The 288,358-nt window shown below is 39.0% G+C and overlaps 3 protein-coding genes and 1 long non-coding RNA gene across 11 annotated transcripts; 3 read left to right on the top strand and 1 right to left on the bottom strand.

The window, feature by feature from the left end:
* The first annotated feature begins 57,703 nt into the window (after positions 1-57,703).
* Positions 57,704-104,677, top strand: PKIA (cAMP-dependent protein kinase inhibitor alpha). Of its 4 annotated transcripts, none has more exons than XM_060775516.2 (4): positions 57,705-57,818; positions 59,059-59,201; positions 101,601-101,778; positions 103,169-104,677. In XM_060775516.2, exons 3-4 carry the CDS (start codon positions 101,628-101,630, stop codon positions 103,246-103,248), a joined length of 231 nt encoding a protein of 76 aa, XP_060631499.1. In that variant the 5' UTR covers positions 57,705-57,818; positions 59,059-59,201; positions 101,601-101,627; the 3' UTR covers positions 103,249-104,677. The 4 variants fall into 4 exon arrangements, with proteins under 4 accessions (XP_060631501.1, XP_060631499.1, XP_067323491.1 ...); XM_060775517.2 differs by lacking the exon at positions 57,705-57,818 and adding an exon at positions 58,097-58,314; XM_060775518.2 differs by lacking the exon at positions 59,059-59,201 and having other exon boundaries at positions 57,704-57,818.
* Positions 104,678-124,861: 20,184 nt separating this feature from the next.
* ZC2HC1A (zinc finger C2HC-type containing 1A) lies at positions 124,862-163,780 on the top strand. The gene is made up of 9 exons (XM_060775520.2): positions 124,862-124,966; positions 144,896-144,972; positions 145,425-145,541; positions 147,978-148,119; positions 151,400-151,548; positions 153,250-153,322; positions 154,428-154,533; positions 158,249-158,359; positions 160,319-163,780. Exons 1-9 carry the CDS (start codon positions 124,951-124,953, stop codon positions 160,476-160,478), a joined length of 951 nt encoding a protein of 316 aa, XP_060631503.2. The 5' UTR covers positions 124,862-124,950; the 3' UTR covers positions 160,479-163,780.
* IL7 (interleukin 7) lies at positions 135,195-183,417 on the bottom strand. 5 transcript variants are annotated; one of them, XM_067467387.1, is made up of 6 exons: positions 182,864-183,417; positions 176,138-176,262; positions 173,811-173,867; positions 171,679-171,735; positions 169,935-170,060; positions 135,195-135,670 (listed from the first exon to the last, which is right to left on the bottom strand). In XM_067467387.1, exons 1-6 carry the CDS (start codon positions 182,871-182,873, stop codon positions 135,620-135,622), a joined length of 426 nt encoding a protein of 141 aa, XP_067323488.1. In that variant the 5' UTR covers positions 182,874-183,417; the 3' UTR covers positions 135,195-135,619. The 5 variants fall into 5 exon arrangements, with proteins under 5 accessions (XP_067323488.1, XP_067323490.1, XP_067323486.1 ...); XM_067467389.1 differs by lacking the exon at positions 135,195-135,670 and adding an exon at positions 164,129-167,754 and having other exon boundaries at positions 182,864-183,412; XM_067467385.1 differs by lacking the exon at positions 135,195-135,670 and adding an exon at positions 164,129-167,810 and having other exon boundaries at positions 182,864-183,411.
* Positions 183,418-214,540: 31,123 nt separating this feature from the next.
* Positions 214,541-271,739, top strand: LOC132772835 (uncharacterized). Its single transcript, XR_009631280.2, has 3 exons — positions 214,541-214,770; positions 264,824-264,856; positions 265,952-271,739. It is a non-coding gene; the product is annotated as an uncharacterized lncRNA (long non-coding RNA).
* Positions 271,740-288,358: the final 16,619 nt, after the last annotated feature.

Raw genomic sequence — 288,358 nt, 5'->3', positions numbered from 1 at the left:
CAAAACTCATAATATTGAGGAAAGAAAAATAGGATGGAGTGCCCAGCCCAAAACACCTCTGTGTTTCTGAAATAAGATAAACTGCAAAAGCAACACCTTTTGCCACCCCTCAAACAAAGCAGTACACTGTTTCCCCTACAATTTGCAGTAAATGAATTTGTCTCCCTCAAGAGAAACTGGTATTATATTTTTGAAGCTAACGTGATCTAAATAATTCTCTTCACAAGGCTGCATGTGTGCCTAAATTATGCCAGTAGAGCCCTTTTGTAGCACTACATATTTGTTAAAAAGAACATGTTAAAAGGAATCTGAAATGAGCAAATCTGTAACCTTTGTTACCACTGATGAGGACTTAAGTGCGGTACCACTGTGCAATGTTAACTGGCTTTCTGAAGCATATCTTGAGTACCGAACATGAACTTGGAGAATGGAAGTTTTTTCCTAAAGAAGAACTCCAAGTTAATATATGTAAACTTCAAGAAAAACTTCAATGAAGCATCTGATATCTCCTAGGCAAATTTCAGATGTGGATATATTTTTGATATATATTTAGTATGCTGTTATTCGCACTAGATTGCTTTTCATAAGCCTTTATTTCTACCTCTTCTTTCCTTTGCTGCCCAAATGTTTTATAAAATATTTTTATTATGCTAATGCATGTTTTAGACAGTCTGTGACTTACCTTTAGTAGAACACTTATCCCAAAAGGATTATTAACGATGGCCCTAGTATTTAGAGAGAGATGAAAACAAGCTCTGTTATCCAATAATGGGATATAGACATTTTACAAGCATACAGTTTAGGTCAAGAACCATGCTGTGGTGTAGAAACTGAAAGCAAATATGGCTGCTTTTTGATTGCAAACCTAATCAGAAAGGAATGCCTTCTATGTAGTATAACGTACCAAGACCTGTTGCATAGTATTTTTATTTCTCAATCATTCACATAAATAAATTCCTATGTAATTTCAATGCTTTCTCTCTCTTTCTTTCTCTCTCTCTCACACACATGCATACACAAAGTATTATTGGCAACCAAAGTCAGTAAAATGAATGTTTTCTTAATGTGTTCCTTCCTTGCAATTAATCTTCACAAAATTATAGTATGCATTCTGCTTTAAAGGGCACAAGAGAAAGGGACAATGCCAACTTGTACCATAAAGCCCACATCTACAGGGGCTGCATAGCAGTGAGGTTGAAACAATACTGGAAAATGTTTGAGGGGGCCTCAAAAAATGAGTGACTCAAGTTTGGACAGTTGCCCGCATTGAGAAACCTACATCTTATTTGATAAGAAGAGAACTGATGGAAAATAGAATATGGTAACCCTTAAGGTCTTTTTGCTCAAGTGAGCATTCATTGTTGAACCTCTGATTCAGACAGACCAAGCTTGGATGGGCACTTTTTGACATAGCATAATGCTTACTACTCATGAAGCTAATGGAAGCTGTTATTTGAGGTGCCTACATCTGAAAATTTCCTTTATACACGGCTCATTTCACATTTGAAATAAAGTTTAAAAAGATAAGGACCTGTCCCAAGAAGCACGGTCTTTAATTTCTGTCACAGAGTTGTGTTGTTGTTTATTCATTCAATTCCTTCCAACTTCATGACCTCATGGACCAGCCCATGCCAGAACTTTCTGTTGGCCGTTGCCACCCCCAACTTCTTCAAGGTCAAGCCAGTCACTTCAAGGATAACATCCATCCATCCATCTTGCCCTTGGTCAGCCCTTCTTCCTTTTTCCTTCCATTTTCTCCAGTATCATTATCTTCTCCAAGGTATCCCATTTTCTCATTATGTGGCCAAAGTACTTCATCTTTGCCTTCAATATGGTTCCCTCCAGTGAGCAGTCGGGCTTTATTTCCTGGAGTATGGACTGGTTTGATCTTCTTGTGGTCCAAGGCACTGTCAGAATTTTCCTCCAGCACCACAGTTCAAAAGCATCTGTTTTCTTTCACTCAGCCTTCCCTATGGCCCATAGGTTACTATGGGGAATACCACTGCTTACCTATGCAAACCTTCATTGCCAGTGTGATGTCTCTACTCTTAGCTATTTTATCGAGATTGGTCATTGCTCTCCTCCCAAGAAGTAAATGTCTTCTGATTTCGTGGCTGCAGTACGTGTCTGCACTAATCTTCACGCCTAGAAATACAAAATCTGTCACTGCTTCCATATTTTCTCCCTCCATTTGCCAGTTATTAACCAGTCTGGTTGTCATAATCTTGGGGGGTTTTTTTAATGTTTAATTGCAACCCAGCTTTTGCATTTTCTTTTTTCACCTTGGCTATAAGGCTTCTCAGCTCCTCCTCACTTTCAGCCATCAAAGTGATATCATCTGCATATCTAAGATTGTTAATGTTTCTTCCAGCAATTTTAACACCTGCCTTGGATTCATCAATCCCCGCATGTTGCATGATGTGTTCCGCATACAAGTTGAATTGGTAGAGTGAGAGTATACAATAGGTAGGATGAGAGTGTCACAGAATAAACATGTGTTATTATCCACTGAAATCATTTAGGCCCAGGAAAAGAAGGACAGGAGCAAAGATATAGAAAAGTTATATGAGGACAAAAACAAGATAGGGACACCAAGACAGTGAAAAAAATGCACAATTATTATGTAACTGATGGCTGTAGGCTGTTCACTGAGGTCCCCTCTACACTGCCATATAATCCAGATTATCAAAGCACGAGCCTCCTTCCTCTTTATTTTATTTTATTTTATTTCTGCTCCTTTCGTGCCACCTGCCACTTCTTCCCTGTCGCGGAGGGATTTTCTGCCTTGATATTCTGGGTTATATAGCTGTGGAAGGGCCCAAAGCAGATAACGTAGGATTTTATTCAGCTGTGTGGAAATGGCCCCAGAATATCAAGGCAGAAAATCCCACAATATCTGCTTTGAACTGGAATATATGGCAGTGTTGACTCAGATAACCCAGTTCAAGGTAAATATTGTGGGATTTTCTGCCTTGAAATTCTGGGTTATACGGATGTGTGGAAGGGTCCCACAAGCATGGTAAAACATCAAAATATCCGGGCGTCCCCTGGGCAATGTCCTTGCAGATGGCCAATTCTTTCACACCAGAAGTAACTTGCAGTTTCTCAAGCTGCTCCTGACATGAAAAAAAAATCAAATTTTAATTGTTATAGTTGGAAACAGTTGGCATACTATTGGTCGGTGCTGTGTGTTTGGAATTGGTGGTCCCACTGATTTAGTGCATTGCTGTACAATGCTGTTGCTCACAAATAAGAGGTCTGGGTTATATCCTCGGTGCCATCTCCCGTTGTTGTAGGATCGTGGGAGCTTACTATCATGAATGAGTGATAGTTTGTGCAGTTCAGACCAGGAGAGGACAGCCTCTCCATTTTTATCCTCTTGAGCATAGCCCCATACATGACTATGGCTGTTAAAGTCACCAATTACTACCGCCCTTTGGTGCCTATCAAAGTTCTCAGGAGAGGAGAAGCAGAACTCTTCATTTGGGGGCTTGTACACCGAGGTGATTGTGTTGTTATTAAGCTCTACTGTTATAACATCTATATTGTTTTCTTCAGTGTTGTGGGCACAGCTGACTTGGAGGCCTGGTTTTACAAAGACAGTGCTTCCATACCGCGCATGTAGTCTTTCAGCTACTAAGACCATTCCTGGAACTTTTGGTCATTTCTGTTGTTCATCCCTGTGTGTTTCTTGGACACACAGCACATCACATTTCTTGACTTGGCACAGTTCATAGAGCAGTTGTTCTTTGGCAGTTGACATGCCTTCAATGTTGATTGAGATTATTGATATCATGGTTGGTCCTGAAAAGGTCCATTGGTTGTTTTGCTTGCTTGCTTGCATGCATGCTGCAAGTTGCTTCTGGTCACTTCTGGAGTGAGAGAATCAGCCGTCTACAAAGACATTGCCCAGGGGACGCCCAGATGTCTTGCAATCCTGCGAGGAGGCTTCTCTCATATTCCCCTACTACAAGATCATGAACAAGAGAAATGATGTCTCTGCATGCACAAAGAAGCCCATCTGTAAATAGATTAAATAGGAAGTATTTAATAGGAAGATAATATGTGGAAAAATAAAACATTTCTCTTCATATTTGCCAAGTGGAAGTTGCAGAAGCCCTGGGGATAAACTGCAGATTTTGAGTATGACACATAAAATGACACCTCTGCTTTTAGTCATGCTTACATTCATATTACAAAAGCAGCTATATACATTTTCAGTTGATTTGATAGGGGCACATCTGGTAATTCCATAAACTTCATATGTGAATCAATAGAGCAGTAATGAATAGTGAATGATCACAAAATTGGCAATCAGCATTCGTTTCTGACATGGAAAATCTGAATTATCAATCGCAGGGCGATAACGGTCACTGTTATTATTGCCTTCCAGCAAAGATTGTTATCATTGACATGGTCCCAAAGAATAAGAGGCACAAAATAAGTAATGAGATATATTTTATTGAGGCCACATTTCTTTGTTTCTGTTGGTAAGTTTCATGTTTGCCTATACAAATCTTTATTTCCTCATGTGTAGCAACCAGGCTGGAAACTGTTGTGGATCCAGTGACTAGTTGAGCCAAAATATTTCTTCTTCTCAAACCCCCAGGGTGACAGTTTCAAAGCATACAAAAAACAGCAGTAGACTAACTAGTTTTCTACAAATATTTTAACCTCAAAGCACAGAAACCAGCCTGCTTCCATTTAGGTCAGAGTATTTCACAACATAACAGAGGATGAAACATATGTAGATGTATAACACCGATCTTTCAAAGGACAAATGCACATGGTTTTAAATTTTTGCAATTTTCAAAGTCACTTTAATTGTTGCTGTGTCTAATGTGTTTTTATCTTGCTTAAATTATTTATGATTGTAATCTGGAAATATTTAAATCGTCACTATCCTCCTGAGATTCTATCATAAGAGGATTTTTTTGGGGGGGGGGCAGATGTGTAAATGAATAAATAGTCAAAAGACAATAAATTCTGAAAGGAGCATGTAAAAAAGCATGCATGCAAAAAAGAAACACAAAAACCAAAATCCAAACTTATTTCATAGTGAAAAAGATAAAGTTGAATGCTGGTGTCTTTGCTGTTACATTCCATTATTTACTCTGCCTCAGAGGTAAAAGCTCCTTCTTTGGCGGCTTTTAAACAGGCTGGATGCCCATCTGTTAGGGGAACTTTAATTGTGCTTTTCCTGCATGTTAAGGGGTTGGACTTGATGGTCCATGTGGTCTCTTCCAACTCTATGATTCTTTTCAACCCTTCCTACAGACTACATGCAGCTCCAAAATTGAGCCATCACACAAGCCCTCTCTCCCTCACATCTCTATATGTTTGCTGAAGAATGGCAACTCAATTCTTTAGGGGAGCAAACTCAGTCATTGGAAACAAACAGGAGAAGAAAAAAAGCAAAATGGAGGATAGGAGACCCTTGGAAGTTGCCCAGTTCTAACATAAGGTGGAAATACATTTATTTATCCTCACAGCATCTTCATGTAGTAGAATGTGTTTCAAAACTGGAGCATGATTTCTTAGTTTATCTTCCAGCCAAGAGATTTAATTTTCAAGTATCTAAATCCAAGGGTCTTATCCAGCATACTACTTTGTATAGAGAATCAAATATAATATTGTTTTCTTTTCCTTACCAGATTAAAACAGTAATCTTTCTCAGAATTTCTTTTGAAAGCTTATATTTTTCATATTAAACCTGAATTTTAAATTCTGTTAATGTCTCCAGCTGTTTTGCCCTCTGCACTGGTCCTCTTGAATAATTTCCTCCAGTGAAATATCCAGGAGTCATGGGACCCATCTAGACAGCCCCTTTAACATGGGAGTTCCCTCAGTTAAAATGGGGGCATCCACATGATGTCCCTGAGAAACACGAATTAATTCACCACAAAGCAGGAAAACCCTGGATTGTGGTGAATTAATTTGTTAGTGGGCTTATTCTGTGCCTTCTTGGAAGGTCCAGGATAAACCCACTACTTCTGGTGTCTGCACTGCTCCCTCAAAAGTTCTGAACTTTTTTTTGGGGGGGGGGGGAGTCCAGACAGTAGTCCCATGGTTTTCTGGGCTAAATTAGCCTGGAAAACTGTGAAACACCAACCCCCACCCCAAAAGCCCTTTTATAAACAAAAGAACTCACCCAGCCACCATTAGAGTGTTGCCAGAGCTCCATGACATGCCAGGAGAAAGGGGGGAAGAGGAAAAACATTCCTGCCCCCCCCCCCCTTTCTCCTGGCATATCATTTCTATGTGCCAAGAGAACTCTGGCACTTCTCTAATGGAGGCCGGGTAAATTCTTTTGTTTTTTAAAGGGCTTTGGGGGGCTTCTGGGAAGGGGGTTAGAGTGTCTAGGTGTTCTCCCAGAACATTTCAGGAGAACACCTGGACACCCACCCCAGAACCCCAGCTTTCTGGGGCTTGTGTGGATGGGCCCCGGGAACATTCACATTTTTTTAAACAGAAATGTTCCCAGGATAAATGCCTGTCTGGAAGTGCCCACAGAGAAAATTCAGCCTATCAGATTTGACTCTGGAACAACAAAAATGGGCAAGCAAAGCCAAATGGGATTTGATGTTTCTCTTTCACCATTTTTAGCTTTCATCTCCCCGCGAAGTGGGGAGAGGAAGGCAGTTTGCCTGCCTCCCACGGAGAAGAGGGGGGTTCTACAGAACCCTCCAGAATGAAGGGGGCATGGCCTGCCTGTTGCAGGCCAGCCCCCGTCAGGCTCATTCCGAGCCTGCCAAATGGGATTTGATGTTTCTCTTTCACCATTTTATGAGGCTCCACCTCCATAACTATTCAACTAATTCAAATGTTAGAGTTACACAACAAAAGTCAAAGATCTGACACAGAGAGGGTGGGGAAAAAAATTTGTTATTGCATTAGATGACAAAACTAAGTCTAATGGGTTTAGGTTACAGGGGGTTAGATTTTGAATGAACATTCAAAGCAATTTTCTGACAGTACAACAGTTTGGCAATGGAACCGATTGCCCAGAGAGGCATCAAGAGAACTTCCTATAGAGGTCTTCAAAAAATGCTGGAGAGCTAGCTGCTCCAGTCCTCTACGTAGACATCTTGCATTGAACAGGGGGTTGGACTTGAAGGCTCATAGGACCCTTTCCAGCTTTTAAAATTTTATGATACTATCCCCATTAAAGTAACTACTGTAATGCCACTTTGTGATCCCATTTGGAACAAGTGACTTCCAAGTTCTGAAGCTAAGGAATTTTTTTGTTTATTTGTTCATTCGCTTCCGACTCTTCATGATCAGCCCACACCAGAGCTCCCTGTCAGCTGTCGCCAACCTCAGCTCCTTCAAGGTCAAGCCAGTCACTTCAAGGATAACATTTATCCATCTTGCCCTTGGTCAGCCCCTCATCCTTTTTCCTTCCATTTTCCCCAGCATCATTATCTTCCCCAAGCTTTCCTGTCTTTTCGTTATGTGGCCAAAGTACTTAATTGTTGCCTGTTTTATCCTTCCCTCCAGTGAGCAGTCAGGCTTTATTTCCTGGAGTATGGGCTGGTTTGATCAACTTATGGTCCAAGGCACTCTCAGAATTTTCCTCCAACACCACAGTTCAAAAGCGTCTATCTTCCTTTGCTCAGCTTTCCTTGTGGTCCAGATCTTGCATCCATAGATTACTACTGGGAATACCACTGCTTCAACTATGTGGATCTTCATTACCAGTGTAGATCTCTTCTCTTCAGTATTTTATCAAGATTGGATATTGCTCTCCTCCCAAGAAGTAAATATTTTCTGATTTCCTGGTTGCAGTCTGTGTTTGCAGTAATCTTCGTTCCTAGAAATACACAGTCTGTCACTGCCTCCATGTTTTTCTCCCTCTGTTTTCCAGTTATAAATCAGTCTGGTTGCCATAATTTTGGTTTCTTTGATGTTTAACTGCAACCCAGCTTTTGCACTTTTTTATTTAAACTCCTCCTTACTTTCAGCTATCTAATGTTGTTAATGTTTCTTACAGCAATTTTAACTCCAGCCTTGGATTCATCAAGCCCTGCATGTCGCATGATGTCTTCTGCAGGCAAGCTGAATAGGCTGGGTGAGAGTATACATTCCTGCCGTACTCCTTTCCCAATTTTGAACCAGTCTGTTGTTCTTTGGTGTGTTCTTACTGTTCCTACTTGGACATTATACAGATTGGGTTGTTGTAGGTTTTTCAGGTTAGATGGCCATGTTCTAGAAGCATTCTCTCCTGACGTTTCACTTGCATCTATGGCAAGCATCCTCAGAGGTTGTGAGGTCCTCAGGAGACAGACAAGACAGACAGATTCCTTAGGAGACAGACAAGGAATGAGGAATGGCCTAGTGAATTAAAACATAGTGATCCACTGCCCAGCAGTAGACACTGTATGGTCACATTTTTCCTTTCTGGAGTTACACAAGTTAGTCAGATGGCTTTTCCTCCCAACCTCATCCAACTACTTGTGGTTCTTGAAGTGCTGTTTCTAGCATACACCACTTGAGGGCAGTGGAGCTTAATTAAATTTTAATAACAGAACTGCTCACAGGAACCAAGGAATAATAGTATGGCAATAAAAGAAGTTAGAATAATTTCAGTAATGATGTTTTTGACTAATTAGGTCAGAAGTTATGTGTACAAAGCCTGGAGGTTTCAGGATACATTTGGCGGCTGGCCTCTATGCTCAAGAGAGGCTTCGTTGAGCGGTTGTAAGCCGTGCCGTTCGTTGCTTACAAATTAGGTCCTTCGGAATCCAATCACTGGTAAAATAAAATGCAGTAATGGTAGTTTTTCATGATTCAGTGGGCATAGAGCCCATTATCAGCCACAGAATTTATTCCTTCCTCCCTGCTCTATGCTAAGTTGTAAAAAGCAGTACAAGCAGGGAAATAAGGAAACATCATATGAAAAATATTCTCCTCAAACCAAAACCACAAGTCTTGATGCTATTGAACAGAGCTGCGGTTTCCCTTCATATTCAAAATAAAAGGGCAAAAAATACAAAACAAACACATTTAATAAATACGTTTAATAAATACATGACTTGCTCTGCATAAAATAAAAGGATTTTTTTTATATTCATTCTGGATATAAATGATTCCCTTTGCTGTCTCAGCTTTATAGGCTGGGCTCTAACATCACCCGCATTATAATTGCACACCCACGGTATTATTCTGGCAGGATGTACTATATAAATAAAAGATTACCAGTCAAGAGAGAACAAAAGGGCAGCTGGTTTTTATAATCCTGTTAAAATAATATTGTTTAAAATAATATCGCTATAATTCTCTGCAAAAATACCACTCAAGAAAGGAGATGGAGAAAATGGAAAAGGGAGTTTCTGGCACAAATGATGAACTGCCTTCATGCAAATCAGTCTACATATGAGCTAGGAACTGCTCTTCCTTGATAGTAACTTTCCCAAACTGAAGTTCTTTATATGCATTGGACTACAATTCCCATCACCAACTCCACATATCAAAGAGATGGCAGTGCATTTGCAAGTAAATCCCAACTCGCACATTTTAAGTGTATTTCCAGCCAAAAATATTAGATTTGGATAGCATAGGGAAGGGTTAACATCACTGTGGTGTTGTTTTGCTGTCTGTACCTCTGTTCAGAAGATTTCATCTCACTTTTTGTCTCTGTGATTATTGGATTCTGAAAAATGTGACTGTGGAAACAAGGATCGGTGAAAAAGCTTCAGTTGAGGCACCGTTTCCCCCATGAAAACTCTTTCAGTAATGAATTTCCCTTCTTAGGGGTAGTTCTCTCACTTCCTGTTGTATCTTCCTCCCCCTCCTACGCCCGGTTCTTAACGATGAGCCATCTGTAACTTGGGGACTGCCTGTAAACTTAAGCCTCCGGACAGAAAAACTGTGAACTGCTAAAAAGTGAGACAGGAAGTCATGATGGAAGGGTTTATCATGTCAGAAGCGACGCGAAACTACAAGCTACAGAGATGTTGCCCAGAGGATGCCCAGATGTGTTAACATCCTATGGGAGGCTTCTCTCATGTCCCTACATGGGAAGCTGAGGCTGACAAATGGGAGCTCACCCTGTCTCATGGATTCGAAACACCAACCTTCAGGTCAGCAGTTCAGCCACCACAAGGGTTTAACCCGTTGTACCATCACAGCTCCATGATGGAAATAACATGTCTGCTCCCTTCTATTTCTTTTGTCTTTTCATAACAAATCTGGATTTACACTTCAGTATCCTGATTCCACTAATACTGGAAATTTCTTCACTTCAAAGAGCCTAGAAATTTAGACGCAGCCTCATTTGTCTTACAGTTATATACAATATGAACTTTGTTGCCTTAATATGGAATGTATAGTATCTATATCTATATAAATACAAATGTAAGGTTCGTTCGTGGGATTAGCATAACTCAAAAACCACTGGACAAATTGACACCAAATTTGGACAGCATACACCTAACAACCCAATGTATGTCTTTCACTAAAAAAATTGATTTTGTCATCTGGGAGTTGTAGTTGCTGGGATTTATAGTTCACCTACAATCAAAGAGCATTCTGGACTCCACCAATGATGGAATTGAACCCGACGTGGCATACAGGACTCCCATGACCAACAGAAAACACTAGAAGGGTTTGGTGGGCATTGACCTTGAGTTTGGGAGTTGTAGTTCACCTACATCCAGAGAGCACTGTGGACTCAAACAATGATAGATCTGGACCAAACTTGGCATGAATATTCCATATGCCCAAATATGAACACAGATGGAGTTTGGGGGGAAATAGACCTTGACATTTGGGAGTTGTAGTTACTGGGATTTATACTTCACCTACAATCAAAGAGCATTCTGAACCCCACGAACGACAGAATTGAAGCAAACTTCCCACACAGAACCTCTATGACCAACAGAAAATACTTAAGGCCATCCAGTCCAACTCCCTTCACCAGGGCAAGAAAGCGTAATCAAAGCCCTCCTGACAAAGAGCCATCCAGCCATAGATAGATAGATATATATGATTCACACACAGAGAGATATAGTATGATTGATTTGAAAGGAACCCCTAAAGAAGGACAATTATATGCTGCATGTTCCAGGGTGGGCAAACCATGCACTCTCCACATCAACACTGACAAAGAAACAGCAAGACATGCTGTTTACCCACAAGCATAAAGAAATTACATATATTAGAAACCATTACTACTATATTACTACATTTTCCAGATCACCAGACTGGGCCACAGCAACGCGTGGCAGAGGATGGCTAGTAATATATAAATCTGCAAGTCTTCTAATGAAGAATTTTCTGATAAGATATTCGATAGGGCCTTTGACCTACAGTAGATGACCCATAAGAGTGCATCCAGCATTAATGACTGATAGCTTTGGGAAGTTAAAACTGAACACAACAAAAGGGCATTAGGTTATCAGGAACTGACCTACAATAAATGGAAGTGCATTCTGATATTGTCAGGCAGCAGTCATATCTAGTGCTACATGAAAATATTGGGAAATGACTCTTTTGCATGTATTATTAGATTGAGTTGTATCAATTCCTGTAAATGCTTCAACTTTCGGTGCTCCATGTGAGCTGTAAGCTGCTATAAATGAAAAAAAAAAACAATGAAACTCAGAAACTAAATGGTGCAAATTCAAAACATGAGTAGGGGCACATTGATTTGTTGCTTTAAGGGGAATATCTATCAACCAAAAAAGTGAGTTAGTGTTCTAGGTATTTCTTGAACTCTTGTAAGCTTTAAGGGGAGCATGACAGCTGTCTTTATCAGGTGGCAAAGATCAAAGATAGCCACAGGCTTTATAATGTGTCTTGAGACTGTGAAAGACATGTGGGCAGGGAACCTTTTTCAATTTGTCACTGTGGGAGGGTGTTAATGATAACACTCATAAACAGATGACTTTTAAGAGACATCTTGAAAGCACATGCAGAAACTGTGTACCATTTGACAATACTGGAAAAAACCTTTGCCCCATCAGACATTTTAAACCTTCCTCTCACTACAGCCCCGTCTAGCATGGTTAGTAATAAGGGAGGGTGGGAGATGTGATCTAAAACTTCCAGAAAGTCAAAGATTCCCTCTCCTGTGGTTTATGTTGGAAGTGGGACTTCTGTAAGGAAACGTAGAATCTCCTATGTGACAGAACAATCCTGGGCATCTTCTAATATAGCACACTGGTGGCAATAGGATGCTTAGCTACTTTCGTCAAGTAGTAAGAGAAGTGAGAGCGAAAAAGGTCAAAAAATCTTAGCAACATCATCTAGGAAACCATAGTTATTATCTACAACACTAGAGGAAAAAAATCATTCCAGAGAATATTGTTTGGATTCATCCTTGCAATGAAACAAGTGATTACACTAAATTGTTTCCTAATATCATAGTCTTTGTGTAAATGAAATTCAATGCTAGAATGTCACCTATCTGGGAAAAATGACTGCATGTTTGAGAAGCACTAAAGCTGAATCATATTTCTTGTCAGATACTCAAAAGCATTTTATGTTCTTATGGAATTATATCCAAAAGAAAATAAATAGGCAATTTGTGCTGGAGAAAGGTCTTGAACAACAATGAACACACACGGAGTGAGACCCTGATGTGTTGTATTAATATATGCTTTCGTGTTCCATAGCTCCACCCAGGTTTAACTGACTCCACACAAAACCCTACCAACATTTCACAGACAGAAACCAGGACATGTATAGCTAAGCAGTAGCAAAGTGGAATCAAGTTGATTAGAAGGGAGGGAGGGAGGGAGGATGCAGCAGTTTGGAAAGGTTGCAGCAGTTTGCTTTTGAGTCTATTAGGAAGGGGAAATATTGTCCCTTTTTAGCTCCCCCCCCCCCCCCCCAATACACCATTGGGTTAGAAAGTTCAAACTACCTTTACAATCTGAACTTAGTTTGCAGCAACTCAATCAAGTTGAGATAAACGGGAGAAAGTGAGAGAACAGAAACTAGGACATTAAAAAAATTCAAAAAGTGGGGTGTTGAATTCCTTCAGAATTCTTTAATTTGGAATTATCTCAGCTTAACACAAAAACATGTGTTAATATTTCTGTTCTTTGAAATTCTGAAAGGTTAGCTAACCAATGGTAATAGTGATAGCATTTTACAGTATATTTTTGATTTCTAAAATAGTGTTTTCATATTGGGCTATCTTGATTGATCCGTTTTAGGCAGGACTGCTTATAAAAGCATCAAAACAGAATCTACTCCAAAGATGTTGAACACACGGAGGTTCTGATATTGCTGGATTCCAATTCCCAACAGCACAACTAATGCTGAGTTTAGTCAGATAAGACAATAATTGTTGTGTCATTGTAGACTAGTGTGTCTAGGTTTCAAAATGCAAAAAGACTCAATCAGAGTAGAAACATCTTTTGCAGAACCTTCCCCTTTTTAAATCAGGACTTAAAACACAATTTCTGTTTTGCTTCAATCAGCAAGCAATAAAATAGAATTACAGAATCCACCAAAACAGATCAATGGCTAAACCCGATTTAATAAACTATATGAGTCTTTAGAGTCTGAAACATCTATTGCACAATGTGCATTCCTCAATGGTAACAATCCACCTGACCAATTGTACAGATAATTTAAGCCATTATGAATAAACATATTTTTCTGATCCATTTTAAGGCAGTGAGAGTAGGGTATGTTCAAAGTCCCGGAGTTCACAGAGAAATAGTATTCATATTTTAAAGCTTGCATGTTCAAAAAAATCCATTATTTAACTTTCCCCCTGCCCAGAAAACAGAAGAAAGGCCCAAAGGAGCTCTGTTATGTACATTGAAAAATCAAGTATTGCATTTATAAAATTCTTGTGCTTCTACATGCATAATTCTGCTAGCCTTGAATGGATGGTGCATTTTTTGAATGATCAACAAAAGCCTTTCTTCAGGAAAGAGAACAACACTTATTAGAGAACTACATTGAAAGGAGAGAAAGAAATATTCGTAATTAAGACAAAAAGAAGAGAGGAAGAAAAATGTGAGAGGAAGTAAAGTCAAGCTTAAAGGCCCTTATATACATGCCTAAAAACCCAGAAGGAATCAGGATGAAGCAGGGGTGGCTAAATCACATTTTGGAAAAGTCCACACAGAAATAGGTTAACAGCTGAAAAGCATGAGTTTAAAAGATGCGCTTAAAACCTGATTCTGGTTTAAAAAAATGTGCATCTTCACATGACTGTATATCCCTGCAGTCATAGAAAACACATGACTTCCTTCAGCCCTCCCTGTGTGGACTGCTTCGGTAATGTGCACATTTTAAAAGTCCAAAACAGCTGATCAGGCTATCAAAAATTGGAACTGTGGACACAAAGGTGGCTCAGTCGAAGCATAGTTGGAAATCAATTAGAACTCTCTGCAACCATTCCTTTGTTATGATCTTTATAATATTAAACAGACCTTGAATTTACACTTGGGTGAGGAGAGAGAATATGAAATTATTTTAAATCAAAACATTCCTGTAGTTAGACATCACCACAAAAAAAGCATTCTCCATAAGCCCAGCTTACATGTACTGTATCCATAGACCTTGTGTTGAATTTTTTTTTACCTTACATGTACATGTGCTCCAGTCGGGCCTGTCATTACTACCCAATTACAATGATGCTTTAAATTATGTGGTTTCATCTGCACACACTGTTGATTTTGTTGCTGCTGTTTTGTTTTGTTTTTTTTAAAAAAACAGTCATTCATTTTGCAAATTTTCTGGCATTTTAATTCTTATATTGTGGTATGCTCTGGTATGGGGAAAAATCCATGGGGATGACACCAAGCCTAACAATGCCACTGAACATCAGTATATAAGAAGTAATGGAACTGAAAAGTCAATGCAAAAAATAAATAAATAAAAGGAAACATGGCAGAGAATCCTAATTATCTGTCCCTATCTCTGTTAGCCCACAGATTCCAATACAACTGAGGTTACAGTTCCAATAAATTCTGACTAAAACTATGCAAAGATATTCTTAATCTCCATGCATAATGATGACAAGAAACGTTACTCCCATTTCAACTTGTAAGGAAAAGGAACATCACTGCTGGAAAACTTGACCATCATCACTGGCATCTGACATAGACAAAACTGAGCTAGCCTAATTATGGGTCTGACTCAGGGCCTCAAAACAAGATGACGCTATTTGGTCACCTGATTTGTTTGGTTCTGTTGCTGCTTTAGCAAGATTAATCTGTCCAGATATCTAAAATGAGAACAATATTTTCCATGCTACCTAAATCTGAGGTTGTGATTGAAGAGAAAAATTCCTGTTGGAAGCTAACCCTGAGAGAGTAGCATGAAACAGGCTCTAGCAAAGCATCTCTTTGTACCTTGTATAAGAATTGCATAGCCGTATTGACCCTTCTCCTGAAAATTATAAAGGATCATGATCTATTAGTAGTCAAATCCTGAATCTGGCTCCAAAAATGGAAGAAAAATTAGCATAAACTTGCAATTTTGTGTCTCAAGCAAGTTGTACTTTCATAATATGAGTTTGGGACTTAGTGGCTTGTAATTGAATGTTCACTCTGAGGATATCTTTCTATCCTCTGGTGCTTTTCCCCCAGGATATTCTTGAGGTAGGTGTGGCAAATCAGCTGTGAGAAATGATCAGCTTGGACAGGTCCCACATCAACTCATGTTCATCCAGTGTACTGACTGGGATTAGTGCATGCTGATACACCAAGGTAGTTCTAGACTGTGGGGACTGAGAGTTTGAAAATAGTATTTCCACTCCATGAAACAAACAATTGTCTGGATGAGTGCCCATCACTCCAAATCGCACATAGAAAGGGGAAATATCATTCAACACACAAAGATTCTTAAGCAAGATTCAAAAACAGACTATCCTTTTCTTCCATTATCTCAGAAAAACTCCTTAGCAAACATCTCATCGCTCACTTGGAAAACACAAATCATCGTCCTCCATGCACAGTGTTGGCAAGAATTTTTGGTTTGAAACAGAGATTTTCCATTTTTAGTTCGCCTTTGAGTCATTATCATTCAAAACTAATTCATACCATACCTAAAATAGGAATAGAAACTGAACATTCCGATTCTCATCAACCCATTCATTATAGATAGAGGCCAAGGATGTTGGGGATTGTAGCCCAACAATATCTGGAAGAACATAACTTTCTGAGTTTTGATTTGCTTTAAGTTATGTGTTTTTGTTATGCTGTTGTTTTATTGAGGCCTTGGCCTGTGTAAGCCGCATTGAGTCCTTCGGGAGATGTTAGCAGGGTACAAATAAAGATAATAATAATAATAATAATAATAATAATAATAATAATAATAATAAACAACCCTGCTTCAGGAGAGTTTTCTTACCCTTGCCTTAGAACCTGTCTGAAATCCTGTTGGTGCTTTCATACCCTTCAAAATTTCACAGATGAAAACTGGGAAATGCATAGCCAAACAACATAAGAGAGCAGTCAAAATGGCAGAAGTTATTATTAAGGAAGGACACATAAACTCAAAAAGGCTGCAGCCATTTGCTTTTGCCTGGGTCTACTGGCTACTTCCTTCTCCTTTTCTCCCTCCTGGATCCATTGAGTGTCAGCTACTTTTGGACTTTGAATTTCTTGCCACTGAAATAAAACAAAAGGGGAAAGTGTACTCAGGATTCTTAGTCCTGAATTAGAGTCACCGTGTCTTTTTTTCCCCAAATCCAAATACATTATGGATCTCTTCATGTTGTGCATGCCCACACCTATTGGTCAGGACAAATGAAATAGAATTTTAATTCCTTTCCACATTTGGCCATTTATTCATATGGGGATAGAACTTTTGAAACAATCAAATTAGGGGGGAAAGTGAAAGAAACCCCAAGTAAAAGGCTCTAGAATTAAGACTTTGCCCAGCATTCCTACTCCCAATCCATGCAACCATTTTATCATGCTAATTGCTTTTTCATCCTTCATATGATGGAATAGCACATTTCAGAATAGGACAATTAGAAACATATTTTCCTCAAGTATATCCAGCACAGAGATACCCAAGAGGGAGATTGTTTGGCTCTTCCTCAGATCACATAGTGGTTGGCCTCCTTAGTATGGAAATACATGAATAACTTTGAATTTTGTTTTCTCTTTTCACCGTTGTCTTTTTGTTCTCTATTTATTGCAGGTATCAAATTCTTGAAAACAGAGAAAGGAAGAAAGGGAGAGAGGGTGGGAGGAGAGGAGGGATACCATTTCCCTACAGAAATAAAGCTTAGGTTGCTATGAAGAGAATTATTCATAGCAGAGGCTTAGATTTCATCTACAAGTTTTAAAAAGCCCATATGCACAACACCAAAGACAACTGGCTCATAAAATCCTTGAATGCTTAGCTTCTTTTCTTAATGAAGCTGTTATTCATTGCTACTCAGCATTTTTTTTCTTTTTAAATATTGACATCAGCCCTCACCCCCTTCTCCTCTCCACCCTTTCATATATACAAGTTTTGCCAGCTCATAATGCTTGCTGGATATAAATGTGATTCCATTTTCATCCTGAAGTTATTCTGAAGCTTGGAGTACTTCTTTCTGAGCAGGCCAGGACCAGACAACCAAATCCATCTACTTGGAGGCATATCACTAGATGTATTCATTGTTAACCCCAGAAGAATGCAGAAAGATATTTTATATCTGAAGCCTAACACCATGTTATGTCAGCTGTGTGACTATATAAGAGTTTTTATAAATATATACATTTGCATTGATAGATAAAATGCAGAAGAAATAACACAATGCACGCACGGGGTCAACCCTATTATAGCAGTAAGTCAGTTTAGATGGTGAAAGTCTATTGGAAGCAATGTTGCTTACTGACAAAAGAACACTGGATGTAAAGATAGTCTGGCTAGGATTTGCCTTGGCAGTGAGTTCTAGAGCCTGCAAGCAGCAACTGGGATCATTGAACCTGTCAGTTTCTAATTCATTGCAGCTCTTGTATTTTATCCCAGCAAGTTTGAGTGATCAAAGTTTCTTCTTCCTGTACATAAGGTTATCTCACATATACTTGGATAAAACTCACCCTCGTGTATTTTTCTAGTGCAGGTTTGGTGACCAAAATTATATATCTCAATGTGACTCATGGATAAGTAGAGTTATTTCATGCAGTCGAGAAAGTATCAGTGCCACTTCAAGGGGGCAGCTACTCTTGGCTGCTGCTGTCACTGTTTTCCGGCCCAGGTATTCAAAAAGGCCTTTCGCCACTACTTAGAGAAGGGGATGGTTCATTTTTTTTATAAAATTAAGGAAAACTATTAACACTCTTTTTTTAAAAAAATGACCACCCAATTTCTCAGTAGAGTGGCAAAAGATGAGAGCTCAGTTCATCTCAGGACAACCTATAAGAAGCACAGACACCACCACCCCAAAGATCCTTTGAGGGGAAAGGTCAAAAAGCTATCACCACTATCATAATCACTATTTTCCTGCCACACATTTAAAAAATACAAAAGTAGAGCTATGATGAAAAGAGTAGAAGGTGGTGGCGGTGCCTCTTTTTGGTGTCCTGGGATGGGCTAAGCTCTTACCTTTCACCAATCAATTCAAAGAAAGGAATGGTACCTTTATTGATAATAATTAAGGTATAGTATATCTACTGACTTGTGGATAATTTGATCCAGATATTTTGGGTTTATTAGACTAAAATGTCTAGACTTAAGTGTATAGAGTAGTTATTATTGTGTATATTTTTTCTCAGTTCATTTGACTCAAAAAGGACTGAACTCATGTGAATCATTTGCCCTACCAAATACTTTTATTATTCCTATGAATCTATCACATCAGGAAAAAGACTTTAGGAAAGGCCTGAGAAAATTGAAAACAATTGGTTGCATGAAGTCTCAACCCAATTTTAGAATGCTGTGAGGTACTAGATATCCCAAAGCTCTCACAACCAGTAATTTTAGGCTGAAAAATCACATGCACCCTAGAAAATATCCAAAACATTCCAAAACCTGGGTAAATGTGATAATTTAGGCAGATCCTCTATGGATACAACATAAAAAATGCCTCAGAGACGACAACAACAACAACAACAACAACAACAACTTTATTTATATCCCATCTCCCAAAAGGGACTCAGTGTCAAAAAGCACTCATTTCTGACCAAAACATGAAAACAGAAGTGACATGACATCACTTACAGGTGCTTGGGACATGCAATTGTAGACTGGTCCTGACACAGTTACTGACCCTTAGCTCCTTTGTGTCTCAACCTGTATAAACTACCCCTATGTCATCAGTCATTAGGTGATGATCAATGAATGCTCAAACAATGTGCATGAATGTGCAAAGATGTATTTGATGATGCCTTGGTAGGATTGACCGGGGAAATGAATTTTGTCAAAAGAATCTTTAGATCAGTGGTTCTCAACCTGTGGGTCCCCAAATGTTTTGGCCTACAACTCCCAGAAATCCCAAGCAGTTTACCAGCTGTTAGGATTTCTGGGAGTTGAAGGCCAAAACATCTGGGGACCCACAGGTTGAGAGCCACTGCTCTAGATGATTTTATAAACAGTTGCTCTGTACCTAAGTTCATCTGAGTAAGCACTGCTGAAGGAGATGCATTTTCAAGAAGGTTTGCATTTTTTTAAATAGTAAGGTAGAATTTTGTTACACTAGTGTCCTTTCTGTGGAAAAATAGAGACTTGTACTATGTGCTGTGAGAAAAGTCAGCACAGCTTCCTTCAAAAGATGGCTTCCTTTTTCAGGGCCTGCTGCGGTCATTAATTCTCAGGAATTCCTTGATAGGTTTCTCTGGCCTCTTTCTATCCATGGCTTTAATGCAAGCTTCTGCCTTCAGCAGAGGAAGTGAATCTAAGACAATAAAATGGATACATTTTCCTTTGAACTGCAGGGTTAAAAACATTAGCGTAAATGGTGGCTGAAAATCTGAGATTAAAGCATGAATCTCATTCCAGTTCACTTGTGACTCTGAGTGGGGGTGGAAATGAATTGAAGTCTCTAGACCACAGTGCCTTAATGCAATCATCCATACAGCAAATTACCTGGAATGATTAGATTGCTGAAGTGTGCCCATGGGTCCCTACCCATTATGTATTGGGGTGCTGGAATCTCGGCACTTTCAAAAGGAGAAGCTAAAATTAGATGAGATATTACCATTCTGAAACAACCACTAGAAACAGTGCTATATTCCCACCATTGTTCTTCTTTTCTTTTCTTTCTCTCATATACCCTAAATGAAGCTTGGTCTCTGAAACTGTTTTAGTCATTCCTTGCACAGGAGTGAAAGTAAACACAGCTGTAAGATTTTAATGGCCTGAAGATAAGTGTACATATTTTTCTTGGTTTTGGTATCGCAGGCTGTTGACTGAATTTCAAAGTGAGCAATAACAGCAGAACTGTGAGCAATTGTTCCGATGCAGGGTGCATATTAATACCCAGACAGAGCATACCAACGGAGAAACATTACTGTTGCCATCTTTCTGGGCAATAAAATTGCCACAAATCACTAAATTGCCTAAGTACTGTACGTTTCTGTTGAGAGAGATTGAGAGAGAGAAAGATGTGGCAATTTCTAAGGTAACTGACCCGCAACACAATTATGACTGAAGCAGGTCTGAAACCTGCTTAGACGACGAGAGACAATGCAGGCACGCAAGGCCAGTATGAAAAGGAAAGAGGAACACAATGACATCAGGTTTGAACAACACCCGGTATGTGAGATGGAAAATTAATGCCTACATTAATGCCAATGTGAACTTGTTTCTAAGCCTGGGGCTGGGATACAAGGGGGACATTTTTATCACAATTACATCTGGGTGAGGATTGTAACATGATTAAAAATCCACTGCCACACCTACATCTATTATTAAATTGAGGAAAACAAACAGCCATACTCTCAAAATGCAGTCAGCATCACATATGGCTTGACCTTGGGTCTCAATGTCAATAAAAAGTTGTAACTTTAACTAGTGCATAGACCTTTTGCTAATCTTTTCTCAAAGGAAACAATAAATAATTTAGCAATTATCTTATTACTTCAAGAAAATCCTTGAAAAGTACAGTTTTGAAATATTATTCCCATTTTAGGATGTAGTTTGCACAAAATTCACAGAAATAGGATTTCTTCACAGAAGCAAAAACCACTGTGCCAAAAAATGTGGTTTTTTTTTTGAGCTGAAAGCAAATGTCTCACTATCTCAGCCACCAATATGGACAATTTTGGAATTTGAGATAGCAGATGTTCAACCTGTAGTCATCATCAAAGCAACATGAATTAGTTCAGGCTTCTATCTTGCTCCTATGTCACTGGACCAAAGTTGCAGGCAATTCCAAGTCACCATTATCCATTTTCCACAATGCATCAGAACCTTGTTAGACTGAAACTCTTGTGAAAATCATTAAATGGCAGCTCTAGACATTTGGCACAAAAGGTAAGTATGGCAGATGCAGCATCAGCCCCAAAGGATTTTTTGCTAAGATGTGGATATACTGGCAGATAGATGGAGATTCTAGAGTTCATTGCCAGGCCTTGGCATAAGTAAGCATAATATCCACATGTGCCAGGGAAATGAAGTGCCAGAGTGAGTGGGTGTCCTTTTTTCCTGGAGCTGGAGGAGACCGTGGGGGTACATGGCAACCTCTTGCAGCAACTGGAAGCCTCCCTTCTGGCTACCTGGTTGGGGCTGTCCAATGGCAGCCTGGCACATTTCTGGCAGGGAGTTGGAGCCAGACAGTTGCTCGCTGGCCTTCTAGTCCACATTCCTCTCCATGTTATTTCATGTTAGACTGTCACAATTTTGGGTATGGGTCATGGATCTCGGAAATGAGGCCAGTGCAAATGGGCACTGATGAATGCAGGGTTACCGGGAAAGGGGGGGGGGCAGCCACACATTAAAAAAGTAGAGTTGTGCCAATGTGCCAAAGACTCTACTGATTCGATGCCTTGGAAATCCACTGGGGGACCTTGTGCAAGCCCCTTCATCTTAGCCTTAAAGGAAGACCATGGCAACCCCCTCTGTCTAAATTTTTCCAAGAAAACTATTCCAGGAATAGTTTAATCTTAGGTTCACCATAAGTTGGAAATGACCTGAAGAAACGCAACAACAGTGAGTGCATCCTGATAGTTCTGCTAAACACATCCTTCACTTTTTATGTGTGCCAGTTAGACTGCCAACTCCCCCCTCCATCTCTCCAATTCTCCTTGTTTTTACTTATCAGCAACCTAATTCAAAAACATTAATCCTAAAATGGAGGCAACTATTATAGGGAAGACATCACTTAAAGAATATAATTTCTTCTACTTGGATGCTATTGAAGGCATGGGAGCAGAGCCAGACAAAGTTAGCAATTCCACTTCACAAATGTTACTTTTTAAAAGTGAAAGCATACAACAGGCAAAACTTGACTCATATATTCATTAAAAGAAGGGTAAATTTGCATGGCCATCCACGGAAGGAAACAGTATGCTGGACAAGATAGGTTTGTTTATTGATCCAGCAAAATTCTGATTGTGTTCTTAAAATATGCAGTAAGCAGCAATGTGTGCAAATCTGCATCTGAAATATCCGGGCTGGATTCAAGTATCTTCCTATGAAAGGAAGTGGGCAGAAGCTAAGACTAAGAGGTACTTTGAAGTTGTAGAAATAGAAAACACTAATACATGTGTGTATTCAAAGGAGTTGTGCAGCTGAGAAGTGTATATAATGTGTGTGGGCCTTTGGGCCTTCCTAGAATGTTTATTTTCGGAAAATTAATTACATTATTTCATTATGTTTGGGATATTTTAAAAGACTATACTTAACTCCCACAAATTGTGAATGCAAAAGAAAGGACTTTAAGATTAAATATAATTAGCAAAAGCTGGCAGATTGAATAGGACTTTTAGAGTTTGATTCTAAAACAGTGGTTCTCAATCTCCCTAATGCTGCAACCCCTTAATACAGTTCCTCATGTTGTGGTGACCCCCAACCATAAAATTATTTTCATTGCTACTACATAACTGTAATTTTGCTACTTTTATTAATCGTAATGTAAATATCTGATATGCAGGATGTATTTTCATGCACTGGACAAAATTTGGCATAAATATCAAATATGCCCAAATTTGAATACTGGTGGAGTTGGGGGGGGGGGTGGTTTGATTTTGTCATTTGGGAGTTGTGGTTGCTGGGTTTTATAGTTCACCTACAATCAAAGAGCATTCTGAACTCCACCAACAATGGAATTTTTTTGAAATGTTTATTAATTTCTCCATATAGATAACAAAACAATACAAAACAAACCTTAACCATCTAAAAGAGAATATCAAAAACTGATTACAATTTTTATGGCTAGGATACAGGTTCCAATTGTGCTTCCCTTTACCATATATCTTGATTAATTACCCCTTTAAACCCCCCACCCCACCCACCCTTACCACCATCTTCCCACCTCCCTGCCACCCCCATCTGGGTTACATTGATTTAATTGTCTGGAAGGCCTGATTTAAAGTTCTGTAACTATCTTTTCCTTCCATTTTGTCGATTAAACAAGACCATTTCCTAAACCAATCTTGTCTTGACTGAATATTCAAATATTTATGGCCATGTTCTAGAAGCATTCTCTCCTGACATTTCACCTGTATCTATGGCAAGCATCCCCAGAGGTAGGTTGTGAGATCTAGAACATGGCCATATAGCCTGAAAAACCTACAACAACCCAGTGATTCCAGCCATGAAAGCTTTCGACAATACATTGCCAGCAGTTTTTTATGGCAGCATCCTCATTTTTAAAAACACGTTGAAAATAGGAATGACATGTAATATCTCAGCTTGCTAAATTTGGCTAGATCAGTTTGCTGATGTTTCCTTTCTGTTCATTTTATTGCAACCACTTACTAACATTTGCAAATTCATAAACAATCTAAAGACTCTTTGAAAGGCTGCATCTCATACTGTGATCCTGTCCAAGTCTGGAGATCTTTTTTGTAAAGCTTTCTTTCCATCACAAATCAGTTTGGTGAAGTTACAGGAGAGGGCCTTCTTGGCAGTTGATCTCCTTTTAAAATCTCATTTTACTGGCAGGAAAAGACCTTTTTTCTGGTATTTGGTGATTAATTGGGTTTTTACGGGGTTTTCCTTTGGGGAGTGATTAATTGGTTCTTTTTTATAAGGAGAGGGTTTTCTGCATGTTATCTTTTTATTATATTTTAAATGATTTATTCTTTTTCAGTAATTATGTCTCAATATAATAGCTTTGGTTTCATATTTATATTGTCTTGTTTTAACCTTGTTTTCTGTTTTGATTCTCATGTAATGAGAAAAGTGAGTTATAAAACAGACAGAACAAAATGAATTTTATTTTTAAAATACAAGGAAAACTGCAACGACATATTCTCTATTTATTCCTTACCTAATCTGCAGATAGTATCTGGGACCTAAGGATGCCCAGATGCAAAAAATGTAAGAAGTGCCTATATTTTCATAACTAGCACAGAACAAAGAATTTCAGCATTAGTTATTTGCATGACGAGCACAATTTGCTGAATTTCCCACTTCTACAACTGCTAGAATGTGAACCTTGCCTTCACCATCTTCGTGGTACTATAGCCATAAAAGTGTTATGTGCCTGATCCATGATTGTTGTCAGATAAGGGAAAGAAACCAGAAGGAAATTATACTTGCCTACTTAAAAAAAGAACCCTCCTTATATTGTGGGCTGCTGCCACCTGCTGAATTATTAAGGAAATTGTGGATTTGGATAATATAATGTATGTGGGTTACAATTTACAACTGGTGTAGTATCTTTGCTCTGCTCTTTCTAGGTTGGATGTGGCATTAAGCTCACTTCACACATATACAGAGGACATATATACAATCACAGGCCCCTTCTACACTGCCAAAGAAAATCAAGATTTTCTGCTTTGAACTGGATTTTATGGCAGTAGGGACACATCTAATCCAGTTCAAAGCAAATAATATGGATTATATGATTTCATAATCTGGATTATATGGCAGTGTAGAAGAGGTTACAGTGAGTATACATATCATTTAAGGTTACAATCTAAATATAAGTGAAATCATAAGAAACATCTCCATATAACATGCCAAGCAGTTTGGTTCACCTTAGTAGCAGGGTCTTTGTGGATTCCCCCACTCTGCCCCTAGTTTCCTTTTTAAATGACCTCGGTTCACAGAGTTCAATGCCATATTAAGTTTGGAAGGGTGGAAATATTATTGTTTTCATCCTGTGATCTCACAGAAGGTCAGAAAATTGGGGCATATGAAGTTTGCAGTGTGGGTAATATTCAGGTCAGGCATGTAGCCGGAGGGGGGGGGCTTAGGGGGCTTCAGCCCCCCCCCCCCGAAATTCTCATGGTGGTCCACGAAAAGGCCTTACTGGTACATTATTTAAACTGTTGTGTTTATTCATATCATGATCTGATCACCATGCTCAATATATCCCATATGCATGGGGGTATTGAGGTAACGATACAAAAGGTTTGCTAGGGTAGACCCTCTTTCACTCAGACTCAGCCCCCCCCCCCGAACCAAGCTCAGCCTCCCCCCCCCCCCCGAAACAAAATCCTGGCTACGGGCCTGATTCAGGTCTTTATTATCTTCGTTTTCTAGACTTCTGCTGCTCTTCTTATTTTCTGTAATTTTGAACATAAGGCTTAGAGTGCATCTACACTTTAGTGCAGTTTGACATCACTTTAACTGCCATGGCTCAATGTATAGACTCATGGGAGTTGTAGTTTTTTAATATAATAACAATAAAACTTTATTTATATACCGCTCTATCTCCTTGAGGGGGACTCAGGGCAGTTTCCAAGCAACATCACCAAAACATACAGAGTAAACAGCATAACAAAATTAACAAAACAACATAAGCATAAAATTATCACAATTACATGTATATATTAACAATAATCCTGCCTGTTCAGAGCAATGAAAAGGCCAGGCCAAGGCTAGTGCAAACTCAAAATATAAGGGGACTGGGAATTAAGAACAGTGCTATAATAGGTTAAAAGCAATAGCAGGTACAGATCTGTGGCTGCTCATTTCCAGGGCCTATTAGAGGGATGACCGGAGTAATAGGTAGGAACGCCATATTCAACAAAGTTTGGGGCTGGGCTAGAACTGGTCATTCTCAAAGACTTGTTGAAACCACCAAGTCTTCAAGCTCTTACAAAAGGAGGGGAGGGATGGGGCCTGTCTTATTTCCCTTGGAAGGGGAATTCCAGAGGTTGGGGGGGGCACCACCGAGAATGCCCTCTCTCTCGTCCTCACCAACCGTACTTGTGACGGTGGTGGGAGCGAAAGGAGGGCCTCCCTGGAAGATCTTAGATTTTGCGCCAGTTCATAGAAGTAGATGCGATTGCAAAGATAGGCGGGGCATGAACCATTATAAGGTCTTTAGCCTTCTCTGCCAGAGTGCTGGTGACTTACCAAACCAGAAATCCCAGGATCTGTTGGACCGAACCATGAAAGTTAAACTGGTGTCTAACTGCATTAATTCTCCAGTATAAATGCACCTTCCGTCATTTGGGTTGTTTAACCTATATGGATGTGTTGCTAGTGGGAAAGAATAGCTCTTCAAGTGTGCCATTGGTTTTTTATTTAGATGTTTTGTGTTAAAAGCTCATGCCAAGAACTAGATAAGAACACAGACTGTAAACTAGTTAGCGTTTTGGCAGAGAGCGCATGTTGGTTTCAATCATTTCTTCATTTTATGTACATTCCTGTCTCTTACTGAGGTTCCAAATCAAAACTTCATGGGGAAACCCTTGATGGGTATGCAACTGAATAGTTTCCTCTGAACCTATTCCCTTTTTCTTTGCTGGGAAAAAAATCAGATTACTGGAAATCTGATAATCATAGGAATTCATTGAATCACAAGAATTTATTGAATTAGTTTGCTCAGATGTAATATTTAATATTCTGCTATTCCATAACTGTGTCAAATTTAATATCTTCCAGCTCTGTCATCATTATGATAACTATGAATATTTGAACCAAATGAATGTCTTACATAACACTGGATTAGAAAACTACAAAAAAAAAGGTTAGATAAGCCTGTAGAAGAAGCAATAACTCTTTACAGAAAAGTTGAGGGGGAAGGGTGGCATCTCTTTGAGTTATCTGTTTCTCTAAGGAGAGGTACACTGGCAACTCAGGATCAAAGTTTCTGGCTCAACAGCCGAGACACTGTTGGGAAAAGTCCTGAAAATACATGTTTAGCATCGCTTATCCAAAATGCTTGAGATCAAAAGTATTTCAGAACTGATATCTTTATTTGATTTTGGAGTACTTGCATATACTTAATGATATATATTAGGGATGAAATCCAAGTCTAATAAACCTGAAATTCATTTTTGTTTTATTCATAATATATTTAATAATGTTGTGCATGAAACAAAGTCTGAGAACAGAGTATCACCCATGTGGACAATTTCAGTTTTTGGGATTCTAGATAAGATTTTCCTGTATAACATCATTTCTAAACCTGGGTCTTGGGTTCCCTGAGGGAGTTGCAAGAGGTTTTCAGAGAGGTCACCAAAGACCATCAAAAAACATATATTTCTGATGGACTTAGGAATCCCTTTGGCAGAGAAGGCTGAAGATCTCTCTACCTATCCTTCTCTTCCTTTTTGGAAACAGATGGCTAATCCTCCCATCAAAAGCCCTCCTCCGCTGTGACTGGCTAGCCTCTCAGCCGAGGGGAGGGCTGGTTCTGAGACTCCAAGTGGGGAGGGGAGGGCAGGTGTGCTCAGCACATGGCAGCATGGTGTGCATGTGTGGGCAAGGGAGAGCATGCGAGGCTGGAGGGAGGCTCGCACCAGCAAGTCTTTTCAAGACATAGGGGTTCTGTGTGGGAAGTTTGGCCCAATTCTATTGTTGGTGGGGTTCAGAATGCTCTTTGAGTGTAGGTAAACTATAAATCCCAGCAACTACAACTCCCAAATGACTTCCCAAGCATTACTTGTTACTTTTTCATTTTTTAAAGAAACACCTTAACTGAATATCCTAAAACAAGGCCAACTCATGGTTCTAAAGTACCATTTAAAGAACCTTTTAGAAGTAATTAGGAAAATAATACTCATTATACCACTAAGGTGCCATATTTGTACTCCTTAGGTCTACTTAGAAATGTAGTGTTAACCAGAAAAGTAATTCATTATACCTATCTACATTATTTTTAAACCTCTGAATCAAGAAGCCAGTGTTCTAGATTATGAACACTGATCCAGAAAAGTGTTTTTGCAACCTTGTCAGAAAGCTCAGGTGAAGCATCCTGCTTCACTGGGCTTCTGTGAGGAAAGAGAGAGCTGCAGGGCAAATGTGTCACCCCGTGCCCCATTCCTTCTCTGTGATGCTTTCCCTATCATATGGACCCATGCTTACTCCATTGAAGCCAGCACAACATGGGAAGCCTCCCATGTTGGGGTGAAAGTGTCCAGCAATGCTTTCACCCCAGTTGGGGGCAGGACCTGAAGTCACACAATGTTGCGTGATGTTCGGTGTGGGCCTCCATCCTCCAGATGAGTTGAAAGCATCCTAGGATGGTGATTTCACCCCTTCTCATGAGGTCGATAGTGGTAGCTGATATCTTTTCATGGCACTAATTCACCTTGTCACAGCTAAAAACGTTCAAGAAAATGTTTCTTAATTCAAGAAAAATACTATTGATGTTTGTATGACCCCATCCAAGCACTGTGCTATTCTTTTCCTCTGAAATCTACAAAGATATCCTATTGTTTACATATGCGGTACTCATTTAGATTCATCTCAGTAGAAATTATACATGTTCAAGGAATCACATTCAAGCTTTGCCAGTAAGAAAATCTTTGCTAAAATAGCTCCTGAGAATTACTTATTGAAGACTCAAGTATATTCAGTGCATCCTTACTCTGACACAAAAGGGGCAATTGTTTCTTCTTCAAAGGCTCCAAATTTATCTTGTTAATACGCCTTCTCTTTCTTTTTCCAGGGAAAGCAAATCCTTTTATATGAATCTAGATGAAATAATTTGCTGCAGGTCATTTTCACTGGAATCATTTAAGCAATCCTGCTTATTTGGAATGTTAACAGGTAACTAAAAATCAGTGAATTTTATGACTACACATTTTCAAAAAGCTTTCTAAATGGACTTGTTATAACAATTTTCATTCAAATATTCAAGTGAGCATCTCTAGCTGGAGCCATCCCTTACCTAACAGTTATCCAGCTTGAGGGACAAACCTAATAAAGGCAATTAAAGAGGGAAACAGCAGGGAAGCTGAGCACACCAGCCTGGTGACAATGGTATTCCTGCTGCTTGGACAACAGGAACACAGCAAACAAGGAGTCTCTCCATAAGGACAGGCAATCAGCCAAAATAATGAGTTTTAAATTATCATAGGGGCTGACAACATCCTTCTTTAAACAAAGCAAAGGTAGGATATAAAAATCCAGCTACAGAAGACAGGGAAAGCGCATCTATAAACAAGCAACATCAACAAAAAAAAAATAACCCTAGAAAAGTTATTATAGAATGGAGACTGTTTTTGCTGCCTGGCTGTCAATGAAAATGTATTGCGGTTCGCTTCCCGCTCACCCCCCTTCGAAATTAAAATGCTCTGTCTGGGGACAGTTGTTGACTGATAAGGAAGGACTGCCTGGATTTCAGTGTGACATTATTTCCTTGCAATAGCATGGAGAAATTAATTTGTTTAAAAGAAAAGCAGCAATGCAAAATTGAAATGGAATGAATTAAAAGATGCTTTCTTCTCAAAGCGTGGTGAGGTGGTTTTCTCTTCTCTCTCCCCCCCCCCCCCCCCGCAATGTCTTCCTATTGTATCTTTACCTGTATTCCCCTTCAGTCACTGAGACTGAAATCTGTTTTCTTGGACACTTTTTTTAAAAAACCTGAGACGTAATGACTGTGGTGAGCATTAGGATGCATCCTCCCCACACATTTTGTCAACATTCACTTTCTTGCTTTTAAAGCATCTTATACAAGTTGAGTGAACATCAGCCAACTCAAGATTTGTATAAAAAAAACAGACCAAAAGCCACATTCTTTGCTGCCATTTGAGCATTACATATAAGGATTAAATAAAATAGAATGCTTGCTGTATATATTTTAAAATACTAATTCTACATTATAATGAGGTGAGACCTTTTTTTGTCCATGTCTGTTTTTTGTGTTACATTTGATACAAGTCCTCATAGATCGTGGCTGGATTCACACTCATCACTTCTTAGCATAGAGCATTAAGAGATTAAGATCATCTGGGGAGGCCCTGCTCTCAGTCCCACCTTCTTCGCAAGTGCGACTGGTGGGGATGAGGGACAGTGCTTTCTCTGTGGTGGCCCCTCGGCCGTGGAACACCCATCCTTCCTAGTCTTCAGAAGCAGAGTAAAAACCTGGCTCTGGGATCAAGTTTTCAGAGAATAGCGCAGTGCAATTGGAATATTTACAATTACTACGGAACAGCCTTAGACTATGATTTTTGTATGCCGTGATTTTAATACTGAATGTCATTTAAAAATGTTTGATATGTATTAATTTTAATTCAATTGATTTTAAGCTTAATGTGTGTATGTGTTGAAGGCATTGAATATTTGCCATATGTAAGCCGCCTTGGGGTAGAGAAAGGAGGGGTATAATTGGGTAAATAAATAAATAAATAAATAATGAGAATGTCCTAAGGTTCAGGTGGAATCTCCTTTCTTGCCATTTGAACCCATTGTTCCAAGTCCTACTTTCCAGGACAGCTGAAAACAATCCTGCTCCCTCATCTTTATGACATCTTTTCTTATGACTATTTGATGTGTTCCATTTGATACAAGTCCTCATAGATCATAGCTGAATTCATGCTCATCACTCCTTAGCATAGAGCATGTGTTAATTTTGTTTTTATTTGCAGAAGGGCAATCACAAATCTAGGAAATACCCTCCTAAATAAACATGAATGTACCCCATCATACCAGAATCTAAAATTAATTACAAACTGAAAAAATACAACATCTGCATTAAGATCACTATTATGACTCTTTCTGATATTATTATGCAGTTAGCCCTTCTTATCCACGGTTCTGCATCCACAGTTTGAAGCAACCACAGCTTGAAAATATTTAGAAAAAAACCTGATAAAACAAACCTTGCTATTTGCTATTTTATGTTAGGGATACCATTTGATTACACCATAGTATTTTGGTATCTAATCCATCTCAAATCCTAGAAAAGGAATTGGTATTTGTCACTAATATTAATCAATAGTATTAGTCACTTGTAATTACAATTTTATTCTATATCTTTCTCTTACTACAGTACAATAACATTCATAATACTGTAATTCCTCCACATTTATGGGGGTTACAGCCATGAAAGTGAGAGAACTGCAAATATAAATAATTTTCACCTGAGATACACTACTCTAGACATTTCCAGTGCAATTTCTCTGGGTTGAGGTAACTAGGAGGACATAGAAATGCCTAGGAAGAGTTTTATTTTATTTTTGTTGTATATAGACAGCACTAGAGCCAGTTGTGTATAGGCAACAAACAGTGCCAGTAAGGAGAAAAAATAAGAGAAGTGTAAAGAATGGATGTCCAAAGAACTTTTAACTGAGGTAAGATTTAAAAGAGACATGCACAAGAAATGGGAAAGGGAGGATATCACCAAAAAGGAATCCAAACACCGGCATGTTTAAACTGGGCACCACGGTTCAAAAGAGATATTGATAAGCTGGAAGGTGTCCAGAGGAGGGCGATTAAAATAATCTGGAGACCATGCCTCATAAGGAGCGTCTTAAAGAACTGGGTATGTTTAGCCTGCAGAAGAGAAGGTTGACAGGAGATGTCATAAAGAACAGGCTAGTTTTCTGCTGCCCTGGAAACTAGGACTCACAGCAATGGGTTCAAATTACAGGAAAGGATATTCCACCTGAACATTAGGAAGAACTTCCTGAGTGTAAGAGCTGTTCAGCTGTGGAACTCTATGTCTCGAAGTGTGGTGGAAGCTTCATTGGAAGGTGGATGGAAATCTGTCAGAGGTACTTTTCCTGCATGACAGGGAGTTGGACTAGATGGCTCATGTGATCCCTTCCAACTCTATTATTCTGTGATTCTATAAATAACCAAATCTGGGAATACATAACTTGAAAATGCTGGAGGACAACTGCATTTCTACTGTTGTTGAACTACTGCAAAGTATTGTTTTGTAACTTTCAGCAGTTTTCTAGATGAAAACAATTCTTTCTTATCAAACTAATGATTTGTGGGGGAGTATATGTTCATGTTATTTTGTTTTTTTAGTAACACATAGGGTGCATATTTTGTAATTAAGAAAATGTAATTATTATGATACAGAGCTGTGGTTGTTATAACTCAATGATTCCTTTTATACGTTTATGCTATCACTGTACATAACATAATTATCATACCTTGATCTGTTGTCACATTACATTTTAATGTAGTTACTATTTTTAGATGTTCCCGGAAGCCTTCGTGGTAGTTCACACTTTATAGATGGAAATGTATCTTTTTTATTTTTCATAAAATATGTCCATGAGACATATCTTGTCCAATGTCAAATCCCTGCTCAGCCATGGAATCCAACTGTGTGACCTTAGCTAAGTGTAACACGGACTCCCAGGCTTAGAGGAAGGCAATAGAAATCCTTTTCCAAAATAAATCTTCCCGAGAAAACTCTATGAGAAGATTACCCTAAAGAGGAGTCAATATGAAAATATTGCACAGCAACAAAAAATCATCTGCAAATCACTTTTTAAATATTGTTTGATGGATGTTGTTTTTTGTTTTCTGCATCAACAAAGAAAGAGCAACAAGAATGTGTGGCTCCTGAAACTCTAAATTTGATGGGAGCAGGATAGGTCCTTTATTTTTCACCATTTCTTTGGTACTCTTACTCCTCTGGATATTTATTATGTAGAATCAAGGCAATATCACCATCTATGTAGTTTTCTATGTTGTCATCCTGCAGGGGCTGTAGTCTGGAAATGGATCATAGGTGTTGTAGTCCTAAAAGAAAAGAACAGTTGCTGCATTTAAAAAAAACAGCTTCCTCCTGAATTCTTTGTGTGTGAAACTGGAAGATAAGACCAGTGTTTGGCCACTGCTCAAGCAAGTCAGGGTCAACACTAGAGATATGAAGTTCCAGTAAATTTCCATCCTAAGCTGTTTGCGTACATATCATAGAGAGCCAATTAGAATACAGTGAACTAGAATAAGTCAATGGAAAAGACAAAATGTTAATGCTAATCAAAACTGTGTTGTTTGTTATGCTGTAAATGATAAATGATCATGGCCCCGTTTTTAGGGTGCAGCAGTTCTTTATGCTTCAAGCCAACTGTCCGCCATTTGCTAGCTGGCAAATAAAGCCTTCTTCATTTGACTCAACTCATCTGTGTTGTCCATCCCCACACCACCCCCTTGAGAGCAGAAGAAAAGAAAACCTCTGAGAGCGTGCAGAGTTCTCCCTTCAGCCCCATGATTTTTTTAAGAAAAACCTACACTAATGTGGATTCAACATCCTGTTGACACTGGAGTTGCTGGTTGTGTGTGTTGTGCAGTAGGCCAGTAAGAAAGAATACAGTGGAAGAAATAATAGAGAGACAAGACACTTCCAACATTTTGTGACCAAACACCTAAGCATGACAGACATGACTCCTCACTGCTGTTACATGATCATGTACTGTATGTGACATATTTAAAAAAAACTACCAGAAAGGCTTTGTCATATCCTTACTATATTACTATATTTGTCATATCCTTACTATTTTGAGTAAATAACTATGCTAAGACTTCATCTGTACTTTCTGTACAAAAGTCTACCTTGCCTTTCTTGTGGTGTCCTTCACTGGGATTACTGCACACCAGTATAATTCATATAAAAGATGGACTCTTTCTGGTGACCCATACTACAAAGCCCACAGGCATAGATTTGTGGCATGCTCCTAGCATTTCTTTTTGTTTTGATGTGTGTACTATTCATTCTTAGTATGTCTAGGATTGCTGCCAGATCAGATACATGTGTTTACCCAGAGTTCAACCTGGGCTCATTCCCAATTAAGTAAGCATAAGGTGCTGACTGAGTTTTATACAGTAGAAGAGCCAAAAAAATCAATTTAACTGTATGCTTTTCACTTCACCTAAGACAAGAATGTACTCATTGTTCTTTGGGGATGTGCCCATACTGTAGTTTGCAGGAAGAAATGAAATGGCTTGCACTGGAAGGAACACTTTATGTATGTAGCAGCTAACATATCCATCATATTACATGTCCCATGAATCAAATTCTTATATAGTAGAGAAGCAATATAATTCTGGCCTCTTATACTTGGTTCAAACTTCAACTTTTCCCTTCATTAGCTCCACCCAAAGCATAAGTTATCCCTGTCATGACCATTTCGCTCTAATAAAAAACAGGACCAGAAAATTTCCTTTGGTCCACACATTTCCTTTGTTATAAAGGCTGAAACCATCTCAAAACAAAACCAAAAGATTCTGGAATGGGGTTTTTTGTAGGCAAAGAAAAGGGAATTGGCAAGACTGTTGATAGTAATAGTTTCATTTTTCTTATTTTGTTTGTGGCTTTCTGCTTATGCGAAGTTGCATTCCCATGAAGTTGGATATACTTCTAAACATTATGGATGGATTGCACTGTTACAAGCTGTAAGAGCACAATATATCTGCATCACATTAATGTTTGGGGTCAACAACATTGGAGATTATGATTAATCCAAACTGTTGAAAAGTTATGTCTGGGGATTACAGCATCCCTTGGCCAATGGCACTGCTAGATGGGAGTTCTCAGATTCATAGTACATAAATGTTATTTTCCAAGATTGAACTAGATTTACCTTTCCAACATAGCAGCTTAAATACATAAGAAGAGCAGAGAAAAAAGGGTTTTTTTTACTACTTGGGGATTTGTAGTCCAAAAATTACTTTTCCAAGCTCTAAATTTACTTTTCCAACAAAGTGACTTAAATCCAGTTATTATATCTAGAGCAGGAATGCTAAATTCATGAGAATAATTAAGCAACCTCCACATACACTTCAGGTCTACAGTACTTTGAACTAATAACTTGTTTTACCTATAATGTTTATTTTAAACTTTTTTATTTCAGGTCATTGAAGGCACATTGAGGGCCAAAGACCACATGCAGTTGAATCAGAGTCACCTCGATGTGGCTTTTACCTGTATTAACCAAAGACTAATGTTTATCTACTTTTCCTTCTAGAATAGTAGACTCAAAAGATGGTATGTAGAGTTCTTCCATAACGTACATAAAGCACATAACCATAGTGTTCTTCTCCAAGAATCCAATTCCCAGGTCACAATAGATCCCTCACAAAGAGCTCCTCTTCTACCTCTTCATTTTGCAATAAGGAACAGTGGAGTCACTGACATCTTCCATGCCAATGAGACAGTGAACCTGCTCTGGATTTCAGTGTGAATTTGAGAGGAGCTAGTAAATGTATTGAAGCCTATTCTTAGAATAGGTTCAGCATATTGGATTTTCATTTGGGACCAGAATGTCACATCCTCTTTCCTAACTGCAAAATAAGGAAAGCAATAAATTGTAATCATAGATCCTTCTTCTTAGCATTCAACCTCATATAATAAGGGAATAATGTATTTCTTGGACTCATTTCTCATCAAACTTAATATGTATAAAATAACAGCAATCATTTTACACCCCTTTTGTATAGAAATTAGAAGCTATTAAAATGCAACAATAATTATGCAATTTCTTAAATGAAACTTTGAGTATAAAAGCACTCGTCTTTGTTTCACCTATAGCGTTCTGCTAACAAATTCTTGGATTTCTTCATTTTTTAATGATCACCTGAAAACTACAGAAGTCCAGGAAAGCTGGACTTCAGACAAAGGAACTGTCTGATAAATACTTTGTTTTGTCTGTCTCCTCACATGACACAAAATTATATTCAGTGCTGGGAAAACTAACAATTTGGGATTGATTTCTTAGCCTGCTCTGCCACTGTGAGGCCAGACCGTAAAATGCAGGAGGAAAAGTATGGGAGGAGGGTGTTCCTGAAATGTATTGATTTTTTTACCCATGTGGAAATGGAATACAAATAGTGCAGCAGCCAGAAATAGGACTTATGCAGGGCAGAGCTAGAGATCCAATGTCAAAAATAAGAATTCTTCAAAGACTCCTTCCACTGATCTCATGGACAATTTATAATTTTGTTTTTCAGTTTTACAACACTTGCATGGTGAGGTGTGGAATTATAAGTTGGACCTTATGCATCTTTCACAAAATGGTATGAGTAAGTTTAATGTTGTGTGAAGCTCAACACAAGTTTAATGTTGTGTGTAGCTCACACAGTTATTAATGCTGTTTATCTGTTCCATTTTGATCATATAGAACATGTATTTTAAAAAATAAAAACAAAACTTTTGGTTCTATGGGAACATCCATTTATTAGTGTTTTGAGATTTGCACTCACAAATTCAAATCACATACTATACCTATGTGCATCTTTCAATAACTTTGTAATTAATTGTGAGTTTTCAAGTTTGAAAAGCTGCATTCAAGAGCTACAATCTTAACACTGCAGTTCTACAAAAATCCCATATAATTCAAGGTGGCTTCCATCCAGGTCACAGAATTTCAGCCAGTCTATTAACCTGGAAATATGATAATGTTTTTAATAGACAGTCAGTTGATGAGATCTGCATACAGAAGTAGTGATATACATCAATATATTCTCAATTATGTATAGTGTGCTTTGCACACTATTGTATATAATATGTAATTACTGGAAGACTCAACTGAATTTCAGCAGTAAGCTTATGTATATTGATTTTGTTTGTTTTGTTTTTCATGTCAGAAGCGACTTGAGAAACTGCAAGCTGCTTCTGGTGTGAGAGAATTGGCCATCTACAAGGACATTGCTCAGGGAACGTCCGGATGTTTTGATGTTTTACCATCCTTGTGTATTGATTCTTCTACCCATGTGGAAATGTGATATAAATAGTGCAGCAGCCCAAAATAGGCTTCACACATGGGGAGCTGGAGCTGACAGAGGGAGCTCATCCGCACTCTCCTCAGATTCGAACCTCTGACCTGATGGTCTTCAGTCCTGCCAGCACAAGGGTTTAACCCATTGCAGAACCAGGGGTTCCTATGTAGATTGGTAAATATACTTTTAAGAAATATGTTTAGAGTAATGTTTTTTCCCTATTTCTTCTTATACATTAATTCTGGGATAGTGTTTAACAAATACTCTTAATAAATAAAGGTACAGGTAAGCAAAGATGTGTGTGTGTGTGTGTGTGTATGAGAGAGAGAGAACAAGAGAGAGAGAGAGAGAGCAATACTGGTTTCAGAATTTTGTATAGATCACCCTCTTGTGGACATTTTGTTTGATCTCTAGTAAGCATGAATGTGCTGTATTTCATCACTTTAAGCTCTTGAACTGGTGAGCACCCTCTGGGTCTGTCCATTTAACCAATTACAGATCCACCTCACCGTAGTTTTGCTGTGGCAACATCCTATGACAACATCCTATTAACTGCTGTGGCAAAATCCTATGACATCATGGGGCTTGTAGTTGGTTGAGATCACAGAATTCTGGCTGAGAAATCTAAATCCCCTTCTCTAAATTCGAAATCTTAAGATTACTGGATGGCAGATAAAGTACGACCAAAATTGTATAGTTTTGTGATGTGTTTCAAAGAGAAAACAGGTTAGAAAACAAGCAGTACCTGCTGAAATTTCTTCTTTTCCACCAATCAAAGCCAGCAGGGTATTGTGATTTGACTATGAAATTTGGAAACAATGGTTCAAATCCCCTCTCACCCATAGAAACCTTCTGGGTGACTTTGAGCAAGTCACACTCTCTCAGCCCCAGAGAAAGGCAAATGCAAAACCAAGAAAACCCTCCAATAGGCTTGCCTTGGGACCATATCTCAGCAAAGGTGCCTGGAATTGGTCAGAAATTCTCTGAAACTTGATGCCAGTGCCATAATGACAAGCAACTGCTCAGGCAAGTTTCCTCCTCTTTTCCTTGCATTGTGGAATGCAAAGAGCAATAGGATAACAGCACAGGCCTGGTGACAGGTGCCTGGTGACAGCCAGAAGCTCCCCAGAGCTCCTTGGCCTGTACAGTGCAGTTCAAATTGCATTTTAGAAATTTTACAATTTTCAAATTTCTATAATTTTATTAATGAGATTTTTATGCACTGTTGATTAAACTTATGTCATTGTATTTATACTTATGTATTGTTGTCTACATGTGGCACTTGGAGTGCTTCTGTGAGCTTCCCCGAGTTCCTATGGGGAGATGGTGGTGGGGTACAAATAAAGATTATTAAAGATTGTTATTATTATATGGATCTACAGTGACCATACATTATTATTTTCAATATTTTTATTATTATCTTTATTTATACCCCACGTTTCTCTTGTGGTACTCAAGATGGCTAACACTTCACACTAAAGAAGTTTAAAAGGTGCAATATAAACGTTTTTTAAAATTAAATAACAGTGTGGTAAAAATGGAATTAAAATACAGAAAATACACTAAAACTGTCTTTATTTTTATTTATTTACTGTATTTATATATTGCCTTTCTCATCTGGGGGGGGGGGACGGGGGGGACTCAAGGCGGTTTACAACATAGTAATGGTAAAAATGCAATGCCAACATACAGTCCCCAAAGAAATCATAATAACTAATTACTACATATAACTATGAACTTAAAATCAATTAAAACCATTAAACATAAGACATAAATAAAATTTAAACATTCACATAAGTATAAAATTATCCTAGTATAAATATTTAATATCCCATGATCCAGTTTAAAACTAATATTCCCCCCAATCCCACCAAACCTTCCCAAACCCCACCCCTTACCCTTCCCCAAATGCTTGTAGACATAAAAAGGTCTTGACCTGCTTGCGGAAGCCAGCAGGGATGGGGCCATCCTGGTTTCTCTTGAGAGTGAGTTCCACAGTCTGAGAGCAGCCACCGAAAAGGCCCTCTCCTGTGTTTCCACCAAGTGCACTTGAGCAGGTGGTGAGACTGAGAGAAAGCCCTCTCCAGTATATGTCTCCCAGGTTCATAGAAAGAGACATGGGCCTTCAAATAAACTGGACTAGAGCCATATAGGGCTTTTTGGATAAAAACAATCATTTTAATTGTGCTCGGAAACATGTTGGCAGCCAGTGGAGCTGTCACAACAGAGAATTCTATGCTCAAACTGCATTTTTTGGCAGTGTAGATCCAGTCATAGATGCTGGATAATGCAGAAAGAATGACATTTTCATGACTTTTTTCTCTTTGCTGGAATATAAGGCATGATCAGGTTTATTTCAATGTAATACTTTATTTTTGTACCCCCACCTTGGTGACGGCGTGAGTGGCGCCACCTATATGTAGAACTGTAAGTTGCAGGATTTGAACTGTTGTATCATGCCTGATTTTGCCTTTTTACCCTGTAAATGTATAGTTGGATTGATTGTTATTTATAGCTGTCAATCAATGTTGTTTGCACCAGCTGAATTGCTCCTCCTGCTAAATTGTTTGACCCCACCTCTTCCTAGAGAGCAGGACAGTTTCCTTTTCCATTCCACCATCAAACTTTCTATCAGATGGACGTGAGAGAGGGACTTGGCTCTGAAGCCCTTCATTAAGTTACCTCTCAGCACCAATTCTGAGGTTCTTACCCTTGAGACTTATGCTTCATGTTCAGATCAACCTGGACGACATTGAGAAGTCTCAAGCACCTTCAAACCAGTTCTTTGGCACCAGAGGAAGGCTTTGTGCCTTCAAAATATAGGCCATTGTAATTGGGGTTGTGATTATTCCGATATTCACAGCCATTGAGAAAGAGGGACCTGGAAAAGCTTCTCAGCTGCAAAACTCCTTGGACCCAAGACAACCAGAGACTGTAATGTATATTTTCCTTTACCTCTTTGAAACTTCCAGCTTATTGCCTTAAAGGGATAACTCTTTGTGAACAATAAAACCTCTTATGAGTTATCTACAGTGTTTTGGTCCTTGGGAGTTCCAGTTTTCCTAAAGGAGGGCAAGAAGCAATCCCCTGGGGGAAAGATGTCACGTCCATGCCTCTTATAGCCCCCAGGCGCGACGGCACAACCTCCATCTCCCCGAAGGGACTCAGGGTGGCTTACGTATGGCACAATGTGCTTAAAACAATGCATAAAATAAACACACAATACAATAAAAGATAAAACCAATAGCATATAAAACAATAATCTAAGCTCAAAAAAGGCCCAATAACCTATGGTGAGAATGCTTATAAAACATGGCCAACTGTAAACAGAAAGAAGGGAATAGGATAGTGCAAGTTGTAGCTCCTAAACTAGGGCATGGGATATAAGTGTAATGCTCTGTCATTAATTGTGAGTTATTGAGGCCACCCTGAGTCCCCTTATGGGGAGAAGGGAGGGGTAGAAATGTACGAAATAAATAAATAAATAAATTCTCAAAGGCTTGTCCAAACATCCAAGTCATAAAATTCCTTCTGGAAGGAGGATGGCATAGAGACCTGTATAATCTCTCTAGGAAGGACATTCTAAAGCTGGGGTCCACCACCAAGAAAGCCCTCTCCCTCGTCCCCACCAATGAGTAGTTAACAAAATGCTGCTGGTAGATAGGTAGATTCTGGGAGCTGATAAGAATGGAATTTGGGTTAGTAAGAATGCTATCCTGGCATGAAACATCTTGGAATGTGATTAGACATAGGATGTTGGCTGTACAAATGCTAAGATTTAAATATTCCCCTACTCAGGAAGCCAGGTGCATTTCTGTAATATTTTCCCTCATTTTATGCTGTAATATAGAGTCACTATATAATAGAGCCATCCTCAAACAGTGACCCTCCAACTGTTTTAGCCCCTAACTCCCAGAATTCCCGACCACTAAACAAGCTGGTTAGGGCTTCTGGGAGTGGGAGGCTCAAACAGCTGGAAAGCAGTAGTTTGAGGATACCTGATGTAATGTGTATAGAAAGAAACCTATTTTAAAGACACCATTTTGCCACATGAGGGCAGTCATTCAATATCTTCAAATAAGACATGTACAACTTTTCAAGATATTAGGAAGCCTGGACATTAAAACTATTATAAAGATATCATTTTATTTCTCCAGTTAAAACAAGAAATCCGTACTGTGAAATTGTCCTCACCCTAAGCCAAGGGTGCCCAAACTTTTTGAGCCGAGAGCCAGTTCACAGTTGGGGGGCCAGCTTGTTGGGGGGGCAGACTCTAGTTTGAAAAGAAATGTGAGGTTTTTTTCTGGGATTTTATGTAAGTATTTGTTTGTTTTACGAAAGCATTGAAAGTTTCCTGTTGTTATGTTGGATTCCGCTCTGAGTCTGAGTTGTTGTTGTTGTTATTATTATTATTATTATTATTATTATTATTATGAGGGAGGAAGGAAAGAAGCAAGGGAGGGAGGCCTGGAGAGAGAGGGCCGGTGGAAATTTGAACAGGGGTTGCAATTGGCCCCCAGGCCAAACTTTGAATATGCCTGCCCTAGGTCATCCAGGTAAGCAGTAGAGTTCAGTATCTTTTCATTTCTTGAAAGAACATTGCCTCTGTCAGGAATTGGGAAGGAAGACTTTGCAAATCAAATACGAAATGAACTGAAACAAATTCTCTCTGCTTTTCTGCAATGACCAAATCTGAAAGGTACCTGGCACAGAGTGTATGCTGTTTTAGTTGTTAAAAATGAGTCCACAAAGAAGAGAAATGAAGTGACATGATGTAGACCCATATAATGCAGTCTGAACTGAATTATATGGGTCTAAACCAGCAGCTCTTAAAGTGTGCTCCACAAAGCCCTTGGGACTCTATGAAGCATAATGAGGGGCTCCGTGTTTTCCTCCCTCCTCACTACTCAAAGATTTCCTTCTTCTTTTCTGCTCCTCCATCTCCCCACCTCCCTCACCACCAAAAGTCTTTTTTTCCTCACCTCTCTTGCCTCCAAAAGCCTTTTTTCTGCACCTTCCTTACCACTCAGATCCTTTCCCCTTCATGTTCCTTGCTTCTGAAACCCTATTTCCCTCCTACCAGTCAAGGTGTGCTTTGATTGTGCTTTTCCTGCATGGCAGAAGGGGGTTGGACTAGATGGCCCCTGAGGTTCTCCAGTGAAATACTGTTAAGTTTATGTTGGTTAAAATTGTTCTTCATTTTAAATATTATATTATTCTTTCTTTCTTTCCTTTTTAAAATGTTTGAACTACAAATGAGATATGTACAGTGTGCATAGGAATTTGTTCAATTTTTTTTCAAATAGTTCACACAACTACTCTCCATCAATTCGCCCCTCTACTGGCTTGTCTGTCAAATTTTAAAATGCATAGCATCAAAAAGCTTGTCCGTGCTTGATATATATACATTACATATAGTATAGTATAATATGTAAACATTTATTGGGGCTCCATGAGAAACTTTTACTTCAAAAAGGGCTCTGTGGTTGAAAAGGTTTGAGAACCTCTAGTCTAAACTGACCAGATAATATATTATTTGACAGTGTAGATCCAGTATAACCTAAATGCAGGACTATAGATATAGATGAATACACAGATTGTCAAATCTAAACTTCTAAGAACTATGGACTTAAAATCATCTACTCCCCATTCCTGAAAACGTAAGTACTGATTGTGATTTGTGCATTAGGCAAGGAGTCCAGCTTGATCCACCTTTTTTGGTAATTATCAAATGCCTCTTTAACTGGTCCCACCAAATAGTGGTGCAATATACTGCTCAAGAACTGCAATTTCTCTAAGCACAGATCAGCCATTATGATTTCTTGGCAGGTCATAACATTATTTGATTTATGCTTCTGCCTTCTCTCATCTTCTGTGCACATAGGTAGCCTCCAGTTCATTTTGTTGGTTTGGTCCCAATTTTCTTATCAGTTGAGGTCATCTTGAGTTCAAACTTTATCTTCCGAGACATTAGCTTCATCTGTAAACTTGATGACCATGTCCTCTATCCTTCCATCCCTATAATTTACAAACATGTTGAACAATACTGAGTATAGTACAGGACCCCTATGGCACCCTATTTGCTACTTCTCCCAGGGATGAGAACAAAATGGTGAGCATTTGGAGGTTTAGGTAGTCAAATTCACCTAACTGTCACATTACCAAGCCATGCATGCTTCAGCAGTTTGCCTGCAAAAATATCATAGGACTTGTACTCTGAAGTCCTGTACTCTGAAATCTGCAAGGCTTTTAATTCTATTTTTAAAATATGTGGTTAGTCTAGCATGAGTTATTTTTGAGAAACTTACATTGTTTTTCCTCTAATCAAAACATTTTTCTAAGATTCTCAGTTGGACTGTTGCAAACCTTTACCTTGTGTCAGCATCAAGCTGACCAATTACACTGCATGCAAGACATCATACTTTCATTATATTACAGTATATGGCAGGTAAGGACTAAGCCTTTATATCATTTGCATTTCTTTTAACAGACAAATGTACTATTACGCATAGAGGAAAATAAGTTCCACATTTGTGGCTAAACTGGTAGGCATCTAGGGTAATCCTTGGACATTGGTTTATACACAGCAGCACCCATTAGCCTACCAGGACTCCCAAAACAAGGCATAAGATAAAAATAAATAAATAGTCCTGTTGTTTTTATAATAAATTATGATTGATTTTGCTAATCTCCTGGGTCTTATATGCTACTTTTCCATAAATGGGTTTGCTAATTCCATCACAATGGGAATTTAAGCTTAAGATCTATGTTTGTCTGGTGCTGTGTGTATGTGTGGACATCAATCCTTCATCCAGTTCCCACTAATACAAATTCCTTTTCTTCACATCACACATGAGTCTTCATCTGTAAGAACAGTTAATGGACAGGGTTTTTTCCCAATTAAGTTCTGTGCATTGTTTTGGTCCTCACTGGAGAAAAAGACAATAAAGTGAAGAGCAGCATAAAATAAGCATGGACAATAGTTTACATTTTGTATTTCATGACTATATACTAGTTTTGGATTTCTATGGTGAATTGCATAGGCCAGCTTCTATCTTCTCCAGGAAATGTTGCCATTAGGGATAGGAATGATAGAAATTGTGGTCCAATTTCTAGAGTGCTCCAGTTGGGGAAGAATAAACTCAGCTGTTATCTGTATGAAATGGGGAAAATCCTCTCTGTGACAATAAATACTATTTTTTGCACTATTTTTTGGACCCGGCTGTTCACTAGAGGAAATAGAAATCTTTTGGCATTCCAGTGAGACAAATCAAACCAAGACCCTTCTCTTACTTTTCAGCCCATTCTCTATATTATTATCGAATTCTTTCCCGAAGCCACCTTATTAAATCTGTGTGACACCAGTGACTTCTGTATTTGGGGTTTTATTTTCCAACACAGCCCTCCATTTTAATGAGGTTTGTCACAATGAACCAGTAACACAAAATGTATATTCTAGTTCAAATCATTTATAACAGTACGCAGTGGAGCGACAAAGCATCAGACAATACGGGGACTGTCTGGCCATTCATTGTATTGTCAGCATGCTAACAATAAACACATTGTGAGGAAAACAAGAGAGAAAAGAAATAGAGCTCTGACATCGATTTTGAAGGAAATGTCTGAGGAACATGATATGGTTTCTGCATGGTCCTGCTAGACACATGGAAGGTTGAGCGAAGTATAAAGTTGCAATCAAGGATGCAAGATGGAAGAAAACCAAAGCCCTGATGGGACGTAACGGGCACTATCAGAAGCATTCGTCAAAAGCAAGCATTTTGGAAATCTGAGATTACTAAAAGATCTTTGGTTTATGTCTTTGTTCTCAGGAGTCTCCTCCCAGTGAGCGAATACTCCATCAAATCAGACAGAAGCCAATAACCAAGTGACTACTTTTTGAAAAATACAAGGTAGGCAATTATACCCTACCTGGCCTACCTGGCATTGGTTACATATCCTAAAATGATTTATAATGTGAAGAGTTCAAGGGTACTTCAAAGATCATCCAGTCCAGCATTTCACCAGTGAAGGATCTTTGATAGGAAGTGATCCAGTTTCATCTTAAAAGTAACTCACAACACATATATGTTCCACAGCAGTTAAGCATTTATTAAAATATCCCTAGTTTACTCAAAACTGCAATCATTTTGTGTGATTTTTAGCTAATGATTTTAGTCTACTTTCTAGAACAAAATAAAACTAGAGCAGTGGTTCCCAACCTTTTTTTGACCGGGGACCACTTTGACCAGGGACCACACTCCAACATTAGTACTAAAAGGGTTACAAATCAGTTTTTGGTCAACTTTAGATTCGGTTTGGTTATTTGAGGTGCTGATTCAGAAAATTGCATTGGATAGACTACATCAGCTCTAGTTTTTGATACAGAACATATGCCATCCAGTAGTTGCCATCTACTCACTCACAGAAAACCATATTTAAGAAGTCTCGGCACTATAAGAGGGTTTTGCACGACCAGTCACTCTTGCCACAATGGTGTAGTAAAAGTGAGGCCATAGATCATATTTTAGTTCATGCAGACCACTGGCGGTCCATGGACCTCAGGTTGGGGACCACTGTTCTATATGGACATGCAGAGTTTCCCAAGATGTGTGCTGGACACATAGCAAGAATAGGGCTGAAAAAGACCCTACAGCACAATTCTACTATGTCTTTATTCTTTTCTCATGGATGTGTCTTTCTGCCTTGGTGGGCATAGGATCATGAAGGAATCCAACAGGACTGATATATTTTTCAAGGTACATTTCTCTGTCTTTTTGTGTTACATGCACAAGTGCTGGAATCACTGATGTATAAAAATTTTGGAGGGACAGTATGTAGAAACAGAAAATGTAGATAGACAAGAGATCCATGCACCTACTTTTTATGCATGGAATATAACTTCTGAATGGGAAATTTATGCTTCTTGTTCAGTGGAGGAAAAATCAATGAAAGCAATTTATATGAAAAGGTTGACAGCACTTTATAAATGATATATGGCAATACAAAATAGTAGTGAAAATCTTAAGTAATGTATATCCTCTGGGGAAAATATATGTATAACTCAGCACTATGGAGAACACAGTTTAATCAACAAGAGTTATATAATAATAATAATTATTATTATTATTATTATTATTATTATTATTATTATATCCCACCCTCTCTCTCTGTGGGGAGTTCTGTCAAGAGGTAAAATTCCTTAAAATTATCTTTTTCCTCTATCAGATATTACATGTGAAGAGAGTCCATAGCTCTCAGTAGATTGTCAAAAAGGTATGTGGTGATGCTATCTCCTCAATTATCTTATTCTAAGTTATGAACTGATTTTTCCAAAAAAGAAAAATATGGTTTATTGTTCTATAGCTTGTTTCATTAAACCAGAGCTTCTATAATTTATGGATAGCTAACTAATTAACACATAAGCCTATTTTGGGGGGGGGGGGAGGTGCCGGACCCATGGACCATATTTGTCCCATCATTTATAACTTCATCCACCTTAGGACATTTCATGGATTAGAACAGGAGAGCAATTTCAACAGCCCCAGAGGTCAATTTCACACCGACACACACAGAGATAGATATTCTTAAGACAACACACACCACCACCACTTCCAAATTTCCTCAACAAACCCTTGAAACCAGCTTATCACTTGCTTTAAGCAGTTTAAAGCAAAACCGGGCAATTTCATGAGGCGTTTTGCTAGGACTATCCTCCATCCCAATTTTTGTACTGCTAAAAGGGCAGGTTGCACTTCAGAAAGAACAGTGGGTCCTTAGTATCTGCTGGGTTTTATTTCCAAGACCCCCCATGGATACCCAAATCCATGAATGCTCGGGTGCAGTAAAATTGTGCCCCTTAGAGAAAATGGCAAAATCAATGTATGCTTTTGGAGAAATTAAATGGGGTTTAATGGGATTTCCAGAATTTTTCACAGTCTTTCCAATCCGTTTTGGTTGGTACCATCACAATGGTTATAGAAAATAACAACTTAAGTATTACAAACAGGCGCACACAGACAGAGATATGGTTTCTCTTTATCTAGTATAAAAATAATTTTGACAGCCCATTTCACTTTTTGGTTGAAGGATCAGGGCTTGCTGTTAGTTTCCCTTCTCCTTTTCTATATGTGCTTCTGCCACTGTCAGGGATCATTGCCACTTGTGGGTGATGTGGCAGCTTATGTGTCATTCTCCTTTCCAACGTCCTAGTTATTTTGTGAAATGGGACCAAAAGCATGAGGCTGTTCTGAAATTTGAAAAGCATAGTCTGGTATTGGTTTCTGTGTATGCTCACCTTTCTTTTACCACTCCCCCCCCCCCCCCTCCCTGCTTCCTATTTTGATTAAACAACCTCTCTAGGCACAGCTGCAGCATCTTACAAAGAAAATCCATAAACCTTTTTTTGGCAGGAACTTCATTTTGTATGTTGACACAGTCATAATATGAAACTCTAAAAATAGCCACTAAAATAGCAGGTTTGCTGGCTCATCACTCCTCACATCTAAGATGGTTGTTCACAATAGCAGAAGGTGGGAAATTGCATTGTGCTAAGTCTGATTATTTATCCATCTAGCTATTCCAGCAAAACTGCTGTCTTGACTATAACTTCCAAAAATCCTAGCTGGCATGGCTTGCTGTCCAGGCTGGTTAGCGAGTCTGGGATTCGGAATTTGAAAAGGAAATTGTCCAAATTTTGTCCATTTTAATTAGCAATGATGCTCCAGCAGAGGTCTTTCACATCACTTGCAAATCAGCTGAATGCATCATGGATCTTCATGCAGGTTATCTAATGGTTCAGTGTCTGATCAGAGATGTGATCTCTCTTTCCTATTACACTAGTATAGTGCTATGATGCTGCTTTAACTGTAACAATAATATTCTATGAGGCCCTAGCCATAGGATTTGAAATCATAACGATATAGTTGTGTACCATGAACAAACCACAATATAGCTTCCATTGGTTTGTGACTGAAATTAATAGTTTTGAAAATGTAGGTACATAATGATAACTAAAATTTACTTCCAAGCATAAATGGAGGAGTATTAAGCATGGCCAGATTTTTCATAGATTCCATCTTAGTATTCTTTGCAGTTATGTTGCAATGAGCTAAATCTATGTGAAAAGATTTTTGTTTAGAAGTGCCATCTAAATTTCCATAGAAACATAGAGGGGACAATATTCTTGAATGTGATTGTGCTTAATCTCTTCATTGACAAAAGATATTGGCACTCAAACTCATTCAGAAACCCGGTTTCTAAGGCTGAATCCACATGAAGGCTATATCTCAGCTCAAGTGGACAGTATCCTTCCCTGGATTGATTCCAGGAGTGCAGGGAGAGAAAGCAAGTTGTGTGCAGCTCTCTGGGGTAGATGGAAGGAGCAGGACAGAGAGAGGGGATGAGGATGAGGAGAGAGCCATGACGGAGAAGGGCAACAGGAAGGAGCTGGAGCGGCTGCTCCTACAGGAGTGTCCTCAGTGGATCTGACTTTAAGCATGACTATATATAAACCCAGGTCCAGCAAAGCGAACAGTGGAACAGGGCTGAGGTTCCTGCTCTCATTGCGGTGGCTCTCTTCTCCTTGCCTCTCCCATTTTCTTCCCTCCATCCATCAAAGACACACCACTCACCCTCTGTCCTCCTGCCCTCCAATCCAATTCCTTTATCGTCCTCGTACCTGAATAAGTGAGAGAATCTGCACATAGGCTGGCCCAACCATACAACCAACTTGATTTCCTCCCAACAACTAAAGATTTGACCCCTAAGTCTGAACACAGATAGACCCAGAGCTGTCACATTAGAAATGGGATAAGGCAGAAACAATGGATTATAATCCATCATTTGTGGGTTATTCCCACTTTATTATTATTATTATTATTATTAAACTTTATTTGTATCCCGCTAGCATCTCCCGAAGGACTCGATGCGGCTTACAAAGGCCAAGGCCTCCACAAAATAATAGCATAACAAAACAATTCAAAGCAAATCAAACAAAAATCAAAACATCAAAGCAATAACAATAAACAGCAAAAGCAAAACACCATATCACAATAAAAACAGGGCCGGGCCAAAGTAATGGGTACAGATTAAAAGTGCTGGGTGTGATAGATGGTCTATTGAATTTCAAGGAAGTGCAATGTGTAGAAAACTTAAAATTCTAAATAAAGTGCTTCTGGGACTCTGATAAAGTACTTACTGGAGTTTTCCTATATTGGAAAGGCGCATCGGAACAGTCAGGTCTTCAAATTCTTCCTAAAGACTGCCAACATAGGGGCCTATCTGATGTCTATAGGGAGGGTGTTTCAGAGTCAGGGAGCCACCACAGAAAAAGCCCTGTCCCTCGTCCCTACCAAACGTGCCTGCGATGCGGGTGGGATTGCGAGCAGAGCCTCTCTGGATGAACGAAGAGAGCGTGTGGGTTCATAAACGGAGATGCGGTCACTTTTATGGGTGACCTGCACCCCTAATCTTTGCAAATCTGGAAAGCTGCCTATATTTAATAAAATCTAATCAAATAATAAATATTTAATTAAATGTAACATGTAGTTGAGCAGAGAATCTTGGACATTCAGATATTTGAATATGCAGTTATCCACATATATACACTGAATGTGAATAGGTTTGAAAACATTATCCAAGATCTTTACTGGTTCCCACTGAGTTTAATAATATATAACACATATCTTAGTGAAGAGAGAATCTGAGACCTTCAGGTTTTTGAGTATGCAAAGATCTGCATACATAGTCTGGATGTTTAAAAAACCCACAAAACACTGTGAAATCATACTTGCTGATGAGGATGCCAATGTAACACCAACCAACCTGTCCAGACCTACAACCATTCCCTACTTCAATTCCACACTTCTAATTTGGACACAGGACATACATTGCAAAAAAAAAAACCCTGTTTTTCCAACAAACTTCAGAGTAGTAAGTTTGGATATTGTTTTTCAAAAAATGAATTAAGCCCTCAAGCATCTAAGAGGGAGTTTCACTTTGAAACTGGAGGGACGGGGGACTGGGATAGAAATAAAAATGAATTATTTTAAATTATTCAGTCTATGTGTCAGGCATGCAGAAGAGATTTTTTTTTTCTTCGTGGAGAGAAAGTAACGCTGGGCATGAGTCATCAATAAACAGAGCCTGTTTATTGTCAATAAATTCATTTTTGCCTGGCATTGGAAACAGTTGCTTTGTTACAGTGTAAGCTTTTCTTCCACAGACTGCAGCCTCCAGATATGTTGGAATACAATCCTCATGACCCAAGACAGCAAATCATTGACGGTGTTGGTAGAGATAAATGGAAGTTTTAGTCCAACATGACTTCTGACTTCCGAGCTGCTAAAGTCTGCATTATAATAATCTTGAGAATTTGCGCAATATTCCACCATCTTCATAATACTTATAGGGAAAATTTGAATCTGACTGGTTTGCATTTTAAAAGGTGAACACTGAAGCTATTAAGTTCTCCTGGGTTTCATCTTGCATCCATATGCACAAGCTGCGCTAGTCAGTAGGCCAGCTTTTTACCAGCTTCATCTGGAATTCCAACAGCATAGCCTCCTGAAAAAACCAAACATAGTCTTGATAATGGATTCTTCCCTCACTTGCAGGCCGGACTACTGCTGTGCCCTTGAAGACAGTCTAGTTTCAACCAGTCCAGAATAAGCAAACCTGAACTCTCTCTAGCTACAAAGGGTTCACAAAGGAAGAAACCTATTCGAAAACAAAAAAATCTTCAAGGTGATAAAAGTCTAGCTCAAATAAGAAAACAAAGCACAACCTTTGGCAAAAAAAAAAACAGTCATAAGGGATGAAAGAAAGGATGAAAGAAAGAAATGAACTTATGGGACATGGCATTACAAATATTAATCCAATAATATTAATCTCCAAATGCATTTCCCAACACTCAAACCATTACATCATGCTGACTCCCTTATAAGTAATTATAGTATCAAAACTTGAAACCAATTAAAAACATCAACCACAAAAAGAAAAAGAAAAACAGAAAAGTCCAGGACATTATACCAGGCTTCTATACAATCAGTCTCAATGGCATGTTGACACCAAACTTGCTTGCAGAAAAATTGTATAAAGGGTATTTCAGTTAAGTAAATTCCAGCACCTAAGGGCAACCACAGAGAAGGCCTTCTTGCATGTTCCCTCCAGAGATATCTGCAAGGATGGTGGGACAGGCAGATAGACTTTCCCAGAAAACCTCAAACATAGACAGGTTTGTATGCAAGAATACAATCCTTTAAATAACCCGAACTTGAGTCACATAAGAGTTTACTGGTCCTATCCTGAACTTTGAATTATGCCTGGAAATGCATAATTTCCAGGTAGTCAGTGAAGCTGTTGCAACAAAGGAGTGTCATGTTTCCTGTAGTGTTCCATCCCCCCTTGATGGACTGTCACCTTGTCGTGGTGAGGGGGCTTGCGTGTTCCGATGAACCTGTAGGCACAACAACTGGAGTCGTGCACTCCCAGGAGTGGCTGCGGGGGAGGTTCCAGACCAAGCACAGTCCGAAGACCCAAAGACCTCAACGGCGGAGCAGGCGGAGGATAACATGGCACATGTTACAACGGCTGCGAAGGCGGAAGAAGGCTGCAACAGACTGAGAAGCCACGGGCATTGTGTTAAACTACATCACCAGTGGAACCTCACTCTGTGAAGTCTGTGTGTTGATCAGTTGTGCACTGACCTCCACACATTAAAAAAACCCACGCACAGGCATCTTCCAAAGAAAATAAAAACAAACCAACCAAAGTCCCATAGCGATCAGCGAGTGGCGATGGGGGCAGGACTGTGAAATCTGGAAGCCCCTAGTCACAGACTGGCACATGGGCGGTGGGTACGGACTCAGTTGTTCTACCTCAAGGTCCGAGGCAGTTGAGTAGTTCGGCAGCTGTATCCACGACTGAGCAGCCCTATCGAGGACCCACTCTGCTCACCCCAGATGGGGAGGGGGCTAGAAAAGGTGCCCTAAACATAGTCTGCCTCACTTATCCCTGACTGGACTGCCGCGTCCAGTGGGGTCACCACCCTGCGGCCGAAAAAGAAAAATGAACTTCGGTACGTGGAACGTACGGACTCTGATGGACAACAGCGGCAGTGAACGCCCCGAACGCAGAACTGCCATCATTGCAAGGGAGCTGGGACGCTTCAACATTGACATAGCAGCCCTTCAGGAGACCCGGAGAGCAGGGGAGGGACAGCTGAAGGAAGAAAAAGGAGGCTACACCTTCTTCTGGAAGGGACTGCCCGAAAAAGACCAAAGAATGCACGGAGTTGGCTTCGCCATCAGAAATGATCTGATGAAACATCTGCCCGAAGCACCCACTGGCATCAACGAACGACTCTCAACCCTCCGAATTGATCTTGCCAAAAACCAACGGGCAACCATCATAAGTGCCTATGCACCAACACTAGATGCTGACGAAGACATCAAGGAGAAATTCTACTGTCAGCTGGACACCGTCCTATCGGGGATACCTAAGGAGGACAAAATCATCCTCCTGGGGGACTTCAATGCAAGAGTCGGGCGAGACTTCGACCTGTGGCCAGGGACCATCGGAAAAGACGAGGTTGGAAACAGCAACTCAAATGGCATCCTGCTTCTCACCAAATGTGCGGAGCACAACCTTGTCATCACCAACACGCTCTTCCGCCAGAAAAACAAGTTCAAGACATCATGGAAGCACCCCCGGTCAAAGCATTGGCACCTCTTAGACTATGTAATCACACGTGCCAGAGACCGCCGTGACGTGCTCCTCACAAGAGCCATGACAGGTGCTGACGACTGCTGGACTGACCACAGGCTAATTCGATCCTCGATGGCTATCAAGATCGCTCCCAAGCGCAGACTCCAAGGAAGGAAGACAAGGCGCAAAATGAACACCCAAGCCCTTCAGGAGCCCTCCAGACGAGCCCATCTCCAAACAGCACTCAAGAACCATCTACCCACAGTACACCCCGAAAATGTTGAGGAACATTGGAACAAACTGAAGACCTCCATCATCCAAGCCTGCGAAGAAACTATTGGATACCAAACAAAGAAACATCAAGACTGGTTTGATGAAAATGACATCGAGATCCAACAGCTAATTGACAAGAAAAGGAAAGCCTTCCAAGCATGGCAGAGAGACATCAACTGTGCTGCTAAGAAAAAGATCTATGCCAGTGCAAAAGCTGAGGTCCAAAGAAGGACAAGAGAGCTCAAGAACATCTGGTGGACAAAGAAGGCCGAAGAAATCCAACACCTGGCAGATACCCATAATGCTCAGGGATTTTTCAAAGCCACAAAGGTCATCTACGGACCAAGAAACCATGGCATACAGCCTCTACGCTCATCAGATGGAACCAAACTCCTGAAGAACCAAAACTCAATTGCACTACGTTGGAAAGAACACTACCAAAGCCTCCTGAACCGCAGCTCCAATGTGGCCGAAGAGGTCCTCTCACAAATCCCACAACAACAAACCAGGGATGAGCTTGCAGCACTGCCCAGTTTGGAAGAAGTCAACAATGCTATCAGCCAACAGAAGAATAACAAAGCCAGTGGACCAGATGGGATCCCTGCTGAAATCTTTAAAGAGGGAGGACCTGAGCTGACACACCAACTCAACCAGCTCATAGAAAAAGTGTGGGTGACCGAGAAAATCCCAGCAGACTTCAAGGATGCCACCATCATCACCCTCTTCAAAAAAGGGGAAAGAACAGACTGCGGAAACTATCGAGGTATCTCCCTTCTAACCTCTGCTGGGAAAATCCTCGCAAGAATCCTTGCAAACCGCCTTCTGCCCCTCTCAGAAGACACCCTCCCAGAATCCCAGAACGGCTTCCGCCCCTCCAGAGGAACCGTGGACATGATCTTCACTGCACGACAGCTCCAAGAAAAATGCAGGGAACAAAACCAACCTCTGTACATGGCATTCATCGACCTTGCAAAGGCATTCGACACAGTGAATCGCAGCGCTCTCTGGACCATCCTCCAAAAAATCGGGTGCCCAAGCAAATTTGTGAACATCCTGCGGCTCCTCCATGATGACATGATGGCAACAGTCTTGGACAGCAGTGGCTCCCAAAGTGACCCATTTAAAGTGGAATCCGGTGTCAAACAGGGATGTGTTATTGCCCCAACTCTATTCTCCATCTTCATCGCTATGATACTTCACCTTGTTGATGGGAAGCTTCCCACCGGAGTGGAAATCATCTATCGGACAGATGGCAAGCTATTCAACCTCAGCAGACTGAAAGCCAAAACCAAGGTTACAACAACATCTGTTATAGAACTCCAGTATGCTGATGACAATGTCGTCTGTGCGCATTCAGAAGAAGATCTACAAGCCACTCTAAACACCTTTGCAGAAGCATACGAGAAGCTCGGCCTGTCATTGAACATTGAGAAAACCAAGGTGCTGTTCCAGCAGTCACCAGCCAATCCCTCTCCAATGCCAGCGATACAGCTTAATGGTGTAACATTAGAAAATGTTGATCATTTCCGCTACCTTGGCAGCCACCTCTCCACCAAAGTCAACATCGACGCCGAAATACAACACCGCCTGAGCTCTGCAAGTGCAGCATTTTCCAGAATGAAGCAGAGAGTGTTTGAGGACCGGGACATCCGTAGGGATACCAAGGTGCTTGTTTATAAAGCTATTGTCCTCCCAACCCTGCTCTATGCCTGTGAGACGTGGACTGTCTACAGACGTCACATGCAGCTCCTGGAACGTTTCCATCAGCGCTGCCTCCGGAAAATCCTGCAAATCTCCTGGGAAGACAAGCGGACAAACGTCAGTGTGCTGGAAGAAGCAAAGACCACCAGCATTGAAGCGATGGTCCTCCAACATCAACTCCGCTGGGCCGGCCACGTTGTCCAGATGCCTGACCACCGTCTCCCAAAGCAGTTGCTCTACTCCGAACTTAAGAACGGAAAACGGAACGTTGGTGGACAGGAAAAGAGATTTAAAGATGGGCTCAAAGCCAACCTTAAAAACTCTGGCATAGACACTGAGAACTGGGAAGCCCTGGTCCTTGAGCGCTCCAGCTGGAGGACAGCTGTGACCAGCAGTGCTGCAGAATTTGAGGAGGCACGAGTGGAGGGTGAAAGAGAGAAACGTGCCAGGAGGAAAGCACGTCAAGCCAACCCCGACCGGGACCGCCTTCCACCTGGAAACCAATGCCCTCACTGCGGAAGAAGATGCAGAGCAAGAATAGGGCTCCACAGCCACATACGGACCCACAAGGAAATCCATAATGGAAGACCATCTTACTCGTCCAACGAGGGATCGCCTAAGTAAAGTAAGTAAGTAAGTGTTCCATGGCTAACAATATGTCTGCAACTTTTCACTCACTGACATTTTCAAATATTCCTCAAAGGCAGTTACACATAGAAAATATTACAGTAATCGGAATGGGTAAAGTGTGGCCAGATCCAACAGTGTGTACCTGTGGCCAGATCCAACATCTCTAGGAATGGTTGCAGGTGTACAGAAATTTTAATTTCTGCCAAATTTTTGCTACTGCCAAAACCTGAGCTTCTAGATTCAGGGTTGAGTCCAGGAGTGCACTCAGACTTCAGGCTTGTGTCTTAAACAGATATTGTGTAACCCTATCCAGAATACGCTGAACCCATATTCTTTTACTGAATGGGAACACCTCTGCCATGTCTAGATGAGAATTCAAGTTTGCTTGCTCTCATCCAATCTATTACTGACAACAGGCAAAATATTAGGACTGAAAGGGCTTCCTGCTTTGTGAAAAGGAGAAATATGGTTAAGTATCACGTGCATACTGATGACACCAGGCCCCAAAACCCCCAATGACATCTCCAAGCAGTATTGGAGGGCAGATCCAAACCATGAGGAACCTCAGATCAGCAACCAAGGGGTCAAAAAGAAAGGTCTCACTACTACTTTATGGATTTGTCACCTTACTGGAAAAATAAACCTGCTGTAAAACAGCACTTCCAAGTCTCATCCCTGAAATATATCTGCTGAAAGCTGCTAAAATGTCCAGCAGAGCCAACAGGGATACACTCCACCTGTCTAGTTCCTGGCATAGGCCATCAGTCAAGACAACCCAAGCCATCTCTGACTCACACCCAGGCTTGAAATAAGATTGAAATAGAACTAGATAACTCATCTAATGTGTAAATAATTGTAGCTGGGAAATAACTGTGTTATTGTAAATACTGGTGTTATTAACAACTCTGCCTTGTTTTAGAGAGGTATCAACAACTCCCTGTGCCCACTCCACCAGAAAGGACAAATATCTAACACACCTATAGTGGCTCTCATTCCTCCATGAATCCTGTTCATATCCTTAGGTTGCAAAAACTGAAAAGAATTCCATTGTCACTGGGTAAGCAGGGGCTAGAGTTACCTCCACTGGATTTATATCATTTATAATTCCCAAACAATTTTGTCTGTAAAGTGTCAAGCAAGTTGTTCACAGTGGGCTTACATATACAGTAATAGATTCCTGGTCACTTGAAAGAGCTCCACTGGTTGATTTTGGTTAGGTGTAATAGTGGCAAATATTATTAAAGTCTCCCCCCCCCCCCCCCCCGGTGTATTGCTTCACAGTAGGTCTGCAAAACATTCTAGCCTGAAGCGTCAGACTGGTATAATGGTTTGAGTGTTGGACTACAGTTTTGGAGATCAGGGTTCAAATCCCTGCTCAGCCATGAAACCCAGTAGGTGACCTTGGGCATGCCATTCTTTCAGCCTTCAAGACAAACTTTTTTTTTCCATGTCAGGAGTGACTTGAGAAACTGCAGGTCACTTCTGGTGTGAGAGAATTGGCCGTCTGCAAGGATGTTGCCCAGGGGACGCCCGGATGTTTTACCATCCTGTAGGAGGCTTCTCTCATGACCCCACATAGGAAGCTGGAGCTGACAGATGGGAGCTCACCCTGCTCACTGGATTCAAACCCGCCAACCTTTTGGTCAGGAGTCCTGCCGGCACAAAGGTTTAACTAAGTGTTGGACTACACATGGGAAGCTGGAGCTGACAGATGGAAGCTCATCCTGCTCACTGGATTCAAACCCGCCGACCTTTTGGTCAGGAGTCCTGCGGGCACAAAGGTTTAACTAAGGCTTCCCACCAAAATGGAACTGTAGAGGAGAGTCTACTGAACAAGTCAGTACCTGCTGCGCACAGTACTGCCATCTAGTGAGGAGTTCCGAAGGTGGAGGCATAACTTTTAATTCAACCCTCGTATGTATAGCAGGCGTGGGCAAACTTGGACCCTCCAGTGTTTTGTATTTCAACTCCCACCAATTCTAATAGACGCAGGCCCCTTCCTTAAGCAGCTGAGGGGGGAAAGGAAGGGGCCTGAGGCTGTTAGGAATGGTGGGAGTTGTAGTCCAAAACACCTGGAGGGCCCAAATTTGCTCATGTCTGAGGTATAGCATTGAAGCCTGGTCTAGAAATGCAGCGGAATGCGGTAGAGCTGCCTGTAAGTGTTGGATGCTAACTAGCTCCCCAAGCCCACATGCTCTAATAGCTAAACCCTCTGGGAATGGAAACCAGCAGTGTACGAAGTCCCCACGCTGCCCCCTCCCCTCTCCCTGGAGTGTGTGTGCGTTGTGTCCCCCTCCTCTCCCCTCTCCCTGGTTCCAGGCCCCGCTCTCTCGGGTGGGAGAAAAATAGGAGGGGCGAAGGCTCTTTGCGCGTCACAATCTGATCGCCTCTCGCGGCCAATCGGCTGCTTCCCCTTTAAAAAATCGAAGTGGAAGCTGAAGGCTCCCCCCTCCCTCCCTCCCTCCCTCCCTCCCTTTCCAAATACACGTTCCATCAGGTCGGGCTTAACGGGCAGGGGGGGCCGAGGGCACTCCAAGGAAAGACCCTCCGCGGCTCCAAAGCCGGCGCAAAAGGAGGTAGGGAGGCTCACATCTTTATTGGGGGGGGGGGGGCATTCCCAGTATGGTTTCTTCATGCTTTCCCAGAGACGGGAAGATGTAACGTGACACCTGGCGGGGGGGGGGGGGGGCTAGCCAGGGCGGGAAAAGCACAGCCCTAGTCCTGGAATTCAGCCTTGGAGGAGGAAGGGGGGCATTAAAGACTTGCTTCATTGCCCTCTCGTGAAGCCTTTCCCTCTCCTCATTGCGTGGGAGCCAAATGCAGTGATCCACGGGTGGGAGGAGGGAGGGGAGGACTGAGGAGGAGGAGGAGGAGCGGGATGACTTCAGTGGAGCGCGGTGGGTTTGGGCTCAGCGGCTGCAGCTGGATGCTGGGGAAAGGGCAAGCAGAGCAGTGTAAAACCGCAGCCGGAGGAAGAGGAGGAGGAAAAGGAGGGTTGCATTCTCTGAAGCCCATTTTCCCCCTTCGTTTTGGGGAAACGAACGCAACGCCGTGACCCTCCCCTCGAGGAAGGTGAGTGGGCTTTGCAAAGACGGCCGAAGCCGAAGGAAGGCAGGGACCCCGTCTACATTGCCATGCAGTGCAGTTTGAAGCACTCTCAGTGCTGGCTCCTATAATGCGGTTCAAACTGGCCATATTCCAAGATGGATTATAATGGCAGCGGAGCCAGATGGGCGCCAGGGAAGGCTGGATGTGGGAGCGCGGGCCCGCAACACGTGTCAAGCCCGCGGGGGCGCGAGCACGTCGGAATGGTTCCCTCGCGGGCGGGGAGAGGAGGGAGGGAAAGGAAGGAAGGAAGGAGCGGAGAAAGGAAGGCTGCGGTTGGCCGCTTCCCTTCTGGGTGGGAAGCCAAGCTGGGAGAGAGGGAGAAGGGGGGGGGGTGCCCAGCTGTCGCCCTTTCCCTCCCGCCTCCCTTCCCCGTTGGCTCTTGTCAGGGACAGCAGGAGGTCGCCAAAGCCTTGCTCTCCGAGGAGCAACGCACCCCTGGCTCTGCGGATGCTTTCTCCTCCTCCCCTTCTCTGCCCGACGTGGGTCTGCCCCCCTCCTCCTCCTCCTCCTCCTCCTCCTCCTCCTCCTGCTCTGGGGGACAGCGCTTGTTTGCTCTGCTGCCTAAAAATAGCCCAAAGTCTGCAGAGAGGGAGGGAAGAAGTGGGCTGCGGGTCTCCTTCTTTGCTTGCCTGCCTTGAGAGGGGAGGGAGCTGCCGATCTGGCCTCAAGGCACACTGACCCTGGCTCTTTTTCCTCCCCTTTTTCTAGCCAACCCAAAGCCCTGAGTGGGTTTCCATGGTGCTCCTGTGGGATGGCATCCAAGGCAGGAGCCAGCTGCAGCCAAAAGGACTAAAGGGTGGCGGTGCTTAAAAGATGGCACCTGGGACTGCTCCACTTCAGTTCACTTGAAGGTAGGCAAACCAGGGTCAGGCTTGAGCCTTGGACTCTGGAGATGAGTATGGGAAGCCATTGGGTGACCTTGTCCAAGTCGCACAGGCTTAGCCTCAGAAAACCCAGTGAGAGGTTCTCCTGTCTGAGGGACAACAGTAACCAAGGAATGGGCTAATTCTAGCATGGGCAAGGTTGGGCCCTCCAGGTGTTTTGGACTTCAACTCCCACCATTCCTAACAGCCTCAGGCCCCTTCCTTCCCCCTTAAGTGGCAGAGGGGGGAAATGAAGGGGCCTAAGGCTTTTAGGAATTGTGGGAGTTGAAGTCTAAAACACCTGGAGGGCCCAAGCTTGCCCACACCTGCTATACATATATACTACCAGCTGTTAGGAATTGTGGGAGTTGATGTCCAAAACACTTGGAGGACCCAAGCTTGCCCACAGCAGCTATACATATACTACTGGTTGTTAGGAATTGTGGGAGTTGATGTCCTAAACACCTGGGAGGGCTCAAGCTTGCCCACACCTGCTATATATCTATACTACCAGCTGTTAGGAATTGTGGGAGATGATGTCCAAAACACCTGGAGGGCTCAAGCTTACCCACACCTGCTATACATATATACTACCGGCTGTTACAAATTTTGGGGGTTGAAGCCCAAAATACCTGGAGATCTCAAGTTTGCCCATCCGTGGGCTAAAGGTTATATCAGGTTCCTCAAAATCCTGTGAAAGGTTTGCCTTAGGTACATCAATATCCAAACTGTGAGCTATGACAGGCACAAGTCATAGAATCCTAGAGTTGGAAGCGCCCACATAGGCTATCCAATCCAACCCACTGCCATGCAGGTCAAGGGGCATGGGAGGGGGTGGCCTTGGCTACCTTTGTCCCTTGACTACATAGAATCCTAGAGTCGGAAGAGACCTTGTGGGCCATCCAGTCCAACCCCCTGCCAGGAAGCAGGAAATTCACATTCAAAGAACCCCTGACAGATGGCCATTCAGCCTCTGCTTAAAAGCCTCCAAAGAAAGAGCCCCCACCACACTCTGGGAAGAGAGTGCCACTGCTGAACAGGTTTCACAGTTAGGAAGTTCTTCCTAATGTTCAGGTGGAATCTCCTTTCCTGTAGTTTGAAGCCATTGTTCCGTGTCCTAGTCTCCAGGGCAGCAGAAAACCAGTGGACTTCCCTCACTTTCCCTCCATCCTTTTCTGTTTCCAGTCTGAAAGTTCCTATTAATGACACTGTATTTTCACTACACCCCCTCCAAAAGGACAGCATACTTGCCTTTGCTTCCTACATAATACATGATAGTTGAAAAATGTCATAGCAGCTGTGCCAGTCATGTGGAAGTTCATGGTGGATATGGATGCTAGAAGCTGTTTGAGGAATGCATTCCAGAACTTGGATCTGAGACTTGTGTCGCAGTTGGATAGTTTTAGACTCTGGACCTAATGAGAGTGGGTTGTTGTTGCTTTTTGGGGTGGGTGTGGGGCAGTCTTTGGGTGGTAATATCTATTTCTTGAAAATGTGATAAACATTCTGCTCAGAGGGGCTTCCTCTCTATTACTACTGAAAACAAACACCAACTAGGAAACAGCATATGGGCGAGGAGTCCAAACAAAGGAGAGAATATGATAATAAATAATAATACGAAAAACACACAAACCAGTCAGTCTCAAGGCACTTAATTATGACTGATAACCAATCACTTATGTGCACACATTTACAGACGTCATAATAAAACAGAGAACAAGAATACCAAACACTAAGTGTCTACAAATGTTTCTGGGTGAAGGATGATGTAAAGAACATAGACTAAATACAACCCAAAGACAAGAAATTTATCTTAATTTCATACAATATAGAAAGGGTAGTTGCATAGTGAATAATAGTTTAATCTAGTGGTTCTCAGCCTGTGGATCCCCAGGTGTTTTGGCCTACAATTACCAGAAATCCCAGCCAGTTTACCAGCTGTTAGGATTTCTGGGAGTTAAAGGCCAAAACATCTGGGGACCCACAGGTTGAGAACCACTGGTCTATAGGTTTTGGTGTTTTGCGTTCTTTTGAGTTCAACTATCCTCATATAGACATTTATAGAACTTAGTTATAGTGATCTGTATAATGGTTTGAATTATTATGAAGTGTGTTCTTTTTTGTATTATTCAATAGTATATTATATCTGGCATCTTCAGATCCTCTGAAGATGTCAGCCACAGATGCAGACGAAACAGCTCGAGAAAATGTTGCTAGAACATGGCCATACAGCCCAGAAACCACACATCACCCCAGTATATTATATGGTTGGTTGTCAGTCATAATTAGATGTCTTGAGACCTTGCTTAGGATAAGCAAGGTTCTGTGTATTTTTCATAGTGTTATTTATTATTCTATTCACTTTTTTGTTGTTTACTTGCTGGGGTTTTGAGATCCTCCTATGTTAAAACTAATACCCAAGACAGCAGTTGGTTCAGGTAGGATTTATTTATGTTGTATCTGAAGCATGTCATTTTGTTGTGTTTGTAATCGCTCTTATGCTTTTAAATTTGGGGCAGTTTAAAGGCTAGATTTCTTTGCTTTTTTCTTCTTGGTATATGTTATTGGACTTTTGATTCTAATATGTGTTCTGCCAATTTTCTGTTGAATGTATTGAGTGTTTGGCTTAAAAACCACATACTGGTGCTTGTCGAGTAAACTGTCACTTCCCTCCAGTAATAGAAAATCCTTCCAGCCTGAAACATGAATTTGTGCCAGAATGTGAAATATGTTATGCCAATAATCTGCTGAATACTGAGCAAACTTCCATTATGTTTGTTAAAAATGACTCACAAAGGATAAACAGTAGGCATTTGCCCTATTTAGCCAATGTGGGAGAGGAGTAGTGCATACAGGAGACCATGCTTAATTCTAGAACATGTTTTACTGATTTTGATGGTAGCATGTATTTTAAACTCCCTGTTCATGGCTTTCTTGATCCTCACCTGATCAAGAGCAAACATATACCAGATGAGCCATTTTTCCAGTTTTGATTAAAATGTGGAATCATGTATTGAATAATGACTCCATCCTCCATTCTGTTGATGCCCCAAATGTCCACTTTATGGAACTCTTAAATTTTGTAGAGCTGTTTCAAGATCCAATGAATTCCTTGTGTTTTTAGTATGCATTTCCCATTTTTCTGAACAACTGGAACTGTATTTTAAAATAGAAAAGCCAGAATGGTGAAAATCTATATTTGGCTTGTGGAACTTTTGGTTAAATTGATATTTGACTACAGTTTTTGAACATTATGTTTTGAATGCCTTCTTTACTAGAATGATTTAAGAAAACTCACAGCATTTGCACAATCTAAATGTTGTTGACATAGGAGTTCTCCACAGGGGAAAGGCATTTGGAAAGGATATGAAGGAAGAATGCACAATGTGTTCTGAAGATGCCGAAATTAGGATAATTGAGCCTCAAATCATGAGAGTTTTACTGAATCATCAAAATGGCCATTTTAAAAACCAGGCAGCATTTTAGTTTGCCAATTTTCTGACAGGGCTCTTGTGTTGATAAATATAGGGACTCACGGAGAATATAGGAATTCTTGTGTTGTTTCCATAAGATGTAGTTATTATGCCAAGGACAAGGTACAGTGATTAGAGAGAGGAAGGTATATGTGTACATATTCAGCCACATCCACACTTTGAAAACCGTTATCTTTTCAAAGTGCACACAATACATTGTGCACCAATTCTATCTTGCAGAAAGAAAAACAAAAGGCAGAAGGAAGAGCAGGGTAACATAAGAAAGTTACTAGTGGAAGATGTGTTTGTGAACCCTTTTCCTTTTATAACATCAGTTCTACTGCATGATGTGTACTTGTCCTCTCCATTTCAGCACCAGAAAATTTGTCTTTGGCAAGCAGAAGTGCATGGTCCCTGCTGCTTCTGCACATAATTTGTCTCCCAATTTCAAACCTGATTTGTGTGTGCAAAGGTAGAAGCCCAACATCCTTTTCTGCATGTAATTTTTATTGTATTTGGCTGGAGTGCTACCTCCATTATTAAAAAATAGCTATTTTCTGTCAAAACATCCTTTTTTCAGGTTTTACTTATAATGCATGTGTGTGACATATTCCACACGTACAAAGTGCCCAAAATTACCTTTACAATTTTAATTTATATACAATTGGTCTTTTAAAGATGATTTTCAGATACCCTTTGCATAAATGGAAACTCAATTGTGTGGAAGCCTACATTCAGGCAATTGTTAGCGAAAGCCTTTTCACAATTCATTGTTAAAAGCATTGTGAAAGCCTTTTCACAATGCTTGGACCTGGATATCTGTTGTCAGTACTGGGTTCAAGGTTACCTCTTTGTTTTCCCATTCATTGTGCAATGCCTTTTTCATATGTCTAATAGATAGAGAACAACTTTGAGTCCATTCCTTCCTAACAAGTCTTCAAATATCTAATGTGCTGTTTTCTTGTAATTAGTTTATCCTTGTACTATGTGTGTACTCAGTTCAGCTTAAAACAGCCTGAAAATATGCAAACTGCAGAACCTGTGACCCTTCAGATGTTGCAGAGCTAGTTCCATCTGTCTTAGCCAGAATGGTCAGTGGTTAGATACCATGGAAACAGCAGTTGATCACTTCCCTCTTGCAGGGAAGGTTACATTTTCAGTGCCGTTTTTTTTGGAGGAAGAAATATACTAATAGTCCATTTATATATATATATATATATATATATATATATATATATACACACACACACACACACACACACACACACATACACATACACACACATACATACATACACACACATACATACATACATACATACAGGTTCTTGGTTGCAGTACATTTAAAGCAACAATTGCAACAATAGACTTAATGTGATTCTCCAGATGTTAAACTGCAACTAATACCATTCTAATTCATCATAGCTAATGACGAGTAATTATGGGAATCAAGGAATTCATATCTATATATTGTACATCTGTGCCCTAGTTTATCAGAAAATATCCTGAAAGTTCAGCACTCTGTCCAGGGATATCCAATTGTCTTATTATAGCATAGAAACATGATTTAAAATAAAGTGAAAGATATGCAAAATAAAGTATTAAAAGGATTGAGCATTTGTAACAACATTTGAATCAGACAACTTACTATTTACACACACGCGCACACACATTATTTATATATAATAGGGGCCACGGTGGCGCAGCAGGTCAAACCGCTAAGCTGAAGAATTTGCTGAGCGAAAAGTTTGTGGTTCAGATCCTCAGGATGTGGTCAGCTCCCTTCGCTAGCCCCAGCTTCTGCCAACCTAGCAGTTCAAAAACATGCAAATGTGAGTAGATCAATAGGTACTGCTTCAGCGGAAAGCTAACAGCATTCCATGCAGTCATGCCAACCACATGACTACATGCTGGCCTTGTCTATGGACAACACCAGCTCTTTGGCTTAGAAATGGAGATGAGCACCACCCCAGAGTCAGGCTCGACTAGACTTAATGACAAGTGGAAACCTTTACCATACTTTATTATTTTAAGGCTTTATTTTAATCTTTAGTAGTAGATCAATTTTATTCTTCACATATCCCAATTCTTCATATAGCCTTAAAATTATTTACCTTGATATATAACAACCAGTAGTATTGTGGTAAACCTTGAGGTCTTCCCCATGTCAGTATATAGCACCATCCCAAGGAGATTCCAGAAATGCTTATAGCTATGTTGAATAATATATTTTTTAGAAAAATGTCTAGCAATTTTAATCTCCACCAGGAGGTCTTTGATTTAACAAACAAACCCTTCTGAAACACTTTGGATCATGACACAAACGATCTAAGAGATAATAAGGAGTACAAGAGGTGATGGAGGAAGATAATCAAAAAGTCCCAGGACTTCATCACCAGCTCTACTAACACATATTTTCCAGCCAGAGATGGAATAAGATGGAAGTTCATATGTCTTGTGCTTTTATTAATGCTCTTATACCAGGATAACCAGTTTGGTTTACATGAATGTCAAGTGATGGTTTATAAAGCCAAGTGCATGAGAGTGAAGCATTGCTTGAAAGTACGCCTTATGCTGTCAAGCGCAGTAATACTTGCGCCAAAGTAGAAAATGAATGGATCTGGCAGTGGAAGGCCAATGGAGGATGTATTTCTTTTCTTCTAATTAAAAAGAGACTTAACTGCATCTGGTCAGTCATGTATGTATGTTTGGCTGCTGTCTGTAAACATAGCAATACATCTTTCAATCCTTCTTATGAGAATTAATATTCTGTCAACTTCAGCTGATGGTTGCAGGTGGCCATAGAAGATGTTCTGATTTCCTTCTACTTAGGTCAACATTATAATCAGGTTTTAATTTTCACTTCCCTGGATTCTAGCACAGTGATTCTCAACCTGTGGGTCCCCATATGTTTTGGCCTTCAACTTCCAGAAATCCTAACAGCTGGTAAACTGGCTGGGGTTTCTGGGTGTTGTAGGCCAAAACACCAGGGAACCCACAGGTTGAGAATCACTGTGCTAGAATAAGCTTAATAAAAGAAAAGCAGCATAGGATTTGGACAGACAAGACTGCATTGTCAATTGTGCCATTAAAATAAATGCAGGTTTCTGCAGAGAGAGACTTCTGTGGAGAGGTGGACTGTGTAGCTCATCTGTCCTCCTCAAAAGTTATTGTTAGTTTTTACCACCCACTCTACCCCCATTTTATAGCTTTTCCACTTCTTCCCACAAGGGAAGTAAGTTGGTACATTCAATTTATCTATCAGTCAATCACTTTCTTTGTATCCTGTCTTCCCCCAGACCTGGGATGCAAAATGGTTTCTATATAAAAAGAAGTAAAAGCTGATGTAGCTTGCCAGTGTCACAATAGCTTTAATCATAATGAAAAAGGCAGTGTGCACATAGGTTTTGCTCACACTGTGACATTAGTGCACAATTCAAAATGCTAGTCATGATCTATAAAGCTCTATATGTTCTACATAGCTTAGGTCCCGGCTGTTTGGCAGATCATATCTTCCATTATGAACCTGTCCAGGGTCCGAGATCATCAAGAGAGGCCTTTCTTTTGGTTACACCACCATAATAAATATGGTTGGTTGGAACGTGAGAGAGGACCTTCTTGACGGCTGCCCCTCGACTCTGGAACTCTCTGCCATGGGAAGCCAGATTGGACCCCTCCTTGATATCCTTCCAACAACAAGATGAAAACCTTTTTATTCATATAGTCTTTTAAAGAAGAAATCAGGTAATAGCAAGCCAGGGGGGTGTTGTAAAGCATTGGATTATTTTAACAGTTTTATTTCTTTTAAGAGTTTAAAGGGAGTTTAGTTGGCTGTTTTGTTTAATTGTATTTTAATACAGCATAGTCTTGCATATCCAACATAAATGAGCTGGCAGAACATTGGATAAGCGAAAATGTTGGATAATAAGGAGGGATTAAAGAAAAGCCTATTAAACATCAAATTACATTATTAATTTAAAAATTAAGCACAAAAATATCATGTTTTACAACAAATTGACATAAAAGCAGTTCTGTACACAGTAACCTTATGTAGTAATTACTGTATTTAGGAATTTAACACCAAAACAGACAAGGGTTCTTTCTTTCTCCCACCTTATGCATTATTCCAGGTGTGAGGTAGACTGTGTTGGATAATATAGAATGTTGGATGAGCGAAGGTTGGATAAGCGAGACTCTATTGTATTTGTATGTCATGGATTTTAAATGACACATTTTTTAAGGTAAGGCGCTTTGCATTGCAGTCAAGCTTGAAGTGATATATAAATATAGTAATGATAAGTATAGTAAATGTTTTAAACCCACCATTACTGGGACCAGTATTTGAAATGGGAAACCTCCAGTACTATTAGGAATGTTGCAGCTGTTCCGATAGTGTTGGATTGCAACTCTGAGCCACACCATTCTCCATACTGGTTACGGCTGCTGGGGTTTGCAGTTCAACAAAATGTAAAGGTCTTAATGAGTACCCTCACAGAAACTCACAGCAGGCCAGTTCTCCCTCTGGTTAAAGAGACTGGAACAAATGTCAGTAAATAAGGAGTGATTTTATGGCAAGCTAATCATTAGTGGAGTCAATATGAGAACGTTTAGACTTTTATATAGTCGTTGGATAGCTTTTCTTATTAAAAGTGAACTTCTTGGGCAAAATGGCCAAGATTCATAGGAACAACCTGAATCAGAGACCATAAGGGCCAATCAGTCCAAACCCCCCCCCCTCACTATGCCTTCTCCTGGTATAATACCATATTTATTATGCGTTCCCTTATTTATACCAGGGATATGCAACTATGGCAGGTCTAGGGCTCCATTCTCTCTCGTGGCATCCTCTTTAAGCTACATGGACTAACAAAAATGACCCAAATAAAAAAAGGGGATAGAAGAAAGTGGCTTTAAAAATTATATATAGATGAAGCAGTGCAGATCAGACCTGCAACCTGTTTAAAAGATGAATTGTTGCTTTGGAAGTATTCCAGAAAAGGCACATTATCTTTACTGTCTAAAAAACAGCATTTAAGTTAGCTTAGAGGAATTGGGGGGGGGGGATGGGCAGAGGGCCACAAGAACAGTCTGTAGGACAGTGCTTGATTTGCAGTTTGCCAACTTCTTTGAATCTTTGGCTGCAAGAAAGCAAGAGAAATAAAGTGTAATTCAAAAAGATGGTCCTGTATCTTGAGGGAAACCATTTCCACCAGACAAAGCAAAGAAGGGGAAAGTGAAGAAGACTCCTACCTCCACCTGTTGCGCTTTGTATCCCGTCTTCTGCTTTGCATTTCAGCCTCTACATGGCTGCATTTTGTGAAAGAAAAATAGCTTGACACTAAACTTTTTAATGGTCAAGCATTATGTTTAGTTTGACACCTAAGAAGAATGTACACTTTGAATGCTAGAGTGAAGAACACATTTAGAAATATTGCTGTTTAGTTCTGTTTTCTAGTAATACTTCTGTAGCAGGGCATGCCTGGATGGGTAGGATTGTCTCTTTAAAGCAGATGTTGATGTGGGAGGCAATTACAGAGGATATGAAGCTACTTTGCACAGCATTGAGGAGAAAATAGGGAGGTGTCTGTGGGAGGACAAAGACACAAGCTCATTTTGCAAGGAAAGAAACTAAGAAGCATTAATTTGGCGCAGTAGATAGCAGCATTAGCCCTCCTCTGCCACTGCATGTATATCTGTTTTAGTGTTGATATCAGTCTGGGCTTATAGCTAAGGGGTAGATTTCTCCTTATTCTTTTCTGCCTTGGCTATGTTTGCTGAGATGTGAATGTGCCTAGCTAGAAAGGGCAGCAGATTAAGAACTTGCAATGTACTCATTGTTTGAACATAAACTATGAATCATGAGTGGCCTTTAAAAGGTTTGGCCTGAAACCTAGGATGCCAAAGTACATTAATCTGTTGCTGTAGGATCTAGGAAGAGCATCTAGCTTTCTTGCCCACTAATAGATCAGGTGCCCTTAAATGGAAAGCTCATTGCTTGATATCTCTTAGAAGATGGCCTTATATTTCTTAAGCCAGTGTTTGGCCTAGGAAAAGGAATCCTACCAAAGGAGAGACCGAGGCTTTGAAGATGTTCATGAATAATTATGCCTAAATAGTAACTGGAGCAAGCAGCCACATCATCTGTCCACAGGTCTTGTTACTTTGATGGATGCATTGATGTGGGACAGAAAACATCAGAACTGAAAAAAGTCTGGAAATAAACTATCCTACCATATTTTGCATTGGGAAGTACAATAACCATAATGAATAAATGCCATTTGTACAATACAGTATTGGACTAGCTTAGCATTTGGAGGTCTTTAAACAAAAATTGTATAGCCAACCCTTAGGAGTGCTTTAGTAGTGTATACTTTTCAGTTCAGTTAAAACAGATGTAGCAAATATCTTGCATTTTTGTTGGAGAACCTGCAACTACATTAAGTAGGTAAAATAGATGAAGTGTTTCGTAGTTATAGCTGCTATAGGACCCTATGATTTTGGGTACCAGGAGGGCTTCATAAACTTCTAAATGAGGTTTTCATAATCTCTGTGCAAATTTTATCAGATTTACCATATTATTGTGTATAGGTACACAATAATATTGATAATGTGTGATATATGATTGATACAACTCTTAACTGTATTTAGCAGTAATCAACAATATGACAACCATATATGCAACATCACACATTCTGTTATCACATTTCACAGCAGGTGCAAGGACTCCATCCAGCCCTTTGTCCTCTTTTCTGTATTGAGCAAGCAGAAGCTTCTAGTAAACCTTTAAGGGTAGCAAAAACAGAATAGCCCTCTTACACTGTTATTCTCTAAGAAACTCTCTGATACTGAAATATGTATGTATCTCTGCATCCTGACTAGCAGCTGTTGATAATCATTTTATGTACCGATCATACACTCACACACACACACACACGTGTGTGTGTGTGTATATATTTATATATAATGATTGATGACCAGCACCAAAAAATGAACAAAAGTCGGAATAGGAACATATGCTCTGTTTTCTCTTCAGGTTGTATAAATCTATAGATAACATACGTAATTATTGTATCCTCTTTTTTGGCAATGATTTACAAAACTCTCCTCTTTCTCTTGCTTGTCGTGCTTCCTCAGTTTCCACTCCTGATACATTACAGACCAATCCCACATATAACCATTCATGTGCTTTCTAATAAACATGAATCCCAAAAATGATAACTAAAGTTTTATGCACATTTATTCAGAAGCAAGAATTTACCTCTCTGGTTTTGACTCCAATGTAAGTGAATATAGGATTAAAACTTAAGCCCTCCTGAACATCTGAGAACACATACAATCTTCAGCACAGCTGTCCTTCTTACTTCTTATCTTGTTACTTGCTTTTCTCAAACAAACACAAACAGCTCCATTGACTGCACAAGTGCTGTGTCAACATCAGCACCTACCTACAGAATCCTACACAAAGAGAATGAGGAAGAGGATTGTAGCAATGTGTTTTGCTCAGCAAAAATAAACAAAATATGTCGACATTAGGGAATGGGGAGAGGAGACAGAAGTGTAATTGAACGAGACATCCAGGATTATTTTGTAGAATGACTGAATTGTAATTAAAGATATAAAGTGGAATAGCATTTTTGAATAGTCAGATGCAAATGTTCACACAGTGCAAGCAAGTATTTACTAAAATTCTATGAATCCTAAACTAAGACTTCAAACTACAAGAAAAGAGATTCCATCTGAACATTAGGAAGAACTTCGTGACTGTGAGAGCTGTTCAGCAGTGTGGTTTAGGCTCCTTCTTTGGAAGCTTTTAAATAGAGGCTGGATGGCCATCTGTCAGGGGTGCTTTGAATGCAATTGTCCTGCTTCTTGGCAGGGGGACTGGATGGCCCACGAGGTCTCTTCCAACTCTATGATTCTAAGACAATCTATGTGATCTGTAGAATGACTGTGTGACCCAACTGTAGCTGTGCTACAAAAGTACAAATACAATTGAAACACTAAAGAAAGTCATGTAATCATGCATTTCCTAGTTCATTCCTTACCTATCTTACAGTTAACTAAATCAGTCATTTTTTCTATATTCATACTATCCTGACTCAAATATTTCAGCTGTGTTCCTGGCCATGTTTCCTTGAGTTCATATTCCCTAAACATGGGCAGGGGCCAGGCTAAAGCCAAAAGTAGGTGACATTGATACATTTCTTTTGCTGCAATATCAGCATTGTGGAAAATAGACAATGATTTTGAAGAATTATCATATAATAGATTTTTGACATAGAAGCCTGTTACTAAAGTTGGTCCTTTCTCTTCAAACCTAGGTTGTGGGATGGTGACCTGCAAAGAAGTGGTGCATGGCCACTTAGACAATAAGAACTGAGTCTCCAGTTAAATGAGTCAAAATAACTGCACTTTAATACAAAAGTGAAATAGGTTATAAGGGGAACATGTGATAAATCAGTGAAGCATAAGTAAACAAAATACAGTCTATGTTTTTATTAAAGATGTATCTCATTTTCAACCCACTTACCACTAAGTGTATAATATAGACATGGTATGTGAGTCAAGGCTTTAACGAGGGTGGGGAATTGCTCTCAAGTCTTTTAATGAGGCTTTATTCTATTGTCAGGGATCAAAGGGGTTTGCATCTGCCTGCCAGACAAAGCCAGAAGGCTGAGGAGGTGGAAGAAATAGGTGATAGTAGAACAGAGGAGGAGGAGGAGCAGTAATGCCAAGTGGAAGCTTTGAATAGGAAGTGTACTTAAACAGAGAGAGCTGGATTGTTCCTTAAGATGATAGGAGGAGTTGAATTAAAAAGTAGGAGGCAGGGCAGGCTTTAGCAAAGTACACAAATACATATATACATGCAGAGAGAGAGAGAGAAACCTCCAAACATATTTACTAATCTTTTATAAGTTGGTGTTTGTAAATTACTTGAGAGTAGAGGATAGTCCAGCTTAAACATGCGTACTAGGCAGCTATTTTTATGTATTGTTTTCCAAGTAAATTATAAATGCTGGACCACTCTCACAACCACCATGTCAGACTACACAGAGAATCCATTGAAATACACAAGCATGTGGACAATTTCAACAGAAAGGAGGAAACCATGAAAATGAACAAAATCTGACTGCAGTATTAAAAAACCTCTAAAATTACAACAGCACAACAACAGAGAGGAAACAAACAAGGAAGCCACAGGGAGGAGGGAGCAAGCTTGTTTTCTGCTTCCTTGGAGACTAGGACGCGGAACAGTGGCTTCAAACTACAAGAGAGGAGATTCCATCTGAACATGAGGAAGAACTTCCTGACTGTGAGAGCCATTCAGCAGTGGAACTCTCTGCCCCAGAGTGTGGTGGAGGCTCCTTCTTTGGAAGCTTTTAAGCAGAGGCTGGATGGCCATTTGTCAGGGGTGATTTGAATGCAATATTCCTGCTTCTTGGCAGGGGGTTGGACTGGATGGCCCATGAGGTCTCTTCCAACTCTTTGATTCTATGATTCTATGGTTCTATCTAATCACCTCTCAACAAAAGATTGCTCCAGGCACTGCCAGGCAATCAAATGCTAATCAAAGTGATCAGTTGAAACATTCACACCTAGCTCCAGTAGACAAGAGTCCTTTGTCCCACCCTGGTCATTCCACAGATATATAAATCCTTTTTCCTAGTTCAAACAGACCTCACTACCTCTGAGGAGAGAATGCCTCTAGACCATGGCCATATAGCCTGAAAAAAACCTACAACAACCCAGTAAATTAAATGGATTTTAAACTACATTTTTGCCTGTGTAAATTCCTCCATGGTTTAGGATCCTATCATTTTTTTTAAATCGCCAATGTAGAGAAAGGAGTTAACCTGCTTTGATTTCAATAACGGGGTTGCAGGCTGAAAGTGTTTCACAACACTTTCGCTGACGGTGATAGCCTTGGGCTAATGGGTGCTTATGGTACATACATGGTTTTTCTTGGGGCTGCAATGTGTCTTAGCTCAGTTGCTAAATGTGAATGGGTTAAACAGAAAAATAAAGCAGGCCTCATTAAATCATATAAGAACTGTAGAATGTGAAAATGTAAGTCTCATTTTTTTTAAAAAAGTAGTTAGGAATGCACATAGAAAAAACTGAATAAACAGTAGGCCTGGGCTCAGAATGTTAAGTAACCTGTCTTTGTGTTAGTTTTATGGACAAGTTCTAGCATCAGACGTGCTTTGACAGACAAACAGAAAAACAGTAGAAAATTCCAACAAGAATAAAATACTCTGGTACTCTGCCATGCTCTGTCAGTGACCTAACAGAGGAATATTTTGCTCACAGATAATAACTATGTGAATGTGATGCATCTTATCACTACAATCATGACTTTATTAAGGCTATGGTCATATGGCTGTAGCAAATGGAAATATAAAATAGTTCAGCTGGGATCAATCTTTGTAAAGTGTTCTAGGATGTTATTAAATTTTAGAAAATTACGAGCATTCTCAACATTGTATTGGTGCCAGTTTTCTTCCCTTTCCTCTTCTTCTTTCAACTCTCTGTGGCACCAAAGAACTGTTCCAGTGAGATTCCGCTTGAATATTTCTGAATCCAGAATGGACTGGTTTTTCCTGTTTGTATCTTCCTGTCGTCTACATTTGCTGTACCATTGTTTCCTGATAACATCAAGCTTCACTTCATCACTCTGTTCCAGTTTCAGCTGCAGCCTCCATAAGTAGATTCAGGGCTAACATGGCTCTGTACCATTTCCTTTTGAGAGATCATTAATTCTTGAACTCTGCACATTTTATTCATTTGCTTCGAGGTGGCCTAGTTTTCCAATTGGGAGTCCTTGCAATGAAGCAAAATCTGAATAAGAAGAATACAGATGTAGTCACCCGAGATATTCTTTTTTGAGTCATCCAGCATACTACATTAAACATAGGAAATGTGAAAGCCCACCTGTAGATTGATGACACTAGCAGTGAGCAGTAGGTTACAGATATAAACCAGAGATTGTGGATACATACTTGCCTTGTAAGGAAGTTCAAAAATATCTGTGAGCTGGAAATAGTTTTTTTGTGTTCTTCATCTTACACGGTATGATAAAGGCAGGAGGTAGTTTCATAGACTCGGATAGCTGGCAAACTTTCTTAATATGGGAAACTTCTGCTATTGCAGCAGTTTCTAGAAAGTATATGGTTATATTTTAAAGTATTACTGATACATTATTACCTGGAAACATAATGTCTGTGGCAATTCATGTATTTTGTGATTCTTTGGGACTTAATCAATTTCAAAAGAAAAACTTTGCCTTGCATCTCCTGGTTTTGCCGAAATGCAGGCCAGCCCTCCAGATTTATTTGTGAGGGAAGAGTTAGTGGAACTCAAAACTGGTTGGTGGGGGGCAAGCACTGCCACCAAGAAGTGGTTCTTTTCTGAGTATATCATTTTAAGAAGGCTCGCAGGTGTGCTAATTATTTATTAGTATTACTGCACCTCTGCTTAACAGAAAATACTATTAAATGCTTGCATGATAGGGAAAATAATGTGAAAGATTGGAAATGCAGATTGACCCCTAAAAGTGAGATGAGTTTGGCAAGGGGAAATGTGTGGCCGATTGTGTCAATCTCACGTCATCGTTAATAGGGTCACCTCAAGGATGAATCAGAAATTATTTTCATCAATGTAGACAAACCCAAGGTCATGTCATGATGTTAGAATCAGAAAGAAGTGTGCTTCAAGCTTAGAAATAAATTTGACAAGCACCATAAATTAAACAGACATTTTCCTGTTCCTTCAGCCTTCCCTGAATAAGGAAACAATGCCCTGCTCTGATTAATTCTCTGCAATTGTCCTCAGAAGCACTTTAACTACCCGTTGGGTTGGTCTCCCTACATTATCTTTTAAAACCCTCCTGCTTAGATACATCCTACCTCTGTTCATGCCCAGTGTTTATTTTTAAATTTTTAATTTATTACATCTGGCCTGGCCATAAGGTTTTAAATTGTGTGTTATTGCTTATATGTGAGTTATATTAATTGTACTGTTTTATTTGCTTGCTGTTTTGTTTTTACTGATGTGTTGTTGGGCTTGGCCTCATGTAAGCCGCCCTGAGTCCCCTTGGGGAGATGGTGGCAGGATATAAATAAGGTATTATTATTATTATTATTATTATTATTATTATTAGTTTGCCTTGGAAATTTGTTTTCGTAATTATGTCTCCAATTGCCAGAATTCTGTTTTCCTGAAGGCAGTCTTCCTCTGGAACATGGTCTCTCTCTGATTTAATAATTCTAAGAAACATTAGCTGTCTTCTTTTCTTGTTCCTGCCCAAAAAGGAATTGGAAAGTGGTGCTATTGTGATACTAAGACCAGAATCCCTTCCAATTTCACATTGGTTTAAATCTGTTCTAGAAACATGACTAAAAGAGATTTTTATATCACCAACTAACGCCTTACCACATGAGCTTTGATGATGCTGGTTGTATATGGTATGAGAAAGGTAGCACTAGCAAGAGAGGCTGAGGAAGATTTGTACTGTGCATGAATTTGAGACAGACCTGAAACTACAAACCCCAAACCAAGTGAAGGATATCAGACCAACAGAAATGTTAGTAAACTTTCTGTTGGAAATATCTACCTGACATTACAGAAACAGGACAGTGAAATCCCTGGCTGGCCATAATGCACAGGTGTAGTAGGTTTGATGGTGTAAGCCTAGTTTGGACTATTTGAAGAACATATAGGCCACCGATATTCTTCAAGCATTGCCTTTGATGCATACTACCGAAATGGGTAGAAGTCTAGATGTAAGGGGATGAGGTGGCATGTCCAACTGCAAAAAGGAGAGAATGAGCAAACTACACATCCTGTGTGTGCATGTCATTAAGTTGGTGTGATGTCTGAATCAGGCAATCTGACCCTACTAAGCAAGAGTCAAGGTTTAATCATCTCTTATTTCTCAGATTTGATGAGGTAGAGACTAGACAGAATGCCGTGCTTGGACATTACGATAGAAGGCCTACGAGTTGTTTATCTGCCGTCACTTGTAGCATGAGCAATTAGACATTGTGTACTATCTTGGCCTCAACAAGCCAGAACTCTACAGAATTTGTATTGTCGCTGCATTTGAACACATCCTATATTTAGAAATATTTTCTTCAGAGACCAGACACAGACGTTTATCTTTGTACTGTAGACATCATCTATCCTGGAAGCTCCCAAACGTCTTTACAAACATTTCAGTAACAACATTTTCATTTCTGAGATGAAAGATTTGGAAGCATGTAACAATTTGCTACCTATCATGTGTTCCAGAAGCCTACAGGAAAGGATTGTCTTTGATCTGTGACACAAGTCTCTAGGTTGAGGAATTCAGCCAAAAATGTCTGAATGGTATTGAGCTACAGTGGTAATACAGTGGTATTGAGCAAGCATATATTATTTCTGCTCTCAGGTTAAGCGTTTGCTGGAAATGTTGCAGTTTTAATAAAATCAAGTGGAAGAAGAGAAGAGGTGCCCCAGTGTTTAAATGATGTGGGGCGTGTGGTTCTTTTTCACTATTTACTGATTCCCTGATTGACTTTTAGGTGGCAGTCATAATTGATCTGAACTTGGCCCATACTGCAAATAGCCTCAAGCTTTAGTTGTGCCATCCTTTTAGAGCCAAATGAAATAACGGCTGGTTATTTCCTATTTTAAACATAATGTGGCTTCTGGCAAAGTGCCCTCTCTTTGATCGTCATTTTTTTTATTTATTTACACATCCCATACTAGAGATTTATAGTAACAAGTTCTTCCATTCTCATGTGTGACTTCAAGATAGCTGTTGATTTGTGGCAACCACATGAGTTTCACAGGGTTTATTTAGGCAAGAAGTACGGTATATTCTAGGGCACTCGACGACTGGGGCTATAAGACAACCCCCAACTTTTACACACAAAATAGAGAGTTAGGGATATATTCGCCATTTAAGATGACTCCGCATTCCAGCCAGGTGGTTTCTTTTTCCTGTCCTCTACGCCTGGCGTGCGGTTGCCCCTGGGCCTCTGGGCTGCTTCTTGCACCACCTCCAGAAGGGCCTCCCATGCTGCTCAGGCCGCTCTCCTTCTTCCTGACCCCACTTCGCTGACATCGCGTCTCTGCCTCCCAGGTCTGCCATGCCTTGCGAGAAGCGCCTCTTCTCCTGCAAGACAACGTTGTCTCGTGGAGAAGAGACGCTTCTTGTGAGGCCTGGGCAGGAAGAAGGAGAGCGGCCTGAGCAGAGTAGGAGGCCCTTCTGCTCAGACAGCACTCCTTCTTCCTGGTCAGGCCTTGCGAGAAGCGGCTCTTCTCCCGTGAGACAATATTGTCTCGTGGGAGAACAGGTGCTTCTCACGAGGCTTGGCGGGGCTGGGAGGCAGAGACGTGATGGCGGCGGAGTGGGGGCAGGAAGAAGGAGAGTGGCCTGAGCAGTGCAGGAGGCCCTTCCGGAGGTGGCACGGAAAGCAGCCCAGGGGCCTGGGCGCCAACAAGGGAGAGGTCTGGGCCTGAGCAAGGGAGGGAGGAAGGATGGGGAGCCCGCCCGGGAGGCCACCATGAGCCAAGGCAGCAGAGGAGGAGGGGAGCCCGAGGCCAAGGCCCTCCACACCAAGAGGCTCTACCAATGAGGAGGGGGAGGAGGAGAGAGAAACTCCCAAGGGCTGCAGCATGCCTGGGATGGGCTCCCTGAGGCATTCTGGGAGCCATGGTTTTTAATTTTATTATTTTAATTTTAGACGGCCCCCAACTTTTTATAAGGTTTTACATGCCTAAAAAGTTGTGTAGTACCCTGGAATATATGGTACTTAAAGATGACTAGGGCACCATCCAAACTCTATCTGTGGTAATGGAATATTTGCCCAGTTCATTTGTTGGTCATTACAAGGGGAGCAATGCAAGTTTAGGAACTTAACACATGGCATAATATCATGATTATGGACAGAAATAAATTTGAAGCCACTGAATTCCATTTGCACTAGTATGAGCTGAAACTGACAAAGAGTGTGAAATGTGTTCTGGGCATTTTTTTATTGGCTTACCCAATAAGAAGGGCTGCTGCTATTAGATTTGGATTATGGTTGAGTCATTAGTTTTGCCAAAGAATTATCAGGGTATGCTGGGTAGATATGCATTTTCTGTTGGGTGGTAGTGATAGTGTGGATCTGAGGGTGAAGGCATTCTCTGTAGCCATGGACAAAGTGCTTTTATTGCATTCTATACAAGAGCACACAACAGATCAAGATGGTCTGGCCCTTGATGTATTTTGTTTTGTTTTCATTCTTCACTAGATATTATCATCTCATATTATCAGACAATTTATTTTACACAGGAGACTTACCATTTAACATTTGTCTTTTGTTTAAGAGCTTGGATGCAAGCTCTTATTGTTGTTTTGTTCTTGCTGCACAGACATTGTGTGTTATTATTTAATCAATATTTTGTTTTGCATTCTATACTTTAGTGTTAATTAACTTGAGTGCCTTTTGGGACTGGGGAGAAATGCAGCGTAAAGATGAATGAATAAATAAATATATGAAATCCTGCTCATATGCTGTTAACATGTTTATGCATCTCCAAAAATGTGTTTGAGAGAATCTACCTCCCATATGGTTCATTTTTAATGAATGACGTGAGCCGCATGTGGGGTAAAGGATAAAAATAGTGTCATGCAAGTTGTGTTGGTTTCATGTTTAGCAGCAGCATAGGAATATGGTTAGACTTAAGCTTTGTGCTGTCTTATATATTGATTTATGTGTGAACATATCTGCATACTAGTGTAATTTCTTTTTTGATGATGTGACTGCTAATATTTCAGTTTTTTCAATAGAGAACAATAAACCAAAAATACAACAATTAAACTTCAGCCTGGAACATCATACTAAATCCATAAAGGAATACACTGTCTTCCACTATGTGTCCAGGCTGAATTCAAGGTGCTGTTAATGCCTTTAAGGCACTAAATGGCTTGAAACATTGATACTTGAAGGGGCATCTGCCAGAAAGGTTTAAGGCCTGCTGAAGACATCCTCCTCTGTATCCCATTAGTGAGAACTTATGGTAGGACACAGGAAAACACCCTTCCATCGGATGCCCAGTTGCTAATATTCAGACACCAAGTGAAAATGTGATTATACATAAAAGAGGCCTCATTGATTTTACTTGAACATTCTTGAAATGAATTTCTTTTAAACTATTTTAATCCCTTTTAACAGAGAACCAAAGTGGCAAACTGGTCTGATCATTAAATTACATAGAATCATAGAGTTGGAAGAGACCACAAGAGCCATCTAGTCCAACCCCCTTTCATCCAGGAACAAACAATCAAAGCACTCTTGACAGATGCCCATCCAGCATTTAGAGAACAGAATCCAAATCCCACTTCAATGTGGAAACCATTTGGGTGACTACATTCTCTTTGAACAAATCTTGCTAAGGAAATCACATGATAGATTCAACTTAAGGTTTCCGTGTTGGAAACCACTTGAAAATACACGCCAAATTATTTTAGTCTGTCTAGGTAACTTGCGTAATATGTTTTTAGGCTTTTGAAATAAATTTAAGTATTTATACTGTTCAGATTTATCAGAGTGATCTTAATGTATCCTCCCCCTGAGAACTCGGGATAAAAAGCAAGATTATAAAATTATTGAATTAATAAATAGTAAAGCACATACCACAAATAATAATTTTATGCATGTTGACTCTAGGAGCCAAGTTCACTTGCTGTACAGGGTAACTACTGGGACATATGACCACATCATGCTTATGGATGTGTGCATTTGCCTTCAAGTTGCTTGTGGATTTGTAGTGACCTACATGTGGATTTCATAAGGTTTTCTTATGTAATTAATATTCAAAAGTAATTTTGCCAGTTCCTTCCTCTGAAATCTAACCTTCAAAATCTAATATTCATTGGTGGTCTCCCTGCATACCTTCCAAGATCAGAAAAGATCTGGTTTCTTTGGTGTATTTGGAGCTTCATGTCCTTTCCACTGACCAATAAGTAGGAAGTGAAAGTGACAGGCTTTTGCCACATTGTTTAATATGGCGAGAAATCAGATGAGAATGTTTTCCTTGCTGCAATTCCTTACTGGCAATCAAATGATATGTTTCTTGTTCTGATTTGTTCAGCCCCACTTTCCAACATAAAATGCCTTTTTAGCATGTTTCTCTGTTTGCATTTAATGATGTAGGTTTTCAAGAATAAGAACTGGAAAATTTCCCCTATGCCCACTCTCAGTATCATTATCTATTTAGTACATTTGGTTTAAATGTTGTATTCAAACAGATTCTAAGCCTTCTTTGGAAATTATTTATTGGAATATTTGTCATAAAAATAGGTACACCTGACAAAACATTTTTTGCAGAGATGTGTTTTGAAAGAGAACTGTATCTCATATCAAAAGTATGACTGTCCTTTTGTTCAGCCTCTGTCTCCACTACTTATCAGTTCTATTTCAAGTAGAGAAACACATGATTCAGTACAGCTAGCTGAATGTTCTGTTTCATTGAAGGATAAATGTGAGTCTGTGGTCACAGACAATGTATTACATCTTGTACTGTGTACTTGTACTTATGACTATATTCAGAGGGATCTTGCATTCCCTTAGAGACTAGAATGAAATTGGTAGCATACACTTTTGTAGATTAACTCTATTTTCATGAGATGCAAACCTAATTCCTCAAATGTACCAACAACATTTTGAAAAGCAGAAGAGATTTTGCAAAATAGAAACAAGCTTTGCAGTGTTTTCATTTGTTAGTCTATTTTTCTATGCATTACAGTTTCTTAACACTTGTTTTCATAGAAAAATAATTATGGTAATTCATATCTTGTGTTTAGGCAATCTAATATGATTGATTGCAGTAAAACAGTTTAAACAACTATGAATAAACATAGGTCCACATATACATGCAAACACTATACATCTGTCCAACCATCCATCCACATTTTCCTACATAGATTTGAAGTATGGAACATAGAAAATTATACAGACCCTCCCCCCAAATCCCTGGTTACAATGTAATGGGTCACCAAGTTATGTATGTGTTCCATATCTGTTGGTGGTAAAGTGACTGTCATCCTCCTTTCCCATTATCGCCCGTCATTCACCACTGCAGTTTTTGGTATCTTCATAGAAGCATCTTCTCCTCATGGAGTTATGTGATCCAAATACCAGTGTTTTTATTTAGAATGAAATTAAATTTGTCACCAACATTATTGACTGTCTGTTCTGGAAAATAGTATTACTTGTCTCTAGGATGTTAGGATGAATGAGAAAGAACAGAATTTCGATGGGCAAAAGAATTGTGTTATGCTACCTTAATTTTATATCATGACATGTATTTTGTGGGTGTTTCCCTATTTCACCAGCCAGTCCTGACCACTGAGATTTCTAGAACCTGTATGATCCAGGTTCTTTTCTGGGGGGAGGGGGGGGGAGATGTAGACAATAAAATGGCATTGTGCCCACTTAGCACAGTGGCAGCATTACATCTGGTTAGTTCTGTCATGTTTTAAATGATTCTGGTTTATATAAACTCAGGGAAGTCTCAGTGGAAGTTATCATAAATCATTCTTTCTACATCTTGTTATTCAACCATGTTTATTCTTCAGTCCCTTCCCTGCTGCCGTATATGATAGCTCTCCTTTTCTTTTAACAATAAAACTTTCTGGAAAAGAGGACAGAGAAAGCGAAGATGAGGAAAAGCTTACATCAAGGAATGAGGGTAGAATAGTGGGAATGAGGTTAAAGAATGGCAATATTTGCTAGAATAGGGGACTTAGCAGTGTAGATTGAAAATAGCAGGATTCGATCTCTTTTTATTTACATTGAAGTTGCAGATAGAAATGGTAAGAGGTTAAATCTATTGCCAGTGAATGGTGGATAAAACTGTAATGACAGCTGACGTTTAAGACTAATGTATAGTGTTAGTGTTTTAAATGCTGTGTTTAGTAACAGATAGTGTAATTCTCTTGGATCCGCACAGGCTTCCTTTTTCACAGCCAACTGCTAACCCCAATGGTTTCTTCTTTTGTGGTTGCATTTCATGTGCCAAATTTCCTACACCTTGTGGTTGTGTGGTTTTCAGAAGCCCCATAGTTTTGTTTTTTTTTACCACAAGTGATATTCTCTTTTAGAAGATTGCTTGTGGCAATGTGACAAGACATGGCCAATGTCTATCCAGAATAGTTTTACTGTTGCCATTTTTATCTTTCTAGGCTTTATTTTGTTATAATGATGTGACAAAATAATTTCAGAAGGATGCAGTGTGATTGTCATTGAAGCATTATGTTGTACTGATGGTGTTAAGTATTAGCTCCAATTAATGCTATTCATCCTATGGTCTAAAGCTGGTAGCTCACTGCCACCATGATTAAAATGTGGTCAAACTAATGAGAATCACTCTCCTGGATTTCCCCACTACTTTAAAGCAAGATGCAGGAATTATATATAGAAAGAGAGAGAGAGAGAGATGAACCTTCTATATAATATATACATTTTGATATGATATATAATGTTGACTATTGAATGTGACTAGTCACTGTGATAGTCAATATCAATTTTTCCCCTATGCGGTAAAGTCCACTTCACAGTTTTCTATAGAAATGGCTGGACAAAGAAGCAGAAAATTCTCATCTGTGAAGCAGCTCTCCTATGCTTGGATTCTACATTGTTATTCACATTGCAGCATTGCTTCCATTCTATTTAACCATTCCTTTTTTAATTTGAAAGTGGGTAGTGGGCTTTGTCCTACTTCCACACCCTGTAAAATACAGAAATCATCCCACATTGAGTTTCAGTTATGACTTTCAACTTCAATTGTGTGTGTAGTCTAATGCAGGCATATGCCTTTCAGCATGGTTACCAAAGGGAATGGTTCCAAGCTTATAACAAACCCATGTGAATTTAGCAGAAACAGCTTATGCTTTTTTCATCAAGTTGTGTTCATGTGAGCTTGTTTGTTTGCCTTTTGCTTTTTCTCACTGGGTGCCACTTCAAACAAAGCTGCTTTACCAATAATTCTGTACTGAGGAAGCAGAATTTCAGCTTGTGAAGCAAACCAGGATCCATTTAGCTATCAGGATATTTCTTGGAACAGGCAATTTTTAAATATCTACATATTACTTCATATTACTTTTTTTGAGTCACACATGTGATCACCTAGCATCATGAGAACACAGTGGTGTTGTAATAGAACATATTTTTGACTATGATCCCAAGCCCATAGCCAAGGGCATGGTTTATGGGTTTAATTCACCCCAAAAATATTCAGGTTAAAAAAACCTAGTTTACTCATGAATTGTAACTGGTTAACCAAATATCAATGCTAAGTCTATGGGAAGCGAAAATTAAAGTTCCTCTAGAAATGCAAACATTATCACAAACAGATTTTAATGATTCATTTACACTATCATTACCTACCTTTCTGCCTATTTACATTGCAATAGCAGCAATAGCCAACAAAGTGGAAGTGACCAAGCTTTAATGTGTAATCAACATTTTTGATGTGAAGATGACATCATTCACTGAAACTGACATCACAGTCATATTATCTGTGATGAGCATTTGCACAATGATGGTAATTTTAGGGCCTTGTTGAGATCTCGTGCCAGATCAGGAGACACTGACCCGAAAAGCCATCTCGAAACTGCAGTGATGAATACCCAGTATACTAGTCCTCAGATACAGAATGAACTAATAGACATTTGTGGTGACAAGGTAGTTAAAGAATTTGTTGAAAGATGCAATGCATCTCAATGTTTTTCTGTTTCTGTACCTCAGAACAGTTATTGCTTCTGCTAAGGTATATTGATGTCAAAGTTGCAGGAACCAGAGAAGACTATAGGTGTTGTGAAGGTAAGTGATATGACAGGTGGAGAACTTACAATTATTTTGAAAACACTGGAAAAAATGGGCTGAACTTGCAATACTTGTGTGGACAGGGTTATGATGGAGCTGCATTAGTTTAGCAAAACATTACAAAGAGTAAATATGGACATTTTCTGTAATCTGCAACATCTCTACAGTGTCTTAGAAAAAGTCAGGAAAATGTGCACAGAATCTGTGAAAGAATTTCAAAAGATCTTTGACACAGCAAGATCGGTATTGGAGGCTATGTGTGGAGAAGTTAGTATTCCTCACATCTGTTCAAGGCAGGCTTGTAAAAGCAACATCCAGGCAACGTCACCAACACCAATGGAATATTATAGACTAAATGTGTACATCCCATTTCTGGACCTTTTTTGCAGTTTTACAAGGCACATAGTAGTGATTCACGAACTGCAAGTGTTTCTCCCTATTAATGGTGGCCATTTAAAATCAAATGGTTTTAGCTGCGTTCAGTCTCTTATGGAGAGAAAAACAGAATATAAATAAACATAATAACAACTTGAACAAGTACACAGAACTTTACAATGAATGCCTTCAAGATACTGACACACTGATAGAAGAATTTGACCTGTGGTGTAGAAAATGGAAAAAATATTATACCTGCAGAAAAACCATCAAATGCACTGGAAGCATATCTTGTCAGCAATAGACATGTTTTCCTGAATGTGAAGAAATGTCTTCAGATTTCTGCAACATTGCCAATGTAAACAGCTACAAATGAAAGGTCATTTTCAGGTCTTTAAGCATTTGAAAACATACATAAGCACAATGGGGCAAGAAAGACTGGCTGAACTTGTACTTTTGAGTGTCCACCAAAGTTTATCAGTAGAGCCTGATTTCTGTCAAAGTATATTGACACAATTTTCAAGTATTTCTAACAGGAGTTGTGGTATTCTTTTGTCACCACTAAATTACCAATTCAGAGTCCTTTTCTGGTTTTTTAGACTTGAAACTTTGTAGCTAAAATAGAAATTTGATTTAATTAAGTCTACATAAAATATAGAATGAGTCATATAATTTAAATTATTTTGTGTTATGGACCTACTCTTGGTTTGAAGCTCTTGCTTCATATCACTCCCACCACCCTGAATTGGTTTCTGGGTATAGACCTGATTGATTCCCCCTACCCTCCAATTTGGACACTACAATGCTCATTGCCTAGAAAAACCCAGCTATGGATTTCAGTATACTAATAGAAGAACCCAGAAAGCTATCCTGTTTCAAGTTCAACAATTCGTTGCTTTTTTTCAGCATTATCTTTACCTCAGGCGATGATTAAAGGTGGACTGTGATTCTCATAGCAAGTGATGAGGATGAAGGCTAATGGATGCTGCAGTCCAGCAATATATAGACACTTAGACTTTGGTCCCATCTAAAAAAGATCTCATAATGTGTGTATATGAAAATATAGTTATTCCAAAATCCCCCAAATATCTGAAGATACTCAACCTGTAATGTCTGTGAACTAATCAAATTATTGCCAATTCACATAGTAAAAAAATACATGTAATAGCAAAATATACTGTCTATCTGTCTAATAGATAGCAAAGCATATCTTCTGCTACTGAGTTGTACTCTTTCCCTGTACCCATTCTCTGGATGGGTCAACACCATTCTCCTGGATATCCTCTTTTGTTTTTCCCTCCAGCAGCCTGATTGAGCTCATGGCACTCCATGGGGATTTCTGTGTTACTATCAAAATAGCATCTGAGTATAAATGTTAAACCCAGTCTATGTGACTTCTCTGCTCTCTTAATTATTTGGCCAAAGAGACTATAAGCTATATACAGATCATATTGAATACCTTGAAGGAAAGATGGATGAAGTATAATAAAACAATAATAAATCAAAACCCAAAAGTCAATTTGATAACATGTTTTCAAGACTTACTTCCAATTCAGTATCTCTTAGGGAAAACTAGACTATTACACAACATCGCAAGAGCCACAAAACAGCAATATCCCTTCACATTAACTGAGACTTCTTGCCAAAACTCTCCAGGTAACAGTGATTTATGCAGGAGAGAGTTGGATATTGGGGCCAAGTAGATAGGAGCAAAATAAAGAAAAAATGGAAATAATGAATTGTGACCAAAGTTGGTAAAGAACTTAAAAGTTGGTATGGTTGGTATGGTATGGTATTGGACTGTGATAAGAATCACCACACAATCATGCAAGCTCACTGGGTTACTTTGGACAAGTCTTGAACTCTCAGATTTAAAGGAAGGCAATAGCTTCTCTTCTGAATGAATCTTTCAAAAAAAAAAAACTCTTAAGATAGGGTCACCATAAGTAAGAGTTGAATTGAAAGCACATAGCAGCTGCAACAAAAACCATAATAATACAGCCACATACTTGAAGTGGATATTAGAAACCTCCCCCACCTCCCAACAGAGTCATTCACATACACTCATTTTTTAAATATTTAAGGGTTTTTGTTTTTACATTTCTTTAATTACCCTGAGAAATTGAAAATATTGAGATTTGTAATTTGGACACAGTCTTACTCATAATATTTACATAGTGGCTCTTGATAGAGCATGCTATTTGTAAAATCTAATTATATGTGTCTAATTTCAAATAGGCCAGACTCTTTATATTATGCATCTGTGAATCATTTGTGTATACTAGTCCACGTCCAGTTGTATGCAGACTAGCATCAGGAGCTGTAATTAGGAAAAATTTTAATGTGGCACCATTTAGAATATGGGCAGCCAGCTGTGTGATATCTGAAAACTGGCAGGAAGAGAATAGGAGAGCCTTTCTGAAGGCACTCAGAAAAAACAAAAATAGCACATCTGCCAAAAGAGGAAGAGTGCTAGACCACATGTTACTAGCATGATGTGAACAGACTAAAATATTCATTTACAACAAAACCCTTTTTACACTGGGATATGTTTTATTTTTAAACAATTTTGGATCTTTGTAAGTAGTAGGCAAGAATGTTCTGAATGAATATACCTAATTGACTTCAGGTGGCTTCATGTGCAGATCTGGACAGACACCAGTTATGTGTTGGATATAACATTGAGCAACAATATTAAATACTCCTCAGCTGCTCTCATTTTGTTGGCAGATGTTTATTGGTTGGCAGAAGATAAGGGCAACTGGTGTGCATAAAGCTCAATTTTTATTTATGTATTTTGAAAGTGTCCACTAGAGATGTATTTTCATTTGATATAGATTGGGTTCTCTTATCTGAAATGCTTTGGGCCACAAGTGTTTTTCATTTCAGAATATATTTGGATTTTGGAATATTTACATGTCTGTATGTCTATATCCTTGAGGTGGGGCCCAGTTAAACAGAAATTTCATTTAGGTATAATCATAGCCTGAAGGTAATTTTATACATAATACTTTAAGTAGCTAGGGCCTTGTCATGCACTTTATCCACTTCTCCGGGCCCTATGTTTTCCTCGTTGGCCCAGCCCTCTTGTGGTTATGCAACACACTTTGAAAATAATAGATCCAGGCCCCACCCTGATAATCAGGTAGACCATGCTTGCACTTTACCCACTCCCTGGCCCTAGTTTACTCCATCATGCCAACCCAGCCCTCTCTTAGTTGTCGAGGCCCACTTTGGAATCTTAGCCATTGGAAGCTGAGCTACCTAATATAATGAGTAACAGATTGGTTTTAATTTAAATATGTGTGCTTGTCATATAGTACTATGTTTATATAGTTATAATGATTTTGTATGGTTTTTATGTCGGTAAGTGTATGCTTACCATGCTGGAAACTGCCCTGAGTTCCCTCAGGGAGATAGAGCGGTATACAAATAAAGGATTATTATTATTAGTAGTAGTAGTAGTAGTAGTAGTAGTAGTATTTAAAGGGGTTTTTTGCATAAACTATGTGTACTTTGAACTATCAACAAGCAAAGATGTCACTATTTCAGCTTTTGAAGTATTTCACATTTCAGAACTTCAGACAAGAGCTGCTCAACCTATACTACATTTTCAGAGTAAGCATGATACAGTGTTCTGATCACTGGATTACAATTCGAATCCTGACTCAACCATGGAAACCTATTAAGTGACCTTGGACAAATCACACTCACTTGGTCTAGAACAAATGCAGTAGCAAACCTTCTCTGAACAAGTATTGCCAAGAAAACCCACGAAAGGGTTGCCTTTGGGGTTGCTGTAAGTCAGAAACAGCTTCAAGGCACAAGCAACAATAATTGTATTCTAACACTTATAATTATCAACTCAGTGCTTCAAATTCACTCTTGAGTGTAATTATTTTTGCTCGGGTAACATGTGCCAAGGTCTGTTAAAGAGCATTGTCTGCTTTGTTACATGACTGCAACTACTAGGATTCTCAGAGGATGACATTTGGACATTGCTAAAGTATAGCAGTGTTTTGTGTTGCTTCTGGAAGCTAGAAAAGACGTGGGTTCAGAAAATAAAACATTGCTTTAATTGCCTGTCTGTCTTTCAAGTGGAGCATGTATATTCTCAGGATGGCCTTTTGAAGAATGCTGCAATAAGAACTTTAATGACCTATGTAATAATGAAGTCATAAATGTATTCCAGCTGGAAAGAGAGCTAAAAAGGCAGGGTGAGGACTTCCTGATGAAATAATAATTGTCTTAACTAGGCTCCATGGTTGCATAGCAACAGAAGCAAGCAGGCTTTGACTTAACAATCCTTAAGTACAGTATTGCTTTAAAAATGTAGTGTTATTTTAAAAAAACAAAGAGAGAACATGTAGAATGCAGATAACTAGATGGACAAAGCAGTTGTTTAGCCTAAAATGAACTGGGATTTTTTTTAATGCTGTATTATGTTTTAGTCAGATTTTTACATGCCATAAGCCTTTCTTTAAGCAGGTATTTCCTACCACTTCTTTTGTTCTGCGCCTACGCAATTGGCTTGGGCATCGTGATACAGGAATCTATAGCAAACTAGCTGGATGGGTCTTTCTGTCTCCTTGCTGCTGGGTCTGTGGTTGTAATTGGGTCTTGTTCCTGAAAGGGGAGAGGATGACAAGGAGGAGAAGCCATTGCTCAGTAGCAAACAGAAAGGAAGGGTTTTGGACAATGGACACAAATATGCTGCTTGGCACTGGCACATGGTGGGAAAACCCAGCCAACACTCCATATCTGATACTTGAGAAATCCCAAGTCAAATTCTGGAGTCTTTAGAAAGAGAGTTCTGGTAATAAATGATGAAACCTTGAAGAACTTCTTAACAATACAAAATTTTATTCTTTCCATTTTTTTCATTAAGCATCTCCATGAACACTGTGTGTCTGCATCTGCTTCTCTCTGCCATCAGCACTTCAAAATAAGGGTAGGCAACTTGTGCCCCCCAATATATTTCTAGACTGAAACATCCATGATTCAATAGCATTGCTTTCTGGAGCAGATGGGAGTTGCGATGCAATCACACATGAAGGATTCTCTGTGTTTCAAAAAGACAGCATGGATGCTAACAAAGCATGACTCAAAATATTACTGTTATTAATAGCTATCAGGAATGCAGCATCACATTCATTAGTCTAAATTGACTGCTTGCCTTTCCCAGCAGTATTGTGTCTCCACTTTTTTGTTGTTTTTAGTTCAGAGCAATTAATGGCTTCTGATTAAGAAGGCATCTGGCTTTTCTGTTGACTGCTGTCACCAGTACTGTGCAAAGTAATGTTTCATTTAAAAGCACCATGATTTTCTTAATGGAAAATTGAAATCCTGGCTCACTTGGGAGCTAGATTTGCTAATCCCAATGTCAAATGGATTGCTGTTCTAGTTCCCAGGCCAGTCTGTGTTACTCAAAGTCATGGGTGGCTGCCAGTCCATGAGCCATTGGGTGCCAATCTATGGCAGGTTTCTAGAAAAGAAAGAAAGGGTTTTGGACAATGAACACAAATATGCTGCTGGGCACTGGCACATGATGAGAAAACCCAGCCAACTCTCCATACCTAATACTTGAGAGGCAGTTATCTAAAACAAATTACTTGGCCTATCTCATTTTTGGGATACTAGCAGTTATAGTTCTCCAATGTGCCAGGGACCAGCGCTATATTTATGCATATTAGCTATGGTTTTTCTTTTCTTTACTGGAAGTTCGCTAGAAGTTGGCAACTGATAAGTAGTGGACTACCAGTATAAACCACCTCTTAGAGTACCACTGTTCTGGGAGACAGGCTCCTGCCATACCCTCTATGCATGTTCTTGTAACTGTTGTTTCCTTCCAGAAGAAATGTTGTTGATACGACTCCAGTAGTATTAGATTTTTTTTCCTTCTTCAATGAAGAATTTATGTGTTTGGATTAATCCTGTTATATTTTATCCTTGTGAAACATCCTAGGATGGAACTGTTGCAGCAATGCAAATGAAGGGAGAAAACGTGTTGTGATACATTGCTTCATGATTACATAAAGAACCAACTATAAAGGTAAAATATGTAATTGGTTCCTAGTTCAGATTTGTCACATTTAGTATAATTAAGTTCTATCCAATGGACAAGGTTGGAGAACTCATTACAAATGGAGAACATATCATAAATTCCATAATACACAGCTACCAAAGCAAGATAAGAATCATGTGTAATATTCTGTCCAAGGGGAGGTGTGCTGTGCTAATGCAGGGCAGGCAACGTGTTGCTCTCCGTGTTTTGTTTGACTAGAAATCCAATTAGCCACTATAGCCAATGGTCCGAGACTGATGTGCAGTCTGACACATTCTGAAGTGTCATGTTTTCCCCATCTCTAGGTTAACGTAAAACTGGAATTGGATACAATATATCATATTTAGATTTGAATAGTTCCTGAAAGAGTTCTAATTAAAGTATATCATAAATTTGTTACTTATTCATTCAGTTAAGTCTGACTTTTTGTGATCTCATGGACCAGCCCACACCAGAGCTTCCTGTTGGCCATCGATATCCCCAACTCCTTCAAGGTCGAGTAAGTCACTTCAAGTGTAACATCCATCTATATTGCCTTTGGTCGGCCCCTCTTCCTTTTCCCTGGCATCATTATCTACTCCAAGCTATTTTGTCTTCTCGTTATGTGGCCAAAGTACTTCATCTTTGCCTCGAATAGCCAGTGACCAGTGAGCAGTTGGGCATTATTTCCTGGAGTATGGACTGGTTTGAACTTCTTGCAGTCCAAGGCACTCTCAGAATTTTCCTCCAACACCACAGTTCTAAAGCGTCTATTTTCCTTTGCTCAGCCTTCCTTATGGTCCAGCTCTCACAAGCATAAGTTACTAGAGGGAATACCACTGCTTTAACCATGTGGACCTTCATTGCCAGTATGATGTCTATACTCTTCACTATTTTATGGAGATTGGTCATTGCTCTCATCCCAAGAAGCAAACGTCTCCTGATTTCTTGGCTGCATTCCGAGTGCACCTAGAAATACGAAGTCTGTCACAGCCTCCACATTTTCTCCCTCCATTTGCCAGTTATCAACCAGTCTGGTTTCCATAATCTTGGGGTTTTTTTATGTTTAACTGCAACCCAGCTTTTGCACTTCATTCTTTCACCTTGGTTATAAGGCTCCTCAGCTCCTCCTTGCTTTTGGCCATCAAAGTGGTATCAGCTGCATATCTAAGATAGTTAATCTATAGGGAATACAATTTCTGTAACTATGCAGATCTTCATTGCCAGTGGGATGTCTCTCTAAACTATTTTATCAAGATTGGTCATCATTTTCCTCCCAAGAAGTAAACATCTTCTGATTTCCTGGCTACAGTCTGCATCTGCAGTATTTTTCTATCTCAATTTCTCAATTGCTATTCTATCTATCTATCTATCTATCTATCTATCTATCTATCTATCTATCTATCTCGGTATCACAATTGTACTCACAATGGTTTTTCAGAGCTATCTGTCTGACCAACAGCACATCTGAAGCTTTTTTCTCTACTGAAGGAGGCAGGGGAGATTCCAAAATGGAGATCTTAACCCCAGGAAAAAGGGTGGACTCCTAACCCAAAGAGATACTTTCTAAACCAATAATTGCAGAGGGCCTGCAGCCTGGCTTTCCAGACTCTGATATTGTTTAACTTCCAGGGTGCTGCTGGGTCTATAGCAACCCTGGGGTAATGCAAAGGAATGCTATCCCATGCAGCTAAAAGGCAACATAAACTATGCTCCTGGAAGACAGAACAGAAACACATTGAATTCTGAAACATTAGAAAATGATGGCATTGCTGTACTTGTATTTTGTGTATTAGTTTATTTAGCTTTTCATGAAAACTCCACCACTTTCTCTCTATTTCAGAGCATTACCTCTTTAACAGAAAGCTTTATAGCAAAGGCAAAAAGAATAAAGATAGACATAAAAAGACTGTAAAAAGAACATTCTTTGTCAGAGACTTTGTTAACTGAGGTATGCCTGTATTGTCATTAGCTTCTCGTGTTAGCATAGATATTTAATGTAGTCTATTAATAGTAATGTATTCCTGTGAGCTGAAATGTTTTTGAATTATTTCAAGAATCCCAAGCCAGGAACCATGGACTAAGAAAAGAAATGGTTGGAAATACTGGATTTATAAACAATTTCATTGCTTTCTTTATGAACAAAATATAAAAAGTAGATTTAAGATATCCAAATTTGAAGGGGAAAAATTACAAGAAACAATCTTGTTACACTGTTTGTTTATTTACCACATTTGTACCCTGACCTTCTTACCCCAAAGGGGACTCAGAGTGGCTCACATATATAGGCACAGTTTGATGCCACATAAACATAAATCCAACAGAATAAACATATACATTAAACCAAAACACTAAAACATCTCAAATTTTAAAACATTAAAACCAATTATTAAAATCACATGGTCCGATATCATAATTTGAGGCCATTCCAGTTATCGTCGAAGGCTTTCATGGCCGGAATCACTGGGTTGTTGTAGGTTTTTTCAGGCTATATGGCCATGGTCTAGAGGCATTCTTTCCTGACGTTTCACCTGCATCTGTGGCAAGCATCCTCAGAGGTAGTGAGCTCACTACCTCTGAGGATACTTGCCATAGATGCAGATGAAACGTCAGGAGAGAATGCCTCTAGACCATGGCCATATAGCCTGAAAAAAACCTACAACAACCCACATTCCAGTTATTATTGCACCATTCCCAATTCACGTATTGCACCAAAACCTTGGTCCCACATCTACGTTTTTAGTTTTTTTTCTGAAGATCAGAAAAACGTTCTACTGATTCATTCTGATGTTTGTTTGTTTAATTTATATGCCCCTTCCCTTCCTTCAGTATTGAACTCAAGGCACTTTGGAACAAATTTTAGTATAGCTAAGATCTGTTTGATACCTAAGAATATATTTGATAGTATAACTAAGATCTACTTGATAACAAAAGTTTTAAGACCATTAAATAGCCAATTCTAGTTTTTTTAAAACAACTCAATTAACACAGTTAATGGATAAAGGCTCTTTTAGATTGCTTTTCTGCTTTCATGTAGAGAGAGAAGGTGAAACACCAGCCTAGAATAAAATGTACAGAATGAAATAACGTGCTTTTAAACATAGTTTTGGTGTGGTATTTGAATTTTCTTTGGGCAAAACTACAATGTAAAACACATTTTGTATTAGTCTGATCACAAAACTACTTAAAGCATGCTTCTATTGTTACTGGAATATGTATTTTATCTGAAATTTACCATATTTGCTTAAGTATAATGCGACATCGAATGTAATGCGCACCTCAGTTCTGAAGGTGTGCATTACAAAAAAAGATTTGCAGTTGAATGTAATGTAACACAGTGGTGGTCACAAAAAGCCTGGTGAGAAGCAGTGCCCCTCTGTTTGGACTTTGCACCAGTCTTTTTGCCGCCACTGTTGCTTCTTCCTCCTTTGTCCCCAGCTGGGATCTCTTCTCCAACAATACAGACTTTTTTTGTGTCCAGTTCTAATGCAGTATTGAATCTAATGCACACCTCAATTTTAGCAATGTAATTTAGCCAAAAAAACGGTGAGTGTTAGGCGTGAGTAAATATGGTACTGGATTTAGTGTTTGATAGTTAGCCAGATACCTGCATTAATTGAAAGTTAGAATATAAGAAAAAAACACACAGAAGAAAAAAACACACAGAAAATTATTTTGCATAGAAAGAGCAAGACCTGGAAAATATTAGAGAGTTAAATGTTTTTTCCATGTCTTAAGCATAGTCCGTTTACTATGCTATTGGGATGCTCTCTGGAAATGGAAAGCTATTTCCTTAATGGTTCTGTTTCTGTATTTTTACTGTTTCATGGCAATTTCCTTTTTGCAGTAAACCACTTACATTCTTTATTGCTGTTTTGAAAGCTTGTCCTTGTATAAGAATGCTACAGTATAGCTATTTCTGAAAATGGATCTGTTTCTTTTTGTAAATATCACAGTACTGCAACCAGAACCAGTAAGGCCAGCCTGGACCTGTTTTTACATGTAGGTGCATAGTACTTTCTTATCTGCACAATAGATCCCTTCAGATTCTATTTCAGTTTTTTTTAAGGATCATTGATCTGTATCAGATGGTCCCCACTGCTATTTTTAATAGAGTTGAGTAATAGGAACCAGGATGGATTTCCTGACAAGGAATTATTATATGCAGTTTGGATATTTTTAATCATATCAGAAGCAGCCCAAGTGTACAGATGTAATGTATTTTGAAAACACAAAGATTAAAAATTGGCATTATTTTAAATGTCCTTTGACCAGTAGCTGGTCACTTGGAGTGCCTCTGGTGTTGTTATAAGAAGGTATTCCATTGTGCATGTGGCGGGGCTCAGCCTACATTGTAATAAGTGGTCTGTGGTTTGCTCGTCTCCACACTTCCATGTCGGGTTTGCTCTTTGGATGTTTGGATGTTAATTTCCTTTCACTTTTTAAAGTCTGCAGTAATTAGTGATTATTTATTTAGTTATTGCCTTGGATATAAAGTTAGCTGTACTATATTTATGTTTCTTCTTTTTAAAAAATGCATTTATATTGTGCTGACCTCAAAATCATTTTTGAAATGTGGCCCAGATTGCTCATTGCTCCTTATGAATCTATGTTGACCCACCTAGTTAGACTATTAGTTAGACTACTATAGGAATATATTAGGGATATAAGAATGGTAACACATTTCCTAATTTTTGAGGAAGGAAGCCTTGACATTCTAAAATACTGTATCAAAGATACGTTCATTGTGCAGAAATGTTCACCTCATATACTTTTTACATCAGCAATAATAGCAAAGAATTTGGATTTCATCCAAAATTTCTGTGTAAAATGTTCATAAAAATCTGAGGAGCAAATAAACTAATCAAATATCCACATTAAATAATCTCACTTGGATATGGAAATAAATTTTGATTTGAAATGAACAAAAATGTGAATATCACTGGGACCCTATATAGAGAATATATTTCGCCACGAATAATGTCCTGTATCTTCGCCTAAGATGATGATGGTGTTTATTTCTACCCTGTTTTTTCTCTATGCAAGGAGACTCTTAAGCAGCTTACAAAGATAGCTTACTATCCTGTATATTAGTTTAATACGCACATGCAAATCTGCAGTGCACTCCTGACTCCACACATCTTGAATTAGCAAAATATGGATTGCAAATAATGCCACCTTACATTTTCTTTAAATAAATGAATCTTATGATCTGCTCCAAGTACAAGTAGTGTTATCCAAAGCAACAGGTCAGGGATGATAGCAGATCCTAAAGATCGATACCAAGATTGTCTCTTGGTCTCCCAGTCCCAAGAGCTTTAGCCAGCCTAGCCAATGTTGGCTAACTGTGTCAGGAAGGCTGCATAATTCCTATTTCTAAAATACCAATTAATACATGAGTCCAGCTGTTTTCTTCTAGCTCTCATACCTGTCATTTGAGAACTTTCTTCTACCATATACTTCAGATCACCCTATTCCAGGTCATTAATCTCAAATGTAATTCTACCCAGTCCCATTTGCAGCATGTGTACAGCTTATAATTTATTCATCCGGTGCGTCAGCCATCTAGTAACAAGAGTTCTCAGCGGATTCTGTCATTATGCTTTTGTATGAAGATAAAACCAAAGGTTTGTAATAAGTGCATTTATAATTCTAAACCTGCCAATGTCTACAATCCCATTTGCAGACAGAAATAGAATTCAAGTGCCTAGACTGTACAGAGGCCAAGCTTTGAAGTGATAACAAATGCCCATAACTGGCATTCTGCTAGAGATTTACATATTTCTAAATGTCTTTACATGAATACAAAATTGAACGGAGTAGTTCCACATTCAACTGGAGTTAACTGTGACATTGTATGGAAATATCTGTTTTGTAATGATAGCCAGAGTAGTGATGGATGCTTCATGGCTTAATGTGTAATGGGCACTGATGTGCATTGAATAACTCTCCATTGCACATCTGGATCAATGTGTGATGCACATTGGAGCACTCATGCCAAATGTATATCTTTGCACTTCATTAACAATGTTTTGTTGCATTTCTTCAATGTAGCTATGTATTTATAAGTTACAAAACATATATTGTGATGTAGAATCTTTTCCCACACCTTACATGATACCAGGGGCCCTTTTATACCACGCGATTAAATAATTATGATTACCCTTTAATTTCCATTGCTGCATTCTATGGACTCCTGGAATTTCTAGTTTGGTGGGGTATGATAGGTCTGATTGAAAGTGCTATAAATGCTCTTACCTAAACTTCACCACACTCCCAATTCCATAGAATGGAGCCATGGTAGTTAAAATTGTATAATCGAGCTATCATTGTCTAGGGTTCCAAGTTTTTGTTTGTTTTGTTGTATTTTGTTATGTTTGTTAATTTTCGTTTAATCTGAGGTAACCACTTGCCTCCTTGAATCAAATATAACTCTGAAAGTCCACTTCCATCGTTTCTCCACCCCCTTGTAAGGAAGGAATCTGGAGTATTGTACGAGAGCGTATCGTCTGAAGCACTGCCACAATTTAACATGAACGTATAGAGTTGTTTATGGGAATTAAAATCAGCCAGCACAAGGGGAAAATCAGGAGTATTTTAACTGACAAATGTACAATCATTGTTTATTGTCAGTTGCCTGGTGTGCCAATTTTGTTTAGCAAAGCAAGGTGTGATTTTCAGTGCAGCACGAGAACTAGACTTACAAAAAGCTTTCTGCAGTAACAGATTACTGCATGTTAGTAGTCTGACGAAGTCTAATGCATAGTATATTTAGTGTGTAGCTTTGGATTGATATTAAATTAGCATCAAGAGTCCAGTTATGTTATTAGTCTTTAAAGCGCAGCTCATCACAACTAGTCCAAATTACCTGGTGGCTTTGCACTTTGTCTAAGAAATCAGATTGGCATAAATAGATCAGGTGGATGTGATCTCATGGTAAGAGAATATGAAATTGTAAATGTTTATGCATAAAGGATCAAAGTACGGACATGTGATACATGAAGTATCTTGCTTGACAATCTATTATGTGACTGTTCTTACTTGGGCAGCTAACCAGTTATTGTTTGACATTCTTATTGTGTATTTGCAAACCCTTTTCTGTTTTTGTAACACTTCTGATTTTAAATATAATGAACTGAATGATATTTGCCTTTCATCAAAGTGGAAGTGTCCTATGCAACCCTCGAAAGACCTTCCATTCTCCTCTCCCTTTTTTGCTGCTACCTCTCTGTCACCTTGCACCTGCTATTTTATTTCCTTGCCAAATTCTGTAATGTAGATAAATGGCCTGTCACACATGTATTGTAGATAGCTGGAACAAGCCTTGGGCAGCCTAGAAGTGTCATTCAATCTTTCAGATGCCACACAAAAGGGGAGAGGAGCAGAAGACAGATAGAAGTTACTTGTCCTGGTTTACAGAGAACATCCTCTGTTTGAACATTTCAGTTTCTGAAAGTATTGTCTACACAAATTTCGTTCAAAGATAAAAGAGACTGGGATCCTGAAATTGCTAACACCTAACTCAGCAAACACATAGATTCATGTTTGCAGTATTGTTGTTTTTAGATTGCAGTAGTTATTTACACATTTACATCTATGTAAATTAACTTCTTACAAAGATGTGTTGATTTTAATCTTCTTCTTTAGTGATGCATTTCTTCCTTTTTGGTGATAAGCAGTGGCCCACCATAAATGAGAACCCTTTCCTTTTAACTAAGCTGAGGAACATGCATATGCAGATAAGACAGACAAGAATTGATATACTGTGCCCCTGTTTTCCTACTGGCTTACCTCCCTCCTTATTTGACCTATCAGATTGATAGCTCTATAGAGTCCAATCGCCAGTGCAAATTTCATTGCTACCTATCGGGGGTTTCATGGTGTGAGAAGTTGTCTGTGTTTTCTGAAGACAAGAGTGGGAATCATGCAGCCTTGTAGATGATGCTGGACTGCAACTCCCAGCATAGCCAGTGGTGAGGAATCCTAGTAGTTGCAACCTAACATCTGGAGGAATGCATAAACTGAAAAGATCTTTAACCACACCAGTTCATTCCCTTTGTGTCCCCATGTCTCTCTTTGCCATTTTGTAGTCCTCTATATCATAGTAGTTAAAGTTATCCAAATTCATGTCATACCTGTATAGTTTTCTTCCTGTGTATTTTATTGACCTATCCTAATGGCAAGATAAGTTATTCCCCTCCTTTCACTCCTTCCATTATCACAGGCCTGATTGATGAGAACGAAGGAGAGGGCCTTCTCTTCTGTGACCCCCTGACTCTGGAATTCATTACCCGTTGAGATTAGGCAAGCCCCCACCCTAGAAACTTTCAAGAAGAACCTCAAAACTTGGCTTTTCCGTTGCGTTTTTGGAGAGTGATCCTACATCTCTCTCTGTCACTCCCCCCATAATGTTTATCCTCAGTTTGCACTCCCTCCAGCCTGTATAAAGGCCTGTCTCCACTACTCCATCGTTCATGAGTTTCTCCCTTACACATATACCTGTTTTTATTCTATCTCATCCTGAAGTTTTAATGTTACCTGTACATGTGGCCCGCTCTCTGTGATTGCGTCTGATTTTTCGCTGTATTGTATTGTTTTACCATATATGGAAGAGGATATGCCAGACATCCAAGCTGAGTTCAGAACAGGAAGAAGAACTAGAATATTAGCTAGATCAAAGAATTTCAGAACAAAATCAATTTATAGACTTTTGTAAAACCTTTTATTATGTTGGTCATGACGAATTATGGATTGCTCTATAAAAAGAAACAGATATGCAAAAACATTTGCTTAACCTGCTGCATTATTTATACTCTGATCAAGAGGCCACTGTCAGGAGAGAATATGGAGAAACAGAATGGCAAGGGCCATTTTATCACCCTGTTTAATTTATATGCAGAATGCTTCATATGGAAAGTGGGAGTAGGATTGGTGGAAGGAGGCATAAAAATTGGAGGCAGAAATGTCAACTGCTTAAGTTACAAGATGACACCATATTACTAATAGAAAATAGAGTTGGAATGAATGCTGATGAAACTTAAGTGCAAAAGCAGAATTATAAATGAATATTTTAAAAAGAACAAAATAATAATCACATATCATTAGCATAATTTAGGAATGAATAAAAAAACTTTAAAATATAATTGAGAATTTTCTATATTTTTGGCTAAGTAATTCTTCAAAATGGAGACTCTTAAGTCAAGAAATCAGAAGACTGGGAAGACCTGTTATTAAGAGTCAAGATAAAATCCTGAAATATAAACATATATCATTGCATACCAAAATCTTTGCAGTTATACTTCTGATTTTTGATGTGTGTCAAAAAGATGCAAGAATGGAATGAACTCATTTGAAATGTGGCACTGAAAGAAGCCAATTCCAGATGTTCTGTCTGGGAACTTCTGAGAAAATTGCAAAAGATATTACAAAGGAATTCTTTATTGGCACTCTCTTCCCACTTAGATGGCCTGGAAAATACTCCACACACATACAATCCAGTTGGATATAAGACTTCCATCTACGTAAAATTCAAAACTGCTGCTCTGTTGTTCATGTTGTTGTGGTTCGGAGCAACCTGCTGTTTAGAGCATCCAGCTCAGCAAGGAAGTCAGACACACTTATAGTGAGTTTCTTTGCCTTTGTACTGCTGGCAATGGTATTTTTCATTTGAGCAGAATGAAGAGGGGTTTTTTTAAAAAAAAAGTTTAATTTTCAGCAATCCTGAGTTTCTAGGACAGGTCAGTATGCCTCCTTCTCCCCCTCTGCATTGCTGGTTGTTGGCATTTCCTAAATCCCACAAAGGAATGGGACAGAGAGCCACCCCCACACACACTTTTCTTTTTTTGCTCAGACTCTCAACACATTAAGTAATTGCTAACAAGTAAACCCCCCATTGCTCTGTACTGTATTACAGGCAAAAAAGTAACAAAGTACCAAGTCATTATTGCAGATCAAGTTGCTAAAAAACAAGTTAGATAAACTGGTTACGTCCTTACTCTGGCTTAAACAAACTCATGAGCTCTATTTTAGACCTTGTTCGCAGAGTTTAAATGTGGCATGTCAGTGTTTGGCCTGCTTACCCTGCTGTCATATGCCATTCTCCAAAGTTCTGTCAATCCAATATAGCTATATTTAGCCTGTATAAAGTGTTATACCTAATCCCCTTCCTCTTGCTTCTCAAATAACTGTTCAGTTGGCTCCAGGAAGGGTCATATAGCTGTCTGTCTCTTGGTCTGTGCTGAGGAAATTTGGGGGTGGAGTCAGGGGCTACACCAGTAAAGACCAAAAATAGATCTTTCCAAGAGCAGGTTGATCTCAAAATGATGCTTCCATTTGAAAGTAGTAGAGACAAAGAGACCTTTGGGTGGAGGGGTGTTATGATAATGAGTCTACCTTTTTGACCTACTCTTTCAGGTATGGAGCTGATTGAAGTATTTGCTGTGATCCTGTTTAAAAATGTTTCAGAAACTCTAGCAAGAAAAATATTTTATTTATCTGGGAAAGAGTCAACTGCATCAGCTGCCTGTTTGTTTGTAAATACAGCCAACTCCCATAATTCATCCACCTACTACTTATCCTCACCCTACAAAAAATTCCCAAAAGCAAATCTTGGTTTTACTATTTTATATAAGGGCCACAGTTTTACTATATCATTGTATATAATAGGACTTGAGGATCCAGCAGATATCAAGAGACTGCTATACAACTAAGTTCTGGTCCTGTAGGGGAGACTCCCAACATATCTAAGAGATGTTGCCTCCCAGCATAAATGTCCCAGGGAAGTCTTAGCCAGAGAGTTCTAGTGCTTCACCAAACTAGAAGCCCAAGGATTACATGGAATGGAAACATGGTTGTTAAAAATGAAATAATAGCACTATTAGTCTGCAGCATGAATGGGCCAAGATAAAGATTTAAATGGCAATTGTGGTGTCAAGCAGTTTCTTTGTATACTTTACATGCATTAAACACAACCACCATCACCATCCATACTTTCTTGTGGTATATTTTGATATCACTGTTCAACTTACTGTGTTTTATTGTGTTCTCATGTTTTTGTTTTAGGTCTTGGTTTTGTTTTTGAATATTTACATATGTAGAATCTCATATTTACTTCTGGGAAAGTACTAATTGATCTTATAGTAAAATAAAAACCAGTTTTAAGGATGCTGCCAACATTTCTTTTTTGCTCTTCTTCTTTTTATCTTTTCTAAAATTCATAAGGTGTCTCTTCTTAAATATATATATTTCGGGGGGGGGGGGATCAGGAGTTTCCATTCAGTCTTATGAGATGAAATAACATTTTCAAAGACAAAGACATGTTAATTGTATCAGTATGCAGTAGGGATTTTGTAGCATCTTTGAAACTAACTCTGTGAAAAATGTTTATAGCATAAACAATATGAGGAACAAAATACAGTGTCAGCTGTATATCAGGTTTTTAAAGGCTTCTGCATTTTTCTCCATTCTGGAAGATGGGGGGAACCTTGGGTATTCCAGATGTTTTGTCCCATCAGCACCAGCCAGCTGGATCAATGGTAAAAAGTTATAGAAGTTATAGTCCAAACTAGTTGATGACCCAAAGGTTACCCATTCCTTGCTCCTCTATTATCCAGTAATTTTATACTTTTATTTCTCTTAGGTACTGCTATGTGGATACTTGTTAGCAATGACTGATGTGGAATCTACATATGCAGATTTCATTGCTTCTGGACGAACTGGGAGAAGAAATGCCCTTCATGATATCCTTGTATCTTCCTCAAGTGGGAATTCCAGTGAGCTGTCACTAAAGTTATCTGAACTTGATATAAACAAAACTGGTAAGTGCTCAACTTTTTAACAGTTAAATAAATTGTTGTTAAATATCATTGGTGTTCTGGTATATTCATAGAAAAATGTTGTGGACCTTGCTTCTTACAAGTTTATTCTGGCTCTTGGTGTGTGTGTGTGTGTCTGTCTGATTAGCAAACAGACCTTAATAATTCAAAAAAGCAAAACAATTTTATTTCCACCCTCCTCGGCTGCTTAAAATACTAGTGTTTGCAGCCAAAGTGCCAGTTTAGAAATGCTTGAAAGTTTACTTGATGAATTATCTGCCATTTTGCCTCAAATACTTGAATAAGATGTCAACTCAGCTCCAAACAGGGACAAAACAAAGAGGCTGTGATGTTGAGTTAAAATGTTTGGCCACTAATTACTGAATTGATCAAGATTGTATACCTGTGACTCGTTAAGCTTCCATTTAGGTCTATGGTCATTTTTTCAACAATATCTTGTGCATTCATGTTCAGTCATACAGATTAGATTACAGCTGATGTTTTGTTTGACTTAGTAGTTCCCACCAGACACCTGTGTCCCTAAAGTGACTGTCTCCTAAAAATAAACCCAGGTGATGCAACATTTGCAGTCACAAGGGTACAAGTCCGGTTTCTGACTAATGTTTTGGGGACAGCTTTTACTCTCACTCTCTGCCTAATTTGTCCCTGTTGAGAATTGAGGTGCTCACTTTTATTTTAAGCAACCAAACAGGGGAGAAGCTGAAACATTTTGCTTATTAATTGAGTGTGTCTATTAATTATTCAGAATGTTTAATTTAATTTTGCTCTACAGTAAATCACATAATTTACCACAGGGTATAGATAGTGCCGATCTGTTTTTAAATCTGTTCTTTATACACATACACTTGCACACTTCTATCTTTTCCTTGCCAGAATAGCTCAACTGCACTTTCTGACAGAGGTTGCTAGGAATTCTCTGTTTGGAAACATGTTTGCACTCCTTTTGCTTCAACTGTTAAAAGGATAGCATGTTAATCAGTCTACTCTATATAATTATGGCACAAGAACTACTTCTTTAAGGCATATTTCCAAGCTGCTTCAAGTGACATTTCTATCCAGGGTTGTTATGAAGACATTTCCATCTAAACTCTAAAAAGATACTCATGGTGGCTTGACATAGTTCCCTGCCACTCAGCCACTTCCAACATAATGTGCTCCATCTGGTACTTTCTGGATAACTTCTACCATATTTCAATGCACAATTTTGTAAATCATTAGAACCCACAACAACCCCCACTCTGTAATTGGTGTTTGGGAATGTCAGTGACTTGGTTAAAGCTATAAGAACTGCCTTTTTACTGGCTCTGCATTAGGTCAGTGAGGACATTATTTCACTGCAGCTGCTCTTCTTTGTTTTTGTTTTATTTTGCAGAAGGGGAAGGAGATGCACAGAGGAATCCCACCGAACAAACTGGGGAAGCCCAGGGGGAAGCAGCAAAACAAGAAAGCTGATGCCCCACTTTGACTGGCTGCAGCAACTGTGGGATGTGTCCCAACTGCAAGAGCCTGTTAGGAGAAGCTTGCATCTTGTGAGCAAGCCAATGAAACCAAAAAATATAATAAAAATGTATGGGCCACATTATTGGAACCTGCATAATCCAGTACTAAAAATGCAAAGGCAGGCTATGGCAGCAGACAGAACTTTCTCTACCTCTGCTAGTGATGGTTGAGACTTGGTTACTGATCTCAAGACTTTGTTGGCAGATGGATCTCATTGCAAACAACCACTTGGTGAAATGTCAATAAGAGGCAGAGGAAACTAGATCTTGTAGCAAAAGGCTTTCAGTTCAGCAGAGGCTCAAGTTGCATTGTATGACAATGGTTTCAGTGATTTTTGAAGGTTGTCTGACTAGAGTGTTCACATATTAAAATCACTTGTAAAGGAAGCACCATTTGGTTTTGTTGTTGTTGTTTTTCAAAAAAGGAACTCTGCTTTTGTGTTTTCAGCTGTTACTTACAATGTTTTATATTGTACAATTTAGATGCGCCACACTGCCCCTATTCAAAAGGCTTATGAAGGCAACTTCTGTGACTGTGAATTTTTCTACCACTTGTTTTGAAAGGGCTAGGGTTTTTTTTTTTTGGTTTTTTTCATAGTTTAGTTGTGTGCACACAATGATTATAAAATCAAATGCTAAACTGATGAATTTGCTAACCTGAAGATTCATCTACATTCTTTCATTTACAAGATAAATATGATGTAACTAACGTATAGTCTGGTGTGTCTTGTGTTTTCTCAGAGCAGTTAGGTCACTTTGCTTGTAGCTGGTTGGAAATCAAGAATCTTAAATCTAATCCTTTAAATAACTATATTTCTTTTCTTTTTTAGTGATAAAGTTTTGAGAGGAAAGTTATTGATAAAAAACTTCAAAGAAGAAATGTTATATTGAGAGCAGGTGGGAGAGGATTCCCCTCAAATCTGATAAAGCGACTGTTTTCAAACATGAAATATGATGTATATTCACTGTCTAGAACTGGATTGTATTTTCAGTTCCATAGGTGAGATTGGAATAAAAAATGATTTTGCTGTGGCAATCAAGTGGACACCAATCACAAGATGAGTTGTGTACTCCCACCACATGCCCTAACTGTTTGTTTTTTTTCATCTTGAAGAAAGTACCATCACATTTTTTGGTAATTTCAAGTGTTACAGACTTTCAAAATGTTTGTAAACTCTACTAATGAATTGGTGTAATTTTGCTTTCTAGTAAATCTGAACGTTGGTTAATGAAGCACCTATTATTGTTGTGGCCACAGTTGTTATTTCTACAATATATACATATTGTGGTTAGTTGTCAAATACATTTTGGTGTGAGATGTGTAAACCCTCTGAATCAGTACTGAGCTCAATAATTTACTGTTAATAAATAAGAAATCAGCAGTTACGTTTATTACTCATGAGCAGGCTTTTGCTCCCTCAATACATCTTGTTATGTAAAAGAACAATTATTTCACACTTCACCTATCAGGCTGCTATTTTGTTTGACAAATTGTCCATTTATGATTACGATTTAACAACCAATGCAAAGATTTCTGTTAACAGTGACAGTTCAGTATCACTTAATTGCAATTTTATTAGTCATGCGTAAAATTGGTCACCTATCCTACTTCTAGGGCAAGCATTTAATCAAAAGAAGATCCACCTAGACTCAATGGGATTTACTTAACATTCCATGTATTCAGAGGATAAGAGAAACTGACTAGCCAAGTTTGATTCTTCAGTTTAGTTGCAAGGAATGTTTCCAAACCCAAACATGCCTACCACTTGTCTTAAGTAGATAGCAAGATAGAGTGTCTGTTAATATCCTTTGGTTGAAGGAGTCTTACACATTCCTACCAAGCAAAACTGTAAAGGTGGTAGAATCAAGAGAAACAATTCCCCTAAGGAACTTTTGCAGCCCCATATAGGAAAGAATAGTCCTTTGGCCAGCCAGGATGTGAACTATATAAGCCATAACATTTTAACTGAGTTTAATCTGACATCCAGTAGTACTGGTGTAGCATGGGGGAAGATCCATTTCTTAGTGGAAATTAGGTCTCAAACTCACCATTTCACATGGTCTCTTTAAGGAATATTAGTAGAATAAACATACAAGGCTAGAATACCAAGTTTGGGAGGGGGGAACCTGCCTATGCCACCTACCCCCCCTCCCGGGCCCTTCCAGACAGGCCCTATATCCCAGGTTTTCTGCTTTAAACTGGATTATATAAGTCCCCACTGCCAGAGAATCTGGGATAAACAGGAAAACCTGGGATCAGTGCCTGGGATATAGGACCTGTCTGGAAGAGCCCCCAGGTGGCAAGGAACCATATAGTGGTGCCCAGGTATCATCCCAGTATTTCTTCCTGTTTAAAGGCCTAAGGCTGCACCTGAAGAAATGCATTGAATCATTTTATTGTTGGTACTGGTTACTGGATCTGTTCCAGCCTATACAGCTCTAATAATAATGTTAAGTGATAGCCATTTCATCTCCAAACCATCAATTGCATATGTAGATGATGTTGCTAATATGGCTCCCTCTGTCTAACATAGACTTCTCACCACTAGGTTTGCAAAAACAATACAACGCATAGCCAAAGCAATACAGAAATCAAGATAAAAATAATTACAAGCTCTGTAAAATTAAATCCCTTTAAAGTATTAAGATCACAGAATGAAAGCAGTATAGCACACAGAAAGCTGTTTTGTGTGGAACAAATTGTGCTTAAATACCTTCTCAAATAGGATGGCTTTCAATGCCAAGGAAAGGACAATGAGGAGGAAACCAGACCAATTTCCCAAGTTGCAGAGTCAGAGAAACTACTGAAAAGGCCCGCTCTATGATTACCACCAAACATGCCTGTGAAGATCAACAGAAGTGTCTCATCTGAAGATCTTAGAGATTTGTCAAGCTTATATGGGTAGGCATAATTCTTCAAGCAGCCTGTACCTGAACAGTTTTTCACCTTTATTAGTCATACGCCACAATCCATGTTCTGATTTCTGCTTGGAAACAGACTGGCAGCTGGTGAAGCTGTTTCAATAAGGGAGTCATGTTTCTGTAACCAGCATCTCCTAATGCCCTGCAATTGCAAAGGTTATACTACTTTTCAAGGTATGTATAAAGTTGAACATCTGATGATGTAACTGTTCAGCTGGATAGGAACATAGCGTATGCAGTTGAGAACATAACTCTTTGTATTTGTACAAAACTCAAGTTAATTACCGCAAAAGATTAACTGGCTTCACTGCTACTTAGATGCTTGCAGAATTGATAAAAAAATTCCCTGACCAGATGTTTGTTTTTAAGCCTTGAATGGTTGGTTCTTTAGCTATAGAATGTGTGGGTACCAATAGATGCGTATAGTTCCCACAATAATGCACTGGATTTGAAGTTGAATATGCTACACTTAATTTAAAATGTTTTAATTTTATTTTTTGTCGATTTTATAGCTTGTCTTTCTCCTGGAATGTGATTCTGTTCACTTTTTTCTTGGGAGAAAGTTACACTTATTTATGGCACATCACATCCTGCTTTATAGCCCGGCAGCCCCAAAACAGTTCTATAATAATAATTATTATTTTTCAAGGAGTCAAGCAGCAATAAGTCTTCAGTGCAGTAGATGAAATGGCAACCAGCATAAACCAAGTCAGTAATATGAAGAGATAGCCAGGTTGGGTTAGGGGTTGTAGTCCAAAGGTGGATCTACATCAGTGGTTCTCAACCTGTGGGTTCCCAGAAGTTTTGGCCTTCAATTCCCAGAAGTCCTTACAGCTGGTAAACTGGCTGGGACTTCCGGGAGTTGTAGGCCAAAATATCTGGGGACCCACAGGTTGAGAACCACTGATCTACATTGTAGAATTAATGCAGTTTGGTATCACTTTAATTGCCATAACTTAATGCTATGGGATTATGGGAATTGTGATTTTACAAAATCTTTAGCCTTCTCTGCTAAAGATTGCTGATACCTTACCAAATTACAAACCCAAGATTCCATAGCATAAAGCCATGCTAGTTAATGTGGTGTCAAATTGTATTAATTCTACAATATGGGATGTACCCAAAGAAGCTATTTACTAGTGTCTGAGGCAATCTTGTGGAACCCTTCTAACATATTTGCTTCCTTTCCTGTTTAACAAGGATGAGAAAGAAGGTCTGTGTTGCTTTCCTGGAGTATGTTTACTTGCGTTAAATTCCTTGTGTTAAATTCCACTGCAATGTTCCATTTTAAACAGAAGATACACTTGGCATGTAAACAGCAGAAGACATTGGCAACTAAGCTCCACGAAAGTCTCCCCTGGAGGCTTTTTCACTTTTAATGAATATTGTATAAGCATTCAACTGTTAACTTTTGCAAACACAGCCACTTTCTAAATAGGTTTTATTTATAGATTTAACCTTACAATACAAAGAGGTTATTTTTTGCCAGCTATTGTTGATCATTCCATTCACCCTCTGCTGACTTACATCTCAACTTCACATGATTTCCATGGAATGTGAACACATTTTAATGCACACATTTTTCAATTATGGACTAACCCATTGAGAGCTTCTCTCTTGTAGGTAATCACACAGGGTAGGACTGAATTTAACTGGGACTACTGCGGAGAGGAAGAGACAAACACACTACAGTCACATCTTGCTTGTTCTCAGACATATGTCAACGGATTGCTTAATATATCTATGAAACTCTCAGCAAATTTCAGTATTTAAAAGTTTAGTGTCCTCACTTTGAGAAAAGGATACCATCAGGTCACTTTTATCTCTCAACTGAAGTTTTACTGATGAATCAAACTGTTCAAGGAATAATATTCCGTCTCTTAGTCACTACAGAATGATACTCCATTGGCTGATTTTGGATGGGTTTTACTTTTTCATTCATGTTGATAGCTTTACTTTACATTGAGCTGACCATAATTGGCTCTCTGTAATTTAAATATTGGTTGGAAAGCATCAGGCGAGTAGAACTTAAGCTTGAATTCAGTGTTGTGAACTGTTTCTGCATATGGTGGAAAAGAAATCTGAACCAGCTGTGGAAATCTCTTTCTAGGTTGAAGTAGACAAATGCAAGATGGACACAGAGGTGCAGTGGCAATTTCACTACCTTTTTTGGTCTTACCTGGGTCAATTTAATCCCAGAAGAGGGCTTGGTTTGGGGGTGGTGGGGTTGCTTTCTTTTCTTTTTGCGACAGAGATAAATTGCACCTAGGTTATTCCCATCTGGAGAAAAGGCTTCTCCTGGGATTGAAACAGCTTGGGGCAAGTTGTCCTCATACTGTGTTTGGGGACATTGAAAATAGGAGAAAAAGCATAAAACAACTGTGTGGCTCTACTCCAGTTATTTCTTATCCAAAGGAAACTTTCTGTCCATAGGATTTTCAAGATCTTGTGGAAAGGAGACAGATATTAAAGAAGGATACACACACTCAGGCAAAAAGCTGTCTTTCAGCATTGAGAACTGGAAACCACGGCTCAGATCTCATTTAGCAATGGCAACCCAATGGGTGACTTTGGGCAAGTCACACACACTCCTTTTTTATTATTGTGTAAAGTTGATATACAGAATGTAAAAAATACATAAAATACACATAATATGATGCTCAGCACTACCTGAATCTAACAACCAAGTTATCTTGCTTACACCTTTACATTTACTCAAAGCATTTACACTTGAGTTTTCTCCCCTTTGGTAGACCAAACTCTTTCCTTTTTGAAGCCACACCCTTTTTCTCACTCTTTTTTCTTGGTGAACAGTCTCTAATTAAATGCTTTGTACTTTCACATTCAAATCAACTTTTTATACAGCACACTGCTGAACACTTCTCAGCACTGCCTTTAACATTGTCTTTTGTCTTGTCATGCTCAACAGAGATTTCTTGAACAAATTTCAGACATTTTTCCTGCTCCAGTAGTCTAGCTGACACATAGTCGAGAGTTAAATCTTCCTCAGGCACATTTTGCGTGGAGTATATAAAGTTATCCCTGCTTTTGTTGTTTACCTATTACAGTACTGCACCCAAAAGCCGGTCCCATCTTATTTCAGTTTGTATCAGTCTTGACCCAGCCTTTTTAATTGTCCTGACCCATTCCTTGTCCATGCCCTAACAAACAGACATGAAGAGCAGGCAGTATATTAGAGAGAGAGAGGGAGAGAGAGATGTTGTTGGGTAATTCCATGCTTATGTTGCTGTCACTGTTATTTTTTTGTTCATGTTGTGACTGTATGTTTTGATGTTGTTGCTTGGAAACCGCCCCAAGTCCCCCAAGGGAGATAGAGCGGTATATAAATAAAGTTTTTATTTTATAATGGTCCTGATTCTTATAATCACTTATTGTCACTTCAGAAACCGAAAAGCCATAAAACTCTGATGTAAGAAACTCAGCCTGCCAAGCTCCAGGCCAGTGTACTCCAAGTGAAAAGCATAACTTCTCAAGATATTACAGGACTGCAGCTCCCAGTAACCTCAACTACCATAGCCAAAGATAAGAAATGCTGAGATAATCCAATGATATCTTGATCCTCACTCTACTCTACCAATTGCATGTGCAGAGGACAATAGAATAAGCTAAGAGAGCATGATGAAAAGTTGTTATCAGCAGGACTCTCCCTACTCTCAAATCACATAATTCTAATGATCTGGGATAGAGGAATAAATGTCTGAACAAGGGCATTGTTTAATATTCTTGTATTGCCCTTTTTAGTCCTTTCCTAAGCCTATTTCTTCCCATCATCTACAAGCATTAACCAACAGTATTTTTAGACCAGCTTTTCATAAAGTAATATTCTGGATTGTTCTTTGAGAATCTGCCTTTCCCACAAAAACTATTCAGAAGTACACACACTTAAAAGTCTCCCCATTGTGAGCCTTATTGAAATTAACAAGCAACACATATATGCCCTCTAGTGGCCATATTATCTGTGAAAAATGAGAATTTAATATCTCATGTATCTAAAACATAGCAAATTTACTTGCCTCAAACAGGAATTCATCTAGTTGTTTTTAGATTTCTTTACCAGTTTATAAGAATAGTTATACAATATTTGATGTTTATGGAATATCTTTTGCAAGGCTGCTGATACAACCAAGATTGATTGATATTGAATATAATAAAATGTTAATCAAACCCTGGACAGATTTCCTACCCGTAGCTTCACATTTAGTGTTCTTCCCTTCTCTTCCCTTCTTAGACTTAACCTTATGATAGCAAAATCCTGGCCTAGGTTTAACATGGTTTTATTTCATTAGTAAATGATGGTGATTTGAAAGGGGAGATCTTGGAATCTTCTGTCTAGACAGATCCCAAGGCAGGCATATTTGAGTTCTTGTTGACAGATGCCTAATGTATTTGTTATCTTGTATGATGCTTATATTAATTTGGCTGGGAACAGACTAGGAATGATTTTTTCTCTCTTGCTCTACTGCAGCAAAGATGGCCCAAGCTGCACATTTTTATTGAACTTCTTTGCTTCTTCACTATCATGCCCTTATCAGTCCATCTTCCATCAAACATGCTCAATCTTCCAGTTCTTTTGGACTTCAGCTCCCAGAATCACCAATGATTAGCCAAGGCAGGTTGGACTTCTGGAAGTTGAAGTACAAAACAACTGGATTACTAGAGGCTGGGAATTACTGGTCTAGAAAGAATTGGTTTGGGGACTAGCCCAAGCTTTGTAGTTTGTTATTCCTTATCTTAAATGATCAATACCAGCAAACACTCAGTATAAGCTATAACTGTATACCTTATCAAATCAACATAGTAAATGTTGGGGACTGGTGACAAGGGGAGCTATAGTATAACTTGTGTATTCTGTTTAACAACATAGGATCTCAGCTAAAATCTGCCAGTTCAAATCACAATTTTACCAATGCTTTAGCATTTTTCCTCATGCTGCCACTATCTAAACTCATTGGCAACATGCACCAACTGGATTCTAGTTATAGTACCCATAGAATATTGCAACATGTTAACACTGCTGGGAGGGAGTAAGATTAAAGCATCCTGCGTCTTTGCAATTTGGAGGAGCGTGTTTATATTTACAGGCCTGGTTGCCCACCCAATATCGAATGTCACGAAGTCTTCCCTTCAATTCTCTTAAACCCATGACATTTAAAGCTTTCGATGTCAACATTTTTTATATATTCTTGATGTTCAACTAATGGCTGAAAAGAGGCCAGTTTCAACCATTTTTGGATCTGTGAAAAGGACACGATTTCACAAGAGATAAAGCAAAAGCAGGTACATTTGCACATTCTGATCACAAGCCAAAGTGGCAGATATGCATGGTCAGAAGAAAACAATTAGTGTTCAAGAAAGGAAACTGATGCATGTTGGTGACTTCATTACATCAAATCATCTGCATGCACCTAAGATGATGCTACAGCAAGATATCTATGTGGTGGCTAGGGACACATTGCCCCCCCCCCCCAAAATCTGATTTCCTTTAGATCTTACTGTCATTTTGAAAATGACTATAGATAGAGAATGAGTTATTTAAAGTAATGGGAGTTTCTGGGGTGCTTGTGGAGGTGGTTGTCCCCACTTTTTAAAAATGGGGATGGGGGCTGAGGAGAATATTGAAGGACTTCAAATGCCACAAAAGTAGGTTCCAGGGGCTCATAGTCTGTGCTGTGGCCACCCATGTACCAGAGCAGTGGTTCCCAACCTTTTTTTTTTTTAACCAGGGACCACTTGGACCAGGGACTACTCTCCAACATTAGTACTAAAAGGGTTACAAATCAGTTTTTAGTCAACTTTAGATTTGGTTTGGTTATTTGGGGGGTTGATTCAGAAAATTGCATTGGATAGACCACATCAGCTCTAGCTTCTGATACAGAACATATACCACCCAGTAGTTGCCATCTGCTCACCCATAGACAACTATATTTAATAATCTAGAGATGATGTGGTCTGTCCAAGGGGGTGGGACTGGTCAGCGACAGGGAACGAGTGGCAATAAAATAAATAAAGAGAAAGGAGGCTCACGAACCAGATTTTTGTCTATGCGGCCCACTGGTGGTCTACGGCCCACAGGTTAAGAACTACTGTGCTAGAGAGGCAGCAGTAAGTGAACTCTTTCACATAGTGTGTCTATTTTTGCTTTTGAATACTATGTCTTTTGTTCGTTGAATTCAATTTTTTCCAAAGGTTAGCAAGAGGGATTCATCACTCCGCCCCTCCCCATCATCTACCATATACTGGAAGGGAACCAGATGGCCTTGAGCTATTTTTGTCCTGAGAGCAAATGTAAATACATCTGTTTTACCACAGAGAGCATCTGACAAATTGTCTTCATTGAATACATTCGTTGTCATAGTTGGTTTTATGTTGTCAGGTTAGGCTATCTTAAGCATTTTGAGGGTAATCGGGCAATTTCATCTTGAGATCTTTTCAACTGTCCATGGACTATTTTATTTTCTCTGTACCAATTTGGAAATCTGCAGAGTGAAGCTGTACCTTCCAAGAATATAAATGTGATGTGCCAAGAGAGATGATGCAGCACATGACCTTGATGGTACACAAAGAAAAATCCAAGCTTAATCCCTTTCTGTCAGTGTAATCTCCTTTGCCACAGAAATGTCTGCTTCCTTTTTCACCCATTAGAGTTCACAGAGGCGATCTCCCCACAGGCCTCCTCCTCCTTCCACACTATCGCAATCATTTGGACCATTTTTAGCACACATGGATTTGTAATGTAAAGCTCTCAAGTCTTTATTATTCAGTGCCTCTGGATCCGATGTCAAATAAGGTGGAAAGAAAGAAGAAAGAGCATTCCATTGTTCAAATAGGATATTTGCCTGCATTTTTTAGCCTTGCATGTGGCCATGAAGCTGGCTGACAGAGATTGGGTTTTTGCTCTGTTTTGCATCTATTTTGTTGCATCTACGCATATAAAAAACTTTTGCATGTATTTCAATAGTTTCTGTCTCCAGACCATTAGTAACAACTCACTTTATGGCTAGTCAGCTCTCTACATTTACTAAGGTTAGAAACACAGGGTTCGCATGAAAGTGGGAAAACCATGAATAAAAAGAACCTTTTTTTTAACCTAAAAGGACACCTTTTTAGGAATGTCTAGGTCTTGCAACATGAGACTAGAACCAACTTACACCTGAAGCTGGGCACAGAATTGTACTGGAGGACACAAAGATTCCTAGAGAGGTGTTCTTTCTAGGAGTCTCTATGTTCTCCAGCATGATTCTATAGGTAACTTCCAGCACACTGGGGAACATAGAGATTCCTAGTGAATACATTGTAATCAAATCCAAGAATATTTAATTCTGCAAAAGTCAACTCACAAATGAGAAGGGCCAAATGCAGTGCTACCATTCAACTTTAACTACCATGGTTCTATCCTATGAAATTCTGAGATTTGCAGTTTAGAAAGGGGTATTTAGCAATCTCAGCCAAAAAGCTTTAGTGCTTCATCAAACTACAAACTCCAAAATTCCACATGATGAAGTCACGTCAGTTAAAGTGGAATTATAACACTACAGTTGTATTGTGTAAAAAGATCTCAGATGTAACAGAAGGTGCAACAAATGTAACAAAAGAGAGAGGTTAGCACTTCTTTTTTATCATCAGATCTAAGAACAGATTTGTCTGCCTATCTCTTAGCAAGTAAGCTTAAACTTAGATAAACTGAAGACTAGATCAGCCCACCAGACCCACCAACATTGATCTGCAGTGCTTTGGCTGATGTCTTGGATGCTCTAAGATCAACCAGAGCATCCAAGAGATGATACCTGGGAGGGTTGCAATGGGTGCAGCCATGACACTTGTTATCCAATGTCCCTGGGCCACCTGAGCCCAGGAAACATGGAATGGTAGTCATGACAGCTGCTATCAGTTCCACTCAGGAGCCAGCCAAGCTGTCTTTACTCTCCGTAACGTGGGTAGAAAACCTGAATCTTGAGGCAAGATTTACGGGTTTTTTTTTCTAAATTAGCTTAATTCAGGGCAAGGGATCTGCTTTGTGTGGTGTCCAGCCACTGCAAAGCTGATCAAAACGCACACTAACCTAAGTGATTACTGTACGTGAGCCCTATTCGAGAAGGGCACATGATCTTGCCAGCATGCACTGTCCAACTTAGTTTCAGTCACTGAGGGTCCTGACTTAAGACTTTCAGGGCTGTAGATAGGCTGCTGGACTTGGGGTGACGACCAATATCTGGTGCTTCTTTGGGCTGAGATGGAAAGGGGATTGTATTGACTGAAAGGGAACCTCTGCTCTTGTTTAGTAGCAGATTCTATCCTAAGCAGCCATTTGTGGTATTTTCCATAGCAAACAAAAGAAGAAACACAGTCCTATGTCCAGGAATACTCAAAAGTTGTTTCTTTTGCTGGCTTGCTGCTGAAATTCATTTTATTCCCAGTAGGGGGAGTTCCAATACTAAACTGTTGTAATTGCTTTAGAATTGATTTGGTTGCCCTCTGTTTTTTAACCCATTAACGATTAAGTAGTGTAAAGAATATATCATATATTAAGTATTAACTCTAGAAAATTCCCTTTGTTTCACATCCATGCCTCTTAGAATGTACTGATAACCTGCATTTTAAGCCTAGGGTGTGGCTTGCACGTTGGACTCGCATTCTTCTATGTACTCCTTGCATTCTTCACATTGTCTACTATTATGGCTAGTGTTTCTGGGAATTCTAATCCAGCAACTTCTGGAAGGTGGCATAATCCCTACTTCAGGGCTAAATCTCCTATGTTGTGTTGTCCAAGGTAGTCTGGAAATTAAGGAAGTTTGGAAGAATTCTGTAAATTTGCTTAGTGGATGCTGAACATTTCTGGTCCTTTCTCATGGCTTATTTAAACAAATCAATTCAAGTCAGTTTCATTTCAAACTGGATTTGAAAAGTGTAATGTGTCTCCTCTTTCCCAGCCCTGAAGAACTAAACCATTTTATTTGACTTCCTACATGAAAATTGATTGACAACAGGCCCTCGGTATCTGCTATTTGCTCTATGACACTTCCATCAAAATCATGGATGCTTAGATCCATTATATAAAATGGCATCCCTTATATAACATGATGAACAATTCAAGCAAATGTGAGAGAGAGCCTGAGGATCTGTGAAATGGTGGGATGTTATAGCAGGATATGCCCACACGTCCACAAAATGTTTAGTGCACAGAGAAATCAAGGGGTTTTCTTTTTTAATCCTTTTCAAGTATTTTTGAGCCATGATTGGTTGAATCTGTGGATGCCGAGTCTGTGCATCACAAAAATGTAGTATGTCAAATATATCTGTGTAGCACAATGGGAAAGCTCTTACAGTTAATTCTAGAGCCTGTTGTTCAGGGAGCTGAATAGTTCCTGTGAGATTGGTGTCAATGGTTTGCTTGTACAAAGTGATGAATATAGCTATTTAATTTCAAAGTGAAACATCTTAAAAGCTTTTTCTACCATGATAAAATACCGTTCTTTGGTTTTGAGAAACACTTACCTCAGGAGGATCACAGTTCTGAGGCAGCTGGAACTGAAAAGAAGACAGACAGTATATACCCTGCTGACAAATTACATTTTATGAAAAGTGGATAAGCACAACACAGCCAAAGCAGTTTGATAACATTTTAACTGTCATGACTCTATCCTAGGGTATTTCTAGCTTGGTGAAATACTTGGGAATTTTGGAAGATAGCTTTAGTTATCTCCGTTGAATCAGACTTCCCAAGATACAATGGCTGAAATGTTGTATAAGTTGCTTAGTTAAATATAGTTAAACATAGCACCTCCTTAATTAAGCTAATTAGCTAATTTTTTTGGATGTGAGCCCCCAAACTTGAGGGAAACATTATTCAACCATTATTCATGAGCAGAATTATTATTATTATTATTTACGTCATTTTTATCCCGTCCATTTCAGCCCGAAAGCAACTCAGGACGGTGTACAGATCAGCAGCAGTTCGATTCCATTTATATGTATACATATATCAGTTAAAAGCCATTAAATCATAACATAAATACATGTAAAAACTACAGAAGCAATAAAAACGGAATGGTTTCCCTAAACTTTAAAAAGGAAAGTACTTTTCTGCGATTCCTTTCAATACTGTCATCTTGATTCTGCTTCTAGAATTAGGCTTTTCTAAATGTAAAATTATTTTTTGCATTTCAGCAACTACCAATAGGAAAATTGCTTCTAAACCACATTTGTGTACAATCTTTAGTCATTCCACAGAAAATATAGGTCAATTTAAGATTGTGCAAACTGTGCCCCCTCCCAGCTGTTAGCGCGCTAGCCAATCACCATCAAGCCGGGCGGGGGGTGGGGGCGGGAATTTTGAAACTCACAACTCTGTATTTTCTATAAAAATGCCATTTATTTCTGTAATCACATGCTCTGCTTGGCGAATGATTGCTGCATTGCATCCTTTTCAGCTGAATCGCTAATAAACATCTCGGTGGAGCTCCTTCAACTTTGGTGAGACTTTTTCTGGGAATTTAGGGAAATAAAAATTGCTTAAAATCAGGCTTCTCTTTGCTCATCAAAGTAGCGATCCCTCTTTGGTGGGGCCACAGGGTCTCTCCTCCTGGGGCAGACCCTCCTAAAATTCCTAATGACTTCAAGCGTACTTCTTTATCCCAACTATTTGAAAAAGCTTTGCATCTTTAAAAATATTATTATTATTCTCAGGCATAAATTATTTTAATACTGTAACAGTTTGATTCTATTTTATTTTGTTTTGATATGTTTTCATTTTCTTGTTCTTTTAAATTGTGAGCTGATTGGGCTTCATTTCTGGGATAGAAATACATGATGGTGGTGGTGGTGGTGATGGTAATAATGACTGCAATAACAACGTACCAAATCAGGTTTGTTTTTTTTTTTAAAAGTCTTGTTCTTTTAAGTTGTAAGCCACTTTTGAGTCCCCGCTTTGGGAAACAAATAAGCATAATAATAACAACAGCAAAAACAATGGTGTTCTATTTTAACATTTATTTTTGGCATATTTTAATAATAATAATAATAATAATAATAATAATAATAATAATAGTAATAATAATAATTCTGCTCTTCTCCCCTAGGAGACTCAGAGCAAATTACAGCATTTACATATATAAGCATTTACATATATAGGCAAACATTCAATGCCTTTACAATCATAGAGAATCATAGAATCATAGAATCAAAGAGTTGGAAGAGACCTCAAGGGCCATCCAGTCCAACCCCCTGCCAAGAAGCAGGAATATTGCATTCAAATCACCCCTGACAAATGGCCATCCAGCCTCTGCTTAAAAGCTTCCAAAGAAGGAGCCTCCACCACACTCCGGGGCAGAGAGTTCCACTGCTGAACGGCTCTCACAGTCAGGAAGTTCTTCCTAATGTTCAGATGGAATCTCCTCTCTTGTAGTTTGAAGCCATTGTTCCGCGTCCTAGTCTCCAAGGAAGCAGAAAACAAGCTTGCTCCCTCCTCCCTGTGGCTTCCTCTCACATATTTATACATGGCTATCATATCTCCTCTCAGCCTTCTCTTCTTCAGGCTAAACATGCCCAGTTCCCTAAGCCGCTCCTCATAGGGCTTGTTCTCCAGACCCTTGATCATTTTAGTCGCCCTCCTCTGGACACATTCCAGCTTGTCAATATCTCTCTTGAATTGTGGTGCCCAGAATTGGACACAATATTCCAGATGTGGTCTAACCAAAGCGGAATAGAGGGGTAGCATTACTTCCTTAGATCTAGACACTATGCTCCTATTGATGCAGGCCAAAATCCCATTGGCTTTTTTTGCCGCCACATCACATTGTTGGCTCATGTTTAACTTGTTGTCCACGAGGACTCCAAGATCTTTTTCACACGTACTGCTCTCGAGCCAGGCACCCCCCATTCTGTATCTTTGCATTTCATTTTTTCTGCCAAAGTGGAGTATCTTGCATTTGTCACTGTTGAACTTCATTTTGTTAGTTTTGGCCCATCTCTCTAATCTGTCAAGATCGTTTTGAATTCTGCTCCTGTCCTCTGGACTATTGGCTATCCCTCCCAATTTGGTGTCGTCTGCAAACTTGATGATCATGCCTTCTAGCCCTTCATCTAAGTCATTAATAAAGATGTTGAACAGGACCGGGCCCAGGACGGAACCCTGTGGCACTCCGCTCGTCACTTCTTTCCAAGATGAAGAGGAAGCATTAGTGAGCACTCTCTGTGTTCGTCCACTTAACCAATTACAGATCCACCTCACCGTAGTTTTGCCTAGCCCACATTGGACTAGTTTCCTTGCCAGAAGGTCATGGGGGACCTTGTCGAAGGCCTTACTGAAGTCCAGGTACGCTACATCCACGGCATTCCCCGCATCTACCCAGCTTGTAGCTCTATCGAAGAAAGAGATCAGATTAGTCTGGCATGACTTGTTTTTGATAAATCCATGTTGACTATTAGCGATGACTGCATTTGTTTCTAAGTGTTTGCAGACCGCTTCCTTAACAATCTTTTCCAGAATTTTGCCCAGTATCGACGTGAGGCTGACCGGACGGTAGTTGTTTGGGTCGTCTTTTTTTCCCTTCTTGAAGATTGGGACCACATTGGCCCTCCTCCAATCTGCTGGAACTTCTCCAGTTCTCCAAGAACTCTCAAAGATGGTTGCCAATGGTTCCGAAATGACTTCCGCTAGTTCCTTCAATACTCTTGGGTGTAGTTGATCTGGCCCTGGGGACTTGAACTCATTAAGAGCGGCCAGGTATTCCTGGACGACTTCTTTCCCAATTTGGGGTTGGATGTCCTCCAATCCCTCACCCACTCCATCTTGCTGAGGTTGAAGACTCTCTTTTTGTGAGAAGACCGAGGCAAAGAAGGCATTAAGTAGTTCTGCCTTTTCCCTATCCCCTGTCAGCATTGCCCCATCCTCTCCTCGAAGAGGTCCTATCGCCTCCTTGTTTTTCCTTTTTCTACTGACATAAGAATAGAAGCCCTTTTTATTGTTTTTAATGTCCCTGGCAAGTCTGAGCTCGTTTTTTGCTTTAGCCTTGCGGACCTTTGGCTATTTGTTTGAATTCTTCTTTGGTGATTTCTCCCTTTTTCCACTTCTTGTGCATGTCCCTTTTGTGTCTTAGCACAGTTAGAAGTTCTTTGGACATCCATTCTGGCTTCTTTGCACTTGTCCTATTTTTTCTCTTTGTTGGCACGGTTTGCAATTGCGCCTTGAGTATTTCACTCTTGAGAAATTCCCATCCATCCGTAGCTCCCTTGTCTTTTAGTATCTGTGTCCACGGAATGCTGCTCAGCGTTTCCTTCATTTTTTGGAAATCAGCTCTCCTAAAGTCCAAAATGCGGGTTTGACTTGTCTTAGTTTCGGCCTTCCTTTGTACCTCAAATTGCAGGAGCACATGGTCACTTGCCCCTAAGGATCCTACCACTTCGACCGCATCGATCAGGTCCTCCGCATTTGTTAGGATGAGATCAAGAGTAGCCAATCCCCTTGTTGCCTCTTCTACCTTCTGGACCATGAAATTGTCTGCAAGGCAAGCGAGGAATTTGTTGGACCTTGTACTCTTGGCCGAGTTTGTTTTCCAGCAAATATCGGGATAGTTGAAATCGCCCATGACTACTACATCTCTTTTCTGTGCCTGTTTGGTCAACTGTTGGCAGAAGACTTCATCAAGATCTTCCTCCTGGCTTGGGGGTCTGTAGTAGACGCCTACAACGACATCTTTACAATGAGACACACAAACAAAAGCAGAGGCTTCTCTTTTCATTTCCGGCTTCTGGAGGTAGTGCTCATCTCTGGCTCTGGGGAGGTGTCTTCCTCCATTTTCAAGCCAAGGAGCCTGCATTGTCATCTCCTGGTTGTGTAGCCAGCAAGATTGCTTGAAGTTTCTCTTTGTCTTTTCCTGCCAAAGCGGTACCTATTTATCTACTCACATTTGCATGTTTTTGAACTGCTAGGTTGGCAGGAACTGGAGCTGGCAGACAGGAGCTCACCCCGTCTCATGGATCGAACTGCCAGCCTTCAGGTCAGAAGTTCAGCAGCACAAGAGTATAACCCATTGCAGTACCATGGCTCAAGTTATCTTTTACTTTTGAATTATGCCCAATTTTGGAATAGAAATCCATAATTATAATGTAAATGTCAATAATAATAATAATAATAATAATAATAATAATAATAGCAACAGTAACATTCCTAGCTAGTTTTTTAAACAATTGTCTCGTTCTTTTAAACTGTGAACCATTTTGAGTCCTGGTTGTCAGAAATAAATATTAAATAAACATAAATATAGACATCATAACAATAGCAAGAAAACTGTGTTTTATTTTAATATTGATTTATTTATTCCTTCCTCCATTCATTCATTTCGTATATTTTTCACTGTCTAGTTCTTTAAAATTGTGGGCCATTTGAAGTCCTGATTTTGGGATAGAAATACACTATGATGATGATGACAACAAGAACAACATCCTTAACATCTTTAAAAATTGCCTTGTTCTTTTTAATTGTGAGCTGTTCTGAGTCCCAGTTGTGGGATATAAATACACATGAAAATGATTATGATAATTACTACATCTGGAAACATCTGTGATTTGGGGAAAGGAAGTAGGCTAGATGGGGTAAGGCCAAGTTTTAGACTGTGATTTGTTATTGTAGTGTGATACTGTATATAACGTATACTTGTATAGAATGTGGAAATTTAATTAAAAAATAAAAATGATGATGATAATGACAACACTGATGTCAGAATGTATATCTTCATGCACACTGTTTTTGTCTTGTTATTTTGCATTGTGAGTTGCTCTAAGCTATATTGAATTGTGGGATATAAATAAAGGATAATTATAGTGGTGTTGGTGGGGATCTACTATGTCTAAACATTTGTGACTTGGGGGTGGCAGGCAGAATGGATGAGGTGAGGCCAAATTTTAGACTGTGATTTGTTACTATAGTATAATATCATACATTTACTTTATTTCTATACCGCTTTTCTCAGCCCTCAGGCGACTCATATATAGTGTATAATAACATATGATGTGCAAATGTAAATCAAGATGGTGCTGATGATGGCACTGACACATCTGCAATCTGTTTTTAATTGTTTTGTTCTTTTAGACTATTTGCTATTGTAGTGTGATATTGTATATAGTGTATAATTGCATATAACATGAAAAATGAATGTGTTGTTTGCTACTGCAGTGTGATATTGCAAATAATATTTAATTGCATATGCAGAAATTTAATACAATTTATTGCTTTAGTGCAATATTGGATATAGTGTACAATTTCATATAATATAGAAATTTAGCAATGTGATTTCTTGCAGTAGTGAGATATTACATATAATGTATAATTGCATATGAGATGGAAATTTAATACTCTGTGATTTGCTACTGTAGTGTGATATTGCATTTCTTGTTGTTTATTCATTCAGTCATTTCCGACTCTTTGTAATCACATGGACCAGCCCATGCCAGAGCTCCCTGTCGGCCATCGCCACCCCCAGATCTTTCAAGGTCAAGCTAGTCACTTCAAGGATAATATCCTTGCCCTTGATCGGCCACTCTTCCTTTTGCCTTCCATTTTCCTCAACATAATTGTCTTCTCCAAGCTTTCCTGTCTTCTCATTATGTGACCAAAGTGCGTCATCATTGCCTCTAATATCCTTCCCTCCATGATTTCCTGGATTATGGACTGGTTTGATCTTCTTATGGTCCAAGGCACTCTCAGAATTTTCCTCCAACACCACAGTTCTAAAGTGCATATCTTCCTTCCCTCAGCCTTCCTTATGGTCCAGCTTTCACATCCATAGATTATTATGGGGAATACCATTGTTTTAACTATGCGGATCTTTGTTGCCAGTGTGATGTCTCTACACCTCACTATTTTATCGAGATTGGCATTGCTCTTATGATGGCACACTGGGAAGATTAAGGAGAAAACTAAATGTACCTGGCTATTTTCCCAGTGACCATCAGTATGCCCTAATTACTATAATGCCCCCAAAAATGATACTCTAAAAACAAGATTAAATTAATCAACAATTGTTTACTGAACAATCAAGGTATAAAAGTACAGTTTGATTATGATGGTGTTAGAACAGTGAAATATAAACTCTGAGGTAACAAACTACTATAACTATTCTATGAGGTAAATATAACTACTCTAAAATCTATAAACTTTGGCAAATATTATCTATTCTTTATTACAAATACTCTAAGGCAAATATATATTATCTATGAACTATCTGTCTATAACTATCTATCTATCTATAAGCTTTTGCAAATACGTGATAAGGATGGCCTGTACGGACTGCAAGCCAGACCAGACACTCTTCTGGCAACTATCTATAAACTATGATCAAAAGGAATGGAGCCAAAAAGTCTTTCACCAGGCTCTGAGGCAGAATGGGCTGAACCAAAGAGTTCGGCCTATAGGGGGAGCCTAAGCTCCTACTCTAAACTTGGCAAACTGGAACAGTCCAACAGGCAAACAGGGAAATGCTAGACTGAGACTTCACAGCTCTCCTGCCAAGAAATAAGTGTCTCCTGATTTCCTGGCTGCAGTCTGCATCTGCAGTCATCTTTGCACCTAGAAATGCAAAGTCTGTCACTGCCTCCATGTTTTCTCCCTCTATTTGCCAGTTATCAATCAGTCTGGTTGCTATAATCTTGGTTTTTTATGTTTAACCTCAACCCAGCTAAACCACTGAGCTGCTAAACTTGTTGACCAAAAGGTCGCAGGTTTGCATCTGGGAAGCAGCCTGAGCTTCTGCTGTCCGCCCCAGCTGCTGCCAACCTAGTAGTTCAAAAACATGCAAATGTCAGTAGATCAATAGGTACTGCTCCGGCGGGAAGGTAACGGCCCTCCATGTAGTCATGCCGGCCACATGACCTTGTATGTCTGCTCTTCGGCTTAGAAATGGAGATGAGCACCAACCCCCAGAGTCGGTCACAACTGGACTTAATGTCAGGGAAAACCTTTACCTTGCCTACAGTAATATATACTAATAATATTACAGCATAGAGGTATAATACAATATCATAATATATCATACTAATATTGTGCTATGCTAACAATATAATATATTGTATGTACATATAACTTGTAAGCCGCTGTAAGTCCCGTTCGGGGTGAGAAGGGCAGCATATAAACTCCCAAATGACAAAATTATTTTTTTTTTTAGTAATGGTCACTCTTGTGGCCAAATCTGGTGACAATTCGTCCAGTAGTTTTTGAGTTATGTTAATCCCACAAATGAACATTACAATCTATATAAATAAAAATGTAATTAGGTTCTTGTGGGTTTTTTCGGGCTATAGGGCCATGTTCTAGAGGCATTTCTCCTGACGTTTCGCCTGCATCTATAGCAAGCATCCTCAGAGGTAGTGAGGTCTGTTGGAATTAGGACAATGGGTTTATATATCTGTGGAATGGCTGGGGTGGGGCAAAGAGCTCTTCTCTGCTGGAGCTAGGTGTGAATGTTTCAACTGACCACCCTCATTAGCATTTGAAGGCCTGGCTGAGCCTGGGAAAATCTTTTGTTGAGAGGTGTTAAGATGTGCCTGGTTGTTTCCTCTCTGCTGTTTTGCTGTTGTGATTTTAGAGTTTTTAATACTGGTAGCCAGATTTTGTTCATTTTCATGGTCTCTTCCTTTCTGTTGAAATTGTCCACATGCTTGTGGATTTCAATGGCTTCTCTGTGTAGTAAAATGTAATGTTCGTTTGTGGGATTAACAGAACTCAAAAAGCACTGGACAAATTGACACCAAATTTTGACACAAGACACCTAACAACCAAATGTATGTTCTTCAGTCAAAAAAAAAAAAAAGATTTTGTCATCTGGAAGTTATAGTTGCTGGTATTTATAGTTTACCTACAATCAAATAACATTCAGAATCCACCCAACGATAGAATTGAACCAAACTTGGCACACAGTTCTCCCATGACCAACAGAAAATACTGGAAGGGTTTGGTGGGCAGTGTCCTTTGGTTTTGAAGTTGTAGTTCACTTACATCCAGAGATCACTGTGGATCTGGACCAAACTCTTCACTTACATCCAGAGATCACTGTGGAATCAAACAATGATGGATCTGGGCCAAACTCTACAAGAATACTCTATATACACAAATGTGAACACTGCTGGAGTTTGGGGAAAATAGAATCTTGACATTTGGGAGTTGTACTTGCTGGGATTTATAGTTCACCTACAATCACAGAGCATTCTGAACCCCACCAAACCTCCCACACAGAACTCCCATGTGGGCCACAGCAATGCGTGGCAGGGGGCGGCTAGTTTATTTATAGAGCTAGAAGAGATAGATGGATGGATGGTGACGCTGATGACGTCAGAGCATACGCCTGCAGGCACACCCAAATGGTACTTGGGCAGGCATCCTCAAGAAGGAATCATCAAGCTGCGGTCTTCCAGCCACTTGGGCCTTCAACTCCCAGAATTCCTGGCCATTGAACAAGCCGGCAAGGGCTTCTGGGAGTTGGAGGCCCAAAACAGATGGAGGGCCGCAGCTTGAGGAGGTCAATGGGTGGCGAGGCCCCGCCCACCCGCAGTGCGTGCCTCCCCGAAGCCAATCAGCGCGGGGGATGTTAGCGGCGGGGAGGTGGCCGGGTTGCTGGAGCAGCAGCCTCTGTCGCTTTGGGGGAGGAGGAGGAGGGCGAGGGGGCGGCGGCAGGAGCAGCAGCAGTAGTAGCAATAGCAGCCTCTGAGGGAGCGGCGGTGCGACATGGAAGAGCAGGACGGTAAGCAGGACTGGGAGGCCCAGCTCAAGGAGAGAGAGGGCCGGGAAGAGGCAGGCATCCCTCCCAGACTGGCTTTGTGTGGGGCTTGCTTTGGGAAGGGAGGGGCCCAGTCTGCACTGGAGAAACGACGCCTCTTTGGACTCCCAGGAATGAGGGGAGGGGTGGGGGCTGCCATTTTGCGTCCCCTCCCTCCTTCGCACCCCTCTTCCGGTGGGTCAAAGGTGGGATGTCTCTATGTTCCTGGGGGAATGTTTGAAGCCAGAGAAATCCAGGGTTCAATCCCACCCACTGCCCTATTAGCAAAGGTTGAGTCTACACCAGGCATGGGCCAGCTTCAGCCCTCCCTCCAGACGTTTTGGACTTCAACTCCCACAATTCCTCACAGCCTCAGGCCCTTTCCTCCCCCCCCCCCCTCAGCCACTGACTGGTGATTCTGGGAGTTACAGTCTAAAACAGGCATGGGCCAACTTGAGCCCTCCCTCCAGGCGTTTTGGACTTCAACTCCCACAATTCCTCACAGCCTCAGGCCCTTTCCTTTTCCTCCTCAGCCACTGACTGGTGATTCTGGGAGTTACAGTCTAAAACAGGCATGGGCCAACTTGGGCCCTCCCTCCAGGCGTTTTGGACTTCAACTCACACAATTCCTAAACAGCCCTAGAGTTAATAATAATAATAAAACTTTGTATTGTCGAAGGCTTTCATGGCTGGAATCACTAGGTTCTTGTGGGGGTTTTTTCGGGCTATATGGCCATGTTCTAGAGGCATTTTCTCCAGACGTTTCGCCTGCATCTATGGCAAGCATCCTCAGAGGTAGTGAGGATGCTTGCCATAGATGCAGGTGAAACGTCAGGAGAAAATGCCTCTAGAACATGGCCATATAGCCCCAAAAAAACCCCCCACAAGAACCATAATAAAACTTTATTTATACCCCGCCACCATCTCCCCAAGGGACTCGGAGCGGCTTACATGAGCCCAAACCCAACAACGACACATCAATAAAAACAGCAGGGAATAAGCAAAATAAACAATACAGTTAATATTAATATAATATAGTATAACTCACACATTGATATTAATATAATATAACTCACACATAGACAATAACACACAAGGTTTTAAAAACCTATGGTTTTCCTTTCCCTCCTTCAGCTTCTAACTCTTGATTCTGGGAGTTGCAGTCTAAAACAGGCATGGGCCAACTTGGTCCCTCCCTCCAGGTGTTTTGGACTTCAACTCCCACAATCCCTAAACAGCCCCAGGGTTAATAATAATAATAATAATAATACTTTATTTATACCCCGCCACCATCTCCCCAAGGGACTCGGAGCGGCTTACATGAGCCCAAGCCCAACAACAACACATCAATAAAAACAGCAGGGAATAAGCAAAATAAACAATACAGTTAATATTAATATAATATAATATAACTCACACATTGATATTAATATCATATAACTCACCCATAGACAATAACACACAAGGTTTTAAAAACCTATGGTTTTCCTTTCCCTCCTTCAGCTTCTAACTCTTGATTCTGGGAGTTGCAGTCTAAAACGCATGGGCCAACTTCGGCCCTCCCTCCAACTTCAGCTCCCACAATTCCTAACAGCATCAAGCCCTTTCCTTTCCCCCCTCATCCGCTGACTAGTGATTCTGGGAGTTACAGTCTAAAACAGGCATGGGCCAACTTGAGCCCTCCCTCAATTCAACTCCCACAATTCCTAACAGCCTCACGAGGAGTCTAGTGTCTAGATCCAGGGAAGTCATGCTACCCCTCTGTTCTGCCTTGGTCAGACCACACCTGAATTCATACTGTGTCCAAATCTGGGCACCACAATTGAAGGGAGATGTTGACAAGCTGGAATGTGTCCAGAGGAGGGTGACTAAAATGATCAAGGGTCTGGAGAACAATCCCTATGAGGAGTGGCTTAAAGAGCTGGGCATGTTTAGCCTGCAGAAGAGAAGGCTGAAAGGAGACATGATAAGGGCCATGTATCAAGATGTGAGGGGAAGTCATAGGAAGGAGGAAGTAAGTGTGTTTTCTGCTGCCCTGGAGATTAGGATGCAGAACAATGGCTTCAAACTACAGTAAAGGAGATTCCACCTGAACATTAGGAAGAACTTCCTAACTGAGAGAGCTGTTCAGCAGTATAACTCTCGGTCCCAGAATGGGGTGGAGGCTCCTTCTTTGGAGGCTTTTAAGCAGAGGCTGGATGGCCATCTGTCAGGAGTGCTTTGAATGGGATTTTCCTGCTTCTTGGTGGGAGGTTGAACTGGATGGCCCACGAGGTCTCTTCCAACTCTATGATTCTAGACATCACTTTAACTGCCATGCCTCGGTGCCATAGAATCGTGGGGGTTGTAATTTTTAGAAAGTCTTTAGCCTTCTCTGTCAAAGAATACTGATGGCTTGCCATACTACAACTCCTATGATTCCATAGCATTGAGTCCTGGCAGTTCACGTGGTCCCAAACTGTGTTTATTCTTCAGTGTAGATGCACCCAAATTTTATTTCTCCTGAGAGCAATAGGTTTCCTACCCGCTTTCGTTGTGTTTGAAGTTATATTGCCTCCATAGTTTGCCAAAGTGTTTGCTTTGATATATATTACCAGTTTCAGAATAATGATGATAATTGGTATGTGCATACACAGAAATATATATATCTTCTTGGGCTGCATCAGTACTGCAGAATTAATGCAGTTTGACACCACTTTAAGTACCATGGCTCAATACGATGGAATCATGGAAGTTGTAGTTTTATAACGTCTTTACCCTGTGTCTCACCAAACTACAATTTCAGCAACTCTGTAGAAGTGAAAGTGTCATACTGAAGTGGTTCTACAATGTAGATAGAGAAAAACTTGAGATTCTAAAGGTGCATCTGCAGTATTGCATTGATGAAGTTTGGGGACAATATTTTTGCAAGATCTTCTCTGGCAAAGTGTGCTTGTCACCAAAATACAACTCCCAGGGCTCCATAGCATTGTGATAGTTGAAGGAGTGTCACACTACATTAATTGTACTGTATAGATGCACCCTAAGGTTTTGTTTCTTAAATACAGCTGCATATGTGCTTCTTGAGCTGCTTCAAGAAACAGCTTGACATGAGTGGAAAGCTGCTTGTACATGGTTTTAAATAACTACAGTGCTAGCAGTCTGGTGGGATTTTGTGTTTGTTTTGATCTGGAATGCATTACGTAGGGAGCACTGGCAAAGAACTCCTGAGAGGTCCATTTTTGATGGAACCATATATCTGTCCTGTGAAGGTTTTGTATTTCAATTACCAATGTGGAAAATGTAATGGCGGAAATGATTTCAGTGTTATTTGTGGGAAAAGGCCTGAAGTTGGATTGAGTTATTTGCTGGTTTAGGCATTCTCCCCTTTGGTGGAGCAAGGTTTGGCCGACTTTTCTTGGCACTTCAGTGTTATCTCATTCCAGAGCAATGACCTTGTATGGCTAGTTTTGGCTTGTGCTAGTACAAGTAGCATAGCTTTCTTGTGTCATGTGCAGTTTAAAATAATTCATGTATAGCAGTTTCTTCTGTTCATCTGGTTCAGCATTCTTGTCACATCTAGCCAACAAAATAGTCATTTCTTTTTTGCTGTGGACAGCTGACATTCTGAGGGTGACAGCATTAGCTAGATTGCCTTGTCATCCCTGTTTTGTCCTTTGTTTTTGTATTGACCATCCCCTGCCTATCCTGTAACAGTCACAGTGAACAAATTACGTTCTCGTAGTAGCTTCTTACATTCGATAGAAGAGGAAGGGTAGTGTTAACTAAGATAAATTTTGAAATGTCTATAGCTGAGCAGCTCATTTCAGGGGGGGGGGGGGGGAGGCAGATCCTTGTAGTGTAGGGGCTTGACTATTAGACTGGGGTTACATATGTATGGTGCAATTAATGCCATTTGATACCACTTTAACTGCCCTGGCTCATTTCTATGGATTTCTTGGGAGTTGGTGTGTAAGCAGCCCTCTTTGGCAGAGAAGGCTGAAGATCTTCTCAGATTACAACTCCAATTATTCCATTGCAGTGAACCTGGTCAGTTAAAATGGTGTCAAACTACATTTATTTTACGGTGTAGATACACCCTATTACTCTGAAAACCAGGGTTCCATTCCGTTTGACCATGGAAATCCACTTAACTTGGTCAGATCACACATTCTTAGCCCCAGAAAATCCTGTGCTAGCTTTGCCTTTGGGTTCTCATAAATTGGAAATGATTTGAAGGCACACAATAGCAACAACTGCATTAAGACCTGTTGAAGTTTACATACTCATGTAGGCTGTAGTTGTTGCCTTTAAGAATGCAATCCTATGTATGTCTGTTCAGAAGAAAGTCTTATTGAATTTATTAGTGTTGACTCCAGGAAAATGCATAGAAGATTTCTGCTGAAAACCTAGAATTGCTTCTGCAAGTAGTTTCAGGTCCAGAAATATAAATATTTAGTTATAGGTCCAGATATGTAAAAGGCAAGATGTTCTCAAATTCTTGGTTTATAATCTGTTTTAGATGTAAACACAGATGATTTAAAAAATATTTGTAGTAGGTAAACTGGGGACTGAAGATGCAAGAGAAATACTGTTGCATAGTTAATAGCTCTCTATGGGACTCTTGTCCCAAAGAGTGTCTGAGAATCACATGAGAGTTGAGTATGAAACACATAAGGCTTCTTGTCATCACTACCATCATCATGCTAGTGTTTTGGATTATTATTTGTTAAAAGAAAGCCATCCCATTTCTAAGTAGACCACAGTTTGGAAGACTGTGAGCTTCACTTTATTAAACTGCAAGGGGTGTGATTCCTAATAGCCTGAACTAGAAAACTTGTTATTTTTCTCTCTTCAGATCTATAAAATCTATTGATTTTATGCATGGGCAGATGTCTGCAACTTTAATTGATGCAATACCGCAGTGCTTTGCTTCTCTACTCAGATGTTCTGTCAGCTCCTATGAGCTCAATGAGACATGCCCCAAGCATGATTAAAGTTTGTGTGTTAATATTTCTTTGGTGGACAACCTTGAGTGTTTTTTGCTTTTTTCATTTTAGGTCCTAATATTAATCTTTAAGCTGTGATGAAATCTGTACTAAGGCAAAAACCAGAATCTCCCTACCTCTTGCTTGCAGTATATAATGCTGGAATAACTCCCCAAAGTTCTGAAAAGACATAAAGGTCTCCAGTAGCATCTTTGAAAGTAATTGGGGAAAAAGACAATTCTCATGTTGTTTGCTAAATGCTAGCAGTCTTCCTTTAATTAGCATTCAGTGTGCTACTTGTTCTTATATTTTTCCCCCTCCAGGTGTTTTGGACTTCAACTCCCAGAAATCCCAGGTTTGCGGGAGTTGAAGTCCAGAATACTTGTAGGGCTGAAATTTGCCTGTGCTTGTTCTATAGTCCCTCTTCCCCCATGCTCATAGTATTCATGATCTGCAAGCTTTGATTCATGTTCTATCAGAATATCATACAAGTGTCAGATCCTATCTGATCTTGGGAGCTAAGCAGGGTCAGCCCTGTTTAGTAATTGATTGGAAGACTGCCAAGAAATATCAGTTGCTGTGGGCTATATTTCAGAAGAAGGAACCAGAAAACTACCTCTGAGTCTAAGAAAACCTATAAGATTCATGAGATCACTATACGTTGACAGGTGACTTGTAGGCACATACACACAAACAATTCAGCCTGGTCTGCACTCACATTACAACAGTCTAGTACTAACAAGATGCCATGTAGCAAGTGAGCTTGCTGCATTGCTACACATTTTCACTGTTACCACATACATTTATCCCTTACAGATTGGAAGCAATGAGGGTCTTGTGTTTTTAAAAGCCCCGAAAATTCATACATATCTATGTATTTATTTGCTGACTGAGGTTTTGACTGGATTAAGAAACACACATTTTATACTCTAGCAATTAATCCATAGTACCTGTTTCTTTCCCCTCGCTCATACCCATTCTAAAATCCAAATATGCACATTTGAGAATGGCTTGTTCTTCTGTTGTTCTCAGCAGCCCCAGAAGAAAGGCTAGTGCTGTGCTTGGGTTGTGATTTAGGGACTTGGAACAGTGGCCAGCATGGGTTGTAGAGCTGAGTTTAAGCAGCATGTTACATCTGTCTATTCTAGTATGATTTTTCCTTACTATCTTTGTTGTCTATATTTCTTTTTTCCTGTTGCACCAAAACAATATGAGTGAACAAGGCATAAAGAGGTTTCAGTATTTAGTAATTCCTTAAGATTTTGTTTTTAATTTGCAACACCATAGCATCACATATAGTATATACATTACATTATGTTATATGTAAAAACTTTTTTTAAAAATAAAAAAGTTTTTAAATTTCAGACGTCTGTGGCTTTTGGCCCACCCTGGAGTTTGGTGAGGCACTAGCACTACTTGGAGGAGAAGGCTAAGGGCCTTGTGATATCCCAACTCTCATTATTCTATTGCATCGAGCCATGGCAGCCAAAGTGGAGTTAATTCTACAGTGTGGAGGCACTCTGAGTCTTTGGCTTGCAAATACAGTGGGAAAAATATGCAAAGTTATTTAAAATTCCTGCTGTAGACATTGGTTGTCTTGTTAATGAAAGAGAAGGGCAGGGAACCTTTGACCCTCCAGGTATTTTAGACTTTTGACTCCTAGAAGTTGCAGGCAGCATATCCATCACTAAGAAATTGTGACAGTTTAGTCACAGATATCTGGAGGGCAAAAGATTCACCATGGTCACCACACTGAGACTAAGCTCCATGGTCAAAGCCTATGCAATAGGTTAGAGTGGTGCAAACCTTCAGCTTGCCTTCTTGACACACCTATTTTGCCTTCATCTTATATATTGCTTTACCACGAGTTTTTCATTTCAAGTAACTTTTTTACTCTCCTCTGTATCAAGGAAAAACTTCCTTATGCTATCGCCCTGTATTGTAACAGGCACCAGAACATGCAGATGTGTGTGTGTGCGCACACACATACATTATTTGCCTTATTTTGTTGATTGTAAAGGTTTCTTGGTTCTGAGCTAAATAATAATTTTTTAAAGGACATTGTTTCATTCAGGGTAGCCATGTAACAGACTGATATAGCTGTACAGAAGGAGAGAACTACCAACGGATATGATTCAAAGCAATAACATTTTTCTCTGTGAAAGAGTGAACAAAAATATAATTCCCTAAGTCTCCTGTATCCCCCAAACTATTTTGTTTTGCTTACCCAATGCACTACAGAATTATCAGTACTATTTTAAATTACATAGCAGTGGCCCCTGAACATTTGTGATAAACTTGCCAAATGTGCTATAACTGATGTGGAAAAGTATTTCATGCACTCTGGTCAATTTATGCTTGTTATTTGCCATCAAAACTTGTTTGATTTATGGTGATCTTAAGAATGGGAAGTCTCCAACAATCCCCATTATCAACAGTCCTGTTCAGGCTTTGCAATCCCAGGGCTATGGTTTCTTTGAATGAATAAATCCACCAGTAAATGCAATTTCTCTCTTTTCCACTGCCTTCTACTATTATCCTTTCCAATGAATCATGCTGTCTCATATGTCCAAAGTTCAACAGCTTCCATTTAGTAATATTTATTTCTAGTCAGATTTTAGGTTTTATTTGCTCTAAGACACATTTTAGCAACTCATAGTATTTGTAGAATCAGCACCACATTTTCAAATGTGTTACTGTACTTCTTGTCAACTTTTTGCACTGTCCAGATTTCACACCCGTACATTGAAATTGGAAACATTGCAGCTTGGATGATTCTGACTTATGCATTTGATTATTTACTGTAATCAGTTTAGTTCCCTTTGATTCAATATCAGTAATCAACACCATATTAATTAAAACCAATACAGTTAAGTTCAATCACATAATAATAATAATAATAATAATAATAATAATAATAATAATAATTTATTTAAAGGAATAATACTTTATTTATTTATATACATGTAAATGTAATCATATGAGTGGAAGTTTTTATTTGTAAGAAATTAGTGGGAAATATTAAAGGAATTTCATAATATGTACGAAAGAGTAAAAATTAATTTCTACATGTGTAGTTGCTATTTTTAACTTAGAAAAAAAATAAGAAAAAAAGTCTACCCCTTAAGCATGTATGCCACTAAAAACCTCTACTCCATGACTTATATCCTGTAGTTTCCCTCTTCTCATGAAAGGTTCTTTGATCTTGGAGAAGCTTCCATTAGCACTTCCTTCTGTTCTACCCCTCTCTCTCACACACATATACACTTTGTATATGTCTTTGGGGGATCTTTAGAACAGAGTGGTACAGAGCTGGGGAGGGAAAAGTGGTACTCAATGAATCGCTTCCTACTAATGATGTCTCTGCTGGATCAAAGAGCTTTCCATTAGCTGGCATAAATATCCAAGTTCATTTTCAGTTACTTCATTTACTAAAATATAGTTAAATCAAAAGTCCATGAAACAGCGATCCTTTTATTGGACCAACTAAAATGCACCATGCAAGCTTTCAAAGCTTCACTTTCACCTTCATCGGGCAAAATGTTAAAAATCTTATAGGAGAAAAAACCTGTTAGAGTCACAGGCCTACATTTTGAGTCAGATGTTGCTTCTGTTGTCAAGACAGTCTGGAGAAATACTGCAGCAGAAAGAGCACATTCCCCTTCTTGCCCAGATGGGGACCAGGGACAAACGGTAGTAAAACACAGGCTATAAATTTAAATCCATTATTAGCATAAAGTAATTTCCATTGGCATCCAGGCAAATTCTATTTTTTTAAGCTAACTTCCCCATCCTTTTTTTTTTTTAAATCTAACTTCCCCATCCTGTTCCCCATCCAGAGAACATTAGATTTTTCAAAAGTCTGTACTGTTATGTTTTGGGGAAAAACTTTTGGTTTTATGTGGGTAAAACTTGACAGTTGGAGCAACAATGAAAAAGTATTACCTTTGTTGGAGATAGGAACCTCAAAAAATTAAGTTGCTCTTGTCAAAGTTTCCCTTGTTTTGGCAAAATTTGGTATATTCACTGAAAACAGAATTAGTATCTGAGACAAAATGTAAACCTGATTTAACATGGTCACATTTCTTCTCCTGTGTGGAGTGGGAGAAGTTTCAATGTTGGACTGTAGCTCTACCAAGTTCAAATCTGCACTTGTCTGTGAACATTCATGGATGACTTTGAGCAAGTTACACTTTCTCACCCTCTGAAGAAGGGAAAAACAAGCTCCCCCTGCACAAATTCTGCCAAGAAAACCCAGTGATAGGGTTACCAAGTCAGAAACTTGAAGGCACACAGCACCCAATAATGTTTAACATCTTTGTCAGAGTAGTGAGGCTTTGAAAGCTTGCTTGATGGGGTTTGGAGGGGTGAGGTGGCTTTATGTATTTTAGTTGGCCCTATAAAGGTAACACCGTTTTGTGTATTTTGGATTTTATTGTATTTTGCTGCATGGCCAACAGAGCTTGAATATGAATCAGTTACTAAATGAACAGTGAAGTAAATAATAATTTGCACATACATTTCTGGGATACATTTTGATTTTTTCCTACATTTTGCCCCTCAGTCTTCTAAGAGCCATAGCAAACTAGGGTTTTGCGAGAGCAAACTGTGCCAGCACGAGCGATGCTCCGCCTCTTGCTCCGCCTCTTGCTCCGCCTCTTTCCCTTTGCTAGGGCAGCATTGCGAGCGTACGCTCGTGCCGCAGCAAACTACAGGAAGCGAAAGCGAGCTTGCGCTCGGGCTTGCTCCGAAGCCCCGCCTTTTTCCCCCCCCGAGGCTGTTCTCTCTCTTGCTAGCGTGCCTGTTTTCCATTGCAGAGGGCAGGAATGCGAGCGTACGCTCACAGTTGAATTCTGCCAACTGCGAGAGTACACTCGCATCGCTTCCCTAGCAAGGGAAAACAGGCACACTAGCAAGAGAGAGAGCAGCCTCGGGGGAAAAAAGGTGGGGCTTCGGAGCGAGCCCGAGCACAAGCTCACTCTCGCTTCCAGTAGTTTTCTGCGGCTCTTTTCACTCTCTCTCACACACACAATGAAATGGAGTGGGGGGAAGTTCGGGCTTTTAAAAGTTCTTAGTTAAATAAATTATGAGTTTTAATACATTCAAATGTGAGTTTTGATACATTCAAACCTTAATAAATTTGAGCTTGAATAAAACAATAACCCTAAAACAAATCCATTATTTTTATTTATATTTCATAGCAGGAACCACCTTAGTAAAAACAATAATCTGCTATACAAGAAAGGTAAGGAAATCTGGCACTGATTTTATTGTGTCTTTGTTCAAGACAACCTTCTTAACTAATCAGAATATTTTAATAATCAAAAGTTGGCCATGTTTAAATAACTTTTTTTCATGAACAAGCGTGTTGGTATACATTTCCCAATTGCTTCTGCTTCACTTCTGTTACCAGTGTCACCAGTGTCAATATGCAACGAGTAACAACAACAAATGTATAAATGTTTGAACACACCTCTTTGCTTGTTGCCCAGGAATCATAAGTTGACTTCAGACCCTGGCTGGTTTAGAGAGTACCAAATCAGAAACTCAGATTTGGATAACATTAAGTATTTTCCTTTGATAAGTTTTAACCGTTGAGGCCATTATCACCAGTAAAAGTAGTTAAGCAGTAGTGCTTGGGCAGCACACTACACCTTCGCAGCTGTAGATTTCAAAACAAGTTTGAAAAACTTGACCTCCATCTGTTCCCTGGCTCTGTTACCTATGGAAGACAGATATTTTTATTATTTATTTGAAATTTAGAATACAGTACAATGCCCTTATCTACAGGGAATGCTTTTCCAGACTTTGTATGGATGTGCAAAACTAGATGATAGTGAAAGCTGTCCCAAGAATACCATAGAGTCATGTTGGAGGACCTATGAAATGCTTAAAAATGTGTTTTGTCAGACATAGATAAATGAAATTGTGGATACCTGTCAAGACCCAGAAGCCTTAAGTAGAGCCAAACACAAGGTAGAGAGTTTAAACACAGCTTTATTACACAAAAAGAGTCTTTTAAAGCACTTAACTTCAGTGCAGTGAACTAAGGCAGTAATTTGGCATCAAAAATGAAGCGATACCAGCACCAAAAATATAACCCGGATTATATCTCTGTTTAATCCGGGTTAACAGAAAAATTCAGCAATCTGCTTCAAAGTTCACACAATTCAAAAACACAGTCACAGGAGATAACAAACGGAGTCCCAAAACGATGCAAGGTCCAAACACGAATTTATCAATAGAGAAGTCCAAGAGACAAAAGCGTTGGTCAAACCGGTCCGTAGTCAAGCCGTTGAGTGAAGGTAAACACGGGAGCACAGGAACACAGCAACACTGGAATCTGTAGCCCAAGGGCCCAAGCTCGAGAGTTGGCAGTAACAAAGATTCACATCCCAAAAGAGACACTTTGCCTTCTGCAAAGAGCCATAGAACCAAAACCCACTTTTATCCTAAAGCTCCTCATTAGAGAATGATGAGCTCCCCACCTCTCAGCTGCCTCCATCTCCGCAGCTGAACCCGAGCGTCCATCTCTCCACCTCTGCCAGTGTCTGTCAAGACTTAGGTCTTGCCAAGTGCTCCCCGGTTGCCAATCCCCTGTGAACCCCTCAAATTCATCACTGGAGGTGGGTTGGTTACAAATGTCCCTAATCTCCTGAACACGGGTCCAATCCAACTCATCCTCCTCCCCCATATCACTCCCAGACCCATCATTCCTTTCAAACCCCATGAAATCCTTGTCCTCTGTAGGAGCGCTAAGTATTTCCCGAATGTGCTTCCTCTGAAGCTCTTTGTCGGACTCTTAATTGCAAGTAGCCTGCTTTACTCCCCTGCTCTCCTCCCCATTCCCCATTTCACAATCGGAGAAGCCCTCAGACGTCTCAGAATCACTTGGGGCCATGATTATCTCCCTAATTCACTTGCGCTGCTGTTCCTCCTCTAACACCTGCGCAGACCTCTTCTCCCTTCTACCAGTAGTAGTAACGTTACCATCACGCTGAACTGCAACAATACCAATCCTGCATTACTGGGGTAGTTCTGTGTTTATCTCCTTTTATAATGAATCCCAGAGCTGAAACTTAGATTTCCCAGAAAGTCTCCTTTACAAACATTTATCATAACTATAGCTTACCTTCTGAATGATGACACTGTTATGTGAACTCAGCAGTGTTATTGATCAATGTGCTGTATAATATAGTAAATTGTATTGCCACACAATTGTGCCTATGGCATTCCTCAGCTGTTCCGCTGTAAGCAGCTTGAGACTTTTTTCTTTGATGAAGTGTTTAAAACTTGTGACTTCAAAACATAGCCCTGGACTGGGTGAGGCAATGCATATAGAATCCATGTTTAATACAATTAGGAATAAGCAACTCAAAACCCATATAGCATCTGCAAAGCTCAAATTTCTGTAACTATTAAGCACCTTACCCATGTAAAGGAAGTAAAAATATCACATGGATGGAGCATAGTGCTTTAGGAAGACTCCAAATGACATTACAGTCAGGACCATTTGGATAGCCAATGAAATCAGGATATTTTAAAAAATTGCCATAGCTCAAAACCAGCAGTTTTGTTCCTCAGTCCCCACATACCACAAAAACCAAAAAGGGCCAAAATATGCCCAGACTGAAACTCGAAGATATAGAATGTCATTTCCAGATATATTGGATATGCCAATTCATTCAGCTGGCAGACACAGAGATGAAAGCCATCCCATACTCCCTGAGTAATTCCCCATATCCTCAACAGTTGTCTCCCATCCCCTTTAAAGGGTGTTAGCAGTTGAAATTGAGATCACAAGGGCATTATAATAGAATGGAGGAAAAAGAATAATGGGACATCACATGACATGCAGAAATAAAGACCCAGATTCTTGTGTGGGGATTAAACACCCATCAAAAACACTAGCCATTACAAATAGGATATCTGTGCATTTTACATTTTTAGATTTTGCTATAGGTTTCTATTACTTCCAAGCATGCCTGTAAACTGGATGACTTCAAAGTTATGGTTTTGAAGATGGATATGTAGGGAAATGTTCCATACAGGGAAATTGGACATTTTGGTGAGGGCAACCCTTAGCATCCCCTACTGCTGTTTCTCAGCAGTTGCAACTCGTCTGTGGTTTAAAGAAGGGTCAGGATTAACAATCATACAGGAAGTGAATGCAGGCAACAAGAACAGCCCATACATAAATTTTCATCCCATAGAGACTAAATGGGACATAAAAGAACCAATTTAATGGGCACTTAGCATTGATCCGTAATTGGTCATTACCACTGGGATTATTCTTGCTTTCAGGGAAAATAAACCATGCCTGATTATACAGTAACTGAATATGTAATCTTATCACAAAGAGAGTTTGTAAGACAATAAGAAGAAAAAGAAGATTTTATTTTGTATGTGCTTTCAAGTTGCCTGTTGACTTATGACAGCCTCCTGAATTTTCCATAGGGTTTTCTTAGGCAAGGAATGCTCAGGTGATTTTGGCAGTTTCTCCTTCTGAAATATAGCCTATAGCAGTTAATGTCTTCCCATCTAACCAAAGCTGATCCTTCTTGGTGCCTAAGATCAGAAAGGATTACAATTGTCAGGAATTCTTGGAGCTGAAATACAAAACACCTGGGGGGCACAAATTGTGGCCTGTTTTTGGGTATATGTTGCCCAGGCCTCCTGTTTTATTTGTTGTGTAATAAACTGGATGGGAACTAGCATGATCTAGTTTTTTAACCATTGCGCTACAACTCTGGATCTATGTTCAGCCTTAGAAAACCAATGAATGATTTTGGGCAGGTCATACACTGTAAGAGGCTTGCTTTTAGGGGTGCTGAGGTTGGAAATGTCTTGAAGGTACACAACAAGATATACTAAAATTATATAAGGTATGCTATTCTATGTATGTTCTTTCATTGGACCATATATTTTCATTATCCAGAAGATTGGAGGTGGAAAGCAGTTCTAAATATTTTTTACTTCTGTCAGGACATACATTCAAAATGACTTTTCAGTGGAAATATTACTTTAAAAAAAAAAACCTTTGTGAGCTGAAATGGTATTGCTAGCTAGGTAGAGCTTAGCTTGCAAATTCAAGTAGATGTGTTTGTGAGCCCCATAAAATATGACAGTTTTTATTGGGTTTAAAATAACTCAAAATAGAACTAATCTTTAAATGATGATAAAGCAACAGGAAGAATTTTAATCCTGTTGAGGAAACACAAGTAATTGGACTAGTCCTTATGGCAGAAATCCCTTAAGTAGTTTTGCTTCCAGTCATTACCGTTTTAATGGATTACCTTATTTTAGTTTTCTCTTTAGAGACCTTCTGCTCTGTAATGTATTCTTTAATTTTTAAAATGTGTAAAGATTAGTTTAACATGAAATTAATTCAGTTTCTCAGTGTTGGTGCTAGAAACATTGACAAAAGGGAACTTCATTTTTAATGTTATTTTTATATAAAATGCAACTTTTAGATATGTTTATATAGAATGAATTAATTAAAGGCATAAGAAAGAAATAGCATTTTCCTTGGATAATAAAATCTGTGTGAGCTTTTACGCCTTATGTTTTCTCTTTTTTCAATTATATGGGCATTTGTTGAAGTGTGCACAATGGATCTAGGCAATCAGATCAGTTGTGTAAGAAAGTAACAATAACACATTAATAATACATTAATAATAACATTAAGTATATTATTCGACAGTGCCTAGCTTAGCTTTAAATTTATCTCCTAATTTTTTTAAACAAATGTCTGTTTTAAGTTTAGGTAAGGTGGGTCTTTCAATTGAGAGGTTGGAAAACCATAGATAAATTTGAAAAAAAAATCCTGTTCCTGGTCTAAAGGTCTTATTTCCTGCTTAATTGTGCAGTACTTCTTTTGAAAGTAATTGTTACACTCCAGAAACTTCCTTTTTGTGGTTACCGTAAGCTATGTTGAATTGGTTGAGACTCAAGATATTTATTGAAAAACTAGAGCAAAATGTGTTGCTGGATATCCCGCCAAAAAAATAATGTTTTCACAGTTTAATAAACTTTTTACATGTTTTTATAATAGAATCAATTAGAAAATGACATTTGTAACCCAGGAACAAAAATTGTGTTACATAGTGTAATTTGCTTAACATAAATTACTTTTTGGTGTCTCAGTTTATAACATAGGGATATATAAACGAAGACTAAATTGAAATTACCAGGTAAATACTTTTTTTAACACAGTGTACTTCTGTATAGTTTCTGTTCTGAGGGTACAAGATTTTATTAGAAAGGGTAAAAAACTGTTGTGGAATTGATATTGCAATATTACAATATATAAATGGGAATAAGTAGCAATAAATACATGGGAATAAGTAGTGGTTGTTTTTTGAACATTTTCATATACTTTCCTTTAGATATTTTTTTCTTACTGAATTTGTTCAAAAGAAAAGGGATACAATCCATCTGGGGATTAAGGTGTAAATGTTGGAGGCGATTCGACTTGGCTACTTGGCACCCTAAATCCTTTCGGGGGGAGAGGGCAGTCTAGAAATAAAGCATTATTGCTGTTGTTGCTGTTGTTGTTACACACACTCTGAAGCATACCAAGGATTACTTGCAGTAGGAGAGCATTATGTGCATCTAGAAAGTACATCGTTCTGGTCATTCTGTGATGATCCCGTGTATGGTTTTCCTTTGTTTTAGTCCACCTTTTCTATTCTTTCTTCCTCCCATCCCATGGAATGCAAGTCTTGTAGGGCAGCAGTCTGTCTTCTTGTATTCTATAAACTGCCATGCATACTCATTACACTATAAAAACAATACCTGATGATGGTTCTCCTTAAAGAGATGAGTTGTCAACTCTAGCTATGTGCTGTGGCTTGAAGTGCTGACCTGGATTTAAAGCAATTTGTCATTTATTCGTACTCTGTTTGACAGCAGTACCTTGTAACCTCCTGATTTGATTGGACTGAAGTAGACCTAAGACCAAATTTTCTTATTCAGATTTTAAATAAAGGTTTCTGTTGTGGGCAAGCTGAAGTCTTCCATTTTTGTTGGAGCATGCAGAAACCCCCATCCGTGGTGAGATTTGATGAGAACTGCAGTCCATCAACTTTGGGGAGATTACAAGTTGCCCATGTGCTTTACAGGATGTTGGAACTGAATAAGTCACTTCTGACTTACAATGAATCTAAAATGAACATAGCACAGGATTGTCAAGATTTTTCCAGATGTAATTTGCCTTTGCCTTCCTCTGACGCTTAAGCTGTTGACCTGCCCAAGGCCACCCAGTGGGTATCAATGGCTAAGTGGAGATTCAAACTTGTTCTCTGGAATCATAGTCCAGTATCCAAACTACTACACCATGATGGCTCCTAAGAGCTTAATAGGTCTTGCAAATACACCTGCAAAGAGTTGACAAGCAGTAGTTGAGGGACAGAAAAACAAATAGTTATGCTGTTGTTGTAACTATAGGACATTAATTATTGAATGTTCTGTAGAGTATTTCATTATCAAGTTGCCATGAATTCATAACAAATGTCACAAGATTACATGAGAGCCATTAGTGTTAGTTTAAGTTAGTGAAAAGATTAAGTTTATTTGCAGTATTACTAGATTATGAGTGATTAATTTGTAACCATTTAATGCGGGGGAGGGGCACCTTCCATTAATGATGTAATTAGACAGGCAAAATTAAGCAACAGCATTGATTTCAGAATACAGGATCATTGAGAACATTGATTTCTATTAGAACTTCTTTCTTCCCTTGAATGAAGGAAATAGTAATTTGAGTTTTGCATGGTTTTTCCCCCCACTACAGATCTTTCTTTGCTTTGAAAATTCAAACAGGAGCACATGCTCACAGCCTTTGAATAATTAAGGCATAACTATCTTGTTAAGTAATCTAAATTAAGAACAGTCTTGCAATCCGATCACTATCCACCCAATTCTACATTTCTTCCATGAATACAAACATATTCTAGGTGTTTTGCTGGAAATTAGCCAATGGTCTGCTGCTGCCTTCTGTGATAATGCCTGTAGGCCTTCAACACAAGGGTTTGCGTGACACTTTGTATAAACCTTTTATCAATTAGCAAAAAGCCCTCTTATCTTTGTATTTGCTAGAACTACTACTTCTACTACTAGTAGTAATTTTATAGTACAGTTGGCCTTCCATATTTGTGGTTTTGACCTTTGTGGATTTGTTTATTCACAGATTTGATTAAAGTGTTTTCTCTCAGAATCCTCCAGTGTGGTGCTTTGCTCAACTTCTGCCAGTGCTGAATAGAGTCTTGTTGGAGAATCTAGTGGTTCTCAACCTGGGGTCCCCAAATGTTTTTGCCCTACAATTCCCAGAAATCCCAGCCACTTTACCAGCTGTTAGGATTTCTGGGAGTTGGAAGCCAAAAACATCTGGGGACCCCAGGTTGAGAACCACTGATTCCTAAAAAGTAGTTCTCTTAAGGGGGGAAACAGCATTTTTTTTAAATTTACAGCTTTTCACTTTCACAGGGATTTTGCGCCCTTAATCCCTGCAAATATGGAGGGCTGACTATATTCCGATGACACAATGTAGTGAAAATCTTGGGCTTGGCTTTTTTATAATATGAAAAACAGCTAATAATTGTAACAGCGGAAGTTCAGGACATAAAGTGGGTCATGGCAATTGTGTGTGCCAAGTTTGGTCCAGGTCCATCATTCGTGGGGGTCACAGTAGCCTGTGAAAGTGGGAGCCAATCAGAAAGCTACCACATACACACATACCCACATACAAACACTGACTTTTATTATATACTAGCTTGGGGACCCGGCGTTGCCCGGGTTATTAGAGAAAGTGGGTTATGGCGGTTCCGTATGCCAAGTTTGGTCTTTATTGGTCTTTGGATAATGGCAGCATTATTTTCAGGAAGTGAGTGAAGGTACTTGAAGTCCCATCATCCATGGGCCATCCTCCTACAAACAGCAGCAGGATATAGAGTGGGTCATGGGGGCTCTGTGTGCCAAGTTTGGTCTTTATCAGTCATTAGATGAGGGTGGCAGTGGTGTCAGTAAGTGAGTGAAGGTATTGCAAGTCCCATCATCCAAAGTCCATCCCCTTTCAAATTGCAGCAGGATGTAGAGTGGATCATGGGGGCTCTGTGTGCCAAGTGTGGTCTTGATTGGTCATTAGAAGAGGGTTGCAGCAATCTTTGGAAGGGAGTGGAGGTACTTGAAGTCCCATCATCCATGGTCTGTCCTCCTCCAAACTGCACCAGGATGTAGAGTGGGTCATTGGTGCTCCATGTGCCAAGTTTAGTCTTGATTAGTCATTGGCGAGGGTCTCAGTGGTCTCAGGAAGTGAGTAAAGGTACTGTAAGTCCCATCATCCATCTCCAAAGTTTTCCAAATAACACCAGGACGTAAAGTGGGTCATGAGAGGTCTATGTGCCAAGTTTGGTGTTGATCCGTCATTGGATGAGGTTTGCAGAGGTCTCAGAATGAGAGTGAAGGTACTGGAAGTTCCATCATCCATGGTCCACCCTTCTCCAAAACTGCAGCAGGAGGTAGAGTGGGTCATGGGGGCTCTGTGCGCCAACTTTGGTCTTGATTGGTCATTAGATGAGTTCTGCAGCAGTCTTGGGTAGTGGAGGTACTTGAAGTCCCATCATCCATGGTCTGTCGTCCTCCAAACTGCTCCAGGATGTAGAGTGGGTCATTGAAGCTCCATGTGCCAAGTTTAGTCTTGATGAGTCATTGGCGAGGGTCTCAGTGGTCTCAGGAAGTGAGTGAAGTGACTGCAAGTCCCATCATCCATTGTCAAATTCTTCCAAACCGCACCAGGATGTAGAGTGAGTTATGCGGGCTCTCTGTGTAAATTGTGGTCCTTATCCATCATTGTTGGCAGTTATAATGGTCTTAGGAAGGGCGTGCAGGTATTGCAAGTCCCATCGTCCATGGTGCATCCTCCTTCAAACTGCACCTGGATGTAGAGTGCGTCATGGAGACTCAGTGTGCCAAGTTTGGTATTTATTGGTAATTGGATGAGGGTTGCAGTGGTCTGAAGAATGAGCAATGGTACTGCAAGTCCCATAATCCACGGTCCATCCCCAGCCAAACCACACCAGGACGTAAAGTGGGTCATGAGAGTTTGGTCCTGATCAGTCATTGGATAAGGTTAACAGCGGTCTCGGAATGTGAGTGGTGGTACTGCAAGTCCTATCATCCATGGTTCATCCTCCTCCAAACTGCAGTAGGATGTAGAGTGGGTGATGGGGGCTCTGTGTGCCTATTTCGGTCTGTATTGGGAGTGTTGTGACCCAGCCCCCGGCCTTTCCTTTCCTCTCTTTCTCACCTCGGAATGTTGGATTTGAGGCTGGCCAATCAGAGAGCATATGCAAATTTCCTTCTGTCATGCCCCGTTTCTGCCATGAACCCTCTTCCCCACCAGGGGCTCCTACTGAAGCTGGCCAATCAGAGACCATATGCAAATAGCAGCACAGCGGCAGCCAATCAGAACGCTGGCACATACACCATCCGCCCTTCCTCTGTCCGATACAAACAAACACTCTTCTTTATTATATATACAGATAGATAGATAGATATAGATAGATAGATTGGCCAGTAGGTGATGGCTGTCTATACAATCAGCTCTTTGGTTGCTTGAATAATGTGTTTGCTGGGAACAAACTATTGGCCTCACAAAGTTTGGGCAGTTGTTGTGCTCAATTTCTTCATCGTAGCCCAAAGTTTCCTCCAATCTTAGGTACTTCAGTATTCCCTTCTTTTTAATTCTAACTGCCTATGATTAACAAGAAGTCCTAATCTGGTGTCGTTACAAATAAAATTTATGAGACTACATGAGTAATTATTACATTTTTATTTCATTATCCAATTTTTCAATATGCTGAAAATGAACACATAACTGTCATGTGGACTAGGAAATGAGAAATAAAAACTGTATTGTCATAACCTATATGTGTGTGTTTCTTTTAAGATTACGAAAGTGTGGAACAATCTGAAGATTTGTTGCCATGCAAAATTTGTGGAAGGACATTTTTTACAAATGCATTAGTAAGTACAAAATCAAATGATTTAAAAATAAGGCTGAGATATAATTATGCTTTTCAAAGTGAAGTTTTGTATACTACTGTGACCAAATAATCAAATTTTCCACTGTCAGCTGTTCCATCATGTATGCTCTTGCTCAGAATTGTTCAGGAATGAATTATTACTTGGTTAGGTTAAAGTTAATTACTCATGCAGTGAAAGCAGCTAGCTTACAAGGTAATTACATCATTATTTAGATGCATTATTTAGATGAGATTGTTATGCTAGAACAAAAATGCCTATTTTTGTTTCCAGAACAGCAGCCTGTCCTATAGTTTTATTTCTATATGATACTCTTAGGATTTCCTGGCCCTGCTTCTTTTTCATGATAGTGATAGAAAATAAGTAATATTGCCAAAAATATATGTTAACCTTTCTCCGTCTTTCCTTCCCTCCACCCTGTCCTTTTTCCCCAGAGGAAACATGCTCCCATTTGCCAAAAAGCAGCTACTAGAAAAAGAAAAGCATTTGACTCCAGCAGGCAGAGAGCTGAAGGAACTGATATTTCTGTAGTAAAACCTCTGAAGCCACGGGTATGTACATGAGTATTATAATATTACAGTTTTTGACAGATGTGTGTCAGGGGGTATGTAACTTAATTACTGGTTGCAAGTATGCTATGACTTTAGGAATTTGTTCATAGCAGTCATGGGTAATAATTAACCCAGCAGGAGTAGTTGCTTTAAAGAACATGTCTTGCAAACTTTTTTTTATTTGCCTGCAAATTAAATCAACATTTTCAGGAAGATTCTTGTTAGATATAAAATATCTGGAATGATTCACATTGGAGGTTAATTATGAAGTTAGGAATCATTCATGTAAAATCTAAAAATTATTATTCGGAGGCATATTCCATGTGGTTCAGTAAACTTTGCTTCCGTACAGTTGCCCTCCTTAAGATTACAGCCAATGTGAGCGCTATCATATATTTCTGAAGTCAGTTCATAAATTAATACCAAACGCTTGTATTGCTGAAAGGCTAGAGTTGGGCTGTATGCTGCTATGGCTCATTGGTGGCTGTAGAGTTTGATATTGAATCTAGATTCAGTGGCTGGGAGTGGGGATTTTTGGAAGGTAGCTGAGTTCTCCGAACCAGAATATTTGTAGCTGATATATTCCTTGATGCAGGCTAGATTTCTTAGAAAGTTTTGTACCAAATTTTCTATGGAGTGTATCTGAAGACTGAGACAGTTTGTATGAAACCTTGGACAGAGAAGGGACTATATAAAGCCTGCATATTTTTAAATCTGAAGAGCCTACATTCCTACTTCTAAGAGCCTACATTCCTACTTCTAAGGGTGAGCTGCCCTGGGTCCCTTTGGGGAGAGGGGGTGGGATATAAATAAAGTTTATTATTATTATTATTATTATTATTATTATTATTATTATTATTATTACTACTACTACTACTAACTTCAGTCTCTAAATACATGAAAAATAATGTTAACTCTAAGAAGACTGGTATCCCCTCTGTGTTAATGAAAATATTGCTAGCCTTCCTTATACTTAAATAGCAACAATTTAAGTTCGTTATTTAATAGTATTTAATAATATCAACAATTGATCTCTTGTGCCTTCTCATCCACTACTCTAGCACAGCAGGTGTATACAACAACTGTGTCTGGCAGAAGAGTGGCAGGGGAAACTGTCAAGGGGGGCAAAAAAGAAAAGCATCCCTCATGATGGTATTCTGCATTTTGTCCCATAGATTTACAATAATTAGATTTACACAAACCTCTTCTAAAAATTGACATTTAAGAAAGCTCCCCAGATGAAAGTTTTGGCTCTGAAAAAGAAGACATGTCTAGGGGAAAATCTTAAGAGTGGCTTTACCTTTGCCATATCTTGCCCAGGTATAGCAGGCTTTGGACATATCTGGCCATATTCTTTTAGATAGATTAATCACTTATGAAGGGATTAAGACATGGTCAGATTGATACTGTAAGTGCTTTGTCTGTTTCCTCATGATACATGAGCTGGTTTATCCTATACAAAGCATTGTACGTATTGGTTGGACTGCTACAATATCAAGTACTTGGCAAAAATGTCATAGTAGGCTTCTCGGGGATTTATTAGATAAGTGTTGTTAATGCTTGGGTGTTCTGAAGAGCTTCACCACCACATTATAGGCATAACTATATACCTTAACATGCATTCAGCAGTAGTTTTCGGAGCTTTCTTGCATTACTTGTGCTCTAGCCATGTAGAGCCCTGAGCAGTGGAAGGGAAATAGGGTTCTGGAAGCAAGGAAGGTACAGGAGAAAGGATCTGCATGGCAAGAGGGCATGGGGCAGGGGTCTGGGCAACATGGGGTCATAGGAGAAAAGGTCTGTGTCCCAGGAAGACAATACTATTGTGTCTGCTTGCCGGAGCGGGAACGAGGCCTGGCCACCGAGACTGAGAGAGACCTTGCCTTCCACATCAGGAGGGTCTCCCTCCCTCAACAATGTCCTTTCTGGGCCCACATTCATTTCCTCCTGCATGCTTAGAGAGGGAGGAGGAGCAAAAAGGAGGGAGGAGGGGAGACCCCCCACCCGCACACACTTGAGGGGGAAGAAGGAAGAAAGTGCAGAGTCCCTCAGGATGCTTCCCAAAGCTCACTTTAAGAACCTCTGGTCTAAAGTAACAATAACTAGCTATGAACTATGAATAAAAGCAAGATACATTGTTGATTCCCAGTCTAATGCCCACTTCTTATTTAGAATCAAATGCATGTTTCATGAATGTCTTATAAAAATATTAAATGTATTTCTTCTGTATTTATTTCATAACCACTCACAAACTTAACAGTGAGTTAAATATTCTGTCGCATTCCTGCTACTTTCAAGAAGCAATATGATTTCATGAAAGAGGAGTGAATTGTACTTAATGGGTTTATCTTTAATATTGCATGCAGAACTGAAGCATTTATGTATAATTAATTTTATAAAATTGCAAAGAAATGTGTACTTCTTCTATTGTCTTTTTAGCCAGATCCCCCAAAGAAGCCATCCAACTGGAGAAGAAAGCATGAAGAACTCATAGCTGCTATAAGATCAGCCAAGGGAGTTGATCGGGTTCTTAAAGAAGGTGGAAAACTTCCACCACCGCCACCACCATCATATGATCCTGGTACGCACAGTGTTAAAGCCTGAAGATGTCTTTGAATTGCAACATCTGCTTCTGAATATTTTGTTTGTGTCAAAAGCTCAGATGTTTGATCTGATTATGAATAGATTAAGAAGTTGATCTAAGTCATATGAATAGGCATGTGCTATCATGTGTGTTTAGGAAACATATCTCCATATACACCTGAAAGCTATTTTTGCATTTGTTAGGGAACCCCACAAGTAAAAATGAATACTAGAAATATTGTAGACAGTGCTAGCTAAACCAATTCACTCTAGGTATCTTGTTTATGCCCTGAACTTTAATGTTTTTTAAACAGGGTCTTCACAGAGTTCTGGCTATGATCCCCATGTGCTTTTGTTGTTTCTCCTCTCAGACCTTTGACTGAGTCTTTACTGTTTCTAAAACTGTAATACTGGAGAGAGACAAGTTCTACAACCGTTCCGAGACCCCTGGTACACAACACATAGATAAAAACTCTCTGTGGATCCTGCAAGACTAGAGATTTTAGAAACATGTTCATACCATGCAAATCTATATATATATATATATATATATATGCTCTGTGCATAATGAGTACCTTAAAAACAAAAGAACCAGTGAGCGAAATCACACCAAATTTGGCAACAAAATGTCTCACTACACAAGAAGTGACCATCAATCAAAAAATTATGATTTTGTCATTTGGGAGTTGGAGTTGCTGGGATTTATAGCTCACCTACAATCAAAGAGCATTCTGAACTCCACCAGCGATGGAATTGAACCGAACTTGGCACACAGAACTCCCATGACTAACAGAAAATACTGGAAAGGTTTGGAGGGCATTGACCTTGAGTTTGGGAGTTGTAGTTCACCTATATCCAGAGAGCACTGTGGACTCCAATGATGGATCTGGACCAAATTTGGCATGAATTTTCAATATGCCCAAATATAAACACAGATGGAGTTTGGGGAAATAGACCTTGACATTTGGGAGTTGTAGTTACTGGGATTTATAGTTCACCTACAATCAAGGAGCATTCCAAACCTCACCAACGATGGAATTGGGCCAAACATCCCACACAAAACCCCCATGACCAACAGGAAATACTGTGTTTCCTGGTGGTCTTTGATGACCCTTCTGACACCCCCCTGGTGACCCCCCCCTTGGTGTATTGACTTCCCAGGTTGAGAAATGCTGCCTTAAGGCCATGCAGTCCAGCTCCCTTCACCAGGGCAACAAAACAAAGCCCTCCTGACAAAGGGCCATCCAGCCATTCACACACACACACATATGTATATGACAGATGCAGTATCGAAGATTTCAAAGGGACCCCTAAAGAAGGACAATGATATGTTACATGTTCCAGAGTAGGCAAACCAGACAATCTCCACATCAACACCGCCAAAGAAACAACAAGAAATACTGTTTAGCCTCAAGCATAAAGACATTACATATATTAGAAACCAACACATTCTCATTACTTCATTTCCAGATCACCAGACTGGGCCACAGCAACGCGTGGCAGGGGACAGCTAGTATATTATAGAAAGAAGCCTCCAGTCCAACAAAATCTGGATCTTCTTATTTTATATTTTTTCATGCAGGGCCAGGAATGTTTGGCCCACCAGATGTTGTTAAGCTGAAATTTCCATCAGCCTTAATCAGAATAGAGTGATATCACTCAGTGATGTTCCTCATCTCTGAGTGATTTCTTCCTTTAATATGAACACCAAGACAGTAGGCATAATGACAGTGGGAGAAGACTGGCAGCAACACTAAAAAACCTAGTTCCTGAACTCACATGAATGCACATTTCTTGCAGTCCCACTCCTCCCAGATATGCAAACATGTGTTTTTCACATTACAATTGCATTTTGACAGTGTTGTTCAACATAAATTTTCTAGATAGTTTTCTCTTCAGTTGTTCCCTTAGTATGAACATGACTAATCTGCGACAGTTTCCGTATGATTTAGTGACTTCACACTTTGAAAATGAAGTCAATCAGTTTCACATGGACTGCTGGAGATATCCCTTGCCTATACTGGTTGTGTTTGTTTCAGTGAGCTGCAGCTTTTGTAACTTGTAGTTCTGGATCATGGACTTCGAAAAAGCCAGCTTATGACCATGTTCAGTTCACTGTTGACCAAGTTAGAGTTTTTGTGTTCTTTTTCGTGGATTCTATGGAATGCACACCTATGGTCCTATGGTTCCAGAATTTTACATAGATAAGAATTTTACATAGCCAAGCCTCATTATCTATGTAAAATTCCAGAACTGCTGCACAGGCACCAACTATATATGACTGGACTATAGTTGGACCTGCTTCTGAGGATTGATCTTACAATTGATATGGAGAAGAGTTTTTATGCAATTGAGTTGTTTTGTTTTGTATTTTAAATTAATTGAATTTTATTTTTAAAACTTTTTATCATCTGGTTTGTAGTTTTAAATGGTTTTATGTGGTTGTGAGCTGGTTTGGGTCCCATAGTGTGTGGGAAAGGCGGGATATTAAATAAATACAGAAATATTGATTGCTATTTGAAAGCTATAACTTGTATTTCAAAAAATGACATCCAGATTTTGATGGGAACTGCTCACTGTAATTATGTTTACCCTTATATTTGCAATACTGTTAAATCCAGTTTTATTTATCCACATCTGACAAAATGTGTTTATGTTCTCCGGTGCAACTCTATGATAGTCTTGTGCCAGAATGCCACAATTTCAGCAGTGTTCACTATTTTTGTGGTTCATGTGACATCTGGAAACATATCTCTAGTAGATACAGGGGCCGTACTGTAATTAATATGGTTTACAGAAATTTAAGGTGCTATTTCTTACTTTTAAGACTCTGAAAGATCTGAGACTAAGGTCTCTTAGTCTCAGATCTAAGAGCACAATCTTAGACAGCTTTTATTTTCTGTGCTTCCATCACCTTCTGAATAATTTCCTTTACTGCCTTGGAATTGTTGAGGAGGATTTTCTCCATGGAGACTGCTCTTATTTACAAGGTTTCCAAGTTTCCATTTGCTGCTGACATTTAGGTGCATGATGAAAAACATTCATTTGTAAAGATACTGGGAAGTGCCAGTGTTGCTGGTTCTTAATTGATTATAATATTATAGTACTGACTTCAAACATACGAGTACATTATGCTGCTGTTTTAAACATTTATAGTTAGCTATAGTGGGTAGTTATGTGTATATTTTGCTGCCAGATCTATGAGTAAAAATGGGTGAGTAGATTAATCAGTAAACCTGAATTTATTATTCTTGTCTCATGGACACTATTGAATACAGATTACATCCAGTGTCCATACTGCCAGAGAAGATTTAATGAAAGTGCAGCTGATCGACACATCAATTTTTGTAAAGAGCAGGCAGCCCGTATTACTAATAAAGGAAAACCAATTACTGAAGTTAAAGGGAAGCTTCCTACTCGAACACAGGTAAAATGGGTAAAAGGGTTTGTTAAGTTTTCTATCCTCTATTAAAATCTTTCCTAAAGTTAAAACAAGCTTTACAGCTGTAGAATTTTATACTTTTTAGACATTTAAGGGGAAAAAAACCAAAATTAACCAAACCTGTAAGGAGCCAGACCAGCACCAATATGCAGACTGCATGCAAATTGCTGTTTGAACGGTTTCAGAGGACTTGAGGGACTGGAAATTTTGTGCATGTTTTGTTTTCATTCCACCTTTGAAAATAATAACCCCAATAAGTCTATGGGTGATAATTAAATTGATTTGAAATCTTTTCCCTGAAAGGCCTTTTATGTGGAAAGAATTTGGTGAAAATTGCTTTTTGCTCCAAAGTTTTTGTTTTTAATTTTTTAATATCCCCTTTAATGTGAAAAGTACTTCAGAGTCTACAATCATAACAAAATCCAGGCCACAAGGGTGTTAAACAGTTGGAGAACATAAGAACAGCCCCTTTACATCAGGGCAAAACATCTCATGTTTATGAAAGGGCCAACATGATGTCTATGGGAAGTCAATAAGCAAAACATGCAGGCAATAGATCTGTCATTCTCTCATTCTGCAGCAAATTGTATTGTGAGATTTGTTGTTTTTTGTTCCCTGGTAATCACTGATCATCATTTCCATTGATATTTCTGATATCTTTTCATAGACTTCTAAGGTTAGTGGTATTTAGGTGATAATGAATTCAGTAGTTTCATATGACCAGATTTGTAAACTTTATACTCCTTTTTTTAAACCTATGGATACCCAATGAAGTGTGTCCATGTCTTTTCCATTCTGTGGGAAACTGACGTTCAGAGAATGATATCAGGATATTTCTGACTAAAAAAGGCTATTACTCCAGGTCTTTCAGATTCACATCCAGTGCAGATGGTAGTTCATTGGGGATGATGTGTATCTCCATAGTAGAGTACATGTTTTTCAAACAGATCTGCTGCTGCGGACTGAGAAAGACACTTGAGTCACAGTCATGCTATAGACAGCAGTAAACTATGTGTACATGGACATAATGATCTGCTCGGTTTTCTATCCAAGTTCTATTAAAAATGCTGATAACATATATTATGTAAAGAGGAATGCAGTTCTTTAGCTGTGGAAACAAGTATATATAATTTCATTGGTGAAGACACAGTAGAAACACTAAATGTATTTTAAATAAACACCTAGCATGTATGCTCTCAGAAGTATCAATAACTTTTTTTACATGAGAAGGCAGAAGCGGGATGATGTTCTTATATATTTTTGAAGGTATATTCTATGACAAAAAATGCAGTGGAATATTTCAAGAAAAGCAGTTGAAAGTACAGAACACTGTAATATCATTGCCTAAGCTATTAAGTAGGAGCCCCCGATGGCACAGCGGGTTAAATGAGTGAGCTGCTGAACTTGCTGACCAAAAGGTTGGCGGTTTGAATCCAGCAAACAGGGTGAGCTCCCACTGTTAGCCCCAGCTTGCGCCAATTTCGCAGTTCGAAAAACATGCAGATGTGAGTAGATCAGTAGGTACCACTTCTGCGGGAAGGTAAAAGCACTCCATGTCGTCCTGCCAGCCACATGACCTTGGAGGCGTCTATGGACAACACCGGCTATTTAGCTTAGAAATGGAGATGAGCACCCCAGAGTCAGACACAACTAGACTTAATGTCAGTTATTTCATTTCTGTTTCAGATCAAGCCACCTGTAAAGAAAATGCCTTCGACAGGATCAATACCACCAGCTTCTTCGCGTTTACCACAACCAAGTAATAGTTTTTAAAATGTTACAGATTTGGGGAATGGGGATGCCTGAATTAATATTACATTTGGTAATAGGACATTCTACTCAAAATGCACATTGACTTCTTTGTCAGGCTTTGGGGACATTTCTGTATCTAAGGGTAGAATTAATACAGTTTGACACTACTTTAGTTGCTATGGCTCAGTGCTGTAAAATCGTGGAAGTTGTAGTTTGGTGAAGCACCAGCACTATTTGGCAGAGAGAACTAAAGACCTTATGGGAGTATATCCTCCATGATTCCATAGCATTGAGTCATGGCAGTTGAAGTAGTGTCAAACTGCATTAATTCTAGTGTAGTGTCACTTTTGAAATCTTGCAGGGTAGAACAATAGCAAATAAATGTTTTTAACTTGCAGATCTTCCATAAAGCATGTTTTACACCCAGGCACTCCTAAATTCCAATTGAAGTTGAAGAGCTTTATATCTAAAATTCAAAAGAGCTGTTTGATTGTAAACATTGACACCACTGAGCTAAGTGGACCAGTGGCTCAGGTTTCAATGCATAGAAAGTGAATGGGTCCTTGGCTCTGAATTTCTTCAGGTTGTAAACTACAATAAATCTCCTGGTTCCTTCTCCATCATTGATCTTATCAAGAGCTGCACATTTGCATGGACCTGTTTTCTAAGACAAGTATCCGTTGCCCCTGGATCAGGAACGGAATTTGGGAGTATTACTATAAAAACAAAAATAGTGTTATTTTTTTCTAAACAATGAGTTTCTTGTACTATGTCCCTCAGAATGACTTTGCTCAGTGTTTTGAAGTAACAAGTAAATTATGCTTCCAAGGACCCTCTCTCTAAGCAGTCATTCTATTGTTTGCTAAAGTGGGGCAAAGTGCCTACTTTGTGTTATTTCCAACAGACCTCATAGCAACTTTGTGCATTGCAAATTTAATCTGGAAAATATAAGGAGGGGGTGGACTGTTAAAGCCCCCTCCCCTTGCACTCCTACTTCACCCTATGTGTTCTCTGTATTTACATGTGTTTATTCATAGAAGAATGGATTTTTTCCCTAAAAAGACAAAGCTACTAAATTTAGAAATTAAGTTCTGTTATGTTTATTTTGACAGGTTCACCTGCAAATAAAATTATGCCACAAAGTGGACCTATGGGAACCAAAATCCAGACTTCCTCTCCAGCTCATAAAAGTTTGGCAAGGACAAGCCCACAAGCAGGGTGAGTATGCTAAGTCAAGATTTCTCAGGATGACTTCAGTGTCATGTTGCTAAAACTCTTTCTTGGCTTCTTTCCCCAAGAATGCCTATATCTCCTAAAACATTGCATACAATAGAGTTTCCAAACTGTGTGCCACGCACTGCGTAGGTGTGTTGTATGAATGCAATGAGAAATGACAAAGATAATTTTCTTATAAATTATATCTTTAAAATATGAATGAGAGGTTTTCATGAGGTAAGTTGTGTCCCCGTATACTCAGTTATTAGAATTTATGTATAGTATATGTCTGCATCTCATAAGGAGTTGGCTTAAGCCCCAATTTGCTAGTAGAAATGCATCGTGAAATGATGCATTTCTAAAAAGCGTGTCACCAACATGAAATATTTTAAAAGCTCCGACATAGAGGTTGGATCACCCTCCTGAAAGAGGTTGACTTCATTGTGGGACAGTGATGGATAAGAAGACATTCCAGGGCTCAATGAAAGCAGCTTCTATGAATGGAAGCTCAACCTCCAGAAGATACCATAGCTAGTTTTGCATCAAGTTTTGCAAGCCACAACACATCCCCGTCATCTATATAACATGAGATGGGGGTGGAAGAGGAAAGAATTTGCTTCAAGAGGTTCCTTTTCCATCAGTGTAGTTTTGCTGAGGGTTGTGAAATTGTCACATCAGAGTGGATGAAAAGCTGAGGGAATAATAAGGATGGAGTTTTTAAGATTGTAAGTAGGGCTTCCAAGTTAATCAACCAAAATACACAATAAATGAGTGAATAAATCTGCTTATTGGTTGAGTTATAGGCATGGTGTTGCTTTTTTTATTACCTTACACGTTTGCTGCTGTTTGCTTTAGCTCATTCCGGTGTTAGAAGTTGCTTTCATTCAGTTGGTGGCATCCATTCCATTGGGACAGTGAAACTACTCCAAGATTTAATCTGAAGTGGAAAGGATAGCCAGATTTCTGAACCTGTTTTGGAGATAGGGTTCAGTGCCTTGGATAACTCCTTGAAATTTAGGGCTAAAAGCTGGAGCACCTTATTGATATGGAAGCTGCCATGTAAACACTGATAATCATAGTGTTATCCCCTTGGTCTTAATGGTACATTTCCTGGTCTCTAGCATTAGCTTCTCTTCTTGTAGCTCCCAGTCTTCTAAAGAATGTTCAGCCTTTTATCTTTTCTCTCAAACTCCTTTTACAAATGCCCTCACATCTCAGGATTCCTCTTTTGAAGTCGGATTAACTGTTCTGAACCACTACATGTCATGAAATATACTGCAAAATTCATAATCTACAAAACAGTGATACTGCTATTGGGCCAACTGAAATGCACAAAATATAAAATATTTGGCCCAATTAGTTATCTCTATTTTATGGATTTTGAATTTTCTTTTACTTTGTTGCATGGTCTATATGGCTACTCTTGGAATCTACAAATGTACTAAAATTTCATATTTTGTTCTCGTCCTCTAGATGGCAGTATGTATCCATAGCATAGGTAGTTTAGTCTATTCAGGAATACATAGCTAAAGCATTTATATGAGATGGCCATCCAACCTCCATTTAAGATTTCTGAAAAAGACAAATCTAACAGCTACATAAACATACACACACCAGACCCTTTATATGCAAGAACAATACTGTCTCCAGGGCCAGATGAACTACATCCAAAAGTTCTGAAGGAACTAGCAGAAGTAATTTCAAAACAACTGGCAATAATCTTGAGAATTCTTGAGAACAGGAGAAGTCCCGGCAGACCAAAGGAGGACAAACGTCCCTATCTTCAAGAAGGGAAAAAAGAGGACCCAGGCAATTACTGTCCAGTCAGCCTGACATCAATACCATAAAAGATTCTGGAGCGGATCATTAAGGAGACAGTCTGCCATCACTTAGAAAGGAATGCTGTCTGTTAGGTGGATCTGTAATTGGTGAAGCGACTGAACTCAAAGAGTGCTCACCAATGGTTCCTCTTCATCCTGGGAACAAAAGTGGCTAGTAGAGTGCTGCAGGGTTCGGTCCTGGGCCCAGTACTGTTCAGTATTGTCATTAATGACTTAGATGAAGGTTTAAAGGGTATGCTTATCAAGTTTGCAAATGACACCAAATTAGGAGGGTTAGCTAATACTCCAGAGCACAGGATCAGAATAACAGAACAATAATAATTAGAGAGCTGGGCAAGAACTAACAAAATGAATGTCAACAAGCACAAATGTAAGATACTACACTTAGGCAGAAAAAAACAAAATGCAAAGATGCAGAATGGGTGACACTTGGCTTGGCAACTGTACATGTGAAAAAGATCTTGGAGTCTTCATGGACAACAAGTTGAACATGAGCCAACAGTGTAATACAGCAGCTTAAAAAGCCAATGGGATTTTGGGCTGCATCAAAAGAGTATAGTATCTACAACGAGGGAAGTCATGGTGTCTCTCTATTCGGCTTTGGTTAGATCTCACCAGGAATACTGTGTTCAGTTCTGGGCACCACAGTTCAAAAGAGATATTGACAAGCTGGAAGGTGTCCAGAAGAGGGCAACTAAAATGATCAAAGGGCTGGAGACCATGCCTTATGAGGAGCCTCTTAAAGAGCTGGGCATGTTTAACCTGCAGAAGAGAAGATTGAGAGTAGACATGATAGCCATGTATAAATATGTGAAAGGATGTCATAAGAAACAGGCTAGTTTTCTGCTGCACTGGAGACCCAGACTTGAAGCAATGGGTCCAAATTATAGGAAAAGAAATTCCACTTGAACATTTGGAACAACTTCCTGATGGTAAGAGCAGTGGAACTCTCTGCTTCGAAGTGAAGTGAAGGCTCCTTCTTTGGAGGCTTTTAAACAGAGGTTAGATGGCTATCTGTCAGTGGTACTTTGACTGTGCTTTTTCTGCATGACAGGAGGATTGGACTAGATAGCCCATGTTTTCTGTTCCAACTCTATGATTCTATGACAGGGCCCTATAATTTTATAGGCAAGGACAGAAAGCTATCTCAATGGAGCATTGCCTATGTAGATCAGGATTAATATGTTCTATATTTTAGTAGTCTCTGAGGCAGTTCATTCACTTTTTCTCCATTCAAAGGAGTCTGCTTATTACCCATATTATCACTAGATATGTTACAGGGAAGAAAAGGTAACTCCTTAGTAATTCTAATCCAAAAATAATACAATTCTGGGATTCAGAGTAATGCCATCCTCCTAAGTGACACCCGCATGTCATAGTTCTTTGCCCCCACAGTTTGTTAAGGAACTGAAGTGAAGAAGGAGAGAGCCAACCTCTTTTTTTTTTTTTTTGGCTTGCCCTGAATAGTTTTCTGTTTGATATGCTCAGATCATGTCTTAAAGGACAATAGTAGCAGATAAGCAACATGATGAATCATGTTCTAGAAAGGATGTCTATTCAGCACTTTGCCTTAAGAAACCATTATGCTGTCAACAACTGCTTCTTTGCCCATTTGACTAGATGCTATCAGATTCTCTACTGCTGATGACTAGTGTAACATGTAGACATGATTTGCTGTCTTTAAAAAAGCTGAGACCAATTTATTAGAGAGCAACATAAAATGACGACCCAGTCTAATCCCCTATGTAATCCTATTCTCTGCTAGATCCTAGTTCTCTACACTGTTGGAAACCCTCCTCACTATAGAGAGAGTTGTGATGAAATGGCATGTTATTTAAGATTTTTGTCTAATTCCTTGAATTCATATTACCTTTCAGGGGGTCCTTGAAATCAAAGACCGTAGCACCTAGTAATATAGCTAGAAATGCTGGCATGAGCATGATGGCAAACAAAAGGAAAGCATACAGCTCTGAAAGCTACTTAAACAGGTAATTTCCATAGTGTTGTAAAGGTAAATAGCTGTTTTAGGAGGCAGTAATAAGATGGCTCATAAATTCGGAATTCTAAAATGTTGGAGGGATTGCCTGGAAATATTGCAGAAAAAAATGTATCGTTTAGCATTGTGGCTTTGTGTTGGAGGACGAACCAGTAGAAAACAAGTCATGGATGTGGAAAGCTCATCTTACTGTGGGAATCTAAAAGGAGTGAATAATATATTGTTGAAGGCTTTCACAGCTGGAATCACTGGGTTGTTGTAGGATTTTTTGGGCTGTACGGCCATGTTCTAGAGGCATTCTCTCATGACGTTTCGCCTGCATCTATGGCAAGCATCCACAGAGGATGCTTGAAATCGAAAAAAATGAACAATATTGAAAATTGAAAAAAAATGAACAATAATAAATACTATAAAAGTGCCTTCATTTTAGTGATGATTGTGTTTGTTTTGCATAGGAAAAGGCTTTTAAACTTTTCTTTTTCTGCTGTCTTCTGCCGTTTTAGCTCTGGGAAAAAGCAGAAAATAGAATCCACTCTTTTCTCTCTCTGTCACCATCAAAAAATTAATACCAGTTTTAGATCAAAGGATGTATATCAAGGAAAAATGCACACAAAAAAGATTTTGAATATAGTCTTTTAATAATGCTTCATTAATCTTCAGAGCAACCTGCTGTGGCTGCAAATTAACAATTTTATGTCTCCTTTCATTTAATCTTATTTGGTGGTGGTGCCTACTAATTGGACTTCACCCTTGTTGGGAAAACAGATAAAAATTTGTTGTTGTCCCTTTTATTCCACCAGACTGAAGTTTTACAATATACTAATAGGTGTTGTCGAAGGCTTTCATGACCGGAATCACTGGGTTGTTGTAAGTTACTACACAATCCTAATGACAATTAATTGATTGATTAAAGAATTAGTGAATTGTGTTGTCAAAGACTTTCATGGCCACTATCACTTGGTTGCTGTGAATTTTCCGGGCTGTATGGCTATGTTCCAGAAGCATTCTCTCCTGATGTTTCACCCACATCTGTGGCAGGCATCCTCAGAGGTTGTGAGGTCTGAGGGAAACTAGGCAAGTGGAGTTTATATATCTGTAGACTGTCCAGGGTGGGAGAAAAAGCTCTTGTATGTTTGAGGCAAGTATGAATGTTGCAATTGGCCGCCTTGAATGGCCTTGCAGCTTCAAAACCTGTCTGCTTCTTGTCTGGGAGAATACTTTGTTGGGAGTTGTTAGTTGACCCTGATTGTTTCCTGTATGGAATTCCCCTGTTTTCTGAGTGTTGTTCTTTATTTACTGTCCTTATTTTAGAGGGTTTTTTTTATTACTGGTAGCCAGATTTAGTTCATTTTCATGTTTTTCTCCTTTCTGTTGAGATTGTCCACATGCTTATAGATTTCAATGGCTTCTCTGTTTAGTGTGACATGGTGGTTGTTAGAGTGGTCCAGCATTTCTGTGTTCTCAAATAATATGTTGTGTCCAGGTTGGGTCATCAGGTGCTCTGCCATGGCTGACTTCTCAGGTTGAAGTAGTCTGCAGTGCCTTTGATATTCCTTGATTCATGTTTAGGCAATGCTGTGTTTGGTGGTCCCTATGTAGACTCATCCACAGCTGCATGGTATACAGTAGACCTCTTAGGATGCCTGCCATAGATGTGGGTGAAATGTCAGAAGAGAATGCTTCTGGAACATGGCCATACAGCCCGGAAAATTCACAGCAATCAAGTGATTGTGGCAATGAAAGCCTTCGACAACACACCAATGCTTTAATCGATCAATTAATTGTCATTATGATTGTGTAGTAACTTGTCTGTAATCTTGTAAAAATGGTTCCGATTTTAAATTTGAAAAGGTATTATATTTCATGTATACACTATTATTTATTTATCTGACCTTTGTAATGTTTTTCATTTTGAATTTTTTAATGCTTGCTGAATGACTGGATGTGACAGCGGGGATGGCTCATCTGTCAATGGAGGAAGTTCCAAAAGCAGTGAGGGAAATTCACCTGCTACACAGCTACCAAAATTCTGCTATGAATGTGGCGCCAAATATCCAGTTGAAGCTGCAAAATTCTGCTGTGAATGTGGAGTTCGGAGAATGGTTTTGTGAATCCTTATATACAGCAGAGGAAAAGATAGTCGATCCTTCAGTTTGCTTTGACTGCATGGAAATCTCTGTGATACCTTAGCATCAGAACTCACACTGCAACACCTTAGTAATATTCTGGAAGCAATTATTTTGGTTGCAAAGTTATTTATATAGATATATATATAAATAGTCTGTATATAAAAACATAGGTACCTAAAACTGTGCCATTACAAAAGGTATTCTTGAGAAACTCTGGAAATCCCTTTAATAGATCAAAACGTAGGAGCAGTCTTGTAATCCTTCTTTGTATTATATCCATAAATTGTTCCTTTGTCATTCCTCTATAATATTTGCCCTGTAGCCTCTGGTTAAAGAAAATGTACTGGTTGAAATAAATGTTACACTATAGAATTCATTTTACATAGACTGTACTGGCTGATGCTCTTACAAGTAAATGGACAACTTGTTGACTCCTTACAATTTTAATAACTACAGAAATAGGCTCAATTTAGAGTCTGCTGTATTATTTGTTGAGTCTGCTGTATTATCCTAAGTGATCATTTACTCTTCTTGAGCCTGTTTCCAAATGAGTCTATCATGACATGTGTACAGATACATATATACGCACACATATATATACCTAACATATTGTATAAGATTTGTTGTTGCCATTGTCCACATTTGTTTTTTAAATAAAAATAATTTTTCCCTCAAAAATGAAAAGCATAAACATAATCTGGTCCCCCAATCTACCTATAGCAATCTCTGATTGCAAAATAATAATAGGAATATATTTTCATTTAAATAATAACAATAATGGAACATGTAGACCCCTGAAACAATTTTTTTGTCTTCACCTCATCTACTATTTAGGTTTTTGTAATTTCTGAGATCAGTGCAAAATGAACTAGCTGGGAAGGGGGAAGAACTGTCCACTGAAGCTCTTCACCAATATTAAGTGGATTCTGTTACCAATAATTTATATTTTGACATCAACTGTTTTATCACTTGGTGACGAATCCTGCCACCTTTAATGGTGCCTTCCTCCAAATTAGTTTGCTCATTTAGTTTCAAACTGTTCATTCTAGGTAATTAATATCAGTCTAAGTAGAGTAAAAATTTTAACTTTTCAGCCAAGCACTTAATAGTATTTGACCTGGCACTGCACAATTGTTAAATAAGCTTGAAGTTTGTTTTCATCATTATGAAACTGTTTTCAGTGGGTCTAATGCAGTGGTTCTCAACCTGTGGGTCCCCAGACCTTCAACTCCCACAAATCCTAGCAGCTGTAAACTGAATGAGATTTCTGGGAGTTGTAGGCCAAAACACCTGGGAACCCACAGGTTGAGGATCACTGGTCTAATGACAACTGAAAGTATATTTATCTGATCACCTCCCCATTTCCCACTTTTACTTTCTGTACACTTGATGACGTAAAATGGCAACTCTAGGTATTAGAACCAAGAAGATCATTGCTATGAAAGTTTATCGGTGGATCTTCAGTTTTACTCTGAAAGGCATTTTAAGTGCAATGCTCCCCAATTTTGTGCGATGACCCAATTTTAATTCTAGAGAAATAGTTGATACTGTACTGTTGTATAATGTTTAGTGAGTGTTTTTTATAGTAACTCTATGTAATGTAGCTGAACCAATACTGGAAGCAAGATGTATAGAATTGGGTGGGAGGGGGGCTTGTACACACATAAATATTTGCATCCTTTTCTCATGTATTCTGTCCAAATATATTTAAAATCTTCATTTTGAAGATTTTAACTTGCACCCAGATGACCAATTTTGTTTTCTATGATGTTACACTTATATTATTTGAATTTCAGTGGGAGAGTGGGCATTAAAAATATGGTACTTTAGCAGTTGCACTTTGAAAATATGGATTTGAGGGGTTAATAGGCCCAACTGTTTGTATTGATTTTTTAAATGAAGATTCTGCAATGGATATGATCAACCTGAACTACGAAGGTGATGATGTGACTTGATTTGAATCCATGGTTTTTAAGATCATATTTTGAGTGATTGCTTTATATGGGCTTGTCTGTGATAGAAATTCAAAGAATATGAATTAATGGATTCTAGCTAGTCGTTATGAAAATATAACTGATTTTAGCATCCCCTTGTAATAGTGTTCACTGTCTTTGTTTCAGTTGTTATTTTATGAAATAATCAGGATCAATTAGGAATACTACAAAAATGCTTCCGAATGGATCCCCACCCCATTTTCTGTATAAACTTCCTGCAAACCCCCTATCATTTTGTGGTGAAGTTTTCACTGCTGAGAGCCACTGAAGGTGTAACTGAAGACTGGGTTCTATGCAATGACTAAAGTCTCAGGGTCCCAAGTTTTGGCCACAGCTCTCCATACGTTTTGAAAGTATAACATTTTGGGAAAGGCTTTGATGTCAATAGTAGCCTGCAGCCAAAAGAGGTTCAAAAAGGCATCAAGACCTTCCTTGCATATGCAGAGCTCTTACAATCCTAGCCAAATACTAAACCTCAGAGAGATTCTATCCCTCCCCTGTCATCCTTATGAGAAAAAACGTTTCCCAAAACATTCCTTTTGGCTTTTCATTGCTGAAAAAAAAAATCAAATTTATTTATTTATTTACTTCAGTTTTACCCCACCTTTCTCACCCAAGGGGACTCAAGGCAGCTTACAGCTCCGGGAAGAAATCAATGCTAGTAAAAACCAACAATAAACAGGAAAAACATATCCCACAGTTAAAACTATTAACAGTTAATCAATAAAACACATAAAACAGTATACAAATGCGTCAACTCTATCGTTACCTGGTAACAAGGTAAAGCGTATCATCCAAATAATAGGTGGGAATTTTATCTTTAACATTTAGGAGAACTGAGTTGTATCTTTAAATGTGTTTACATAGTTTAAAATTTAATGAGGGAATGTTGCTATTCTTGTCATAACTAATTGGTTTTTCCGTTTATATAGACAGTGCATCAGACACGTTATGTATCATGTACATACTAACCCTCACAAAGAGACAAGCTCATTATATTTAAAAATTTGCTCAGGGTTGCTCCATAATATTTTTAATCACAGGGATTAATCTCCATGTTTGAACATATTGCTCTAATGGCAGAGTGGAGTAGTTGTTGTACCTGAAAAAAAAAAGCAAATGTGTATTCAAACTTTATGGTGGAAATCTAACGAGAAATGCTCTGTTTTGGCCATCAGCTATTTCGTGAGATTTCACAGGCATCTTCATTCACCAAAGATCCAGTATATTAGTATTGGTTTTTCCTACAGTTGTTTTATTAAACAATAAAGATTTCTTGTTGAACCTTCAGTATATTGTATTTTTGTTTTTGCTTTCTGGTAACAAGCAGGAGTAATTATTATTATTTTACTCTTTACTTAAATTGTCCCCCACTCCCAAATGTCTCATTTAATTACTGTCTGTAAATGCTTGATATATTATCTAGTCATTTGTTTAAAATAAAGTAACTTGTTGCATTCGTAAACTTTGTTTCTTCTTCATGTTCTATAGTGGTTAATTAGCTTAATGTCATATTACCAGTATGACATCGACTTTGAAGCCCTGCGATCTTATTTGCTCCATTTGGAAGTTAGATATGGGCAGCCTGAATGCCTCCACAATTACCGTAAGCCTATATAAGAAAAATGTCAACCAGCCTTCAAAATGTTGCATATATTTATTCAAAATATATATTTTATATTAAATAACCAAAATGGGCTAAGCACAAAGTCACCGACACAAAATAGCAGCACCGTTGAGAGAAGCAGTCTAAAGAAAGTTATAAGAATAATAAATGAAATTTTGCCTCTTCAAAATAATTAGAATTATTTTTTTCTATCACCTAACAATAAATGATAGTACAGTTTTCCTAAATCACATGCCATCCTTGTGCACTGGGCTTTAAAAGACACTGATAGTGATAGCTTAACATCTTTGGAGGTACTGGGGACAATGGCATTAATGTTTTCCAAATCTGCCAGAAATTAAAATAGTTTTCAGTAAGTGGACTGCCATCACTACACATTTTCTTTTCTTGGCCACTACTAGTGTAATTTGAAAGACTCTGGATCCAGATCTTACATTTTGGGTCAGGTCATACAGGAAAAGGAAATAATTTTAACTCTTCAGTTCTCAACCCAGGTCGAAATTAAAAGTACAACAAAAACCAACCAACCATTCCAATTGTGACAGGAGCCAGTGAAATGAGAGCAGATAAGCCTTATGTTCTCTAAATTTGTTAGGTCCACCCAAAAAGTACAAGATCCATTCTGGCCTTGGAAGCAAAGCCAGGCCAGCCTTGAAAAGTACTTGGATTGGAAATCACCAGTGAATACCAGGTGCTATATGTAGCCTAAATTTTGGAAAGAAGGAATTGACAAAGCCACCTCTGTGTATTATTTGACTTTTTAAAACCTTATGAAATTCATAGGTTCATCATAAGCGACTTGAAGGCACATATACACACAACAGGAAACTGTTGCTAACATTTCCCAATTGAGTGTATTTTTAAAACTTTCAAATGTATGTCACAATAAAAATCAGTATCTTGTTATTTTTTTCAAAATCTAAAGGACTATTTCTGTATTTCAATGTGCAAAACTGGGCCATTATCTTGAATTGAGGAGTAAACAAGAATAATTTGAAGTTTGAAATACAGTATTTTGGGGAACAAAAGGGGAAATCCACATGTTAATAGATACTGAATATATCAGAAATGGGTCCTGCTATCAAACAGCTATATATTCTTACAGTGATGTTTTGTTAGCATTGTATAATCCCTAAATTTATTTCGTTTGATTCTTGAGAATGAGACATTGGCTATATTTGCCACTATTTTTTTGATGACCAATTTGCAATCTTCTACCTTGACACAGACACTTCTGCTCAGTCACTGTTTTGGCACACAACTAAGAGTAGAACCCACCAAGAGGTGTGTGTGTGTGTGTGTGTGTGTGTATAAATCTGTAGAACACTTCATAATGCATGCTTAAGAATAATCGGAATTGTATATTATTGAAGAGTTATGGGAAACTATAAAAGCATTTCTTAAATAAACATTTTAGTTGTACAATGGCAAGTTGTACAATGGCAAACAATGCTTTGTTATATTAAGTTATATGGCTTTGTTGCATTAAATGACATTCACTAAAAAGACATCTCCACACACAAGAAATTCCTGAGTAGTCCAGCAAGAATGTTTCTGATATCCAGCATAAAAAAGGAATAGTACCATGTTTTCCCGAAAATAAGACATTGTCTTATAATTATTTTTCCTTAAGACACACTATAGCTTATTTTCAGGGGATGTCTTTATTTTTATTAAGTATGGTACAACAATCTGCATTTTTGGGATGATCTCTCTGAGCTCAATAGCAGACTGCTTGTGAAGCTTTTCCTCTATCCCCTGGTGTTTGTGTGGGGTGAGAGAGACCCACAGACTATTTTCTAGTTGGTGCTGGAGGAGAGAGACCCACAGTGCTGAGTAAAACAGCAGCCACAGCTTTATTTCTTTCCCCCGAGGACACACAATACCTAAAGCAAAGTGCCTGCTCCTCACTTCACCGAGGAGACGTTTCCTTTCACTTTCCATATCTCCCTCTATGCCTCACTTTCAGCATGCGCAGAACGACTGGGACCGGATGGGGAAGCCAACCTTGCACGCTGCATAGCCACACCTATCATCATGTCTTATTTTGGGGGTGTGGCTTATATTGCACAAATGCTTAGGAATCCTACTATGGCTTATGTTATGGGTATGCCTTATTTTAGGGGAAACAGGATACTTTCAGATTCATTGTCCTCATTCTAGAAACTATCTGTACTGCCTTTTCACTACTATGCCACAAATTGTCATTTTCCCCTTAAATCATTGTTTGCTTCCTAGCCTGCCTACTGTCCTAAATGAGTATTTAGGCAAGTGGCCATTGTCCTGTTCAGACATTAAAATGCGCTGACAAAACCTCTTCCCACTATTGCCATAATCACAAATGCCCCTCAAAATCTGTCCCAAAACCAGCAGCCATACAAAGGCCAGCAGCCATACAAAGCAATACTGATATGTTCTCTGGCAACAGGTGTGCTGAAGAATGACATTTCTAGCCCCCACCCACCAGTGATCTATGGTGTGGCAATCAGAGAAACTCTGTCACAACTCCTTATTCCACCATAGATTACAGATTGGCGGGGAATGGAAACATTGTGTTGTGTCCAAACAACCAAAAGAACTGGCCTGTACCACTGAGTATGGCTGCTGGCTATTAGCATACGGTTTGGGCAATTGGATCTGGTAACAATACACGTCCATAGCTTCATCAGCGATGTAGGTTCTTAGCCAATACAGGCAAATTAAATTTGAAGAAAGGGTTGCTTTTTAAGAAGAGCAATTAAATAAACATCCTAACTTTTTTTTTTAAGTAAGTCATTTTCTTTTGGGGTGCTGCTTCCCTCCCCCCCCCCTTATTAAAGCTACAATAACTAAATATATAGTCTCAGATCCAGCATCATTATGCAAAACTACAATGATAGACCTTTGTCTAATGCTGCCATCACTCTTTCTCCTTCCTCTCACCAATCCTCCTGCACCTTTTCAGTCTATGACACTCAGACCAAAGCATTTCAAATGTATCTGCAGTGCCCTTCTGACTTCAGGGCCCATTGAGTAGAGGCAGCTAGAGAGTTCTCTTGTAGTCCTGCTACTACTACTCTTAATGCGCCCCATGATCAGAAGAACACTGGGGTCATTCCCTACACCTTAATCCATACAGCTTCTGAAACACTTCGGTTGGAGCCATTACCTGCTGAAAAGGTAGACTGGGAAGGGTCATGTTCAGACATTAATGATCATAAATATGAACTAAAACTATTATGCAATCCTGAGTCCAGCTCATGATCTCATAGCTAAAGAACAAGTTCCCAGCCATATTTTGAAAGACAGGCTCACACAGATCCTAAGAATAATGAAATGCAGATTACAGTTCAGTGCTTCCATTTGTCCATCGGTGTTTCCATTCCTGTTGAGATATGGGGGATTCAACATACATTCTTCCAACATTTTCTTTCACTGCCTTCTCACAGACAGAAATGTACCAGAGCTTTTATGCCAAAATTTACATAAGCAATGCATACATTTTAGGTAGAAAAATGATCTGCTCTGAAAAATCGGAGCTTTGTAGTCCTTTTGTAGCAATCTTCAATTTTATCGAATAATCTGTATCCAACAAGTTTTAATGTCTGAAACAATTTTCTTTGTGTAGTTTATCATGTCAGATGTTTGGTAGCGGTCTCTGCAATGACAACACTTGCCTTTTGGTGTTTTTTTAACAATCGTGGTATTACATTCCTATATTTAAAAAAATTGGTTAAGATGTATAATAATTTATCATAATTGAGTAGACAGTTTCAGACTTGCAAATAAGCATTTTCTAATAAATCATGTTTTCTATCATATAAAAGAAAGCTTTTATAAGCACACCAAAGAAGAAAAATATACATTATACCTTGTACTGCTTTTACTAAAATAGTGCTTGCATTCATTTGATAAATGCAACACTGAGCATATGCTACAGTCAATGCTCACAATTTTAAAAATATTAGCAAACCCACATTTTCCACTTTTTGAAAATAAACAAAGATTTAGGTTATTGCCACAATTCTTCGCTATGTTTCTGAGAATTTGATTGATATCACTCTCTCCTCGCCCCCCCTCCACAGACAGCCTCTCTCTTTAAAGTACTTGTGTGCAGTCTCTCCAAATGAAACTTGCAAAAGAAAATCTAAGTCCAGATACATAGCAGAGATATTATGAATCTAAATAGTTTAGACCTCAATGTATTTGTAGTGTTTTCAATGCAAGGGCCCACTAATATTTCTCCTAATAATATTTGTTTCATTCTGCACAAAATTAATTGGGGATTGTCTATACAAAATGTTTCCACTTATCTAATAGGTTAGTGACTAGAGAACTGTCAGTAAGTGAAATTGATTGAAAAGTGTAACTCAGATTATTTCAATTTGCAAATGCATTTTGGACACAAAGTGGCACACTATATATCACTTTCGAATGTGTGATAAGGCTGAAAAAAACTCTTGAATGTATTAAAAAAAAATTCCATAGACGAGCCTTGGACTGCACACTTGCATGCAGTCACAGACAAATCTCATAAGCAAGAACAGATGAAAGAGTGGACTTCTAATTAAACTAGGGAACTTGTCTGTAATTTGCAAAAAATTAAAGGGCGAGTCATTAGAAATGGAGTCATTGCGAAATAAAGGAAACCTGCACTAAGACTTGAATGTTTATAGTTTGACTATTGTGGAGCTCTTATGCACACATGTAATAAAACTAGATACAAGATTGTATGAAATGTGTCCATTATAGCAAAGAATAACTACTATGATGGATTAGAAGGTGAATTATAAAGAAAGGAATGTTTATCTTAATTCCTTATGATTCAGTAATGAATATGTTTATAGAAATACAAAGTCATTTATTATATTAGTATGCAAAAAAAAATTCTATACCTCTCAGAGAGCTGAACAATGAGAAAAAAAATACACATACAGAGCTCATTTATAGGGCTCCACAGTCACCTACGTACCCACCAGAATACTGATCCTGGAAGACTATCCTACTCGGCCAACAAGGGATCGCCTAAGTAAGTAAGTTTCAGTTTGAATTACAATCCCCCAAAGATATCAGAAAAACATGAGGATTTCGAAGAGGAACTATGAAGGAACAAGTCCAGTTCCTGAAGAAAGAAGATACATCACTAAATATTGAAGTTACTTGATCCTTTTTTGGAATGAAATAAACTCATTCAAAATGTGCAAGATACTATGGACTACCAAAAAGACAAATAAATGGGTCCCAAAGCAAATTATGCTTGAATTCTCCCTAGAATCCAAGATTACTAAACCAAGCTTGTCTTACTTGGGACTTATGAGAAGACACATCATACTAAGAAAGACAATAATGCTTGGAAAGACAGAAAGCACTATGAAAACAGAGAGAGCGTGATAAAAAAAAAAAGACTGGCTCAATCAAGAAAGCCACAGGTCTGAGTTTGCAAAACCTTAACAAGGCTACTGCTGATAGGTTGACTTGGAGGATTATCATTCATTGGATCATCATAAGTCAAAGTGAACTTGACAACACTGAACAAAGCAATAAATCCCTGCAAGGCACAAAGTAATTCAATGTTTCTCAGTGTACTCTGTTATAAAGACACAGAGGAATTTTCTATAGCACTTTCCACACTAAAAGTTTCTATAGAAATCACCACCACTAATAATAGTTTTATCAGAAAAATAGTTCACAGGATGTTTAGGCAAATGTTCATGACTTTTTATGTTTTTCACATCTTTATTGTTTTCTTTACTTTTTATTATCCAAATAAGAATGTGAGATACAAGTAACAGTAAACTGAAGCAAACAAATAACAATTACATTCTTGTGCAGACATACCTGACGTAGTAACTTCAGTGTCGATTTTGAAACCGAGCTCATGTTATCTTGTAGCTCAGAATTACTGGTTATACATGTCTCAGAAATGTTTTTAAGACACCGTGCCATACAACGTAGTGCTTTTGCCTGTAACAAAATATATCATAATGATTTTTAGTGATGATAAATATTATACAACAACCTAACATGCTCAATTTATAGATTGGTGAATTATAGTCTCAGCATCTTGTCTATCTCAGACTAGATCAATCATAATGATCATGGAAACCAGAAACCTTGGAAACTACATTTAAAAAAAAAACTTAACAGATAACAGATAACAATTGTAGTTCACTAGAAACCAGAAGACCGTTGTTTGTGACCTTACATTTTGATTCCATTGAGTCAATAGGTTTAATTGGAATTAACACTTAGATTCATTTCTTTGTGCACACTCAATTTGAGCTAAAACAGAACCGTAAAGGAATATGGTAAGAACTCAGATCGATGGGGTAGCAAACTTAAAATCAGTATGTTTGGTGGGCAGAATAATGTATGTTAGTTTAACTGAGTGATGTTGTGGCAGTAAAGCTTCCTCCAAATTTATGCAAGTGCCAAAAAGGACATTTCATTCAAGATTAAAGTCCTAATCCAGACTGAACACCTGACATATAATCTGGGGCACATCAACATTGATCATTTAGGTTGAAGGAGCCCTAGATCAGATCTGTGGCAGTCAAATGCCACATGAACCTTGATTAGAGCCATGACCTTGGCCTGCATTAACCAAAGTCAGCAGGTAGTCCGAATTCTGGACTAGAATTCAGACTATCTCCTACCTTTAGACCCATCTAAACAGTTGGGCCAATCCCAGAATGGAACTGATTGCAGTTGCTCTCACTGTCATTCCATGTCTTTGGAAGCTCAGATGGCACAGGGACATGGGATGGCAGTTGCTGGTAAGGAATGGTCACCTAGTAGCACCAATCTGTGTTTGATGTTGCTGGGCAGTCAAGACTCCCTTCCACCTCCATAGCAGCTGCCTGTCTGAACCCTCCCAAGGCTGATCCAACATATGCCATGCTAGATCAGTGGAAGGGTCAGTGTAGCTACACCCCAAGAAAACAACAGAAAAATGTAAATCATAACTCAAGTTGTTACATCAGGGCTTTGGACTGACCCAAGATGAATAATGTGAAAATAGTGAGGAATGAGTAGCTGTAAGTAGGAGAACAAGTAGGAATGGAGTGCTTGACAGCTGTCTGGCATATAAAACTGATGTGCATGCACATGTGTAAAAATAACTATACTGGTTACTTATGAGCTGCACAACCATGTTCAATATTCTGGTCATGATTAGTCATTTCTTTAGCCAATTCACTTAAGGCCAAAATAAATTGAAGTTATTATACTTTGAATATCTCATAAGAAAACATGACTCAGTGAGAAAGACAATAATTCTTTGTAAATTGGAAGTCAGTAGAAAAAGAGGAAGATCATTGCACTGAGGAATTGAGTCAGCAAAGAAAACCATGGCCATGACTTTTCAAGACTTGAAAACTTTTCACAGGTTATTAATAAACAAGGATCATAGAGACATTGATGCTGACTTGACGGTAAATGATAAAAGACCTATTCAAACCATGCCTGGTCTTATCTGTTACAAAAGGAAAAAATAAAGTACACAAATATTACATACTTTCCTGGTTAAACTAATTTTATCACAAGTATGGATGCATATTAACTCCCAAAAAATGAACATTACCATATTTGAATTGCAGCAGCACCTACACACAGCAGCATTTTGTCCAGTTGTATTCTCCTATAATAAACAAATGTACACGTAGTGACATTTAAATGTAAATGTTTCTGTATGTCCATTTGCAACATAATAAAGGACTCTTTTAGAAGAGAAAATGGACCTCTAATTGTATCATATTTCACTGCATAATAGTTTCACTTCCTTCCTCCCCCACTTTGGGGGGAAAGAGGGTGAAACTATTATGTGGGGATTTTTTTCTTTTTTTTTGCAGCTATGGGGCTTTGCTCAGCTTCCAGAGGGAAATCTCATAGCTGCAAAGAAGCCCGCATTTCGGCCAAGGAAAGCCACAAGAACTGTTTTGACTACCAACAGTTGAGGGAGGCCCTGGAGCTCTCTGGACAGCAGGCGGGCAAGAGGGTGAAGGCTCACTCACCCATGAGCTCACTTGAGAAAGCTGCAAGGCCTCCCTCAGGTACTGTCAGCTGAAGGAGACCCTGCAGCTCTGGCTGAGAGGCACACAGGTGGGTGAAGGGTCATCTGCCCACCCACCTCTCCCCTCAGAGCAAGGGAGGGCTGGCTTGCCAAGGCAAGCTTCCTAGCTCAGAGGACAGAGGCGATCAGGGCAGCAAATTCACTCATACAATTACCCTCCCTTTTCAAGGTACAGAGGGTTGTCCCCTTGCATAATAGTCACACCTGTCAACTGTGGGTGTGACTATTATGTGAGGAAAACAAAAATACCCTTTTGGCACCCTAAAAGGGGTGAATGTGACTATTATGCGATGGTGACTAGTATGTGATGAAATACGGAATTAAGGGGTTCCAGTGCATTTTACTTTTATTCTACCTACAAATTCCAGGTTTGTGTTCAGACACTTTTATAAAATATCCTAAGTTTCCCTTCCTCCTACCTCCTTTGCTTCCTTCATACTTCAATATCACATCTAAACCCATGCAGCTTTTTAGAAGCTGATTTTCACTAGCCTTATTTATGAATATTCGTAAGTTATAATGAAACTGATAAAGTGCTTTAGTTATATTACACTAAAATTTGTATAATTTTGCTTTTGTGCAACCATTCATATTTCCAAAACTTTATCTCTATTGAATCACTGTCCTAGGAATAATAGCTGTGTTTACTGGTAACAGCCATCTAAGGTAACTCTGGGACAATAAAAACAGATAGCCAAGGATGAATACATCTCATTTTGGGAAATACTGAGTTAATTTAAACTGATTGGGGAATCAGGAATTTGAAAAACTCCTTGATAATGCCAGGAGTTTACAGGAAATACTTTGGGATGAAGAAAACATCGTAAGCATTTCCAAAATATAACCAATGATTTGTACAGGACAGGGTCTATAAACTCCGCTCTAGGCACTCAAACTGCCATGTCTCTGGTGAGTAGACATGGGTTGAACAGAGAGACAGAAGCTACTAGCTTGTCCCACTGTGAGCCATTTTTGCCTCTTTTATTTATTTTGAATATGAACATTTTAAACAGGGCAATAAGACAAGAGAATAAATTGATTTTAAATGAAAACACATGTATTTAAATTAAAGGCACTTCTAGAGGAATCTAGTGATTGTTTTAGCAAGTATAGAAATGTTACTTGAAACATTGAAATAATTTAAAGGACTGAATTTAAAATCAATATGCAAGCAATGACGATATTGCAAAAAAGAAAAAGAAAAAGGTACCACAATGATAAATGTAAAGTTTATGTTACTGAAGAATAATTATGTTAACAAATAGAATGATATAAAGAAAATTATTCTAAGACAAGAAAAACTCCAGCTCAAGTTGAGTGGTATTATCAGATTTGAAATTCTTGTTTGGTTTGGTTGAAAAACTTGGTTATGTTGACAAATAAGAGATTGTTGGATTTGGGATGGCATGGCCAGAAGTAGAATGGATATTTATGTCTGTTTCTATGAATTTTCCCCACCTTAGACCTTCCTCACTAAATCTTTGGGCATAGAATATTTGCTCCATGGAGAGCACCAAATCCTTGGACATTGAAGATAGCTGTTCCAGATGATTCACTGGAAAGATCTGAAGGAACAGATATATGCATCTTGCGAACATTCTGGACATATCGCAATCAAAGATCTATAGATACGCTGACATTACCTTAGTTGAATTGCAGGAAAGCCCTCTGAAATCTGAAGTGTTTTGAAGGCTATGCTCCTATAATAAATTTGAACAAGATACCTTAGAAAATTGAAATAAACAGGACACATCCAATTATCCTGAAAATTCATGACTAGCATACAGTTGAAAACAAATCACCTTTAGTCCAAATATGAGATGAGTTCCCTAAGCACAAAATGTAATTGCAAAATAGTTTGTAGGATGTGTAAAATGACTTTTGTTTACACATCTTTAAGAAAAATCCTGTCATACCTCAACATCAAGAAAGGGATTGTTTACATGTTAAATACGAATAGCTGCTCATTCCTTCCTTGGCAGTTATTTCTTGGCATGACAATTTCAGCATTTCGGCAATGGACTCAAAAGAGTTCTGGGAAGGAGTCTTGAACGTAAGCAAGGGAAAACCCCTCTCCATAGAAAAAGAACATTTCAAGACGAAAACCATGGCTCCTCCCTAACTTGAAATATTTCTGGCAATGTGCTCCTTAACAATTTACCCACACCTTTTGAATAGAAAATCTGCACTTAACCTTGTGAATCTCCTATTTTTCTGACTTATTTTTCCTTAACAAAAGACATGAATAATGACCACAGTTAATTAAGATCGACAGGGTGGGGGCAGATTTGCTAAACTCAATAAAAGATGGGCTCCTGATGCTTTAATAATTGTAAGATCATTAATCTGGAAGGCTTTCCATAAAACGTCATCAAATGGAATTGAAGGACTTCTTCATTCCAACAAAGCCCACCTTTGAGCTGATGTATGCTTTCCAAAACAAGGCTATTGTTGACTAGTGGAGCAGCAGCAAAGCATCCAGCTCTGCTCCTACAGTTGGGTCCATAGTAATGAAATCAGCCTGCAGAGCTTTCTGAGGCTCCTAGACATAGCATAGAGGTTTCTTGGCTTCCTTAGAGGACAACAGACTGTGACTTGTCCAAAATCCAGTGACTTTCCATGACTGAACAGGATGCAAACCTGTTCTTCCCCTAAGTTATAGTTCAAGACTCAAACCCCTACACTGGGTCTCCAATTTGTTATTTTATAGTCCTGTAAATTCCTGATTAAAGGGTGGGATATAACATATTTCAGATAAATAAGTCATTTCAGATTAATACTAGAGGTGTGCAAAGCAGCTGAAATCTGATGAGTAATTCGTTTTGGAGATTCAAAGGGATTCCGTCTCATTTCAAAACCAAATCTCTGGAACTTCATAATTGTTTCGTTAGCGGCAATGGGGAAAAATTTGAAGCTTCTTTGTCGTTGTTATGGCTATCAGGATGAAACTTGGCACACTTGTAAACAATATCTATGACTTTAAGCTTGCTAAGTTGCAAAGTGTTTCAGTCATCCACTAATTTGTAGGTATTTTTTAAAGTTTTTTTTAAAAAGAAATGACGAAACGCTTGAATTTCTGACAATGAGACAACATAAGAAGTGTGCCTTCCCAGAATAATGATCCCATACCACTTTGTCCTCTAAAGCACTTTATATATTTAGGTCTGCTCGTATGGTCCCACAAACTGCCCTATCACTTTTTTGTCTATGTCCAGCATTATTTTTAATCTTTTAATTTAATTACATTTGGCCTACCCATAGTTTTTAAAGTGTGTTGTCCTATTGATATTGTATGTGTTATTGGTTTACTGTTTTGTTATTTTAAATTGCTTGTATTGTTATTGTTATTGCTATTGCTTGTATTGTTGTATTTTGGGCTCGGTCTCATGTAAGCTGCACTGAGTCCCTTGGGGAGATGGTAGCGGGGTATAAATAAAGTGTTGTTGTTGTTATTATTATTATTATTATTATTATTATTATTATTATTATTATAAGCAGACTCTCAATCCTGCAAAGTTTCAGAAAGATTCATTCATCTACTTAGTGATTTTTAGGAGTTTTTAAGTTTTCTTTTTCAATTAAGAAATTATTTCAAAAGAACTACAGCTTGAAACGCCCTGAAACAACAAACCTTTACTAATCTCTCTGAAACATTTCAGAGGCTTCTGTTTTGTTTCATAATGCTTCAGAGGGGGTCCCATTCCAATTAGTAATTCAGATATTGGTATTAACAAATCATACAAATCTCTGAATTATAAAATGAACCTTCAAAACTTTGCACAGCCCTAATAAATGAATTCCATAATACAGTTTTTACTCACATATTGTATCTTAGATTGGTTAAGGAAGGCACAAATATTCCAACATCAAATTAGGAATGAAACAGCTCAGCTCAGTATGTGTGCAGGACCACATACACATACATGTTAATTGTAATTTCAAGGAATGGGATTCATAAAATGCTACCTACCAGCTGTTCAAGATCGATGCTTAACATATAACGATACACAGCTTCTCTGTCCATGCAAGGAGATGAAGCATCTGTCACCAAAACTAGGAACAGTGGTACAATCCAAAAGACATTCCTTAAAAAAGCTAGATTGCAAAAATTACATTGTATTAGTACCAAGATGATATATATTCAGTTGGTTGACATAATATTAGCTATTTCGGGGATGTATGAATTAGATGTGTGCAGGAAGAAGATATGGCAGTTACAAAAATGAGTAGATTTCTAACAGAAAATGCTTTTCAAAACACAATAACTCTTGTCAGAATTACAGTTCATAAAATGAAAAATGTTATATTTGGAAATTAGACTTCAACCCACACAGTTGAGCCCTTCACACGACTCAAGTTTCAACTGTGGGGCGAGGCATTTTGCCATTTTTGAACTATTCTTAAACTGGTTGGTAATGGACTTATTTTTAAATTCCCTGCTCAGAGACAGAAAAATGGCCAATATCTCCATGTGATGTTAATCCCTGTTGCCAACTTTTGTTGCCTACTTATAAACAAAATGATGGTGCTGTGTGTGGAAGGAACCAAAATGCCAATTTCCTCAGATCACCAATGCAGAGAGGCTTGGGGAAAAATCAGGTTTAATTCGAAACCACTTCCTATGATCCAGAATGATTCTTTTTTTTAAAAAAAATAATAATCAAAATCCTGGAGAGAATCCGGGAGGAAAGCTCAGTGCAAACAACCCCATGGGAAGGGCCACCTTAAGAATGATGCCTCAATTCTGCTTCAGTAAAAATGTCTTGAAGGCAAAGGACCCCAGGAAAAGTGCCGTGTTAAGAAAGGTGCTCTGTTTCATTGGAAGGGTCTTGAATGCAAACGTCCCCTTGGAAAGTGCCACCTTAAGAAAAATATCTTAAATCTGCTTCAGTGGAAGGGTCTTGAAGGCAGTGCTGCCTTAAAGAATGCCTGTTTTTAAAGGTGTCCTGGTATCCTTGAAATGGGAGGAGTCACTGCTTGCACATGTGATGGGAATTAAGCAGATGGTTGAGTTAGAAGCTTGAGGAGACGATCTTAGTGCGATGGCGGTGAGTAAATTCTTCGTCTTCTTTAAAGACAGAAACCCCATGCTTTTCCCCACTTTCTCCAGCTTTTTTTTTAGTGTCAGGAGCAACTTGAGAAACTGCAAGTAGCTTCTGGTGTGAGAGAATTGGCCATCTGTAAGGATGTTGCCCAGGGGATGCTGGATGCTTTTTAATGTTTTTACCATCCTATTGGGAGGCTTCTCTCATGTCCCTGCATGGAGCTGGAACTGATAAAGGGAGCTCATCAGCACTCTCCCTGGGTTGGATTCAAACCAGCAACCTTCAGGTCAGCTCAAACCAGCAACCCTCAGGTCAGCAAGCCAACCTTCAAGTCATTAGTCCTGCCAGCACAAGGGTTTAACCCATTGAGCCACCAGGGGTTCCTGTTCTTTGTGATGAAGTCTATCATGATGTATGGACATCACAAATAAAAACGTTAATTTTTCTAATTAAGGTGATACGCATTTTCCAAATCTCAGGAATCACAGGTGTACACACATATATGTTGAGTACCTCTTAACTAAAATGCCTGGGAACAGAAGTGTTTTGGATTTTAGATGGAGGTGGGGGCTGAACACCTGTATTTGCATTTATATACATAACAAAATACATTTGGAGATTGGACCCACATCTAAACATTGATGCACTTTATACAATATTTTAAATAATTTTGTGCATGAAACAAAGTTGGTGTACACTGAACCATCAGAAAGCAAAGGTGTTACTGGTTCAGAAACCCATGTGGAACATTTGGGAGTATTTTGGATTTTGAAATTCCAGATAAGGGATACTCAGACCACATTTGTAATAATCAATTATTAACTAATGGAACTACTGTGGGAAAAGCAATGATAGTAAAGTCCACAGTGCAGTCCTGGACACTTTCTTCTTGCTGCCTGCTCTGCAATAAATCTGATTCAATGGGATGTATTTCCTTTAAAGTGCACTTACAATTACAGTCTAAGTCTCAGCAATCTGAGAATAAGTGCCAATGAAATCAGTAGAACTGACTTCTCAGCAGACATCAGACTCTACAACAACCTATCCACTTCCAAACAGGCTATAAAATTCTCAATATAAATGGAAACAGAACCAACCTAATTAATAGGGGTAAATACCTATTCTGTGCAGCACTGAAGGATATCTAACTGTCTGTTATTCAATATATGGTTCCATTATGTGGCCAAAGTACTTCATCTCTGCCTCTAATATCCTTCCCTCCAGTGAGCAGTCAGGCATTATTTCCTGGAGTATGGACTGGTTTGATCTTCTTGTGATCCAAGGCACTCTCCAAATTTTTCTCCAGCACACAGCTCAAAATCGTCTATCTTCCTTCTCTCAGCCTTCTTTATGGTCCAGTTCTCACATCCATAAGCTGTTACCAGGAATACAATTGCTTTAAGGATGTGGATCTTCATTGCCAGTGTGATGTCTCTACTCTTCACTACTTTTTCGAGATTAGTCATTGCTCTCCTTATGATTTCCTGGCTGAAGTCTGCATCTGCAATAATCTTCACACCTAGAAATACAAAGTTGTCACTGCCTCCTTGTTTTCCCCCTCTATGTGCCAGTTATCAATCAGTCTGGTTGCCGTTGTCTTGGGATTTTGATTTTAACTGCAACCCAACTTCTTCTTTCACCTGGGTTCACCTCTCTTTCAGCCATCAAAATGGTATCATCTGCATATCTAAAGTTGTTAATGTTTCTTCCAGCAATTTTAATTCCGGCCTTGGATTCATCAATCCCCACACATCACATGATGTATTCTGCATACCAGATGAAAAGGTTGGGTGAGAGTATACAGCTTTGCCATACTCCTTTTCCAATCTTAAACCAGTCTGTTGGCCCATGGTGTGTTCTTACCATTGCTACTTGGTCATTATACAAATTCCTCAGGAAACATACAAGGTGGCTTCGTATCCCCATACCACACAGTCAAAAGCTTTAGAATAGTCAATAAAACAGATATAGATTTTTTTCTAAAACTCCCTATCTACCTCCATTATCCTGAATTTTAACTGTATGCAATTTTAGCTAAGGCAAATCCTTTCCATAACCACTGAAACAATCTATACATTTCACAACAAAACTGATATTGTTTCGTAACACAACAACAACAACAAAAATTATTTGTAACTCAAAAATAATGTCAAGGGATGTCTCTGGAAACCAAAGCAGCAATGCAATATAAAACCAATTAACATTTTCAAAGGTTGCATACAAAGGTTGCATTTCTAAAAACAAACAAACCCAAGGCTATAATGAAAACTCTCTTACTACATACATGCAGCTAACTTCCTTCCAAATATTATCTCTGCAGCTGGAGAACCACAAACTAATGCAAATAACTCCAGACAATAATTTTAAAGAACTAAAAAGTACAATAAGGTTTTCTGCCACCCAAGATTCCTCACAGTCCTTCCTCCACGGGAAAAAATTGGAAACTTCTGTAGCATTGAGCCAGAAACAGTTCCTTCCCACTGCTCCTAACCATGATCAACTGTGCACAACCTAAAAAATGGGAGTAGAAGAGTACAAATTGAGAGGAAGTATACAATACTGCTTTCCTAGCCAGAAGGGAGAAACAGTAGTGCAAGAGATAAGCAGGGAGGCAAGGCAACAAGCAGGAGTTTCCCACGTTAGATTCCTTCACTGAATGATAAGCCAGAACACAATGCACCAATTTCTGCAATACTGCTTTTCGGTCCTTAGTTGGCAACTGCACTTGCGGGCAGAGTCCACACAGAGCTGTTGGGAACTACTAGTGGCAAAGTCTACTGTTGAGCAAGCTTCTCTCACTCATTCAGTCCTTATGACCCCATGAAAATGCAACAGATATATACGCAAATCTGCCAGAAAGGCAAACAACGGAAACACAACTTTGTAAACAGTACCAGAATTGGATTGTGGATCTCTCCCCGCCACCTCTCCTTGTAATAATAATAACAAAAACTACAATAACTAAGTATGTATCATGGATATTGCAATCCCAGGTGACAGCAGGATTGACAGGAAGCAACTGGAAAAGCTTACATGATATGAGAATTTAAAGACAGAACTGCAAAGACTCTGGCACAAGCCAGTCAAGGTGGTCCCAGTGGTGATCAGCACACTGGGTGCAGTGCCTAAAGACCTTGGCCTGTACTTCAAAACAATTGGCACTGACAAATTTACCATCTGTCAGCTGCAAAAGCCCACCCTACTTGGATCTGCACACAATATCTGCTGATACATCACACAGTCCTAAGAAATGTCCGACGTGTAATCGAATACAAAAGCCAGCATAGAGATCTTATTTGCTGTGCACTAATCTTGTTGTGTATCAAATAATAACTGTATTTGCATCCTGCCTCATCTCCCCAGAGGGACTCAGGGCAGCTGTTATGGACTGGAAGGCTACCATGAAGCCTACTACCCAGCACTACTGGAAAAGCCATAACTCAAAAGTGGCAAGCATAAAATGGAACAGTTTATACTAGGCTTTATCAGCATCTGGATTGGGAATTCTGGCAAGCTAAAGCAGGCATGGACCAACTTTGGGCCTCCAGGTGTTTTGGACTTCAACTCCCACCATTTCTTGAGGGATTCGGGGCAGCTCTTGTGGACTGGAAGGCTGCCATGAAGCCTACTACCCTGCACTATTGGAATAGCCATAACTCAAAGATGGCAAGCATAAAAAGGAACAGTTTACATCAGGCTTTATTAGCATCTACATTGGGAATACTGGCAAGCTAAAACAGACAAACTTTGAGCCTCCAGGTGTTTTGGACTTCACTTCCCACCATTCCTAACATCCTGAAGGGGGAAACAAAAGGGCCTGAGGCTGTTAGGAATGGTGGGAAGTGAAGTCCAAAACACCTGGAGGTCCAAAGTTTGCCCATGCCTGACCTAAAGACTACCTGGTATCACTCCACCAAGGAACACCTTTGTTTGTCATATGAAAAGTATGACACACTGTAAACATATCTGTCTCCTGCTCAGTCTATAGAATCGCAGTGACATGGAACAAAATCCATGCTGTGAATGTGAGGTTGGGGGATCCTTGGACCCCAACACTTTGTGTCCAAAGGCAACGTCTTATTGGAGGCATCAAGGAAGTTGCAACCTCCTCAATCGAATGGGGTCCTTAGGGCCTGGGTGGGATCCATATATCCCTCTAGAGCAGTGGTTCGCAACCTGTAGGTCCTCAGGTGTTTTGGCCTACAAATTTCAGATATCCCAGCCAGTTTACCAGATGTTAGGATTTCTGGGAGTTGAAGGCCAAAACATCTGGGAACCACAGGTTGAGAACGACTACTATAGAAGAGGCTACTCCAAAGACAGGGGGATTCTTAAGACTTTTAAGCAGAGACACTCGCTAGAACACCTCAGCAAGCAAGAGTCCAAAAGTGGCAGGCTAAAACCCAGAACCTTTATCAATGGCTGATACCAAATGAGAGTCTCCCCCCTGGGCACACAGAAAACTGGGCGACTTGGAAGGTGCTGAACAGGCTGCACTCTGACTCCACGAGATGCAGAGCCAACCTTAAGAAATGGGGCCACAAAGTGGAATCCACAACATGCGAGTGTGGAGAAGAGCAAACCACTGACCAACTACTGCAATGCAACCTGAGCCCTGCCACATGTACAATGGTGGAACTCCTTGCGGCAACACCAGATGCACTCCAAGTGGCCAGATACTGGTCAAAGGACATTTAATTGAATACCAAGTTTGCAAACTTTGTATTTTGTATGTTTGTTTGTTTTAATGCAATACAGCTGTTTGGTTCGCCACTGACACAATAAATAAAATATATTATTATTATTAAACTTTATTTATACCCCACCACCATCTCCTAGCAAAATAATGAGTCGTCTTCAGGCTGATATGAGCGGGGTAGAAATAATGCAAATAAATGAATAAATAATAGAATTAAAATCAAAGTTAAATTAAAATAATATACCACAATTAAAAAAAAAACCAGTTACATAAAAACAGTAAAGGAAAGTTAACGCAGTGGGATACAAAATCAAGTATGATGTGAAATAACAATTAGGGACAAGAAGTGAATCAGGATGGGCTTGGCCAGATGCACAGAGAAAAACAGGGGACACAGGACGGGAGAGGAAACTGGAGCGATTTCTCTGTTGGGAGGAGAAGAGGAGAACCTCGCCTGGGCTGGCAACCTCCTGTTTAGTGAACTCTTCCAACTTTGTGGGCTTTCCCCAGAAAGCTTTACGGGAAAAGGCAGAGCTCAGAGGTAAACAGACAAAAACGCCTAAAGGACAAACTATGGAAAGCTTTGCCAACTGGAGAGAAGCCCGGCCAACTCAGGGAGGGAGGGCAGGTATCCCGAGTGCGGGCAGGAGATTTCCTCCCAAAAGGGTCGCGGGGAGGAGGCGAAGGAGGGGAAGGTGAGGACGGGCGGGCGGTCCCGACCTGCCTCTCCTCCAAGATATTCCGGGCATAGGCTTCCTTGGAGCCCTGCTTCTGGGAAGAAGGCGCTTCTACTTTCGTTCCGGGAGGAAAGGGAAAGCCGGGGAAATTCCCGCCGCCTGACCGAGGCGATAAAAGCCAAGGAGCGGGGCACCGGGCGCAGAAGAGAAGCGGAGCCTCGGAGGAGAGCCAGGGCTGCTTCTCCTGAGCCCGGCCAGGCTCGCCCTCGCCTTACCATGGACCATGGTCCGCCCAGAAGAGACGGGGCCCGCTCGCTCCTCATGGTGGAGCCGCAGAAGCAGCAACCGCAGCCGAGCAGGTCAGCTCCATCGCGCCGCGCTTCGGACACCTTGAGCCGCAGTCAGAAGGGACGCACACGCGCTGGGCTTTGGCACGAGGCGCGGACGTCCTGGCAGCTGGCTCTGGCGGGGCGGGACGGCTTCGCGCCTGGACGTCGCTCCCCGGTTTGCTTTCGCTTTCCAGCCGCCTCTCGCAGCTCGCCCCTGGGCCACTTCGGTCCCCCTGTTGAAGCCAGAGCCTCCTGGGCGCAGCGGGCGGCTGGGGACCACGCTGGGCTTCCCTGCCAGCCAGCCAGCTAGGCCAACAGGGAGAGAGGCAGCGCACTCCTGGCCGCTCCTTGGAGAAACAAGGAAGGGGCGGGCGGCGTGCGGAATCTTCAAGTGCCGCTGGAATGGCAGGGGAGGTGGGACCCACTCTGCCTCCCCTCCCCTCTCTGCGCCTTGGCGGAGTCCCACTTCTCCCGGGAGACGAGCCCACTCCACCCACCCTACCCCACCCCACCCCACCCTCCGAGCCAAGCGGGCTTCTCGGACCTCGGCGACGCTTTCTTTGGCGGGTTCAGTGGGAACGCATGCGACTCGCAGGTTTTCATGCTCAGGGTGCTGCTGCTCCCACTGGAGCGCCCTTTCTCGTTTCCTTCCTCCGCCTCGTCCCCGAGGATCCGTTGAGAAAAACGATGGACCACTTGGCGCCCTTCCCTGCTCAGGCCCCTGGCTTCTTTCCTCCTCTGCACCACCGCTCCCCAGTCGGCAATGGGTTAAAGCCAGTGGTTCTCAACCTGTGGGTCCCCAGATGTTTCGGCCTTCAACTCCCAGAAAGCCTAACAGCTGGTAAACTGGCTGGGATGTCTGGGAGTTGTAGTCCAAAACACCTGGGGACCCACAGTTTGAGAACCACTTGGTTAAACCCTTGTGCTGGCAGGACCGCTGACAGCAGTCCTGCCAGCACAAGGGTTTAACCCAGTGGCAGCCATGTAGCGGGGGGGGGGGGGCTTGAGGGGCTTCAGCCCCCCCCCCCGGAAATTCTCATGGTGGTTCGCGAAAAGGCCTTACTGGTGCATTATTTAAACTGTTATGTTTATTCATATCATGATCTGATCACCATACTCAATATATCCCATATGCATGGGGGTATTGGGGTAATGATACAAAAGGTTTGCTAGGCTAGACCCTCTTTCACTCAGACTCAGCCCCCCCCCAAAACTCAGCCCCCCTGAAACCCCCCCCCCCTGAAAAAAAATCACCCCCCCCGAAACAAAATCCTGGCTACGGACCTGCCTAGTGGTTCTCAACCTGTGGGTCCCCAGGTGTTTTGGACTACAAAATCCGGGGAGAGCGGGTTGAGCTCCCTTTAAATCCGGGGAGAGCGGGTTGAGCTCCCTCTGTCAGCTCCAGTTCCACTTGCAGCAACATGAGAGAAGCCTCCCACAAGGATGGCAAAACATCGAACACCCGGGCGTCCCCTGTGGAACGTCTTGCAGACGGCCAATTCACTCACACCAGAAGCGACTTGCAGTTTCTCAAGTCACTCCTGATTGATGCGCGTGCGCACACACACACACACAAAACCACTGGGCCAAGCTGGGAGATCACTTTGTTTGCAAAAGTTGATGCCAAAGGGTAGAAAGCTAAATTTGATGTTTTTGCTTTTGCTCCCCAGTATTTTGGTGCCACCTTTCCATATGAAATATGTGATGAAATAGGTGGAAGGGGTGAATGGGGACTGTAAATAACACCGACTGGCTGCCAGACCAGAAAATGCTTTTCCTATGAAAATGTCCAGTTGTCTTCCCTTTCCCCTACAGTTTGAAGACACCTCATCCAGACCAACCCATTGACACACACACACACACACACACACACACACACCGTTCAAGACCTCCAGACATTTGGCTTTCCATTCTCTGCTTAAACACCTCCAGAGAAGGCAGCCTCTCAGACAGGCATGGGTAAACTTTGGCCCTCCAGGTGTTTTGGACTTCCACTATTCCTAATAGCCTCAGGCCCCTTCCTTTTCCTTTTCCCTTTCCTTAAGTGGCTGATAGGGAAAAAGAAAGGCTGTTAGGAATGGTGGAAGTTGAAGTCCAAAACACCTGAAGGGCCAAAGCTTCCTAATGCCTGCTCTAAGGCAGGGATCCTCAAACTTTTTAAGCTGAGGGCCAGTTCATGGTCCCTCAGACTGTTGGGGAACCAGATTACAGTTGGGGGAAAAACATGAACAAGTTCCTATGCACATTGCACATATCTCCCATGAAAGAACAAATATATAAATAATAATAAATAAACTTTATTTATCTCCCGCCACCTCCTCCCAAAAGGGACTCAGGATAGCTTACAAGACACTGCAGTGAAGTATAAACAGTAAAGTTTACCTGTCCAAAGGTATCTTTCCCTATAGACCATCAAGGACTTTAAGATCTTCCGGAGAGGCCCTGCTCTCGGTCCCACCACCTTCACAGTCACATTTGGTGAAAACGAGAGACAGGGCCTTCTCTGTGGTGACCACCCAGTTGTGGAACTCTCTCCCCAATGAGGTTAGGTCTGCGCCCTCCCTCCTGATCTTCAGGAAGAAACTGAAATCAGGCATTCGCAGACTAAGAGTTATTGGACCACAGTGTTTGGATTGAGTTGGATGATGTTTTTAACTCGGCAAACTGTCTTTTATATGTATTTTATAACATTTATTATGTATGTTGTTTTTAAAATGTTATTTATTGTGTAGCATTGAATTTTTGCTGTTGTTAGCCATTCTGAGTCCCTCCACAGAGGTAGAGAAGAACAGGATATAAAAGTTCTAAATAAATAAAGTATAAAATGATCTATATAAATAAAAATGTAATGTTAGTTTGTGGGATTAACATAACTCAAAAACCACTGGACAAATTGACATGAAATTTGGACACAATATATCTATCAGGCCAACGAGTGACAATCACTCATAGAAATACTGAAAAACACAGCTGAAGGGACTTAAAAAGAAAAGAAAAAAGCAAAAAGACACAATATACCTATCAGGCCAACGAGTGACAATCACTCATAGAAATACTGAAAAACACAGCTGAAGGGACTTAAAAAGAAAAGAAAAAAGCAAAAAGACACAATATACCTATCAGGCCAACGAGTGACAATCACTCATAGAAATACTGAAAAACACAGCTGAAGGGACTTAAAAAGAAAAAAAAAGCAAAAAGATGCTACAGCACATGTGCAAAATGACTCCCCCTGGAAACAAAACACACAATAGCATATCCACACTCTCTTCTGGACTACAGCTCCCAGCATCCCCTAGACCAGACCATTTAGGGGAGGAGGATGATCCAAATGCACTGATTCCAAGATGCAAGCTTTCTTATCCTAGGATTTCTTTGAGAGCATCCCAATCCCTGCATATTTCCAATTTCCTATTCCTGGACTGCAACTCCCAGCAATCCTCCAGATAGATAAGATAGATAGATTAGATAGAGATAGATAGGTAGGTAGCTTGATCAGGAGGACTGCTGGGAGTTGCAATCCAAGAATAGGTAGAAAAGGAAGAAAGGAGAAAAAGAGGAAGGGAAACCAAAAGTGGGGGAAGGAAGGGAAGAGGAAAGAGGAAAAGAAGGAAGTAAGGAAGGAGAGAATGAAAGAAAAAAGGGAAGGAAGGAAAGAGGGAAGAAAGGAAGGAGAGAAAGAAAGGAGGAGAGAAAGAGGGAATGAAGGTTGGCCACAGCAACATGTGGCAGGTACAGCTAGTATCACATAAAAATTATAAATCAACCACAACCACTACAATATTTAAAAAGGAAGAACTATTTAAACTAATATAAACTTACCAGTATTTCAATGGGAAGTGTGGGCCTGCTCGTGGCTGTTGAGATAGTCAAGTTAATTTGGATTGTTATTGTGTACCTTCAAGTCATTTCAGATTTAGGGTGACCCTAAGTATAAAGTTTAGGGCGAGGGCTCGGTAAATGACTTTGGAGGGCCGCATCTGCCCCACAGACCTTAGATTAGGGATCCTTGCTCTAAGGCAAGGATCCCTATTTCACTATGGAACAGCTCTTACCCATCAGAAAGTTTTTCCTAGTGTTAAGTGGAATCTCCACAAGTTGTTAATTTTGCCTATTTGTAGGTACTTGCAGAGGAAGGGCAAATTATTTTGTTCCCATCCATTGTCATTCTTAAATATGAAGACTTGCAAGTATAGGTTGAAATGCCATTTAGTCATGTGTTTAGTAGAGCCAACTCCCAAGTGAGCATGGATAGGATAAATTGCAGGAACTTCCTTGTGTGTCTTAATGGCTGTCTTAATATTTCTCAGTCTTCAAACATTTAGTACACCTCTGACTGATAAGGAGATTCAATGACATGGTTCACTTTGACAGATCATTTCAGTGGGCGTTGTCATCCCGGCCTTGTCTATGGGGCCCTCAAGACCACCTCCCCTCCATTTCATTGTCCATGGTTCATGATTATGATGATGAATGTTGGAGGTAGTAATCCAACATCTAGAGGGATGCAGGATTTCTTCCTTTTTTCTAGATTCTAGGAGAAGGCTATCTGCTTAACACCCTAGGAATTAAAATTCAAGAATACACTACAATTAGGTGCTAGTGATGGTGTTGCTGCTGTGGATGGCACTCAGCAAATAGCTTTCCTGGTGCCAGGCATTGGGACTGTTCAAGTACAGCTCACGGTCACTGCAGGTAGAACAGCATTAAACTTCAGAATAATTCTTCTGTCCTATCCTTCCATTCAGAACAGGTGTGTCCTGTTTCTTTCTTACTCTAGATAAAGTGAATAGGGAAAAGGTGTTGTTGTTACGTGAGTAATCGTTGAAAGTATGGCTACCGAGCCTAGCAGGCAGCTGACAGAGGTGTTTTGTCATATTATATTTTGAGCTTCTAGTTTATTAGACTCTGTAAAGGACAAGGAAAAGTTATAAGAAGCTCTCCCATTATTACTAGTATTTGACAGAGGTATAATGTGTAGTTTTGAATGCAGGATCTCTTCTTGTCAGTCCCACGAACCACACCTTTACATATTATACCTCTGTCAAATACCAGTCACAATGCAAGAGTAACCTTTCCTTGTCCTTTGCAGAGTCAAATAAGCCAAAAGCTCAAAAGATGCTTTATTTATTTATTTGTTTGTTTATTTACTGCATTTCTATGCTGCCTTTCTAAGTCCGAAGGCAACTCAGGAACCACTTTAGGAACCACAAAAGTTTGGGGACAAATTTGTCCCAAATTAATTTGATATCCCATTAGACCTGCTTCTTCCTGTATTCATACTCATTCATAAATGTCTCCACAATCTGTTTTAACGGCATCTGCAACAAGTTGAAGGCTGTTTCCACTGGCAAACGGGGGGGGGGGGGGGGGGGTGTTGCAGGATGGTGTTTGCTATCCTCTCCTTTCAACAAGTTACAGAGCCATAATCCGAAGCAGTACTGCTGTCACAGTCCCTTCTCATATTACAGCTTCGTTGCCGGAGGGGACTAGAAACATCTTCCTGCAGCACTCTATCTGCCAGTGCAACAGACTTCCACCTGTTGGTGCCTTTTTTTGGCTATTAAGGTAGACTGAGGAGTCATTCTGATTGTGGCAATAGTGCTTTTGTTTTTATTGCCCCAAACTGATCCATTTTAGACCACATGAAGTATCATGCTAAATAGGAAGTAAACCTGATCTTCTAAGTGTTTCTGACCCAAAATGATTTTTATCTCTAATCTGTCTCATGTTCCCTGCAGTAGGGCTTGGAATTATTTAACCCTCTGCATGTTGTAGGATTGTACCTCCCATCAATTCTAGCCAGCCTCGCCATTATGATAATGCTGGAAGCTGCTGTCCCATAACATCTGAACGGCAGCATTTTGCCTACTCCTGCCCCATACAGTTGTAGTAACTGGAGGTATCTTTAAAATATTGACCAGCTTGCTCCTCAGTCTATGAGAATGAGTAGGATGGAATGTAAGAGATGTAAACATTGCTTTTGAAGCTAAGATTAAATACAACAGCATCATGAGCTAATTAATGCACATGAGCTTTTAAAATTTCAGCAGCTATAGCAGAACACTGTAAAATATAAACACACACAACATGAATTAGTAGAAGTAAAATACTTTTTCTATGTTATGTTTCTGAGGCCCATTAACACAGTTTGGTGTGATGTACTGGTTCGATTCAAATCTTGTGGGAGACTAGGGTATAGATCCCACTTGGCCATGGAAACCTACTGGGTGACATTTGAGCAAGTCATACTCTCTCAGCCTCAGAGGAAGTTGGTGGCAATAGTACAATAGTGACCTTTTTTTTAGTCTTGGATATGTACTACTAACCACTGTGAATTCAATCCGCTTTCATCATACACACACACACACTTTTAGCTACTACATGTCTTAAATCCAGTCTTAGAATCATAGAATCACAGAGTTGGAAGAGACCTCATGGGCCATCCAGTCCAACCCCCTGCCAAGAAGCAGGAAAATCGTATTCAAAACACCCCTGACAGATGGCCATCCATCCTCTGTTTAAAAGCTTCCAAATCTATTTATCTTGACACAAATAGCTTCACAAAGAAGAATTCAGGCTCTCTGTTAAAGTATATTTTGTGATTGAATAAAGGAAAAATGTTCAATGATTTGTAAAGGCAAATAAAAGATGAAAAGGTGAAAATGATCTTAAATGTAAGTTATTTTAAATGAAAGTTAGAAATCATGTAGCCCTACAGCATTTTTGAATTTAGCTAGGGCTTGCGGGAGTACAGCATCTGAAGAGCCACACAGTTCCAACCCTTTCTTTTAAGAGATTAGAAGTTGCATGAAATACTGGAGTCTTCATATTATCAAATAATTTTGCTAGAAATGTAGTCTGGAGAGGTCTTCGGATAAGGACTACCAAAGCTTGAAAGTAATCAGTTCTAAATAATTATTTCCTTATAATAAATTCCTTTTTTGTCATAACTGAGAAACAACTAATATTTTAAGAGTTAATTTTGGTTGCTTTGTGGTATTTTTATTTCGGGGGGGGGGGGGGGTAAAATAGTTGTAGGTTTTGTGTGATCTTGCTGCTCAAGTCTGTTATATTTCGCATTCTGCTAAATTATTTGCAAAAGTAAATAGGGAAAACTATTTTAGTTACATGTAAATGGGAAGACATTTGTGAGTTCCTTTTAACACTGCAACTGTAAAATAAACTATCAACTTTTGCAGAAACATGATGCTTAGCTAGGTGCTTGTGAACAGTAAATTTCCCAGCTCTAGTTATTGCACTGTGACATGAGCAATAATAAAGCTTCATTTCCATTTGCAATTTCTCGTCGCTCCTGACACATTTTTTTTCCATGATTGTGTTTTTAAATACTAACAAATGCATTATAACATAAGCTTTTGTGTACACTGTTCCATATAGTTAAGTAATGTTATGCCAGAATAAATTTGATTATGATGTTGAATTTGGAGCGAGTAACAATTTCCCAAACAAATCTTTTTATTTTCCCCTTTAGACAACAATTGGCAACTACTACTCCACAAATTATCTCCACAAGTTCCCTGCTTCATCATCTCTGTTGCAGACAATATATTATCTATGCAAACTAGAATGGGAGCTTGTTTACATTTGATGGATTCGCCAAGCCACATAAGCCTTTGATCCAGTGATCAAATGGATATCCCCCTGGGCTGGGCTATACCCAACGGGTGCATAGAGAGAAATTCTTGAAGTTGTCTCATTCTACTGAATGGGCCAGATTCTTTATAAATAGTTGATAGGACCTATAAGCAGAATGTTTTTCTTTGTTTCATTTTGTAGCATTAGTCTTCCTGAAACACAGTGTACATCTTAAGATTGGTGAATTACTGTGCATTACAGTTGCAGCCAACCACGGACTGTGTATCTTTTCAGGAGTATGTCTGATGTGGACATAACTTTTCAAACTATGCCTCATAATTACTGAAATATTCCTTATTTTTTCACCATGGTTCCCTCTCCTGATATCGTAAGACAGAGATTATTGAAGTGCTCTACAAGTAAAAGTGAAACCTGCATGCACTATCTCAAGCAAATATTGACAATTTATTCACACTGTCATTACTGGCAGCAATAGCCGATGTAGTGAACCAAGTTTTGGGGGGGGGGGGGTGTTGAATGCTCTTGTTAAGGAGGCCAGACTTGGTGGAGGTGGTTGACAGGGGTGGAGCTGCAGGCTATTGAAGGCTGCTCTGCCCCTGCTGTGCTCTTTGCTTCAGCGTGACCCTAACCCCCCCCCCCAAATTTCAATTCCCCCCCAAAAATTTTCAACCCTCCCCGAAATTTTTTTCTGGCTACGGTCCTGAGTCTACAATACACAATGGTCTAATATTGTATGCAAATGCACATCCTATCTTCTGCATGTAAATACACATGCATGTTTAGTTGCATTAGATTTCAAAACTTTGCAATAAACGAAAAAGGTGTTGTTGTACAACTATTGCCTAATATGAATGTAAAGATATGTGCTGTCTCCTCCATTTATACTCTCAACTACTTAAACATAAGACTAATGCTGGAAGAGTTATACCATAAAAGGTGTAAAATCACTCCCATATTGTTACAACTGTAATGCAACATATTTACTCAATAGTTATTAGAAGAAAAACTGGTTATCACTTTTTTTTTGTAATGCATTGTTTCCAACTTTGAGTTCTACTACTGCTAATTACTTTCCTTTCTTTTCTTTTCATTCCTTCTAAAGGACCATGTTTGTATATTTTACAGTGGAGCTGAATGCTTTAAATACACCTGTGGCTAAAGATAATCAGCTTCATGTTTTATCTCTTAATGTTTGTGATGGTAGGTTTATTAATTGTTTTCTACAGCTGCCGATAGACCATCTGTGTAAATTCCATATGCAGTAGTGGACTTGTCTTCCTGGATTAAACAAGTTTATATATTAAGATAAATAAGATTCATATATTATAATTCTAAGTAGAAGGAAAAGGCATTTAGCACTTACCTATTAATATTTTCAGAAAATAATAAGTTATCAAAGCAGAGGTCCAAAGCAATGACCTTCATTCACAGCAAGAGGCCATTCAGACCTTTATCTACATGATGCATTGGGAGGCCTCTTTCAAAAGAATCAGCCTGCATTCAACCAATTTCTAAAATGTAATTTTTTATAAAATGTAATTTTTTATTTAGTTAGTTATTTCAGGGGTGGCCAGCAGGTTACACTAACTTTTTAGACATTCATTTTTCAAAATATGCAAAATGCCAGAATTTTGCTAATTTGGTCCATTATTGCAGAACCAGCTTTGTCCTCATCTACATTGCCAGTAGAATGCAGTTTGTAGAAGCATTATATAGTCAGTGAAGACTCATGTAATGCAGTTTTTAACTGCATTCAGCTGCATTATATGTGCTTGATTTGAGCATTTAATGCAGTTTCAAACTTGATCATCTGGCAGTGTTGATGGGGAGTTTGCATAATTGTAGTCAATTCAGCAAGAAAACAAAACAGTTACAGTAAGTTTGCTACACATTCAGTTTTTGCAAAATCAGCTTTTTTATTGCCATGTTGGAACAAGTGACAAAATGCTGCCACTCAAAGGGAAGTATTTCAGTTGTGGTAAGCAGTTATCATTTATAATCAAATGGAAGTTTTGTGGAATACCAAAAAAAAAAATCCCAAACAGTACTGTATATTGTCCATACTATACAATAAATGAGGCTAGCTTTTCATTTGTCAAGCTCTGTTTCTGTTATGTATACACATTCAGAAAACCTGTTAAGGAGCTGTACTGTATAAGTAACATTTTTAGGGATACATGCAAGAGAAAAATTACATAGTTCAGATAGTGGTGAAGGTTTTCTGGTCTATTATTATTGTTGTTAAACTTTATTTATACCCCGCCACCATCTCCCCACAGGGCCTTGGGGCAGCTAACATGAGGCAAGCACAACAAATACAATAAACAAAATAAAATACATACAGCAGAGAATAACTCAAATAAAATACAAACAATAATGAAAATAGCACAGTGGGATAAGACACTGGGTATGAAGTAATGTCAAAAGTTAAAACAAAGAGCTAAACACAATGGGCTGAGCCAGATGTGAGGATAAAAACAGAGGAGATTGAGTGGGATAGGAAGATGGAGTAGTTTATTTAGTGGGGGATATGGATGGGACGAGCTTTGAGGTTTAATTTTCTACTAACCAGCATGGCCATTTTTCAAAGATCATACAGTACAATAGTCAATATCTTCTTCAGCACCCAACCCTGCTGTAAAATGCAGTAACAGCATTCAAATATATGACTAATCTTGCAAACCAGCTGATCTTTTCTTGTTCAGCTACCTTTTACGTCAATCAAAGCCAGTGGCCATTTCCACATCTATTCAGTAAGTTATGTGTCATCCGATGGAATATCTTTCAAAGTTTACCATAAATCATCCACCAGTTAATTTATTTGGATGACCTTAAGTTCTTATATTGTAATTAGTAGAGAGGATATATCTACTTTCTGCAGATCATTCTATAAAACCCATCAACTCTCCCCTGTCCTCAATGACAGTTCTCTCTTATCTAAATTAAAAAGCTATTGTTTGTGTGCAGAAAGTGTCCCACCACTTGAGTTAGATCCCCTTTTCTGCTTACCTTGGAAAATTTATGCTTCTGTTCGATGCTGATATTTTGTCTGATGTCTGATGTAATAGGCTGTGTTTTTCAATTTAATGTTAGTTGTTAAGTCATAATTTGTTTTTTATATGTTGGATTGCCAAATTTCGTTACTGTGGATGTATTGCTCTTTTGTTCGGGCATTGAATGTTTGCCTTTTGTGTTTGGAATACACCCCGAGTCCCCCCGGGGAGATAGGGCAGAATGTAAATAAAGTGTTGTTGTTGTTGTTGTTGTTTACAACTGATTACTTTTTAAGGTAGAATTACCAGAGCAGTACATAACAGATGGGTTTGGACCAGATAGCTTTGTTCCCAGCCTCACTTCTGATGTAACCCCTAAAGAGTGAAGTTCTCTAAAAGTAAGACTTGTGCACGTACAAGTTGCACATGAACTGATTTCCACAGGAAGATATCACCATCTAATTCCTCTATATTTGCTTATGGCATTTTCTGTTCAAAACAGTAAAATAGTTTGGAATATTTGAATTATATTAAAGTTAATTACCCTTGTATTCATTGTCTAGGATTACTTTTACTATTATAACTTTTTAAAGTGTTTTTAATATTTTCCTGTTCTTGGAACATTGAGAAATAATTGTGGGCTATAATATTTTAGATTATATTTTATATAATTAATAAAAGATTGTTGGTTTTCTAAATATAAGATAAACTTAAGATCTAAGCATAAATTTGTAGAAATTATGTCTGAACAATTTCTGCTTTCGGTATATTCTCAAAAGGGGAAGAAACTCCTCATGTCAAGTCCCAAGGACTGGCCAATAACTATATAAGAGGAAGGAAGAATATATTTCCTCATCCTTTTCTGAAGAACTTTCTAAAATAATAGTAAGAACTTTCTGAAATAATATTAAAGAATAAGTACTTTGTGTGTGGGTTAAACATGTATATCCTTTTCTCATCATTTTATAGGGAATTCAACATGTATGTCATTCTTTCAAAATGAAAGAGAAATCATTCTTATCTTTTGGTAATTTTAAAAGTAATTGTAGAGAGATCGCTTTTTTATTATATCAAGTGTTGCTACACCTGTTCTGATTATAATATTATATTAATAAGTGGCCATAGTATATTTGATTTTAAAACACTTTCTTTTTCATATTTGTATATAGTAAAGGTCCATTTGGTGTACATTGCACTTTAAAAAAATAATATAACGCGTTGGATACAATTGCAATATTAAAAATGTTATAACATAACCAATAGTCACCGATAAGGCTGAGAAAGGTGGTATACAAGTATAGAAAGTAAATAAATAAATAACCATAATTATTGGGCATTGCTGAGTTTTAATTGTTGTTTTATATGCTATGTTTTATTGTACTGTGTGTTTATTTTATGCTCTGTTTTGGGCACTTTGTGTCATATGTAAGCAGTCCTGAATTCCTTTGGGGAGATGCAGGTGGGGTACAAGAATAACATTATTATTATTATTATTATTATTATTATTATTATTATTATTATTATTATTATTATAGATTTGTAGCTTTTAAAATAATTCTCTACTTGACCCAGATAATATGTCAATGTGAATGAATTATTGTATATATATGACTTTTGTAACTGAGAACAAATAAATAAAATAATTGTTATCATGGAATCATGGAATTTTAATGTTTATACTAGGAAGATGCTTGTCTGAATGTTTAAATTTTACGTATGTCTTATGTTTAATAGTTTTTAATTAATTTCATAGTTATATGTGGTAATTACTTATTATGATTTCTTTATGTACTGTATGTTGGCATTGAATTTTTGCCATTAGTATGTTGTAAACCACCTTCAGTCCCCCCAGGGGTGAGAAAGGTGATATATAAATGCAGGAAATAAATAAATCAATAAATTGTTACAATATCATTTCAGATTTTCTCTATTTATTTCTGCGTCTTGGTTGCCTTACCCTTTTTTTCTCCTACCAGCTTGTGCCACTTTCTTGGTTGCAGTCTTATTCAACAGAATCTTATGTATCCAACAAACTCTAATGAGAACCACTTAAAAAACCCTATCCAAGGTTTAATCAGCTTTTCTATATTTTAGTACCAAATGTCCATTAGTGTGATAAATGAAACTGAGGCATTTTTTATGTTTGAGGGCATGTTTGAGGAAGACAGTATTCTTCCTCAGTCATATTTTATTTCCTGCATCGTCTCTCATTGGTGGATATTAAGCTAATCAATGCAGGATACATGTTTTGCCTTTTCCCCCCAAGAAAATTACCCATTTCAACATTTTATTAGCCTCCTAAAAGAAAGTGATGCTCATTTGATTTGAGAGAAATTATTGGAGTATCTGCTGGAAGTTTGTCTAAATGAAAAGACCTCTGAGGATGCTTGCCATAGATGCAGGCAAAACGTCAGGAGAAATGCCTCTAGAACATGGCTCTATAGCCCGAAAAAACCCACAAGAACCTAGAAAAGAAAATAGACCAAGACAATAAAACCAGATTTACAAAATATTTACACAGTGCCTTCCACTGATAAAATACATATATGTAGCCAACATTTGGAGATTCAGATTTTCATCGTTTAGGCTATAGATTTTCTATAAATGGTGGAAGATAGTGTTGATGCAAATTTTGAAGATAATTTTGTATCAAATTAATTGCAACTAGACTTTTTCTAATTTTTTTTTCACTGACAAAAGTTCCACCAAAATATTTCTTTACCTCCTTTCTACGTTTTTTTTTTTTTTTTTGTAATAGCCCCCTAGGAAATTTCTTTTGGTCAAAACACTTTTTTCCCTTAAAGAAATGAAGACTTTTTTTTATTCTGGCAACTATTTGGAGAGTAAAAAGAAAAGGGGAGAGTGAAGCAGGCAATGTATGGCTTATGCCCTCTACCCCACAATATATATCAATTGCAATGTTATTTATTTGCTTCATGTTTTGTTTTATTGGTTACAGTTTTCACTAGCAATTTTGAGAGAGAGTAAGGCCACATGATTGGATATAAATACAGAACATTTTATTAATCTGTATTGAAAATCACTCAAAAAGGAAAAGTTGTAAGTCTCTCAACATTTAAAGACTAGTCATTCACTTTAGTCCACTTCATAGCCACATGAGTAGTATAAGTAAACAACATGTGAGTAGTGCAGTCTCCTTTTACATAAATATACACAGAATTGCAACTTACATCCTGAATGCTGTACATCTTTTCTGGAAATTTTACCATGTCCAGTAGAGTGCAGAAGTAGTGTACAAGTCCAAAAATATCTTTCATTCACAAGAATGGGCGCATCAAGACAGCCCATGTATTGCGGAAACTTCTGCAATAAAAAGGGGCTGTCCAGATGACATTCTGGCCAACCCACAATTAATTAGCTACAAACCAGGAAATCCTTGGCTTGTGGCGAATTATTTACATAGTGGATTTATTCTATGCCTTCTTGGAAGGTAGGGGATAAACCCACTACTTCCGGTGCCTGGACTGCAGTTCAGACACCATTCCCACAGTGGGGATACTGTGGCAATACCACCCCCTTCCCCAAAACCCCCAAAGCCCTTTTAAAAGTAAGGAAAACTTACCCAGCCTCCATTACAGTGTTGCCGGAGCTATCCCAGCATGTAGAAATGATGCACCAGTTGAGCAGGAGGAGGGGGGAGGAGAGATTTTCCTCCCTCCCCCGCCCCGCTCTCCTAGTGTGTCATTTTTGAAAATTCATCAGGAGGAAAAATATAAAATCCACTTATTTAAATAGCAGTTCTTCATTGCAGGAGTAAAATGTTTTCTCTGCATTTTTGATGTACAGTGTACAGGCAGTCCCTGAATTACAAACATCCAACTTACAAATAACTCATAAAAATAGGAATGAGGCAAAAGGAAGTGAGAGATATCTACCTCTCTGAAGTGAAATTCATTCCTGAAAGAATTATTATGGGGAAAAGTTGTCTCCACTGAAGCTTTATCAGTTTCCACAACAAGCCAAATTTTTCAATATCTAATTATCACAGGGACAGAAAGTAATGTGAAATCCTCTGAACAGACAGTAAAACAAATACCACAGAGGTGTTAACCTTTTCCTATGCTATCCAGAGCTGGATTTACACTTAAAATGCATTTGTTCTAACTTACAAACAAATTCAACCTAAGAACAAACCTACAGAACCTAACTTGTTCCTAACTTGGGGACTGCCTGGTACTTCCTTTTTAAAAAGTGCTGAACCAAGGCATTTTACCCTGGCTGTTTTTTAAATCAGGCTGTGAGAAATGTCAAAGAAGGAAGTTATGAATCAGATTTTGTTAAACTGTGAGAAATTTCAAAGATCCATGCTTAGTTGGGCTGGGTTTCCTTTGGAAGGAAGTTACTGCAGCAGCAGCAGCAGCAGCAGCTGGTGTCTCCGATGTCATTGAAGTGGTGAATACACTGATGTAAAGGACCTATCCAAAGTACCCAAAGGGACAGAACTACAATTTGGACTAGAATCCAAAAGAGATTTACTACACCACTGCCATCAGAACCACTGGGCCACTGAAGGCTTATGAATATTTTGTAATGTTTTCCTTTATTGACAAATATAATGGTTGAGTGTAAATGGAGATGCAGAGCTTAAGTTCAAGCAAATTGCCTATATTTCAGCTTTGCAAAGAGAGTGCCACTAGACTCATACCAGAGCTAGTGAAATTACTTATTACAGAATATCTGAGCCAGAATGAGAAAAATTAACAGGAGGCCTACATGTGTATGTGTAGTTCTGCATGTGTAGTTCTGTGTTGTCCTACCATCTGGCAGATGTCAAGCCCTAGGACGGGCCCCTTTATTATTGAGAAAGGGAGGAGGAGAAATATGAAACACGTACAAGACAAATTTAATTGTAGGCTATTTTTAATAGCCAGCAGGACTTTGTGTTTACTTCAGGGGTCTCACAAAGGAAATATAATCGATTAAAAATTCTGATTCTCAGATAATGCATTATGTCTTGTGAGTTTTAATACAGTGTTCCATCTTATGAGTTCCGTCACCCATTATATCATTCATTTTATGAGTTCTACTGTTTAGTAGACTTTTAATGAAGTCCTAGACACAGTCACGTATCCCTGAAAAGTTTTAGTTTAGGTCAGTGATGATTGATGGTTCCAATGTTAAAAGATCAACAAATTTGCTCCAGGTTTTAGCCCAAACTGTCCAACATGATGAAACCATTTGTGGATTCATCATTTTAGATAGTTCCTTAGGTAGTGTGGACTAAAACCCAGAGTGGATTCACCAACATTGAAATTGAAGCCCCCTGGCAGGGATGGGTGTTAGCTTCTCAGAGAAGCTATCTTTCAGAAATAATTTGTTATGCATTTCTACTCCTGAGGCAGTGAACAAATACCAAACAATTATAAGATCTCTAAAATGCACACATCTGATACAGTCTTGCTGCTGTATTTTGCACCCATTGTGGCTGCAAAATACTTCCAAAACCACTTTGAGTCTCATCCACTTTGAAACTCATTTAAGAGAGGAGGAAAGGGGGGTATAAATAAATACAATGATAACAATCACAACATTTTTAATGCCATCCCCATGAAAAGTACATTACTATAAAGTTAACTAAGGCATGAAACCTTGTGTCCACATCTGCGTTTTCCACAAAACAATTCCACTTGTTCACCAGCTAAAGTTGAATAAAATAATTTCTAGCCACTGAAATAGCCTGGCTTTCCAGAAGCAATGCTGGGTCCAGGTTCAGCTGCAAAAGAGTTCTTTGAGAGGGAGAACAATCTGCCCAGAACATTCCCAGTCTCTTGTTAGTTTTGCTTCTGGCCACCAGAAGCAGTTACGTCTTGTCTGTATTAAACCATAAGCTATTCAGCGATACCCATCCCTTTATTACATTCAGACAATGATTCAATACCCCAACAGCCTCCTTTGCATCAGCTGTAAAGGAGAGATAGAACTGAGTAGAAGCAGCATATTGATGACACCTAACCACAAAACTCTGGATGACCTCTTTCAGTAACTACATGAAGATACTGAAAAGCATAAGTGGTAGTACTGAAAAGCACTACCACAAGAATCAAAAATATTTTATCCCTATGGTAGTGAAAATATGTGACTTACATAGTTTGCAAAATCAGAATGAGACTTACAAGCATTCGTTTTTTGAAAGACACAGTACATCCCCTTTTCTCTGTTCTATCAATTGGGCTTCGGTCCTTTAGAGATCCAATGCAGAATTTTGTCAACCTGCATGTGGTTCTCAATGAGCCTCTAATCTAATCACAGGAGTTTTTCACAACTGTCAATTACAGGCAGTCTGTATTTCTGTATATCTATATTTCATGGTGGCCCTCCTGCAATGCAATGAGCACCAATATAGTTTAAACAAAATGGGAAGTTTTCCCTTTTTTAGTGTCTTTGCTTTCTCTTTTTAAACTCTCTTTGAACTCCTTTACAATCTCCACAACATTTGTATGCTTCACAGCATCTGAAGGAATGCTGAAGGTATTAATCTTGTATTCCTTCAGAGAACCACTGAAATGATGTCTCAGATTTATTGGTGTGAAGTTCATTCTGTTCTTTCCTTCAGTGGTAACAAAATTAAAGCTAACTGAAACAGAGAAAACAAATTAATTTGAATCTCTTAGGCAATATGTACTGTCTTTGTATGACAGCCATCAATTTTATTATTTACAAAATTATTTGTAAGGCAGCTTACAATATTGAAATCATACAACAAACACCTAACTTTTCTATTTTTCAACAAAAAAACAATCTGTTCTGTTTCACATAAGTGAATGGTCATCAACTGACATACACAGATTTTTCTGGATGAACCATCAAACTTGCCTGATTGACACCCCCATTTTCACTGTATCATTGACACTACAGGAGGGAGTAAGACGCCTCTATGTTGTTGTGTGGTTTCTTTAGCTTCACATATTATTTGAGTAAGAACTGATACTGGTAAGAGCAGCAGCAATATTGTTATAAAGAAGGGCAACTTGACTAACCTAACAAAATGCTTTTGTACTGCCTTTCTCTTCTTACAGATGGAAAAATTGAGATTGCAGTGGTCACACAATGTATGTTTTTTCCTAGGATGCCAATTAAGTGGACGTGGGTTATATAACAAAGTTTGAAAAATGATTGTTTACCTTAAAGGGAGCCATACATGATCAATTGACACTTGGGTTATTGTCCAAATTGCTGTCAAGTTTGGATTTTCTACTAAATTTCTATCAAGTTTGATCTTTGCTATAGTTACTTGTCAATCCTGACCAAGTATTAGAGTGTATGATCCCATGACTCAGAGCTCTCAATCTCTTCAGATTCGGATCTGTCAAGACAGGAGTTAGAAACACATTTCTTTCCCTTAATAAAGCTTCATTCTTCTGTCCTGGTCTTCTACTTTCTCCTAGAATTCAATGGGTATGGGAAGTCTACTTCAGTTGGTGACCAATGCAAGAAAGACAAATATTCTATTTGAGGAGAAGGCATGTGTGGGGAAAAAATAACACTTTGGCCAGGCACCAGCCTCGAGATGAGAGGTTACATTTTTAAAAAAAATCACTGCTGGCTGCCCCTCCCCCCCCCCCCAACGTGCTCTCAATTGTTTGTTTTGATGACTAGCACATTCCCTTTCCAACCCACTGTGCCCAATAAATCAGTGAATTCGATTTCTTCTTTGTTCTCTGTTTCTGATTTTTTCTTTCTTTTTCTGATTCACTGATATTTTCAGGTTTATATAAAAGGTCCAGAATCAAGGGGTGCTCTTCTGGCACTTTACAGGCAATAAGTCACCAGTACTTTCTGTTTATTGAAAGAAAAAACCTGGGTGATGGACATTATGAACTATAATGCTACCTGATTCTGCAAGGAATCTCATTCAAGATATACCAAACAGCTCCATGCATGTGTGAATGTCTCTTCAGATACATAGTAGGATCAGCTCCCTTGAATAACAGTACTCTAAGAGCCATATTTTTTTCATTCAACTAGAAACAGACTACAGTATTAGAATAGTCAAGTGGTGCTGTTCCTCCTGTCTTATATCGTTATGAACTCTGAATCCATATCATAAGATTTATTCAGTGGAGGTGTGCTGAGAGTGGATGACTTGTCTAAGACCACCATTAAAGGTTCAGGAGAACCTTCCAAAACAATGAAATGAAACAGAAGCGACTAGAAGTTGTTGTTTTTTTAAAGAACTACTTGCCATAAGCCTAAAAGTGCCCAAAGTGCATTTGTGGACAAAATAGTTAATGCACCCCCCTAATCTCCCACAATTGCCCAACCTTGTTCTAGACCAGTAGCGTTCAACCTGTGGGTCCCCAGATGTTTTGGCTTAAAATTCCCAGAAATCCCAGCCAGTTTACCAGTTATTATGTTTCTGGGAATTGAAGGCCAAAACATCTGGGGACCAACAGGTTGAGAACCACTGTTCTAGACATACACAAATAACACTGGCCAAAACACATTTTGGTGCCTGACATGGTAGACCTGTTTCTTGGTATATCTGACCTGTCAATTCCAAAAAATGGCACCAGTTTTCCCTTATTGGCTCTAATTTTTGAGATACAGAACATATGTCATCTACTAGTCCTCATCTGTTCAACCATAAAATAATTATGATAATCATATCTAAGAAACTAGAACTGATATGATTTATCCAATGCAATTTTTGAAATCAGTACCCCCAAACAATCCCAGGAACAGCCTAAAAACCAAGATACAAAGAACATTTTTTTGTTTGGGTTGTGTAATCTGCTCACCTGACTCAAAACTTCAATATACGTGTATTGTATGTCATATTTATGCCAGTGATGTTGTGTTTCTATTTTAAAAACAATACTTGCTGAAACATTACTTGCTGAAAGACACAGCCAAAGAGCCAAGGATCTAGCCCATAAAAAGCTGTTGGTTTAATCATTCTGAACTTCTTTCTCTGTCCACGCAGCTGTGTCTGGACAGGACAAATCAGAAATATATACACAAACATGCATACAAAGAGAAACATTTGAAAAGCCTATTACGGCTCCAGTTGTTGTTGGGTACTTTTATCTGGTTGCCAATGACGTGGTAAACCTATCATTGGGTGATTGGCAAGATTTCAGTTGGGTTTTCCTTTGCCCTCTTCTGAGGCTGAGAGAGTGTGATTTGCCCAAAGCCACCAAAAAGCAAAGAAAGAATGCTTTTGTACTGCTAGGAGCATTCTGTCTGGAAGGACCTGTTTACGGAGACTGTGTCAATTGTGTAGAAATCTATGGATCATAAGCAGCTTAGCTCTGCCTAGAAATACAATTGTATCTGTAGCATTTACAAATGTATTAAGTCAGTCAAAAGATGTTAAGACTTCAATTCACTAAGTCTAATTTAAGATCTCAGTGTACTTAATTATACTCTATTTAAAGTGGGAGGATTCTATTAAAAATCTGTCAAGAAGAAGTGAATAATGCTCCCATCACCATCTCTCCTCAATTTACAGGATGAATTAGCAGAAGCCAGAGATTTATCTGCAAAGTAATTCAAATGTCATTATCTTTACTTTTCATGAGATTTAAATGAGCACTGTGAAAAAGAGAATCTCCAGAAACACAACTGGCTATTTCACAACATTTCAGAATTAAATTTTAGACATGCTATAATCGGAGGAAAAGTAGAATATTTTAACTAAACATCACAAAACTCTATTCCTTTCACATTTTCCTTCATGTTAAATGATCAAGGAGAGGAACCAAAGACTCCTGGGATTTGTAGTATGATAAGGCACCAGTACTATTTGGCAGAAAAAACTAAAGATCTTGCAAAACTGCAACTCCCAGCATCGAGCCATCACAACTAATGTGGTGTCAAACTGTATTAACTCTACAGTGTAGATGCACCCAAGTCAAGATTGAAGTAATTACAGGACCTATGGTGGACAACTCATGTTTTAACTAAATTCTAATAAAAATACATTTTAAAATAAATAAGCTTGAATGAAACCATGAAATACCAAATGAAAGTTAGAAATTGGTTTGAACATAAAATCATGAAGACCTAAACCAACAGTTCTCAACCTGTGAGTCCCCAGGTGTTTTGGCCTATAACTCCCAGAAATTACCAGTGGTTGGGATTCTTGGGAGTTGAAGGCCAAAACATCAAGAGACCCACAGGTTGAGAACCACTACCTAGACTTATCTCTACCTTATAAAATGGTAGGGCTCTCATGGGTTCTGACAAGATCATCCAAAGCAAACTAGAATATGTATCTGTCTATATACATATTCTCAACCTTCCTAATTCTGTGAAGAAAGAGAAGAAAAGAAATAAATGGAAGGGGGAAAGGGGCACGAGAGAGAGAGAATGGGAAGGAGAGGAGAGGAAGAAAGGAGATAGAAAAGGAGAAGGGAGGGAGAGAGAGAAAATGAGGGATGGATAGAAAAAAGGAAAGAGAGAAGGAGAGGGGGAAAGAGGGGTGATAGAAAGAAGAGAAAGGGGACGGATAGAAAGAAAGTCAGGTGAGAAAGGGAGGGAGATATAGGAGGAAAGAGAAAGAAGAGTAAGAGAATTGTCAATAGAAACAAGGAGTGATAGAGGGAAGAAGGGAAGAGAAAGGAGGGAGGAGGAAGATGGAAAGAAAGTAGAGGGCTAGAACAAAGAAGTAACGTAAGTTCACAGTAGTAATATTTAGAAATTGTTGCACACCAACACACCCCCTAGTGCTATTTTATTACATCTGGAAAGACCCTTGAAGAGACTAGAGATGTGCTCATAGTTTTTCTAGCATTTCCCATATACAGGCAGTCCCAGAATTACAAAAATACGACTTGCAAATGTCTCATAGTTAAGAACAGAAGTGAGACAACAGGAAGGGAGAAGAACCTACCACTTGGAAAATAAATTCACTCCTGAAAGAGTTATTATGGGGAAAAGGTGTCTCCACTGAAGCTTTCTCGCCAATCCTTGTTTCCACAACAAGCCAAATTTTTCAAAATCCAATTAGCACAAGGAAAGACAGTGAGGTGAAATCTTTCAAATAGGGGCACAGGCAGCAAAACAAACACCACAGGGATGTTCACCCTTCCCTATTCTATCTATCCGTCTGTCTGTCTATTTGGCTGGACTTACATTTAAAAATGTATCTGTTCCATCTTACAAACAAATTCAACTTAAGAACAAATCTTGTTCATAACTTGGAGACTGCCTGCAGCCACATAAATCTCTCTCTTTTGGTGGATGAATAAGATTGATTTTACTTGCGGATAAAAATAATCTGAAAGTAAATTTTAAAAGATTCCCATAAACAGCCTTTTTTGGGGGGGGGGGGGAATGACATTTACACATATCTTGGCTGCTTCCTTCAAGCTGTAATCTGGCTTTAGAAGTCACTGGTTTGTTTTTTCAAGTGCCTGGAAGTCTGAAAGATGATTCAGTACTCATTGATTATTCTGACCATATGACTATTCTGTTGAAGTCATAGGATAAACATTTCAAATGTTTGCATCAGAAGATTTTTTTAAGCAGTTGTAATAATTTTATGTATCCCATCCCATCTGATCTTGGAAGCTAAGCAGGGCCAGACCAAGCTAGAAGCCACATTTTCAAGCCTTGCTTCCCAAACTTTGGTCTTCCAGATGCTTTGGACTTCGACTTCCAGAATTCCTAACTGTTGGCCTGGCTGGCTGGAGTTTCTGGGAGTTGAAATGCAAAGTGCATTTGGGAATGTTTGGGAATAACTTTTAAGAGGTGGCAAAACCACCTTTAAATATCTTGCCTAAGAAAACCCTATGAATTCATGGAGTCACTCTATGTTGATAGTCAGCTTGAAGACATATGCACAAACACAAGGACTGGAAAGCATGAATTGCTGGGAGGGGACAGGAATATCACTCTGAGGCCTCTTCTACATGGCCATATAAAATCCAAATTATCTGCTTTGAACAGGATTATATGGCAATGTAGACTTATATATTTCAGTTCAAAGCAGATAGGATTATCTGCTTTGATAAACTAAATTATATGGCAGCGTAGAAGGGGCCTTAGGCAGGCATGTAGCCAGGGGGGGAGCTTGAGGGGCTTCAGCCCCCCCCCCCCGAAATTCTCATGGTGGTTCGCAAGAAGGCCTTATTGGTGCATTATTTAAACTGTTATATTTATTCATATCATGATCTGATCACCATATTCAATGTATCCCATATGCATGGGGGTATTGGGGTAACGATACAAAAGGTTTGCTAGGGTAGACCCCCTTTCACTCAGACTCAGCCCCCCCCCCCCCCCCGAATCGAAATCCTGGCTACGGGCCTGGCCTTAGGTAACACAATATTCTGCAACTGATTCGGCAGGTTTCCTCCAGCTGAGATCACCCATTAAATTTAACTCTTGGTATATCTTGATCAACTTGTTTACATGATTGAATTGAGCATATTAAGAAGACTCTCCAACTGTGCATGAGTATGGATAGTCAAATGAAAATTGACTATTTTTTATTATCCCAAAATTTTGCCATTCCATCCACCAGATTTGCTCTGAGACTTACTTATCATTTTGGCAATTCATAGCATTATTTATTTATGTATTTATTTATTTACTTTGCTTATATACCGCTGTTCTCAGCCCAAGGGCAACAGCGGCGTACAACATAGGAAGAACAAAATTCAAAACACAGTATAAAAACAATTCTCAATCCATTATGCAAAAACATTATACAAAAAGCATTATACAAAACATTGTCATCTGTAGAACTCTTCTCTGGCACGATATTTCAATTTCAAATGTGATAAAGTGTGTGTATTTTTTGTTCATCACCCCAAGGCCATAAAAGGCTGGGACTTTGTGCTGCTTACAATAAGATCACTCCCAAAATGTGCATCCTGGGCTATTTTGGTTTTTAAATTAAAAGCTGCCCTTAACTTTTAGGGTAGTGTTGATTCAATACTAGCAGATAACAGACTCCCTATGAATAAAACAGCTCTCCACAGTATTCTATTCAGAAGTAAGGGGTCTACTCAAGAGAACTGTATTTAAGGTTTGTTCCTAAAGCTGTTGATTATTCGGAGTGGGGTTAAGAGACAACACTTGGTTAAGCCCTTCTTCTTTCTAATATTTTCATTTCTGAAACATCACAGCTTGTACTGTTAGGTACCCCAAGTTGCCTCTCTCCAAGTACATTTATAGACTATAAGAAGGTGTTCATCCATATATGGTATATACATACAGTAGAGTCTCTCTTATTCAGTCTTCACTCATCCAACATTCTGTATTATCCAACGCAGTCTGCCTTCCATCGAGATCCACAGCTGTTTCAATACATTGTGATGTTTTGGTGCTAAATTCGTAAATACAGTAATTACTACATAATGTTACAGTGCTTTTTCTGTCAGTTTGTTATAAAACATGATGTTTTGGTGCTTAATTTTTACAATCATAATGTAATTTGACATTTAATAGGCTTTTCCTTAATCCTGCCTTATTATCCAACATTTTTGCATATCCAACGTTTTTCCGGCCCATTTATGTTGAATAAGTGAGACTCTACTGTAGTTACAAAGAAAGAGACTAGGAATTCCTCCTGTCTAAAATGTATTCCTGACCTGCCTATTAATATCTTATTGAATTCAGTAAGTTCATTTGAGGAGAGGGCAGGTGTTACTTTATTTGTTCTTTGATGATCTAGTTCACAAGTTGTATTAGTAAGTGCTCTGCAATGAAGAAATTAAAGAATCCGCCAGAGGGAGCTCAAACTTTCCCTTGAATTTTACAGTAAACAGGGTGGGAATGAGAGACATTTCACTTGATATTGATGCATTCTAAATTTTTGAGATCAGCATTCCCATATCATATATAGATTATCTCTTCCCAAGCCTTATATGCATTTATCTAATGTCACACATTTTTTAAACAAAAACAAAGATGGATTTGTTAAAGACAATTCCAGTAGTAAGTGGTCAATATGTGAGAGGCTCACATTCTTAGATCTACTGTGAGAAATGGATTCATATGACTCTTCAGTAAAACCATCATTTGCTCACAATAAGCTGAAATTGCCTTTAAATGGACACTACCCTATGTCATTGATAGGGCATAGTGCTATTGCTATTGCAAAGGAGAAAGCAAGAGCAGGGTAATACATAATTGAAGACCTATCTCTTCCAGCAGGCCTACTCCATCCATTTTAAATTGTGAATTTTAACCTGCACTTTATTAGTATTAATGTCAGCCTTTGTTATGTGTATTTTAATATATGTATTTTAATAGTATTATATTTTAGCCATCTGTTTTAACATGTTGTAGCTCACCCCAAACATGAGGAGTGGCAGGTAACAAATACATTGTTGCTGTTGTTGTTTTATGAATAAGAATTCTGGCTGGCATAAATTTTAAATTTCCAACTATGACTGCAAATAGGAGTCTAGTGTCTAGATCCAAGGAAGCCATGCTACCCCTCTATTCTGCCTAGGTCAGACTATACCTGGAATACTGTGTCCAATTCTGGGCACCACATTTGAAGAAAGATGTTGACAAGCTGGAACGTGTCCAGAGAAGAGTGACAGAAATGATCAAGGGTCTGGAGAACAAGCTCTATGAGGAGTGGCTTACAGAGCTGGGCATGTTTAACCTGCAGAAGAAAATGTTTTCTGCTGCCCTGGAGACTATGATACGGAACAATGGCTTCAAATTACAGGAAAGGAGATCCCACCTGAACATGAGGAAGAACTTCCTAACTGTGAGAGCTGTTCAGCAGTGGAACTCTGTGGTAGAGGCTCCTTCTTTGGAAGCTTTTGAACAGAGGCCGGATGGCCATCTGTCGAGGTGCTTTGAATGCTATTTTTCTGCTTCTTGGCAGGAGGTTGGACTAAATGGTCCACAAGGTCTCTTCCAACTCTATGATTCTATGAGTGGACTTCAACAAAATCAGATTTAAGCTGTATGCATTAAGGCAGCTTAAAAACCTATCTAGGAGCATAGGGGGCAAATTTGTGATATAGTTGTCTGCTTTTATATATGATGGGTCTTTTGTTTTGTGCATACTCTATAAACAAGCAGAATTCAGAATCTTCATCTGTCACGATCTTTTTTGTGGCTCGGTTTTTCTGTGCAGAAGTGTAATAGAAATGCCAAACATTGTGTGACTATGTCAAAATTCAACTATTTATATTCTGTCAGGTTGCTCATGTGTGGATCTTGGCAGTTAGGACTACTTTGAAACTCAAATTCTGAGATCATATCAGTTTGATATAAGGGAACAGTTTTCTCAAGAGGAGAATGACACATAAATCATCCAGACATTTCCAATCCTATACAACAAAACAGAATATATTCAATGATACATTTAATGTATTGTCACATAGTTATGCATGCAGTAGCCTGATTGACCTGCATATTATTTGACCATATATCAAATCATAGCTATATAGCAACCCAAAACTAAATTATTTGTTATTAATCAAAATCTATTGTGTATTGTGAAAATGTGTTGAATAAAATTGAAAGCTCCCATATTGTTGGCCACACTCTCAGCCTTGAGGGGGTTTTTTGGTTAAAAAAATACTGATTTGGGTCCAAATTATTTTCAAAAGAATAAATGAACACACACTTGTTAATGATGCATTATGTGATATTCAGTATATTTGTACACATTGACACATAGGCCCCTTCCACACAGCTGAAAAAAACCCCACATTAACCGCTTTGAACTGGGATATATGGCAGTGTGGACTCAGATAACCGAGTTCAAAGCAGATATTGTGGCATTTTCTGTCTTGATATTCAGGATTATATGCCTTTGTGGAACGGCCTTTAGTTGTAAATATATTTTGCATATCAGCGGACTCTTATCAAGAGAATATCAAATGGGAAAATATTGAAAATGTTATTTTGGAAGCTCGTTTGCATATGTAGAACTCAAATCCTTATTTCAGTTCTGTTTGGGATGAAGCGACATTCACTTATTGCTTACTTTAAAGCACAATGATATTTCACATGTGTGTTAATCACACATTATACTATATATTTTTTTCAAAATATAGCAGTTTAAAAATATTTTTAAACACATGTCACATTCAGCAAGAAAAAGTGCCTGAAGTGGTATGCAATTAAAGAAAAAACACCCACGTTCAAATATGAACCAGTAAAGCAGAGAAGGTTTTAAAATTATACATTAAGCACTGAGACTATGTGCACTTACGAAATAATGCTGTGATTACCAAAGACAGCATGAGTTTCTCAGAAACAAGTCATTATGGAATTTTATCTTTCTTTCTGGGAATTTGGAATGTAAGGAGTATGCTGTGGAATTATCTTGTGTCTTTTTCAAGCTGTTGGCATATGGCAGCCCCATAGATATCATGTTATTTTTTTGAAGAAGAGGAGGGAGGGGGCCATCTATATTTCTTTAAGAAGGGAGTTCCAGAGGTGGGAGTGATCACGGAGAAGGCCCACTCTCTCATTCCCACCAGCTGTACTTTAGATGGGGGTGGGACCAAGAGCAGGGCCTCCTCCGCTCACCGCAGTGCCCAAGCTGGTTTGTAAGAGGAGATGTGACTGGTCAAATAGCCTGGATGCCTTGTCATTTGGAAGAGAAGTGACAATTGGAATGCTGCAAGGCTCTGCCTTAGGCCCAGTATTTTTCAATATCCTTATAAATGACTTGGATCAAAGAACAGAGGGCACTCAGAGCAAATCTGCAGCTGACACCAACCTGGGAAGTGTAGCTAATACCTCCCAGAAGATACAAGCATGAACCAAGATGACCATAACAGATTGGAGAACTGAGACACATCAAATAAAATGAATTGGGAAAAGGATAACAGTAAAGATATGTAGGGAGGAGATCAGTTGTACAAATATAAAATGTGTAATCACTGGCTTGGCCACACTATACATGAAAAGGATCAACAGGCAATAATAGATTTCATGCTAAGTATATGGTGCAAAAGGGAGAAGGGAAAAAGCTAATGCAGATTTAAGCTGCATCAACAAAAGTATAGGGGTCTGATCAATAGGATATTTTCATTTTACTTTGGTCCAACTCCACGTGGAGTTGGTTGTGAGCACCATTCTTTAATAAGGATGTTAATGAGCAGGAATATCTCCTGAAGAAGGTGGCCAAGATGGAAATTAAGTACTATGGGGAGTGGTTGTCAGGAAGCTGGGCATGTTTTGGCTAGAGAATGTTCAGAAGAAATAGGATAGCTATCTTCAAATATGAACATGGTAATGGGTCCTTCCATGTGGTGAACACTGTAGAACAATCAGGATTTTCCTCCATGTAGATAAGACAGACAGACTTGCCCCTGTTTGCATAACCTATCCACATTTGGACTAATAGCTTGGACCAGGAGTGGATTTGGTTTTACTGGCACGTTAATTTATTGTTAAATGAATTTATTGATGATTTTGTATAATGTTTTAAAATTATTTTACTGTTATAATTATAATTCTTATGGTGTATATGCTGTTAGCATCATCTGTTGCTTATTTGAGGCCACCCTGAGTCTCCTTGTGGGGAGAAGGGCGGGGTAGAAATATATGAAATAAAATAAAGTATGTCCAGTATGTGTATTAATAAATACACAGGCAGATGTTAATCTGCTTCTCATTTTAAAAGAATGCATGTAAAACCTCTCAGTGGTGCCTGATTTTAAAGGGGTTATTAAATGATACATCTACATTGCAAAGTTAACGTAGTTCAACATCACTTTAACTGCCATGGCACATTGTCGTGGAATCATGGGAGTTGTAGTTTTGCAAAGTCTTTAACCTTCTCTGCCAAGTAGTGCTGGTTCATCACCTAACTACAGCTCCCAGGCTTCCATAGAACTGCTTAGATTTGGATATTTATTCAGTGAAGACCAAAAAGTTGGATTTTATAGCTAGCAATACTTAATACCATTTAAGAAAGCATTTGAAAACAGAGATGAAAGTTTGTGTTCCATAGTGAGGCTCTAAGCAATATCTTTTAAAGTGGTAGCTCTCTGTGTATCATTTTTCATCAGCAGATAAATCAACAACAACCAGACAGCTTGCTTGGGTCACAGATGTTAGGAAACCATCAGGAGAATATGTACAGTAGTTGACAGCATTGGATCTTGTTGACAGCTCTCTAATTCTGCATAAAGTTCCTATGTAACTTTATACCTCAAGCTGAAGTTATATTTCAGTGACTCTTCATTTTAGGTGTGTTGCTTAAAAAGATTAAGGATGCATTGCTTAAAAAGCAGCTGGAAAAGCAGCTATAATCACTGAAGCCATTTACAGTACCTCTCCCATAAAGTAATTAGCAATGTTTTGAAACTTGGAGGCTAGCCACAAGATATCTTCTAGGAAACAACAGATGTGGCTCACATTTAAATAATTAAATGGATTCTCAACAAGTGAATTTAAGATAGGTATATCTAAATAAAATCATACTTCTATCTCCATCTCTATTTCAGTTTACACAAAAATTATTATTTGAGGGCCATGAGCCTGTTGACTTACAGTGACTCTATATAAATTTCATAGGATTTTCTTAGGCTGAAATACTGAGAGGTGGTTTTGCCAATTCCTTCAAAATACAGCCTAAAGCAACTGGTATTGGTTGGTGGTCAGTCATCAAAGGAGGAACCTCGGCTAACCCTAATTAGATTAAAAAATCAGGCAAGCTCTGGTGCCCTTAGACCAGTGGTTCCCAACCATTTTTAGACCAGGGCCCTCTTGACCAAGGCCCACTTTGACCTGGGACCACTTTGACCAGTGACCACTCTCCAATATTAGTACCAAAAGGGGTGAGGCTTGTCATTTCTGTGGAAAGGAGCAGAAATAAAATAAATAAGATAAATAAAAAGGAAAGGACGTTCACGGGCTGGATTTTTGTTCTCACGGCCCAGCAGGGGCCACGGCCCACAGGTTGAGAACCAGTACCTTAGACTAAGTAACAATATTCAAATATATTTAACAAAGTGTCAAATTAGTGCTACCATTATTATACTGATGGTGATACTGGGAAAAACTTCCAGGCCTACACTTCATCTATCAAATCCAACAAATGCATTTTAGCAGTTCAGTAACAGTTTACAACAAATATAACTTTGACATGCTCAAGAGAGTAACCAAAAGCAGGTTTAAATCCTTTGTCCCCAAAGGATATACATAGATTTCATTTTCTGCCTTGAAAACACAGGTGGCAAATGTGATGACTATATATAACTCAGTCGATGAAAAATGACCAATCCATGCGGAGCAACAACACTGGCAGAAAATATAAGAGCAGGACAGACACATAATTCACAAGCCAGACAGTGAGAGATAAGACACAGAATAAAAATAAGTGTGTGGGGGGACTATATGTGTGTGAGAAAGCAGGATGCTTTGTGGGAGGTTGAAAGCTGGAGAAGAAAAGAGGAAGGAATGAAAATACTTGGCTGCTAGTACACAGTTGCATGTATGACATTGAAAACTGCCTTTTGCCTAGACTTAGTACTGGAGTAGTATTTGTTAGGGCTGGGCAGTTTCGTTTCGTTATTTCGTAATTCGTTAATAATTCGTTAATTTTTTCAATTACAAAACGATAACGAACCATTCTGGAGCAATTATTTAAAAAAACGAATTTTCAAAAACGTTTTGTAAATGCTTCGTATTTCGATATTGTATTCGTTTTGTTATTGTTTTGAGGTCGTTTCGTTATTATTTCCGCATGTCTGGGCCAGTTTTATGGTTTAATTAGTGAAAAAAAATTATAATATCACACCAACAGTCAACAACAGAGGGAGAGGGAAGCTTCAGAAGGTTTTTGGAGGTTTTTTAGCGTATTTCGCGGTCGCGTCCGCCATTAACGAATCGATTCGTTATTGTTTCGGAAATCGATTCGTTAATTTTTTACCATTTACGAAATTTCGTAAATATCGAACTTTTTAAAAGGAAAATTTTGTAATTATTTTAAATATCGAAACAAAAAAACCCCCCAAATACAAATCGATTTTAGAAACAAATTTTTCCGTTGTTACCCAGGCCTAGTATTTGTGCATTAAAGGAATCTTTAAATTTTATTTAAAATTTTAATTAAAATTAAATTACATTTCAAAATGACAGTTTCTGCTTCCATGGGAAAAAAATAACAGAAGCAATCAACAGTCCTGATACAAAACTGACTTTTCACACAACATAGTTATAACACTATGATTCCACAATTAACCGTAATGGCTACAGTCATGAGAGATGTAGTTTGATTATTCACTTGAGCCTTCTAGCTAAGACCTCTACTTTTCACTAGCCTGTACATCCAAGAATTCCATAGGATGTTACCATAGAAAGTTAAAATGGAATCTGTGGGGGAATGACAATCACACGTAGTTCACGTCCTTACCAATCCACACACTGTCTTGATATAGAAAAGATATGCCAAGCAGATGATCAGTAAAGAATAAGGTGTTTACTCTTTGTTATTTAGAGCAACATATATACAGTCATATGAACAGTTAGTTGCATTGACTCACACAATGTCCTTTTGATAGAGATGTCGCATCTCAGAATAGGTTCACCTTACCAAAAACACCAAATTGCACACAGCCAGAAGTCTTCATAGTTTATTAAAAAGTAAAAGATAGAAAAGTTCTTAAAAGCAAAGGTAATGTTTAAAAAGATCCAATACAAAATAACACTTTGAAACATGATCCAAAGGCACCAGCAAAAGCAAAATCCCATGAGTACATGACAGAGTCCTGAGACCATGAATACAAGAAATACAAGATAATCCAGACAAGCAAAATGCAAGCCTCTTGGTTAAATGAAAAGTTGCTCTGACAAAGGTTTGGTCCCAAACACACAGCTTAATACCCTTTGCAAAACATGAAGGCGTTTCTTTGGCCTCTGACCTCCTTCTTGTTAGCTATTCTCACACCCCTTCGAACTCTGAATTCCAAACGGTCAGCTCAATCTAAGGTCCACGTTTCATCAAGGTCAGTCTGTTCGTTAGTGTTATCCAGTTTGCTTTCCTGCTCATTATCAGGCTGAGAACTGTCCTCCTTTCCTGAGCCAATTTGCACCAGCACCTGGCTAGTTTCAGTATCAACAAACTCTTCTCTTGCTGTGGGAAACTGAACTTCCACACCCTGTTCCTCATTGACTATAACAGGGACATTTTGAATCAGATTGTGAACCTGAATCCCATCATCCTGATCAGAGGCACTCTGTGGTTCCAGCTGAGTCACAGCAGAGATTCAAATGGTCCTTGAGTGTCCATGTGAAGGATCTTCTCCCAGCAGCCCAGAAGCAGAAAATTAAACTGACTTGGTAAGCTCCCTGCACAGAAAGCCTAAACATGTAACTGTTGCCAAAACTCTCAGGCTCAGCTAGCCTTTTGGGCATGGCCTAACTGATCAGCTTCATGCCTTTCATTTTGCAATTAACACACTCACAACTGATTTTTACATGCTCCAAAAGAATCATAGTACTATCATTAGACTGTGAAAGGGTCCACCAATGGAATGCAACGAAGTTCGAAACAGCTAAGATTTTGTAGTTTGGTGATGCACTAAATTTTCCTGAAATACCTATTTTTTCTGCTTTGATCTGTTGCTTCCTTAACTTTTCAGGACGCTCTGGAGCTATATCATAACAAGTACATCAGAAATATCCCATTGTATGGAACACTGATCATGTGGCACCTCACAGAAACCAACCCAACCTTAGTCAGCATTGACACGATGGAAATATGATATGGAATAACAGGAGTATATTTGAATTATACAATAGTGAACAATGAATAATTCTTGGCGACAGATATTTCTGCAAAAACTGGGGGGAAGCAGCTGTGCTTGTCTGGGACAAGGACGGAAATTAATTTCACTACATTCAACAGATCTAAAAACCTGATATGAAGCAAGCATGGGGAAAAATGCAGATGGGATTCAAAGAAGCACAATGGAATTCAAAAGGAGATTTTTGCATACCCAACCTGTAGCAGCAAGTGTTTTGCAGAATCTTGAAGGAAAATAGATTTTATTAAAGTATAAGCCAGGGAAGGAGAAATTATAGCTGTATGTGGTGACTGCAGCACCCTCAAATTCCTCCCCTTATTTCAACTAGAATACATTATCGTTAGAGAGAATGATTTTTCTATCCCCAAACCATGCATGCAAACCCAAAGAACCCATAAGAACCCCCGCCAACACACACTTTTTTTTGCCAGAAATTAATTGAAAATGTAAAAAATTGAAATAGTGTCAATTCAGTTCCACTCATTTTTTTTCCAGATATATCTCACCTCCACATTTTGTGTCTAGGTATGCCAGTGCAACCCATGGTGTGGGTGTGAAGGAGAAAATCAGCTCCTTTCTGCTGTGTTAATTCAGCCAAAGAGGGAATAAATGCAATTGCATCTGTTACCTGCCATCATGAGCAACTAATACGCACAATATTGTTTCTGTTACGACAGGTGAAATATAGTAGTCTCATCTAGTAGCCAGTTCCTTTGAAAGCAGGAATGGAAGCAGTGAATTTGCTTCAACTCTGCTTCAGCAGTGTCAGAACAGCAAAAACGTCTTGAATCCAATGGCTTATTCCTGGAGCCTCTTGCTGACTATAGAAAGTTGACATGTGGCTTTGTTTTCACAAAGAAAGTCATTTTAGGCTGAGCGCCTGGCCTAGTGCATCACTAGTGCATGACATGTGCAGCCATGGAGGAATGTGGGAGCGAGTGGTGTTGAACACTTGTCTTGATATATTACATTAAGTGTATCCCTCTATGATGCTCAATAGCACTTTTGAAAATTCCTCTCCCAATAGTGGACTGAATAATTTATCAACTCATAAAGTAGAATTTAATTGATGGCTGTGCTGCTTCTCTGTCTGTTATAATTATTTAATGCTTTTATACTGTGCTGATATGCTACAGCTCAATTTCAGAAGACAGCTTCCTAGGAATTAAGTACACATCCTGAAAATGAGAAAACCACTACCATATCACATCTAACATTCAGTATTGAATAACTGTGCATTTAGACCCCTGGCCACAAAAAATAATATATATATAACATACAGACTATGTACAAATGCATAGTGCAAATAAATGCATACTCTGGTCAAAACATTGTATGGACATGCTTGCCACAAACATTAGGTATTCTTCCCAAAAGCTAATGCTTAACCATGATAGAACTTTAGAATCTATATAAAATTATACAACTTTATGAAATTTGACTCCCTTCCCAGTGTTTTGAGTGTCATACTCAAGTAGCATTCTGGGTTTTTTTTCTATTGATAAATCATAGAAGGATAATTGGCTAAAATACAGAAGTATAATACCTCTGATACTGAAATACTGTTGTTGTGTGCACTCAAGTCATTTCTAAGTTATTGTGACCCTAAGCAGAACCCATTATTGGGTTTTCTTGGTTGCAGAATTTGTTCATGGAATCCTGGGATCTGCAGTTTAGGAAAGAGCATTTAGAATTCATATGTACTCTCATGATAGGGGAATTCACACATCATGAAAAGACATGACTCACATAGATAAGACATAATGCTTGCCAAGGTGGATGCAGCAGGAAATTAAGAACACATTGCTGACGAATAGATCTGATTAAGAAGGCTCCAGTCAGAAATTAGCAAGATCTGAGCTGAAGGTTGATGACAAGGTGACTTGAAGATCTCTCATTCATAGGGTTGAAGTCACACTGATAGCGTTTAACATCACACTATTTAGAATACTCAGCCACAAAGCTCAGTGGCTTGCCAAACTACAAACCATAGAATGCCAGTTAAAGTGGAATTATAATCTTGCTATTACATTGTGTTAAATGGTCCTAAGACAACTTCCTACATTTCTGTCTATAGCCATGTACCATAAGTCATTTTACACAATCATTCTGGCATAGCCCTTCAAAATATTGAAGGGAAGCACAATTCTTGATTATGATTTTACCTTGTGTATTCCATAGATTATCACAGCCTATTCCTTTTCAGGACATAGATAAATACTATTCTGAAGTCCTTGCTTGGCATAATTACAAAAAAAGATCCAATTTATGAAGAGTGTTTGGCTATCATAATTAGATAGAATATTTTGACACAATTCAGAGAATCCCCCAATGCTTCATTTTCTGTTTCAAATGTTTAGACAACTCCTTTTCAAAGTGCTTTAACTATGGTAATCTCACTCATCTATAAGGGAAACAGTCAAGAATGAATACAAAATACTTGTACAGAGTGAAAGTGTAGCTTTGGGAATTCTTAGATTGCTGTTTGCTTTTAATAGCTTCAGTCAAAGCAGAGGATTCATCTTTCAGGCTCCCCATTAAATATCTGCAGACCTACAGGTCTAACTCTTTGTAGGGAAGCAGTTTTTCCTTGTCTTGTCACCTCAAATACAAAAATGAAATTTCATGAATCATTGTTTTAACCTACGTAATTTGCAGATGGGGATCACTGGTAAGGGGGAAAAATTGTTACCTCAGTGATCCCAATCCTGTCCAAATGCCTCAAGATAGAGCTGGAAAGTTTCATCTATTCCTTTCAGCTATCCTGATTTGGCATAGACAGACCAAATTATACTCATGCAAAAATCAATCTCATGTGTTCTAGGATAGGTTTGGAAGCCAAAGTCAAGGATTTTGATATGACAAGGATCAATCCATGGCAATAGGAAAACACTAAAACTGCCATGGGAGGCAGCTACCAATAACTGCTACTATTACTCCCACTTAGGCATTCAAAAAGGTCCCACAGTGGAGTAAAGGGAGTCAATGCTTCTTCAGGCTTTCACACAGGATGGATAAACCTCTTCAGTTTCCCCATGATACTCTTTTGATAAGAGTTAAGGTACAGCAAGCAGTGACCCATATTAGTTGACACAAGGGGTTTTTTTGGATTTATATTTTGACTAAAATTTCTAGACATATACGGTATCTAGGGGAATCTTTTACTGACCTTCTTTTTTCAGCTGCCCCAATTTTTCTAAATGCCCCCCAGTCTCTCTATCCTCTATCCTCCTTCCCTTTTCTCCTCAGCATTCTTCAATTGTACAAAAAAAGTACTTTTTCACTCAATTAATTTAAAATGGGGGAAGGATATAAGGTGGCTGAATCTTACCCTTCCCTGGAGTCTCAGACAAAAGCAAACACCTGCAGCCTCTCCTAGTTTCTCTGTTCATCCTCATTAATAACCTTTGCCATCTTGACCACATTCTGATGTCACTTGATTGCATGTGCCCCAGTTTTTATCTGAAGGAAGTGAAATTCATTTTTTTCAGTTGTACCAGTAAATCAGGGGATGCAATAGGTTGTGTCATGATATTTCTGGTCACAATTTTTGCTTGACAATAGCAAAAGCACATTACTGCGGGTGTGGGCATGGGGTTATTTTGTATTTTCAAGGGGAAAGTACCTGAAATTTTCCTCTTGAAACTACACAACAATTTTGATAAATTAAGGAGCTCAAGAACCGAGGCTGGGGGCAGGGGGTGCCAGGTTTTGGGATTGAATGTGGCCCTTGAAACTCTCTTTCCCCACCTCTCCTCTAAAGTTAAAAAAGACATTGATGCTGGCTCTGCCTCTAAATTCCTTTATAGCTTGATTTTAAACAGTCACTGATTCTCTATAAAAACTCTTTTGTACACACAATAATGCCGTTTCCTTGATTTCCATGATGTTTATACAAGTAAACCAAATAACTTCCATACATTTAGGAGCCTATTTTGTCATATTCTTATCCTCAATAATCAACAAACTTCATTGTGATGTATTTCTGGCAAGATTTGTTCAGAAGACATTTCCCATTGCCTTCATCTGAGGCTGGGAGAGCGTGACTTGCTTAAGGTCATCCAATAGGTTTCCACAATTAAGCAAGGATTTTAACTGGCCTCCCAGAATCTTGGTCCAACACTGAAACAACTGTGCCATACTGTTCTCTAATTCACATAGAGTCTTGCTTATCCAACCTTCGCTCATTCAATGTTCTGTATTATCCAACATTATCCTCCCACCTGAATCCACAGCTGTTTCTCTAGGCAGCAATGCCAAGTCCATTTTAAGTTCATTTTATGCATTTCTATCTTTATTTGTAGTCAATTTTAGTAGCCAATGTTTTTGTAGTCAATGTTTTCAATAAATTGTAATCTTTTGGTGCTAAATTCACAAATACAGTTATTACTACATAACACTACTGTGTATTGAACTGCTTTTTCCTGTTGATTTGTTGTAAAACATGATGTCTTGGTGCTTTGTAAAATCATAACATAATTTGTCGTTTAATGGGCATTTCCTTAATCCCTCCTTATTATCCATCTTTTTCGCTTATCCAACGTTCTGCCGGCCCATTTATGTTGGATAAGCGAGGCTCTACTGTACTTGAATTAGGGGTAATTTTCAAATCCATTAAATATGCAATACTTTTTCTAATCCTACAGTATGTTTTTAACTTACTGGTGATATTTGTGTGGGTTTTTAAACCCAAGGTTTTTAAAATTATGCTATTTTTATTATCTATGTAGCTGTTCATGCATTGTTTTTCTTTTATTGCTTTGTTATATTGTATGTGGCCTTGGGTGATTTTTAATTGGCAAGACAGCTGATGCATTCATAAACTGGCATTCCCTTTTCCTACAGCATTATTAAATGGTACAAAATCTCTTTCTTTTGTTGCATCTGGTGACACTACATAAAATGCATCCGTTCATTGAAGCCCCAAGGTTTAATACATTAATTTCAGCTACCTGTACAAACAGTTCTGATCTCCAATTCCCCAGTTGTCTGAGCACATTTTATTTCCTGTGTTTACAAGAATATATTGAAATTTAAGTTCAAGTGTTCTTCCTCCTACGGCAAAAGTACTTTACTGCAGCTGTTATCCCTTATTTTTAGACATTCCAATGGGAAAAAAGATCCTGTAATGTTAGACATTAAAGAAAAACACCAATTATAATGAATATGAAATCATTGTCTTTTAAACATTAGAGGCAAAAATTAAAACCAAAAGAACTAATTAATTGTTACATTTTTCTAATACATTGAATAAGAAAATACTTCAAAAATATATCTAGAAATTGGCGCTGCTATTCTCAAGTCAATTCACATTGAATTGTAATGGTACCATGTTTCTAATTTAATTGTTTGGGTGGATTAGGACCAGGAGTATAATCCTTAATTTAGTTTCTTCTCAAAAGTACATCCATCAATGAGCATATTTCAACTATTTTCTTTGAACTATGAGAAAGTCTTCAAAACCACATAGTTTTTCAAAGATATTTGCAATTCAAGACATATCCTGAATGTGTTTCTTTTGTGTGCAGAAAATAGCATTTTCTACCTAGAAAAAATCATTTTCTTCACAAAAATGTATTCTAATGTAGAAATATTCATTCCTTTAAAGAAAAGTCTTCTTTCTGCTCAAAAATGATGTTTTTATGTAAAACAAACAATTATGATTGTTACGTAGTATAAATTCCCAGTTACAGCATTTTTTGTGCAGAAATAAGCATTTTCTGTACAGGAATAAATACTTCTGCGCTGAAACCTTATTTTCCATAAAGAAAATGATGTTTCGGCACAAATCTACATGTGAATTTTGTACAGAATAAGTCCAAAACCATGAAAATTCTTTTCATTTGAGATTCTTCCTATTAGGGCTTCTCCCAATATGTGTTTCAACAATTTTTGGAATGTTTTGGAATATTTCTATCCATACCGCATCCTATGCGATACTGGAATTTGTAGTTTGGTGATGCACTAAAGCTTTCTGGATGGGAATTGCATATATGATACTATGCCATAAACTTTCAATTCCAGGATTCCATCAAATTGAACCTTGACAGCCATGTGGAACCATACATGGAACTGTTTGTATATTTAGATCAGTGGTTCTCAACCTGTGGGTCCCCAGATGTTTTGGTGTACAACTCTCAGAAATCCCAGCCAGTTTACCAGTTGTTAGGATTTCTAGGAGTAGAAGGCCAAAACATCTGGGGACACACAGGTTGAGAACCACTGATTTAGACCAATTGGTCAGTTGAGAGGCTGCAATACTTGGCAGGAACTGAGATGGGGCTAGCCCTGGTGAATGTATGGAGAAGAGAAAAATGTCCCACAATGTGTCTGACTATTGTTTGAGGTATCCTCTGATTCATCTGGAAATAGTTGTGGGTTGTTCTTTGGTTTTGGTGTGGGGTTTTTTTTGGGCGGGGGGGGGGGTTGGAATCTGCAGTGTTGATTTGTTTTCAACCAAGCACACAAAAAGATGAATGGGAACAAATTTTCTTTTTTCATCAGATCACTCTTATTGCTCTTTCCCCTCCTTTCCTTTCTCAAGCTTTGAGAGCATTAGGTTTATCAAATGCTGCTAAAACAGCTGCACGAAACTATGTTATGTTCTGCTAACATAGCAGCAGGAAGTGGATACAGAAATGTTTTATTTGTGAATCAGCCCTGCGGTTTGGTAAAATGCCATTTCTCTTCTAATAAAAAAGTGGTAATTTACAGGATGTCATTTGGATTCTTTACCATCTACTCACTTATCTTCAAACAATAAACGGAATGCCATGGAAATATTCTCTAGGACGTGATCAGGTCCCACATTTATTAATAATGGTTTTGTGCTTTTATTTACTTTTTATGAATTCATGTTTTATATGTTAATGTTTTTAATTGTATTTATATGTTGGGGGGCATCGAATTGTGCCAAATGTAAACTACATTGAGTTGCCTTTGGGCTGAGAAAGGCGGTATATAAATACAGTAAATAAATAAATAAATAAATAAATAACAGCAACATACTTCTCTGCATAATCTGATTTTTCTTATAAATTTCATAGACAATATTTCTTCAAGAAGGACATAAGTATTTCTTTATTTAACAAGTATTTGCTCTCATGAGTTTGAGGCAATGTACACCATAATTCTCCATTTTATTCTTACGGGCAGACCTATAAGAGTAAAATGGAGACGCTCAGCTGGTGAGTTCCAGAAACTGCATTCTCTCAATCTTACCATCTAAGTTTTACAGTCTGCCTCTCATTACTCTGCACTAAATGTATCCTAACAAAGCTACTTATAAATGACTAAGTATAGACCAACAATGATTTAGGGTGCATCTGTATTATAGCATTAATGCAGTCTGGCACCACCTTGCAGTCATAACTCAATGCTATGGAATCATGGGAATTGAAGTTTTCTGGAGGCTCAGAAAATTAAAACTCACACTGATTCTATAGAATTATGCCATGAATCATTCAATTTGTGTCAAATTGCATTAATTCAATAGTATAGCTCTACCCTTAGTCATATTACAATATTGATAGAATCACAGAGTTGGAAGAGACCTCGTGGGCCATCTAGCCCAACCCCCTGCCAAGGAGCAGGAAAACAGTATTCAAAGCACACCCAACAGATGGCGATCCAACCTCTGTTTAGGGTAAGGATAAAGGTTTTCCCCTGACATTAAGTCCAGTCGTGTCCGACTCTAGGAATTTCCAGCTGGCATCATCCGTAGACACCTCCACGATCATGTGGCTAGCATGACTACATGGTGCATTGTTACCTTCCCGTCAGAGTGGCATCTATTGATATACTCACATTTGCATGTTTTCAGACTGCTAGGTTGGCAGAAGCTGGGGCTAACAGTGGGAGCTCCTGCCACTCCCCGGATTTGAACCTGCAACCTTTTGGTCAACAAGTTCAGCAGCTCAATGCTTTAACCCACCGCACCACCAGGGGCTTCAACCTCTGTTTAAAAGCCTCCAAAGATGGCCCACGGAAGGAAGGCAGAGAAAGGACTGATCAGTGAGGGAAAGACAACCCTCTTCACCAACCTCATGTTATTCTCATGAGAATGGCATGAGGTTGGTGAAGGGGCAAAATTGGCCCTTTGGAAAGGCCAAGTTGTCCAGGCCTGCCCTGTACCATGCTAGCTGTCTACTATGCTAAGTAAAACCCAATATCCAGAAGATAATAAAAGCAATTCCAAGGATGAGAATCAGAATGAATTGCTGTCATAATCAGAGCCAAATTTTCTGGAGTATACTGGGTTCAGCAAATCACTAGGACATCTTACACACATGCTGTATGAAAAGATTCAATCAATATGCTAGAAGCACACTCCCATACCTACTACCACAATGACCAGCAAAGAATTAACAAACTTTGGGAAATAACTGGGAGCATAAGAATTTTATTCTTTATTCAACTTTTTTTTTAAAGGAAATTGGAATTTCCAGGATTCTTTCTTGGGTGGTCAGTTCCTTTCTGCAAGATCAAGCTCCCTGAAAATGGATTCAGCATTGTTTACATTAGGACAGCTGACCATAATATTGGAATAAGCTTGGTGACTGCAGTAAACAGTGACTGTTAGACAGCAATTAATGGCATCCTTTTGACTGTTCATTAGGAACTCTCTGTCTATTCCTTAGAGGATAGAGGAGTTGTGTGTGCCACACAATTTAAATTCCCTTCGAGTGTCCCAATTTGGCAGGAATAGCCCTTATTAAAGCTCTCTCATCTCACTTTAAAAATGTTCCAGTTCCTCTTGTCTCCTCCCACATTCCCCCTTCATTTTGGCTTGCTTCAGTTGTTGCAAACTGAGTTCCAAGCCCCAAAGGGGAGAGGAGGAGAAGGGACAAAATCTTCCATTTCTCATTAGGCTCAGGAAAAAGTAAAGAGTTGTGGCCTTTCCTATGTTGTACATTCTTTCTCATTAATAACTTCTGCCATTTTTGACCACACTCTAATGCTATTTAGCCATCTGGGAAATGTTGAGAGAGTATGTCAATATGCCTTCAGCCCCATAAAGTACCCACCTCAAATGTGGCGGGGAATATTATCCCATTACTAGTACTGATGTAAGAGTTAACTGCCAGTCCCAGGCCTGTAGAGGGGGGGGGGGTTTAGGGGTTCAACCCCCCACCCCCGAAATGTTTCAGATTTTTAAAAAAACCTGGTTTACTCATGAATTTTAACTGGTTAACCAAATCCAATTGCTGCTAAGTCTATGAGAGGCAAAAAATTAAGAGTCCCTCCAGAACTACAAGCACTATCTCAAGCAAATATTGACAATTTATTCACACTGTCATTAGTTGCAGCAATAGCCAATGTAGCGAAGGAACCAAGTTGGGGGGGGGGGTGTTGAATGCTCTCATTAAGGAGGCCAGACTTGGTGGAGGTGATTGACAGGGACGGAGCTGCAGGCTATTAAAGGCTACTCTGCCCCCTGATGTGCTCTTTGCTTCAGCATGAGCTAGGAGGCAGGTTTCAACCCCCCCCCCCCGTGAAATTTTCAACCCCCCAGGCGAAATTTTCAAACCCCCCCTCAAAAATTTCAACCCCTTCCAAAAAAAATTTCTGGCTACGGCCCTGGCCAGTCCATATAACTTTTGCACATAATGCATCAGAGCTATTGTGTCATCTGCCTCAGGGCACTTCCAGACAGCGCCATATGGCAGAATTTCTAAGAGGGACAAAAAACAACAACAAACAAACCTAGGACCTGAGTAAAGGGGTTCACCCCCCCCCCCCAAATATTTCAGGTTTTAAAAAAACCTGGTTTACTCGAGAATTTTAACTGGGTAACCAAATCCCCAAGTTAGTCAATAAGAAGCAAACATTAAATTGATTTAATTAACTCTATATAAAATATAGAATGAACCATACTATTTAAATTATTTTGTGTTATGGAACTACTCTTCATGATCAGCTAATTTTTCAAACACACACACACACACCATTTTTTTTTCTGGCTATGGCACTGGTGCTGGTCCTGGGACTTTTTCACCCACCATCCTCACTGGCCTCCCTTCTGTGCCTCTGATTATGAGCTGATCCATATATGTGCATATGCACATATCATAATAGGATGAATGCAAGCATGTGCTCATATACAGATCAGTGCATAATGGAGGATTTTTTTTAAAAAAAGCTTTCATTGGATTCCTCCCTTCCTCTAATTATTTATTAAAACTCTGTTTGCAGTGTTACAATGTTTACAGCATTTACAGTGTTAATTAAAGAGTTTCAGAGAGTTCTAATGGTTCTCTGTTTGTGCTTCTTGTCAATCAGCTGTGCATCTCTTTGACAGCCCAATCGGCTGATTAGCTGTTTTGGGTTTTTGAAAGGGATGGACATAAGCTGGAACAGTCTCCACAGGAGGGGAGGGAAGGAAAACATGTGTTTTCTGGTATGCAGGTCCAGACAGACATGACAAGATCTGCATCTTTCAGCCAGAAATGGGATAAAAGGGGCCTGTTTATCCTGCAGCCTCCCTCTTTTGCAACGAATCATTGCAAGTTTTTCAGTGATGTTGTGCAGCCACCCCCCATTTTGAAATGGGAGTTCTTGTGATAAAGATACTGTGTGGATAGGGCCTCAGATAGCAAAATGTCATCACTCTACACCTTGGAAGACATATAGCTGACACAAGCCACAAAATTTGGGCTTGGGATCCCATAACACATGAAACAAGATAGGAAGGTTAAAGTATCTTTGAGAAAAGCAGGTGCATCCTCATTATCTTCATTGCCCTATTACTCCTGTCTGAGCCCCATGCATTCAGCAGAGAAAGCATACTAAGATGTAGCATAGGCCCAAATATTTCATACATGAAAACTGGGACAAATGTGACGAGGTAATATGTAGTTGAGATGGGAAAAGTTACAAATGAAGAAGAAGCAGTGAGAAACTACTACAATTTGCGTTTGCCTGAAGCTACAGGAAAGGACAAGATTCCGCCTCCCTCCTCTCCTCTCGCCTGTCATGCAAACCGCTTTTCTGGGAAAATATATATTCAAGTGAACCATGGACACAGAACTGATCCTTAACACAATCTTGCCTATTTTAACCAAAGTGTAGGAATAGTCCAGATTCCGGTCCAGAATTTGGAATAACCCCTGACGTTGGGTCCATGTAAACAGCTGGGTTGTTTCCAAAACTGCCATTTGATGTTTCCTGGACAAGGGTGGCTGAGAGACATGAGATAACACTTATCCTCCTCTCCTGTTATTAATGTCACAGGTTGTGTGTGTGTGTGTGTCAGAAGCAACTTGAGAAACTGCAAGTTGCTTCTGGTGTGAGAGAATTGGCTGTCTGCAAGGACTTTGCCCAGGGGATGCCCGGATGTTTGATGTTTTACCATCCTTGTGGAAGGCTTACCTCATGTCCCCACATGGGGAGCTGGAGCTTATAGAAAACTCATCCACACTTTCCCCAGATTCGAACCTATGACCTGTCGGTCTTCAGTCCTGCCGGCACAAGAGTTTAACCCATTGCGCCACAATGGTCTCCCATTACTGAAGTGATCAAGGAAGGATGTGGGGAAAGGCTGGGCAATTCCTCCTTAACCTGTACCCTCTCCCTTGTTGTCTTTTCAACATGGTCAATGTCACTACAGATGACAGCCTATCGGTCTCCAGCTGTGACCAGTAGAACTCATGTCACAGCTGGAGACCACCAAGACATGGAGAACAGGAAGAGACAGTAAGGGTGCCTGTCCAGTGATGCCAGGCCAGGTTTGACAGAACTGAGGACTCCCTCCCACCTCTTCAGCAGCTAAGGGAAGTAGCTGTAGAAACCATTCTAGGGTCAAACTGGCTAATCTGGAGCAGTGCAAATCCACCCTATCTTTAATTTAGAAGGAACTACATAAGTGTTGTCAGGTGAAAATCTCAAATAGTAAGGTGTTAAAACAGGAGTATGTCCTCCTACCTACCCAGCTACCCCCACAAATCTTCATGTCCTCATGTTCTCACATACGTCAGGAATTGAAGAAACAAGGAGAAAAATAATTCTTCAAATTGAGTGTGGGAACAACTGCCACTCATCTGCTGTGGTTTTTAATACCATCATTTCCAAAGATACCTGTTTGTATAATAATGTATTTAATTTGGTTGGCTTCATGGTGAACTGCTGCAATTCTAACCATGATTTGCTGGGATTGACAGGAGGGTGTCCTTTATAATAAAAGGAGGGGCTGTGAATCAGCTCTTAAGAAAGAGAAACAAAGGCATTATCTCACAGAGCTAGATGTGTCTGGGTGACTCATTAACCTCACTGCTACAAAAATACTGAACGTGCTTCTCCTTCACAAGAGGAAAAACTGGGTCATGTTAATTTCCCAGAAGAAAAAGTGCCATTAATGGAATTTCTTATGAAAATGATTGTTAACCCCACATTTTACAGACAAATGGGGAAAACAAACAGAAGTGCTGTGGATAAATTTGGGCTTCTCATACAAATAAAATACATAATCAAAGATAAATCCTTTCCCCCTCATACTTGCAGTATCAAGGTCTTAATGGGTACATAAATGTAAGTGCCAATCTTGAAATATCAGTTCAATCTTGACACAACACTGCAGGCAGAAGCTCCACAGAGATTTCAATGCCCCAACTCTTCTTATCTGTGGGGTGAATTATGGTATGATTGTAGTCTGAAGGTTCTAACAAACACCATTTAAGTAATGGGACTTTTCTCATTTTTGCCACAATGGTTGTCAGTGTATGAGATTAATGTGGTGCCATTTGCTGCTTTCATTCCATCCTTTGTTATGGAAATGAATTACCTGGATTTTAATTCCTCAGTGTTGTCAGAAATGAGATTGGCATTTTCTATAGGTTTCATATTTTTACTGTATTACAAAGAATGATTGAAATAATTCCATCACTCTTTCTGACAAGAGGCAGTGTGGCTACCATGTTAAATCATTTGCTCCAATGCGCTCTCTCATTTGGTACATTTGTTATGTTAACTATGAGGCCTGCCTGGTGATTGGTGTCTTGCAGAGTAAATGCACCATCCTCACAGGGTTGATTCAAGGGATCAAAACTGTTCAATTCAGTTACTCTGAATGAGCATATGTTCAGTTGACATTTCTAAATGGAAACGTGTATGGGGGGGGGGGGGGGTCTTCTCTGGAAGGATGATTAAACATCACATCAGTTCTTGAATAGTTTTATCTTTGGGTTTAAAGATACCTTTACCTAACTGAAATTAAAGGTTACAGAATAAGAAATTTACTCAAAAAAGCACTGTGAAAGCTTTGTATTCCATATGTGTTCATGTTTACAATTAAAGATAGAACCAAAGTTTGATAAATCACTTCAGCTGACTTAGACCTGGCCCTAGACCAGCAGAGTCAGATTTTTAATTGCCTATAAACAGCAGTAGTTTGCAAAAATTATAAGATTTTAAAATGATGTCATGCACATTAAGTACATTGCTGTTATCTCATTATGGAAAATATACTGATAAGCACTTCCAATAGAGGAAAATGGAAGCTCCCTCCCTCTTAGATGCATAGCAAGTAAGGAGATGTAATTGGAGGTGTAGACGTATTGATCCATTTCTGCTCCTGTATAGAAAATTGCTTTAGGCTAAGTGCCAGCAGAATTTAACCAGCTGCTCTTTTTCTTCATAAAATTGAACTATGAACTCTTTTCAGTAATCCTGTCAATATAGAATCGATTCAGAAACTCACAATCTAATCTAAATTGTAAGAGGAACATAGCAAAAAATGTCAGTTTGTGTGTGTGTGTGTGTGTGTGTGTGTGTCACACATACAACATGCACACACACATAAGAGGGTGGGTCAAAAAGTTTTGCCTCCTGTGCCATAAAAATGTTATGAATGAACATATAACAGCAGAAGTTGCTACAGTTCATAGCCTGAACTATCCTCTATGCAAAACTACAATTCAACATAATTACCATCAGTTTGTACACATTTGCACCACTGTTTAACCCAGGCATCAAAGCCATTTTGGAAAAATTCAGGGTTTTGCTTTGTGACCCATGAGTTTAAAGCTGTTTTAACATCATTCAAGTCATTGAATCTGAAACTTTCAAACTTCTTCATCCAAGGAGATAAAGTGGGGTAATAATATTAATAGTAATAATAATAACATAGGTCCCACTCTGAGCAAAAGGTGGCATACAAATATAGCAAATTTATATTTTAAAAATCTCATAAAATTTCCCATTACCATCATAAACTAGTAGAAGAACCAACCTCCTTTCAGATAGAACATGCTTAGGTCCACACACTCCTTCCCTTGGCTTTCTCTCCCTTTCCACTGTTTTTTCAGTTTCATTCTTTCTCTCCTCTTCCACCCATCCCATACCCATTCATCTACTGCTCATTCTGTCCTGCATCGATCAACAAAATATTTTTTCTACTAATGCCTTCCTCCCTTTGAGAACGTCTATATTCCAAGGAGCGAGAGAGAGATGCATTGCATAAAATCATTTTGATATACACACACAGTGAAGAAATGAATCTTTTAGCCCTAGCTCAAGCCTTTTTTCGAGAGAAGACTAAGGTGCTTCATGTCAAAATAAGCCTCATATGCACACACCCCAAGTATCCTTGGTATCCATGACAACAAGATTTAGTTGACTCGGTTTCATGATTGTGTTGCATTGCTGGAGGCAGGCAGATGAATTCATTGATGATTGTGCTTTGCCATCTTGTTTTTAAACTCAATTTACAGTGGACTTTTTGGCTTTTCTCTACATTGTTATCAAGCTGTTGACCATCAATTCAAAGCAGTTGCAGTCAGAAAATATCATGCTCACCATTGTTTATTATCCGATATATGTTGCACATAGAAAGAGATAATGTGGATGCCTTATAGAAAGCAGAATGTTGCCAAGTCCAATTTCAATATGAACTGTTGTCAGACCTATATATTGGGCAAAACAGCACTTCTCACAATAGCCATTTGGATAGCAGATAGCAATCTGCATGTATCTGGTAAGGACCATCAAGATAACAATCTTTCTGCACCTCATTATGAGCAGATTTATTGTGGCAGAAAATTTCATTGTACATAATCCACTTTATCCAGGCAGCTGTTGTTCATTAGAGTTGATGAGACAAAGGGAAAGTGCACAACAGATGAAGCTCAGACCAGAATGAAAGTCAATAAAACACTTTCAAAAAATAGTAGTGAAACTGGTTGTGAGGCTATTAGAGTTTTGTGAATCCTGGCACATACCAGCTAACTATACATATACTCCTCACTGGTGCCCTGCAGGACCTTGGAGAGCTGCACCCTATAGCAAGCAGCAGGCCCTCTGTTGCTAGGTAGGTAGTTCCTGCCTAGCAACAGCAACAGCCCCATGCCCAAACATTAACAACTGTCCAGTGTTATGCTAGAATTAATTTGTATTTATTTATTTATTTACCACATTTATATTTCATCATTCTCAACCCTGTAGAGGACAGCCTATTTATTAGGTTTTGCTATGTAGTTCTACTTTAGCTTGGTGTAAGGTTGAAAGGAGTCTGAAGTCTGGGAATTGATTGGAAGAGTACATTTTAATTTAGCAACCAGTAGGTACAATTGCTGATGGTAGAGGAAATAGACCATGCTGCTGATTTCTTTTGTTTGCTTCTAGACTATATAATTTCAGGAATCTCATGAGCTCTTTGCAGGAAAGGTGTGCAGGTCAGCTTAAGGACCTTATTTAGAAAACTTGTAAATCAGCCATGAGAGATTGTGACCAAATTCATGGTTTAGGGGTCTAAATCTGCCATGTGCTGCAGGGGATGCTGGAACATATCAACTAAAAACCTGGAATACTTTCTCTGCTGCATACATTCTCCTGAATTATTTATTATTGATAAAGCTTGTCTTATAACAGTGATTTGTTCCTGGTTTTTTTTTTTTTTTTGGTTTTTTTTTGTTACCAATGAAGTCTTATGGCTATCTGGGATTCCTCCCAGTTCCAGCTTAGAACACAGTAAGACTTTGAACCTGCAAAGCCAATCAATGCTAGTCAAGGTGGCCAACTACAACATTCACACTTGCCTCAAACAGAGAGTTCTTTCTCCCACCCTGGACATTCCACACTTGCCTAGTTTCCAACAGACCTCACAACCTTTGAGAATGCCTGCCACAGATGTGGGTGAAACGTCAGAAGAGAATGCTTCTGGAACATGGCCACAGAGCCATGACAGCAATCCAGTGATTCCAGTCAAGCAAAACATTCAACAACACATTAGAACACATTAGAATACATTAGAACACATCCACTGCCAGAATACCTATCTAAGAAATCAAATAAAACCCTCCTCAAACCCCTTCATATTGGGACCTGAGAAGATGAGTAGGAAGCAATTCACCATGTTTTTTCCACTTCAGTCTATTTTAGGCCCAAGACAAGTCTTTATTTAACCAGGAAACAAACATAGAAGTCAACTTTCAGTTCACTTCCTGGTTAAATAAATGCTTCCTTTGTCCTACTGCAGTAGTTAATTTTTACCTTTAAAAAACTGAAAAAGAAAACATAACGTATTAGAAAGTGCGGGCTTGGGACTCTTTACAAAAGCCAGCCATGAGCGGCTTGTAGTCTATGTGGCATGTGATCTTGACCACAACCAAAAAAAAAATCCCAGAGAGAAAAAGATGAGCTAAGGCAAGTAAGCCTGTAACCAGCTTTCCTCAAAAGGCATTTTGGAGAGACTGATGAAACCAGCTGTAAAACAATTCTCTCCCCACCAAATCAAATCAGATGTTTTATCCATGATCCTAATGCTGAGAAAATATATTTTTGTTGTGTGTGTTTGTTTGTTTGTTTGTTTTTGTTTTTTTTTAAAAAAAAACCTGTTCCTTTTCCTGTAAGTAATACAGACAAAACAATTTATGTTTTTGGAAGTCCCCTAAATCTTCAAATTTAACTCATGTCCCAGTAAGAAAGGGATGCCTCCTTCCACAAACACCAGACAATCCCACATTGCTACAAAACCAAAGACAGATTGGGAGTTGGAGCCAAAATATGAGAAAAGCACATGAAGGACAATTAAAAAGTCTAGCTGCCCTGACATGAATTTAGAGAAGTTAACAAAGTAATCATATCATCTGAAGATTCACAAGTGCCAAGTCTGGACAGGATAATTCCTGGAGATTTCCCTCCTCCCCAATGAAGATGCCTACATGTTGCTTTATCCCACTGATTGCAAATTAGAATCAGCAGGCCAATTTCACTCCTTCAATTCACCTTTAAACAGGAAACTCTGGGAAGAGTGCTAGGTCTACCCATATAACTGTGAGCTTCCAAATTAGTCTAAACATGAGTGAGTACTTGTGATATAGCTCCTTGGGTTATTATTGTCTCCGGAGTTCATTCTTTCTGGAGGCTGTTTATAGTAATTTTTGGATCTGCACTAGAACTTTTCCAAAGTTTTCTGTTAGCCTGTTTGCTGAAGTGGGAAAAGAAGCTTTCTCCTTTCAATTTTTTTTTTAAAAAATCTTAGAACTATAATGCAACAGTGCCATTCTACCAATGTGCTTCTCCAATGCCCTGCTTCACTGGCTTTTTTGTCCTCAAGAAGGGAGCATTGCAGAAGAGATTCCACCATGGTTCTCTCATGCTACTGGGTGGAACAGGGGGAAAATGAGACATCTGGCAGTGTTTTTTTAAAACTGCCTTTTTTTACTTTTAAAAAAATCTGCACATTATTATTATTATTATTATTATTGTTATTATTATTGATACACAACAAAATTAGTGCACAGCAAACAAGACCACTGTGCTGGCTTTTGTAATTGATCACACGTTGGACACTGTGTGATGTATTGGTGAATAATGCATGCAGATCCAAGTAAGGTGGCCTTTTGTAGCTGATAGATGGCAATTTTATCAGTGCTGATTGTTTTTAAGTACAGGCCAAGGTCTTTAGACACTGCACCATGTGCCAATTACAGCTGGGACCACCTTTACTGGCTTATGCAGTTCTATCTTTAAATCCTCATATGGTGCTTCTTGTCAATTCTGCTGTCACCTGGGATTATTATTATTATTATTCCACTGTTGGTTGGATCCACACATCCGAAGTCCATGGATATGAAGAACTCACTGTAACTCTAAAGAACCCTTTTTTAAAGAAAGGGAAAGGAATGGAAGGATCCCTTCTTGGAATGATGTGGAATGATGGAACATGATTCTGACCAATGGCTCAGTGGAACATAATGTTCATATTATTATAGAAAAATGTGCCACATATCCTAGTGTTTACTGCTAAGAGTGCTCTGCCACAATAGTTTAATTGAACAATCTCATCTATTATTAACTTATATTTATATCCATTAATATTCACCCACACCATACTCTTGCATTCTTATGTAAATTTTATTCCAATCCCAAGGCTGACAATAATTGGCCCAGCAACTCATAAAACATTTAATATAGTAAACAGTGTTGTCACTGTTTACAGTCACAAGTAAGCAAGGCTTTTCTTAATTTCCTTTATTATTCTGAGACAAATTCCAACTGTCTAAAGACATTATGGTGAAAAGGCCTTACATTACAGCCCACCAGACAGATGCAGTAGTTTCCATTTTCCCTCTTGATTAACTCCTGCTGTTTTTGAAAGATGACAACATATTTCATGCTGGGATTCATATAAAGCATTCGCAAACAGGCCTCCTCCCTGTTGTCTTTCCATTGGCAGGCTAAAACCTTTATTCAGGCAGGCTTTTAAAGAAGAAGGTTTTAAGATAAAGTCATGGGTGTTGTGGTTTTAGCTTTGAATATGTTTTCAATCAATTTTATGGATTTTCACTGTGAATTTTTAAATACCATTTATATTTAATTCTATTATAATGTTTGTATGTTTGTAGATTTTAAATTGTTTTCAAATGCTTTTACTCTCAGTCATGTCGAGTCTCCTTTGTAGAGAGAAAAAGTGGGGTATAAATAAACATCATCATCTTAATCATAAATAAGTAACCGTTATATATAACTGATGGAGATAAGAAGGATATTTTTATTCCCACACATCTTTCCATTACAGCTTGTAGTGGGAGAAGATCCTGCCACAACAAGCCATACCAAGAACTAGAAATGCTGCCTTTTGTCACTGGAGAGTCACCTAGGAGTGTCCCCTTACACTTGGAATGAAGAAAGTGGCTGAAAGAGATAATTCTTTCTCCATAGCAAGTATGTAATTATGGTATATTTTCCCCAAAAGGCTTGACCTTGTGACCTACTTTCAATGAAACCAAAGACGTTTCAAGACAAAGATTCCTGATCCTTTAAGTTGCTGAAATGAAACTGTGGTCTAGAAGACAGAGCATTTGACTGCAACTCTGGAGACCAGGGTTCAATTTCCCACTTGCCCATGGAAATCCACTGTATGACCTTGAGTGAGTCACACACTCTCAACCCCAGAAAACCCCATGATAGATCCACCTAAGGGTTGCCATAAGGGGGAAAAAAAACCTGAAAACACACCACCAGAACTATAAATCTGTAGAGTAGTAGAGAGCCAACATGGTATCATGTAATGCCATTGGGTGACACTCACCCTTAGAGAAAAGAGATGATAAACTTCCTCTGAATAAATAAATCCCATGATACCTTAGTGTTACCATAAGTCATAAATGACCTGAAGACGCAAAACAATAACAATCTATGGTATTTAACTTATTTTGTTGTTAATACTAATGTTTTAAATGTTTTAATGTTATTTATGATTACATAAATAGCAGAATTATGAATGAATATATATAGGACAACCGCCATATCCACAGTACCAATACCTGCAGTTTCATCTACCGCATTTGGCAAAGTATGCCCTCTCTAGAAATTTTCTAGGTCCTTTGAGCAAATCTATAATATGCTTCCACCAGAGGTTACCACAGAGTTGTCCTGGAGCATATCTCTCTAGGAATTTTCTAGGTCTTCCAGGATAATTCTATGGTACCTTTGAGTGGGTGCTAATGACTGTATTCCTGCCAGTCCAGTGGCACAATGGGTATGCATGGGTGAAATGAGTGTTGGCACATCTAAACAGACCTTTAGGAAGAGACAAAGGCAGAGTGACCTTCTGTGACCTTTCAGTCTGCCTAGGGATTAGTCCATTGTTGAGTGCATAGATGTATTGTTAGGAGATTATGGCTGCCTCTTGAAGGGATGATGGGATTTGCCCTGTGTTCTCCCCTGGTGTGCATCTATGTGCTTGTACAACTGTAGGTAATCTGCACGGGTTAGTTGGACTAGGTTTTGGGGGGAAAGGGGAATCTACAGACTCAACCACTAGGACCCTTCTTGGCATTTCCCTGGGCCATGGGTATTGGGATCCTTTGGGGTCCTGGGGTTTTTATAAGGAGAGTTTGGATCCCTGTTTTGATGATGTTCTGTCCTAATATAGTTTGGGTTTCCCTTCTCAAAATGCTTGAAACCAGAAGTTTTTGAATTTTGGGTTTGTTTGTTTTTTGAGAGGATGGTTGAAATCCATATAATGAACAAGGAATGGGGAAAGGAGGCTAGTTACACTTTAGGTCCCTGCTATCATTGCATCACAGTCAGATATTTAGTAGGGAAAAGGGAAGGAGAAGGACTCTGGGTTCTAATGCTACAAATCCCCTGTAAAAAGCAGACATTAGAATTATCGCTTATCAGTGGCAGTACTGTTTACTGCACTGACTCGCAGCACAAGACTTTCAGGTAGAATTAGTAGCTAAGAATTGTATGAAATGGACCCAGGATCTTCTGCATGGAGAGTATTTGTCTCACACTGAGGTGCAGCTCTTCCCTAAGCATGATCACCCACAACCAGAAACAGGTTTTTATTCTATTAATTCTTCATATAATTTCTCCCCTCATTGATTACTGATAAACACACTTGCTGGTCTATCTTAAAAAACACATGCAAAAAGATTTTGCCTCCTTCATGTCTTTCATCACAGATATGAAAGGGAAAAATGAGGGCTCCAGATCTTTAGCATATGTGGACAGAAGTTACATGGTTATAGGTCCTATCCCCCAAAATGGCTTTGCTGTGAATCCAGCACCAGACAAGGCCACATTTCACTAGACAGCTCATATATTTTTCAAGGTGGAATGAAAACAGTTATAAAATATCTTACTACAGAAGCGGATGATTCAAGCAATGCTAAAGAGGCCTCTGCTGCCTGCTGCTCTTTGATCGAAGCTTATTTGCTATCTTGAATATTCAGATATCTGACTCACTGAACAGATCCTTGATACAAGGCTAAAATTAGTGACATGTGCTGGTTTAGTCCAGGTCACCCACAGAGCCTACTGGCCCCCAACAAATGACACCAGTGGGGCTTCATGGGTGAAGTAGGGCAGAGCCAGCACATGTCACCCACAACAACATGGGAGGCTTCCTGTGTTGCCATTGGAATCCATGGGGGGAAGTGGCACACTCCATGCTTCCCCCATGAAATCACCTTTTCCTCAAGCTGGGTGATGTGGAAAATGGGGCACCAGATTCCTCATGCCCCAGGATGACACGAGACAACATGCAGCAATTCCAGCAGCCGTGTGACAAGGTAGATGGTCTCCCTGATTAACCAGATCGTTTAGCTACAAGGTAAATGTGTTAAAAACAGGAGATAAAACAAATAGTCTAGGTAGCTTAGCATTGTCAGTCAAGTAGTGCAGATGCTTCTTTCTAATATGATGGAGCAGCCTTGGTGTTGTTGGCAATCCTGTAAGAAAGGATTGAATGTGGGACATTACAGATGGTAACGGACATGTCTTGCTCTGAAAATGAACTTTGACTCTTCCCTAATCAGTAAGGAAGTGAAAGAGAACACTCCATTTAAGAATGTAGTGGGATGAAAATGCACACCCTCACATGTCCAGCATGATTCATGCTTTCATGCAGCTGCTTTGCTGAGTGCTAGCAATTTAATATGAAAAGGAATGATAAGATTCTGTGGAAACCACATAGGGATCTGTTTCAAGTTCAGCAAAAACAAAATTAAGGTAGCCATACTATTCAGTCTTCTTTCAGACTTTTGTTCTATTTCTTTAGAAACATATATTTCAAATTTTCCACAGGATTTGAAAACAGTATGCTTCCATCAACTAACATAAAAGATTATTTATTACTCGTTGCATCATCTTGAGGCTCTTTGTAATTTTGTCCAATAGAAATAAAAATTCATTTCTTAAGATCTTAAGAAAGGGCCTGCGTCCTAGGGAGAAGCTGAGTTTGCAGACTGAAAAACAACTTTGTTGCTCTTTCTCTGGTGGCAGAACTTTCCTCTCCTTCTCCCAGCAATTGAACATCCATGGCTGCACACCTAAAGCATGGTGGGTACTGGGGGAGTCAGCACGGACCTTTGAATCTGGGCACTTTACATTTTACAGAGCCTGAAGTAGGATTTTAGCCCCTGTTTTGTAAACATTTATCCATGGATGACTCATTCTCTTTCCCTATGATCGTCAGATTTACAGAGGAGTCTTTAAGGCAAGTCTTACCAAGTGTTTTAGGAAGACCAGTTTTTTTTTTGCCAGATTGTGTTTATTTATATGCCTTTATATGTTCCAACACACATACCCTGCACAAATAATCAGACACAATGAGTGGAAGTAACAATGACCAAGTGATCTACTAACTCTGTCATTAATTAATTAATCATGGGGTGAATATATATGAAGTAATTTGCCAAGAAATCTTTTTATTTCAGTCAAGATTAATACAGGAAGAGCCACAAATAAAGACTATAGAAATGCAGAGACTGTGCCAACTGACAATATCAATTTTATTTTAAAGTTGAGAAACTCTATTTCCAGAACTGACAAAAACAAACACACTTTTGAATGGATGAGTAGATGTTTCCTTCATATTTACCCTCTCAAAATGCAGGTGTACTATATGCTGGGTAGCAAGGGCAGTGAGACTTTATAGAGTAGGTGCTTGTCTGTTTGTAAATCGCATCTCATCCTTCAAAACGTCTCTCTTGATTCCAGAGTTTCTATTGGACTGAGTATTACTGTCAGGTCCAGCAAATCAGATCAATGAAAGTTCCCAGCATCTTCAACAGTGAAGAGATATGTATGACAGGTTTAGCTGGGATTTAAATTGGATTGTAAATGTAATATATAAACAGAATCATATTCTGGAGACTGAAACTCAAGGGGTGTTTTACAGAAAAACAGGTGACAGAATTTTATGATCAGATCATAGCTCTACACATCTTCCTTACAGCAGCTTTAAGCCAAAATCAAAAGTTTTTGTTAGAAAAAAATTATTTGATGGTGCCAAGATTCATTGGGACCTCAGAAATTGTCATGCAGTCACCGCCGCTGTAAATCTTTGTTATCATTTTACACGACATCCTTCAGCATTTCTAAAAAGGTTACTAATAGCAAATGAGAAAGGAAATAAGCAAAACCACATCAAAAGAAAGCAAAACAAAACAAAACAAAAAACACTCTCAGTTTTGAATTATGTCCTGAGGCTTTTGTGTGAAAAACTGTAAGGGTAATATTAACCAAAGACATCTCTGTGTTTGAACATATTCTTTAGAACATTTCTTTTTATTTCAGTGATTACCTCAAAATATGAATGTTGGGTAATGAATCTAGCAAGAATTTCCAACACTGGCAATTGTCCTATGTGACAGTTGTTTTATTTGCCATCAAATAAATGTCAACTTATGACAAATTTAAGAGAGACCTTCAAGAGTCTTCAACAACTTTGGGTCTTGCAAACTCAGGCCTGGGGTTCCCAATTCATCAGCAATTCATTGTTTTTCCTATTACCTTCCATTTTCCCCAAGATTTAATGTCTTTTCCAATGAGAAATGTTATCTCATGAGGTGTCCTAAGCCACAGGTACATCATTTTGGCTTCTAATGAGAATCTAGGCTTGATTAACTCTGGACCCAGGGGTGGTTTTTTTTGGGGGGGGGGGGTGCAATCAATGGTATCCATAGGTTTTTTTTCCCTCCTGTATAACATTTCAAATACTCATATTTACTCGAGACTAATGCACACCTCAATTTTCAGAACGCTGAAACAAAAAAAATTGCTGGTGAATATAATGTACAGCAGCAAAAAGTGCACTCTTTGTAATTTGGACAAAAAAACATGCAAATTAAAGTGCTTATAATTCATTCTTTAAAAACAAAAGTATTAGAACACCAAAGCTTTCAATCATGAAAAACATAACCTTGGGGTGCATCTATGCTGTAGAGTGAATCCACTTTAACTTTAATAGGAGCTTGTGAAGTAGCTTCCCCTTTTGCTTTCGATCAGCATTAAAATTATCATATTATGTGAATCTAATGCAAAGTTTGGAAAGGTTATTTAGCCCAAAAAGGTGGTCATTAGATTTGAGTAAATGCTGAAAGTTTTCTTCCTCTCTGTTTACCCCACTGTCAACTTTCAGAACATGCACAGAGCCTGCCTGGCCAGACTGGGAGAGAGAAAAAGCTTTTGTTCCAGTCCTTTCCATTTTTTTCTGGATTGTTTTAAAAATGTACATGATTTTGTCCTCATTCTATACTATTCCCAAGGAATCCCCAGCACTTACAAGAACCTTTCTATTTCCCCTGCCCAGGCATATTTAAATTTCCCAAAATGAACTATGCTACTGCATGGCATACCACAAAGCTAGCTCAGGTGACTACTACCAATATTTATTTATCATATCAGAAGGAAACTGAGGGTACAGTTGTACTGTATTTAAAAAACCTGAAGTTTTAAAAAAACTTGGCATCATACTAAAAAAAAATTTCTCCAGTGGCTGGCTACTTGAAGTGCTTCAGGTGTCACTTTGAGGAGGTCCTCCATTGTGCAAGTGGCAGGGCTCAGACTGCATTGTAGTAAGTGGTCTGTGGTTTGCTCTTCTGCACACTCACATGTTGTGGATTTCCACCAAGAAACAAGCAAAAGAAAGAGGAATGCTAACAATTGAAGGGAATGATCCCAATGTTTAACTAGTGCAATATTGTTAAAGCATCGATACAATTTGCACAATAATTCCTGAGCAATAATGAAAAAAGGTCTCAGGGGAAATTGCTGAAAGGCAATTTCTGAAAAGTGTCTAGATGTGACACATGATGAATAGGAAAGGGAAGGACACAAAAGAGGGAGGAAATGAGGGGAACTCCTGATATTTCTAGAAAAAGTTGGGATGCCAAACCATGAATAAACAGGTAAAATCAAAACAAAAAGGAATGGAAAGTCTTAATACTTCCAGGAACTTTTTTCTTGTTTGGATAAGCCCAGAGAAGCTGGTGATACAATGCATGGATGATTGCAATTTCGGTATTTAATTATGTATTTTTCCTAGTTCCTTAATAACTGACCCTTCAAGTCTTATTCTATTTCTAACAGTTTCAGTCAGAGTCTGAAAGATTTTCTTGGACCACAGCACCAAAAACATGGTGTGATTATAATAAGTAAAGGATTCAGAGAACTGAAGTCCAAAAGAGAAACTTTTTCTGCCCATTATTGAGGAACAAGAGCTTTCAAGTGCATATTTACTTTGTGCGTGTACTCAAAGATTCACTTGGGCATGAAAAAGGAAAATAAATTGAGATGTATCTCTTATCATCACAAAAGAAACAATTCCAGACTAGTACTGACATCTAAGGAGGACGGCTAAAACTTTCACCTTTTAAACATGATAAGAACAGCAAGTAGCCAAGAATCCCCAACCAAATAAAGCAAAGCAAGGCTATCTTGGCAGATTTTCATTATAGTCAGCCAAGAACTTCAGAAATGACAAAGGAAGACAGTGCATGAAACCACCCCTTTACAAGCTTCAGAACACTGGCAATTTAATACAGAGGATATAAAACCTGAGCCTTTTCAAAGCAGGCACACACACTTTGCAAGTGATGAAGTTGAGTGTTTATAACAGCCTTATTTATGTGAACTGCTAAGCATGAACAAAAGATTCTGGGATTTCATATTTAGTAGGATGGTGACTAGGCTAGCAAACAAACACTTATGATGGAGGTACAGCAGGTATTGCCCACTGTTTGAAGTGTCTATCTATGTTTTGAGAAAAGAGAAAATCAGGAATGGTATATAGATTTTAGTAGTATGAAGGTCAATCTGAGAGTTGAAAAACTGAACTGCAGTTCTCAGGGGCCAGATTGGCAAGCATGTTCTGGCAGCTGAAAGAAAGAAAGAAAGAAAGAAAGAAAGAAAGAAAGAAAGTGTTCCAGGCTCTGAAAATTGTGATCTTTTCACATTCTACAATACTACTCTTAAAGGATTTGAACCCTTGCTAGCAGGCATGTAGCCGGGGGGGGGGGGGGGGGGGACTTGAGTGGCTTCAGCCCCCCCCCCCCCGAAATTCTCATGGTGGTTCGCAAAAAGGCCTTATTGGTGCATTATTTAAACGGTTATGTTTATTCATATCATGATCTGATCACCATACTCAATATATCCCATATGCATGGGGGTATTGGGGTAATGATACAAAAGGTTTGCTAGGCTAGACCCTCTTTCACTCAGACTCAGCCCCCCCCCCCCCCCCCCGAAACTCAGCCTGAGTTCCTGGCTACGGGCCTGCTTGCTAGCATGAAGGGACCCTGGTATTATAGAATTTGGTTTGTTGGCAGTATGAAAGGAATAGCACCTACAATACCTTATTCTCTGTTATCACAAGACATTTGCAATATTCTTTACAACTCCAGGAAAAATGGCATTTGCATCTGCAGAATCTGATCAGACTAGCAGCTGAGCCTTGTTTTGTCACTACAGCTATAGCAAACTAGCTTTAGGCCAGGTGAGCCCATATCAGTTTGTCTTCCAGCATTGATTCCCACTTCTCACTCCCCAGTATCTGCCATCTCCACACATGTCCCATATACTCATAGAATAGAGTTGAAAGAGACCTCATGGGCCATCCAGTCCAAGCCCCTGCCAAGAAATAGGAAAATCGCATTCAAAACACCCCCAACAGATGGCCATCCAGCCTCTGTTTAAAAGCCTTCAAAGACGGAATCTCCACCACACTCCGGGGTAGAGAGTTCCACTGCTGAACAGCTCTCACAGTTAGGAAGTTTTTCCTAATGTTCAGGTGGAATCTCCTTTCCTGTAATTTGAAGGCATTGTTCCGTCTTCTGGTCTCCAGGACAGCAGAAAACAAGCTTGCTCCCTCCTCCCTATGACTTTGCCTCACATATTTATGCAAGTCAAAATCCCATTGGCTTTTTAAGCTGCAGCATCACATTAATGGCTCATGTTTAACTCGTTGTCCATGAGGACTCCTTTTTCACATGTACTGTTGTCAAGTTAGGCATCCCCCATTCTGTATTTGTGCATTTCTTTTTTTTTCTGCCTAAGTGGAGTATCTTGGATTTATTCCTGTTGAACTTCATTTTGTTAATTTTGGACCATCTCTCTAATGAGTTCAGATCTTTTTGAATTCTGCTCCTGTCTTCTGGAGTATTAGCTATCCCTCCCAATTTGGTGTTGTCTGCAAACTTGATGGTCATGCCTTCTAACCCTTCATCTAAGTCATTAATAAAGATGTTGAACAGGACTGGGCCCAGGACAGAACCAGACAACACTCCACTCATCACTTCTTTCCAGGATGAAGAGGACGCATTGGTGAACACTCTTTCAGTTCGTTCACTTAATCTATTACAGATCCACATAACTGTAGTTTTGCCTAGCCCACATTCAGCTAGTTTGTTTGCCAAAAGGTCATGGGGGATCTTGTCAAAGGCCTTACTGAAATCCAGATACTCTACATCCACGGCGTTCCACGCTCTACCCAGCTTGTAACACTATCAAAAAAGAGATCAGATTGTATTTCCACATTCTTTTCAGCTGCACCTTAACTATCCTTCAGGCTACAAGAATTAATGTTAGCAAAAAGCAATTTATGGAGATAATTATTTCTGTTTTTTCTTCCTTGCTAGTTTTGCTTCTCCTTTTTTTTTGTCTCAAGCTGTATAACTCTGTTCTGCTTATGTTATTTTTCCCTTTAACACCCTTCCTAATCCCTGTGTGAAACCTTGCATGCCAAAATAGACAACCCCCTGTTTGCTATAATTATATGTATATCTCTTCATGTAGCTGCTAATTATTTGTTCAAGGGAGGTTGTGGAATGAACAAATGTCATAAGTTCACTGAGAAATAACTGAGTCATGGATGGCCATTGCGGCTTATTTGGTTTATAATTTGTCATGAACAAATAAAAAAGCATTGTCAACAAGGAAATAAACTTTGCTACTATGGCAATAAATTCCACATTAGACATCCCTGTATATAAATACGCAGTGATTGTGGAGAAGGTGCTGTTAACAGTAATTGCCAACTAATTCTTTTCATTCCACAAATCAGTCACCGCTGGGGGGCTGATTTACTTTTTAAATGAGTAATACTCTCAAAAGAGAGCCATTGCAGTGCAGTGGTCTAAAAACGGGACTCCACTCCAGCACTGAAATCCATTGAGTGATCCTGGGCGAGTCAGCCTCAGTGGGGGGAAAGGCAAACACTCTCTGAACAAATCTTATCAAGGAAAACTTTTGGTCACCTTAGGGTTGCCCAAAGCCAGAAACAACTTGAAGGCTCAAGATAAAAAGCAATACTGTACTCTGAAAATCTACCAACCAGTATGGCCAGTAGCCATATTGGGAAAATGTAGAAATTGTAGTCTAAAGAGTAATTTTTCCAAACTCTCTTGAAAAGAAATGACTCTGTAATATCAAGGAGGAATCAAGCATAGCATTTCTCCTAAGCTTCTTGCCTCAACTGATGCATGCTCGAGAAGCTCTGGACTTAATGTATATATATACACACAAACTATATGTGTGTGTGTTTAGCCCTTGTTCATGAGATATGTTTTTCTGGGAGGAAATGTGCTTTGTTCTGTTTTATAGACTTTATATTCCTTTATAGCAACCCTCAAAATGAAATGTTTTCCAAAAAAGGATCCCGGCCCCAAAGAAGTAAACAAAACATAGTAAGAATAAGCTGCAAAATCTAATTTAAACTGCTTGAAATTACAAGTCATCTGATTAGCAGAAATCTTTGTATTTATCAACACATAGGTAGCAGTCACATTATTCTAATCTTCAAGCTAGTATCTGTATAAACACACTTTTACTTTTAAAGAAAACATTGGTGAGGAGGCATAATATAAGAAATACTCTGTACAAGCTGGAATAACTCAGTCTCCATGACCACCTGTGTGTGTTGTATATGTAGGTAGGGGTTGCTGTTGTTACTACACACACAAACATGTATACTGCAAACTTTTGCACTATGTTAGTATTTAATATAGAAATGGAAACATAGCTTTCTGAGAGCCACATTTGTTGAAACAATAATCTCTTTAAATAGAGCAAGATTTTTTAAAGACATGCAGGGTGCTGTTTTGACAATAAAATCGCGTTATCTGAGTGGTGTTCTGAGTTAAATGCAGGAAGAAAAGATGCATCCAAGTGATGTTATGTCAACTTTTCAGGTTTTTAGATTCCCTTTGGGTACTCTCAAGCAGAATAATAATAATAAGATATAATGATAAGATATAATAATAATAATAACAATAACAACAACAACAACAACAACAACAACAACAATAACAATAAGGTACAATAATAATAATAATTGGTGGGATCATAAACCCGCAAAGGTCATGGAAAATGAACACACAAAAATACTGTGGGACTTTCAAATCCAGACTGACAAAGTTTTGGAACACAATACATCAGACATCATGATTGTGGAAAAGAAAAAAGTCTGGATTATTGATGTCGCCATACCAGGTGACAGCTGCATTGAGGAAAAACAACAGGAAAAGCTCAGCCGCTATCAAGACCTCAAAATCAAACTGCAAAGGCTCTGGCATAAACCAGCACAGGTGGTCCCAGTGGTGATCGGCACACTAGGTGCTGTGCCAAAAGGTCCAGCTGGCATTTGGAAACAATAAACATTGACAAAATCATGATCTGTCAACTGCAAAAGGCCACCTTACTTGGATCTGCAGGCATCATTCGAAAATACATCACACAGTTCTAGACGCTTGGGAAGTGTTTGTCTTGTGATTTTGTGATTCGAAATCCAGCATATAGATATCATTTGCTGTGACATAGTTTGTTTTGTGTCAGTAAAATAATAATAATATTAATCTTTATTTGTACCCCACCACCATCTCCCCGAAGGGGACTCGAGGCGGCTAACAAGACATCATGACATAATTATACTGCTATGATTTCATTTTGGCTGCCTTGGAAACAACCTGTGCAGTTTCGGGAAAGACATTTAGAATTCTCAACGAGGGAGCCCAGTGCCTACCAAACTGGAAATCCCAGGATGCCATAAGATTTGGCCAATGCTAGTTGAAGTGAAATATAATATTATAATTGTGTCGAAAGGACTCCAGATTTATTTATTTTTTTGCAAAAATAATGATCAAACATTATGTTTCAGATCAGATTGAGAGAACATAACATAAACTAGTGAATTTGTTGTCAAAATATTCTTAAACTCAGTTATCAGACCTGCATCATTGTACATCAGAGACCCATGTGTTTCACAGCTTTTGCTGGAAGCTGATTCTCTCCCAATGAAACCCCTAAGGCATATTATGCTGTCTAAATGCTAGTCTGCATATTGAACATGCAGCTGTTCCATGGGTTCATTCACTACCTTGGGCATCTCAAATGCTTCTAATAACATTAAATACACCTAAAAAAACTTGCACTTTCATAAATCACATCAAATAAATGAGCAACCATGTTGCAAAATGACTAGAGGCAAAATATGCTACTGTGTAGTTTTTCCCTGTAAAAATGTCTAAAATGAATATAATAAAATAAATATCTATGCTACCTCCCTGTTCTTACATTAAGTCATGAACTGATGTTTTAGTCTATCCCTTTCTGTTAAATATACTGATTCTACTGATGTTTTTTTTAAAAATAAAAAACTTTTTTTTAAAAAATAAAAAGTTTTATTCTACAAAAAAAGTATTTATGTAGCTTTCTTCAAGGGTTGCTGAGGGCAGGGATAGTAATAATAATAATAACTTTTCATGGTCCCAGAGAAGTTCCAGCACATCCTTCATGTCCTCAATACCAACACTGATGAGCAGAGGAAGACTGCCTTCAAGGGAGTGGGCTGGCACTATGCCCACATGGTGCTGAAGAAGGCTAACATTGACCTGACCAAGAGGGCTGGCAAACTCACAGAGGATGAGGGGGAGCACATGATCACCATCATGCAGAACCCCCAGCAGTACAAGATTCCCCAACTGGTTCCTCAACAAACAGAAGGACGTCAAGAATGGGAAGTATTTATTTATTTATAGCATTTACAGCATTTCTATGCCACCTTTCCCAGCCCAGAGTCAACTCAAGGCGGCTTACAACTGGCACAATTCAATGCCAAAATAGTCATGAAACACAATTTAAAACATTTAGTGTACATTATAAAAACCATGTAAAAATCATTAAAAACATATAATCACCAGTGACTTTTTATTAACTCATTTTCCGAAAACATTGTCTAAGCCATTCCATGTTCACTCTTTCCTGGGTTCATCCATTATGCTGTGTTTCCAAAGGCTTGTTCAAAGAGCCAGGTTTTGACTTTTTTTCAGAATGCCAGTAGGGAGGGGCCGATCTAATATCCCCAGGAAGGGAGTTTCATAGCCGAGGAGCCACCACTCCCTGTCTCTCATCCACAATTCCCTGTCTCTCGTCCCTGCCAGGCGCGCCTGTGACAAAGGTGGGATCGAGAACAGAGCCTCTCCAGAAGAGAAGGGCCTCCCCAGAAGTACAGCCAAGTCTTGGCCAATGAGCTAGACAACAAGCTCTGCAAGGTCCTGGAGCACCTGAAAAAGATCCGGGCCCACTGGGGTCTGCACTTCTGGGATCTCCGTATTCAGGGACAGCACACCAAGACCACCAGATGCAGGGGCAGAACTGTAGGTGTCTCCAAAAAGAAGTAGAAGGCTCCTTTCTGCGCGCAATAAAGGTGTACCTTTTCCAGAAAAAAAATGCATAGAAAGAAGTGATTTGAAAACTCAAATACAGTAGATCCTTAGTATCTGCTGGACTTTGGTTCCAGGACCTATTGGATGCCAAAATCCACAGTATGTAGAATGGTAAAAATCAAAATTTGTACAAGCCATGGATATGGAGGACTAAATGTACATACCATATTGACTTTCATACAAGTTGCTATCTTTAAGAAATAAAACACTGAACCAGATGAAGTTGAAAGAATGTGAAACAAATCTGTAAATTACTACAAAGTAATCTGATAAGACAAAACCTGCAAAAATTTCAAAAAGGTATGTCTCCAAAACTTGCACCTTGGTTACTGTTACTTCTCAGAGTAGGTGGTTAAGTACTGAACTTTTCCAGTTTTGTTTCATTCTTTCTTTTATATAGCAAGATTATATTAACAGCAGGAGTTTAGTAGAAAGGTAGCATCGTACTATAGAGACCTCTACTTTATCAATAACTGTATTACTGAATAGAAAAGTCCAAATCATCCATACCACAGTATTTTTTATTTCTATATGTGGACATGAAAGTTGGAAAAACGATGACAGGCAGAGTCTAATCCAAAATATGCTTGAAAAGAGCTATGCAGTTACTATAGACTGCCAAATGGACAAATCAATATTTCTAGAACAAAACAAGTGTGGAATCTCACTAGATGCCAGAAGGATTAATCTCAGGGTATTATATCTTCGAAGAAGGAACATACCTAAATATTTCTTGCCTAAGAAAACCTTATAAAATTCATAGGGTTGCCATAAGTCAACAGGTGAATTATGAAATGACATGAGTCTTTGGAAAAGACCAAAAAAATGGTAAAAGTTAATGGCAATAGGAAAAGTGGAAAACAACATAACAGTTGCATAATAATTATTGATGTTTATATATTACTTCATTCCTATTTCATTTAACAGGCCTGAAAAGGCATACTTGAAAAAACTGCAACCTGTTTCTCAGCCACAATATGGTGGGGCAATTTTTAAAATACATACTGCTGTTTTCAAGCCACGATAGCCCACTCCCCAAGATTAAGAGACAAGCAAATATATGTTTCTCAAACTCTGCTCCTCCAGATGTTTTGGACCAGTTCCCACAATTCCCAACAGCTGGTAAACTGGCTGGGATTTCTGGAGAAAAGGAGATGCACTCCATTTGGGAATATATCCTCGTTTCTGATGTCCAACTGAGCAGATACCAGCTGCTTAAGAAATAATCTGCTGTATAAGATTGTAACAGCATAAGAAACATTGTCCTGTAAAAAAACCCCTAAACTCTATGTAGTTTACTGTGCTCTCCATTATCACAACTGAAAGCAGGATCCTTCCAAGTTAAGCGAAACTGGGATAGGTTACTGTTTCTATTGCTCTTTCCCACCTAATGTCATTCCTTTGCCAGAACCATAATCAAGCGCTATGCTCCAATGCATGAACTGGTGCCAAGTTTCTCATCCACTGCCACCAAGCAAAAAATCACAGAAGAGTTTCCATAGCAACTGTAATTTAATAATGCAAAATTTCCAGTTTGATAGAGCTGAACAACTAATAATGTCAGCTTGGGCTGTATTTGAAGCTAGGTGTCAGGAGGGTTTGGCATAAAACGTGAAGCTCTGGGTGATCTATTAGAGCATTCATCTTTATTGTCAGGATAATCTTTCAAAAGCCAATAATAACCATGATTTAAAATGTAATCTGATTACCTTCCCACCACCCACCCACCAACTCTCCAATCATATGTCATTAATGATGAAAATAGACTTATTAAAATCTTCTCATGCAGTTTCAAAAATTACTTTGGGGCTTGCTCCCATATCTGAATTTTATATACATTGTCAATAGTGGAAAATGGAACTAAACCAAAATTACTTTTTTTTTCAACTTCCTCTTACTTGAAAAAAAATATCAAGATAAGATTTTTTGGCACACTTCCCAGATATTCCAGCTGTGCTTTGAGCAGTTCAGTCTCTAGAAAGCACTGAAAGAACTTCATAGACAGTCCAACTTATAGGAACAGTTCTTTTTGGTCTGAATCTAACATCACATTGAAGCATTTAAAAATCTCTTCCAACATCTCTGGTACCTCATCCAATGATAAATCTCAGAATGAGGCTATAGCGAAATTTGAGGATGTCTGGGCAGGGGGGAACAACGAATCCCACCTCTGCCCCTCAAGGCAAGGGAGAATAAAATATTATAAATGACCGATCTTCTTGGTAGATATAACTGCCACCACCTCAGCTTCTATTGGCCTGAGGAACCAAAGGTGTGAATGTGTTGTAGGTAAGGTGTGTTTGAGCTCTTAATTCTTTTATTGCTTCTTCACTGGATGACTAGACTTTAAAATGGTTTGGAAGACTGAGTTAGTTCTGTGGAGATTGACATACTGAAGCTGACACCAGTTAAAAGTGAACTAAGAAAGAGTTTATTGAACTTGGAACAAACAGCTGCTCATATAATGAGCGGTACAGAAGCGTAATTCAGTTGAAGAGACTTAGTTACTTAAACAAGTAGTTCCACTGACAGTAAAGCTATTATCAACTGAGATTCCTTCAACACACTGCTCTATCTTTAGACACAGTATCACTTGAGAACAGATCCCTATCTGTCTCTCCCACAGGGCAAATAAGCACTCTTATAGTTTTCCTCAGTAAAAACAGACAAGTCTCTCTGTTACTGATCCTACTAATACAGTAACCCTAGCCCTTGTCTGTCTGCTTATTCCCTATTCTAAAGGCTCACTTAAAACTTTCTTTCCCTGTCAGATCCCTACTGTAACTTCCTATCTTAACATTTCATCCTTCTGTGTCTCATGTCAAGACACTTCTCCCTCCTGTCAAAAGCTGACAGCTTATTTCCCTCTCTCAACCGACTCCTCCCCTAATTGCTATACCCAATCAGGAGTCGGCTTGACTCCTCCTCCTGTCTGCCTGCCTTCCAAGATGACAGCTACTGTCATGCAGGCTTCGGCCTTGTCGTCTTAAAGGTAGATTCCACTACAGAGGCCAAGCCAGTTAAAGGGTTATCACAGTATACAAGGTGAAGGAGTCCTTTGAAGCTGATCACTAGTGTGAAGGACTTTCTTTCATTCCACTCCCCCACAGCCTTCTGTGCCTCACAAAAATTTCTTTTAAAGAGCATTCTATGTTTCCATAGCATGTTTTGAGGATATATGCATGGAAGGCAGAAGGCATATATTAGGCTCTCCTGGTTATGGTGATGAAACCATTTTATCTGGGAAAAACCTTCTTGATCACCTCTTGATGTTTCATACTGCTTCTTAGCTTTTACATGAACCTATACACCAAGGGCCCTCTCACACTGTAGAATTATATAGCACTATTATTCCACTTGAATTGTTTATTTATGTATTAGGAGCATTTCTATCCCATCCTTCTCACCTCTGAAGAGGAACTCAGGATGGCTACCAACAGGCACCATTCAGTGCTGAACAATAAACAAACATAATATACACATAACCTACATTAAAAACACTAATAAATACATTAAAACAGTTCGCCATTTCACATCATTTTCCAAATCAATCCATTGCAGTCAGCTAAAAATAGTCCGTTAAAACCATCTATTCTGTGAATGCTTAATCCCATAACCAGGGTTTGAATTTCTTCCAGAAGGTCATGAGGGAGAGGGCAGATCTGATCTCATTAGGAAGGAAGTTCCACAGCTGAGGGGCCACCAACAAGAAAGCTCCAGCTTTTATTCCCAAGCACAACTGTGATTGCGCTGGGACTGAGAGCAGGGCCGCTCCAGATGATCTTAAGGTCCTTGGGGATTCATAGAGGGAAATACATTCAGACAGGTAAGCTGGGCCGGAACCGTTTAGGGTTTTATAAGTCAAGGCTAGCACTTTGAATTGTGCTTGGAAGCTAATAGGCAACCACTGGACCGGGCGTAACAAGGGGGTTGTACACTCCCTGTACCCTGCTCCAGTGAGCAACCTGGCTGCCAAGCATTGGACTAGCTGGAGCTTCCGAACAGTCTTCAGAGGCAACCCCATGTAGAGTGCATTACAGTAATCTATGTGGGGTGTAACCAGAGTGTGGACCACCGTGGCCAAGTCAGACCTCCCAAGACTTGCCATGGTTTCGTCCTTTAGAGTCAGGGTACTGGCAATCTATGAAGGAATATTTAGAGTTCTGATCCAGAGGGCTCTAGTGCAGTGGTTCTCAACCTGTGGGTTCTGAGATGTTTTGGCCTTCAACTTCCAGAAATCCTAACATCTGATAAACTGGCTGGAATTTCTGGGAGTTGTAGGCCAAAACACCTGGGGACTCACAGGTTGAGAACTACTGCTCTAGTGTCTCACTAAACTAAAAACCCCAGGATTTCATAGGTTGGAAGCATGACAGTTCAAGTGGAATAACCATAGTGTTATATGGTCCTGGGCTATTCAAATGACATCCAAAATGGCAGCTTTTAAGGTATGGTGCAGCAGAAAGTGTACCAACAGGTCATTTTAGTCCCTGGGTACTGCTTCTCCTATAGCTCCTGCTTATTTTACCAAGATTTTTTCTGGTCCAGAAGGATTTTGCTTTTTTTAAAAAAAATGAGACATGGTTTAATGAAGTAGTCCTATGGCTTGAAGGTCAATAAGTTTAAGATCATAGCATCCAGATAGGGGAATACTGGAAATTTTTGTGTGTAATGCCAATTTTGTACTGTTGGTTCTGACACCATTCAAGGTTTTAGACAGATTGAAAACTGTATGGTGAACACCAACTCATATGGCTCACTATTGCTGGAATCCACTTCACATAATGCCAAACCCCGTCTTTCCTTTTTCATGTACGTTTCTCTAGTATTCGTTATCCTATTACTAGGATTTGAGCACAGACTTTAAATATAATTAAAACGTAATTGGTTCTGTATAGAGGAGAGTCATGATTACAAATGTTCTTAGGTCAGTGAAGCCCCATTGATTTTAGTGAGGTTCTACCAGCGGGGAATCATTTGCAATCATGACACTGGTTTTAACTTTTCCAAACGATGCATTCCAATAATTAAAGGCAAAAACTGTGTCCTGGCATAAGCAACAAGGCGTAAAGATCCAAGAGTCAGTTCAATTAGGTGACCCTTTCTTGTTGAACATAGTTTACTTACTTAATGTTCATTGTGACAAATGGTGCTCCAGGGGATCAAAACAGCTGCCAAAGGTGAAATTTAATTTGGGAGGCTAGCACCATTTGAGAAGGATTTTCTATCTTTGGAGAATTAGGTCCACTGTAGTTATTGATCAAAGTAAGTTTTACATCTCACACACATTTCAAAGATCTTACTCCATTTGAAAGAAAGGCCAAGGATAAGAGGTCTCTCAGTGGGAAATCATTTCCTCCACAGAGTATACTTGGAATAGGCTGCATTAGGATGGATGACTTCTCAGCATTGGGAATTATACTGGGTAATCCATTGCTTCTTCTGCTGGTGAGTTTTAGTAGGGATTTTTTTTTTGGGGGGGGGGGAGATTCCTACCACTGATATAGTGAAATCCTGCATTAGAAGACATACTTATATCATGTAACTATATTTCCCCATGTTGCTCCCCACAATGACTTGTAAGCAGTGGACGCCCCCCCCCCCCCATGGCCATTTCTGTTATCTGTCCAGATATATTTTTTTTCAGTAGGGAGATATTCTGCAACAGATAATCACAAGGATCTCTGGTAGTCAATGGAAGGTCCTTGCATAGCCACCTGCAGGAAAATAAATAGGTGCATCCTGCTGATCCTCTCTTCTCCAGCAGCATGGGATTGACCCTGTTGGATGGAGTAGTATTACCTACAAGGTGGGTTGGGAAAATTGATTTTTTTCAGGACCCCAACATAGAGCTAAGGGAACTCCATTGGGGACAGCACCACAGTTTAAGAAGCAGTGGCCTAGAGCAGCCATGGGCCCTTCAGGTGTTTTGAATTTCAGTTTTCACCATTCCTAACAGCCAGTAAGCTGGCTAGGATTTCTGGGAGTTGAAATCCAAAAAGACCTGGACGGCTGAAGTTTGCCCATGCCTGGTCTGGATGGTCAGTCTGGACTTCTGTAAGGAGGCACATCGTGAAACTCTGCAGCATTGTTTAGAATAATCTGCATGAGCAGCAATTACCTTTTCAAGGACTGTAATTTGCAGCTAGTCAAAGAATAAAATGTTGGAAATTTAAACTTCTCAAATGTTCCTCTACTAGATTTTTATAAAATAAACCAGTGGTTCCCAAACTTATTTGGTCTACCCCCTGGAAATCAATTTTTCTAAATCTTCTCTTCTTTCTTTTATGCTTTCACCGCCCCCTTACAGTTATTCATCACCTCCAAATGCACCTGTGACCATTACCGCCTCCCCCCCCCCCAGATCGCTGCAGCGCCCACCAGGGGGTGATAACGCCCACTTTGGGAATCACTGAAATAAACCAGGGTTGAGTGTGGATCCTCCTACCAAATATTATCTTCTCCCTTAGAATAGCTTTATTTTCCTTTAAAGGGTAGATTAAGTTTGTAATTCAGAATGCCTGGGAAAGCAAGAAAGACTGAACTGTAGGCAATGGCACCTTTTAAGTGTCTGCATTTTATTCCCTATCCTAAAAAGGAATTAAAAGCAAAATGCTGAATGTTCACAAATTAAATTGTGAAGCTCTGTCATTCTTCCTCCAAGTTTCACAACTAGCAAAAATACAGATATTCTGATCACCACAATATCATAAACAAGCTAATTGGTTTAAGTGTTTTAATGGAAGGGAACAGGACTGCAAACCCTGTTTTCTGTATTGGGTATGTGGGATAAATTGATACAATTACTGTGGCAATGCCCATGCAAAACCCTAAGGATCTCAATGTACTTCAAAGGCAGTAGAAGTGAGACTGGAGTGCTTAACTTTGTGTACTTCTGTGGCAGGTTGCCAGACAAAGGAGCAATTAGAACACTGTCTGCTAAACTCTGATATCACTACTGCAAATCACCAGAGAGTATGATTGTAGCTATCAGTTTAAATGGGTCCAGGGGGTAAATTGGATTCTATCTGATGCCATGAAGTTTCCTTATTGTAAGTAACTAACTCATCACTTACATTTTAGACGACACTAGTCCCATTCTGCCTTATCTACTGCCATCCCATTCTGCCTTATCTACTGAAAAGTTTGCCATGTTGCTTTTCTGACTAATTGGCTCTCAGCTTGTTTGACTTTTCATGTTGTAACTTCAAGTCATCAGAAATGTTGGTCAGCCCTCTGTTGGTGCAACTATTGAGAAGATCAAGTGACTAAAAGCTGTTGAACCTGTGTCCTCTTTGTAGCTTATACATAGGCATCTGGGTATGAGAAAGTAACATGGGAACATAGTCCAGGACTCATATCAGGCAAGATTTGATCAAAGTTTTTGATCAAACCTTGCCTAATATTCTTACTGATTTACTTTTGATGCCTGCGAGCACAAGAAGAAGGTAAGGAGATCAGTTTTCTCCTTCTTCCTGGCCACATGAACGTCTCTGATGCTGTCAGAGTGGCACAATGACCAAGAGCTAACATGGAGCTCTATGTCTGGTGAGGACTGGTAATAGCAACACAGAAGGTGAGGTGAAGGTCCAGTGGGGCTGATGTAGTCTCACTGGAATACCAACATGGCATTGCAGCAGGTTTGGCAAGGTACATGTAGCCACCTCTGGGGCTCATCCACAGCATTTCTATTCTAGAGTGGCTGCAGATTTAGCAACTCATGTAGACTCACCCTAGGTTACATCCTTTCCTTCAGATACCCTGCCTAACGTGAGTGGTAATTGGCTAGTTCTATCCAGGCATTTGCAGTTTCTCATTTCATATGAACTTGCTCCTTCCACTTTTTACTTGGGTGACTAAGGTCCTTTTCACACAGCCATATAACCCAGAATATCAAGGCAGATAACCCACAATAGCAGCTTTGAACTGGGTTATCTGAGTCCACACTGCCATATAATCCAATTCAATGTGGGTTTTTTTACAGCTGTGTGGAAGGGGCCAAGAATAGTTTTCTGATTATGTGGTTTTAATAATTGATTTTAATATTTAGATGTTTTAATTTAATGTTTTAATGTATATGTTTATTCTATTTAAGTCTGTTTATGTGGCATTGAATGGTTGCTTATTGTAAGGTTGCTCTGAGTCCCCTTTGGGGTGAGAAGGGTGGGGTATAAAGACAGTTAATAAATAATAAATAATAAATAAATAGTTCAGAAGAAATAGGGAAGCTAAAGAGCAGTGGTAGATGATTACATCACTCCAGTGTTTTGACCCAGAGCCCTTACACCTCTAGATAATGAATTTGGATGCATCAGGGTGGAATATGTAACTTCTTTCGATGCATCAGGGTGGAATATGTAACTAACAGATCAGTCTGCATTTTTACTTCATTTCTTGCATTCTGCTTGCAGCCTAGAACAAATAAACAAGTTTAGTTGTTCCTCCATGCCTCGCCTCACAATTCTCATTTGCTAGAGGCATGACTGTGATACCATATTACAGGAAGTAAGAAGTAGCAATGTAGAAAAAATCCTACTACAGGTGTGTAGTAGCATATCCTGTATTAAAAAGGAGGCCGATGATTCCATAATAAGAGAAGTGAAAAGTTATCTCTAATTATCCCATTAACATTCTGAATAGCAAATTGTTTCTTTTGCACCTGAATCTTAAGCAATCAGATGCAGCCTCCTGATTGAAAGATACAGGTGCAGCTTTAAAGAATTATTAAAGATATTTCAGTGTCGGGGACTTCCGGTGGGTGAACATGGAGACAGGCACGACTTGAGGAGCTCTCCTCAAGCCACCCGATCTAACCAAGGATCGAGAGGATCAAATCCTCTCCTCAACCCGCGGATCGAGACGGGAAGAGTCGCAGAAGCCAGTCGACCCCTTCCTTGGCCCCAAAGTCCCCCCCACCCTCAAGGAGAGGGGGACGAGAGGGTCTAGAGAGGTGAGGTCGGGCTGCGGATCGAAGATCGGGATGTGGCGGACAAGCGTCCGCTGCAACAAACTGCCTTCGCACCCATTTTAAAGGGTGAAGGTGCATCACTAAAGAAAGTGCCGGACAAGCTGGCAAAGAGGACACGTAAGTTCTCAAAAAAATAATTTCTCTTACGGACCTAAATCCGCTCTTAGAATCCCCACCCAGGGGAAAGACAAAACAAATAAATATAAGTCAAGCCATAAGAAAGACCCGCAGGACATGCGGGCGAAAAGCCTCCGGTGAGGGAAGAAGGGAAGAAAGGGGGCTGTGGGACCCTCGGGAAATACAGCGGAGTCCCAGAAAGCCCGCAAGGAAAGAGGGGGGTGGAAGTATATTGGAGAGAGAAGAAGAATTCAAAATAATTTGGATTGTTCCCCCCCTCCTAAACCTCTAAATCTTAACCAAAGGAAGCATTGAAGGAGAAGGGACGAAACAAACTTTTGGGGGAATAATGGCGGCTATGGCGGCTTAAAGGGTAAAGAAGCAAAAACAACAGTAAACGCTGACCTTGGAACGCCCAGTTGTTTAGGCTACGTCGGTGTCTTCTTGTAAACAAAGCTGGAGGACTGAAGAGTGGAAGAAGCCAGGAAGAGGCGGGACGATAAGGGAAGGAAGTCGCACAAGAGGCACACAAGAGACATAGAGCTACGAAAGTCTAGAAGACACTGTAGCAGCGGAAGGAAGCGGAAGTGAGAAGAATTACGTAGAAGAAATACAGAAAATAGAATAATAGAGCTACGAAAACCAAGAAAACTAATAGAGGATTAATTAAAACGTCGGACCAGGAAGAGAAGAAGACGGGCAGCGGACCAGGAGGAGAAGAAGACGGGCAGCGGACCAGGAGGAGAAGAAGACGGGCGGCGGACCAGGAAGAGAAGAAGACGGGCAGCGGACCCGGAGCAGAAAAAGACGAGCGCCGGACCCGGAAGAGAAGTAGATGCTCCCCAAAGAAGGACAAAATTGCTTAAATACCATAAGCTCAGTGGATTATTGCAATAAAGAAGAGGAAGAAGGAGAAATAAAGAAAGAAAAAAGAAGAGCCTTAGATATAGAAGTAAGAAATTCAACTTACGAAACTCAGTCATTTATTCATAGAGTCATACCACAAAATTGAATATAGATTTATATATATACATAAATTTAAAAGGGCTAAATTAATCAATACTAATTAACTAAGTAATCGGGGAACCAAAAGTGTTTAAAATTAACTGATAAATAATTATCTGATTAAATTTATTAATTAAATAACCAAATAACAATTGATTAATATATAAAGAACAACAAGAACATTAATTATATTATCAAGCTGGGAATTGGGAGAATAACAATTTGAAGTAATTGATAGAGCCAACAAAGCCAACTAAGTTCAATAAAGATAAAAAAAAATACAAAATGACAACCCCTAAACAGAAAATAGAACCGAAGGATATTAAAGGATCATTGAGAAGGGGTTCAGGACAAGAAGATACAAGTACAGCAACTACAGCAGGGACATCTGGAACTACGGGACCGACGGGTTGGAAGGATATTCTAAAAGAAATACAAAAATTGTCTGAAAAACAGGATGAGTTGCAAAAGGATTTTGAAAAGAGAGCAATAAGACATGAAGAACAACAGAAATTGATCCGGGAAGAGATGGCGGAAATTAAAAAAGATCTGAGAGAAGAATTGGGAAAAATGAATAAAGAAATTAGTGATCTCAAAAAAGACAAAGTAAAAATTGAGAAAACACAAGTCAAAATACAGAAAAAGGTGGAACAATTGGATAATAAAAATGCAAAATTAGAAAAACTGCAGGAGAAATTAGAATAAAATGAGACGGAATATCAATTAAGATTTAGAAATGTCATGGAAACTGAAAATGAAGATATAAGAGAGATAATGATAAAGATAACAGCAAAAATATTGGAATGCCCGGAACAAGATATGAACAATGAAATAGACCGAGTATTTAGAATCCAAACCAGTTATGCAAAGAAACATAAAGTTCCTAAGGATATAATTGTGAAATTTGTGAGAAAAAAGACTCGAGATGACATCCTGAGACAAAACACGCAAAAACCACTTTTTTATAAAGATACCAAAATTTTGATTCTCAAAGAATACCCCCTGACGGTCCTAAACAAGCGCAAGAAATATTTTTTTTTGACGGACGAGCTTAAAAAACTTAATATAAGATTCAGGTGGGAAAAAAGTGAGGGAATCATGACAACATACAAGGGAGAAAAATACTGGATCACATCAGAGGAAAAGGCTAAGGATTTTTACAAAAGACTCGAGAAAGAGAAAGTAATAAGAACAACACCCAAATCAGCGGAGAGAGGAAAGAAGCCAAAGAGGAAAAGATCAAAGTCCCCAGAATTAAAAGGAGCTACAGCAGAAATGCAATCAACTAATGAAGATGGAGATGATGAGGAAGAAGGAGAAGAATCAGAAGTGGTACCTACAGATGAATGAGATGACAGAGTTTACGTACCAAATTAATTGTTTTTCTAATAACGTGAATGGATTGAATTCCCCTAATAAAAGGAAAAAGCTATTCAAACAATTAAAGTGTGGTAAATATAGTATTATTGCATTACAGGAAACACACATATCGCAAAAACATATATCCTATCTAGAACAAAAACAATTGGGCAAACTTTATCACTCCTCGGCAGTAGAAAAGAAAAAAGGGGTTGCTTTATATATTAATGAACAATTCCAATCAGAATTGGTCTATCGGGACCAAGAAGGCAGAATTGTAATAGTGAAAATAACATTAGGTACGGAAGCATTGATAATATGCAATATATACGCCCCCAACGGCCCGAAAACAAAATTCATTAAAATACTAAAAGAAAATTTGTTAAATTTACAAATTGATCATTTGATAATAATGGGAGATTTCAATGGCATAATAGACACACAGAATGATAGATCAAAACGGCAGGGAAAATATAATAAAGGAAACCAAAGCAGTCTACCTAAGAGCTTTCTAACGTTAAAAGCGGAATTTGATCTAGATGATACCTGGAGAGTTCATAACCCAAATGAAAAAGACTTTACATTCTACTCTAGCAGACATGCGGTCTGGTCTAGAATAGACATGGTATGGACTACAAGATCTCTAACGTTGAAAGTGGATAAGATTAAAATTCTCCCAAGAGACATTTCGGATCATGGTCCGATATTAATGAACATCAACTATAGGAAACCAAGGAGGAAATGGAAGCTCAATGATAATCTATTAAAAGTACAAGGAGATATAGAAAAATATAAGGAGAAATCGAGAGAATATTTTGAAATAAATAATAATGAAGATACCAAGATAACAACAGTCTGGGATGCATACAAAGCAGTTATGAGGGGGCACTTTATTCAGCATAACACGATAAGAAATAGAATCAAAAATTCGAAAATGAACGATTTGAAAGACGGAATTAGCAGGAAAGAAAGGGAGCTAAAAAATGATCCAGAGAACGGAGAAATCACTAAAGAGTTAGAACTACTCAAGAAGGAGAAACACAATTTAGAGCTAGAAGAATTGGCAAAACAATTGAAGTTTATTAAACAATCCTCCTTTGAAAATGCAAATAAGATTGGGAGGTGGTTGGCAAGGAAATTAAGAAAAAAGAAACAAACTCAAATAATAAATAGAATAAGTTTAGGTGAAAGGGCGGTAACTACCGAGAAAGAGATATTGAAAGAATTTACTAAATTTTATCAAGACTTATACACTAGGGGGAATATAGACAAGGAGAAAATTATGCAATATTTGAATAAACAAAAATTAGATCGAATTTCAGAAGAACAAAGGGAAAAATTGAACAAACCAATCACATTGGATGAAATTAAAAAAGCCATCCAAAACCTAAAAAATAATAAGGCCCCGGGACCTGATGGATATTCTGCTTGCTTTTACAAAACAATGCTAGAAGAAATTTTAATACCCTTACAAAAAGTATTAAACAATGCCTTGGAAAATCAGGAGATTCCAAAATCATGGAAGGAGGCAGACATTATTCTGATTCATAAGGAAGGAACTGCAAAGGAAGAAATGAAAAACTATAGGCCCATTTCTTTATTGAACTCGGACTATAAAATTTTTACAAGCATATTAGCCAATAGATTCAAAGATTTTTTAAAAGACTGGATCGGAGAGGAGCAAAGCGGTTTCCTTCCAAATAGAAATATAAAGGATAATGTTAGAACTGTGTTAGATGTTTTAGAGTACTATGAATTGCATCATCAAAAGGAAATGGCTCTATTGACTGTCGACGCTGAGAAAGCGTTCGACAATATGAATTGGGACTTTTTCAAACTCCTATTCCGCGAGATAGACATTGGTTTCCATTTTCAAAATGCCATTGAAGCGATCTATGAGGGCCAAAATGCAAAATTATTAATCAATGGAACTTTGACAGAGGACATCAAAATTGAAAAAGGAACAAGACAGGGATGCCCCCTGTCACCACTAATATTCATATTTGCCTTGGAAATTTTGTTAAAGGATATTAGAAAGGATGCTACTTTGAAGGGTATAAAATTGGACAAACAAGAATATAAGATCAGGGCGTTTGCCGATGACCTTATAGGGATAATTGAAAACCCGAGAGAAAATATCATAAAGTGGATAAATAAATTAGAGGAATACGGAGAAGTAGCAGGCTTAAAAATAAACAAATCAAAAACAATGATACTCACGAAGAACATCACACGGGCAAATCAAAAAGATCTAGAAGAAATAGCGGGAATTAAGGTAGTACCCAAAATCAAATACTTGGGGATTTGGGTAACAGCTAGAAATCTCCAGCTATTTGAAAACAATTATTTAAGTAAATGGAAAGAGATTAAACAAGAAATGTCCAACTGGGAAAAATTGAATTTATCTATGTTGGGGAGAATTGCAGCGGTTAAAATGAATATTTTGCCTAGAATGTTATATCTGTTTCAGAATCTGCCAATTATAAGGAATAATAATTACTTCAAAGAATGGAATAGGGATATCACGAAATTTGTTTGGAAAAACAAAAAACCCAGGATTAATGCAACAATTATGAACACGGTGAAGGAAAAGGGAGGATTTGGTTTACCCAATTTGAAACTATATTATGAAGCTGCCGCTTTAATGTGGGTTTTAGAATGGAGTAAATTAGTCAATGTGAAAATGCTAACATTAGAAGGTTTTGACCTAAGAAAAGGATGGCATTCATACATTTGGTATGAAGGAAAACATAAAGAAAAAAACTTCGGAAACCATTTTATTCGGTCTGCCTTATTGAAAATTTGGGAGCATTATAAAAGCTACTTGTGCGAGAAAACTCCTCAATGGGTCTCGCCCCTAGAAGCAAATCAAAGACGACTTCTAGGCTGGACGCACTGGCCGACCTATAGCGATTTGTTAATTAAGAGTGGAGACACGTATGTGTTGAAATCACAGGAAGAAATCAGAGGCAAATTTAAAAATGTCTCATGGTTGCATTATAGGCAAGTGCAGGAAACATTTAAACGAGATAAAGAAAAAGGTTTTGGAACCAAAGAAGACTTTTGGGACAAACTACAGAAAGGGGGGAAAAAGATAATTACTAAAATATATAAAAAATTGCTAGAATGGGCAACAGAAAGAGAAGTTATAAAAGAATCTATGATACGATGGGCTAAAAATATCGGAAGGGTAATCCGACTTGAAGAATGGGAAGTTATATGGACAAAGAGGTTGAAATACACCTATGCATCGGACCTCCAGGAAAACTGGTTGAAGATGCTGCATAGGTGGTATATGACCCCCCAAAAATTGAACATTATGAATAAACAGATTGACAATAAGTGTTGGAAATGTAAAAATCAAGAGGGCACTTTCTATCATCTTTGGTGGTCGTGTGGAAAAATTAATGAATATTGGAAAATGATTCATAAAGAATGCAAAATAATATTAAAAAAGGAATTTCCGTTTAGGCCAGAAATGTTTTTACTGGGCATGTTTGATTCAGAAATATTTAAAGATGAAAATACTGAGAAGCTGTTTACCTTTTTAACCACAGCAGCGAGAATGGTATTAGCCAAAGTGTGGAAATTGGAGAAAATCCCTCAAAAAATGGACTGGATAGAAAAAAATTATTGAGATTAAGGACATGGATGAATTAACATTTTGGTTAAGACAAAGTAACGGTCAAGGGATGAAACGAACAGATTGGAACCCTGTGGAAGTATATATTGGAAAGAGAGAATGGTTAAAAGTAACTTAAATAAGAGAGTGGGAAAGAAATGTATAAAATCCTCCTTGTATATATCAATTAGCGAAGTTGGAAACAAAGAAAAGAAAGAAAGGAGGTTATGGAAAATGTATTAGAGGAAAGTAAGACGAAAGGAAGTCACACTAGGGTGTAGAATAGGTCGTTTATTGTTTTTAATTCTTTTTCTTCTTCTTTTCTTGGGTGTTTTGGGGTTCTATATCTGTGGTGGTGGGTCATTTATGTACGATTATGTCACTTTCTGTTTCTCTGTTTTTATGTTTTTTGTTTATAATGGTGAAAACTCAATAAAATTTATAAAAAAAATTAAAAAAAGAAAAAGAAAAAAAAGAAAAAAAAAGATATTTCAGTGTCACAAATGTACAGCCTCTGTGGTTTTGTATGGAGATAATGTTCCACATTTTATGAGACCAAAAGGTAATCTCCAATAATCAAATTAATGTTGGATTATGAGATGTTTCTGTGCCGAATTCATCACAACAAAAACAAGTGTTGTATTTTTTTTACATGGCTACAAGACCAAATGTATAGTTAACCTGATTGAAAATTCTGCCAACCAAAGTTGCTTTTCAGGAAATCAGTTCTGCAATTATGAACATGTTTTTTTGCAAATAACAGTCCAACTAAAAAAAACCTTAATTCAAGCATCTTGACTTTAAGACTGGAGTTGTACTAGCAATACTTACACTTAGAATTGGAATGAAAATCTAAAAGCTGAAGAAGAGAGATAAATGAAATAACAAAGAACGAAGCACAGAGGAGCATGTCACCTTTCATTTGATGGCAGGTGCTGGGAAGTTCTGTGTACAATGAAATGAATGTACAGACTTGCTTTGTACATGACAAACTTCCAATGAATTGTGCAAACCTTGGCTTGACTATGCAATTGAGTTGGTATTTGTAGTTTTGCTTACAGCTAAGATTTTCTTTAAAAACGAAACTAAGCTGACACTTTCCTTTTAACATATCAGAACTGACAAAAGCCTCCTGAATCAGCAATATTTAGCAACATGAAAGCTTAGGTTCATTCAAAGCCACAGAAAGTAAATGCCGTTCCACAAGACTTGTGCAATCAATGAAAGACAAGTTATATAATCAGTGTTGCAATCTGGACAAGCAGGAAGAGAAATGGTTTTATAGAGTTCCTGGGAAGTTTAAAAATGTTCGAGCAATTCAGTTCTCTGGTCTCTGAAATAGCCTTGCAAACAACATAGTAAATTTTGGATTTTTTTTTCAGAGGCCAGAGAAAGAGTTCTCATCTCAAATCCCCATCCCATTCCAATATTAGAGATGAGACAAATAGAGGGGAATGGGATAGGGTGCGAGTGAAGAATAGGAAGCTTTGGATCCTCTGAATCCAATGCTTTCCTGGTATTTGTCTACATCTCAAACACAAGAGAAAGGTTACACCAGTGCTGGAACCGTTGCTACTATTTTGGTCTTATTGTGAGCAAAAGGGAGGGGAATTGTTTGAACCACAGCTGGAGTAGAAGAACCATGGCCAATAGAGGCCAGACTTTGACTATATTGGGTATTCTGATTTCACAATGCTTGACCTCCAGGGATATGAGCATGCTGTCATTGTTTATGATACAAAGGGCATTAAGAAAATAGAATAAACATACAGTACAACAACAAAAAGACAATGGTCTTGCTTATATAGGTATACCTCAGTTAACAATATAGGTTGGCATTAGGCTTGTGTGTGGATTTGAAGTGGTTGGTTCCTTTCAGCCAATCTGGCTTGGTTGGATGGACATAACGGCAAGGGCTGAGCAACCATATATTTCTGTCTGTAACGGGAACATGTGGCAGACAATCATGGCTCCTCCTCCCTTATTTGGGATCACGTAGTGTGCAAAGAGGCTGCCATATGCTGTTGGCAGGGAGTTTCCCTGTGAGCCCTGCCTTTTGGACCAATCGGAATTGAAGAACGCTATGACGAGTCTTACACAAGTTGTGTCTGCTTCCTTAACCCCATTGCTGAAACCCAGACTCCCTAAAGGGAACAAAGGAAAGGGTCCCAGAAAGGGTGCTTCCTTAACCCTGTTCTTCAAACACAGGCCCCCTTGGAGAGAAGAAAGGAAAGGGTCCTATGAATTGAAAGGGGAGCCTTATAAGTTCCCCATTTCCACCAGTTGGCCAGATCTAGCTGCATTTTTTGGCTACGGACCAAAAATGGCTATTTGGCTACCTGCCCGTTTTCAGGAGGCACAAAAGCGGAAATAGGGGTCTACCGGAATCCAGCCAACAGAAACAGATCAAGATTCAGCGGAAATACACAAACCTAGTGCACATAACTTCTTTAACAGAAAAATTGGTACCAAATGTACAAATAATATAGAGGGAATAGAGATATATTCCTATAGTATACCACAAAAAGTTCAGTTTAACATGTTTCACTCTTTTTTATATACTTAGGTATGCACATGTGAAATGAAGCATTCAGATCAGGTATGCCTTATATAAGTCTTCTACAGATCGCTTGGAAGCTCCTTCCAAAATACACCCAGAGATGTCTTTTTTTTATTTCCCCAGTCTCTACTTTTGTTCCAGTTTCTATTTTTTATAGTTTTGTGCTAATTTTTAACATGCTGGGTTTGCTAGTGAGGGAAGCTAATTCACTCTATCTAAACTTCACATGCTTCATGGAAATGCAGACAAGTCCATTGACATGAAAATATCAAGCTTTGCACCAACGTCTCTATTTCTGTATGGGTTTTCTGGCTCATTAAGAGTTTAAGTTGCATTGTCCTAATTTGAGTTATTTTTTGTGATTTAGACATATATGGGGAGCAAATTCTTCTTCAGAATGCTATTTTATTTGTAGACCATGATTATCTATGAAACTGGAAGCAATTCACTCTTTTTTATATTGTTGTTGTAGGTTTTTTGGGGTGTATAGCCATGTACCCTGTAGTAATTAATCTATGTTTGCAGAGGTCAATTGAGGGAATAGTGTGGGAAGTTGCTCTGGAAGGAAGAATTGGTGGAAAATGTTGTTTCTTTCCTTCAGTGGGAAAGTTTCTTTGTATTCCACTCCCTTTCATAAATAGAAGTTCATTTGTGTTATCAAAGGCTTTTATGGCTGGAATCACTTGGTTGCTGTGAGTTTTCTGGGCTGTATGGCCATGTTCCAGAAGCATTCCCTCCTGATGTTTTGTCCACATCTATGGCAAGCATCCATTGTGAGGTCTGTTGGAAACTAGGCAAGTGAGGTTTATATATCTGTGGGATGTCCAGGGTGGGAGAAAGAACTCTTGTTTGTTGGTGGTAGGTGTGAATGTTTCAGTTGGCCACCTTGAGAATGCTTCCAAAACATGGCCATACAGCCATACAGACCAACAAACTTACAACAACTCACTCTTTTTTGCCTTTGGGTACTTTTGGAAATATTCCCTAGCTTGCTACTACATTGTTTTCATCCTTTTCATATTATCTGGTATTGTTTTTTATTTTCAGTGAAACATGTACATACATATGATCTTATGGGCTTACTAGTGGCAAAGATGTATATAACCAAAATGATTCTGATTCTGATTCTGGCAGCCCAAGAACAAGCCATTTGAAGCAATGCCATCAAAGCCAGAATTGAAAAGTTGACAACAGATCCCAAGTGTAGACTCTGCAAGGAAGCAGATGAAACAATAGGTCACATCCTCAGCTTCTGCAAGAAGATTGCACAGACAGACTACAAGCAGAGGCATAACACAATTGCTCAGATGATTAATTGGAACTTGTGCCACAAACACTATCTGCCTGCGACAAAGAACTGGTGGGATCACAAGCTGGAAAAAGTTACAGAAAATGAACACATCAAGCTACTCTGGGACTTCTGGATTCAAACAGGCAGAGTTTTGGAGCACAATACTCCTGACCTCACAATTGTGTTTTAAAAAACCCCAAAGTATTGATTGTCAATGTCGCAATCTCAGGTGGCAGCAGGATTGAAGAGAAACAACTGGAAAAGATGACACGATATGAGGATTTAAAGATCGAACTGCAAAGACTGTGGCATAAGCCAGTAAAGGTGGTCCCAGTGGTGATAGGCACACTGGGTGCAGTGCCTAAAAACCTTGGCCTGCACTTAAAGACAATCGGTGCTGACAAAATTACCATCTGCCAGCTGCAAAAGGTCACCTTACTGGGATCTGCACGCATTATTCACTAATACATCACACAGTCCTAGACACTTGGGAAGTTTCCGACATGTGATCCAAGACAACAGCCAGCAGAGTGTCTGCTGTGGACTCATCTTGTGGTGTTTCAAATAATAATAATAATAATAATCATCATCATCATCATCATCATCATCTTTATTTGTATTCCTCCCTATCTCCCTGAGGGGACTCAGTGTGGATTTCAGCATACACAAGCACAAAGGTGAACATTCAATGCCTAGAAACAACAAAACACACATAAAGGTAAAGACTTCCTCTTCTGGCTCTGAGGGGTGCTGCTCATCTCCATTTCTAAGATAAAGAGTCTGCATTGTCCATAGACACCTCCTAGATCATGTCACACCAAAGCCAATAGTAAATAATGATGAAAGATGTCATCTTCAGAATCAATGTGCCTCTGCAGATTAGGTGTTTCTGGGAGTTATGTTTGAGACAATATTTTTCACACTTTGATAGAGTCCTCTCTACAGCTCATCCCTACTACAGATGAGATTAGTGTAGTATCATCAGACTATGCACAGCGGGAGGAGGGATGCAGGAGTTACTTTTTCACATAATAGTAAAGAAGGAAACACATCTTTCTGCTTTATAATCACTTCCTGTTAACAACTGACATACCTACTCATATCTCAGGAATGGATTGAGAATACACAAATTCCTACATGGAAGTATGAGGTCTTTGTAGATCTCCCATCAGTAGCATAGCAATTCATGCTTGTAGATATCCATCAAATCAGTTCTGACTTATCTTTAGCATATAGTTCTGAAGTAGTCCATTTATGGACCTCCAAAGGTGGTTGGACTGCATCTGTCATCATTCTTTACCATTGGCTTTGGGTTGACGTGCTGGTGAGAATTACAGCCTAAGAACATATGAAGGGCAATAAGTTACTCACTCCTGCTAAAAACAAAATCCTTTCCTTTTTTCTGTTGGGAATATACATGCTTCTCTATTGACATCTTATGATCAGGTATTAGAATAAAAGTAATAAGCACATATTGAAAACATTATTTTGGTCTTATCTGCAAATTGGAGTTGCTCCATAGCTTATGCAGCACTGTTATATAGAAAAATGTGATAGTACACTGACTATGAGAAAAGGGAAGATCATAAATGTGATGAATACTGTAAAGAAGGACTGACAGATGCTTGAACCAGGCCTGACTTTGGAAACATATAATGTGATGGAATTACACAACTATTAGCTCATATATCTCAATAGATGGCAATAGATTTGAGCCAGAGACTGTAGATATTGCTCCCCTAAACAATTGTATATACATTTTCCATTAATCTTGGTTGGACTTGCTGACATAGAAGTGTGTTGAGAGACTTCTCTAGCAAGTCTCATACTAATGTAATATAAAAATGAGGGGTTTAATATCTGACAGAACTGTACATTACATTATTAGTTTCTCCGGTGGAAATGGGGGCAGCCAGATACATCATGTTTTACTGAGATGAATGCTTCTGACAACAATAAACAGGAAAAGTACCTGAAGGGAGTTGATATATCAGAAGTAACAATATATGAACCCAATTAACTTCTATCTGAGTTAATTATAATGTAACATTTGGTGTATAGTTTAGTTAATTAATCTAAGAGAGAGAAAAACAAAGTACCTTTTCTGTTCAGAAGAAAAAGAATACATACATGGAGAAAGAGGGAGGGAGGAATGCAGTAATATATATTGTGCATGTGTGTGTGGAAATGTGTTTGTGTATGCATATATACTTCTTTACCTGCATGCATCCCATGCATGTCTGATTTCAATGGGAAAAAGTAGAATTTGTATTGCTGCTTTCACCCCAGCCAAACTTGAGAGTGAAATGCAGACAACATAGTCCATAGTGGCACATGCACCGATAAAATGCAATGAGGATCTATATAGACATCCTGGGAAGATGAGAAAGGTCAGGTCTGTTTTATTACAGAAAAGAGTATACTCAATGTTAGCTAGTCTTGAAGAAATTACAGCAAATGAATCATAGGTAAAAGTAAAGGTTTTCCCTGGACATTAAGCTTAGTCATGTCCAACTCTGGGGGTGGTGCTCATTTCTAAGATGAAGATCCGGCATTGTCCGTAGACACCTCTAAGGTCATGTGGCCAACGTGACTGCATGGAGAGCCATTACCTTCCCACATAAGCAGTACCTATTGATCCTACTCACATTTGCATGTTTTTTGAACTGCTAGGTTGGCAGAAACTGAGCCTAACAATGGGAGCTCACCCCACTCCCTGGATTTGAACTGCTGATCTTTCAATCAGCAAGTTCAGCAGCTCAGCAGTTTAGCCTGCTGTGCCACCAGGGAGCTTTATGAAATAAATTATACTCAAAGCTAAATAGGTGGCATCAAAATAAATAAATATTTTATCCAACAACTGGCAAGTGTTCAGATGACTAACTTATAGAATGTAATACATGACAAAACTATTAGATACTATCCAACATCATTACCAACAATTGATATTGTGGACAAGAAAATTATGGAAGAAGCATAGAAAGAAATTTTACTCAGACCCCAAGCAGCAGCTAACATTGGTTACTTCTAAAAGAGCAAAACATGAAAGTCTTTGATATTACTGACCAGATGTTATACAGAACAGTTTGCACTTCCTTCCACTAGCCACAAAAATGTTTAGTCTGTTCAAAATCCAAGCATTTGATATGAATGAATTTCATTTGTAGCGAAGAGTAGAATCTGTGCCATGATCTGCCAAAGGAGCTGTGGGCTGGTGCATTGACATCCTCCCTCTGGAAAACTATATTTTCATAGTGATGTGCCATTCCATTTTTGACTGGACAGATGGAAAATATTTTTCTACAATCATCTTTCACAAAGAAATATTTAATCAGATTCAGAGAAACTGAGAGCCATTTCATTCTTAGTGTTAGCTTATTTTGCCTTACACCAGATATAGGCTGTTCACAAAAGGATGACAACTTTTAAATTATAGTTACATTCTACATATTTTTCCTTTGTCAGTGTAGTTTTCTACGCTTGCACCATCATCTTAGATCATCCACTAAATCCACAGGATAGTTTTCAGTAATAAAAGCTGTCTAAGACATTCACACATACCCATAATTATAGAGATCTGTATCTCTATAACCCTGAACATCCATGGTACTAATTGTTCTGTAATTGCTAGAATAAGAATTTAGTTAACTAGTTAAAATAGAAATTACCCAAACTGCGTCCTACCACATAAAAGGAACACATTTTCTATCCTGCTTCCTGTTCATCTTTATTTCTATGCTCAGAATAGTGAGCATGCCTGGAGTTAAACAGTCTGACCTCCTACATGATCCCTAATTTCTGTTTGCCAACTAGGTCTTTCCTTGTAAAGGGAAAAGTCAGTTGTCAGGTCAAACCATTAACTGAGGTTCTTGCTGCACATATTATTCTACTCTGTTCAGGGGGAAAATAAATAAGTGGGTCACCATTGTGGAGCAAATACATATGATTTTTCCCCCACTACTGAAAAGTGTTCAGCAGGGTTGGGAAATATTTTATTTTATGTTATTAAATTTAATTGTCTACACATACACTGTGCATTTTCAATTCAATTCCCCAGGACACCTGACATCATGTTTAGAAAAAAAATACAATAAAATTCCAGTAAGCCCATCAGGGCTAAAACCCAATCAATAAAATCGCTAAACACCAACCAGAAAGTCAACCAGGCAATATAGCAGAAAATAAAGTGACAGCAGGAGCATGAGGATAAACAGTATAAACTTCAGATGCATTGGGGAGGAGGTACAATTTTGGGATGCTATCATTAAAAAGACTCTGTCTCTGATAAACAGCTGTATTTTGGTACATATATTTTGTAAAAAAATTATGCCCCTGAATATTAAGGAAATAATTGTGATTTTATAGACTAAAAAGGCAAATGCTTGTGCAAGAAATGCCAGCTTCCCACCTTATTCCATGTATCAAGCTAACTAAATTAATACAAATGAGATAACAGAAAATACCTAACCAAAATATAGTAAAGTCAAAGGTTTCCCTTGACATTAAGTCTAGTCATGTCTGACTCTGGGGGGTGGTGCTAACCTCAATTTCTAAGACAAAGAGCCGGTGTTGTCCGTAGACACCTCCAAGGTCATGTGGCCAGCATGACTGCATTGAGTGCTATTACCTTCCCGCTGAAGCGGTACCTATTGATCTACTCACATTTGCATGTTTTCGAACTGCTTGGTTGGCAGAAGCTGGGGCTAACAGTGGGAACTCACCCCTCTTGGATTTGAACTACCAAACTTTTGGTCAGCAAGTTCAGCACCAAAATCCACTGCACCACCAAAATATACAGAGAAAAGAACAACACATACTGCATATTGATATTCAGCATTAAGCAGACTGAAGCAATCATATGATGGTTAACTCATATCTGATACAATAATCTGATATTGTCAAGCAACATGGAAAGTGACTGGTCACTTAATGATCTTGCACACATGCCCAGAAAGACCTTATTTCTAATTGGATGGGAGATTCTTTGTAGACATTATGAGATTGTGTTGAATTGATTTCTGATTGGACAGAGAGATTCTGGGAACGGTCTAAAAGCTACCTCCATAAAGGTAAGCTGTTTACTCAGCTTTCGAAAAGGTCAAACCTTGCTGTCTTTGACAGCTTTTATGCTGCTGCTCCTATTCCTGTTCCTGGCTGATAAATTGCCATAAAATGCTGATAAGATCAAGGGAGAAAGAATTTCTGCTCTCAATATTTGAATAGGTTATAGTACAGTTGGCTCTTTATATCCATGAGTTCTTCATTCACAGATTCAACCAACCATGGCTTGAAACTATTTGAGGGAAGAGGAGAAATTAGTAAAGAGCTATCCTTGATTTTGCCATGTGCTGAGTACTAAAATATTGTACTACTACATAGAATCATAGAATCATAGAGTTGGACGAGACCTCGTGGGCCATCCAGTCCAACCCCCTGCCAAGAAGCAGGAATATTGCATTGAAAGCACCCCTGACAGATGGCCATCCAGCCTCTGTCAAGGATAATGTACAAACATAAAGACAAACATTTTTATCAGAAATCTTGTGGACAATAAATGCTTATTAAATTTTGTGTATTTTTGGTCAGAAAACAGATGCAGAAATAAAATTAAGCAGATCTAAAATGGGAACAACAAACACTGAGAAAATTAAAATTGCTAGATATATATATACATCCTATCCATCCCTAATGGGATTAATCTACTGTCCTGTCTTCATCCAACTAAAATAAAACAAAATAAAAAGTCACCCTCCTCTAAATTATGTATCCCTTGGGGATGCAGCAGCATGAAGAAATAAAAGCCAATAAGTAATATGAGCCAGATGCCTAAGGTAGAGTTTTGGGGAGCATTAAGACTTTACTCCCTGGACACCAATGAAATGAAATGGGGAAAAAAGAAAAATTGAGAACAAATTGAACTACCAAAGAGGTCACATTCAGTTCCATCACAGTAGCCTCCAGGGAGTAAATGCATCATTTTATTGTATATAACCTCTTGTAAACAAAACTAGCAATTCATATTAAACACTTTCATTATATTGTGTTTTAAAGTGTCCATGGGGATAATTCAGGGCTGTGCCCCATTCTTATGTTTAAATGGTACGATGGTAACCTAATGCAACTGAGATATGCCACGTGTTGGTAATTCAGAAAATAAAAGCCCATAAAAATTAATGATCAGGAAAGAATTGGTAGCTGTAAATCAAGGACTGAATTATTAAAACAAATGCTAACTCAATTTCCACACATGGCGAGTGTCACAAAATAACAAGGCAAGAGTCATTACACAATTTAAATCCATTAGGGTGTTATGATATCACCCTGGACCTCAGGTGTCAGTGAGTGCAAATATTTGTTTCACAGGGCTGAGTTAATTGTTTTTTGTTTGTTTTTTTTGTTAAGCAGTGTATTTTAGTCTAATTAGCAGAAGGAGAACTAGCCTGGACAGAGAGAATGCAATTCCAATGGATAAAAACTTGTAAAAAATCCAGTGGAAGATTATATCACTTTGTTCTTGTGGGTTTTTTCGGGCTATATGGCCATGTTCTAGAGGCATTTCTCCTGACGTTTCGCCTGCATCTATGGCAAGCATCCTCAGAGGTGAGGTCTGCTGGAAATGGGAAAAAAGGGGTTTATATATCTGTGGAATGGCCAGGGTGAGACAAAGGGCTTTTGTAAGTTGGGCTGGGTGTGAATCTTTCCACTGACCACCTTGATTAGCATACAATGGGCTGACAGTGCCTGGAGCAAACTCTTATTGAAAGGTGATTAGATGTCCCTGCCTGTTTTTCTCCCTGCTGTTTTGCTGTTGCAATTTTAGAATTTTTTAATACTGGTAGCCAGATTTTGTTCATTTTCATGGTTTCTTCCTTTCTGTTGAAATTGTCCACATGTTTGTGGATTTCGATGGCTTCTCTGTGTAGTCTGAGAACACAAAATGCTGGACCACTCTCACAACCACCATGTCAGACTACACAGAGAAGCCATCGAAATCCACAAACATGTGGACAATTTCAACAGAAAGGAAGAAACCATGAAAATGAACAAAATCTGGCTACCAGTATTAAAAAATTCTAAAATTGCAACAGCAAAACAGCAGGGAGAAAAACAGGCAGGGGCATCTAATCACCTTTCAATAAGAGTTTGCTCCAGGCACTGTCAGCCCATTGTATGCTAATCAAGGTGGTCAGTGGAAAGATTCACACCCAGCCCAACTTACAAAAGCCCCTTTGTCTCACCCTGGCCATTCCACAGATATATAAACCCCTTTTTTCCCATTTCCAGCAGACCTCACCTCTGAGGATGCTTGCCATAGATGCAGGCGAAACGTCAGGAGAAATGCCTCTAGAACATGGCCATATAGCCCGAAAAAACCCACAAGAACTGAGTGATTCCAGCCATGAAAGCCTTCGACAATACATTATATCACTTTGTTTAGGCCCCTAGAAGCTTTTTTAAGACTGACTTATATTTTACTATGAATATTTGGCATATCAATATACTCTTTCAGATACAGTTGATCAGCAACTTATACACAGGCACAGTATGCTGGAGACATGACAAAAGGTGGAAAAAGAGCATCCAACTGCTCTCCACTGGAGTTTGTCAACTGGAGAAATCCCTGCTGGGCCAACAAGGGAATCCTGCAGTTGCAAAACTGGTGCAGCAGGAGTCCCCGGTGGAGAGTTCTGAAATGGGCCCTTCTGTGGTCAGATGTTCTTGAATCTTTTATGTCTCAAATGAACCATAACTTCAGTTTAGTTATCATAACTTCAGTATAGTTTTATCCTAGTTTAGAGTTGAAAGGATTTGAAAAATGGATTCACCCAGAGAAATAAAAGGGAAGCATTCACACCTTTTAGCCTGACTGATGCATGACTTGGCAATAGATCCCCCTCAGCACTTTCTCCAGAACATGGTTAAGATGACTTTTTATTTGCAGGCTGCTATTCCATGCACTTGTTTTAAAGTCAGTTGAATATACAACTGAGTTATTTTTCAGACTGTTCAGGATCAACAGCAATGTATATTCTGCCTTTCCTTCCATTTTGGGACTGAAGGCAAATTAGCTTTGACATGAAAACTCTTTCTTAAGGTCTTCTTGGCCACTGTCTTCTTCTAAGGTCAGGAGTCTTATTCAAGGTCATACAGTGGGTTTCCATAGCTGAGCAGAGGTTTGAAACTTGGTTTCTAGGATCTAGTTCAATATTCAAACCACTACATGCCTCTACTTCTGGAATTCCAATCTAGCTAGATTATTCATTTAACATTTTTTTGTTGTTTTATTCTTTTGAAAAGAGTTCCATAAGGAAGAGGGAGCAGGTTTGTTTTCTGCTGCCCTGGAGACTAGGACTTGGAGCAAAGGATTCATATTACAGGAAAGGAGATTCCACCTTAATATTTGGAAGAACTTCCTGACCATGAAAACTGTTCAACAATGGAACTCACTGCCCCAGAATATGATGGAAGCTCTTTCTTTGGAGACCTTTAAAAAGAGGTGGTTTGATTGTGCTTTTCCTGCATGGCAGGGGCTTGGACTGGATGGCCCATGCAGTCTCTTCCAACTCTATAATTCTATGATTCTAAGTAATGAACAACAGCTGTCTGGCCATAGTATGTGATTTGCTTCACCTACTGTCTTGCATCTAGCATGCTCTTTGTTATTGACACAAGATTAATTGGAGATAAGGCACATTGTGGAAAAGAAAACAAATTAACTATTGGAAATACTTCTCCTTAACCTGGAATTTGGTCTATTCTAGATTACGAAAGGTCTTTATTCCACTAAACTTTTAATTAATGTATTTATTCATTTTCTTGAGCATTTGCTAAGCTCCTGAACAATATTATATTTTCACTTCTCAAATGTCTTGTTTTTAATATTTATATTGTAGGCCAAGGCTTCCCCTAAAAGAGGAGATATATTAATATACTCATTTTTAAAATATGCACTCCTTTGCTGACAAAATAAAAGATTTCAACAGAATAGTAGGTACAAATCTAATTAAAACAGTGTATACCATCATGAGCATACATTGCTGCTCTCCTTCGACTATCTATGTGTATGCTATGAATCTGCATAACTCTTGGATATCTTTACAGAACAGAACTATTAAAAGGTCGTTACTTAGTGCTTTAAAGCTAGGTTTTCTTTGAACTTTCTAATGCCATTTTCTGCTTGTTTCTGTGGTACCTGAGATAATATCCCTTCTTGGAGGGGAACTGTTTGATATAACCTTGGCTGTAGCCATGCAACTGCTGAGTTGTAATTATGTGGCCACAGTACTAAGGGATAAAAGGGAACTGTGATAATGGATGTACAGTACTCAGAAAGGAAGGAGGGTCATATGTCAAATTGCACCGGCTGGGAGAGCCTTGGAAACCCTGAGGACAAGGTAATGATGATTACTATGGGAACCAATCATTCTGCACTATAATGTATCATAATATATATCAAGGGAACACTCTATAAAAGTGCATATTCTCTAGTAATGCACATTTAATGTTACTGCACTACAATGATTATGTGATTTTCTTTTCCTCTGAAAGAGCCTGAAATAAGCTTATGGCTCCATATCTCTTTGATATAGCTATTAGAATATGTAAGAGTTTGAATCAGAGTTAGTTTATTAGTCTTTTAAGAAAATGATTGAGAATCACATAATGTAATAACAGGATAATGCATGTAATAAAATTCAAACCTATTATATTTTTATATAACAATTCTTTCTATTATTTTGTATAGCCAAGCACTATTGCTAAGGATTGCTGGGGATTATGGCTGTGATCCTGAATCACAGCCATTACACAATCACAACTCACTTTTTGGATTATTGCAGAGGTTGGAAACCCCCAAAAATGTCACCTTGTAAATTGTGCAGCTCTCGCAGACTGGTCATTTCCATGTTGTCATGTGAAAAGGGGGAGACAAATAGGATAAATTCAGATATAAAATATCAAAAGGAATGTTCCCAGGGTATGTCTTGAACATGAGCAGGACAGTAAATCCACTTGGACATTATACTAACCAAGGTGCCAAACTCTATATCCCAAATAGGTTTAGCACCTTGCTTGGATAGCTCCTTTAAAATTCAGAGTGAGGCCCAGCATGGATTTCTAACCACTGCATCCTATAGGGAAGCCACCAGATATAACTGGTATACACTGAAAATATTTTCAAAAAAATGATTTCCTTAGTACTACAATGTGAGAGGAAAGTATCAAAAGTTTTTCAATACCTTCTCTGATCTCATTTGTTACCTGGCCCCAAATGCAGCTAATTAAAGTGTTAACATTAAAAAATTAAATTCCTCAATATGAGATTCTGAAAGCTGCATTTCATTTGAGTCTCAGTGACATGTCTGGAAAGAAAGATAAATGGCAGTAGTGAGAATATCTAGCTAGAGGAACATGTATTCAGAAGCCACCATGACCATTATCAGCCATTTGGCTGCATGATTCATGTACCCTTTGCTTTTTTTGGACAGGCACAATAACTGTACTTAGCACATGTAACATCTATATACAAGCTCCATCTTATGGTCAAAGTATACATGGCATGGAGAGCCACAATTAAGATCTTTTTTGGGTTTAAAACCTAGAGATGAAAACTTCATTAATTTGATTCTTACAGGCAATTTAACAATTTTTCTCCTCGATGCTAGGAATTAATTGAAAATGTGCAGTTTTTAAAGACCATTCAACTGTCTGAACCTATTAATAAATGCAATTTCTGTACAGAAAATGTTGCTGTATAGAAAACTTTTTCTGTGTAAGAAACTTGTTTTCTGCAAAGAAAGAAAAACCTCTTGCTCTACTAAGACCTCTCTCACTGAAGTTTCCTGATGCTATTGTTTGAATATTTTTAATATTATCTCCACCCTTGTTAAAACTATTGTGGGAGGATGCAGTAATTGCTGTTGTAGTTCTCAGGATTTTAAAATTATTCAAATGAGATTTCCATTGTCAATGACTATTTCTGGAGATTCTCAGAACTGAATCATTGTATGCCCTACTTTGCCAGGCTTCTTGTCTTTGTACCACTTTCAGTGGGGCTAATTGTAAATGAATAATAAAAATACAATCACAACGTAAGGCCCATTTTTCAAAAACAACAACATACGCACTTCCAAAATTTCACATGTTCAATAATGTGCCAGTGAAGGACAACCAGAAGTTTCATTTTGTAGTAATTTAGGCCATTTCATCATTCATTCTCCCCATTATTTCAACTAATACAATGTTGAATATTCCACAACCACTTTGTAAGAATTATATGTATTTCTTATGAGTGAATAATGTATATAATTCTTACTGTGATTATTGTTATTGTTGTTATCATCCTTTTCAATGCTCTTTCTACCATTGTTATTATCACTTGCCATTGCCATCTAAATGTTACCAGCTGGCTTTAAAAATGCCTTCTTTTTCTTCAGAAAAACAAAAGACAGTCAAGATCCTTGCAAAACTCCTCGGTGAAACCAATTTTCTAAATATCAGCTAAGATGTCAATCCCATAAAATAGAGCAGGGATGGAGAAAATGGAATTCATGTTACTCCCATCTCTTTTCAGTGGCTCCCAAGATACCCCAATGCTCCTAAATGCCATGTAGAGGAACCATTTTTCCATTGGCGGGATGTGCCATTTTAGACCTGTGGGTGACCCAGAAGAAGTGGAACAGAAGTTGCTTCCTAGTCACGTCTTGTAATAAAAAAGGCATTTCTTGAGGCTAAAATGGCTTGTCTCCCACAAAAAAAAAAGAAAGAAAAAGAAAGAACACCCCCCCCCCCATGCTCATAGAGGGCATTTGGAACAAACAAAGAGGATGTATGATAGAAGTATGGGTCTGCTAAGGTCTTATGTGAGCCAATTAGATGGCATAATCCCCATTCCTACTTGTGGGACAGGAAAAAGTAAATAATCATAGGATCAGTCAGAGGGTGATGGGAAATGTAGTCCAGATACCTGGAGGATGCTCTATTACAGTGGTTTGCAACCTCTGGCTTACAACTCCAGAAATCCCAGCCAGCTTACCAGGTGTTAGGATTTCTAGGAGTTGAAGGCCAAAACATCTGGGAACCCAAAGGTTGAGAACCACTGCTCTATTACTTTCCCTTCATACTTCCAGTAGTTACTTGACAGCAGTAACAAATTGTAAGCTATCCTGAATTCTGCCTAGTTGCTAACTGATATTGTGTGCCTTTCACATCAAGGTGGATGTGTCATTTACTGGCATTATCTTCTTTTTCACCGGCAACTGAGGCAATACAGGCATGCTTTCAAATATGACCCTTCTCCTGCATAAAGACACCCATAATTAATGGCAGCAAAGTAGCACCAGGAATCACAATGGGCTTTAATAACCTATTGATGTTGGAAGAAAGCACATTTTATTCTTCACTGCCAGTCACTGCTTTTCTCCTTTTTTTAATAGATCAGCAGGGTTCTTTTCAGAATTACACACTTAACATTTTGAGGATGCTGTGAGATACCAGGGGACCTGATATAGCAAAGGGATTGAAAGATATTGATCTGCTTTGGGAGGTTAGGATTTTCTGCTGAATCCTCCACTAGCTTTATTCACTGCAGAAGATTTCTGTCTTAACAGTGATTCAAAATGGCTAAAAATAAACACATCAAATAAAGCTAAAGATTTGTTGCATCCTTTGTTCTGTCTTGCTTTTCCTGTTTCCAGTTGTAGGTGTGAATACCAAATAAGTTAACTGGACGTCTTTGTGTCAGATGTCTCCTTTAGATCTACTACATCTTTTGACACATCTTGTAATTCGTTTTTCAAAGAGATTCATTGACTACAGGTTTCTTTGCCATTTTTGATAAATGGGATGGGTTCAAGGTAGATAAGAATCTACCGCATAGCAGACATGGATTTCAGAGTTTCTGGGAAAACATAGATCTCACAGTCCTGAAGTCTATTCACATCTACATAACAGTACACCGCTATACAGTAAGAGGATACATTCCTAGCCAAACTATACTGTGTATAAAAAGAAGGAAGGAGTGAAGATGCAGTGTTTATGGCCAAGAAAGCTCACACTAAAAGCTAAGCTAGACTTAGAGGTGCTGACACATTTTTTCTCTTGTGTGTGTGTGGGAGGGTTTGTGCAATTTGCTAACATGATTACTTCTTCAGATTTTTCTCTTGTTTCAAGTGCATAAGACAAAGGATTTCATAACACACAAGTCCTCCCTCCCCTATTTCTACACACTTCTAAAACAATTCATGGAGCCCATCATATGATACAGACTTCCAACTGTCATATGTGGTGTTTCATCAGTGAACTGTGACAGAAGTGTGGAGAAATTTGGCGGGGGGGTGGGGGCTGAAGCAGGGGAGAAAATGTCTTATCAGCTCCCGGTGCATGTGGAAACAGGAAAAAGCATTTAAACATATGTGGGATGGGATCTGTCAGATTCTCCCATGTTGAATCGTTTCAGTGATGTGGAGGCATGGGCATTCATATGGACAGTCTCCTATGTTCCACTTATTTTACAAAATCCTTCTGTGTGAGCCTGGAACAGTCATTCTTTTAAATAAAATTAATCTAATCCTAAGGAATAGCACAATTCTAAGATCTCGGCACTTTGCTTTCACTCAGATGTGACCAAATGTTCCCAGTCAGGTCTGCCCAGAAGGTATAAATTCTGGGCAGGCCTATGGCCTCGGTGGCCTTCTGAAAACAAGCATCCCACCCTTTTAGTATGTAATTTACAATGGTCTGTTTAAGTTTTGCTGCTCTGTCACAACTGGGAGGTGGGGGGTGGCTTGGATTCTGGATCTTGAAGCCAGTTCATGCCATGTTCTGGAAAGTCTCTTGCACCAATCCCAGGCTCTCCTCATAGCAGATGGACATAACAAGGTGAGTGGCCAACCCAGTGGTCTGCCTATGTAATCCCAGGGGACTCTGGCAAATGGCTTGTGGGTCAGGCTCACCAGTATGTTCTAGGCTGGTCAATGCTGAGGGTGGGGAAGAGCATTGCTCCTTTACAATGAAGGGAGAGAAAATAGTTCCAGCTGGGACTTGTGAGTGGAGACAGCACAGGTGCGCTCCCCACCCTTTCTTCTCATTCTCTCATCATCCATGTGATGAGGTCCAAACTTGTAGCAAGCTACATTAATTCTACAGTGTAAAATGCACCAAATGTAAGGAAGCAGTCTGATATTTTAGAGTTCTTCTTCAGCAAAGAAAACCATGGTTGGATTCAAAATTGGAAAAGGCTGTTTTTGTACTTCAACACCAAGGAGCCAATATGGCCATTACAAGCTACATCTGCTAAAATTCCCTTTTACCCACAGCTAATAAAGATACAAGAGCTCTGTCCTCTTTTTCAATTCCCCTACTTTAGCATTCTTTTAAACTCATTCCTTTTGTAGGGGGAAAGAAAAAAAATGCAGCTCTGAAAAAGAATAAACCCATGAAGCAAATGTGCCCTTTTATGAAGCCTGATAAAACACAGATCTTGAATCCCCAAAAATTATATTATAAAGTTCAAGCCCAAGTTAGAAAGATAAGATTAAGAATGATATATTTGTAAAGGTTGTATTTTACAACAGAATTTGAGAATGGCATATCTCCATGAGCGCCAGTAAATTAACCTTTGCTCGAATCGTTACGATTGGTGATGAAGAAAAAAATCACTCTTTTATATTACATCTCACCTGAAAATTCACCTTGTAAAATGTATTTCTCAGCAACCCGTTCTTTCACTTCAGCAATATCATCATAGTGAAATAATCATCTCTAAAAGGCATAATTTAACTTGAGACATGTCTTTCCTTATTAAGTTATCAGTGAAACCTGAAAAACAGAGAAAGAGACACTATCTACAGAAATCTCTGTTCATGCTGTGAGTATGGAAATGGAGAAGATGCCGCTTTGATTAGTGGGTCAGATCAAGGAACGAACGGTCCCTGCGGATGTAAGAACCCCAGGCAGGCAGGGCTGTTGCTAGGGAACCATATTGATCCTCTCCCGTATCTTCCCCGACAGTCTCATCTGCTCTTGAACACCATCATTTACTGCAAGACGGTAGTTAGATACTTGGCTTTAATATTTATGAAGAAAATGTTTTAACCATTTGAGCTTAAATGCAGAATGCTCTGTTCTTTCTTTTCATTTCAACCATAGTAAAGAAGGGACGAAATCTTATTGCTATTCCCAAGCAGAGTAAACCCACTAAATTGAATGGTCAGTAGTGACTCAACCTTTGTGAAAATTCCATTGAAAGGGGCTAACACTTGAATTTAGACCAGGAATGTCCTTGACTGGTCGGGTGTGTACTCTTGCCTCCCTTCACCACTCCAGCCCTTTTATTGTGTGTGTGTGTGTATGTCAGCCCATCACATTTATGGATTAAAATGTTGTGGATTAGATTACACACAGGTTTAATATGTCAAACCTGATCATAAGAATATTCAGTACATATGCTGCATCTTTTACACTATGCTGAATGTCTTGTGTTAATTAGAATAGTTGTTTAATCAACTTTTATGGGGGAAAAACAACTTTTTTCTACTATAGCGTTGATTCTTCACAATTTTGGCTCAAATTTTTTCTCAGATTTCATATGTCCTCTCTAGAAGTCTCCAGTTCCTCCAGTGCAGTTCTAGGGGCAACTTCCATTGAGCATAGAATTGCATTGGTAGACCTAGGAATTGCTTGTTATTTTTTTAAAAGTATTTTAAAACATAATTTGGAACTTGGACAATGCTATTTAACTAGGAGATGATAATGATGTTGGTTTTTATTGTTTTTATTGCTTCTATTGTGGTTTTATACTGTTTTAATGTTTAATTTGTATTTTGTTGTTATGTGTACTGACTTGTTGTAAACCACTTGTTGAGTCGCCAATAAGGCTGAGAAAGGCGGTATACAAGTATAGTAAATAAAAAATAATAAATAAATTTCCCCACTTTTGCTGGAGTCCTGCACTTACTTTACTTAGGTGATCCCTCATTGTCCAAGTATGATGGCCTTCCATATGTAGTGTCTTGACGGTAGCCTTCACAAAAGTGGAGGGCCTACTGAATATAATTTTAGCAGTTTTGTTTTAACTTACATTATAAGCTATTTGAGCCCCATATTGGGAAAAGTAACGAATATATTTTAAATAAATAAACACTATGTTTTTTTCTGAAAGAGTATTAAAAATGAAATGGTGTATGCATTTTCTAAATCCCCATCCTAAAATATTAGAAAAAGAGGGTAAAACCACCACAACTCTTCCTACCTGCTGCTACTGCACAGACCACAAAGGGATCGCCATTCACATCATAGTATTAATGCAGTTTGTCTTCACTAACTGCCATAGTTCACTGCTTTACTGATACACCATCAAAGGTTGGCAGAGGTTAAAGACTTTGTAAAACACTGAGCAATGGCAGTTAAAGCAGGGTCAAACTGCCTTAATTTTACAGTGTAGATGCACCCCCGATGAACAATGCAATAAAACTTTAGCCCAACCTACATTTTGCAATTTTATATATAATACTTGAGTATCCATGGACTTTTGTATGCAAGGGAGGGTCCGGAACCCAATCCCAGCTGATGGCAAGGACCCAGTATGCTTTCATTCACTCACTAGATTTCCGTTGACTTCATATAGTTCTTTCAAAATAATTCCACTAGTTCTAGTTATCAAAGCTTACATTTAACTTTCTCTTTAATGACTTACAATGCCTCCCTCAGATATCTTCTTTTTAAATGGGAAGCCTGATACTTAGGAAAGAATTACAAGAAGATGGCTTGCCGTTTTTGAACTTCTTATTAGTATTTATCTGAGAAATATATAAAAACATTAAGTTCCTTTATCAGTGGCAGTGGTTCAATAATACTTTTTTATTTCTGCTTCACACAACATTCATATCTTTGTAAAAGCTGCACCTGCAAAATTGCTTCTAGCACTCAGACCAACATTATCACAATTGCAGTGATGACATGATAATTTTATACCCCGCACCATTAAGTCCATGGGAAATAAATTACAGCCATCAGCCACGATAAAAGAAGAATCAAATGCATTAATGGCATCACAGTCTTTCACAGTGATGACACCATAAATGCATACTGCCACTTCAGTCACAAAAAATGCTTGTTATCCAGTTCTCCTCAGGGTGGATTTATGCTTTCTCCGAAGTTAACAGTTCAAATGAAATTGAATATCCCCCCCTCTTGGATCAGATTCCTTGTGATTAACCCAGTTTGTTCAAAGCTCACTCAGGAGAAAAGGCTGATCTTGACAGACTCCACTATGAGGTGTTAATGCAAAGGCCATGGGTGATTTAATTGGTGTTTGCGATAAAATGCAAACTATGGTAGAGATTTCAAAATGATTTTTGTTCCATGTTGGGCCAGAACAGAATAAGCCAGTAAAATGCAAGGTTTATCTGCACAAAGAAAGAACACCCTGGATACACCTCAAATTCAGCAGTAGCAATCTTTATGATGCAAAACAACTTTCAGTGAATGGCCTGGATTTACTGCCCTTAACCTGACTTTGCTCTGCTTTAGACAAAGTCGGAAAATCCTCTGAAGTTTGCAAGAAACTCCAGAGAATCCCAGGGCTTTGTAATGATCTGGAGAGTGAAGTTGCATCCATTTCAGTCCTATCCACTATCCAAATGGATACTCTCACCATGCAACTCCTAGAATGATTCCATCAGCGTTGCCTCCAAAAAATCCTGCAAATCTCTTGGGAAGACAAGTGGACAAATGTCAGCATGCTGGAAGAAGCAAAGACCGCCAGCTTGAAGTGATGATCCTCCGCCATCAACTTCGCTGGACCAGCCACATTGTCCGGATACCCGACCACCATCACCCAAAGCAATTGCTCTACTCTGAACTCAAGAATGGAAAACAGAAAGTTGGTGGGCAGGAAAAGAGATTTAAAGATGGGCTCAAAGCCAACCTTAAAAACTCTGGCATAGACACTGAGAACTGGGAAACCCTGGCCCTTGAGCACTCCAGCTGGAGATCAGCTGTGACCAGCAGTGCTGTAGAATTTGAATAGGCATGAATGTAGGGCGAAAGAGAGAAATGTGCCAACGCATTAAGCCAATCCCTACCGGGACCGCCTTCCACCTGAAAAACAATGCGGGAGAACATGCAGGTCAAGAATAGAGCTCCACAGTCACCTACGGACCCACCACCAGTACACCGATCTTGGAAGACAATCCTACTCGGACAATGAGGGATCACCTAAGTAAGTAAGGGATACTCCCACCATCATAGCACAGGAGAAGGGGATGGCTTCATCCTTGTGTCAATACTGTTGCTCCGCATCAGCTATGGAGCTCTCTGTTAATTCCTGATGATAATAGTCATACCTGCTGATATCAGAATGGGGCATATGTGCAACCTACAAGAAGGAGGAAGTCACTCTACCCTCCTCCTTACTGATCACTTCACATCAGCAGACATGACAGCAATGGTAATGCATTGCATGGAGTTCTTTGCCTGGGGAGGGGGATGTAGCAGGGAAGTGATACAGAGGACAAGTTGATGCACCAGTGGGTCCTACGAGGATATGGCCAGAATAAAAGTCTGAACACCAATGTGGTGCTGCAGTAGACCAGTGCATCTGGCTTCTATCGCAGTTGATTGCGGTCAGTCCAGGGCATTGTGCTCCCAACCAGATTATGCAGCTGATATAGGTGAGGTCCTAGAGCAGGGGTCCTCAAACTAAGGCCCGTGGGCTGAATGCAGCCAGGCCCTGGCTTAATCTTTAGACTTAGGGTCACCTTAAGTCTGAAACAACTTGAAGACACTCAGCAACAATCTCAATTAACTTGACTATCTCACCAGCTAAAAGCAGGTCCACACTTCCCACTGAAATAATGGTAAGTTTATGTTGATTAAAATTGTTCTTCCTTTTAAATATTGTATTGTTCTTTCTCTCTTTTTTTGCACATTTGAGGACCCCTAACCTTGAGAATATTACTTGAAAACAAAAATCCACTGGTTTATTCCTTTAATTAAACCAGTGTAAAAACTCTCACTCTGCCATTCTCCCCTCAAAAGCAGGGCCACATAAACAGCCTCACGTAATATGGGTTGATGTAAGTATGCCCTTATATGCATGGATTTTAGTATATGCTCTCATTAGTACTGAGACAGTTAATGAATGAATATGGGTAATCCATGCTTATTAATTTTTTAAAATTACAGAAGGGCTGGCATGATAACTGTTATTAATGTGTCTCTGACTTCTAATACAGGTCACATTACTAGGTCACATTTCATACTCATCATCCACTTATTACTCCTAATCAAATGTAAATAATTTCCTGGGTATTTTTTATATCATCCAGATAAATACTGAAGGTCTGTGTGTGTATTTATGTTAATTCCCAAGCAAATGTAATGAATTCAAAGTTTTCAGACACTTTTGAACAAAAATGAGAGCATTTGTCATTATAGAGAGACCCCATTCTGGAAGGAGCCATGAGATCAGCAAAGCCTGAGGGAAATGTGAATATGAGTCAGAAAATGAAAAACTTAAATAAAAGTAAATGGAAGGCCATATATAAATACCCTCAAAAATCAAAAGTATTAAAAATCAGGAGGAGGAGAAAACTGAGACCTACATCTTTTTAAATTCTTGTTTTTGTTGTTTTCAGTTAGAAGGTAGGGTGAGATGTGGGAAATGGTCACTCATCTCTTCACCCTTGTGGGAGCAAAGAGACAAACAGTCATAAAATTCAGGCACAATTTTTTTAAAATCCATTACCTATACATTTTCCATATGCAGCAACACATAGCTCTCTTGAGAAATGCAATGTTCCTCATCCAAGAAGGAGCAGGTAGCTTCACCTAGGACAAAATAGTCTGGATCTCACAGGAAGTTATTTTTTCTATGCTAATAGAGTTGAAATTTTATTAGCCTTGATTTTATGACCCTTTGGGTTTATATAGACTGGCTGCTTATTCCATGGCCAACCTTAAGCAGTAATGTCCTGGACTATCCGTGGAAGCAGCCATCCAATTTGTCCCCAACTCCTGGTGGTGATAGGGCAAAGTCTACATGGCCCAGCCAGGCAAAAACCAGTTCAGCCCCACTGGACTATCACCTCACATTCCTACTGCAGTTGCTACTGCTTGGATAGCTGCAGAGTTCTAGGAGAGCTTTGCAGCTGTCTGATAGCAATATGGGCCCAATAAGCATGGGAAAAAGAAGGTGGTACTGGTAGCAGCCTGTAAGGACAGTGAACAAGGCTGTATCAGACCCAACCATACTGTCCACACTATGCCCAAACTGCAGGTCTGCCACAGAGTTTGGCCCAAGAACTTGAGCATTCACTGGATTTCCTTAGCAAATGACAACTTTAGATTAATTCAATTTACCCTGTGATAAGGACTGGATGCCCTTGGATATCATGTAGATCTCCAGGAGAAATTTCAGTCAGCATGGCTATTTAGAAGGTAGGGTGAGATATCAATGCAGGCAGTGGTCACTCATCTCTTCACCCTTGTGGGAGCAAGGAGACAAACAGTCATAAAATTCAGGCACAAAATTTTTAGGCACTATGGCCACTAGTGCTCCCGTGGCCATAGTGGGCAGTGTCTTGCACCATCACAACTGATAAGAAAAACAACACCTTAGCAAGATATAGGTTTGTGGCCCTATATCAGTGGTAATGGATAGTGGTAATGGATAGTGCCACTGTCAGTTTCCGTCCCATCACCATGCGTCATTTCTATTGCAAGGAGGAACTGCAACAGGAATCCTACTTCTGACTGTAATACCAAATATGATTCAGTGCAAAATACTATCTTTTTGCCAGTATAGAAATTCAACTAATAGTCTGTTTGGGTGTCTTATGTGGAACTGGATGAAGTGGATAATACCTTTCCTCTTTGCCTCAGGCAGCAAAATGACTTCGGATGGACCTTTATGAATAGATAGTGGCCTCACACACACACAAACACACACACACACAAATGTATGTATGTATGTATGTATGTATGTATGTATGTATGTATATAATCTACCCTATTGAGCATTGACCTTTGGCAAAAAAACAAACAAAAAAAAACAACATAGGCTGACATCCTGTTCAGAGTTTACAAGTTCAGCTATAATTAATGAGCCTATATATTTAAGATCATTGAACCATTGCTACAATCTAGATACCACCCCAAACCCACATTAAAATCCAGACACTTGCACCAACCAAAGAAGTTTTATGGCACTGGTAATCAGGGTGCCGAAATGGTGCATCCATCTCATTTCTGCTATCAAGCCACCATACAAAAAATAATTGCAACTGGATCAATTTGGGCCCTGCTATTGCTCAGTACATTACGGATTGCTGACAGGAGTGGGTTGGATGTCTTTAGTTGCTGCAACTACCTGGCCTATATGGAGAATTCAGGGAATCAGTCTGGGAGATAAATGATAGGTACTTCATCATAGCTATCTGCGCCATCTCAAAAATCACTATCATAATACATCATGTTTAGATTATAAATGCTGTATTAAAATTCTTTAAACAGGGTGATCATGAATGGCAAACCAATGCTATTATGCCCACATGCCAATTTCAGATGTGATTCAGAGACTAGTGATTTATCTAAAGCTATTTAATATATTCTTTGCTAGGGTACAGCCAGGAAAACTTTCATTTGTAGCTATTGGGCTATACCCAGCTATAAAATTCAACAATAAAAATCAATACTGTCAGTTGAGTTTAAGTCTGGTCACTTGATGCAAAGGGGAAAAAAATATCCCCAGTGGGGACTTACCATTGTTCTTGTGGAAGTGCATAGATATTATTCAGCTCAAAGGAACATGCTTCTGCATAATGAGCTGATACATCCAGTTAATATAGCACAGGGAAGAAAAAAGCCATAAAAACAAAAGACGCTGAAGAAAAAAGAACGGATTGTTTTAAAAGATAGTCAGCAACTGAAGCTAATTAACATGTTGTCATTCTCGTGGTTGTGCATCCTCTTGTCATCTCCAATTTATGATAATCTTACAGTGAACCAATCATGGGGTTTTATTGCCATTTCTTGGTGTCTGATTTGTTCAGATTTATTAGCATTACCTTCTGAGGCTGAAAGAGTACGGTTTGTCCAACATCACCGTGTGAATTTTAATACTGCAAGGATTTGAACTCGGTCTTCAAAGTTTTAGTCGCCTGTTAAGGGCTGAAAAATGCGGTATAAAAATGAAGCAAATAAATAAATTAGTCTAACACTCAAACCACTATATTACTCTGACTCTTGAT

Source organism: Anolis sagrei, chromosome 4 (assembly GCF_037176765.1).
Source record: "Anolis sagrei isolate rAnoSag1 chromosome 4, rAnoSag1.mat, whole genome shotgun sequence".
NCBI lineage: Eukaryota > Metazoa > Chordata > Lepidosauria > Squamata > Dactyloidae > Anolis > Anolis sagrei.
The sequence above is the reverse complement of the archived record's forward strand: the minus strand, read 5'-3'. Positions and strand labels throughout refer to the sequence as shown.

Coding starts and splice junctions, on each gene's coding strand:
- PKIA (XM_060775518.2), top strand. CDS start 101,628: ATGACTGATGTGGAATCTACATATGCAGATTTCATTGCTTCTGGACGA. Junction 101,779..103,168: donor ACTTGATATAAACAAAACTG/GTAAGTGCTCAA, acceptor TTTATTTTGCAG/AAGGGGAAGGAGATGCACAG.
- ZC2HC1A (XM_060775520.2), top strand. Junction 144,973..145,424: donor CATTTTTTACAAATGCATTA/GTAAGTACAAAA, acceptor CTTTTTCCCCAG/AGGAAACATGCTCCCATTTG. Junction 145,542..147,977: donor TAAAACCTCTGAAGCCACGG/GTATGTACATGA, acceptor TTGTCTTTTTAG/CCAGATCCCCCAAAGAAGCC.
- IL7 (XM_067467385.1), bottom strand. Junction 173,868..176,137: donor GCATCGATCTTGAACAGCTG/GTAGGTAGCATT, acceptor AATTTATTATAG/GAGCATAGCCTTCAAAACAC. Junction 170,061..171,678: donor GCTGCTGCAATTCAAATATG/GTAATGTTCATT, acceptor ATTTTGTTACAG/GCAAAAGCACTACGTTGTAT.